Genomic DNA, 288,358 nt, shown 5'->3' on the forward strand with positions numbered 1-288,358 from the left:
CTCCAGAAGTTTCAAATTTGAAGACTTAATATTGTGTCAGAGCCCGTTCGTGATTTCAGATACAGAGGATAGCAAAGATTTAGGGTCTTATCAACCTCCTAATTAGACCTGCTTCGCAGTTGTAACAAGCTTCAACAACACTGAACCCAGAAGTGCATTCCTAGTGCAAACAATATTGACCTAGGAAGAATTTTACTGCAAAAGCAAGAATTATGCAAAAGTGACAACAATAAAGAAAAAAAATTGATTTTCTAGCTGTTGTAAATTTTTGACAGAGGGCCAGAAGTTAACATGTCGTATTTAAATTTAAAATATATTACACAATAAGAGAATCAAATCTAAAGATAAGAAGCTGTAAGGACTTGGAAGAAACAGAGTTCAAATCCAGTTCCTCTTCTAGTTCAATTCTTGGAAGAGGAAGCGCTTCAGTGACTTGCATGTGGCAGGTACTAGATAAATATTTGTTGCTGGAATGGTATTATAGAGATATTCTGAATAAGTGTGAAATATGACAGCCATTTATTATTAAGCAAATTTTTAAAATTACTTTTAAGATATAAATCTGAATTTTAAACATAGCTGACCAGGTTCTTCTGCCTACCTCCCCTCCTTTATTTTTTTTTATTTTTTTATTTTCTGAGGAAGATTGTCCCTGAGCTAACATCTGTGCCAGTGTTCCTCTATTTTGTATATGGGTCACCACCACAGCATGGCTGACAATTGGTATAGGTCCGCACCCGGGATCTGAACCCACAAACTCAGGCCGCCGAAATGGAGCACGTGAACTTAACCACTAGGCTGTGGGGCCGGCCCTCCCCTCTTTTATTTCGAGTCATATTCTTCTGAATCAGCCACAGCACTTGTTAATTTCTCAAAGCATAATACTGTGTTCATGCATGGTGTAGTATTCTCCTATTATTCCTTTTGACCCAACATAATCACATAGATTTTCTCTGTATATGTCTGGAGGCAATTTTGCCTAGGGTTCCTTACAGATCCTGGTGATCGAGAGAGAAATAAAGCAATTCTAGTTGGAATAAAATATCTGCACCTTTTCAGATTCCAGACATCACACAAGACACAGAGACATCTGGCTTTATCGTGGTATTACGAATTTTTAAAGTGGCAAAGGGCAAGGTACTTATCAGCCACCTCCTCCCTCTTCCCTTGTCTTTGCAAATTCTCAGGATCTTGGCATTGGGAGAATTGAGATGAGATTGAAGATAACAGTAATGGGACTTAGGTCACTGTTGAACTTTCCTCTCTGATTCTAACTTGCATTTGGACAGTAGTTGATCGCCATATCGAACTTTATCTGCATTTTGGTCTTTATGCTTCTGTGAGTCAAATGGTCCAAGTCTCTGTTACTCTGACACCTTAGGGGAACAGCTTGTAGGAGAGAAGGTAAATTAAGAATTTGGCTAATTAAGATGGGAAAGGACAGTATTCTAGATATGGAACCACAAGGGGTTGGAGGGGGAAAACTGAATAAAGGTAATGACAGCAGAGTTTTTTTTTTTTAAAGGTGAGTTTGACATTAAGGTTTGATACATGTCAGTAAAAATGAAACAATGTTAAGAAAGGTTCAAAAAGGTTGTGGGAATGGAGACCGTTGTGTTTTCATGAAGTGCCCACGCAGGCATTCCCAAGCTCAGAGCCAGCTTATGTCCCTTCCCTCTTCTCATCCCTCCCCTTCCTTTCTTTGAAAAACATGGGCAGGAATTGAAGGACTCGACTCATAACTGCAAAACCAACTAGTCCATGTCATCTCATTGAAGATGAAATATATCACTGGCCAGGTAGAATATGGAGTCAAGCGACAATCTTTATCAGGGTTTGTGTTTTTCTGGAAAATTTATTTCCCAATAGGTAACCCCCTTTAAATCATCTAAAATTGCATTTACTATAGGAATAATGACTTCCTTTTTCTTAGTACTCTATTGTCTCAGTCTCCATACTATTTTTGTGTATGTGTGTTTTTTTTTTTTTAATTTTTTGTTTATTGCAGTAACATTGGTTTATAACATTGTAAAAATTTCAGGTGTACATCATTGTACCTCTATTTCTGCGTAGATTACATCATGTTCACCACCAAAATACTAATTACAACCCATTACCACACACATGTACCGAATTATCCCTTTCACCCTCCTCCCTCCCCCCTTCCCCTCTGGTAACCACCAATCCAATCTCTGTCCCTATGTGTTTGTTTATTGTTGTTATTATCTACTACTTAATGAAGGAAATCATACAGTATTTGACCTTCTCCCTCTGACTTATTTCACTTTGCATTATATCCTCAATGTCCATCCATGTTGTCACAAATGGCTGGATTTCATCGTTTCTTATGGCTGAGTAGTATTCCATTGTGTATATATATCACATCATCTTTATCCATTCGTCCCTTGATGGGCATTTAGGTTGCTTCCAAGTCTTGGCTATTGTGAATAACGCTGCAATGAACACAGGGGTGCATGTACCTTTACAAATTGGTGTTTTCAAGTTCTTTGGAAAATACCCAGCAGTGGAATAGCTGGATCATATGGTAGTTCTATCCTTGATTTTGTGAGGAATCTCCATACTGTTTTCCATAGTGGCTGCACCAGTTTGCACTCCCACCAGCAGTGTATGAGAGTTCCCTTCTCTCCACATCCTCTCCAATACATGTTGTTTCCTGTCTTGTTAATTATAGCCATTCTGACGGGCATGAGGTGATATCTCATTGTAGTTTTGATTTGCATTTCCCTGATAGTTAATGATTTTGAACATCTTTTCATGTGTCTGTTGGCCATCTGTATATCTTCTTTGGAGAAATGTCTGTTCAGGTCCTTTGCCCATTTTTTAATTGGGTTGGTAGTTTTTTTGTTGGTAAGATGCATGAGTTCTTTATATATTTTGGAGATTAAGCCCTTATCAGAAGTATGGTTTGCAAATATCTTCTCCCACTTGTTAGGTTGTCTTTTCGTTTTGTTGATGGTTTCCTTTGCTGTGCAGAAGGTTTTTAGTTTGATGTAGTCCCATTTGTTTATTTTTTCTATTGTTTCTCTTGCCCGGTCAGATGTGGTGTTTGAAAAGATGTTGCTAAGACCGATGTCGAAGAGTGTACTGCCTATGTTTTCTTCTAGAACTTGCACAGTTTCAGGTCTTACATTCAAGTCTTTAATCCATTGGGAGTTAATTTTTGTGTATGGTGTAAGGTAAGGATCTACTTTCATTTTTTTGCATATGGCTATCCAGTTTTCCCAACACCATTTGTTGAAGAGACTTTCTTTTCCCCATTGTATGTTCTTGGCTCCTTTGTCAAAGATTAGCTGTCCATAGATGTGTGGGTTTATTTCTGGGCTTTCGATTCTATTCCATTGATCTGTGTGTCTGTTTTTGTGCCAGTACCATGCTGTTTTGGTTACTATAGCTTTGTAGTATATTTTGATATCGGAGTGTGATACCTCCAGCTTTGTTCTTTTTTCTCAGGATTCCTTTAGCTATTCGGGGTCTTTTGTTGTTCCATATGAATTTTAGGATTCTTTGTTCTATTTCTGTGAAAAATGTTGTTGGAACTTTGATAGGGATTGCATTGAATCTATAGATGGCTTTAGGAAGTATGGACATCTTAACTATGTTAATTCTTCCAATCCAAGAGCACAGAATATCTTTCCATTTCTTTGTGTCTTCTTCAATTTCTTTCAGCAATGTTTTATAGTTTTCGGTGTACAGATCTTTCACCTCTTTGGTTAAGTTTATTCCTAGGTATTTTATTCTTTTTGCTGGAATTGTAAATGGGATGGTATTCTTAATTTCTCTTTCTGCTACTTCGTTGTTAGTGTACAGAAATGCAACTGATTTTTGTATGTTGATTTTGTATCCTGCAACTTGACCATATTCGTTTATTACTTCTAAAAGTTTTCTGGTGGATTCTTTGGGGTTTTCTATATATAAAATCATGTCATCTGCAAATAGTGACAGTTTCACTTCTTCCTTTCCAATTTGGATCCCTTTATTTCTTTCTCTTGCCTGATTGCTCTGGCTAGGACTTCCAGTACTATGTTAAATAGGAGTGGTGACACTGGGCATCCTTGTCTGGTTCCTGTTCTTAGAGGGATGGCTTTCAGTTTTTCACCATTGAGGATGATATTAGCTGTGGGTTTCTCATATATGGTCTTTATTATGTTGAGGTACTTTCCTTCTATACCCATTTTATTCAGAGTTTTTATCATAAATGGATGCTGTATCTTGTCAAATGCTTTCTCTGCATCTATGGAGATGATCATGTGATTTTTATTCTTCATTTTATTAATGTGGTGTATTACGTTGATTGATTTGCAAATGTTAAACCATCCCTGCATACCTGGAATAAATCCCACTTGATCATGGTGTATAATCTTTTTAACGTATTGTTGTATGCGATTTGCTAGTATTTTATTGAGGATTTTTGCATCGATGTTCATCAGTGATATTGGCCTGTAATTTTCTTTTTTTGTGTTGTCCTTGTCTGGTTTTGGTATCAGGGTAATGTCAGCTTCGTAGAATGAGTTAGGGAGCTTCCCCCCCTCCTCAATTTTTTGAAAGAGTTTGAGAAGGATAGGTATTAAGTCTTCTTTGAATGTTTGGTAGAATTCACCAGGGAAGCCGTCTGGTCCTGGACTTTTATTTTTGGGGAGGTTTTTGATTACTGTTTCAATCTCCTTACTGGTGATTGGTCTATTCAAATTCTCTACTTCTTCTTGATCCAGTTTTGGAAGGTTGTATGATTCTAAGAATTTATCCATTTCTTTCAGATTGTCGAATTGGTTGGCATATAGCTTTTCATAGTATTCTCTTATAATCTTTTGTATTTCTGAGGTGTCTGTTGTAACCTCTCCTCTTTCATTTCTGATTTTACTTATTTGTGCCTTCTCTCTTTTTTTCTTGGTGAGTCTAGCTAAAGGTTTGTCAATTTTGTTGATCTTTTCAAAGAACCAGCTCTTGGTTTTATTACTTTTTTCTATTGTTTTTTTGGTCTTGATTTCATTTATTTCTGCTCTCATTTTTATTATTTCCCTTCTTCTACTGATTTTGGGCTTTGTTTGTTCTTCTTATTCCAGTTCCTTCAGGTGCATTGTTAGATTTTTTATTTGAGATTTTTCTTGTTTGTTGAGATATGCCTGTATCGCTATAAACTTCCCTCTTAGAACTGCTTTTGCTGTATCGCATAAATTCTGGCATGTCGTATCTTCATTTTCATTTGTCTCCAGGTATTTTTTGATTTCTTCTTTGATTTCTTCGTTAACCCAGTCATTGTTCAGTAGCATTTTGTTTAATCTCCACGTATTTGTGGCTTTTCTGATTTTCTTCCTATACTTGATTTCTAGTTTCATACCGTTGTGGTCAGAAAAGATGCTTGGTATTATTTCAATCTTCTTAAATTTATGGAGACTTGTTTTGCGGCCTAATATGTGATCAATCCTGGAGAATGTTCCATGTGCCTTTGAAAAGAACGTGTATTCTTTGGTTTTTGGATGGAATGCTCTGTATATATCTACTAGGTCCATCTGTTGTAGTGTGTCGTTTAAGGCCAATGTTTCCTTATTGATCTTCTGTTTGGATGATCTATCCGTTGGTGTAAGTGGAGTGTTAAAGTCCGCTACTATTATTGTGTTACTGTCTATTTCTGTTTTTATGTCTGTTAATAATTGCTTTATATATTTAGGTGCACCTACATTGGGTGCGTAGATATTTACAAGTGTTATATCCTCTTGTTGGATTGTTCCCTTGGTCATTATGTAATGCCCTTCTTTGTCTCTTTTTACAGTTTTTGTTTTAAAGTCTATTTTGTCTGATATGAGTACTGCTATCCCAGTGTCCTTTTCATTGCCATTTGCATGGATTATCTTTTTCCATCCCTTCACTTTCAGTTTGTGAGTGTCTTTAGGTCTGAAGTGTGTCTCTTGTATGCAGCATATATATGGGTCTTGTTTTTTTATCCAGTCAGCCACCCTATGCCTTTTAATTGGAGCATTTAGTCCATTGACGTTTAAAGTAGCTATTGATAAGTATGTACTTACTGCCATTTTTTAACTTTTTTTTCTCAGTGTTTTAGTAGTCCTTCTCTGTTCCTTTCTTCTTCTATACAGAATTGATGGTCACTTTAGTTTGACCTCTGTCTGAAAGCTGTACTCTTTAACTCCCCTCCTCCCTCATGTTTTTGATATCATATCTAACCTCTTTGTTGTGCATTTGTATCCATTACGTTCTAATCATGGAAATAGATAATTTTTCCTATTTGTGGTCGTCTCTTTTCCCCTTAAATCAGTCCCTTTAACATTTCTTGTAGCACTGGTTTCTTGGTGACAAACTCCTTTAATTTTTGCTTGTCTGGGAAAATTTTGATCTCTCCTTCCATTTTGAATGATAACCTTGCTGGATAGAGTATTCTTGGCTGTAAGTTTTTTCCTTTTAGCACTTTAAATATATTGTGCCATTCTCTTCTAGCCTGTAAGGTTTCTGCTGAGAAGTCAGCTGATAGCCTTATGGGGTTTCCTTTGTACGTAACTTGACATTCTCTTGTGGCTTTTATGATTCTCTCTTTATCTTTAATTCTGGACATTTTGATTATGATGTGTCTTGGTGTGGGCCTCTTTGGGTTTATCTTGTTTGGGGCTCTCTGTGATTCCTGTACCTTGATGTCTGTTTCTTTCCTTAGGTTAGGGAAGTTTTCATCTATTATTTCTTGAAATAGATTCTCTGACCCCTTGTCTCACTCTTCTCCTTCCGGGACACCTATAACATGGATGTTAGTGCGCTTGATGTTGTCCCAGAGGTCCCTTAGACTGTCCTCAGTCTTTTTAATTCTTTTCTCTTTTACCTGTTCACCTCGGGTAATTTCTTCTTGTCTTTCGTCCAGCTCACAGATCCGTTCTTCTGTATCCTCTACTCTGCTTTTGAGTCCCTCTAGTGAATTTTTCATTTCCAGTATTGTATTCTTCATTTCTGATTGGTTCTTTTTTATATCTTCCATTTCTTTGTTGATATTCTCACTGAGTTCATCTATTCTTCTCCCCAGATCAGTGAGCATCCTTAACACTCTTAGTTTGAACTCTCTGTCGGGTAGGTTGCTCATTTCTGTTTCACTTAGTTCCTTTTCTGGGGTTTTGTCCTGTTCCCTTACTTGTAATGTATTCTTTTGCCTCTTCATTTTGCCTCTTTCCCTGTGCTTGTGTCTACGTATTAGGTAGGTCAGCTACGTCTCCTGCTCTTGGATAGTTGACCTTATGTAAGTGATGCCCTGGGAGGCTTCCAGTGTGCTTCCCTCAGTTCTCAATGTTCCAGGGGTGACCCCTATGTGGGCTATGTGTGTCCTTCTGCTGTGGCCTGTTTGCTCTCCCTGTAGGCACCCAGGGAGGCTGAGTTATGCTCCTGGCCAGCTGTTGTAATGCTCAGCTGCTTGTAGTTGTTGTGGGCCCTTCAGTCTTTTATCAGGTGTGGGGATCCCCAGCACAGTTGGCTGCAAGTTCTAATACCACATCTGTGTTGCAGTATTTCTTTTAAGTGAGTAGGCCCCCACCGTGGCAGGTTGTTAGGCTCAGGGCCTTAGAATTGCTGTAAACCTCTAGCCTATTAGGTCTCTTGTCAGCTCTCTGAGGATTGCAGCTGGGTGGGGCTGCCCTCAGGCACAGGAGCACCCAATTGTTTCAGGTTTTGGAAGGTGGAGCAAACCACCTATGTGGGTCTTTGAGAAGTACAAGTCTTCTGCAGCTGAGAAGCCCTGCTGCCCACAGGTCCACACACACAGTCAACACAGTCCTGCCCTGTGTGAGTGCCCCGACCTCCCCAAGCAGACCCAGTCTCTCCACGGCGGGAGCTCCACACACTCTGCCACCGCCCCACACTCTCCACCTGCTCCTTGTGCACACCCCGCCCTGCTCAAGTTGGCTCAGTTGCCAGGCTGCAGAGAATCCAGTCACCAATCTATGCAGGCCCACAAGTTGCCTGAGGCCTTGTTGTTGGGTGGGGCCAGTCTCTAGGGTGGGCTGCCTGCCCTTGCTGAGCTGGATTAAATTGGTGCTCTAGTGGGTGGGGCAGACCCTGGGCTAGCAGGCCTCAGGGAGAACTCCAATGGCGTCTGTGTCAGCACGCCCACACCAGGCCACAACAATGGCCGCCGCCACTGTCCCAGTCCCTGGAGAGGTCTCACCTCTCACTGAGATGCACTCAGGGCCTATTAGGTGAGTCTCTTTTCACCACAGCACTGTGCACCTTTCTTTCTGGTGATTTTAGGATGCTTTCTGAAACGGGTGAGTTTGCGCGCGGGCCCTTTAAGAGCCAGTTTTAGTTTCTTTGTGAACCGGGTTTTCTGGGGGTGCTCCCCAGTGTTTTAGTAGCAGGCACAGTCAGACATTATGCCGCTGGTCTCGATTGTGCTGGGTCCACAAAATGCCCACAGCGGGGGCGCTCCCGGCTCAGGGCCCCACGCCTCCAGGGAGGCTGCGTACCTGTGAGCTGCTCCTGGCGGCCGTGAAGCTGGTGGCTTGTGAAGGCGGCGTTTTCTCTCCAGAAGGGAGTCTCTGCCTCTTCCACCTCAGTTAGGATTGTCCGTTGTTGCAGGAGTTCCTCTCATCCAGTTTTCAGTTCTGTCTCAGGGGTAATTTTTCCACGAGTAGTTGTAAATTGGCTGTGTCCACGGGAGGAGGTGAGTTCAGAGTCTGCCTACGCCGCCATCTTGACTCCTCTCCCTTCCATACTATTTTAAAAGTACTCTTGTCTACTTATTTTCCGTTCTTCAGAGCATGCATGTATGGATCTGACTACAAAAAGAGAAAAGTACAAAGCAATAGCTGTAGAAGGATTCACAAACATGTTGATTTATAAGAAAGTTAATAAATAATCTCTACCAATAACGATTGGTTAACACTGAGAAAGTCTTTTGGCTTTTATTTTACTGCTTTCTATTAGAGCATGCTCATTCTTCATTGTGCATACATTTATTTACCTGATAGTGTAATGCAGTGTACTGTTCATATTTGAAATAACAAAAAAGAAGCACTCTCAGCAGAAAAGTGAGTGTGCAATAAGCCAGTTCTCCAGTCATGGCAGAGTTGTGAAACTAGGACCATTCCTTGTTAACTTAAAATTGAATTACAGTGGCAGTGTAAGCAGTGACGGTTGTGTGCTTCGGGATGGGAGAGGCGCTAGAATTGTTTCAACACAAAACAGTTATGAAATGCTAAGCGAAGAATACTAATGTATTTTTTTTCCACTGAAAGACCTGTGTCTTCGTAATCCTGTACTCATATTCTGTGTTTTCAAGTTCATGCTTCACTCGTCAATGTGATAATGGATTGAGTTGGTTCCTGACACTTTTGGCTATCTCACCCCCTTACTTCTCCATTCTTAAAACCTGTTACTTGGATAATACGTAATTAAACTATTTCCTCTATGTTTCAAGTGCTTATTTGTAAAAGTAAAATTAATTTAGCCGTAAATACTTGAATCTATTTTGTCCTCTGGCCTCTCAGCTTCCAGAAAATTATTTTAGTCATTTCACGAAAAAAATTAAGATCATAGTGACCTTTATTTTGTAGGAAATATGAAGTCACTGCAAGCTTATAGACTGATGCTACAGTTGGATAGACTAGTCTAGAAGTAACATAGACTGAAAACTGATTAGGGTTTTATTTACAACAATATTTTTAAGGTAATGAGTGTTTAACCTAATAAGATGACAAAAAATAGACAATAGATATTGAGAGACATTGATATTGAGAGATATTGGGCTGATAGTAGCAAGGCTTGGAAAATGAGTGGATCAATAGAGCAAGATAATAGAAAAACTAATAGTAATTATTAAGTTTCTTTTCTGTTTCCTTGGGATAACGGTAGCATCACTAACAAAAATGATGAAATGAAGAAAAGGGAATGATTTAATGATGAAAAAGATGATTTTGTTGAGAACGTGTGAAATTTGAGATATTTCTGGAGAAACCGTACAAAAATATCTTCATTCCAGACTTTTCTTAGGTACAGATCCAAGCACTTTTTTTGTCATTTCTTCTCAAGTATTCTAGAGTTAAAGCTAACTCAACATGAACTAAACCTTACTCATATTCTACTCCTGGTTCTCTCCTATTGTTTTCTAATTCAGAGATGGCAATATGGTTGCCAGATTTAGGAAACAAATTTGAACTTCAGAAAAACAGCAAATAATTTCTTAGTATACATATGTCCCAAATATTGCATGGGACATACTTATACTAAAAAAATATTCATTGTTTATCTGAAATTCATATTTAACCAGATGTCCTATATTTTTTCTGGCAAACCTAATTAGAAGTCAAGATTTCATATTGAACCTTCTTTCACAATTTCTCACTGCCCTTTCCACATCAATCTATTACCAAGTCCTGATGGTTTCACCCCCTAAACATCTTTGAATCATCCATTAAGTTTCCCCTTTGGTACCATCACCAGCAGACTAAGCTGCCATGCTCCTAGACCACCTCAATAGCTTCTTCACTGTTCTCCTCTCCCTCTCTGGTTTCCCTCAAGTCTTGTCTCCAATATGTACCAGTGTTATATTTTCAAGATGAACATCTGTCTGTCATATCATACCACCTCTCAGACTGCTTGAACATTTGCTCTTAGGATAAAAATTCTTTGTCACAGCTTACAAAGGCCAATAAGACCTGACCCCTCCTTACTAGCTTCATCTCACACGTGCTGCAGCTACACTGGCCCTTGTCAGGTACAAACAAGGACATTGCCACTAAAGGCCTTTTTTTTTAATTGAGGTAACATTGGTTTATAACATTATATAGATTTCAGATGTACATCATTATATTTCTATTTCTATACATCATGTTCACCGCCCAAAGACTAGTTACCATCCATCACCACACACGTGTGCCCTTTTATGCCTTTCACTCTCCCCCCTCCCCCCTTCCCCTCTGGTAACCACCAATTTACTCTCTATATCTATGTGTTTGTTTGCTGTTGTTTATTTTTTATTTTTATTTTTTTTTGTGGGGAAGATCAGCCCTGAGCTAACATCTGATGGCAATCCTCCTCTTTTTTGCTGAGGAAGACTGGCCCTGGGCTAACATCCGTGCCCATCTTCCTCTACTTTTATATGGGATGCTGCCACAGCGTGGCTTGAGAAGTGGTGCATCAGTGTGTGCCCGGGATCTGAACCTGCGAACCCCGGGGCCGCCGAAGTGGAGCACACGCACTTAACCGCTGTTCCACCCGGCCAGCACCTGTTTTTTGGTTTTTTTTAATCTTCCATATATGAGTGAAATCATACAGTACTTGGCTTTCTCTGTCTGACCTATTTCACGTAGCATAATACCCTCCAGATTCATCTATGTTGTCATAAATGGTAAGATTTCATCATTTCTATGGTCAAGTAGTAAACCACATCTTCTTTATCCATTCATCTGTTGATGGGCACTTAGGCTGTTTCCAAGTCTTGGCCATTGTGGATTATCCTGCAATGAACATAAAATCTACTTTTTCCATTGTCTGGAAGACTCATATCTCTCCTTATCTTTTTATTACATTCCTCTATAGCATTCCCACTCATACTCTTGATGACAAATTTAATTTTACATTTATTTGTGTGATGATTTGAATTTTGATTTTCCTGCAAGAATTGAGGCACCATGATGACAATCACCATGTTGCTTTTTCTTCACTTTTGTGTCTCCAGAATTAAGCCTGAGGTGGGATAATATAGTCACCAAGGAAAACAATTTGATTGACTAAATAATGTCCAGTAGACATTTGGAAAAAGGAATTAGTATTGGCAAGGTGAGCTAGCAAGAGATTTGAAACGGTTTAATTCCATAAGAGTTTATGAGATTTGGTTAGAGATAATAAAGAAAGAAGAGAAAAGGGTGATGATTTAATCATGAAGATTATATTCAGGAATCACGTAATTGGTTAAGGACTATGAAAGGAAAACAGAACAGGAAATAATCAGACGAAGGAAGCAAAAGCTTCAAGTAGGGGTTGATCAGTGTTTTCAAACACTGCAGAGAAGAAAAAAAGGAGAACTTATATTTAATGTATCAGTTAGGAGGTTACTGGTGATCTTGAATAAAGAAATTTTTTTTTAAATGTTGAATAAAAAGTCAACTGCAGATGGTAAGAGTAGAAGATGGCGCCATAGGCAATAAGGGTAAGTTCCTATTTTGGACGATATGTCCTGGCAACACTTCAGGTTGTTGAAATCTATTTCACTTAGAATTTCAAAAGAAAACAAATAGATGCTCTATGTACAACCTGTACACATGATTCTCTGTAACAATGTTAGGTCTATAAATAGGAACATTATTTGTAATTACTAGAGTTTCCAAATACAGGGAAAAAGGACAAATTGAACAGGTGTTTAGTACACTCTGTGTGTGCAGATTAATACACAGGCATTTTTCTCTAGAAAAGTAAACTTTGTTAGCTGTCAGTATGTAAGAAAAGGCAGAAGCCCACTCACCTTCCACCCAATGAAATGCATTTTTTTAAAATTAAAACTCTCTTCAACTGTTACAAAATTACAGCAAAGGGTATTGGACAAAAGGAAACTTTCATTAAAATGGATCCAAAATTCTTGTAAAATAGTGAGAAATGTTAGGATGAATGTTTTTCAATCATTTAAAAAGATCCCGATACTGAGCTAAATACAGGCACTATTCATGTACTTCATATGATTATACTCCATTAGAATTTTTGAAGAACCACATTGTTCATCAGTTTCATTCAAAAGAAAGAAACTCATTTTCCATGAGCTATTGTTTTCCTTTTGCTGTTTCACTTAATGCAACATATAACATCTAAGTAAAATAGATCAAAATTAGAAAAAAAACAAAATCATGAGTGATCATGTGTCAGATACAGTGTTGTCCTGGGACATCTTTATTCTCCCACTTCTTCTTAATGCAATTTCTTTGAGACAAAAAGGCAGATCCTTTTTGCACCTTAATAGTTTTCAGCTGCTGTTTAATGCTGCCGGTGGAATGCTTGAGAGAGAGCACTGCAGAAAGATAGCCCTGATTCTCTTTCAAAGGGGCCTACCCCTTACGAAAGCCAACTGGCTTTAAATGCCAAGACTGAAAAGGCTGTGGACACTACAGAAAAAACGTTCATTTTGGAATAGAGTGTCAAACTTCCCTCAAATTGAACCAGAAATGAAAATTCAACACTACGCCATTATTTATCCCCTTACATATTATTATATGTATGTAGAATTATTGCAGAGAAAAGCATCTTTACTTTTACTGCTATTGCCATATGCCTTCTGTGAGTAAACATATCTTTCATTATACTACTGAATATTGGAGTTTTAAGATGCACTTTTTAAAACCCTGTATTACGCCTTGAAAGTACATAATAACGTTGTTAAACAACTATATTTTTCCAAGAAATGATGCATTTTGCAAGTGTTATCTACTATAATCATTTTGCATTTAACATGAATTGAACAGACATTCTCCTTCAGGTGAACTTTCTGGTGACAAACTTTGAAATTGACAGATTAAAGCTGATTTGGGGTTGTCAAAATATGGTATAGCTATCTGCACAAAATATGCATAAAATTTTACAGTTGGTGGACTCCTGGTTTACATGGCAGCTATGTGAGTATACCCATTGCCAACTAAATTAATAGTGTCACAATCTATCTTCCATGGCAGGTGTAAATGACTTTTAGCCCATCAATAACTAGTTTACAATGACGTCCCTTCAGTACATAAGGTTTACCATTGATTTTGCATTTTGTGCAAAATAGCACACATATAATCCCCATATTTTACTGTAGGATGAATTTTAAAATAAACCAAACATTTACAGATTTGAAGAGAATCTATTAAAAATAGCAGACATAGTCAATTATCACATTATCTGCTAATTACTCCACATGACAATAGGGATTCCAAGTTTGTACCTTTCACCTTACATAGATTAGTATTGAACATGAACAGTCAAAAAGACTCTGATATGTAAATGAATTCATGTAAAAAATCTTCCTGAAATAGCTGCTGTTATAAAGTGGACAGTTCAATGATTTGGAAGGTATTCTACGATGAATATTAAGTTAACTGAACAACTCCTCATGGATGAACTAGTCTTTAGTAAAGGCTACTAATTTCGTGATCACCATCAACATCACCATTATTATTCATAATATCTTAAATTCATATAGCACTTTACAATCTGAAAAGCACTTTTACATGTAAAGTAATCCCTTTCCAATTTTAGTTCCGATTATGTGGGTTTCAAATATATGCAAATTTATTTCATATATTTTTTTTTGCAACTACTAGAATATCAGTTCCACTCACTTCGATTGAGCATCATTTTGCAAAAAGAAACTGGGTGTTGGGAATCTCTAAAGGAAGTTAAACTGGGTTGTCTAGAAATAGAGATTCTTAAAATAGAATCTTTGAAAAGATAAAGAAAGAAAAAGGAAGGAGATTCAGATCAGAAAATCATATCGGATGGGAAAAGGAATGGATCAATGTAAGAGGGCTGGTGACAAGTGCTTTGGCAGGAAGTATTTTTGAGTGAGAATGCAAAGAATATGTAACCCAAGCTGCAATGGAGGCAGTTTGTGAAATACTGACTCAGTGATATTGAGGTCATATGAAGTGATACAAACACTTCTTGTGCTTAAGCGTCCAGTTTCCCGTATGTCTTATAGTCCACTTTCAGACATGGGAGGTGAGAATCAGCAAATCGGAGCCATAAAACACAGAAACATTATGTATTTGTTGGAAGGCACAGATACAGTAGAGATTAAAAAAGCTACTCAGTGTGTTTATGATGTGAAAAATGAAAAACTAATATGTAAGCATTTTCTTTAAACTGCAGAGAGGAAAAAACCTGAAAAGTTTATATCAAGTACAAGATGATAAATGAAAATGGCGTAGTACCCATTTTTACTACTTTAACATGTGTAAGCTGTCGTCGATATTTTTAGATCATCTAATGTGCTAGCTTTATTTTTGTTTCTGTAAAAAATGGATTATATCTATAACTCTAAGCCTCAGTCCACAATCCTATTTTATTTTTCATTTCAATTGTTAATTTAAAACTACTGAGAAGATTTTGTTAACTTAAGGTTCACAACCATCTTTTAGTATAAAATTCAGTTTCTCATGATTTTTTCTATGGTTTCAAATTGTAAATGGAAAGAAGCTACAACAAAAGTAAGAAGTGAAACCAGGAAGCCCACATTCAGATTTGAACTCCAATTGGTAGGAATTCTCATTTCTGAACAATAATGCTGTTGTGACTCTTATAGGAGTGGCCCCAGATATATCGGGGCCCAGTGAATACCTCCGATAGTCACATCCTTGCACGCTTTCCTCCCACACTGAAACGGGGGTTAGTCATGTGACTTGCTTTGGCCAAAGGGACATTAGTAAGCATGAAGCAAGCAGGGCCTTGTTGAACCATCTGCACATTGCAAGCTGTTCCTTGGAACATGTGTTCTTGGAACCCAGAAACCACCATCTTTGAGGTTGCCCATGCTGAACACATGGAGTGGCTACATGGAGGAGAACGTAGAAATACAGTCAACATTCATAGCCAACGACCCACGCATATTGCCTCATTTAGGTTTCTCCACTGTGCCTCAGTCTTTCCTGACATTGTGAAACACAATTGTGAGCAAATAAAATACTGTTTAAGTCACTGAATTTTAGAGTGGTTTGTCAGGCAGCTGTAGAGAATTTTTATAGTTCTTGGTGAGTTTGGAAATGTAGATGGCAACAAAACCAAGTAGTAATTGTAGAGCCTGAATATTAATAGAAATCATAAAATGGCCTCTGACTACATAACATCACTCTTTAATTTTACTTGCACTTGCTATTTTTTACCAAAGCATAATTTCAATTTAGTTTAAAAACAATAAAAAATATATCTTTGTTACCTCAATTGGCATAAATGTTATGCATTTCTTTGATTTTTTTAATACAGGAATAATACATTTTAATAATTCTAATGCTGACATGTCCTAATTCTTGTCAAGAACATCCTTTACTCCAAGAAACACAAGAGATTTAAATATGCTAAATTTTAGTGTGAAGAACATTTGAAAAAAATGAATATTTCAAACAATCCTATTAAAGTTTTAGATATAAAAAATTTGTTTTCCATTTGTATAATGAACGTATTTATTCAACTTTATTCAGTTACTGAATTAAGTTTTTGGGGGCCTACATTGTCAGAGATATACTGACATCATATATGATTCAAGTACAAATATTCCTGAATGATTATCAAATAAAAGAAACTCTGTATGTTTGATCACATTTCCATTACTATATAAATTATAAAATTAATGTTGAATTCTTCTACAAGGGGATATATTTGATCCTAAATCGATATAATGCAGCTAATATATTTTGACATGCATATAAAGAAAAAAATAAGCCATAGATTGTTCTATCTACATTTGGCATACATTTTCTGTGATGCAGAGGGTAAAAATGGAGTGAGGTACACTTTTCTTATTTTTTAAGATAGGCAAAGATCAGTGAAGGCCTAAGACTAAAAGAAACTTTGTAAGATTTATTGCTGCTTTATAATTTCCTGAATCTATAAGAATGAAGCAGACTTTAATTGTGGATAAAATAAAGAGTGCATTTTCATACACCTCCCCTTCCAGCCCCCAAAAAACTTGGGAATTTGTCATTCTTATTTCTCATTCATTTACATTTGTTTTATGTTATTTATAATGCTTTTAGGAAAGCTGTGACTTTTGACAGTTGAAAATGAACCAAGAAAGAGAGGGAAGAGGCTGCTGAATTTAGAAATATGAACTTAATCCAACATAAACAGAAGTAGCATTCAAATTCACATAATTTCACAGTAAAATTTTGCATATTGGAGGTGCTACCTATCAATGAACATCTATATCCATCAGAATATGTGTCATCATAGGTAAAAGAAGTGCATTGTTAGCAATCTCATCATTTGAAATTAAAGCCAATTCATAAATAATGAAGATTATTTTCTTAAGAAGCTAAAGAAACTGCTACCTTACAGCATAAATGAAATTTTGGACAATACTTTATAACAGTTAACTTTGCTGGAGCTGAGAGCTCAGTGGTACTGTGCATAAATCACTAATACTCTACAGGCATCGCATCAATATGAGGGCAATACAGTAAGAGACAATATGTCAATGCAATCTCTTCGATTTCCTTCAACATCACTACCCACCACCATGGCAAAATCAATGATGAGTGATCCACAATCATCACTAAAACTGAAGAACTGATAAGGTGAACTCAGCCAATGCAATTTATATGATTTGAACCAGCTTCTATATCTTATACTTAAAAGACTATTCCTGCTTCATTGGTTCAATTTTTTTAAGTGATGATATAGTACATATAAATATATATCTACTGGATTAATATTCACTATATATTTAAGTTGTGAATTGTCAAATGAATATGTTCAACTGAATGTAATTTTTTCCTATTCTTTGTTCTTTCTTGACCTTGATATTTTTTAGGAATATTCACAGCACATAGCTTTTTAAAGAACTAAAATGATAAAAAATGTCTGACATTTTTATTGCTCATCAACTTTGAGAAAACAAAATTGGTGACATATAAGGTTGTTATATAATAAGCTCTATATCTTTAAGGTTTTATTCTAAATCAGAACCCATCCTAATATAAAGGTCCCTTTTGTTACTGTTTTCTTATGTGACTTGTACCAAATTTAATGCAACTACAAACATAAACATGAATATGAACATAAATAAATATATATACACATATATAGAAACGCACATGGCAACTTAGATTTGGGTGTTTTTAGGTTAATTCTTTGGAATACTAAGAATTTCTTATGGTTTATATACTAAAGACAATGATAGCGTGTTAAAAAAAAAAAAAAAAAAGAGGAGTGGCCAGAAAGACGCAGTTCAGGGGAAACCAGCAGGCTGCAGAAGCTATGTGTTAATTCAACATTGGGAGAAGAGGTCAGCAAGTAAAAGCGTAGAGATACTGTGAAAGTAGTGAAACATTGCCTCTGGGATAAGAGAGGAGGAGCAACAGCCATAAAAATTTAAAGGGCGCTGGAAATTTACTCAGATGCCAAAGGGAATCTGTGGAAGAATTTATTGGATTCTCTGCATGAGAAATTTAAAGTTCAAATACAGCATCTCTGGGCTTATTGACTGATGCACTAAATGAACAGGAGATGTCTTTTGTGTTTTCTCTGCAGACAAACAGAGGCATCTAAAAGAACAAACACAAACCCATGTATCCCCACAAATAACAAAATGATATATCTATGATAAATTCAGATACAGAATTCTTTTAATTTGAACTTATTATGTAAAATAGAATTTCTACAGAAACATTTGTGGTAGATTACTCATTAATACTATTTAAGAAACAAAATATTATTTTATTTAGTGGAACATTATATATATTTATGAACCACTTACCTCATTTGTAGCATAAACTATCATATAACACAATGCGTATCAAAGCAAAAATTGCACCACGCAAAGTTAAACAGGCAAAGAAGACTTTATTCAAGACTACGGCAATAGGGAAAAGAGGCCAGAACTCCGTCTGAGAGCAATTCCACTGAAACAAAGAGATGAAGAGTTTTTAAGAGCTGGGGTGGGGGAACCATATGCCCCCTGTGTTTGCTAATTGGCTTTACCCAAAGGGAAAGTAACCTTTCTTATATCTTCATGACAGAAGATAGTTTTGCAACTTGGAGACAAGTGTCCCACAGGAGCGAGGCTCCTGTCCTCCACAAAGACTGGAAATAGGGGTGCTATCTTTCTTGATGAGATATTTCAAAGAGATGGTTCCCAGGACCTTGAGAAAGATATTCCTGGGTTGTAAAACTGGCAAGAAGCTTTTTAAAAGAATTACATCTCAAAGGGGCAGAGAAAGAATTTATAATTACAAATTAGAGTAAATTATCTAAGAAAAGGGACGTCAGAGGCCTATAGTCAGGAAGAAGACTGTCTAAAGTTTAGTTAAGCTGAGGGGAATGTTAAGGCCATCTTGGTCTTACTCCAAAGGCTTTTTTTTGTTTGTCTGTGTGTGAAGAAGACTGGCGCTGAGCTAATGTGCCTGCCAATCCTCCTCTATTTTGTATGTGGGTTGCCGCCACAGCTTGGCTTGATGAGCAGGGTGTAGGTCCAGGCCTGGGATCTACTCACCAACCCGGGCTGCCGAAGCAGAGCATGTCGAACTTAACTGCTATGCCTCCAGGCCGGCCCCACAAAGACATTTTATTTCATTTTTAAATGATAGTTTAATATGCATATCTCTTACCTTTTACTTTTTCATTCCATTTTGATTCTTGCATTACTTCTTAATATTTGAATATATAAAGGATTTTTAAAATTATAAGTGAAAACATAATCTCATCTCAGAGTACAGGTATATAATGTCTGAATCTATTCATATCTTCCATGTCTACTAGCCTAAGAGGATTTTAATGGAACAATCACTTTCTACTCAAGTTGTGCTGAGAAAAATTAAAGAAAGCAAACCAACAAATCCTGGTTCCTAAACATTTGGAAGAATTGGAAGAGATGTAATTTCTCAAATTGTGGCATCTGCTTATCAAAAGTCCCACCAATGTACTTTGCGAAATAATTTAGTTTTAAGTATATTATCATAAGAGAAGCTGACAGTAAAGTCTTTTAACAAATATAATGTAAAAAAACACAAAAGAGATTTTTCTTTTCTTTCCATTTTAAAGTTTCTGGTTAGGCATAATATAATTTTAATATTAAAAGAAAAAAGTACCTCATAGAAAAATTTTAAACTCCCTCAAACATGAACCTGCATTAAAAGGAAGTTGAAACCTTATGATTATAAAAATTACAGTCAATTATAAAATGCATTATACTATATGTTAGCCAAATTCAAGTTCCTCAGTAGGCTCTGCTCTCCTCCTAGCTACTGATGTTTAAGAAGTGAAGGTAGAGGGTTAAGAACACCTGGGATGTCAGAGTGACGTGTGGAAAGAGGGTGAAGAGCTTCTCCCACTACACAGGGCCCTCTGCTACCAGCCATTCCAATGCGTTTGCTAAGAGAACATTTCTCCCTTAGGTTCCTTTGAAAATCAGTACATATGACAAGAGATGTTACTAAGGTTGTGTTATACTTATAAATTTTGCAGAGATAGGGGAAAAAGATTGAGAAACAGTAACCTAAAACAGTATCTGGCACATAGTAGGCCTTCAATAGTCACTTGTTGAATGGATGAATAGCCTCATTTGACAAATATTGAAGAAAATTAATCAAAGTAGAAGTTGCCAATCTTTATTCAATTCAATAAATATTTTTGAACATCTACTAAGTGCTTGTCATTCTTATACATATACAAAATCTTTCAAATTATCAGGAAAGTTAACTTGAGGAGACTAAGTCAACCTTCAGACTATTCTTTAAGAAAGCTAGGGCTGGCCCCGTGGCTTAGCGGTTAAGTGCGCGCGCTCCGCTACTGGTGGCCCAGGTTCAGATCCTGGGCGTGCACTGACACATCGCTTCTCCGGCCATGCTGAGGCCACATCCCACATACAGCAACTAGAAGGATGTGCAACTATGACATACAACTATCTACTGGGGCTTTGGGGAAAAAAAACGAGGAGGATTGGCAACAGATGTTAGCTCAGAGCCAGTCTTCCTCAGCAAAAAGAGGAGGATTAGCACGGATGTTAGCTCAGGGCTGATCTTCCTCACAAAAAAAAAAAAAAAGAAAGAAAGCTATGTTGCCCCCTCCCCATCATGTGTAATGGAATGAATTGAAAGTGATTCATTATTCTTGGGAGATAAAGTTGGGAGTCAGATTCTATTTGAAGCAGCTGATACCACCTATTCTGAATGGCTCAAAGTTCTTCTCAGTTTATATGGCAGCCTATTTAAGAAGCCAGCTTAGTAATTAGTAAAATATCTATAGTGAAATAATGTTGAGTTGTCATTGTCAAGGAGCAGCGTCCAAGTCACATTAACAGAAGGGATGTGCTTTCTTCATGAGACCAGACTATGTTGATTACTATGAAAGTGTTCTTGCTTTTAAGAAATTCTTGCAGAAATTTACCGGAGCTGCTGTTAGACTGTCCACTCTGTATCTTAACCTGACAGAACAAGAGTTGATAAAAAAGAGGAAAAAAAGCCTGTGACTGAAGCCTATGGCAATGGAGATCTCAAGATACACAGGCATATTTCTAATGCAAGGAGGCACTGGCAAAATTAGAGATTAGAAAGGGTCTTAGAGAAGAATGGTGTGTGTGTGTGTGTGTGTGTGTGTAGAGGCAGGGTAAAGGGGCATGGAGATTTGAGAAGCACTGATGAAGATCTGAAGGGGACATATTGCACATAAAAGGCCTAACTCTATGACCCCTACCTGCCTTTTTGGTACCAGAGAACGAATTAGGTGATGAGCAAATCTTGGCCTCCTATTTTTTTGTGACTCTGCCATATACACCTATCAGGGTTAACCACAGTTTGATTTGAAGGAAAAGCTAGTTGGGAAACAGGTGGTAGCCACTCTCTGACCACTTTGAGAAACACCCCTCCCCTAACATGCATCCCAGTGAAGGCTTGATGTTAAATAAAGAAGAATCTTCACATTCACCAGAGGTGTCTTCTGGAAAGCCCAAGGACAAAGGAAACCCTGTGTTACCAACAGGGAAAGAAAGATGAAGAAGGAGGAGTTAGCAAGGAATCTATAAGCGAACGGTTCTTCTAGTAATAGGTGCCAACCAGCTCTGGCAACGGTTCACTTTTCATTTTCCTCTTTTTCTCTATTGTTCCTACATACCAGGTTTTTTCCCTTGCTCTCATACAGTAACATAATCCTCAGTCTCTACTAGCTGTTGAGATGATTTAGACAAAGGATAAAAAATGAATGCTCCATAGTTCTGGCCTTCCCATTGGTTACTTATATTCCCACAAGAGCTTGTTAACACAAAAGGATTGAGTTGTCTGTTGGAGAAAAAGGTGAGCAAGGAATATATGCTCTTCTTCCTCCTTTCTCTTCTCTCTGTCCCTACCACCCCACTTCTTAACTCACGAAACTAGCCCATCAGGGGATTCAGATGCATTGTAGCGGCTCCTGGTTACAGACCACTCACCAACACTTCCTCACATACCCAAGCATCTCAGCACGTGATGTGGAATTTCTGTATGGAAATTACATAGACTGAGAGAATTTCTTTCAGTTATTCAGAATTGTATAATATAAAAGATACAAAATTATTTTTAAACGCATACATAAGTATACATTTGAAGTAAGGAGAAGTAAAAATAAAATATCAGAAAAGAAACAAATGTGTCCTTTCAATAGTCCAAAATGGAACAAAGCCAGGGTAGGAACTGAGTGATTAGGAAATTCTTCCCTGTAACGTATCAACAGTAATAGTGTACGTGAGGCGCTTTGGAAACTGTAAAACATCATTACTAACTTTATCGTTATTTCATCTTTTAATCCTGCCAGAGCCGTAACCTTATTCGATATTTTCACTTTGACCCCATGACCAGTTCTTCGTTGCTCAACTATTCACTACATATCAACTGCTCTCAGTTACGTGAGGGGCACCTGACCTGCTTTAAGAAGCAGCTGCCATTTGAACCAGTTGTGAAATTAAACATAATTTTAAGAAAATCAGTAAAAAGTAGATTTATCCCATCTTCTATCAATCACTACATGTTGTCTATATGTTTTTTCTAGAATTACATTTAGTACTTTATCATGAAGGTCATTAAACATTTAAAAGTTCAAAGTTATACAGCACTTTTACTATTGACTTTGTTTTGTGTAACTCAAAAACGCAACTTGCCCTTAAGGATTTTGGAAATATATTGAATACAAAAATAGATGCATTTTGTTTAAAAATGTCTTAAGAAATTACAGAGAATTTATAAATTAAAAACATGCATAAGAAGAATACATATTTATTAGAATAGAGCACAGCATATCAGAGCATAGATGGTTCAGAAATAATGACACACAACTTTCTTTACACACAGTATTTTAAGGATGTTCTTTTGTTTTGTTTTGTTTGTAAACTGACAATTTGTATCAGTCATTATAATATAAACAATATATAAATTCATTGAGTGCTTATGATGTCCCTTGAGCTTTACGTATATGAAATAGTTTAATCCTTACAAACATCCTAGAAAGCCAGTACTACTCTTCTCCTTATCTTGCATGTGAGGAAACAAGGGCTCTGAGAGATTAATTGAAATTCCCCAAGTTCCCACGGCCAGCAAGTGGAGAGGCAGGGTTTCTACCTCAGGCAGTGTGGTTCAAGAGCCCACGTCCTTAACAACTACAATATTCTGCCTCTGATATCTCATAGACAACAGACCGTATGGTGGGAGCAACATGACTGCATGTGGGAAAAAGATAAGAGACCTTGCTAGATAATGCATTACACTATAGGGTATGGTAGCATAGTAATGGAAGCAAAGAATTTTAAAGAAAGTTGAGTCAAAACGGTAAATAGATGTAGATATTTCTCAGATAACCTTTGGGACTTGATCCAAAGAAGGAGGCGAAAGAGTATGATGTAGTCAAGCCTACATGTTTTGCAAATAATTCACACGTATACAGGACTATTTTGAAAGGCACACTATAGATTGGTGAAAGTCTACTAGACCCATCATTCATTTCCACATCATGGGAATCTAAGTCTATCAAAGGGAGTTGAGCTAGATCATCTATAAGGTTCTTTTTCAAATCTACACACTCTATGCTCTTACAATAAAGGAAAAGAAAGGAAAATTTGCAATAAAGCCATCTCACAAATGAATTTCTGCTCTTAAAATTATGTGGTTTGATAATCTTGTTTCTAAGTAATTAATGATAATGGAAGTAAATAAAACATTTGTCTTTTAAACTTAAAGACAAAGATTAATAACTCTAATAAGGTTTTTAGGAAGAACATAATCAATGAATAGATATTTATTGACTATTTATCACGTGCTAAACACTGTTCCTGATGCTGGGAAGTATAAAATGATTCTGAATTATGAGCCCTATGTTTTCAGGATTTTAAATTTTGAAAGGAAATAGAAAACCAACATTCATGAAATAATAGCAAACAACTGTTTAAATATCGTTAAACAATTAGGCCGCCTTTATTTGCAAGTAACAGAAAAGCAGCTCAAACAACGTAGAAATGTATCTGGACATCGGAAGAACTCCTGAGTTAGGGCAACTCCATGAGTGAATTCAGCTGCCCAGTGATGTTAACAGACACCTGCGTTCCTTCCCACTATCACATCTATCATTTCCACGTATGGGTCAGGACACATCGCTACATTTAGCAAAAATTTAAAGCAGTTTGAAAATCAGAGAGTAGTAACGTATTGCTATTTCATGATTTCCAAGGTTTCCTTGTGCATATGTAGGAGAATGTCCTTGCTTTTAGAAAATACATGTTAAAGCATTAGGGGGCATGAGGCATCAAGTTGGCAACTCAGCCTCGGATAGTTTAGAAAAAAATATTCTTCATACTCTCTTGCAACTTTTCTATAGATGTGAGATTATTTCAAAATATAAAAATATTTAATACAAGAAATATGAACAAAAGTATGGGCTTTCTCAATAAGGAAATGACATAGCATAAAGCTTAGAACAATAAGATATATTTGTTACATTTGTTCACTTACCTAATGTTAATTGAGGACCTAATGACTCCAAGCATTGTGTCCAGAACTGGGGACACAAGAGTGAAAAGCGGAGACAGGATCCCTGCCCTGAAGGAGCTTACTGTCTAGTGGACTATCACTAAGAAAGCAGAAAATATGATATGACAACGTGAGGAAGGAAATGTAGGACGCTGCAAGTGCACATAGGTAGGACCCTAGATACCTATCTTATAAGGTAGGCATTCTATAAGAATTGATATCTAAGCTGAAACCTAATGTTTCAGAGTCACCCAGCAGGGTGTCTGGGAATGAGGGTGTGCTCAGCATAAGTGATCCACACGGACGTAAGAGTCTGACCAAATGTGTGGAAACATAAGATAAGGCAAGTGTGTTTGACAAACTGAGCGTACTTGATTACCACAATTCAGAGCCACTAATTTCCCTCACACTTAAAAATGACGGTGGAAATTTTTTCCTATAAAATATTGCTAAATAAATAACATAATTTTTCAACATTGGTGCCAGTCTTGCTAGAGCCTGGATTGTGGTCAGATCAGTAAGCAAAGTCCAGAAAATACAGTGTCTTATAGGCCATGTTAAGGATATGGACTTATCCTGAAAGCTAAAAGGAGTCATTTAATAATATTAAGTAAAGAATTGATTGTTTTAACCACTTTTGTTACATCGTGAGAAATGCCAGATGAAATGCCACCATAAAGAGATGATGGTGGTCTAGACTCAAAAGGAGGAGAAAAGTGTATGGATTCAAGACATATTTAAGACTTCAGGAATAATCAGAAGTTATAGATGAGGGAAGTGGCATTTCAGGTTTGAGCAACCTAGTGAACTGTGATGCTCTTCCCTGGGATTGGAAGCACAGGAAGAAAACATGTTTGTGTGTGGAGATGGTGAATTATACTCTGGATAAGGTGAGTTTTTCTTGTCTATGGGGCATCCAAGTACTGACACTCAAGAGGCCGTTGATACACAGGGAACAGAACTCGAAAGTGTGAGTTGGGTTGAATAAAGAGTGATGAAAGTTTGGGTATATATATGACCCAGTTAGTGTAGAGTGTAGAAATTGCAGGGGAGAAGGAAATTTACTTGCATAGGTAAGTAAAATTGGGCAAGTTTATAGGGAGGTTTGGATGTTTAGTTTGAATACAATTTGATGAGCAACAGTGGCAGAAAGTGGGATGTATTAGAGTAGAGATACATAACCTGGAAGTTGAGACACGCGTTAGGAGATCATTCAGTAAATGAGACAATGATTTTGGCCTGCTAACTCAAAGAACGGAGTTATTGCTGGAACTCAGTGCATTCCATGAGCCATGCCACCTCTAAGGGTTTCACAAACTAGACTGTGCACAGCGGTGTGCAATGAGCAGAACCACTTATGAGGCCAAGATCGTTCCTACTAGATGTGAACCAATGTGCATTATGTTATCCTCTATGCCATGAGAGCTGGTGGGAGATTTTAATATATGTTCTAAAACAGGGACATTCCTGGAATGCTCATGTGTATTAAAAATAGCAGAAGAGCCGTAAGTTTATTTATTAGTCTCATGTGTCCACAGTAGATGTATAGATTATTCTGCGGCAAAACTATCCATTCATTACTGTTTTGGATTTAAGAGCAGGAACGACATCTTTAGTTCAATGCGTCTGCACCACTGGGCAACCAGACGGACAGAGAAGGGGTGTGTGGTGCTGGAGGAGAGACTACAGATCAGCCTTCTAAGGAGGTCCTGATGCTTAGAGAAAGTTGGAAGCAAATGGATTTTGCTGCCCCTTTGTTTTTAGAAGATGTATGTTTTCTGATGTGGAAAGGATTTCTTTGTAATAAGAAATTTTAGACAAGAATCAGAAAACTTTTTTTCTTGCCTATGCCAATGTTGATCTACGTGTAACCTTATTGAAGTCACTTTTGACTCTAAAATTCAATGCTTCCATTTCTAAAGCAGGAACAATACTTTGTACCTTTCACATAGATACTGTAAGGATTTCATAAAATATTTACAATACTCTACAAGAAATATGAGCTATATAAATTATCTTTAGTTTTTTTTTACCCACATCTACATTTCCTTATGTACTTAATTTTAAATTAAACATGACTTCTACAAATTTAAAGGGCATGTTTAATATTTCCTCCACAAAAAATATTGGAAGACATGCAAAACCATCCCTGAGATTCTGTATTCGGTTTGGAAGCATATTCTATAAAAGAAAATATATTCTACACTCCCAAAGCGAATGCCAAAAACACAAGGAAAACAGTCATGCTGATCTTACCTTTTATGTCAACAACAAGACGAATAAACCTTCACGCTTTCAACCAGTTTTGAGTACAGGAAAGCAGCTGGGGCCTCGAATCTTCTTTCATCACCTCAGGGTGTGACGTGATTATTCAGGAAAAATCAAATTAACTTTATAACTTCGGAAAGATACATGTACAAAGAAGAGAACTGAAATGAGAAACTGTACATTATAGTTCTCTGCTTGAGCAGGCCAAATAATTCACCCTGGTCTCAGGAATATCTCCTGAGCTTCAGGGATGGGGCACAGATTCTCTGTGAAAAAGGCTGAAGTTAAGTGACAGCAGCTAGTAAGGATTTCATTATCCTTTATATTTACTTGGTTTTTTTCATTCGTAGGAGCATTAAGAAATAACTTGGAATGTTATATATCTATATCTAGATATCTAGATCTCTCTCTTTCTCTCTCTCTCTCTGTATATATATGTAGTGACTTTTTAAATAGGCAGTAAATATTAGCTTGAATAGGTAAGTAAATATTTCTTGAATATGTATATAAATATTTATTGAATATATATATACAGAGAGAGAGAGAATCCTCATAGTATAAAAATTATACTTGCATCTGATACAATTTTGAAACGTTTATTAAAATAATTATTAATTTATTTAAATCTGTTTTATTTTCTTAACTCTATAATTCAAACTACATATGTGAAAATACTGTGATCTGACAAAAACTGTGGTTCTATAAGGGCTTGCGTGGAAAAAAATGCTTATTGGAAGACAAGCACCCTTATTTTCACATTGTAAGCTTCACATATTTTGAGTGTGCCAATGACACGCATAGACCCTACTGGGAAAAGGGAAGCTCTTTCTCTGAAGTGCAGATAAGAGGCTCAGTTAAAAAATCATCTCCCCACAGCTTTTGTTGATTCAAGTGTGAGGACTTGGATTTACACATTCATGTATCCATGAATAAGATTACAAAAAGAACACTACCCTCTTCCATTTGCACTGTCACCTCTTCAACTATGGAGTGAATTGCACAAGAAAAGTCTAAGTTATAGCCTCAAATAATTGAATACTGCCCTCTAGAGGCATTCTAATAGCATTGTTTGCTCCTTCTGGTGTGGTTTTATTAAATTTTATTTTCTGAAATTTAATAGCACAACTTTTTGAAGACCCACAAAAGATTAACATAAAGATTTCCTACAAGTTACATTCGTTTCAAATTTTATTTGCAAGTATCAAATTGTGTTTAAAAATTTAATAAAGCTCAATAGATTAACATTTCCTCTAAAATTAATCTTGTAAAAAAATTCTAACCCATTAGCCAGGTGACAACGTGTACATTGGAGTCTCCTAGCTCCCATGGCTTTCTGTGAAACCCTGAAGCATATAGAAAGCAGTGGTCAGTGTAAAGAAATCCCCCCCCAAAATACTTTAATTGAAATTAAGAATTTAGAAAATGAGAAACATTTCTTTCCCTCTAAGAAAAAAGCAAAGTAGCAGACTAAGAGCATTCCCTTCAAGCCATGAGTAAGATGTAAGTTGCTTAAAGTATGAGTCAGTGAAGAAGAAAAATAAGACTGCTTTTAGAACTCAATCTTTGGAAGAATTTTATGGATGGATAAATACATTAAGCAAAGTAAATCTGGATTTACCATAACAATGGTTATGAAACATTCAAAGAGAAGAAGATATTCAGGTATTTGGGATTTCTGTGAGAAAAAATCCAGGTAGCATGAGTTTAAGATACTAAGAGGGAATTGACAGAAGTTGGACAACTAAGAACCTTTGAAGAGCTTTGTCGTAAAACACCTGGGGATTTGAGACATAAAGAACTAGGCATAGGATTCTTATGTTAAAAGAAAGTTCCATGTTTTCTGCATAGGCCTGAGAGAAGAAATTTTACTTTAAAATTTGTAACGCTAGGAAATGGTGTGTAATGCCTGTGGTCTTTCTTGTTGGCACAGAGAGAGCTATTTGAAAATAAAATGCAGTGTCTGTTTACTCCAACAAGGATGATTTTCTGAAGTGTTTATATTGAAAATGTTCGTTGTTATCAAAACAAAGTAATAAATTACTAAATCTACCACATTATATAGCAATTTTAAAGAAAAACAGTGCTTGTTGAAAAACTTATTTCACAATTATCTGTAAAATAAATTACTTTCACTCGTTTTTCCATCTTGTGTGTAATCAGTGATCCACTCCCAGAACCTAGAAACCTATAATTTTTGTATATCAGTAAATGTTGTGCACAGATTGAGGTATAATTACAAAAACAAATATTCAGAGTTTACTTTGTCAAATTTAAGCTAATTTGTGCTAATTTGTACAGATATATATTGAGAAAAGTTTATCTACATTTGCAAATATATTCGTACTCATATAGAGGTTATAAAATCTATATAACATAATTTAAATTACACATGCACACATACACATACACACAATCTAAATGACTTTCAAAAAAGGAAATAAAAACTTGTTTCTTTGAAAGGACTAAATTATTGGAATGACTTTATGAGAATTTTGGAAAAATAAATTTGCTCTGAGAAATACTTTGAATCTTGGCTAAAATATTTAATTATATAGGACAACATCCAGGTAATATAAAATATCATTTTAAAAGTTTAGTTAAAGTTCACGCGTTCATGTTTTCTCTCCCTCCTTTCTGGATTGCTTAACTAACTATTCAGCAAGTGTGGAAAGGTCTAAGAATGCTGCAATAGATATAAAATTAAAATTACTAATGGAAGTTAGGCTTAAACATAGCTATAACATATCATTTATTTAGTAAAGTAAAATAATAAGAATTATAAATAATTAAAAACAACCTGAGTAGCAAAAGAGAGTTTACAAATTCATTCAATTATATTTACATATAAGTAGGTTAATATCTAAGATATAAGATAATATTTTTTTAAAACTGGAGAACTTATACTAATTCTCTAAAAGTAAAATGAAATGATGCACACAACCACTAGGTGATTATGTTAGCAAAATGGACTGAGGTTGGCACACAGGAGTTAATATGTTGCTATATATTCTGAGCAATTCTGAGGGTATATGACATGGAGAAGGGAGTGGGAAAATACAGACCAAGAAATCTGTGTATTCATCCCTCATACATTCCAAAGGTTTCTTAAAGGAACAATGAATAAAATACTTCCATTAAGATAGTCTATTCTTTTCCAAAATAATTCTTTTTTTTTTTTTTTTTTGGCGAGGAAGATCAGCCCTGAGCTAACATCCGATGCCAATCTTCCTCTTTTTTTGCTGAGGACGATTGACCCTGGGCTAACATCCATGCTCATCTTCCTCTACTTTATATGGGACACCGCCACAGCATGGCTTGACAAGTGGTGCATTGGTGTGCACCTGGGATCGGAACCTGTGAGCCCCTGGCCACTGAGGCGGAGCGTGCACACTTAACTGCTGTGCCACAGGGCAGGCCCCCCAAAATAATTCTTAAAACTCAATGATAAGAAGATTTATGAGGTGAAATTACCTAAAGCAATCATTTTATCTGAATGAGGCAATAAACTTTACCAGTCAGCAAAGATAAAATAATTTATAAAAAGTCAAAATCTATTTCCACTTATAGGAACAGAAGAAAATAAGACAAAGAGATTATCAAGAACTGTGTATTAGAGGGTAGGGTGACTGTTGTTGAGGTATTTCCCTGAAATTCTCATTGATCCAGCTATTTAAAAAAAAATATGTGATAACATTTCAAAATTAGGTAGTATGTAAAGTAAGCATTAAGATAAGGTGCTAGTTCTGGAGTGATATTTCGAATATTATAAATACACTTTTTTCCATTATAAGTAGCTCACAAACAATATTTTTCCCTAGGAAAATAGAATTAGAAGGTTGTTTTGGCATCAATTATTTGGTCTCATACAGTCCTTTTATATCAAAATTTGTGTACTCTTAAGATGTTACTTTCAATTTATTACTCTGTGTTCTGAATATTAATAAGTAAAAAAGCATCCATTCTGTCGAACAAATGATTTATATATTTTCAAAAGATAATTGATTGGTGTATGTTCTATGTTGTTAAATTTTGAAAAATATGTTCTCTAACGCCAACCGTTATGGAATCCTTCTGTCCTCGTCTTCAGATGTTGCCAACTATAAACCTCTTTCTCCTCCAGTCTAATAGGTCCCATATTTTTTCTTCTCCTGTAAATAAGTACAAGTTTTTCTCTTTTTTTCCCTTTGTCTCTTTTCCTCTACCCCTTCCTCTCCCCCTTTTCAGCTGTTGTTATTTATCAGTTCTTGTCTTGCTTTTACAGTTCTGGAAGACAATGTATTACTGTGACCCCCTTATTGAACACAGACATCCAAGTTCAAATTCTGGATCAGCCGCTTGCCAAGGGGAAGGTTGGCAAGTTTCCTGAACTCTCTCAGCCTCAGAGTTGTTCTACAGATCAAATCTATATAAGTATGGTAAATGAAATTTTGTCTCCTAATTTCATTACAAATATGGTTGTGTGGTGGCTAAAAATATGATTTGCTTTTCTGAAAAATATTGAAATAAGTGCTATTTGGCTTTTTCTAATCTTAAGTTTATAGCTCTAGAAAACTTCTTCCTAAGGTCACTGATTTCCTCCTAATTTCAAAATTATATGGTTCAAAAGCACTTGACTCATCCTTTCTTAAAATTCTCTCTTCTCTTCACTTCTGTGATACCACTCTGTCCTGGCTTTTTTTCTGCTCTAAAAGTTTCCTGTCAGTCTTCTCGTCCTCTTGTCCCTGACTTCTATTCTTGCTTTATGTCTTTATGTCATTGCTGCTGTTGTTTTCCTGAAGCTGGTTTTTTCAACTACAGAGGACCCCTCCGCCCACAGTGAAATATCTAGCCCAGACTTCTTGCTTGACTTTCAGCCTCATAAAAGTATCTACTGATCCTCTCCATTTGTATCTGCCTTCATATTAAGGTACCTCGTATTAAACATGTCTGAATTGAATTCTTTATATCCTCCTAAGTCATCTCTCCTTCTGTGTTTCCAATGTCTGTGAATGGCTCCACCAACCATCCAATGCAGGAATAATCCTAGACTCTTCCTTTTCACCTTCCCTATGTATTAGTCAGGGTTCTCCAGAGAAACAGAACAAACAAGATGTATAATACATAAAGAAATTTATTTTAAGGAAGTGGGTCACGTAATTGTGGGGTCTTGGGAAATCCAAAATACGCAGGTTGAGCCAGCAGGCTGGAGACCCAGCAAAGGGTTGCAACTCAAGTCCAAAAGCCTTCTGCTGGCAAAATTCCCTCTTCTTCTGGGGAAATCAGTCTATTAAGGCCTTCAACTGGTTGAATGAGGTTCACCCACATTATGGAGAATAATCTGCTTTACTCCAAGTCTATAGATTTAAATGTTAATCTCATCTAAAACATGCCTTCACAGAAATATGTAGAATAATGTTTGACCAAATATCTGGGCACCTCGGCCAAGCCAGGCTGACACATAAAATTATCATATTCCTTCATCACAAAATTGATTACCGTTTCCTACCTATTTTACCTATTTACAGCCATCAACTTTATCATCCTCCTCCATTCACTCCCCAGTGCTTTAAGCCCAGACTATCATCTCCTGCCTTGACTATTGCAATAGTCTCTTAACTCCCTGACTCCAACATTTTCCCTCCTAATCCATTCTCCACACTAACCAGAATGACCACCACACTACTCATTCTAAAGTACTATATTCTGACTACGTTATTGCCATGCTTAAAATTGTTCAACATCTTCCCTTCACTTTCTGGAGAGCCCAACCTCATCAGCATGATATATATGTTCCTCATGATATGATTCTTGAATTTTTCCATCCTCCCCTCCTACCAATCTTCCACGTACCCAATGCTCCAAATATAAAAAATTATTTGTAGTTCAATGAACAACTCGGGCTGTCTTGTGCATCCACACAATTGCAAATGCTATTCTTTCTATTTAGACTTTCTCTCCAGTGCTTCTTTGCTTGATTGGGCCTTATCTATGCTTTAAGACTTAGCTCACTCACCACCTTCTCCAGGAAGGCTTCTTGGGTATCACAGAGATTAGATAGCTATGCACTCATTGCATTACAGGAGCAGCTTGTGTTCTATTATTAGCTGAGTTAATACATGCAAAATGCTTAGAACAGAGTCTGGCATATAGCAACTGCTCTTTGCTGTTAGCTGCTATTATTATTAACAGTAATAATAGTATTTATAGTACATTAAATTGTAATTGCTGGCTGATTTGTCCATTGCCCCCCAAAATACCATAAAGGTTAATAAATTTTACCCACCCTTGTAACTCCACAGCTCCTAGCACAGGGCCTGACACATAATAGGTAATAAATACGTGTTATGGAATGAAAGAGCTCATCAGTATTAGAGATATATAATGTTTTCTGCAAAAAAAAAGAAAAATTCCTTTGTACAAAAAATTTCAGATGCAATGCCAGATGTCTTAGACTTCAAACAAGAACAGGTAAATTTTTCAATGTGATTTTACTCAAAGCCTTCATAAAATTAAATCAGAATTCCTCACATATTTATGGACATTTTGACATTATCTTTCCCCAGTCATGTATCTATAGAATATGTGAAGTTGTTACTAAGAATACTGCAGGAAATAGCTACTGAATAAAATGTCACTAAAATTATCCCATTCTTTCTTCTGAACTTTCTAGGTAATTTGCAGATCACTTTATTCAAAACCTTACAATGCACATTGTTATTTTCTTTCCACTTCATTGCATCACATTTTAACTCTATAGAAATCTTCTTATCTTTTATAATTTGTCAATCTTTTTGCCATTTCTGTCTCCTAAAAAAAAGAATCTTTTAAATAGGATTCTAGTCAACTTTGCCCCATGCTAAGAAGACAGTACTGGATAAGTGAAATGTAGTTACCAACTTCTAGTTTCTTTGATTTTAAAACAAATATGAATAATATTTAAATATGAAAGTGCATTTATATTTTCTTATGCTTATAAAAGTTAGATTTTCTTTGCAATTTATTTAAAAATTATATAAAGGAAAAGAACTGTGTTTACATTTTTCTTAAAATTTCTAATTTGGTTTCTGTATTTTGCAAATCATAGACTGTTCCAATGATTCTCAGTACTGCTGCACACAAGAATCACCTGGAAAGCTTGTAAAGGTACTGATGTTTTCCTCTCATTTCCAGGGATAGAGTTCCTCTCAGGTGGGACATGGGACAGGTTTTAAAAAACAAAACAATGTCAATTACCACTCAATAAAAATAATAATAATAAAACAAAACAAAATAAAACTTATCAGATAATTTTAATGTATGTAGCCATGGTTGAAAACCAATGAGGTTGTATTTCATTCTTACATAAGGCTAAGTAATTATAAGACACTGTTCAAATGAGAAGTTGTAGACCTTTATTTGTCCTCAGACATATTCTTGGAGATAGATAATTTCTCTTCAAAAAATTTTTCTTGTGTTTTACATTTGATGAAAAATTTTAAAAAATAATTAGTATAAGCACATTTTCGATTATTTGTATACCAGTTCTGCCATGAAATGCTCAGTTCTGTATTATATCTGATTTACTCGACTGTTAGTTCCAAGCAATCTGACCTTAATTAAAGTCTAGTGAGAAAATAATAGAGTTAACATATAAACAATGTATTCATGTAAGCCCACAGGTCCTAACCCCGGCTGGACAACTTGACTGACATTAGGGGTTCACCTGTGGGGGTTTAAGACATTGCAATACTCAGGCCACATCCCAGAGCAATTACACAGAACCTTTGGGGGTGAGGTCCAGTCACTAGACTTTTTGAAAGCTCCCCACTTTAGTTTGGTATGCTGCTAAGCTTTAGAAATATTGCTCTAAGCAAAGCCAAGTGAAGCATACATTCATAGTTGTTAAAGTTGAGAATGGAGTCTTTATACCATATTTTGGTAATCTGGGATTATCTTCCTCCAAATAATTTGTTTCATAGTCGTCAGTATCATATTAAATTTGTAATTATTTGAATTAACAATGTTAAATTTATTTAAGTTAATGGTTTGATTTGAATTGTATTGGTTTTATAGTTATTTTTATTTTAATTTATAATTTTTTGGCTTTATGGTTATAACCAAATTAGTTTATCCCTTGTTTTAAGTTTGCACATATTTAGAAAGGGTGATAAAAACTATTTCAGTGAATTGTGAAGATCTGGAAATTATCTTTAAGGAAATCTAATCATAATTTGAGTTTGACAAAAAAAGGTCTGTAGATGCAGCTATAGAGTCCTAGATTTAAACAACAAAAGTAAATGTTTATCATGGCATCCTTTAAAAATAAAAGGGATATTGGTTTAATGGGCACAGAGTTTCAGTTTGTGTTGATAGAAAAGTTCTGGAAATGTATAGTGGTGATGGTTACACAACAATGTCAAAGTACTTAGTGCTACTGAATTGCATACTCAAAAGAGTTAAATGGGCTGGCCCCGTGGCGTAGCGGTTAAGTGTGCATGCGTGCTCTGCTGCTGACAGCCTGGGGTTCGGATCCCAGGCTCGCACTTACACACCGCTTGTCAGGCCGTGCTGTGGTGGCATCGCACATAAAGTGGAGGAAGATGGGCAGGGATGTTAGCCCAGGGCCAGTCTTCCTTAGCAAAAAGAGGAGGATTGGCAGATGTTAGCACAGGGCTGATCTTCCTCACAAAAAGAAGAAAAACAAAAAAGAAAAAGAGTTAAAATGGTTAAGTTTTATGTCATGCATCTTTTACCACAAAAATTAAATAAGGGAGTGTATATTCAAATTTCTTGTCCTTCTCAATGGGTTTGTATATTTTTAGGTTTTGAAAGTTCTTTATATCTTCTGATATGTTTATCAGATATATGACTTGCAACTATTTTCTCAAAATTTCTCTCAACAATAAAGAAATTTTATTAAAGAGGAAGAATATATTTTTTAATAACGATAAAGGATCAACTCACAGAAATATATAACAGTCTTAAATTTTTTACAACTAATGAAATAACCTCAAAATATATAAAGAAAAAATTGGCAAAACAAAAAGGAGAAGCAGACCACTCCAAAATGATTGTTGAAAATTTTAAAATTTCAATTTTTGTAACTATTAAAACAAAAAGACACAGAATCAGTAGAGACATATAAGATTTTAACAAAAGGAATAACAAACTTGACCTTATCTATAAAACTCTGTTTCAAATAACTAAGAATGTACTTTGTTTTCAAATGTACAAGGGATATATATAAAAATTTAACATATGCTGGGCCATAAAACTAGTCTCAATAAATATCAAAGTATTTAAATCATACACACATACTTGCTTAGAAGATAACGATAACAAGTTAAAAATCAATTTTTTTAAACCTAGCTGAAAAAATCAACAAATGTTTAGAAATCAAGCAATGCACTTCCAAATAACACATGAAACTAACTAGTAATCACAGTGGAAATTATAAAATATTTTGAACTGAATTAAAAATATTGAATATCTGGCCAACATTACCTTGATACCAAAACTAGACAAGGACAACACAAAAAAGGAAAATTACAAGTCAATATCGCTGATGAACATAGATGCAAAATCGTCAACAAAATATTAGCAAATCAAATACAATAATACATTAAAAAGATCATACACAACGATCATACACAAAAAGATCATACACAATGATCAAGTGGGATTTATACCAGGGATGGTTCAACATCCACAAATCAATCAATGTGATACACCACATTAACAAAATGAAGAATAAAAATCACGATTGTCTCCATAAACTAAGAGAAAGCATTTGACAAGATCCAACATCCATTTATGATAAAAACTCTCCATAAAATGGGTATAGAAGGAAAGCACCGCATGGTAATAAAAGCCATATATAACAAACCCATAGCCAACATCATACTCAGTGATGAAAAACTAAAAGCCATTTCTCTGAGAACAGGAACAAAACAAGGATACCCACTCTCGCCACTCTTATTCAATATAGTGTTAGAAGTTTCAGCCAGAGCAATTAGGCAAGAAAAAGAAAGAAAAAGCATCCAAATTGGAAAGGAAGAAGTAATTTGCAAATGACATGATTCTATAAATAGAAAACCCTAAAGAATCCACCAAAGAACTATCAGACATAATTAACAAATACAGTAAAGTTGGAGGGTGCAAAATCAACATAGTGAAATCAGTTACATTTCTATATACTAATAATGCACTAGCAGAAAGAGAAATTAAGAATACAATCCCATTTACAATCACAACATAAAGAATAAAATATTGAGGAAAGAATTTAACCAAGGAGGTGAAAGACCTATACACTGAAAACTGCAAGATATTGTTGAAAGAAATTGAAGAAGACATAAATAAATGGAAAAATATTCTAAGCTCATGGATTGGAAGAATAAACAGAGTTAAAATGTCCATATTATCTAAAGCAATCTACAGATTCAATGCAATCCCAATCAGAATCCCAAAGATATTCTTCACAGAAACAGAACAAAGAATCCTAAAATTTATATGGAACAGCAAAAGACCCCAAATAGCCAAAGTAATCCTGAGAAAAAAGAACAAAGCTGGAGGTATCACACTCCCTGATTTCAAAATATACTACAAAGCTAAGGTAATCAAAACAGCATAGCACTCAGAGAAAAACAGACACACAGATCAATGGAACAGAACTGAGAGCCCAGAAATAAAAACACACATCTACAGATAGCTAATCTTCAACAAAGGAACCAAGAACATACAGTGGAGAAAGGAAACTCTCTTCAATAAATGGTGTTGGGAAAATTGGACAGCCATACGCAAAAGAATGAAAGTAGACCATATCTTACACCATACACAAAAATTAACTCAAAATGGATTAAAGTCTTAAACGTAAGACTTGAAACCATAAAACTCCTGAGAAAACATAGGCAACGTACTCTTTGACACTGGTCTTTGTATTTTTTTGAATACCACGTCACCTCAGGCAAGGGTAACAAAAGAAAAAATAAACAAATGGGACTACATCAAACTAAAAATCTTCTTCATGGCAAAGGAAACCATCAACAAAATGAAAAGACAACCCACCAACTGGGAGAAAATATTTGCAGATCATATATCTGACAAGGCATTAATTTCCAAAATACATAAAGAACTCATACAACTCAACAACAGAACAATGAACAACCCAATCAAAAAATGGACAGGGGATATGAAGAGACATTTTTCCAAAGAAGATATACAGATAGCCAACAGGCCATGAAAAGATGTTCAATATCACTAATTATTAGGGAAATGCAAATCAAAACTACAATGAGATATCACCTCACTCCTTCAGAATGGCTGTAATTAACAAGACAAGAAATAACAAGTGCTGGAGAGGATGTGGAGAAAAGGGAACCCTCTTACACTGCTAGTGGGAAAGCAAACTGGTACAGCCAGTACGGAAAACAGTATGGAGATTTCTTAAAAAATTAAAAATAGAAATACCATAGGATCCAGCTGTTCTGCTTCTGGATATTTATCCAAAGAACTTGAAAACTCTAATTCGTAAAGATATATGCACCTTTATGTTCGTTGCAGTGTTATTCACAATAGGCAAGACTTGGAAGCAACCCAAGTGCCCATCAACAGAAGAATGGATAAAGAAGATGTGGTATATATATATATACAATGGAATACTAATCAGCCAGAAAAAATGACAAATCATGCCATTTGCAACAACGTGGATAGACCTTGAGGGTATTATGCCAAGTGAAATAAGTTAGATGGAGAAAGACAAATACAGTATGATTTCACTCATATCTACAAGATAAACAAACAAGCAAACACATAGATGAGAAGAACAGATTGGTGGTTACCAGAGGGGAAGTGGGTGGAGGGAGAGCAAAAAGGGTAAATGGGAACATTTATGGTGATGGATGGAAACCAGGCTTTTGGTGGTGAACGTGATGCAGTCTATACAGAAGCTGAAACATAATAATGTACACCTGAAATTTGCACAATGTTATAAACCAATGTGACCTCAATAAAATAATTAAATTCATATATACATATATAGCATATCTAACTTTTGGTATGAAACTGTAGATCAGCTTAGAGGGAAATTTGTAACCTTAAATGCATATGTTCACAAAAAACAAAGACTAAAAGATCAATTATCTTGATATAAATTTCAAAAAGTTAGGAACAGAGGAGCAAATTAAACCCACAGAATGTACAGGAAAGGAAATAAAAATAAGATCAGATTAATGAAGTAGGAAATATATTAACATTAGAGAAAAGTTTAAAAAGCCAAAATTTGGTTATTTGGAAAGATTAGGAAAATCCAGAAATATTGATCAAAGGAAAAATAGAGAGAAAAATAACCAATGATCAAAATCAAGAATGAAAAAGAGAATATCATCATGGATCTAGAAACATTAAAATGATAATAACAGGGCGTTACGACCAATGATATACCAATAAACTTGAAAACATAGCATTATCAAAACTGACTGACAAATAAATAACCTGAATAGTGTTATAGCTATTTATAAACTGAGTTCACAAATAAAAAACAACACACAAAGAGAACCTTAGGCCTAGATTGCTTCATGGTAAATTTTCCAAATATGTTAAAGAAACACACCAATTTTAAACAAACTCTTTGAAAGAATAGAAAAATAAGAAACATCTTCTAAGTCATTCTATGAGAATAGCATGACTCTAAAACCAAACTTAAAAAAATATTATAAGAAAGAAAATTACGGGCCAATTTCTCTTGTGAAAATGATCTCAAAATACTAAACAAAATAATAGAAAAATCAAATCTAGTGAAATTTTAAAGGTATTATACCTCTAGACCCTTAGTTTTATTTCAGGAATGCAAGATTGGTTTTATACTAGAAAATAAACACATGAGTTAAGAAATTAATGAGAAAATTCATATAATTATCTCAAAAGATGCAGGAAAGTATTTTGTTAAAATTCTTCACCAGATCAAGATAAAAACAGCAAACTAAAAATATGAGGAAACTTCCTTAATTAGAAGATATGTGCAATACATAATGTACACATGACAAAATATTCACACTCTGAATATACATACATTCCTAAAAAATTATAGATAACATCAGAAAAAATATTGGCAAAAATGCCCTTGAATAGACACTTATAAAAGAGGATATCCTAATGCCCAAGAGACATATAAAAAGGTGCTCAACTTCATTAGCCACCAGAGAAATGCAAATTAAAGCCACCCTGAGATTGCCCTGTTTACCCTCCAAAATATCTAAAATTAAAAATAGTGAGAACACACTGCTGGTGAGGATGTGAGCATGTAAATCTTTCATATGCTGTTTGTGTGAAAACAAATTGGCACAACTGCTTTGAAAAAACACAGTGGCAGTATCTGCTAAACTTGAATACACACACACTCGCACATATACACACACAGACACATGACATATCTATTCCTATAACCCAGTAACTCTATTCCAAGCTATATACACAACAAAAATGCATGCAGGTGTGCATCAAAATATGCATACAAAATGCAAAAATAATGCAAACAACCTAAACAATTTACTCACCATTACTCATCAATTTAATAGATAATTACTTGTGGTATATTCATACTATGGAGCATTATAAAGCAAAGAAAATAAACTACAGACATGAATCTCACAAAGATAATGTTGAGCAAAAGAAGCCAGAAAGAAAACAAGCATTAATAAACTTAAAATTATTGAAATCTTAAATATATTCTCTAATCAAAATGGAATAAAATTATAAATCAGTAACAGAATGAAATTTGGAAAATTCAAAACATTGTGAAAATTCAACATACTCATAAATAACCATTTAAAAATGGTTACTCTTCTTTATCAAAGAAAAAATCCCAAGAGAAATTAAATAATATTTTGAGAAGAATGGAAATAAACACACAATATAAATAACTTTATAAGATGCCACAAAAGTAGTGTTCAGAGGGAAATTTATACCTGTAAACACCTATACTAAAAAAGAAGAAAGACTTCAAGTAAATAGCCTAAACTTCCACCTTATAAAACTAGCCAAAGAAGATCAAAGTAAACTCAAAGCAAGCAAAAGGAAGCAAATAATGAGAACTTGAGAAAAAATAAAATAAAATAGAGAATAACAAAATAATTGAAATAAAAAGCTAAACCAAAGTTTGGTTCTTTGAAAAGATGGATGAAATTGACAAATCTTCAGTTAGACTGACAAAAAAAAGATATAAGACTCAAATTATTAAAATCAGGAATAAAACAGGAGGCATCACTACTTTCTACTGAAATAAAAATGGTTATAAGGGTTATAAAAGGTTATAAAATAGGTTACATTAACAACTTTATACCAAACATTAATTTATCCAGATGAAATGCACAAATTCCTAGGAAGACACAAACAACCAAAGTGACTCAGAAAGAAATGAAAATCTGTATAGACTTATAAAAAGAAAAGACATTGAGGTGCTAATTGAAAAAAAATAATAATCTTACCACAATGAAAAGTCTAGGCCCAGATGGCTTCATTAATGAATTCTATCAAATATTTGAAGAATTAATACCACTTCACAGAATCTTCCAAAAAATAGAAGAGGTTTGAATACTGAAACCAATATTACCCTGATACCAAAACCAGAAAAAGCATCACAAGAAAAGAATAACTACAGACAATATCTATTATGAAGGTATATGCAAAAAATCCTCATCAAAATACTAGCACATGAAATCCAGCAATATATCCAAAGGATTGTACACAATGACTGAGTGAGCTCTATCCAAGAATACAAGGTTCATTTAATATCCAAATATCAACTGCTATTGGACACCTTATTAGTGGGATAAAAGGCAAAACCACAGGATCATATAAATAGAGGCAGAAAAGATATTTGATAAAATCCAATGCACTGAAATGATAAAAAAGATTCAACAAACTAGAAGTACAAGGGAATGTCCTCAATCTAATAATGAGTACCTGTGAAAAACTCACAGGTTACGCCACACTTAATGATGGAAGCCTGAATACTTTCCTCCTAACATCAGGAACAAAGCAAAGATGGCCTCTCTCACCACTTCTCTTTAATACTGTACTCGAGGTTCTTTCTACAGCAATTAGACAAGAAAAACAAATGGATCCCAATTGCAAAGAAGTAAAGCCATCACTATTCTTGAATGACAAAATCTTGTTTCTAGAAAATCCTAAGGAATTCACAAAAAATACTATTATAATTAAAAAATGAGTTCAAAAAGGTTGCAGGATACAAAATCAATATACAAAAACCAGCTGTATTTCTATACACTAGCAATGAACAATCTGAAAATGAGATTAAGAGAATAATTAATAGCCACTTACAAAGGCATGAAAAAATAATAAAATACATAGAAGTAAATTTAATAAAAGCAGTGTACTTTTATTGAAAATTACAAAACATTGTTGAAAGAAACTAAAAGAGACTTAAGTAAATGGAGAGGTATCACACATTCATGGATTGGAGGACTTAAATTGTTAAGGTGGTGAAACTCCCTAAATTGATCTACAGGTTCAAAGCAATTCCTGTGAAAATCCCACATGCCAATTTTGCACAATTGACAAGCTGATCCTAAAATTCATGTGGAAATACAAGGGACACACAACAACCAAAATAATCTTGAAAAAGAACAACAAAGTCAAAGGACATACGCTTTCTGATTTTAAAACTTACTACAATATCACAATATTCAAGACACTATGGTACTAGCATAGGGATAGATAAATAGATCAGCGGAATATAATTGAGGGTCCAGAAATAAACCTTTATATTTATGGTCTATTGATTCTCAACAATGATGCCAAGACAATTAAATGGGGAAGGAATAGTGTTTCAATAAATAATGCAGGGACAAATGGATATTTACATGCAAAAAATAAAGTTGGATTCCTACCTCATACCATATACTAAAATTAACTCCAAGTGGATCATAGACCTAAACATAAAGGTGAAAATTACTACACTCCTGGAAGGAAGCAGAGGAGGAAATCTTTGTGACCTTGGTTTAGGCAATGATTTCTTAGGACATCAAACACACACACATTCACACAGAATATTGGACAAATTGGACTTTATTAAAATTAAAAATCTTGTGCTTCAGGGAATACCATCAAAAAAGTCAAAGGACAACCTACAGATTGGGAAAAAACATTTGCAAATCATATATCTGATAAGGGACTTGTATCAAGAATATATAAAAAAAATCTTTCAACTCATCAGTGAAAAGACAAATAATCCAGTTAAAATTGGGAAAAGATTTCAAAAGATATTTATCCAATTAAGATAAGAAAATGGTCAATCAGCACATGAAAAGATGCTTAACAGCATTAGTAATTAAGGAAATGAAAAGTAAAACCACAGCGAAATATCACTTCAGACCCATTAAAATAGCTTAAAAAAAAGACAAATAATAATAAGCATTGGAGAGGAAGTGGAGAAATTGGAATGCTCATATATTCTTGGTGTGATTGTAAAATGGTGCAGTCACTTTGGAAAACAGTTTGATAGTTTCTCAAAATATTAAACATAAAGTTCTTACATGACCCAACAATTCCACTCCTAGGTATATACCCAAGAGAATTGGAAACATATGCCCACACAAAAAAGTGTACAGCAGTGTTCCTAGAAGTAATAGTCATAATAGCCAAAAAGTGGAAACTAACTAAATGTCCATCAACTGATAAATGGATAGCCTAACGTGGTATATCCATATGATGGAATCTTATTCAACAATAAAAAAGAGTGAAGTATTGATACATACCACAACATGGATGAATTTTGTAAACATCGTGCTGTGTTAAAGAAGCCAGTCACAAAATACCACATAATGTATGATTCCAATTACATGAAATGTCCAGAATAGGTTTATGCACAGACACAGAAATAGATTAGTGGTTGCCAGAGGCCGAGATGGGGAGGGCAAGGGAAGTGACTGCTAATGGATACGGGGTTTAATGGGGTGATACAAATGTTCTAAAATTAGATAGTGCTGATGGTTGCACAACTATGTAACTATAATAAAAACCACTGAATTATAATTTTAAAGGGGTATATTTTATAGTATGTACGTTATATCTCAAAACAGATGTTATAAAAATAGAATAAAAACAATTTATTTTATCTAAGGATCAATAATTTTAAAAGCTAATCTATTATTATGGAAGCCGGAATAGTGGTTATCTCTTGGGGATAGGTGGGATAATGAGCAAGGTTCCTGTGTGCTGGTCATATTCTATATCATGAAGTGTGCTGTGGTTACATGGGTATATGTTAAATAAAAAATTAGGAAGCTGTTTTTTAGGACTTGTGTACTTGAATATACATATTCAATTTAAAATAGTGTATCTAAAATTAAAAGTTATAAAGGTCTGCAAGAAATTTTGGAAAAATGGAATGTGAGCAAATTTGGAAATGGAGAGAAAAAGTCTGCAGAGATTGTGTGGGTCACTCTTTAGAGAGAGGCTCTCTTTTTTGGGCCACTTGAGGCTTCAGCCAGGAAATATAAAGGGAAGGAAGAGTAAATGTCAAGATTTCGATACATTAAAAATACTGATAGTATTAAATAATGCAGCCACTTTGGAAAAATAGTTTAGCAGTTTCTCAAAAAGTTAAATTTAAACTATTATACAATGCAGCAAAAAAATTACATACTAATATTCAGAGCAGCATTATTCACAATAGTCCCAACTTGGAAACAAATTAAATGTCCATCAACTTGTGAATGAATAGACTAACTGTGATATATCCATACAATTGAATGCTATCCAGCAATAAAAATTAATTAACTACTGGCATATGCTATATCATGGATGAACCTCAAAAACATTAGGCTAAGTGAAAGAAGTCAAACACAAGAGACTGTATATCATATGATTCTATATACATGAAATGTTCAGAAATGACAAATTTGTAGAGACATAAAGTAAATTAGTGGTTGCCTAACAGTTGGGGGTTGAAATAGGGATGCACTGTAAATGAGTATAAGAAAAAGATATTCTAAAATAGATTTGTGCTGAGGATTGTTTTACTTGGTAACATATTTAAAATTTATTGACTGTATTCTTGAAATGGGTGGATTTTGTTATATAAAATGTACATTAATAAATACATTAAAAATACTGATAGTAATACTCCTAGTCCCCTCTGAGTTGTAGAAAAAAATGTTGCCATTAAAAACTAAACAAAACACAATAAAACCATTTTGCCAACATCTGATCAATTGATCCTAGAGTGGTTTATGTACACTTTGTCAAGCTTTGACTAATGGACAATTATACACAGCTGAGTAATAGCTAAGAGCAAAGTCCCAGATATACTATTTGCTACTTATTTGTTATTCAGCAAATCATTTAAATTCCGTAAACCTCAGTTTCCTCACTGTAAATCCTGGATAATAATAGCACTGTTATAGGATGTCATAAGAATTAAATGAGGTAATTTTTGTAATGCCTAGCACAGTGCCTGTCACAGAGTAGACACTCAATAAATGTTAGCTTCCTTCATTATAGTTATTACTTGGGGAAATAAAGAAGATCCCCATCCACAAAAAGACCATTTAAGGAGAATCCACTGGATTTCGCCCACAAGAGTTTGTTTCTTGTCCGTGAAAATAAATGAATAAAATAATATGAACCCATAAGGCTAAGAAAACAGTTGAGGAAGTGACAGAAGATAAAAGATGTTAACAAACTTTGGCAGATGGAAAGCAGATGGTTCACTTAGCCAAGTGGAAAAAGCTAAATCTGAGCAAGGGTATCTAGAAAAAGTGAACAGATTCATGCACTGAGAAAGGCTCAGAATTTGGAGACACTAGTTAATTTAGAAAGCTGGATTTTAAAAAAAAGAAAGAAAAAGACTGAAGCATACATTTTGGAGAGACTAAATCAGGGACCAGAGGATTTGGAGATGCCAGGGATAGGAAAGGACAGGGATGAGATACTCTATTGAAAACCAAGGGATTAAGGAACCTTTACATGCTGAAAGATCAAAGCCCTAGACTCGTCCTTTCCCTCTCTATGGTCCAGGACACCCACACCTCTGACAACAAAGTTTGTCACTTACCCAATTTTTCTAATTGGAAAAAATTAGAAATGTAAAAAAATTGAAAAGTAATTTTATTGGGAGAGAATCTTACAAAACATCTTGATTCCAATCCAATCAGTCAACAGTGAAGGCAAGAACTGAAAAGCTGTGTCCATGCACAGAACTTCTTGAAGAGCCTCTCTTATCACATAAGAAGTCAAGAATGTCTCAATGGTTAAGATCACCAAAATACTTGAGAAAAGTTTCTAACTTGAATGATGAAGACTCATACTTACAAACAGAAAAAACAGAACGCAAAGAAAACAGATAAACAATACAAATAAAAACTGAAAGCAATATAGTTAATATTCTTAGAGAATTTAGGAAAATATTGCACCATGGAACAAGAACAATATTATTTAAAAAGGAATATTCAGACTGAGAAACAGTTTTTAAGATTAAAAATATAATAGAAATAAAATTTTTTAGCAGAAGCTTAGAAGGAAGGAAGCAGGAAAAAAGAAAGAAATTAAGAAAATCAGAAGATAGGGCCAGCCCCGTGGCTTAGCTGTTAAGTGCGCATGCTCCGCTGCTGGCGGCCTGGGTTCGGATCCGGGCGCGCACCAATGCACCGCTTCTCTGGCCATGCTGAGGTTGTGTCCCACATACAGCAACTAGAAGGATGTGCAACTATGACATACAATTATCTACTGGGGCTTTGGGGAGAAAAAAGGAGGATTGGCAATAGATGTTAGCTCAGAGCCGGTCTTCCTCAGCAAAAAGAGGAGGATTAGCATGGATGTTAGCTCAGGGCTGATCTTCCTCACAAAAAAAAAAAAGAAAGAAAGAAAAAGAAAATCAGAAGATAAATCTATAAGACCCAACATTTGACTTATACACAGAAGACAAAGAGTACAGAAAAATGGAGGGGAAGAAATTATCAGAGAAATAATATATTTTTTATTCCATACTAACAGATGTAAGTTTCCAGAATGAAAAGGAGACCAATATCCCAGGGCAATAAATTGATGAAAAAGACCCATATAAGAAATATTTCAATTATAGTTCAGAGTACTAGGAATAAGAAGATTATCATAATTTTTCAGAAAGAAAAAAAAATTATGTCAAAAGTATCAAAAATCAAATGACCTTTAGATCTCTCAATACTAACACTGGAAACAAGAAGAAAATAAGAAATGAAATGCCTTTAACATTTTGGGGGGAATCATTTCCAAAATAGAACTCTCTGTACTCAACTAAACTATCAATCAGCTCTGAAAACAGAGTACAGACATATTCAGATATGCAAAGTCTTAATTTTTTGTCTTAAAATTTTATTTCCCATTTATCCTTTGCAGGAAACTATTGGAGAATATACTCCGCAAAAATAGGAAGTAAACTTAAAAAGAAGAAAACGTAGGGCAGGCCCCATGGCTTAGTGGTTAAGTGCACACGCTCCACTACTGGCAACCCGGGTTCGGATCCCGGGTGCTCACCGACGCACCGCTTCTCCGGCCATGCTGAGGCGGTGTCCTACATACAGCAACTAGAAGGGTGTGCAACTATGACATACAACTATCTACTGGGGGAAAAATAGGAGGGGGATTGGCAATAGATGTTAGCTCAGAGCCGGTCTTCCTGAGCAAAAAGAGGAGGATTGGCATGGATGTTAGCTCAGGGCTGATCTTCCTCACCAAAAAAAAAAAAGAAAGAAAGAAAACATAGTATAGGATATAGAAAACTGGGGACCCAATACATCTTTGAGAATGAGAGTTTTGTCAGAACAGTGATTAGGTAAAAACCAGATGATAAATTTAAAATAAACTTAAAGGCAAAGAGTTCAGATTAAAGCAGAAAGATGGAAGGTTCTGTGAGGCACATATCCAATTAAAAACAAACTGATAGAAACATCTGTTTAATGGTATTAAAAAAGGTTTACTGTTCTGTTGGAAACTTTGAGTAACATTAGTAATAAATACATTTATAAAGCATTTAAATTTAAAAAATAATAGAATGAATTCATTTAAAACAGGGACAAAAAATCAGAATATACAGTGAAAATTTTTCTAGGGACTTGGACTTCAACGATTTAAGTCAAAGTATGAAAATACGCAAGTTTTATTTATTTTAAACAAAATATAGGCATTGATTTAAAGTTATTTTTAAGTAAATATGAAGCACAAATAATATTTTGCTCTTCACTTGTCAATTTTTTTCTGACAAAATTATGTGATACCCTGAAATGACATTCTGTACTTCATGCTTGACTTTCTCAGCAGGATCAGAAAGAGAGTCATTTTGGCAAAATGTATTTAAAGGCATCATCATTTTCCCAAGAACCTTATTTAATCCTTTGATGTTTATTCAGTCTCTTTTTTTTATTGGTATATAATATACATACAATAACATTCTCTAATTTTAGGTGGACAGCTTGATGACTTTTGACAAATGCATTTACTACTATAACCACCATTACATCGTGATAGAGATGTCCGTTCCCTGATTCATTATCTTTGAAGATTATCATTCTTGCTGACTTTCTGCTCCTTAATTAACTTCCTAACTCTGTCAGCTCTTCATTTGTTAATCAGATCCCAGCATCACTTTCATTGACTTCATGAAAACCTTCATTATTTTTATAACTTGCAATTTCACTTTTGTTTTGCAACACCATATTGTTAAGTTAAACAAGCAGATCTCCTGAAATGAAATCATTAAAGCAACTTTATTGTGTTCTCACTTTCCTTTTAAATTAAGTTGAGGTGTGCAACTTTCTCCCCCAATCCCCATTCCCCGATAAACACTCAGGCAGGCCCCATGAGTTCACTGGTTACTCCTAGGTACTAAGTCTCAATTCATAACTTTAAACGCCCAGAACCAGATAATAATCAAAACATTGAACTTGATTTCAAGTTAATCTTTCCAACTTCTAGAGTTGGTAGAGGAGAAATCCTGTAGTCTCTTGAGTAGGCAGAGTGTAAGCTTTTTCTTCCCTCTTTCCTTGTATGGTATTTCTATATGACATTTTTATGTCACTTTTATTACTAACTAGGGTTTCTGCCATTTCCAATCAAAGTTAAAGCAAGTATAGTTCAGAAAGATGTAGAAAGAGGCAGCGGGCTGGAGAAGGCGAACGTTTCTCAAATGATTGCTCCTATTGTAAGATGCTTTCAAGTTCTTTGTTCCAGAGAAATGCTCAACTCTAACACTTTTTCTGTGTTTTAAGGAAGGCACTTGCTGGATTTCTCCAATTTTAACTCCTGTGACACAATCATTGCTGTCCTTTGGCTCACTGCTTATTACTTCCCCTCAGCTTCCACAGCTCCTCTACTTAGGTCCCTTCACTCTACGGCAGAAGTCCTCATGCTGCCCTCTTCTCTTCTGACCCAGGGTGCTTTTGCCAGACCCTAGTCCTTTAGCACTCAGTCCACTGTGTCCTATTGCGAGGAACACATGTCAAGCTGTCCTTGTCGTCCAGTTGAAAACCCAAGTTGAGGAGCAGGCGCATCCCTACCTGCACTCCTTTGTTCAGGACAATGAGAATCCCAACCACACTCTTTCCAAAGAAATTATCTCCCTCAAGTCCTTCCCAGTTTCCTACAACCTGACCCATGTATAGTCTTGATTTGTGTGAGCAATCTAATTATTTTTGATCATCTACTTTAAATTCCTATTATCATGTCTCGACCAAAATGAAGACAACAAGAGTCCCATTACAAACACATAACATCTGACAATTAGAATGATAATGAACTGCACAAGTACTGAGGTAGACATTGGGGATGACTGTTGGGAGAAATGTTTCATTGGACACTAATTTCCTAACTGATCGGTTTATTTGCAAATAATTTTCAAGTTATAATGACTTTTACTTTGATTTCCAACTTAGTAACTGCAAGAAAGTCTATATTAAAAATCCAAGAAAATAGGACATCTTATATTTTAAAAAGGACAAACACCAGGCATGATGGTGTACTCTTTGTTAATTCTTCATTAATTCGTATCCTTTCTATATAAAATGCTTTCAAAGCAAAGCATTTGATCTCTTTCATGGTACATTCTCCCATTAAATCAATGTTTTATATGATCAGTCCTATGGGTCCTGGAAAGGCGAAGATATAGTTTTACACAAGAAACCTTTTAAAACTTTCCTAGTTCACTTCCCTAACTCTAGATTCTTCCCTAATAATCCACCAAATGTGCTACTGTTGGCCTAATCTTCTTAAAGGACAACTCTGATCAGATCATCACATGATAGCAATGCTTCAGTGACTCCCTGTTAACAATAAAATAAAACTCTAATCCCTTGGGCTAGCATCAAGGCTCTCTAGGATATGACCCACACTCTCTTTATCAGGCTAATACTTTCCTACACACATTGCAATTCTCACAATCCTTGTGAACAAAGCTTACAGGACCACTTTCAGTTCCAAGCACGTGCCTGACACTTTCCCATCTCTTGGGCTTTATTCGTATGATCCCCTAGGACTAGAATGTCTGGAACACACACATGGCCACACACTCAGTCATGTACCCAGCTCTGCATTTCTAAATCTTATCTGCTCCTCAAGGCTCAACTCACATGCTGACTAGTTGGCATTTCCGGATTCTTCCTAGTTAGCCCAATACTCTCCTTCCTCTAAATTTCCAGTTTATCTGGACCTACTTTATGATATTTATTTTCCACCCAGTTTTTTTTGACTTGTTTCTGTAGCTCCTTTGTGAAAGAGACTAAGTTTTATATATCCTTTTTATCTCACATAGAACTTATATCAGTGCTTACAAATAATAGCCATAAAATAAGAATTTGGGAAAAAAATAGTAGTAATTTCTATGGACTTGCCATATATTGCCTGCAATAACATTGAATTTGAATATCTTTCAAAGTAGGAGAGGACAAAATTTATAATCTTAAACAATCTTTCATTGGAATTTGGGTTTAGAATCTGCATGTGTTAGAATTCCTCCAGGTAACATAGTAAATCTACTGCTATTACTGACAAGAAAGCAAAATGCCTAACTTTGAGAGAAATATACACTAACTTCAGGCCCGTTTACCAAATTACATGGTGAAGCTATAATCAGTGGCTCAAATAATGTTTCACAAATAAAAAATCTTATTTATTACTGAATACAATATTAATAATGTTAACTATAGTGACCAAGTACTGTATTATGTGCTTTTTCACACATTATCTCACAACATCATTACCTATACAACAAATCGTGTGATAGGTACCGTGACCACCCCCAGTTTACAAATCAGAAAACAGATACAGAAAAGTAAGATCAGGTAACACAACTCTTAAATGGTGGAGTGGGGTTCAAATCATAGTAATCCAATAGTAAGTCTGCCTTACTACCTACAATATATGAACAGTAATGTCATATTTCTGGAACACATTCCAAAATTGAATTAATATGTGCTGATTTTAAAAGCAAAACTATTGTAAAGATATGTAAAAAATAAAGGAAATCCCCCATTTTCTCACCACCCAGAGATAACTATTATTACTTTTGTATTTATTTATTTTTTGTGTGTGTGTGAGGAAGGTTAGCCCTGAGCTAACATCTGTCTCCAATCTTCCTCTTTTTGCTGTGGAAGACTGGCCCTGGGCTAACTTCCATGCCCATTTTCCTCCACTTTATATGGGATGCCACCACAGCATGGCTTGACAAGCGGTGCATCGGTGTGCGCCCAGATCCAAACCCCAGACCACCGCAGCAGAGCATGCACACTTAACTGCTACGCCACCAGGCCGGCCCCCAGAGATAACTATTATTGACAATTTGGTGTTCATCATTCCAGACCAATTTCTGTTTCTATATAATTATAAATAAACCAGCTTTTTTCAGTTAATAGTTTATCATGCATTTTCTATAGAAATACACATAGATCTGTTTCTCTTTCTCGCTCTCTGTCTAACTATCTATCTACCTATCGGCTATCTCTGCTTCTGAGGGAGAACACAAGGGAATAATATACAATATAATATATGTATATATATATATATATACACACACCTATTTATATATATATATATATATATATATATACACCTATTTATATATTTGTGAAATTACCTGAATTTTTTGGTATAAATATATAGGAGTACAATTTCTAAATTAAAGTTATGTACCATTTTATAGCTATTGCTACCTGTTGCTAAATTGCAACAGTATACAATAATGCCCATTTTTTCATAGTTAAAAATTCTGAACATTAATATAAAAAATTACCAGTTTGATAGGAGAAAATTGGAATTTTAATAGGCATTTTTAAAAGCTGTTTTGGGGCTGGTCTGGTAGTGTAGTGGTTAAGTTCGCACACTCAGCTTTGGCGGCCCGGGGTTCACAGGTTCAGATCCCAGGCATGGACACACACACCACTCATCAAGCCATGCTGCGGTGGTGTTGCATATACAAAATAGAGGAAGATGGGCACAGATGTTAGCTCAGGGCTAACCTGTCTCAGCAAAAAGAGGAAGATTGGCAATGGGTGTTAGCTCAGGGCCGATCTTCTACACACACAAAAAAAGTTGTTTTAACAGGCATTTTTTGTTTATTAGTGAGAGTTAACATTTCCCGTACATTTGTGTTCAGTTCTTTCATTGTATAACTTTGTCTCCAATGAAAAGTAAGCTAATTTTAAACTAAAGCTGCCTGTTTACCTTTCAAAAATTATTTCTTTCTAAGTTACAGTATGCAGCAAATAAATTAAAAACAGTCAGCAAGGTGTTTTTACAAGCTGATGGAATCAGACATTTTAAAAAGAAGAGAAAGAAAAGCCAAGAGAATCACCAAGTACGCAGTGGCTTAGAACTACTCGCTATAGTATATTGAAACACATATAAGCATGAAGATAAGATTGAGTCATCAAAAACAGTTAAATTTAGTTTAATATTAAGAAAAAAGTGAGAGCCAGTCCTGATGGCCTAGTGATTAAAGTTTGGCACACTCCGCTTCGGCAGGCCGGGTTTGGTTCCTGGGCACAGAACCACACCACTTGTCTGTCAGTAGCCATGCTGTGGCAGCAGCTCACATAAAAGAACTAGAAGGACCTACAACTAGAACATGCAACTATGTACTGGGGCTTTGGGGAGGGAAAAGAAAAAAGAAAGAAATGAAACTGTGTATTAGATTTTAGAAATATTTCCATCTAAAGTCTTAGCACTTGATACCTGAAAAGTTGATACATAACAGTCTGGAAATTTCACTTAAGTGAATGTTTTATTCCTGTGATGAAAGATAAACAAAGTATTGATTTATTTTATTCTATTTTCATAATATTTCTTTGTATACACACAGCTTTATGGCCATAGAACATAATTTTGGGGATATGTCAAAATGATATTTGGACTTCTCAACTCCCATATATTTCCATATTAGTGTAAATAAGAATATAGTACAAAGTGGAAGCTCCAAATTATTTATTCTTAACTCTAAATTTGCACACAATATTTCCTTTTACTGAGTGAACATGCACTTTTTTTTAAAAAAAATTTAATTGATTTTTATCATTACAGTAAAAACATTGCTTAGAAGAATGCCATTTGAAGTAGAAACTCAAGGTGTTTGTTAAATAAATAGCATTAAAGCAAAGTGAAATGCTTAGTTTTGTTAACAAGAACATGCTAAAATCAAATGATACTGTGTCAGCTCAAAAATATTTAGAGTTATTAATCAAATATTTGATAAAATATTTTGTATACTTCCTACAAATGTAATAAATTAATTGCTCTATGGATATGAAAAGACATGCAGTATGATCTAAAGAGAAAGGTCTTAGGCTAAGATTTAAAACACCTATGTTTTAGTTCTATGACTCCTTAATAATTATGTGATATTGAACAAACCTCTTAACCTTCCTTAGTGTCATTTTCTCCAGTTGAAAATACTATAATAGTAACTCCTTATGCAGCATAGATCATTGTTATAAAGATAAAATGAGATAATAGGTGTAGAAGTGCTTTGAAATACAAGCTCACATAAATGTAGGATATTATATAGATGTGCTCAGACACAAGAAAAATCAGAACAGGCTCACAAAGGCAGAATAGCTAAATCTGACTGCAATACTTTCAGCTCTGAATAGAGTTAGATAAGAAAAGATAACCTAAATATATCCCAAAAGAACTAGATTTCCTTCTAAGAAACAGCAATTTGAAATAGATAACCTCTAAACATCCATCTCATATTCCGAATGCCGGCCAAAGATCCACAGTATTTTTAAACAAGAATAAGTGGGAGAATGCAAGTTTGAAGTCTATGATTATTTTTTCTACAAGATTTTATTCCCTTCTCTCCCAAATAAATGAATGTTTAACTGACACAGGAAATCTCAGTTATAGTCACTCCTAGATCACATTAGTATAGTGATCTAGAACAATTAGTTTTCTTAATCTCCCAAGGTTTCATTTTTCACATGAGAAAAATGAAGGTTATGTATACACTATTTCCACAAAGACATTTAGAATTAAAGATGGTCAAATATATAAAATATGAAGGCATGCATATATGTGAAAACTTTGCAAATATATATATTATAAGCATTCAGAGATATAGAAATTCAGAAATTTCCTAAGCTATTCATTTAATAATATTGTTGAGCACCTAAAGTTGCCAGACATTGAGCCAGACCCCAATGACACCAAAAGAAATAAGCAAGGTTCTTGGCTCTCAATGGAAGGCGGTATTTAAATAAAAAAAGAATACAAAAGTATGGATATGGTTTTATGAATTATATATAGAACAGGGTCTCACCACTTAGTCCAAGAACATTAAAATTGAGCACTTTTTAAAAAGTTAAAATGTTTTTAGGTTGTTTTTTAATTTGCAGGAAAATAAAGGTTTAAGAGGTACTTTCAGTATTCAGAAGCAAAGCTTATATATTTTATATACATATATCCTATTGCCAATGAACTGGAGCTGTTGGCATTGCCTGTCCAAAACCTTAAATTAATACTATATAGTTTTCAATATGTTCCTAAATTTTTATCAGATTTTATGATAGGTATATACTAATTGAATTTTATTTTTTTCAGATTTTATAATACGTATTGACTAATTGAGTTTGATTTTATTTAAACTCTGGAACTAGAGCCACACAAATGAAAATAAAAAATAATTACTGTTAAAATTTAAGCCTCTTAAAAATAAAGTTAAATTTCATATACAAAATGTTCTAGTTTAACAAAGTTAATCGTTTTTACCTTGCTCACTCCTTTATTATACCAAGATATATCAGTTTTACTGGTTCTGGAATCAATTCTTCATTTTTGAAAACATTGTTGCCTTTTTTTACAATTTCTAAACGAATTAACCTCTTAGCTTACAATTTTTTAAAATGTTACTTTAATCTTCTGCCTAGCAAACGCTCTCTTTCTGCCTATGTTTTCTCTCTACAGTTATTGGTAGTCTGACTGAAAAATATTTGCATTATATAACTTTGAGATCATTCTGGTTAACATTTGAGCTTAAATTGAAATTAATCTCTTTGTGCCTCTGATTTTTTTGGTAGAAATAGCTAAGAGAATATCATGAAGACACTGGTGTTTTACATTCATTGTAATGTACTTTCAAATGAGTGAAGATTGTCAGTACTAACATTATGCTAAATGGAATGTGTCTTAATTTGGAAAAATAATTATTTAATTTCTTTTCTCCAAGGCTCTGAGAAGGATCAAACTTACTCTCTCTTCTTCATTCATGGAAGTATTTAGTTCGTTGCCCTATCTAGATTTCTCCACTAGTGTTTCAACAGTCACTTAAAACAGCTTGCAGATTTCTAGATCTAACAGAATGACAGACGATAAAATCCACTGACGTGAGTAAAAAAATGAGGAAAAAATTAAAACGTAGCAAGGAATTCGCAGTGGCCAAAAATTAGTGAAAACAGGAACCCAGTGAGCTAAATGTTTCCACGAAGAGTTTTGTGAAATCCAGATTTCCTTGATTTTCCATTGGTGGTTGCACAGGGTAGAGAACAGGATAGAAAGCCTAGAACCTGCTAAGTTAGGGAATATAGGAAGAAACCCTCCTCGTCAAGATAAGACCTCAATGGACACATCATTGGTTTCATGGTAAAGTAAGGATGGAGCTGCCACAAAGAAGAGGAAAGCAAGGAATGCTGCCTTGCTCAACCTTGGCACTAAGTGAAAAACCCCACGAGGAAAACTGAATTTTAAGTGGCCCTGGTTTGTTATTGTTTGAGGGAACTAACAGAAGCAAGCATGAATCCTCTTGGAAGAATGTAATTGTAACACAAGTAAGAATGAATTTTCACACAAAAATTTCTGAGGTAAATAAGCAGCTTACAGGTAAAAAAAAAAAATCACAAAACACACAGGGAAAAAAGGCACCATGAGTGATATCTAAAGGAATCAACTGATAGCAAATGCATATCCTTAAAGACTTTGGATATTAAAATTACCAACAACCAAATATAAAATGAGTATAGTTAATATGAAAAGAAAGAAATAAAATACAAGCTCAAAAACACAAGCAAGGAATAAGAGTCCATAAAGAGTCTCCAATCATATTGAAAAAGAGCAAAAGATAACTCTTAAAATGTACAATATAATTAAAATGTAAAATGAATTGGACATATTAAAGAAGGTAATACTCATTGGTGAAGTGAGAATTATTGAACTGAAATATAGACCCAAAGAATTTATGTAAAAGAAACATTCAACCACTAGATGGACCAATAGAAGGAACATTTAAAAGATAGTTTAAGATGGTCTAACATACTAGAACTTGCAGTTTTAGAAGAATATGAGCATAAGGAGATGAAGCAATTATCAGAAATGATGGCAAAGAATATTTCAGGCTTATGGGAAAGAACTAAACCTAAGAACAAGAAAGCCAAATGAACCTCAGGTATTATAAATAAAAATAATCACATCTGTTTCATGGTGAAATTGCAGAACATCAAAGACAAAAAGAAGATATTAAATGTAACCAGAGATGAAAGAAAGATCCCATATAAAGGAAAGCAATAAGACTGACCGCTGACTTCTTAACACCAACAATGGAAGACAAATCATGGAATATTTTCAATCTGCTCTGTCTGTATCAAAAGAAGACATAGCTCTCTCTATTGCAAGTGGGATAACCAACTGGTATAACTACTTTAGAGGACTTTTAGGTAATTTCTTGAAAAGTTAAATGTATATCTACCCTATAATCCAGCAATTTCATCCCTAGATATTTATTCAAGAGAAATGAAAATATACATCCACAAAAAGACCTGTACACAAATGTTCATAACAGTTATATATAAAAACCCAGTGCTTCTGAGAGGCTAAAGACAGTGGCAGCTACATGGCTTCCTATCTCCCAAAATTGCCTGAAAAAATAATGAACAAGAACAGAAAATCAAATTCTACATAAAACCATGTCCCCAATATTAGCTGAAGATAGACAATAGGGAAACATCAAAATAACTGTAAGTAGGGGCTGGCCCAGTGGCATAGCGGTTAAGTTCATGGGCTCTGCTTCAGTGGCCCAGGGTTCACAGGTTCGTATTCCAGGCACGGATCAGTGCACCACTTGTCAAGCCATGCTGTGGTGGCATCCCATATAAAGTAGAGCAAGATGGGCAAGGATGTTAGGCCATGGCCAATCTTCCTCAGCCAAAAAAAGAGGAGGATGGGCAACAGATGTTAGCTTAGGGCTAATCTTGCTCACAAAATAAATAAATAAATTACTATAACTAAAAAGAGAGAAATCACCAAATCCCTGCACACCATCTCTCTGCTCCAGGCCCCCTCTGCCTTCTGCCCTATTGTGGGACTTGCAGGCAAGCAAAGGCAGACAGAGAGAAACTTCAGGGAAGAAAAAAGAGGGAACTAGCGAAGGGGCCTAAGGGGAATCAAAACAATTGCTGGAAAGATTAAGTCTACCATAAATCTAAAAATACCAAAAATGTGTTTGGGTAGATCAGAATATGGTCTATAGGGAAGGAACTTCAAAGTACATGTGATTTAAAAAGACAGGCTTGGGGCTGGCCTGGTCTTGTAGTGGTTGGGTTCATGTACTCAGCTTCAGTCGCCCGGGCTTCACAGGTTCACATCCCAGGTGCTGACTTACACCGCTCATCAAGCCATGCTGTGGCAGCATCCCACATACAAAATAGAGGAAGACTGGCACAGATGTTAGCTCAGGGACAATCTTCCTCAAGCAAAAAAAAGGAAGATCGACAACAGATGTTAGCTCAGGGACAATCTTCCTCACCAAAAAAAAAAAAAAAAAAAAAGGACAGGCTCAATTTAAAAGGGACATTTTTCAAAATGTATAGCTTCTCAGGAAGAAAATAGAACAAAGAAGAATAGGAAAATCACTCTTCGGCAATTGAGTGGTGAAGGAGAAGAGCAAAATATATATATATATATATGTATATATATGGAAAATCTAGGCTATGTCATGACTAAAGAGAGCCATAAATCAGAGGACTAACAACCCCTGCCCCATCACACCAACACAAGCAAACAAAACGACAAAGTACCTGGGCTGTGCTCTACTAATAGATTAGGATGACATTAAGCTAGGAATCTTGTAAAACACCCCAATACCATAAAAGTGAACAAGAGGAAGCCCGAAAAGTCCATATTAAGCTATCGTAAAAAATCAGGAAATACCTCGTAGACCAACTGAGTGAAATCCTCCCTCCTGCAAAATAACCAGGAAGCAGAAGTAAAGTGTAAATCAACATTCCAAATGTGATTGAATATACTCAATCCAGCACTTGAGGATATGAAAGAACAACTTGAATTAGAAATTCAATAAATGGAAATAGACATAAATAGGGAAAAACGAAAAAAAGAAGCTAATTGAACTTAGGAAAGACGTGGGAAAACAAAAAAATAAAGACAGGCAGGAAAGCAGCCAAGAAAATGGAAATGACATAATGAAAGAAGTAAAAGCCTGAGAAATAAAGTAGAAGAAATGGAAGACCAGCAAAGAAGGAATAATATTCATCTCAGCTGAGTCCTCAGCTGAAGGAGAAAAACAAAACTCCAAAACAAAATCCTTTTTGTCTGCATCATTTCCTAAATGACAGACGTCCTCTGCCCCCAGTTGAGTGATATTTCAGTTGGCTGCATTCACTTTCACATTGGAAACAGGCAAAAATTCTTTTACTCAACCAAATAAAATTATCTTAATTTCCTGTACATTTATAAAATTTTGTCTTTCGACACATACAAGTATTTTAAAATATTGCCCACAATGCTGTAAATTAGAGAATGTGTTATTCCCATTGAGCAGATGGGGGAACTTGGCATGACAGAGAGAGACCTTGCTTAGGGTCCTCAGCTAGATAATTGTGGATCTAGTTCTAGCTATCACATGTTGAATTCTGTTCTCTAATATTCTTACATCACACACAAATGTAGTCACTGCGTTGAACGGATCAATGAATGTTGAGTTTCTACAATGTGCTAGCAATTGAACCAAGTCACAGACTGTCCAATTTCTCTTCACAGGTCCTTTCTGTGTCATCATACAGCTATACTGATGTCGTTCCTAATGTTTTTCTTAGATCCCTTAAAAAAATGAATACTCTAATGAGAAATTTTATTTATTTATTTGTTTATTTTTTGCCTCCTCTGTGCCCCCCACACTCTAAGGCCAATGCATGGCCATCATAGTGGATTCTCACTCTTCTCCTAACACATCCTGCCCTTTCATGGCTTTCAGCCTTCATCATGTGGTGGGGGCTGCTCGCCATGTTTTCTCGTCATCTCTGTAGAGAATCTGCCGTCTTACTGGCCTCAGCTCAAACATCCCACCTGCAGTTGAATTAAGTTCTCCTGTCTCTCCTCCATCATTCTGCCTCTACTTCTTCATTACTCATGTTTCTCTTGTAATCCTTTCACACCCTCTGGAGTCTACTTTCCCTACATGTCTGTGTCTGTCTGTTGCAGTAGACTGTGAGCTTCTCATAGCAGGTCCCGGGGATATCTCTCTTTGCTCAGTGTCATGTCGTCTCAGTTGGGGAATGGCTTTGAATGAGCGTATTAAAAAGGATTACCATCTACCAGGTAGTATTGTTTCCTCTTTGAGGTATGCACAATTAATTGTAAAATGGGGAAAGCGAATTTCATAGATGTTGAGTAAGGTCACACATGATCACAAAGTTCTAATAGGTAAAGGCAGAATTTGGTCTCAGGCAGTTAACCAGAAATGTTAGCATCTCATATTCCAGGCTTTTTCTCAGCTTTATCTACTGTGGCTCCCCCTTGCAGAAAAATTGTTTCTTACTACCCTCCCTTATTATAACTGGCATTGCCAAGTAGAGTGAAAAAAAAGATTCTTCTATATAAAAACAGTTATTTGATTTACCAGAGCTAATAAAAATGGGTGGTTTTTTTTCTCATGTGGCTGAGTCAGAATGATTAAAAACACACAAACACACACACACACCCCCAAAACCTTTGTCTCCAATTCCTACAGTCTCTAGGAATTTTTAAAAAGTCACATTATAATGACATAATAATCAGTCTCTATTTTAAGAGTTCAATCTCTATTATCACCTACTTAAGATCAAATTAGCTACTACATAATAAATGGGAACTAAACTTTAAGATGTAGGAGTTTCCTATGTCTATTGCTGCTAATCAAATGTGAGTTCCTACTGAAACTTAACACTACATGTGGAAAGAAAGGTGTGGTTTATGCATTTAAAAAGTTGTTTTTGTATCAAAAATATAGCTCAAATCAGTCTGAAATTCTCATCTTAAAGGACAGTTGTGAATTTTCAACAGCATAATATTTATATTGAATGCATCACTATTATCTTAAACTCAATTTTGTTTTAATCTCAAAATGAACTTAATTTCCTGATTGACCTGTTTTCAATTAATGGTCCATCCTTCCATTCACTCAGGCTCGAAAGCTCAGAGCAATCATTTTCTCATCCATGTTTTCATCCCCCATATTTAATCAGCCACTAAGTCCATCAATTGTTTTTCACACTTCTCTCACCTGAACCTCTCCTTTTCATCATTACCACCACTCTAGCCTCATTGCTTCACACTTGGCCTCCTAATTCATTTCCCTATTTTTAGTGTCTTTCTCTTCCAACAGTTTATATGTATTACAGCAAGATCAAGGTCAATTCCACCAAGACACTACTTCCCCTTTGTCTACCTGACGCAGGTTGAAAATTAGAATTTAAGACCCTTGAAGTCCAATTCCAACCTGCCTTCCTCAGATTCAACTCTTACATAAATCCTTCTCTGACTAGACTTGGATACTCAACCCAACTTACTACAATATGTAAGCTCTTATGTAAAAGGACTACATCAGCCAAAATAATTTCTGTTGTTCGCAATTGAGCACTCAGTTCAAAATTGTCTTACACAACAAAAATTCTTCAAGTGGGTTTTTTTCAGCTTTGGTTTTTTTAATAGGTCAGTGACAATAATGACACAAGATCTTTCCAATTTTCTGCTGAACCATGCTTGGTATATTAACCAAAACATTCACAGATTAGAATGATGTCAAGTTCCAATCCCTAAATCAATCAGTTGGTAAAAAGAATGGGGTCACTTTTAATGGTTCAGACAAATCAACATTCACCCACCATAGTTGGAGAGGTCCCAGGATCCTTTGAAAGAAAAAACACAAAGACAAATCAGAGTTCATTAAACAAGAATGTATAGAAAAATCTCTGTTAGGCTAATATCAATTTGCCACTGAGTGTCCCTCCCACCAGGAATTCCTGTGGCAATTACACATTTATGAATTAATATTTGTAAAGTTAAGTTGGTTTTAGCTATCATAGCAACAGACTACCTAGAAGAGATAATGTATGGCTAGCTGCACAATAAAAAAGAGTTTATCTGATTAAAACTTTTATGACATTACTACCAAATATAAAGAATTCCACACATACACACACAAACACACACACACAACTAAACAAGCCAACAGAGACTTCACTCAAGACCATGTTCATAAATTCACAAGACATAGTCTGCCATGTTAGTGCCCTAGAGGAGTTCAGTCTGAATAAGGACACTAGATTTAGGATTTATAGGAGCAGGCAGAATCCCAGTAGAAGTACTAGAAGGGCACATGAGAACAATTTTTGTTGTTAATGCCAATGAGTTGATTCCGATTCCTAGTGACCCTGTGTACAGCAGAGCAGAGCTCTGCCTGGTCATTTTGTACCATCCTCTCATCTTCCAGCACTATATCAGACATTGCTCCACTGCTATTCATAGTGTTTTCATAGCCAATTTTTTCCGAAGTGGGTGGCCAGGTCCTTCTTTGTAGTCTGTCTTCATCTGGAAGCTCCTCTGAGACCTGTCCACCATGGGTGACCCTGCTGGTATTTGAAATACCGGTGGGCTAGCTTTCAGCATCACAGCAACATGCAGCTGCCACAGTGTGACAATCCACAGATGGGAGGCATGGTTCCTTGACCAGGAAACAAGCCCAGGCCATGGTGGTGAGAGCACCGAATCTTAAGATTAGCAGGGCTGGCTGGAGAACAACTTAGCCTCTGTTATAATTCTACTTGCGACATCACCGTTTCCTTCAAAAATAAATCTAAAGTCACTTTCACGATATTTTTCCTGTCAAGGCCAACCCTGTTACTTCTCTTACACGTTTATTCTTTTATTTTCAGAATTGTGTTTTAAGAAAAACTTAGTACTTCTCAGAAAAATTCTTTAACTCAGCAAAACCTGTCAGAATGGGATCTCGTCAACATGTCTAGCTGGGAATAGAGAGCTATTATTTTGCTATCACCTTCTTTATTATTCTATATGAGGATGTATTGTATCATATAGGTAATAAGAGTTCATGGACACCACAAAGAGCTGTAAAAAGATCTTATGTGGATATAGCTCTTCCAGTAATTAAAAGTAAAAAGAAAACAAAAAGACAGAATGGGAAATGTTGTGTTGAAATCTCTATAGGAAGTGGTCACATTAAATTAGAGCTATAAACAACTCAGAGAATGACTTTTCGTTGTTGTTGTTTCTGTTCCTAGCTTCCCTGTTATTTTTTGTTTCTTTGCTCTTTTTATTTATTTTCCTGGGAAAATCATGCATGTACCCAAAGGCTTAGATAAAATTCTGGCAAAAAAACCTTCTCCAAATGTTAAAGACTATCCAATATTTTGGATTCCTTCCTACATGTTAGTCACTGCCATGCGGAAACAAGATGTCCACCTTCCATATCTCCAGCCTACGGAAATTGTACTGAAGTATCTGTAGAAGAATGAACTCTGACAACAAGAACCAAAAATATGAATCCTATGGCCTCAAGCTTCATGTGCTTTTGTGTACCAATGGGGGCAATTTACATTAATAACCCAAATCTCTATAGTATTCTCATTTATTTGACTTGAGAGTAGACTTCTTTTTTCTGTGTTTTTCCTCTCCAATTTTTCAAATTTCTTTGTCTGCTAATCTGCCTCCACAAATCAAGCTGTTGGTTGAACACTTGTCTCCAGTAAGAGAAGCTAGAACTGAGGGATATTTCTCTGGACCAGGTACTTCAGTGGTAGGTCACAAGCAATTGGTGAAGCCAACTGGATGTTATTTGCACTCAAAATTCATCATCAGTGCCACCTACCTCAGGGTGAGAAGCAGCACTCTCTGTCTTTTTGTGTTACACTTCATCAAGGGCTGTCCCACAGCAAAGTGGCCTAGATCCCAAAGATTTGCAGCCCTACCAAGCCACAAATAAAACCGTTTCCCAAGAACCTACAAATGTCAATGAGATGGTGGGACATGATGAGCTCTGCTGTCACCAATATTCTGTGTAAGACTGACACTCCTCTCTGATGGATAGGCCTTGGCCCTCAGCTCACTTTGCCTGTGAGGCTCCTTGTATGGCGAACCCTTTCTCAAAGTCCACACTGCTTCTTTCGGTCCTGGTTTCTTTAGGATATTCCTAGTATGCCTGATATTTTACCTTTTTCCAAACATAATTATAAACAATGATGCAATATAACCTTAACTTCTCACAGACATGGTTTAAATTCAGCTCAATCTCATTTGTGACTCTGGGTAAATCATTTACTATTCCAAAGCCTCAGTTCTGTACATGAGGACGAGGAGTAATACTTTCCTCATAGAGTTGTTGTAAAAATTGAATGCAGTGCATACTGTTTCTAACACAGTCTCCAGCATGTTCTAAATACTAAATTTTACATTTTTTACCCTAAAACCTTCCCAAATGACAATGAAAATCAGTGACGGAAGAGCATGTAAGAAGAAAACAGGGCAGTGTCTGACCCTTTTTACCAAAAGTTTCTGTGCTATGTACCTACCCAGATAATACGCCTGAGATGTGCTGTCACAATAATAAATAGTATGAATTACAAATTGGTTTCAATACTTAATTGAGATTTTAATTCTCTTGACCAATTGGCTAATAGTCACTGTAACGTTGGGTCTATTTGAAAGAAGAAATAAATTAAGAAAACTTAAGCATATCTAAAGGCTGTATATTAAGTTTGTTACCTGTTGAGCATCTTTAAAAATGTATATTGAAATAGCAGCTACTCACATAAATTAAGAAAGTATTAACAATAATTAAATGTGTGAATTCACCAAAAACATTTCTCATTCCTTTACATCACATGCACGTGCAAACACACACAAGTGCATTTACATTAAACTCCATCATTTACGTGTGAGCTATACTTCAAAGCAAGTTAATTAGGTTTCTAAGAAAACATAGCATATATTTTAATAGTTGCTCTTAAAACTACTATTAATATTGTTGCCGTTATGGATTATGATTGGGAAACCTGCTAGAACTTGGAATAAAGTAACCCTGTTCCACCTACACTCTCTTGTTTGAACACCGAAACACATCTGGCTTCTTACACCAAATTAATAGGATTACTTTTGTGCATCTTTTTTTTAATTTATCATAAATTCTTAAAACAATCAGATAAGACCAAAAAACCTGGTAACTCTAGAAATTGACAACAAAAAAAGAGAGAGAGAGAACAATCAAGAAAAACATATAGACCATCATATTACTGAAGAACTCTCGCCAATATGGTACAATTGTGTTTTGGAAACCTGTAAAGTATCAGAGAAGCTAGAGAGATCCCAGTGGCAACAGGATTTATCTGTCAACTGCCTTCATCGGAAAGGGAGTAGGTCTTCTAAAATGTATATATTTGGCAGCCGTTTTGTTATTGGTACCCAAAATGAGAAAGTCAGTAATCTTTTAACTCCAGAGTAATGCTTGATCCCATTGTCTAGAGATCTTTTACAAAAAGAAAGTTTTCCAATTTTTGATACGAGGTATTATGAATCTGATTATATGTTTGCCATTAGTTATTTGCTCAGTGATCTACGAGTTGCACTGCCCTGACCATTCAGCACGTTCAAAATAAATAATACTTTAGCCTCAACATTGAACAATAATATTTCTGCACAATTTAATCCACTGCTACAAAACACACATTTGTTCACATCTCTGTTTGACTCTACTGTGTAAGATTTATTCCACTTTGGAAATAGAAGTTTAAGAGATGTTCTTAAATGTTAACTTTCCATTTCCTATCAAAGTATTTGGTGTTCCAATATAATATTAGTATTTTTCTATCTCTACAAACTAAAAGTAAGCTCTCATAATATTTGCCAGTTAATAAGGCTCTATAGAAACATATAATATTTTCCTCCAATACAAACACAGAAACGTATTTATGCAGCATTGCATTTAAAAATGCCCTCGATTGATTTCTCCACAGGGCTTGCTTGTCACAGCGCTTTGTTAACCTGCCCACTACAGCACAGTACATCAGACAACTTCGCCTTGCATTGTCAATTAGGAAAAAAATAATAATAACCAAAATAGTTTGCCTTCCAAATTCTTAGCTGCCCCAATGCTGCAAGCCAATGATGTGTAGAAAAGAAAAACCCTCATAACTCCTTGCCTGATAAATGAGTAGGGAAAATTTGACAGATCAGAACGAGATGAAGCAGCCTAAAACATTTGGCACAATGTGCGTCTGGCATACAGAGACTGCCTGTCAAATGCCTATGACTCCATACAGCAGCTAGGGACCCTATGGAGCAGCAGATGGGCCATTAAGGTAGTATTAATGTAGATGCCATCAGTTTTCAGTTCTGACTGGGACATACTCTTTAGAACTATGAGCAGCTGCTGCCATTTATTGTGACAGCTTCCTGCTAACTTGTGCCAACTGGCACAATCTGACTCTTTGTACCTGAGCTATTAAATGTGTGACTTCCACCATTTTATTCCTCCAGAGAACACTTTTAATAATCCTCTAAAGAAGGACTGAAGCATTTATCACCAAAGTGGATATACATACCATGCAGTTCTATTGTACGAGACTTCTGCCCAGTATACTTTATAGACCTTATATTAATACATTCTTATTAAAACTAAGTATAGATCTTTTCATATATATGGAAATGCTAAATTGAAAATGATCACTCATATTAAATCTAAATCTTTAATGTAATATTGATGTACTTAACTATTAACTAACTGGAACTTTTTATCTTTTGAAATATTTTTTCCCTGATGAGCAAATTTAAAAAAACTATGCCACATGAAATATAGTAATAAATCAACAAACCAAACGTAAGTTACGTTGTAGCTCTCTAAGTATAGGTAAATATTTTCATCTCAAAAGGTTTAGATACACCTGGTGGTTTATTTACTATATGTAAAGAAATTTTAGGGGTGTGAATGGATTTAAAAGCTCCATATCTGAATAATGTCTCCACTATAGATCATGAACAATGCATTATAAATGATGTGTAATTGTGTATTTATCACCTGCAGGATAATTTCAACAGAATATGCAACCAACCTATTGGCAGAAGCAGCACTCTGCTGCCTGCCTTTCATCCAGCTAGACTTCTAGGGATACATTGCATCATTTTTTATTATGTCGAACAAGAAGGCTCACAGTACAGCACAGCATACCGTTTGTCAGACAATAAAAACTGCAGCAAGTCATTATAAAAATGGCTGGCAGACATATTCATTATGCTGAGCTAACGTCTTTTCTGCTTCGAATATCTCTACAATCTGACCAATAATCTATGTATGAGATTTCTAAACAGATCTCCCCCACTCAATACTGTATTTCATGGGAAGGCCTGTCTGTGTATTTGTACGTGTGTGTGCACACACACATCCATACATAGACAAATACTAGATCTTAAGGCAGCTAAACTTCCTAAGTGCATTTTGATATGTACAATAATGAGAACGCCTCTATCAGAATGCATAATAGAGGAAAGTTTCAAAGATGTTGACATTAATAATACAGCTTTTGAAATGCTTGTTAAGATGTATGAAAGAAATAGTATAGAAACAACATTTAAGATGTCCCATGTTACATGTAAAGGAAATATGTGAAATGATGGTGCAAATAGATCAAAGAATAGTCAGAGGAATGGCATCTAGATGTCAAGCCGCTCTCAATGATTCCCACGTTTTCTTCCATGAACAAACCTATGACATTTGACAGAATTTCAAAAGCTCCTTTTACTTTCTGTGAGTGTGTGTGTGTGTGTGTGTGTGTGTTCATATGCATTTACTCGCCTTTGCATATTATTTCTAAAGGAATTGAAGGGTATTTACTTCTGGAAAACTCCAAAGAGTGAAACATTACATTATGAAAATGAATCTAAAGAACAATATTACTGAAAATGAGTGTAATTTACAAGAATGCAAAGAAAACTGACATTATTATGTTAAAATCTAGATCCTGACTATAAAACACACATGTTCAAGTTTTGATTTATTAGTTTAATCTTAGCAGTTTCTACGTTGATCTATTTAAAAGATACATGGTTTATTTTTGTTTTTTTTTTAACATTTCAGTTTCCACATGGTATTTTTCACTCTACCTAAGAGTACAGACAACATAAGACAACATGAACTTGTTTTGAATGTTAAATAGTAGTAGTCATAAGTGATGAAGCTACTTTACAGTAGCTAACCTGGTAAGCCTTTCATAGGTTAAGGAATTTTATTCAAATCTGTAAAAAGTAGGCAAAATCTAAAACGGTTTTTGAAAACCCTCTGTTATTTACTGTGACTTGGTATAAAATTAAAGACATTATATTGCAAACATTTTGAAAAGAAGCTAATAATGCAGTTGAAAAAAATTAACATCAAAACATGATCATCGTGGGGCCGGCCCTGTGGCCTAATGGTTAAGTTCGGCATGCTTCACTTCAGCAGCCTGGGTTTGGTTTCCAGGCGCAGACCTACCCCACTCATCAGTGGCCATGCTGTGGCAGTGACCCACATGCAAAATAGAGGAAGACTGGCACAGATGTTAGCTTAGGGCAAATCTTCCTCAAGCAAAAAATAGGAAGATTGGCAACAGATGTTAGCTCAGGGTTAATCTTCCTCGGCAAAAATAAACCAAAACAAAACAAAACATAATCATTGCTCACGTTTAGCACCTGTCGCAGTGTTCACTCAGAGGAGTATTTAGCTGGGCTTTTGCAGGGAGGGGTACTGTGCTTCTTCATGGGGAAACCACCATTGTGTCTCTGCTGGACAAAAATGAATAAATCATGGCACCCAGAGAGTCCAGAGAGCGATTCTTTTAAGAGGACTTAAGAGTTTTACAATACTGTGCTGATATAATAAATCTGGAACTGATGCCAGGGAATTACAGTACACATGTATTTCCAAGGAAAACTAAATTCAGAAAGAGCTACATGAAGTTTATATTATTGGTCTTATTTTAATGCTACTGCTTTTGAGTAGTGATTTTGTATTTTAAAGGGTGTTTTATATATGTTATTCTCAAGGAAAAATCTAAATAAAACATTTTTGCAAAAACTTTACAGAAAGGTGATTTCTTGATTCCAGTAAATTATTAAATAATTCTTTGTAAAATATAATCCTAAGTAATAAAATGATGTCTTGATCAGAAATTTTATTTGTTGTGATCAGGGCCAGAAAATATGCTGATACTTTCAAGATTCATGATTTAAAATGTTAATTGAAGAACTAAAAATAAGTAACTCTATCTTTCGGGGTTCTTTCTGCAAGGATAGATTTGTAAATCACTGCAGCATTATGTGTCATAGTGCTGTAACATCAATGAATATATGGAATGTCAAGGATATTCATCTATTATGTTTTTCAAACACAGAAATAGTGAAAAGATTTAACTAAAAATCTATGTACAGAATCTATAATCTTCACATCTCTGAGGCATCTTCCCATAGAGGCATCACTTGTATTTCTATCTGGTTCAAATTGTTATCTGAATAGAAATAGTTCACTGAACTCTGAAAAGCATGTAAAGAGGTAAAATCTAAAAGCCTTTTAAGGAGAGAATATACTCTAAAAGTTATCATTTTTAATAAAAATAAATGAATCTCTATTTTGGCTTTTTGAAAGTTAGCAGAGATGAACTGAAAATCAGTCTTGAAATAAATGAATTCAGCCCCTTACGCTTTGGTTCTATGATCTATAAGAACAGGAAAACTCCACTGCCTATCCTAGATGTTTGCTATAAATTAAGGTTGTGTGATATTTGAATATAAAATGTGACAGACTAAGGGTCAATAATATTGCAAGTACCAAAATTATGGAATATATTCACAACCCCACCCAATCCATAGATAGATATTGTTGATTTAAAAAAAAATGCCAAAAGATACAATTTTAAAAATTATCTGCTTCTCTTTATCAGTGAGCCTATTTTACAAATTTCAAAAGCATGTCAATATCCTGTGTGATTCAGCTAAAGTGAACAAAAAATAATTGGAATGGTGACAGCTGAATTATTAGAAATTTACTTAGCGAGAACAGTACACTCTAAGTACAAATGCTTCCATGGGTAGTGATTTCTCAGAAAATTAATAAGGTTACAATGCTTGTTTCTTCTTTGCCTTTTAACCTTATGGGAATAGTTTATCTAGAAAAGTGCTATTAAAAACACACAGGGACCTTAAGTTAAAGCAAAATTACACCCATTTGCTTGTTCTTACTTAGCTCTTCACTCTTATCAGATAAGCAAAAAAGTAAAAAATTCCCCAATACACATAAAGGAATTTAAGTTACGATATTGTTTTCTTTTGAATTCAAAAAACCAAAGTCTTAGGCTTTGAGTGGTTTTCCTTCTTCACAAACAATCACAGGGCTCATCCAAGCGCCAAATGCAGATAAAGGTGACAAGATTGAGACCAACCCCAATCATCTCTCACCAAACGTTACCATTTCTCATTCTTCTCTACTTCTGCTTATATCTTACTTCCTCTTAAAACCTTTACAAACCATCTTAACTAGTCTTAAGTCAATTTATAATCCAATTATGTGGAGAAAAAATTCTTTACTTAGCCTAGAACCACTCTAGTCTTCCTCGTAATCCCCCAATTTGTGGTTATCAGATAAAATACATAATCGAACAAGAAATAAAAAGGCTAATTTTTAAAGCCTAAACTAAGAAATGATGTAAATTGTCTATTTAAGGAGTGTTTATTGTCTTGAATAACAGTTCTCAGTTTCTCAGCCTCTCCACTCCATGTTTTTCTTTGTAAGACAAAGTCCAGCTGTAGAAGAAGTGTATGGGACATCACGGAAGCAGGGGAGGGTCAGACCCTCAGGGGAAATGTACACTGTCTCCTCCAGTCTCTAGGGTTAAACGAGTGTTGCTTGCCCAGCTTCCTTTGAGGGGAAAGACTCTGATGCCATAACCTGATCTGACCTCTGTGTCTCTTTGGGAAGAGACAGCGTTCCTGGACGATTAGGCCTCATCTCCACTCATGCTGGTGCTGCTAGAATTCTCTCATTTAACCTTGGGCGGTCTAATTTGTAGCCATCCAGCAGCAAGGTCCTCTGGTAATGCTCTGTACTAGTCAGGTTTCTTCTGTGATAATGTTGCATAACAAACTCCTCCCCCATATTTCAGTATCCTACAAAAGCATTTATTTTTCTTGTTCAGAGTTTTGTGGTTTGTTTGGGTGGCTTTGCTTTAGGTTCAGGTCTTTTTCATGGGTTTTTTATTTTGAGACTAGTCACTACGAAGGGTAAGATCTTTTCAGGATGGATAGCAGAAGAGCAAGAGGGGTCAATGGAAACATGCAATGCTTCTTAAGACAATGGATCAGAACTAGCACATTGTCACTCTGCTCAAAGCCCATTGGCCAAAAAAATCCTATGGCCAAGTCAAAATCAATGAAGGGGAAGTGAATAATCCACATACTCTTTCAGAAGCACTGAAAACTTACATATTAGAGGGCATGAATATATACTTCTGTGACAGAAGCTACTGATATAACAGGAACGATAATTTGATTCACCGTTATCTCCTCTGGAAATCTCTCCAGACTGGCTGCTATGTGGTTCTTGGTCTTGTCTATGTCCCACTAGCTAAACTCAGGGCTTCTTGTTGCCTGATCACAAAGAGCTGCTGTGTTGATGTGGCTGAGCCCCTGCCTTCCCCTCTCCACACACCTCATTGATCCCTCCTTCCCCTCTCTAAATCTGAGGCAAGAGACAGCCTGGCCAATTCTTTTTTCTCTGTTTCTATTCTTCACAGTTTCTAGTAATCCCACTCTAGACCAGAAAAGAAGAAATTTCTACTATATCATACCCTCTCTCTTTGCTACTCCAACTTCCTGAGAAATACTACATGGTAAACAAGGATATTTTCTTTATGTATTAGAAGAATTTCATGACATGAATCCTCCAGGATCAAATACTAAATGAGGGAATTTGGGGAATTTTCCCTCGAGACAATTGCCTTGATTGTAAACCTAGGGACCAAACTCATAGTCCTATTTTTTGAATAGCAGAAGCTGAATACCAAGTCTTTCTCATTACATTTCCTTATAAAACATACTTATTTCTTTTTAGACCTTGATGACAAGAGAGGTTATGTTTTCTAGAAAACAGAAGATAAAAGTACATTAATTTTTTTATCGCTATTATATTTACAAGGTTATTTTTTCCTTTTCTTTTTCGAATATCAACCCCTTAAGGGTAGAATATATTGTACATAGGTTTTCTCCTTGGAAATAATTAGAATAACAGTTAGGGAGAAAAAAAATAAATGACATAAGTAATGTAATAAGAATTGTTGCCTTGGAAGTTGATTCCTGGTAAAGAAATATTGATTGAAATATCACTTGTACCCTCATTCCAGAATGGGGTGTACAAAGGGAAGAAGGAAAAGGAGGGTGTAAAAATGACTCTAGGAGCCCAGCTAAGGCAATACATAGGGAAGAATAGAATCAGTGTGGTCAGGGAGACATGTTTTAAAAAGTGAATAAAAACAAAACAAAATTTACCTTAATCCATATTTGTGACAATAAACTCATATATATTAAAAAAGAGATGGGGTAGTAAAAACGCCCTGTATGATACTATAATGGTGGATACACATCGTTATGTTTGTCCAAACCCATAGAATGTACAATACCAAGAGTGAACCCTAATGTAAACTATAGACTTTGGGTGATAATGATGGGTTAATGTAGGTTCATCAATTGTAACAAATGTAGCACTCTGCTGTAAAAAAATTGTCTTGGGAGAGAGAGAGATCATGTCCTTAAGTCAAAGGCAAAAAAAATCAGCCTTACCCAGCAGTCCAAATATCTCTAAATGATAGATTGTGCTTTGTAGTATTCCTCAACATTCAAAACTTCAGGCTTATTTTGAAAGGAGATAATTATGTAGAGATCTTTATAGAGCACATCCAAGTTCCCTGGTTATAAAAAGCATAACTCTGGGAAGCATTACCAAGAGAGAACAGCCTGATCTGGTTTATAATAATACATATGAGTAAAGTAATTTTGTTAGGGAAAGAATATTTTTAAAATACACCTGCTGGAATATCCAAAATATTTCATTGCATTATCTTTTAATTGGTAGGAGTTAATTTTATTCAGAATATTAGTAATTAACTCAGTTTACTTCTATTTATATTTCCATTAGAGGTTAGGGTATAATATGTATACTATGTATGATAATCATTTGCTTTTGATTAGGTTTAAAAGGTGCCTATTGATGATTAACTATCTTTTGATATGATCATTAATTAATTAATATTTATAAATATATATAATATATATTTATATTATTTATTTATATATATTTATACCTGATATATATATTATCAGGTATAAGTATTACTGATTTCACTACAGAGAATTAAGTTTTCTTAAGGACTTGCTATCCAATATTCTCTTTTTAGAGGCAAGAAGACAGCACTATTTCCAACAGACCACAGACCATCCCATTGTGACTGTGGTATGCTGGGTCGCTAAAGATCTTTCCTCAAATAAGCAACACATTCTGTTTTTAAAATGGATTATTTCGAAATACTCAAAAATACATGTGGCATTAACATGAGTAAAATTTAAATCCATTTTATATTTTAAATAAATTCAAGTATTTTTCAAAAGTTATTTTTAGTATTTCAAAGTTTTTTGGCACTTGGGTCATAATGGTGACATTGTTGTAGAGAAAAAAATGTTCTGTTAGAAAAAAGACAAAAACATCACTACAAAGACAGCAATCTATCTTAAAATTTCCTATTTTTGTTGCTTCTTTCCAAATAATAAAAATTTTAACATAATCTCTGGTTCTATTTTAATGATGTATACTTCAGAGAAATTCTTCAGAATTTTAGCAGGAAAGAAATGGATGCATGTCTCTAGATAGCCATGTCTTTAATGATAGAACTTGTTCTCTCTGAGGAACAGTTTCCTAAATTTTAGGATTTTTTTCTCTTCCCCATCTAGTATACTTTTAATATGTACTGGAAATTTATTACAGACTCCTTACAGATTTACTAGAGTTATATCACTGCTCTGCCAATTTATTAATAACAAGAAAAAAAATCCATACTTTATTGAGAGTTTGTTATGTGTAAGACTCTGTGTCAAATGCTTAACGTGGCTTATTTACTTTAAAGCTCATAAAGACCTTGTAAAATAGATAATCCAAAAACTAGAGAGATTCATCACATTACTGCAGATCCAGTAAATTGTTGTGCCATTTTGAACTGTACTTTTAAAGATAACTTAGTGATGTTTAAAAGCCAATGTGATAGTGGCGAAGGGGTGGAAATGTGGGGAGCACGTGTGGAGGGAGGAAAGAGAAAAGGCATTAAGAAAATGAGAAAGCTAGTGTCTGAGAATATCTAAAAACAACATGGCCTTGGTGGGGAAGACTTCCTGCCTTCTCTGCTAACAGTTACAGGGTGATATTGCCAAAAGACATTATGCATCTCAGCATTGTTATCTAGAGTTCCTTCCAGAAAGCCTTATGCAAAGTATTGCTTTCTCCATGCTGTAACATGTGTGTGTATAATAATAAAGTAAAAAAGTTTACAATGTTTTCACCCTCCTAATCAGGAGTTCAGTGAGATATGATTCTACTATTGATGAAAAATTAGGATGTCTATCTTGCTTTAAATCCAAGTTCAAATAAGGAATTTGGCCTCGTATATATCAAAACCTCAACAATTCTCATGCTCTTTCAGGCAGTCATTAAATTTCTCAAAATCTAAAATAAGAAAATGATATCAAATTCAGACAAAGTTTTATATGCAAAATTATTTATTGTATCTGTGAGGAACAATGAAACACCAGAAAAAGACTAAATGCTCACAATAGCAGAATTTTTTAAAAATAATAAGATATGCCATATGTATGTGATAATAACATATAATAATGTTTTAGGATCCTAAGAAATTCATATAGTATTATATTAAATGGAAAGCATAAGATTCAATATTGTATAAAAATTGAAATGGTCATAATTATATAAAACAAAAACTTAAATGAGGGACCTATATCAACATCTTTGAGTGGTTCTCTTTGAGCAATGGGATTACGGTTTTCTTTCTAGTGTTTTTGCTTTTATTTCCTTAATTTTCATATTTTCTTCAATGAGGAGTTATTACTTTTATTTTTGAAAAAATAGTGCATTTAAAATTATAAACAACTTATCTTGCTGTCCCATATACACTTTATGAAACAAAATTAATTTTTTAATTAAAAAAAGAGATTTTACATTTTGAAGGTGATTAGATCTTTTAAAATTATTTCACAAATTACTTGCTAATGTCAATGATATTTTTGTATTTTAGATTCTACTTTAACAAATTTCAAAATCATTTAATAAAAATAAACTTTAATAATTTATTTGAGACATAGGAAATAACTTTTACTTTGGGCAATATTAGAGAATAATTATGATAGAAACATATTTAAATAGCTACTGTAATTCAAAGAATATAGGCCTCAAAGGTGTACATACAAATGCATAAGTAATGTATGTATATATATCCTGAGACCTAGCATTACTAAGCGCTCTATTAAACCACTAGAGAAAAGTTCAGTAGAAGAATACCTGTTTAGCTGGTTTGGGATACTGGATACTTCTTTAACCTTGAGTTTAGAGAAAGGAGTCTATGAAGAAACGACTGGGTTTTGAATTTGAATGTTGAAGTTATGTTGCCTTACCTGTATACAGTGTTGTATGCTTTCAATGCTCCTCTACATTCAATTTATATGATACTTACAGCACCACTTTGAGGTATATAGGCCAGATAGTCAATGAAGTTTGAAGAGTTTTGCAGCTTCCCCAATAGCCCATAGGTCCCAAATCTATAAACAGAGGCCAGATCCTATAGTCCTATGTTTTTTAATGTAACATCATTTTTCTTTCTAAAGGCAGTTCTTTAAATGCAGGTAGAAGAGAGATTTGGGGCAATAAGATCTCATTGCATGAGTCAAATAATGAGTGAGACTCATCAGGATCTCATTGCATGAGTCAGATGAGTGACCCTTTTCATTGTCTAAACATGAGACGAAAGATTAAAACTAGAATTTATATGCACACAAACTTGTCTGACTGTTTCCCTCTCATCTCTATCTCAGATCATCTGGTTTTCATGTACTATTACAGTGCAAGTTGCCTAGAGCGTGTTCCTCAATTGTTCCTAGAGTGTGGAAACTAACAATAATTTCCTTATTATTATACTTCCATAAAAAATGTTAACTAATATTTTAGAACACTCAATCAACATTTTACTCAGGCACTTTCAACACGCAGACTCATTAAAATAGTCTAAAAAGAGTGGGCACTGTACTCAAACAGCGTGCTATGAAATCTGTTCCTAGCCTTATGGAAAATGCATGTTGTACTCATACAGAAGTAAGGATGCTGCAAGGTTACTCTAGTCAGAGTAGCCAGTCTTCCTACTGCAAAGTAACAGATTTGAATTTTGTTTTGTTTGTGACCATTAAAACATTTCAACAAAATATCCATCACATATGTTGTTGAGTAAAACAAATTGAGCCGCAGACAAAGCAGACACAAAAACAATATTGCTTTTGAAGTTTGTTAACAAGTAGGAAATGTCACTCTTTCCAAGTGTAGGACTTTATAGATCAGTTTAATAAATTTCCAAATGCTTTATGACTCCAGCGATTAGGCATTAGAGCTAATTACTCTAAGTATTTTTTTTTCTTCAAGGCTTGCTTCCTACTTTTACTCATTCAACTGAGACAATTAGATTCACCAAGAGAAATGGGTAATGTCTTTTCAAACCATATTTCCCATAACACTTAGTTTCCTACAGCAAATCATTAGTCAACAGATGCATTTAGTTTTTAGTCTCTATACAATTTCAAGCAATTATTTTGAAGGGCAAAAGTGGCTTTTTTTCCCCTTTACTACCAAATATCTTCTCCTGCCCCCAATTAAACAGACAGGTTATTAAAGAAATTGCTTTGCTCCTGTGCAACTTGCATACTACTTTCTGTTTCAACATGCTGAGACTTGATATCAAATGCCATGAAAGGTCTTGGGCAAGTAAGTGAACAGACTGAAAGTTCACTTGTGAACAAGGAAATGATCGACTGTTGATACACACAGTAAAGGAACCATTCTTGTTAATAAGAATGAGCACCCAACAATTATATCACCTAGGAAACTATATGCTCCAGAGTTGACAAATTATTGGGAACCCCTCTCCCCCAACTGCCTTTTGTTTCACCCCCAAAAGATAAAGCAAATATATTTTCGTGACATGATTTTTTTCTGGCACCTTTCCATAGCCAATTCCATTCATGCAGAAAAAGGATGAAATTCCATCATTCGAGCATGACATCTCAAAATTCAAACTTAATGAGAGCTTTGGCAGCTTCTGTCGAAGGCAGACAGTGATTAACAAAACACTTCAGAGTACAAGGCACAGCAGTGCTCAAAGAAAACAGTGATGATCTCCACTTAATTGTAGAAAAGCCCAAAGCATCTGCCAGCTGAGGAGAGCTAGAGCCATAAGGAGCTATTGCTCAGATAGGCTGTCATCTCCAGAGATCAACAACCATATGCTCAGCTCAAGTACAAACTCCAAAGAAGTTAATTTTCTGACAAAATACAGGGATAAATATGACATTCAAACAAGTGTGCTCACCCATCCTGAACACACGTTCATCTGCACGCGTCAGATTTATGCATCGTTTAAACACAAGCAAATATAATTTGTTTGGAACACAAACATTACTGCATGAGTACAGGTATAATTAATCTTTGTCTGCTCCACAGGTTCTTGTGTTCTACTGGTTAAATATGCTTTCAACAAACTTTTGATGAGTGGAGAAGTTACTTGTTGCTTCATACCTAAACATATACTACATTCTTTCAAGCTTTTGAAATTAACGCAACTTATTTAATTCAAGATGAGAAATAAAACTCATTATAGCTGTGAGGTTTAATAGCTATAAATGCACACACAGATCTATCTTTCTATCACCTATCTATCTATCTGTCTATCTATCTATCTATCACCTATCTCTGAAAGCAAAGCTGAGATCTTGGCAAAACCTATCCAAATACAGCCTTGCAAGTAGAAGCAAAAGTTTCTACCTGAGAAGTAGACATTTCTCAGAATAAAGTCACCAGAGAAATTGTTTGCTGATACCTATTGTCCTGACACATTCTACTGGAAAATAAAAAAGGTAAAAACAAGAAAGTAAGCAAGAAATGAGTGTTGAACATAAGGGCTACAAAAACTAAAAAATAAGAGGTTGCGTTCTAAAAGGGAAAAAAATAATAAAAAGAGAAAACCCCATGTTCTCCCATCATTTAGAGATGGAGATTGCTCTTTGACGTAACACTGCCTCAAAAAGTGCACCATGCAGCATCAGATGAATTAGAGTCAGCAGGCTATCAACTGTGCATGTCTTGAAAACAGGTGTTTGATTTAGCATTAGCACACTGGCCAAATGGTAGTTAATTTTTCAGAGGTGAACAACCACACTCCTTATAAAAACTAAAGAGGAGCATCTAGTGGCAAGCAAAGTACTTCAGTAGCAAACCTAACTCCTGTTTAAAAAAACACCTAATGCCCTTCCCCAAAAGATATAGATTTCTCTTTTGCTTATATCGTCATCATCTTCCAAGGTTACATAGTGAAGCTTAAGCGTTGGCTTATTTCTAATCGTAGCCACTCTCCCCATGATGACAATTACAGTGGAAAATGTCACACTGTCATGTCTCTGCATAAGCTTTATTAGAGTTTGAGTTAACTTGCTATCTTGTAATTTTGTAGTTTTGATGTTTTTGTGTGTTTATCCTTTTAAAATATGTTTTTATTTTCTCTGATTATGGAAGTAATTTATGCTTAGAGAATTTGTAAAATGTAGGTAGACGCAAAGAGGAAAGTTCAAATCATCTTTAAAGCTGCAGTCAGCAAGAAACAAAACAAAACCTGGTTAATTTTAATAAATTTCACATATATATACATATATATTATACATACATATATACATTACTCATACCACGGAACTGATATTAAAAATATGTTTAATTATTTATTTATCCTCCCTACACCGTACTCTATACTTGAAGCATTACTCACATCATTATTCAAGATGTGAAAACATGTTTAAATTGCTGCTTAACATTCCATTGAATAGATGGACATATTTTACCATGACTTATCTTACCATTCCCCTATTTGGAGTTTTTCTAACTTTTTACTGTTATAAATAACACTATAATGAAATTCATCATAAAAGTATTCTTAAATTATTTCAACTGGAGTTTCTAGATCAATTGACACAATTATTTTTAAAACTCTTGATAGGTGTTTCTAAATATTCCTCCAGAATGTTAATGACAAATTCTTACTGGCTGTACATGAAGATTACCATTGAACGGCATCTGCGTTGATGCATATTCCTTTTAATTAAACCATGTTCTAGATTACTATATCAGAAAAAAAGGGATTGGGGTCTGGGGAACAAAACTGATTAAAACACTTTCAAAGTAAGATGGTTCGGGCAGAAAGAATATTCACAAAGAAAACTATAAGACTATTCATAATTTTTACTTTAGAATTGAAATGTTCTAAGATTTTGGATAAAAATATACAGTTTGTACTCTATGAGATAATGGAGAAAATAAAAGTTTATAACTGAACAAAAATAGAAAAAGTAATGCAAAATCATTCAGAGACAATCTAGTAAAAGAGTACACTTGGCCCTTAAATATAGTTTATCCTCAGGTCAAAAATATATATTGATTTAAGATTTTTATACACTTTTTCATGTCTGTCTTCAAACATACACACACGTCTCTTAAATAACTTTGCTGGAACATTCTGAACCCTTGATCTACTGTGGTACGTTTTCCATCAAACTTCATAAAATACATGTCTGAATCCCACTGCTTCTATTTCCACACCCCTCATCCCATTTAGCTGATTTGACTTCCATCCCCACTATTCCACTGAGAACACTTTTCTAAGCACACCATTAATTTGTCGTGCTGAGTGTCTTTGGCTTATTTCTTGCTTTCTTCCTCTTTTGTTTGGATTTCCTTTTTCTCAAAACCATTTTCTTATGTCAAGCATTATCCCCTCTCCCTTTGCCTCTATTCTTTCTTCCTCTCAGAATGACCTCTCCCTCTTGTCTATCTACCTTCAAACCGCTTTTTAAGAAGTAGTACAATCAGTACCTGCTTCAAAAAGCCTCCATGGTTCCAGCTCCAACGAATTCATGGCACATATTTGGCACTGACAATGCATCACCTATTAGTACTGTTTTATGAATATGTCTTAGCTCTCACAAAAAATTTTAAATTGCTTAAAGGGAGAATGCCTGAGAATCTTATATTTATGCATTTCTTTGCCTACTAATTTGTCCTTTTCGAAGAAGCCATGCTATTGACAGAGTCCAGCTATCTTATAAGGACTAGATGACTCTGGTATCTCTAACAGACTATGATTAAAACTGTCTCCCCTGCAGCCATTCCTACCCCTTTCTGTGTCATGTGATGTTTGTCCTACCATTCTGACGTTATCATCAGCATTCTCCCATGAAATAATGAATTTTAAAATATCTAATACACTGTCTAAAATAGTAAATACTCAATACGTTGATACTGCATCCTCTTTCTTGCTTCAATTGTCAGTCCTTATTACTCCATTTTTTGTGGAAAATTGTAATTTCTTGGCCTTTAGATATCTGACTTATCCTCCTCTTTGTGGGAATCTTTCTCCCAAATTGTGTTGTACAGTCAGTTCTGCTCTAACGTGACATACATGTTCCTAAAATTCACCACAACAGTAGCACAGTTTTACACATGTCAAGTGGCTAGGAAATACATAAATACTGTAACAAATATGGTACTTCTCTTTAATAAACACCTGAAGTTTGCTTATGAGTGAGTGATGGTAGGGAGGCAGCTTGTGAGTTATTGTGATGTGGTAGAAAGAGGGTCATCTGAAGCCAGATAGAACATTGTTACAACAGATGTGGATGGGTGTGGCTCATAATACACACAGCGAACTGAGGTAGTGGGGAGATGTCTGAAGTGTGTTTGTACTTGCGTGGGTGGGTGTGTTTTGTGTATTCCTAAGCAGCTCAGTTCAGCTGAGTACAGTTTTCTGCATTCACCTAGTCTTTCTCACAATCATAATTAAAGAAATATGAAATTTGCATTATGTTCAAACTGTCCCCCAACATATCAATTGAAATTTGTGTTTTATCAAAACTGCATGAGTATACCACATTTAGATGTGCTTTTCTACCCATATTACGGGGTGCTCCAAATGTTGCCAGCTTTGTATGAAACTTACAACAAGAACAGGGTTTTCAAATGTTCCAGGTTCAATATAAATGTTTCTGTCATTTGATCCTTATGAACCAGTAGGTCTATTGGTACCCTCTATACCTGTCATGGGTTGGGCTGCTATTTAGGGCTTGCTATACACAAAAGATAAATCACATCAATGTCTTTTAGGGTTTATAGCAAAATCGTGTCTCCTTCTACAAACAGCTGTTCTCTTTTTGAGAAATACCTCTTGGCTTTTTCTGCCCTTCACTGTTAAACAACAGATAACCAAGTGCCCTGACCTGCTTAGTGTTATTCAAAGCCATGAACTCAGATATACTCAACATCCATTGATTGTCAAGTGAAGGTTTTACTTATTGTAAAGGCCAGGAGGGCCTGGGTGTGCAAGAAAGTTGCAGGAAAGTTTGACTTAAACTCTTAACATGACAATTCCTGCCATGCTTCTATTGATCTCCCAATCCACACTTATGGATTCATGTAGAGTTCCTTACGATTAGTTAACTGAGGAGGAAAAAAATTGAATTTGGTTTACAGGTGGCTTTGCACCACATGCTAGCCCCAACCAGAGTCTGCCCTAAAGACAGGCCAGGAAGAATACAAAAGAAAATCTTCTATGGGATAAAACTTTGTACGACATATCTCTTCGCCCTCTTTGCCCAGAAGGAGAAATAGTTTGATGTAAAGCTTTATACAATATGTGAATAGTGGCTAAGACTTGGTCAGATGGTCAGAAATTCAAAATATTTGAGAATTAATAACAAACTGGTTTAAGCAAAGGTATCTGGGTAGATCTATTAGAATAGTCTCAACATGGGAGAACGTTTGTGTCCTTGAATGCTCATGTCCACTGTTGAAGAGGTTCTCAAGAATCGGGCAGACAAGATACTCCTCTCTGTGAATGTCATTTAGCCTCTTTTCACAGTAACCCCCTTATGCCGGTACTTTCACAATGGGCTTACAAACAAAGACAGAGGCTATAAAGATGAGCCCAATTAAGTGGACTTCCCTTCACCCAAATTGATCCGGCTATCACCACTGCTAAGCATCAAGATGCCAACCTGATAGATCAATCTGAAACCCATAAAGCCCTAGAATAAATCAACCACTTGATGGCTTGCTCATTATACTAAACTATTTCCTTCATGGAGAGGGCAGAGATTTGGCTCACTGGAAAAAAAAAAATCTTTTTCTGGATTTAGATTTTCCTTAACTACCTACCATGTTTCTGCCAGCACAATCATCTGGTTACTTACTGGATGTCTCATTCATCATCATCAAGGAATTTGCTTCATAATTAAGGAAGCAGGTAAAGGACTGATGCCTACAAGCTTCATTGTTCTTAGCATATCCATTACAGAAATAGATGAACTTATAGAACTCAAAGATGGTCTATTAACTACAATGATGCCAGTAGGTAGACAGTGCCTTGAGCCGTTGGATTGCTGTCCTACATGATGAAGTGTTTGTTCTGAATCAGCAACAATATATGGAAAGATGGAGTTGCTATTTACTGAGATGGGGAAGACTGCAGAAAGAGGAAGTATGATAGAGTTTCAGGATTTCTGTTTTGACACTTTGAATTTGAAGTGCCTATTAGATATCAAAATGGAGACTTAGGGAAAAGAGATCCGAGAAGGATGTATTTATATGAGAGTCATCAACAAATAGATGGCATTTAAACCTAGGAGATGAGCACATCCAAGCAGTGAAAGCTGACAAAAATGAGAGAAGGTCCAGTGACCTCATGGCTTTCCAAAACCAGCCAAGGAGACGCAAAGGAGCAGCCAGTAGACAGGACAATCAAGAAGATGGTGTCTTGGAACCTAACTGAAGAAACTGTTTCAAGAAGGAAAGCGTGATCAATTACGTCAAAAATGCTGCTGCAAAGTCAAGTTGTAAAGCAATTGTGGCATTTTGCAACACAGAGGTCACTGTTGGCCATGACAACAGCTGTTTCAGTAGATTAATAGGAGCAAAAGCCTGATTGGGATGGGTTCAAGAGAGTTTGGGAGGAGAATTCTTGATTATGTGTACATATAAGATTTTTGAGGACCTTTACTGTAAACGAAATAAGGATAAACTGTTATTTCATGATAACCAAGGGAAGGCAGAACACAGATACACATGCAATTGGGATAGACATGGGAGCGTGTGGAAGTTCTCTTCTGACTCTTCCCTGCCTCTCTTTTCTCCGTGAAATAGGTAGCAAGATCATCAGCAGGGTGTGATGATATGGAGCTGGGATAAGAAGTTTGAGGAGAGAAAAGAAAATGTGAAACAGTAGTCTAGGACCAAGGAAGAGTGTGGGAAATGGAGTAGCACTGAGGACTTCAGACCAGTCACCTTGTACATGTGATTATTCTCTAATCTCTTTCAGCCCTTCATGCAACGTGTGGAGTAGGTGGAGAGTTATTTTAAAAAAGAGCTTGGGAGGCCAGCCTAGTGGCATAGTGGTTAAGTTCATGCACTCCGCTTCAGTGGCACGGGGTTCGCAGGTTTGGGTCCCGGACGTGGACCTAAGCACGGCTCATCAAGCCATGCTTTGGTGGCATCCCATATACAAAATGGAGGAAGATGGGTACAGATGTTAGCTCAAGGCCAATCTCCCTCACCAAAAAAAAAGAGCTAGAGATTTACTAAGCCACTACAGATGCAGAGAGAGATAGGCAAGGAGAAAGATGCAAGGGTGTGATTATAATAACGGCCCATGTGGTCTAAACCGGAGAAGGGGAAGTGAAGATCTCACCCTGCTGGAAGCTCTTAAATTCCTCAGTTTCTGCTCTATTCACTTGGGCTCCTAAAAAACATAGTTTCCTATTGTAATTTAAGTACATTTTTTATGTCGTGAAGAGTAAGTTCTTTCAATACACAAATAGCATGATCTCAATAGCAACTCAATAATAAGTACGTGATCACTGAGTACTTTTTACTTTTTGAAATACTCATTTATTCTATTTCTGATCCACAGAGAGGAACAAACATTAGGTAGCGGGCTAAACTACGTAGCAAAACATTTTCAGGAGATAAGCAAAAGGAGGCCAGATCCTGAGCTTTGGAGTCACATAGACCTGGGTTTGAATTCTGGTCCAGCTGCCCGTACAGTTTCCACCACCACAACAGGTAACTAAACCTCTCTGCACCTGAGTTTCCCCATCTTTACAATGAGGACGATACCTATCACGTAGCTTTACAGTGAATATTAAACAAGACAATGTTGTACATCACTTAATACCCTGTAGGCCAGTGGACTTTATAAACGTAGTTACTTTTCTCCACTGCCGGATGATATGCCTAAATTGTGTTCTGTGAAATGCTAGTTTCCCTGGGTACTGTGCAATAAAGTGATTCCACGGTCAAATACATTTTAAAATGCTGTGTCAAACAAGGATAAACAGTTTTCTTGATTGTAGAACATCTCGGAGGGTTTGATATATTGATATGCTTTTGAAATCTGAGAGAAGATTATAACATGCAAAGTGTCCCACATGTATTTGCCAGAGAATCCATTTTGCTGAAATATTTAAATGGCCTACTATTTCACAAGATGTACTATTGGGAGAAACTGTTTTAGACATTTCTCTGCCTGAATTTCTACTCTAAAAGTCATTCAAGGATAGCCAAGCTCTATATAGCCTATTTGGCAGAGCTAATGGCGTTTTCAAAGGCCATGCCATACTTTTAAAGATCTAGCATAGTTATTTTCAGGGAAAAAAATTCTATAGCCTCTTGAGAAATCAAATTAAGAATCTAATTTTAAGTATAGTCTTCTGATACCTACCTAAATCCTCTGTATTTCAAGTTCAGTTGACTTCCTCTTACTCAATATCATTTTGTTACAGTATTTTGTCACACCCATAAAATTTGAAAGTTGGAATACAAATCATTTCATGTCTTAATTTTTTTACTAACTCAACAAGTTTTCGTATAATATATTAAACTATTTTCGTTTGATGATAAATTTAAGTAAATTTTTGTAATCAAATTATCTTATATCTTATACAGAGAAAACATCGGCTAATAACTGGATATATAGTTGTTGGAAGAGATTTTTAAAAAAAAATTCCCCAAGTAGGGAATAGTTATGAAATTCTACTGGGAAAAGTACCTGCTCTTTTTTCATCAAAATGTCATTCATTAAGCAAGCACATGATAAACCTTTACTTTTAAAAATAGAACGCCGTTTTTCTTTTTCCCTTGTTCCCTCCTAGGATTTACCTTATTGTTCAAGTAAGGACCAGAAAGTTACTCTTCCTGTGTCTCCCTGGTCTTTTATACAGTGAACGAAGAAGCGAAAAAACAGCAAATAAAAGATCGTCACTCTTTTACATAATCATTTTTTCCCGGGGCTGCACACACATCTGTGGTCTGCCTTAACCGCTGAAAATTGACATTTTCTATATCCTCGGGTTAGTGTGACCTTAACTAGAGCATCGTATTCTGCTAGTATCTCTTTCCCTTATTATTTTTATGCATTTTATGCTATTTTTAAAGTCATGCTGTTGAACATGTCATGACTGAGTATGAGTGAATCCAAATATCAGACCTTTAATATGAATACAAATGTCAGATTGCAGGCAGGCCCTTGTTGGTTGAATCTGATAACAGAGAACACATCCCACGTCCAGCTAATGCTAGAATGTCATCTCAACTGGGTGTCCTTACAAAAGTGTGAGCATAATGGCACTGACAAAGTTTCAATGAATTCAGGAAAACATAAATGTTTCAGGTTAATTTTGAGATGGAAATAAAGCTTCAAATGTATAAGGTCCAATGTCAACCTAAATATGATATGAAGGAAACTTGTGACTGTATCTTTCTAGCTAATTTAACTATCAGTTTCATATTGTTATGGACTAGCTTGAATGTGATAAATCGAAGGTAAAATAACATTCCCTCCCTCTTTTTTGTTGTTGGAGTTTACATCTACTCTCCTTATCGGGTAGTGTGTAAGCCATGTCATTTAAATTCTCAGTGATCCAATTCAAAAAGTAACCACAGGTGGCAGGGGTCCTCTTGACTTTCATCTTTTTAAGTTTTGAGGTGAACAGTTGAAGGAAATTATTGAAGGCCAGATGACCCCAGGGTCTGGGGCCCTTTGACACAACATATTTAGAGCATCAAACACAAGTGTATACCAATCAGATTCTAATCATCCTGGCCTGCTAGGAAGAAATACCCTGACTTCATTTTGGGCTAACCTTCATTTTGCCATTCAATTGAAAATAATAATACTTAATGCAAGCTATATAAAGACTTATTTTGCCTTTGCAGCATTCTGTGCTCTGAGCAATATCAATCCATACTTCTTCTCTTTGGGCGAATCACCTTCTCTTTGAGCCTGTAGAAGAACACCAGCAGAGGGAAGGATACTTAGCAGAGTCGCAGTATATAAATAGCTCTGCCGAGAGCATTACAAAGGCTCTGTTGTGCTATCACACAGCAGAGCCAATAATGTACAATATGAAAAATCTCTGCCAAGCGCACAGAGAATACAGACAATGTTTGCCATTTCTCTGATCGGCTGTTTGTTATGTGTTGCAAGAGTTTATAGCCATAGAGTCAGAAAAGTCTACCACACCCCAAAGTCTTTCTATTAGAACAATAATAACAACAACATAAACCATAAACACACACACACAAACACACACACACACACCCTTTAAGACATCAGAACAGCATCATCAACAATAACAAAAAAACAGTGGTGGGAGTGGAATGAAACATACACATTTCTGTAGAAACAGAAATCGAATTTTCACAAAGTACCAAAGCCTTGTATAACTACTTCCTTTATGTCTTTCATTTTCTGAAAGCACATCAATCCATCGATTTATAAAAGAGTTAGAACATCAGGATTTCTAAGGAAAAATCATACCTTGAGAAATCATATATGAACCGAGTACCTGATTTAAAACACCAAAACAAAACTATTTATTCTCCACAATGGACTCCAAAATCAGCATCAAAATATGATTCAGATACATAGCAAGAAAATAAGACACTTGAAAGCTACCACTTAAGATTCTCTTGGATTTTATCTCCCAAATGGAAGGCAGATATGTGTTCTGGGCACTTTTTACTATAAGAGCCTAAAATAACATTGCAATAAGATCTTTTAAAGTTTCTCTTGCCTTCTCACCCAAATCTCTTCTTTGTTTCCTTTACTGGGACTCTCCCCTCCTTTATTTCACCTCCAGACCTCTGATCCCCTCTCTCCTCTTCCACTTTTGTCTTTCTTTTTTCCAGTCACTTCTAAAATCATTTATAATTCCTCTTTTGCTTTTATCTTTATTTTACGTATTCCTACTTCTAGATTTCCCTCTTCTTTCTTGATTTCTGGCTCCACCCTTTTCTTTCTCTGTTTTCTCTTTCTCTCCTTTCTCTGTTTTACACTATTCACCTCCCCCACCCCCCCACAAAAGCATGAGGCAACAGTAGAAATTTTTTGAAATAATACTTTATAAATTTTTCAAGTTGCAGAGAACAAATGTCCAAGCTGAACCATTCCAGTGTATGCAAACTTCCTTTAGTGGAATCCAATCATACTTTATAGCCCAGTTCGAAATTTACCTCTACTGTGCAATCTTCTCTCCTTCCTTAGGAAAAAACGTTTGCTTTCCTGTCTGCCCCCAAAGGACTGTATACACAATTCTATTTTAAAACTTGTCATGTTATATTATAGAAGGTGGTTTACATATTCACCTGGCCTAGTCAAGTGTGAATTGCTTGGTTGGAAGATATATGGCTTATATATCTTCTTATTCCCTGTATCCAAAATGATATCCTAAACCCAGCAGGTCCTCAATAAACAAAAGTTGAAGGAATACATGTATACAAATTGTTCTAAGTTTATAGCCCTGCTTTTCAGTTATTGGGGAAGTCACTTAACCTATACAAATGCAGATTCCTAATTTATAAATTATAAATAATTACTTTCCTGGGGTAGGAAAGTAATTTCCTACTTTTTTTTAAAGCACTTAGCACAGTATCTGGCACACAGTAGTTGCTCACTTTGTGTTAGCTATTTGCTCCTTGGAAGGTGGACCTCTCCTGATATCAATAGCTTGGATATAGTTATAATTTCTCTTAAAATAAAACTGTTAGAATTCTCCCAAACACTCTTTTTATGGTCAATATCATCCTGCAAATGTGCTGCTGGATATCTCCTTAAATGATATACAGATTCCCTAAAGGTGAAGAGGAGGACTTGAAACTTTTCTGTAATGGGCATCACTAGGGACTTGGAACTCCAGATGGTTCATGGCAGAGCCAGCTGTCCAGGGAGCATTGCTTGACAAGAGCTATGGCCCACAGAGAACAGTGAAAAGTTAAAGTGCCCATCTGAAAGTCTGGCTCAGCGGCCTAGGGTAAGACTACATGCACATCAAATATGAGACCCATCATTTGATCCAGTCATGAGTCTCATATTATCATCCCACTCGGTGTACTGTGTGATCGTAAATTCTGCTACATTAGAGAAGAAACTAGCTAACACTTGTTTTGTGTGTAATTGTCCTTTTCTGGAGAAACCTTATTTTCTTTTTAATATTCTTAAGGAAAAAAAAGTCACAATATAAATTATACCAAGGACATGACATAGATTCCTCATGTTCCGTCTGAAATAAAAATATCTACATAACAAACAATTTCTTTGCACATTGCTCTTGATAGCCTATTGTTTGCACTGTGGGTGGAATCTGAGAAAACGTCATAGATTTTTTTTCTTTCTGGCAAGTAGGAAATTTTACTTTCACTTTTTGCCTCACATATCCAACTACCTTTTCAAAAATGTCCCTAAATCCTCATATTCCTGAAATGGCCAAAAGAAAAAAATCTAGGTTGTTTCCTCCCCCAAAATACCTTAAATATACAGGACTTGGTTTAGATATTACCCAAATCTACTCTTTTCCACTCATGTTTGTCTGTTTCTCTGCTCTGTATCATTATGTTTTTGCCCTGAAAAATACCACTTTGCACTTATATCAATTGAAACTCATCCTGATTTGTTTTGTAAAATAACTTTCTCGTTTTCTCAAGGTCATTTTTATTCTCACTGTTACTTGTCTCAACTCATGAGAGTTACAATAGCTCTGATGTATTAGTTCCCAAAAGTGCTTAGATCCTTTCTCGCTTTCTCTGATGTACCTACACTTCCAGAAATAACAAGCCACACCCTTCTTTTTTCTTCCAGGTCTGTACGTGAGTTTTCTCCTGGCCTTACCTCCACCTTACCCGTCCTAGAATCCTTGGTCAATGACTTAAGTCTCTCTCTTGCCAGCATCTCAAGTCCTTCGGATTCATACTACCTCTGTCCATGTCCTATAAACATTTAGGTCTGGATAAGCCCAGTCATCTACTCTCTTCATTTCTACATACTGTGCAGTGCTGGAGAAAAATCACAAAATCATGACATTTGCTGCTTTTACAAATTTATAGCTTCTAATTTTAACAATGCCTTCTAGGTTGATGAGTAACTTTTAATGTTTTTTATTAGTACATTTTTCATTTCTAGAGCATCTGTTCCAAAAGTTTCATTATTCCTTTAAAACCAGTATTAAATGTTTATCTACTTACTCCCAGTATATATTTGCCTCTTATTTTGCAGAGAAAACCAAGATCATCTGGAATTTATTTCCTCAACGTCCTGTCTCTTACCTTTTTAAAAAAATTATTTACTTCTCAAACATCATAACATCATCCCATGCTGCTTCCAGGAAAGAAATGGCCCTATTCCCATTCAAGAATAGACTTTGCCTCTTACCTAGATCAATGGTGCTGCTCCATGATCAAGTTTTTACTAATCAACATCATAATAGAAAAGAAATAGAGAGTTTTGCACAAAGTGTTTAATATCCAGGACCACCTTTATTCTGAAAGGTACACTTCTACTGTTATTGGCATTAAATATCTTATCTTATAAATTAAAGAGAATATTACATGCAATTGATTTCTTTAATGTTTTTCCTCTCAGATTCTTTCACTATCTTCCACTGAAAAAGAAAGAAAGGGAAAGAAGAAAAGTAAGATTTTAAAAAATATTTCTTGCTTGCCCACTCTCTATATCACACCTTTTCTTTTTTATTTCTTGTTTCTTTTAGAATCAAGCTTCTAAAGGAATAATATACATCCACTGTTCAATTTTCACAATTCCCAGTCACTTCTTAACCACTAACATTCAACACCTGTTCACTAAAAATTGCTTTTGTTAAGATCAGTAATCACCTCCTAACCCCTAAAGCCAAGGGTCACTTTTAAGTCCTCATTTTCCTTGATCCCAAAGATGCCTGTGGGACTATTGACCATTCCCATCTCTTTGAAGGTTTTTTTCTCTCTTTGATAATACAACATTCTTTCATTTCTCTACTTGCTTTCTGACCATACTATTTATCCTCCCTTGGGAGATCTGCCTTATCTGCAAGGCTCTTATATTTTGATGTTCCTCCAGTGCCTCCTACTTAGTTCATTCTAGTCTCACATTACTCACTCTTGATGTAACCTCATTCCAATTCCTGACAACTTCAAATAATCTGTCTCTTGACAGATCTCTTTACAGAGCTACAAATCTCTGTGACTAACTTCCCATAATGCATTTTTATCCATATATCGTGTTAACCTCCAATTAAATGTGCTCAAGTTACACAGACTCTTTTACATGTTTTCTCCCTCCGTACATTCTATCAGAATGGTGCTACCCTTGAACTAGTTGTGCAAGTCAGAAACCTGCTTCTCCCTTCCTTTCTTTCTCCAGCCAGTCAGTTACCTAAAGCAACGTGCAAATTCCTCCTGTCTTCTCAATTCTGACTAGCACCACTTTAATCAGTTTCCTCTTAATTTCTTGCCTTGATTAGAGCAATATCACTCTGACTCCAATCTCTTTCAAAATGCACTTAGAATGATCTTTCTAAAACTCTATGGTTTCTATAATCTACAGGAGGAAGTCCACATCTTTAACCACGTGTTTCCAAGCCCCCTGCCTCTCCTGTCATATGTCTCAGCACTCTTCTGCATCTCTCTGATCTTGCCTTACTAGACATCTTAGTGCATCCGCCATGGCTTCTGCTGGGCAAATGCTTCCCTCTTCCTGGAATGCCCTTCTTTTTCTTCCAGATTCTTGAACAACATTCAAGATACAGCTGAAAATTCTCTTTGAGGCACATTCTTTTGCCTCTCTTAGCGTGCTTGTTAAAGGATTGCTTGTTTGCCTTTGTTCAGCACTAGGTTATAAGCTTCTTGACTAGGAGGAGTTTGCCTTTTTTATCTGGGGTGGACCCTGGTTTGTAGCAGCCACTTAATAGATGTGCACTGGTAAATGGCATTCTCTTCTCTCGACATTGAACCTAGTTTCTCTTCTTGGTTTAAGCAGCCTAATAAAATCTCCAGCTCATCCATAGGAGTTTCATAATTCTTTTAATCATGAGAATTATACCTAGTTTGCTAATGGCAATATTAAGCTTTTTCATTTAAAAACAATCATGAAGCTTAGCTCACAAAATCTTCGGGGGTAAGTTGAAGCCTGTTGGTGCAAAAATGTATTAACAATGAAAGTAGATGTACAGCTTGAGCTAAAGCTCTTGAAAATGTAGGACACTATTTAGAACAGCTAATTTATAAGCTGAAATTGTAAACACCTTAAATGTTCTTATCTTTGAGAATATGTAGAAAGTTGGTAACTGACTTGCAAACTTAATAAGAAATTTTTTTTTTAAATTAAGGGCTTCTGATGTCAAAGGAAGAACTTAACGAGACTAAACTGTTTTCCTCAAATATTCTGTCCTCCCATTAAAAGTGTTAGTGGTAAAGAAAACCCAACTAATTCAAAAATACTCTTTTTATCCTTAATTTTAGAACTATAACCATATTCTGGTTCACAGATATAAATCTATTTTCTCATGTAAGGTTCTAGGAAAAAGTGTAAAATATGTGACTTTTAGCTTTGGCATTCTCATAGTCCTTATTGCAGTGTCTCTCTCTGCTCTTACAAAGCCCACACACCAAGTCTCTATCTCCCACCCTTCCAGGCAGCCAGACCAAATTTCTGAACTTACTAGAGTGATAGAGTAATAAAAGATTGAGGTTACACTCCTTCATTATAACTTATATTTGAACATAGGACTCTAAAAGACTAAAGAACTTCCAGGATCCAAAAGAATTATACTCACATGTGTATTTTAGACTCTGAGTAGCAATTGGTGAAAATGTTTTTGTTTGGCGGAATGGGGTGAGAAGATATTTAATGTTGCCTAAATTATAACAATTACTCATAAGACCAGGTGTATTGTTAATTTCCTGAAAAACATATCAGAACTGGTTTGAAGACAGGCCTTTAACTTTTTTTTTTAAGTTATTTTTATTTTTTTCAACATTGAGGAAATTAGGATTAAATGATATACTAGTGAGCATAGAATATATCATTCAGTAACCAAAAAACAAACACACACAAGTCATGAGATGATAAGTGAGGAATTAGGCAACATTTCACAGGAGCTTTAAAGAAGATTTTGAAAGAAAAGGGAAAAAGAAAAGTTCTTAAGAATACTGTGTCTCCAAGAAGTCTTGATTGCTGCTTATTTCAACACATGCTAGGGTGAGCGGTAGGGACGGGAGAAGCAGGAATAGTTTTTTTAACACTTTTATACAAGTTATTTAAAGTTATAAGCCACACTTACTCATTGCTTCCTTGACTCATAAGGAAAATACAAATGCAAAGATGGATAACATTTAAAATAAGATGATAAAGGGGCAGTATCTTGAATCTATCATCGACTGTTTCCTATACTTGTAAACCACAGATTTTGGAGTGGGAGTATAATTATTAGAAGATTTTTATGTTTCTCTTCATTGAGCAGAGGATCAATAGCATACAAGCTAAAGGGAGAATATTCCCAGAGTTAGAGAGTTTTAGTAAATATCAACTTGCTAAGTCCCGGTGGAAATTTGAATTGCTATTTACAGATGTAGAAAGTAAAAAGAAAAAGAAAAATGCTATTCTTCAAAAGTATATTTGAGTGTTGGATACTTGATAATAACTTGCAGGTTGATTTAAAATTATTTAAATGATAAATATATCTTTAAATTCTGGTCTCATAAAATAGTTTTTAAGGTATTTCTATATCCAATTAATCACTGTAACCCCAATCTCTAGCAAAATGTCTAGCATGTAGTGATACTCATAAATATTTCCTAAATAAATGGTGAAATGCATAAATTGCATTGATTTGCCTGCTAATAATAATAAGGGTTAAACACTTATTGAGTGCTTACTATGTGCCAGGCATTGGAACTAGCATGTGGAACAAGGGTTTTCTATGTACTATCTTTTTTAATCCTCATGGCAACTCTACGAAGTAAGTAGAATTGTGATCCTCAGTTGAAATATAAGGCAAATGAGGTACTCAAAGATGAAGTAATTTCTCCCACTAGTGAATGATGGAGTCACACACAGGCAGACAGACTTCAGAATCCCTGCACTTAATCACCATGCCATATCTCTTCTGCATCTTCTGTTGTCTTTTTTGACACTCTTATTCATTTAACAAGCATTTATTGAGTGACTTTTAAGTGCTAAGCACTGTTAGAAGCACTGAGGTTACAAGAATGAACCAAACACCAAGTAGTCGTGCTCTGATTAACTTTATTATATTGGGAAGAAGGATAGAGGAGGGAGGCAAATTAAACAAATAAACAAGAGATAAAAAGAAAATTAAAGTAAGAGAAAGGGACCCAAGTGTAACAGCACCAGTTGCTACTTTAGATAAGGAGTCAAGTAAAATCATTCAGTTAAGGTGACATTTGACCAGAAACATGAAGAAAGGAGGAAGCAAACAATGCAAATATAATAAGGGGAACCTGTCCTAGTCAGGTAAGCACTTGTTGACAGGGGTTCATCTGGCATCTTCAGAGAACACTGAGGTGGCCAGTGTGGCCAGAGCAGATGAGAAAGTGGAAGGAAGAAGACAATGAGAACCAAGTTGTGCTGGGAGAAGGGAGAGGACCTTCTAGGCCATGATATAAAGCATTGGGTTTTATTCTGAATTGTTTAGGGAACCATTTGAGGGCTATGAGAAGAGAAGTGTAATGATTCAAAAAAGAATAAACACATGGACATATTTCTTGTTACTGTACAGACAATAAACAGCCCGTGGTAGAGTATATAGAAACATGAAAAATATATGTTCAGAAATGTTACAAAATTAAATATTTTATTTCTGCCTCTCAACTCTAATGTGTTGAGCTGAGAAAATCTAATCAAGAAGGAGAAAAGTGCTGAATTAGACCAGATCACCCCAGGACCATTTGCATTTGTGTATTTTTCAGGCTACATACAATCCCTGGACCATTTTTTTTTATCATTATCTCGTTTATCCCCTATATATTGGTAACTTATAGATCAATAATCCCAACCCACACTGCTCTTCAGTTTCAGATCCACATATCAAAATATTCTTCTGTCCCTCTTCTTGAATATCCCACTCAAAAGCATTTTGAACTTCATGTGTCCAAAACTAAACTCTTCATCTTCTCCTATAAACTCTATTCCCTCTTAAATTCCTTTTATTGTTAAACTATATCACCATCCGCTTATCCAAAGACATAGACCTGAGTCTGCTTATTCTTTCATTCAAGAATATTTACTAAGACCCTAATATATATATATATCAGAAATGATACTGAGCCCAGGGGATGCAGGTATAAACAAAACAAGTAGGGAGTCAACACATGAACCTTTGAGTCTAGTGAGGCATGTGATCAAGAAACAAATAATCACATAAATGACTAGATACACAAAAAAAGCACAGGGTGTTAAAATGTTATATTATTTGGGTGGAGAAATTGGAAAAGATCTCCCAGGGTAATTTCCAGTGAATCTGAAACATCGAGTATTAAGTAGATGTTAAAATCAGTGAGGACTGGATAAGGTTGGAGGAAAGAGAAAGAGAGAGAGAGAGAGTTTATAGAGGAAAGGAAAGAGAATATATTTTAGATTTTAGGCAGAAGGAGGCACTCAAACAAAGGTCCTAGGTAGACAGTGGATAATGCAAAGAGAAGAGAGTTCAGGATGGAGCCCTGAAAAACACCAGTTATTAGAGACTGTTAAAAAAAAAAGAAGAGTAGAAAAGAAGCAGGCAGAGACTGAAAGGAATGCCAGAGTAGAGAAAACAGGAGAGTATGATGTTAAGGAAAAAAGGAGTTGCTAAAGGCAACTGAGAAATCAAAAATCAAGTAACATAAAGACTGAAAATTGTCCATTGGATTTGTTAACATGGAGATCAGTAAAGATCTCAACAAGAGCAACTTTACGGGCATGATGGCAGAAGAAATCAGACTTGAATGGTTTTTGAGACTGACTAGAACTCCTAGGAGTCTATGTAAGAAGGATAAAAAACTAAATAGAAAATCTCAAACATCTTGAAGAGGCAATACATATAGTAAGAAACTTGATTGGTTAACAAAACATAGGAAAAGGTGCTCAAACTTCTTAGTAATCAAGGAAACTCAATAAGTTATTTTTTCACATACCAGCACATCAGATTAACATAAATATCCCATTTTGACAATATCAAGTATTAAAAATACTTGATGAATATACAATATAGAATAATATACAATAATATGAAACTGCCAGAACACTTATACACTGCTGGTTATGGTGCACACCTTGGAAACAATTTGCCTTTAAACAGAAATGTCAAAGATACCCATGTTCTGTGACCCAAAAATGCCCCAGAGGAATTTGTGCACGTGTACACCATGTGTACATACACCAGAACGTACAAATGCACAGTATCATTTTTTAAGAGAACAAAACCTGGAAATAAATGTCTACGAACAATCAAGTAGATAAATATATTGTGGTATAAGAGTATGATGGAGTATATACATTTGTAAAAATAGATAAACTGTAGCTACACATAGCAACATAGATGAATCTCAAGAATATAGTTAGGTGAAAAAAGCATCTCACAGAAAAATACTACAGTACGATCCAATGCATAAAACGTTATCAAGCAGGTAAAACTGAAAAATAGTGTGTAATAATATACATATAGTAGTAAATCAATAAAGAAAAACATGGAAAAGAAACAAAAAGTTCAACATAACACCTACCTTATTGCATTATGTACAATATAGTACAAGGGAGAGGATATGATTAAGGAGAGACACATTAGAAATTTTAAGTTACTGGTAATGTTCTGTTTATTCATAGAGAATTGATACATGGGTATTCATTTTATTGTCATTTGCTTCTTTGAATGCATGTGATATTTTTGAACTATTTTTTTTAAAGAATGACTGGTAAGGTAAGAAGGGACTAGAGAAAGTGTACACGATCCCTTGAAGAATCTTATGATAGGAGAGAGAGATAGAGTGATAAGAAGAGGATGTGAGATCTAAGACAACTTTTATAAGATGTCTTTTTTCTTTTTTTTTTTTTTTCTGGTAAGGAAGATTAGCCCTGAGCTAACGTCTGTTGCCAGTCCTGCTCTTTTTGCTAAGGAAGACTGGCCCTGTGCTAACAACCGTGCCCATCTCTCTCTACTTTATATGTGGGACGCCTGCCACAGCATGGCTTGATAAGCGATGGTAGGTCCGCGCCCAGGACCTGAACCTGCAAACCCCTGGCCACGAAGCAGAGCTCATGAACTTAATTAATCACTACGCCACCGGGCCGGCCCCTAAGATGTCTTTCAATATCACTGAATAGAATCTAGAAGAGACAACATGATTACACATCCAGGAGGATAGAATAAGCTCTGAAACAGGTGAAAAGAGAACATAAATCAAGATAAATTTGCATGGCTTCCCTTTTCTTATTTATTGATTGAAGAGATAACTTTCTTTCAAATAGATGTATGTGATAAAGAATCTAAGGACATGTATCTCAACATTTTTTGGAAGGAAAGCGTAGACTAAACTCAAATGATCAAGTCTCTCGTGACTTATTTCTTCATGTCTTCTTTTTAAAACTTTTTATTGCAGAACATTTTCAGTGGACACAAGAGTAGACAGAGTAAGTGTAATAAACCCCCATGCATCCATTGCCCAGATTTAAAAATTATCAGCACATGGCAACTTTATTTCATTTGTACCCCCACTCTTTTCTCCCGCTCCACGTTATTTTAAAGCAAATCCTGGATATCACATCATTTAATCTGTAAACATTTTCATACGCATTTTTTAAAAATGACCCTTAAAAAACCATATCCACAATGCTACCATAATGTAATACATTAACAATAACCCCCAATATTATCAAATCACCATAGTTGACTTCCTTTCGACACGCATTTCAGGAAACACACTTTCCACCTCACTAGCGCTTACCTCTGTGATCAGTACCATTTAAATACAATCTAAAATAGATCCGCTGCATCCTTGACTTGCATGAGATACCATCATCCTCCAGTCACCAAACCTGTGGATCTCCCCAAATGTATACCACTTTCTCCAGCTTGACTTTTTTTAAAATGAAAGAATATGTTCTCCTAAGTTTCCCACTTGTGTTCTGAGTCACAAGTTATTCAAGTTACTTTATATTCCAAGTAATTTGTAGTTCTGGACCCACTTATCAAGTAGAATTTTATCACAATAATAACTAGAGTAATATTTCATAGGAAAGGTTAAAAGAAAGTTGTAAAGGAAATGGAGATTAAAAAATATTCAAGTCTTTATTAAAAAATTCACAGTGGAGATGAAATTTTGAGTTTTCATTGTGTACTTGGTGCAGAAAAAGAACTCAGTACGTGCACAGAGAGGCATGTCAAAATGGTTCAGTTTGTTCCCAGGGCTCTGACACCAGCTGACTTAGATTAAATAGCAGTGAGCTGGAAAAGCATTCTGGGTATTGGTATGCAAATGAATTCACCAAGCATTTCTTCCTATGGCTTTGGAATTCCCACAGCCACAACTACAATGAAACATGTGCATTTTAAGCAAGTAAATATAAGGCTAAAACTGCCCTTTCTGTGGGCCAGATATAATCCTAATGGAGCTAAAAATTTTCTCTAAGAGGAACAAAAATAATTCCTTAAGACAGAAGATTATTTTTAAAAGTGTTTTTCAAAGATACATGGGAGCATATGCACATGGCATAATCTTTAATCCATAATTTCAGCCTCAACACACTGTAATGGCTTTCTCTGAATTAAAACACTTCCGTTTAGACATTTTTAAGGAAGGTCATGATCGGCAGGCGTACAAAGCAATTAAAGATCAATGATTATTTGGATAGTAAGAAAACATTGTTCCTGTAGCCTCTAAAGCATCAGTTTGGCTTTTAAAATAAATCCTGTCTCAATCATTTAATATTACAAGAAACTAATAGCACTCTGAAGCAATAACTAATTTGAAAAAGAGGTAAAGGAAAAAATCATTCCCTCTCTAATAGAGAAATTCACATAGAGAATTTTAAAAAATATTTATATTTGACACCTTGACTGTCAATTCCATTTACCCTAAAAAGAATGAATTATAATAAAGGCAACTCTGGCTCAGAGAAAATATTATGGTGGCAGTGCTTTAGTAATGCAACACAGTGTCTTGATTTTTCTCAATGTTTAACTCCACCCCCTTCCACTCTCCCCCCTGCCTTAAATAAAGTAGTCTTTGATTCTAAAATTATCAACTGAAATGCAAAGTGCATAATGCAAGCCATCCTTTTTTTGTGTAAGCCAAGATCACTTTGCAGCATACCCCTGCAGGGGACCTAACAGGGAATTTCCAAAAACATTAATGTATTCAGAAGAAATGTCAAAATAAAGAAAGCCTGTAAACATTGTCTGTGGGAAGCTTTTTTGTGCCCTTCCCGAATGGAAAACGAACTCTCATTTTTCCACAGAAGTAGGATCTGTTTCTGCCATCTAGTGACAGTAAGGCCAATGGGTGCTTAGAAAAGAAAAACATTTTCTAAATTGGCTTAAAGAATCCATCCACAGCAACCGGGATTTTACACTCACACACCCACACAGGCATGCACACACACACACACACACATACACACACACACACACATAGATTCTTTAGAAAGGAGTCTTTAACAGAGTACCCAGAGTGTAAGCAGTGTCCAGATGTTCCTGGCTAGTCTCCAAAATAAGAAAAAAAAAAAAAGATACTAGTACCTATGTGTGCAGAATGCTTTTAAAGTTGTTGAATCACTTTCACATTTGTTATCTTCACAAGAATCCCAGAGGCAGCTCAAGCACTGGTTGGGAGTATGGCTCTAGAATCAGATTATCTGAACGCCAAGCTTACCTGCTCCCATATTTGAATCTTGCTGATTGACCCATCAAGTATAGGAATCTGCTCTCCTTGTTACCAGACTTTTGTTCACTGACTGTATCTCACACCCTTCTATACATTAAGTTAGATTACATGGGTGCATTATGGTGAAAGCAGTAAAGTGAAAAATCACCTTTATTTCAAACGTTCTGATTATGGAACTTCACAGGAATATTAATGTCTGCAAGCAGATATAAAAGTATTTGGTGGTGGGGACACCTGTGGTCAAGGAAGGTGAGGCAGGAGCGTTATGATCTGAACAGCAACTTACTGTTTTTCGGGGATTTTAGGACCTCAGTCACTGCTTGGAACTTGGGTTTGAAGGCTTAGGGAGAAAGGAAATGAAAGCAGTAATTACCTGCTTGCTTTTCTGCCGTATTGTTCATTTCTCTCCTCCCTTTTACCTAGTAAATAAAGCAAAACCTCTATATTTAACTCAAACTGTTCTTTTCCATGTCAGAGAGGATGGGAAAATACAGAAAAGGGAAAGATGACCTTTTCTAGGAATATGTGAGTTCCATCCACAGACACTGGCGAGAAGGCTGAATATGGAGGCATAGACGCAGGCTGGTGGAGGTGAAGTTTCCTCTCTTGCTTCTCTCCACTTTTCATATTTACATGTCTCTGCTTCCAAGACCACATTTCCTGATCTTTATCCCTGGCTGCTCATTTTCATATTCTTTACTGATTCTCTCTTATCTCCCTAACCCTTGCATGTTGGAACCCCAAGAATTCATTCTTAGGACCTTTTCTCTTTCCTATCTGGTCTCACACCTACAGTGATCTTGCCCAGCTTCCTGGCTTTAAACACTATCTATACATACACTAACAACGCACAGATTTGTATCAACAGCCTGGATAATTTCTCTGAACTCTAGATTTGTATAGCCAACTACTCCATTGAGGTCCCCATCTGAAAATATAACTGGCATCCCCAAATGAATATGTCCAAAACAGAGCTCCTTGAGCTTCCTTCTGAAATTTGCACCAACCCATATTTTTAAATGGCAGCTCCATCCCTCCAGTTGTCCAGACTATTTAGGTTGTTTATGATGATATGATTTGAGCCTCTGGATATAGCTGGGCCTGAAACGACCACTGGGCTTCCTGGTTACAGCAGCCGATAACTTCTTGTCATTTGCCACTAAAAAATGAGTCTTGACTACTGTATTTCCGTAAGGTTAGCCAACATCTCTTAGTCATTTTGATCCCAGACTGGAAGTTTTACCCTCTGGAAAATCTTCTTCAATCTGATAAGACTGGGTCAGGCACCCTTCTCTCGTGGGGTCGGACATCATCTACTTGTATACTAACACTGTGTTGCCGTGTAGATTTGTCTAATTACTTAACTGCAAAATCAGAGGGCGGAGATGACATCTGTATTCTTCATCATGGTCTCTCTTTAGCAAAACATATGTTATATACTTAATAAATATTTGTTTAATTTTTGAATAATTATGAATCCTAGCCCAAATTCAACTTTCTCATCTATCAATTTAAATGTCTTAGGCCATAAATAATTAAAAAATCCAAATCAAATTTCTTACATAATATGAAAAGTTATCATCTTACATAACAAGAAGTCTCTAGCAATACAAGTCCAGGATCAGTGTAATCAGAGGTTTCACTATGTCATGAAAGATCTCAGTGTCATATTTGTCCTCAAAATGATACCCTCCTGGTCATAAAGTGACTGCAGTAACTTCAGGCATCAAGTCCAAATATGACAAATTAAGAAGAAGAAAGACACTAATCTCTTTCTTGAGTCTCTCTTTAAGACTGAAGGAGTGAGGGAAACTTTGCCGGAAGTGCCTCCTAGACTCTCTCTTATACCAATGGCCAGAGTAGGCCATTCCGAAACCAATCCCCAGCAAGGGAGAATGGAAACACCTTGATTGTCCTGGAGCAATCATTCTTTCAGAGTAGACTATTTATCAACCACCATATCACAACTTTGTAAGTGTGAATTGCACCAATCTGTCTAAATGTGTCATAGTAAAATACCTTTCCAAAATATGTAACTGAAAGTTAAATTACTGGTCACATTCATCCCAACTCTCAGTGGCTTGCATGGCTTTATTTAAATAAACAGCTCAATTTATTGAGGTGGCAGCTCTCCTATCCCCATTGTTCCATTGTCTGATATGCGAATGATGTACATGAACTATTCCGATTTCCAGAAAGCATAAGTGTCAGCATTTTTCTGGCATGTGTTTCTACCTATAAAATTCCCTGTGTGGGACTTTCATGCCAGAGTGCATGTGCCAATTCCCCTGCTATTTGCTTAGAGCTCCCCTGGTAGTGGCTGTCTTGGAACAGAAGTAGAGAGTTGGGAGATAGAGGAACAATACCTTGTAGCCAACACATGTGAGGTAGGAGACGATGGGAAAGGGGCTCAAACTGGGAGAGGATTATAATATATTTCAATAAATTCAAAACAAAATAGAAAATTAAATAGGACTCAGTCATATGTACAGATTAGGGCTCAGTGAGAGAGACTCTTAGCTTTTCTCCCGTGATGGAATAAATATCATAAACTCAGTTAAACATCCAAGAGTCCAAATGATACATACTCTTTTCCAGCATTACTTCAGAACCTCAAAGGGCACAGCTAATCAACTCCGAGGGAGTGGGAGTTCCTGTTAACAATAACAGCTTCCTTCCCTTTGTCGTAGTGCTTTCTCTTTACTTACTCAGGTCCACTTAGAATATTTTCACAAGGATCTTCCAAACAGATGGCTAACAGTTTTTGAACACACACCATGTATAAAACACTAGTTACACACATCATCTCATTTAATGTTCAGAACCATGTGATACGAGTATGCATACTTTCATTTTACTGAAACTGAGGCCCAGAGAAGTGGAGTTGTTTGTACAATGTTACCAAGTAAGTGACCCAGCCAAGATACGAAACTAGATCAATCTTATGGCAAAGCTCTTTGGGTAAAAGACTAAATTTTAGAGAATTAAAAAATTCTTTCATCTCATAGATAATTCTAAAATTTCCTATCTCCTACTTACAAAAATTCTAACAACCTCTAGTGCATAAGGTCAAAGTATTATGCAGACCACTAAGATTTGTTCAGTAATTGTTATCAGTCAGGTACAGCAGTTTTATGCTGTGGTAATCAACAACAGCAACAACAAGAAGCTTATTACTTGTTCACTTACAAATAATGCACTCTTTTTGGCTCACACGTCATTGTCCAGAGTAAGTCTCATGCCCATGCCTAGCTTTAAGGGAATGGGAAACTGTCGTCTTCTTGCATGTCTAGAAGAGGCAGAGACCCAGCAGTGTTGGTGAACATTAGTGATGTCTATGAAATAACCACTTGGGCATCTGCGTTCTTTGTCTCTTTGAAGGTGGAGTCCTAGAGGAGAGGAGCATCATCTACCTAGTGACATGACACAATGGGAAATTACTTGGCCATCTTTGCATATCTAGTTCTACCTTCCTACATCATATATTACATTTGTGGGTACTGCATATAAATAAGGTCTGAAATGGGCCTTTCTACATATATACTCCAAAAGAAATCTAGTGTCAAAAGCCAAAAGCAGAAACCCATAAAAAAAAATAGAAATGCCTAGCCTAGAAGAAAATAATTCTAATTGTAATAAAAGAAATTCCTAAATAATAGAGGCAAACACACTTATTTATCCTTATTCCTCAATTTTTTTGAAAAACTTTATATACTTTATCATTTTCAAAATTACAAAAGAAATGTATACTTGCTGTATCATGCTAAATAATAGAGGCATTAAAATATTATTAACTAACACTCTTTCCCCAGCTATGCTGCCCTTGAGTTAAACGTTAAAATTTTAGTGTGCATTCTTTGAGATATGACTCTATGCTCATACCAATACAGAGAGTTTTTTCTTTTAAGAGAAATTGGTTCATACAATATCCATTTTTCTACAACTGCCCTTTTACATATCAAGAGCATCTATCCACATCAGGGTGTATTAGTTTAACTCATTTGTGCTAATAGTTGCAAAATATATTATAGTTGTACCTTAACTCTGAAACAATTCACCTATTTTTAGATATTCAGATTAATTCCAGGTTTTTGCAATTATAAACAAGGATAAAATAAACCCTGTTGCATATGTGTTTTATGTATTATTACTTTTATTTTTGTATAATAGATTCCTAAAAGGGAATAGGCTAAGTCAAATTTAATAAGTAGCAGCATATTATTTTCCAAATGTTTACTGTGATCAGATACATCATTTATTGCCTAGCTAAGACTCTATCTCAGAGGCATAGAGAAAGGATAGATGGGTCTCACCTGCATCCCTGTAAAACTTATGGCACCTGAAGATTTGCTTGTAACTTTGGGTTTTACTCATCAAATGTAAATAAAAGTTATCTCAAGAAATGATGTAAGGAGAATAAAAATAGAACAGCTGATAAAGAAATAAGGAGCAATGAAATTTATAAGCATTCTACTGCATTAATGAGAACATATATGAGTTCTCCACTCTTTCTTCCTCTCTTGACCAACAAAATAAAGTTCAAAGATCACTCTCGCATGGGACAAAGACATTTCGCAAAAGAGGAAATTCATTATTTCATCAGAGGCTGATCCACAATTGAACAAAGAATACCTCTAGTGCTCTGTTTTTAGTTCATTTGTCTACATGAATCCTGTTGACTCAGAAGAAGATGAAGAAGTAAAGGATCCTCACCATTTCAGTAGATTAGTTTGGATGATTTGCTTCCAGTTGGCCTTTCCTCATGTGACCTAAAAGTGTGTAATAATGTTTTAAAATAAATTCTACATTTAGAAATTCCTAAAGCATTGCATCTTGTAAACAAATATATAATTAAGTACCAATATCATTTCAGAAGTCAAGTAAAACAAGGAGAAAATAAAGTCAGAATTATATACCAAAGTGGATAGGGTGCAAAATATCTTGGCAAAAAGCATAAATCTTGTTAAGAACTTTTAACAGTTCAAACCAAAAAGCATCACCAGTAGAAAGAAGTGGGGTTTTCCCCGTTTATTTTTATATGTCGTCATCATCATCATGGATGGCCAGTTACAACAGTTCATGAAGGCATTACAGTAATGAGAGTATGTTTGTAAATTTCACCATCATGTGGCCAGCAAGCTCTGCTCTCTTACGTGATCACAAGCTTAGCCCCAACACTAAGTATACCTTATAATGTGCACTGGGCTCTGAAGATGCTTGAGGACTGTGAACAGATGGAATCATTACAAGTCCCCCACCCAAAACGGAGAAATGTACACATCATTACACAAAGGTGTAATGATGACATAAAAAGCATACCTTCCTACAAAAATGAAGCACCAATATTGTTTTGATCTTGTGAAGAACAGCACATTAAACATGATAAAATTCCTGGTTTAAATAGTTTCAAGCTAAAAAACAACATTCTAAAGTTTGATGTTTTCTTACATATCATGAAAAGTTAAAATCTAGCCAAACATTTCCTTACGCATTATTATGAAACTACATATTATGTATTCCATTCCCAGTCTTGGGTAGGGTTTCACAGAAACAGATTCTAACATGAGGCACGCATGATATACTAAGGAAGTATTCTCAAGAGAAACTTAAAGGGGAGTCAAGAAAGCAGGGCAAAGAAAGGGGAGGTAGTTAAGCAAGGGTGATATGTCAGGCAAGGTCCTGCAGAGGGTAGCTTCAGACTGATCCTGACAAGGAATTCCAGAGTGTAAATTTATCTGAAAGTTGTCCTCTCTGCAGGTAAGGAAGCTGGGATTTCACGAACCAGTCAGTCCTTTGTTTGTCTGCTCCTAAGAGTAACTGGCTCCAGTAACCTGGGGGCAGCCCTCTGAAGAGGATTTCAAGTGCACAGTATCAGATGCAAAAGGAACAGAAGGTGGGAAAATGGTGGACAGAGATTTTAAATGGGATCTGCTGGTCTCTGGGTGGAGCACTGGCAGTGTTGGCTGCAATCTCAAATCTTATTAGCACTATCCAGAAAATGTCAAAACCAAGCACTACCCGTATCAGCCAATCTAGATTATGTTAAACTTTAGTTTCAAACAATCCCAAAATCTCAGTGGTTTAAAGAAAAGTTTATTTTTGCTCACAATACATGTCAATCAGACGCCAGCAGGGGGCTCTGATCATTGAACTGACTTAAGGATCTAGATTCTGACAGAACAGCCAACATGTTAAATGTCGTCAGCCACTCCACCAGGGAATAAGAAAACTCCAGAAGATCATGTACTGATAAGGAAATATTTTGGTCCAGAAGTGACACACATTATTCTCACTCAGAATTCACTGGGCAGAACTATTCCTATGTCCCCTCCTCACAACCACAACAGAGCTTGGAGATGATATACTATCATACGCCTTAAACATGAAAAGCTAGAAATATTTCGCAAATTAATAACCAACACAACGCTCAATGGATTTAATATCTAAACCAGCACCTTTAAACAAGGCAAGGCTATAAATACGTAAAATTCTAAAACTTGACATCATAAAGTCAAGAAACATACATGGCTCAAAAAGACCAAATAATTTCTATATTATAATATATTGAATTGAACTCTATTAACCTAAATCACAGATTGGAAAGTAATACATTGGAAGTCATATTTAAATCTACTATAGAATTTTAGATAATAAAATTAAAAATGTAAATGTCTGAAAGAAAAAACCCTATATTAACAGGAATAAAAGGAGGAACTAGAAGAAAAGGTATATATTTCTCAAGGATAAAACCAAAATTTCCAAAAATCCTGCAGGAAAGGTGGACCAAAGACAAGGACAACAGCAGAAAAACTTGGCCTTTTGCATAAATGAAAGTTCACCCAAAGACACAGTGTGATATTATTAACCATATACACACATATCTCTGATGGAAATATGATACTATAATTATTACCAAAATGGCATTAGTCTTTCATTCTTCAATTCTACAAGAGTTTTCTCTCCAAATAGACAAAACAGTGGAGTAAAGGAAGAGTTACTAGTCAAGGGTAATTTTCACAACGTCTGTTTTTATGCCTCTTAATGCTCAAGAAAGGCATGCCAATAAACAGGTCCTTGAAACAAAATGTTATTTTAAACCAAAGTATGGCCAGTTTAGAAATCATAACTCAACATTAAATTATATAGTACAAGAGAATCTAAGAACAAATATTGGAGATCGATTCCCAAGGCAATATTGAGGAAAATGGTATTATGCTGAATAGAGGAAAATGTATTATTTTACAGAAGGGTCACATATTGAGGAAGATAAATTATTTGCTAATAAACATAATTATATGATAAAAAGATTAGGTTAGAAAATTGAAGTATATTTACAAACCAAAGGTTTGTCAACCAGTCAACTGATTGTCAGTTGACAAAACTTATTCATAATCTACTAAATCAGGTAATATAATCTTAAACTTACTACTGCATAATATCAGTCAAAATATCAACACAGAGAAAAGAAATATTTAGGGAGGATTATCAAAAATATGCAGTTTATTCAATCTAGAATCTAGATCAATGGTTATCTATTTTTTTTGAAAGAAGCTTAATGTAATGGGGGGGAAAAAAAGCTCTCCAAACTGTTTTTCATCCCCATTCAAAATAAAATATACTGACACTGAGTCTCATGGGAAAAAAATGTATTCCTATAACCTAGATTATTAACTAAAGTAATGTCAGTCAGAACATTAGCTATGATGCTCTGCCACTAAAAAATCTATCACGGCAGTGTTGAGATAACGCACTGATTTCTCATCTCTTACATTGTAAAGTGTTTTAGAGTTCATTTGTTGATTCAGTAAATATTTATTAAGCACATTTTATAGGCCAGTGTGTCCCTATGCATTAATTTATCTTGTTCTGGAAACATCCCATCAAGATTAGTATCATTATCCCTCCTTACAAAGGCAAAGTTACTTGCCTATATTAAAATAGTGAGTTAATTTTAGAGCTTGGGACAAGAGTAACTTCCATACAAAGGAACAAGTACTGGGTGCCTATTATATGGGAGGCATTCCATTAGCAGGCCCTGGGGTTATGGAGACAAGTAAGAAATGGGCTCTGCCTTCCCCAACCTGGGCCTTCCTTACTCCTGGCTGTAGGACTTCCTTGCTAAAGCTGGTGAGGGAATGAGGAACCTTGGACTTGGAAGCAACGACGCCACAGTTTCCAGAGGATCAGGGGAATGTAAGCTGAACTGAAGTTGCATTATAAACCAGCTCAAGTTGAAGCTTTAGAGCCATTTTATAGACCTGATGTTGCTCCTTGCTTCTGTAGCTATTCTGAAATCTCTTCCTCCACCAGCTGGACCATCAAAGGATGGCATGACTGGATCACATAGGATAGCCACCCCTCTCCCATCAAAATGCTTTTTATAGCATCATATCACAGCAAGATAGCATCTCCTAATATTTAGGACGTTACACAAAACAGACCTATGAAACTCCTTACTCTATGATAAATATGGTTTCAATTTTTCTTTCTTACAATATACAAATATATGAAAATTTGCTTCCTGATCTTGGTTTCATGAATAGTTAATCTGCTTATTCAAAGCAACTCTGTCTCCTTTTACATTAGAGATAGTGATCACATTTCCCTCTTCTGATTGGCTTCTAGAAAGTTTGGAGTCAAATTTGCCATCTACCTCTAGCAATTATGTGGAACTACAGGGCAAATATTTTATGTATCAACCTCACTCCTGGCTTGATTTTACTTTTTTATTCTTATTTTCCCTTTCCCTTGGCTTTTTTACACATTTAAAATTCGTTTCATCTTGCATGCATGTTTATAAGTTTTGACAATTATTTTTTGTTACAACTCAGAGTACTGGTAAATAAATAACTAAAATCTAAACACTCTGAAATTTATTTGCATTTCAAAGCTCATAGACCCTATTTGTTGAAAAGGTGGGAAACAGCAGTAATACAATACTTCGATAAGCTCTTAGAAATAAAGAAGAAAATTTTGAGCAATATTGTCGTAAAACAATAAAGATATAAGTTAAAGTTACAAGTAGATGTACAAATTACAGGTATAGACTGAAAAACAGCACAGTTAGAGTCATGAGTGCGGAGAGACAAGCTGAGCTGCTGGTAGAACCAGTTTTCAGCCTCTCTTGCTCCCGTGCTGAGGAACGTGACTATTAGTGGTGTATTAATTAAACAAGCACACTGGAAAACTTGAACAGGGCAGCATATCCACATTTATATAAGGTACCAATGAAAGATGCAGACACCGCGAGTCTAATGGCTATAGATTTATTTATAAGGTGATGCTAAACCTGAAAGATCCTCTGAGCACATTTACTCCAAATCTTGTGAAATGAAACTAAGAGTCCAATAACAGCAGCCATACATAAAGTTCATGGCCTTGAACTTAACTCTAAGTTCATGAATGATCACGTTCACCATGTATATATATTCAAGAAGACTGTCAATAGTTAAGCCCATTGACTTCCAATCACTGGTGAACAGGTTTGCTGCAATCAGCTACCAAATGGGTTGCAGAAACCTCTCCCAAGGGAGTGCCGTGAAAATAAAGATGCCACCAGGGCAGAAGGAGGGTCAGGTGTGCATGTCTTTCCCTGTTGACTCCCACTCTAGGATCTAGTGGGCTCAATTACAAATAAACTTTCTTCATATTTTAAATTTTTCACTTGAAATGAGAGAAATTACAATTAACATATCAGAAATAATACTGTGTAACTGAACACATGGAGAAATTTCCAATTTTGTGATCTAATACATTGGGCTAATGTATAACTAGTGTAAACCATGAGAGAAATAGACATTTCCCCAGGAATAGTTAATGTCAAAAAAATTATTTCCTATTTTTATAATTTCTCAATTCATAGTTTTAATAATGTGGTTTTGATAAATAGCTATGTCTGGGAATCACCACAGCATCTAATTCAGGTGCTTAGGTTCCAGGAGACAAGCTAGGAGAGCTGTCCTTATAACCCGCCTACAGCAGGACAAGCAGGGGCCTTGGGCTCCTGTGCAGAGCAATGGCACAGGCCCTGTGGTTTGAAGTCCAATTGCCGAGTCTGAAATCCTTCTTCTGAAATGTGGTCACAAGCTACATAACTACTGAACTTCAATTTAATTATAGGTAACATGTAGATAATGAGAATGCTGAGGAACAGAATTACTGAAAGGATTCGATGAGAGATATGTATACCAAATATAGCATCTGAATAAGCATTTGATAATTTCTAAATAAAAATACTTTGTATATTGTGTTTTTAAGTGAGAAATTTTATCCATAATAATCTACTTATTTCTTGTCCATGAAGGCTTTATTTAAATTAACTGATATAAAGTATACCTTAAGTTAACACAATTTATAAAAAAGTTTTATCTTAGATCCTTTGTAGTTAGCTTAAATTTAAAATAATAGAAGAATTAAGATCATGAATTCATCAAATATTTTTAATCAAGCAGAATTATGTTCACAGTTCACTTTTGAAATTAAGGAGAACACAAAAAAGATTGATAGCAAATAAATGTATGACATCTTTTATAACTATTCTTTATTGAAAATTGTATCATTCAATCCATAATAGGGGCTTTAGAAAACCACTTTCTCAAGTTAAACCTGATCAGATGGGAGGTTTTACTTACATTAATAAATCGAATGAACAGTTTTAATTAAAAACTCATGCTATTTTCAAAATAATGCTGAAGAGTAGATTTCTGATCAATCGTAACTGCCAGATGGGAGATTTTCATAAGCTGTTTTTAATATTTCACTTTCATGAGCACGTCACTTAACTATGCTGCCTACCAATCTCAAATACAAATGCTATTCAATCACAGTATTAAAATAATGCAATAACTTAAGTACTTTTCTGTAATTTTTGTTTATAGACTTTAAATATAAGGCATGAAATTCAATAATTGAATTAGCAAAGCTTTTCATCAAATTACTTTAAGTACATTTGCACAGCAAGCACATCGACAAGGAATTACGATGTACCTGGTCAATAAGCTAAAGTTATGCCGAGATGATCATTTGACAAGTGTCACTGATGACTGCAGAGAGAAAAAATAATGTCTGTGCATTTTCCATAAGATTTTTACTTATATTAAGTTTTATGAAATTAAGTTATATTGATATTTATAATCGAACGTTAGAGTTAGCATAAAAGAGAAGAGGGGCAGCGTTGCATATTTGCCACATTTTACGTTTGTCTAAAAATGACATTTTGCTTTGGCAAAAGGATTTGGACATTCATCAGTCTATCTGACTCTTAAAACATCCAAGTGATATAAGGAAGCTATTACTTACCTTGCTTAATAAGTCAGAAAACTGAGAAACACAGAGATTTAAGGGTTTGCTAAAGACACAACACTAATGATAGAACCCAGGTCTGGAGTCTCCCATGATGCTGTTCTCTTCTCACTACTTATCCTACATTTAGGTACATGTAAAAGGGCTGAATCTAATTCATATTCCTCAGCTAAATGTGAAAAGAATTAGAACCTAGATAGGAAAAAAATGAGAAGAACCCATTTTTTACTTTCTCTTGAAGTTCCTCATGAAACCATACCATGTAAATACTTTTGCTTCTTATCAGGAGAAAGAAATAAGCAACAAGAGCCCTAGCTGCAAAGTGATCAACAAAATATCCACAGCAGAGTCTTGACAGACCAACAGCATCTAACCCCGGATGAATAGTTAGACACCTTGCCCATCTCTCGCTCAGGACTGGGCTAGGTACTCTCTTTTTTATTTTGGCTTCATTATTACTTGTGCTCTCATTTTTTTGAAGAGAGTTGTTTCCAAATTCTCTTGCCAGATTCAAAAAAAGGGTTAGAGGATTTGCAGAATGAGCTATACTAGGAATTGTAGAATTTAGCAGCCACAATGAAGCACAGAATCAAATGGAAATCAGGGTATAACATACGATCAGAATTAGGAAAGAAGTCATTTAGAGATGGGGACATCTTCAAAAGCACAGGGATGTGTCCAGGAGGTCTGAATCTACAAGATCAGATAAAGAGCAAAAATATAGAGTATGATATTTCTGTATGTTAAGGCCAAGGATGAATAAAATATCCCTGAAAGCAACCCCCAGGGAAGGCCAGATAGAACAAATGCAGAATTTTAAGCAGCATCAAGAGTTTCACTCAGACGCAAGATCAAACCCCAAATGCCATTTCAATATTTTTAAGACAAATATCTAGGCTAGACACTATGCTGCTCACTTTCATATATGTTATTTGATCTTTGTAATATCCTCATGAGGTCTGTAATAATATTCCCATTTTACAGATGAAGAAACTAAGATCCAATTATTTGAAGTAATTTTCCCAATTGATCAAAAGTATAAGCAAGATGAATCCCAGAATTTTGGAAATCAATGCATTTGTAGTGAACTCCTGGATGTATACACACAGTAGGACAGATTTTAATATGAGACACATCAGCACATTCTGCAAATACTATGAGATCTCTTTTTAAGAACATCGAAGTAATCAGTGCCAGGCACTACAGTGCCACAGAGCATCAGGAAGGCATCTTGCTGGCTCTCTCTGAGGTGACAGTTATGGCTTCCTCTCCCTCATTTCATTCATGTCATAAATAACCCACCTTGAATTCATGATCTTCATTCTGATTCAAAAAGACAACTCGGTTACTGCCTGCTGACTAATGCTCCAGGACTGTTTGTTGTTAGTGCCTTCCAGTCGATTCCGACCCCTATTGACCCTGTGTACAGCAGAGCAGAACCCTGCCAGGTCTTTTTGCGCCATCCTCTCTTGCCTTCTGGCCCTATATCAGACAATGTTCTGTTGCTATTCATTGAGTTTTCAAAGCCAATTTTTTGGAAGTGGGTGGCCAGGTCCTTCTTCCTAGTCTGTCTTAGTCTGGAAGCTCTGCTGGAACCTGTCCACAATGGATGACCCTGCTGGTATTTGAAATACCAGCGACGTAGCTTTCAGCATCACAGCAACACTCAGCCACCACAGTATGACAACCAACAGACGGGTGGTGTGGTTCCCTGATTGGAAGACAACCTTGGCCACAGTGGTGAGAGTCCCGAATCTTAACCACTAGACCCCCAGGGTTGGCTCCAGGACTATTACAAGACTCAATACTTTCTAGTAAAGTCTTTGCAAAGCATTCTCATAGTGAATAAACTTGCAATTTTTATACTTTTTTTTTAATGCTGAAAACACCTCTCTTTGTGACTATTTCAGTTAGTAGCTCAATCCCAGACTTGGCAATTGTTTTGTAGGCAGTTGTGGTATCAGGATTTCATTAAGAGAGAAATTAAGGAGAACATTATTAATTGGATCAGCATTTTTTCCCAGCTGTCCTTTACAGACAGTAACGAAGGGATAAGAAAGATAACTCCTTTGGTGAAAGTCAGTAAGTTGCCTTTTCAGTAAGAGAAATGTTGAGGATGAAATAATCAAAGAGTGCACTGACTGAGAAGGCTCAGGCTAAGGTACAGCTTATGTAGTTTGCTATATTGCCTTGCAGGCGCTACAAGTCCAGGCAAGGAAAAATGATAGTCTTGTTTGGGAAGCCAAGCTTCTGTGACTCTGGAGGGTTAACTCAGTAATTACCTTGGAGGACTGTCCTATAACATGTTAGCCAAGGCTAAGATTTGCTTTGGTATCTAGAGTAGAATCCATTCTCAGGTTAATTTTTCTTTCCTGAGAAAAACGGAAATAAGACAGTGATATTTCGAGAACATTTACTTTCAAAAATATGCAAAATTTGATGCAGAGAACCAAAGAGTAGCACCCAATTAAAATAGGGTCATGACTGCATTATTTGAACAAATTAGAGGTCAAATTATACCTTTAGTACAGAATGTCCACATACAGTAAAACTTGACATAACATGATTAGGATATGTGACAAAGACTGCTAATTCCCTTTTTATTTTTCCTTCTGGGGACACCAGTAGACTACATCTTCTAGTCTCCCATGCAGTTAGGTGGGACTATGTGTATTTCACAAATAAGGCACAGATAAATTCCTCATGCAGCCCTCCATGCTCTCATTCTCTTCCTTCACCTGGCAGACAGATGCAGAGTTTCCAGTGGAAGGATCTGAGATCCTAAGGATCCCAGGGATGGTAGAACCACTAGGTGAAAGGATCCTGGATCCCCGCAACCTATTTTGAACTGAGACAAGAGCAAGAAATATAGCTCTTAGTCATTTAAACCGCTGTAATTTGGAGTTTGTATTGCTTATGGCAACACCAGCCTGACAAATACAGCATATGAGCATCACTTGTATCACCCCACAACTGTTAGTTTTCAACGCTCCTAAACTCCCTATTTTCTGTATCTCTTATGTTTGAGGAAACATATCTGGTGTGCCTTCTCAGATTCTCTTGACCATCTTTTTCTTTCTCTCTTTTGGTCAGGTCCCCATTCCTATCAGGTCACTCCTCCATTTTTGGACTTGGATGAAATAACACTCTACAGTACAAGAGATCTCTCTTCCTGAGTGGCACTGAGGGGGTCAAATGATGTAACCCGATAGTATAAAGGTAAAAACTCTCCTTGGAGTTTGACCAACTAGTAATTTGAGATGAGAGGGATCTGAGAGACAAATTTCTCCTTCTTTCTCTCTCCTAGGTGTGATTTATGCTTATCACCCTTCCAGAGAAATTCTATGTGTTGAGTGATCACGTTTGCTAAGCAACCTGCAGTATCTCTCAGTGACTCATCATGCAATGGTGACCAGTGTTGTAACACAATGCATTGAATTGCTTTGCAACTTCTTTGCCTCACTTCTGTTTTTCTTTCTTACTTTAGTGGGCTTGCATCTTCCAGATAAAATAATAGCATCTTAATCCTGACCTCAGGCTCTCCTTTTTAAAAGATTGAGCTAAATCACCTTATTTGCATCATTAGTTTTCAACCCTCTAGTACTTTATGTTCTTTTCATCCCCACTAGGTCAAATCCTTGCTTAAGATCCTATAGTCACATAAAGTTTTAAAAAACAATAATTATAACCTTATTCTACAATGGTACAAATCTCCAAAGATAGGAATACTAAATTTCTAAGGTTAGATTATTTGTAAAACACATATGGAGAATCCTAATAATCATCAGAAGCAGTGCAAATAAGTTCAAGACCTAGTTTCTGCCTTTATGAAGCCCAGTTTAGTAGGCTAGAGATTAGTAAAGGGACAGATGCAAACAGAGAGATATGTGTTATAATACAAGTATACTAAACATGTCAGCTACTATGGGTGGCAAGCAGGATAAATTGTTATAAGAGTCTTTCTCATATCTCTGAAATCATATCATATAAGTAACTAAACAGAAGTCCCAAGTAGACATTTTAGATAAAATATCATAGTTATATATTCGAGCTACATACTATTTAATTACTATTCTTATTGGTCTCTTTCCTCTCTATTTACTTTTACTCAGCATTCAGTCTTCATCTGAGTAGAAAAACCCTTTGAAGACCTACCACTTACCATCATTTCTCCCCCAGGGAAGTTTTGAAATGAGTTATCTTTTCTTAGAATGTAATTGAACACAGGAAAGATTAAAAGACTCTAGAATTAGGTATTGGTGATATAATTTCATTATGTTGTTTAAATTCCCTGGAGTTCAGAAGTAACTATATTCAAAGTTTAAATGAGACATATTTCTAAGTCAGATATTGGCCATGTGAGTTTTACTAGGAATATTTGCTCTCTTCTACCAATTCAGATGGTCAATAGCTTGTACCATATAAAAAATAGAAGGAAAATAATGAATCTGTCTCTTCCTTATCGGGTGATCTCCCAGGCATTTTACGTATGTTTTCTCAGTTAATCCTTACCATCGTTCCATAAGGTAGGTGCTGTTATTCCCATTGTCTACAGAGAAAACAAAGGCTCAGAAATTTGAAAACTTCGCATAAAATCACTTAGTCAATCAGGTTGAGACATAATTCAAACTCAGGTTTGACATCCAAGCCCACCTAGAAGATTAAAAAGACATATTAACATTTACAGGCTAGTGTACTTCTGAAAAAGCAAAAGTATCTACATTATTTTGCTAAGGTGTACTCTTGTAATAAATAGGGTACCATAAAGAATACCAGAATAATAATTTATTAAGTTATACTCCTCAGATCTGAAAGAATTAATTCAACTTTTTGAAACCTTTAACTAAGGCATGGTTTTCTCAGTAAAAAATTCCAGCATACTTAATAAAGTAACAGACGCTATCTCAATTAACACAAAATATAAGAGCATTCTTTTTTCGTTGGGCATTTGGCAACTCGAAGGGGAAATCAGGCAGCTGGGTCATAGCATTGTAAACTATTTAAAAGTAAAATATGCTTACCTACACCATATGCCAAAACAAATTCCAAATGTATTAAAAAGTTTAATATTTTTGAAAATAAAATCAAAGAAAATGAAAATAATATTGAATACTTATCAAATCTCTGACAAAGAAATGATTTTCTACACTTTGAAATTATAAAGAATACACAAAGGAAAATATCAACAAATGTTACTGTAACATTTGAAATGTTAATATAAAAAGGTAAAATAAAAAGTTAAACTTACTGGGAAAATTTTCTGCAAATGTCGCATTGGATTAATAACTCAATTATATTTTTACGTGTATAAACCATAGAATATTCAAACTGCTAATAGAAAAGTCACTAAGAATATAACAGACAAATTTGCAAGAGCTTAAACAGATAATTAACATTTAAAGGAATAATAATTATCAAATATAGATTTGAAAATGTTTAAACTTTCTAGTAGCCAGAAAATGTAAGTTAAAACGAATACCATTTGACATGCGAAATTACAAAAATAACAGCAAATACCAATATGAAAATACCAAAATGCTGGTAAAAGTGCAGTGAATTTACTATATCTTTCATTCCTGATGACAACATAAATTGGTACAATTCTAGAAAGCAATTTGGCAAATAGATTGTCAAAGGTATTCCCAATATTCACAGTCTCAAGAATCTAGCCTAAGGAAGTCAGCCGAAATACGCAAAAAGTTACATATATTGATGGTGCTCAGGGCAAGCTGCCCCAGGAAGCACCACTCTGGCATGCGGATTATTTCGAGCTGAAGACAATAAGGATATTTGACCTCCCCCACTAACTGCCTAGAGAATCTGGCATGGTGGCTCATTCCTGGAACAGATCTTCTATCATGATGGCTATAAAGATAATGTAAAATAGATGTTGCAATGGGAGGGGCACCAAGCCCCTTTTATCAAAAAACTCTATCTCTCCCTAACCAAATTATCAATAGATGACCCTGAAAAGAATTGTCCTTCTGCCCTCTGAAGTCCCAGGCCACTACCCACCCCCAACACGTTCCTTCGCCTTTAGCTGCAATACTTAAGAAAGCAGCTTAGACAGAGGGACGAGTTGCTCATTTCTGAGTTTCTCCCATGTATACATGTTATTAAACTTGGTATTATTTTCTCCTGCTAACCTGTCTTGTTGATTATTTGGCCAGCCAGAAGAACCTTAAGGGAAAGGGCAGAGGGAGAGTCTCCCTCTTCCCCCTACAATATGAAGGCACAATATTACAGTAAGGGCAATTAGAAGCAACTCAACATCTAACGGTAGAGGAATGTTCTAGGACATTATCACAGATCTACTAGAGAAAATATCTAGCTGTTTTTAGAATGTTAATTGTAAAGACTGTTGAAGAATGAAGACAAGTACTTAAAATAAGTATTTCTTGAAGCTAAATTATATGGATTTGATAATTATAAGTACATTTTAAAATGATTTCTAAAAAAACTAGACTGGAATACACTAAAATTGCAATAGTAGCTGGATTCATGAATGCACTTTTTACATTTGTCCTGTTTTTCACCTTTTTCCTAAGGTGAGTTCTCTGCATCTATATTTTTATAAATAGGTTACATATCAAAATAGGTAGAAAAAGACATGCTTAAACATTGGGATAAGAAATAGCATGATCAAGATAAATAGGGATAAACAATAAAAGTCAATAACAAAAAATGTTTTGTAAGTATTGCCTCTTATCAACTGGATTCACATACACTCGTTGACGTCAGTAGGACTTGTATATCTGGTGAGTGAAGAAATTGTCTAAGTTAGAGAACATAATTAGATCTAACTTTTAAAATTCAGATAACATCCCTATCAGGACAAGCAACACTAAACAAGAGCATTGTGATGTAAGCAGTAACAGTCAAGCAATATCATAAGTGATTCATGTTAAATTTGCCTATATCACCTGGTGTCTCATAGGGTAGTGCCCCCAACTTTGTAAATTGAGTATTTTTCAATAAGCAAATTGTGAAGTTAATTTAGCCAGACAGAGAAGGAGAGAAAGAGAGAACAAATATATATAGACAGAAGGACAGACAGGTAGAAATATAAATATCTCTTCTGTGTCTGAGCATTTTGTATATGGCCTCCCACCCCTCCAGGTGTTTATGACAATGTTTCTTGGCCCTAAGTTACTGGAAACAGCTCTCATGCAACAATCACCTGGGCTTCAATATGCATTCAGAATGCAGAAATAGAATTGAATTGAACCTGTTGATATGGCTTGATAAATCACATAACCAAAAGAGTATAAAAATGACTGATATTGGATTTTGAAAATGTTTATTTTCCTTTACATACAAACCAAATGTTTTCTAGGACTCAAATGATATCTGGGAAACCTGGGAGTCCTCTGAGTCATTAGTGTAGAGATCTGCTCCCACCCCACTCACTTTCTCTGCTCCTGCTGCCATCAGGAAAATAGGGATAATAGCTACCATTTACTGAGCCGTGTGCCTCCCCTGTGCCAGGTACTTTGTGTCTGTTATCTCATTTATTTCCAACCACAACCTTGTGAGGTCCAGACAATGGCTCTCAGAGGGCTCTACATGGCCCTTGTAACACACTAGCAGCAACCCTTCCCTCTCTCTGCTCATAAGACTAATTGGACCAGCTCTCAGGAATGCTGCGTGGAAATGATTTTTCAGGATTTATGATCTGCATGTGGTCTTCTCACACATCCTCTTGCAGGTGATCTAAGAAAAGAAATGAGGAGTAGATTGTTGTAGCAGAAAGAAAACAAGCCTAAACATCATGAGTACATTTGGTTCTGTTCTTGGTTCCTGGTTCTGTTGTTCACAAGTTGGGTGATCTTAGTTAAGTCATTTCAGCTCTCCAACTCTCCAAGCCCCAGGGACCTCATATTCACAAATCTCAATGACCACCATTTTTTTATTGTAACATAAACCGTATCAGATATGCTTAGGCAAAAAGCAAATTTACCAGAATTATACAGGGATGTTGGAAGTGTAGCTAAATTTCCTCAGAATTTTAGACCAGAAACTAGAATGTTATTAGGAACTCAAATAGCTCCTTTTGGGGACAGACACTCTAAAACCCACCAGAAGGCCTAAATTTAAACCCTAATTTCACAATTTAATTGTTTCCTCACTTAAAGTGATTTGCTAATGGTGCTGAACAAATTGTGTGGCACAAAGTAGGCTCTCAATAAATGGGAGCTATTTTATCATTATTATGTCATCAGAAATTATTCAATAATAATCAGTGATACATTTTCCCCACAGAGTTGTGAGAATATTTTTTGTAAATCACTAGGCGTGCAGAAGCAGTAGAGAGAAATCACTAAGAGCTCAGCCTCTGGAGTCAATTTGTTTGTGTTCTGTTTCCAGCCATACCACCTACAAGCTGTATGACTTTAAGTAAATAATTATGGCTTTTGATAATAAAAGTATTTGCTTAATGGTGAAGATTAAATGAGATAATATGTATACAACATTTAAATTGAGTCCTGGTGGTTACTAAATGTTCAATAAGTATTAGTTATAAAATTATTGTTCTAAAATTTTTATATGCTTAGGAATAAAAAATTCTAGATAAACTAAAGAAATAGAACACCTGAAAGGAAATAAAAACCAATGTGACAACTACAACAAAGTGGCATTTAATGGGAAAACCCAATCTAACTTTGCTCCTAATCTGTCCTCGTTGTATTTAATTTTCCCTTTTCTTCTTTTCAAAGTCGTCAGGAATAAAGAAATGACTAACATGACATCATTTAAATGGCTTATCGTACATTCTAGGGTAGTATCAGCATCGCCTGGGAACTTGTTAGACATGCCAATTCTCAGGCACCTCCTCAGACTCACTGGATCAGAAGCTCTTTGGGGCTCATGGGGGGTAGGGACAGTCCACATGACACTGAGGTGCACTCAAGTCGAAGAACATCAAGTCGGAGAACTCTGGCTGCATGTTAGAATCACCTGCAGAACTTTAAAATAATATCTACATGGCTTAGCGGTTAAGTGCGCGCGCTCCGCTGCTGGCGGCCCGGGTTCGGATCCCGGGCACACGCTGACGCACCGCTTCTCCGGCCACGCTGAGGCCGTGTCCCACATACAGCAACTAGAAGGATGTGCAACTATGACATACAACTATCTACTGGGGCTTTGGGGGAAAAAATAAATAAATAAATAAAATTATTTAAAAAAAAAAGAATCTACATTGATGTGCCATGGCCCTACCCTAAAACAGTTGAATCAAAATCACTGAGCGTGGAGTCAGGACAGCACTACAGATATTTTTAAAATATAACAAAAGCTTCCCCGTGCAGCCAGAAAAGGAAACACTGCTATTGTCCATCCCAAATAATTACGATGCAAGTGGCCCCAAGGCCGTCACCAAAGAGGCCTCTGCAGACATGACAGCAAAGGTGGAGCTGGTGTTAAGCACCTCCAATCCTCACATTATTGATACTTTAATGCTCTTAGATCTCCTCTTTCCGCATCTCAGGGTAACGCTCCCTCACGTACTTAGGATTGCATAAGGAAACCAGTTCTTAGATCTTTCATTCCTACTGATAAAAATCTTAATCAACAGAGAAGAACATTTTTTTAAGTGAAATTTTATACATTAGCCAAATGAAATTTCAGACATTGGCCAAATGGAGTGTGTAAGGATTGGGGACAAGGAGTGGGGGACCCTTTCCACTGTTTCATTTTAATTACCCAGCCTATTTTCTCAGCTACAATGAATTATAGAGCACTGATCATTTATTATATTGAGTGGCATACCTTAATGAATACTGACTCATTTCAATCCTTTTTCGCATCCCCCAGAATTAACTGAACTAACTCTGTATCTTTATGAAAACAGCCAGTCAGCAGCAGCAAAGGGGCTAATTGGTACATTTCATAGCAACGAAAACACAACCTGCAAAGATATTTGGAGGCAGAAAAATGGAAGCAAATTGATAACATTGCCTAGAATGATAACATTTCTATTACATAGTTCAGCAAAAATAAAGCCATTTTAATAAAATCATGTCAAAGGACCCGTGTCTCCTGCTTTGAAAACAAATGTGTTGGCTTCCAGTCAACATTTCTAGGGCTTAGCAGCAGGAGGTCATTACCCTTTGACAATGTTTAGTTACACAGACATTATCTCCAATTAACAGGTTTTAACTACAAGGATTTCTCTTTTATTTGAAAACGGTGTTATTTTTTAAATAAATAACTAGAGAAGTTATTCAGTAATCTTGTCTTGTTGACTGGGACTGGATTATATTTACTCCTATAAACACACACACATCTGAGTCAATAGTGTACTTTTAGTATCCTCGAACTCTTTTTAAAGCATGGTGGACAAATATTCTAATCTTTCCATAAACAGTTCACAAAGACATCTTTCTCATCTCAAAAAACAAAAACAAAAAGCCCTTCCCCATTTTCCCACATAGCCAAGGCATTCTGAGTGTTTCAAATTTCCAAGTACGTACAAATGAAACATTTACCAATTGTAATGCATTATGTTTTCTGTCTCATTTCAGAAGGTATTATGGAATTCTGGCTGATGGCCAGAAACTCAGAGGAGAATTTTTAATACCCTCTTGGTAGACACATTTATAGCTTTTAACTACACAGAGTGCTGGTCTTATCAGCGCATAGCAGGGAAACGATTAAAATATTTCAGGTGAACTTAAACTCGGTTGTCCTTAGGTGGAAATGAAGCATCATTCTGGGCTGAAACCTCCAATTATATAAGACAGGAAGTCACAGAAACACATCAGATTCATACACTGTCAGTCTACACGGCAGATGGTAGTGTCTGGCAATGCCTTTTTTATAACAGAAAATATTATTATAAAAATATCCACAGAAGACATTTTTAGTTCCTTGACTTAATATGTGGAAAAATTAGAGATTTCTATAGAAATTAGAGGTTTAATACCCAATAGTGTGAAACAGTAATTTTCTTTGAAATCTATGGATTAACTATTCTGTCATTTCTTACGGAACTTTTTATAGTTGGAAGTCATCTGGTATTTTCTTCTTTCTCTCTCCCTCTCAAACATCTATTTAAATTCAACCTAAATCTATATGTTTTTATACAACACTTAAATTACACTATAGTGTGTTGTGGTGCACTGTTAAGTCACATTTTAGCCTTCCCCAATGTTATTACAAAAGAATTGCCTTTACCTCAAAGGGGATATTTCCTTATAGATAAAGTTTCTTGCAGGTAGAATTCTCCTGAGAGCCACACTTTTGAGTGGCATGTTCTTAAGCATATTACATTATGTGTCAGTACAATTAGCATATTCTTCTGGATGGTAAAAAGTAACAATAGCTGACAGCTGAATATGTAGGGAAATGGTCTGTAAAACTATCTAAGAATGAGGAAATCCACTCCTTGTGTGGAACAAGGAGGAGTAGCACCGTTTTTGTGACCCTGTTTTGAAAATGAATGGAAGAGGCTGACTCCCAGGTGGTTAGACCGTTCCTGTCTCATCTTCAGACACCACGTTCAGTGTTGATAGTTTGGGGAGCAAAGGAAGCCCAGGGGGTGGCTGAAAGAGAGGGAACCGAAATGGAAATATCCCTGCCTGATTTTGGCAAAGTACGTAAGATGTATCAATATCGCGATGAGAATGTCCCCAAAGATTTTCAAAGAATCTTACTAGCTAGAGAAAGGTCTCTGTGTCCTCAGAAGTGTTACACTGCAGCAGTGTGCAGTCTCAGACTACCAGAGAACTGAGTCTGGCTCTACCTCACCAGAACGAGCCTGGAAATGTGGGCAGTCAGAGCCGTTGCTTAACTAAGACATAGATTCAGAATGTGCAAAACCCACAGTTAGATAGAAAAAAAAACAACAAAGACAAAATAGCCACAGCCAAAAAGCACTATTTTAGAGAATTTTATGAAGCAGAGAATGTCCTCTTAATTATATACCCTGGAAGGGCATTTCAAGGAGCTGAAGGGGTATTAGGGTGGCCTGTGGAACAGCATGCTGTCTTCACTCCCTGGTGAGGACTTGTTATTTTAATATACTTGTTTAATTTCAAATTAAAATGATAGGATAAAATAATGCCTGGGGTCATTCCTACAGTTAGCTTCTCCTTGTTCTAAACCTTATTTTTGTGGATAAAGATTATTGATAGTTTAAAGATTTTCATTTACAAATGAAATTTGAGAATTAAAAAATATTAGACCCAAGCTCTGAAATTTCAAAAATAGAAGAGAAAGACAAAAGAAAGACGTATGTTCATTACTGACTACATACATTCTCCCTGTCATCATCTTTCTCTCTGTAGCTCTAGCATGGGGAAAGAGTCCTGCAGCTTGATTTTAAAGTTCCTACTACCATCACTTAACCTTCAGACATATTATTCATTGCAATATATCACATCTGCCATTCTCCGAACTTCCATATGTAAACCTGATAAATCCTGGTAGTTTAGAGAAGTCACTGGAAAGGGCCCAGAGAGTATCATTGTTATAGTTTAATTTTACTTTAAATTTACAAACCAGTGTAACGCCACCACACATTAAGTAGATCACATACATTCTTTTACTTTGAACCAAACACACACCCCAATCCCAGCTATAGCTTTATTTGTCAGCCACTACTGTCTCAACAATTGTTTACTGTGGCAGAAGCCCCCTCACGGTAAGAACACTGGAACTAATTCATTTATGTGATTTTGTGCCACAATCTCTTGCCTCTTGCCTTTGTCTCTAAAGAGACAAAGAAGCATAATACAATTAAAGAGCTTCTGTGAAGTCCAGAGCCTCAGATGTCCCTTATTTACAGGGAAATTCCACTACTAGAAACATATCAGATTCTACTGGAGGTTCTCTTCTATAGTACAAAAACTTCTAGGAAGTCTATGTTTTTTAAGTCCACACACTGTAGAGAGAAAGTCTTAAGCATTCTGGAATGAAAGAAGAGGGTCAAGAACTGTGTGGCTGAAGAGTAGGTTGTGACACTACAAACATTTTGAATCAGTTCAAAGGAGTGGCTCCCTCTGGTAGGCAGTTTCTAAGGTAACAGACCTTTGCGCATTATCCCCTTCCCTGAAGTAACTGAAAGTTTATCCTCTAAGACTGCCCTGGCAAATGCCAGTTATCCTTTGGGATAGTTTAACTTTGGATTGATCATTCATTGACATTAATATACCATGTATTTCTTAGTTCAATTAGTATTTATTGAGGCCCCCAATATGTAGCAGACATTGCACTAGATGCCAGAAATAACACAGTAATCACCCAAAGGAGAAAAAAAGTGAGGTATAGATTAAAATGGATCTGTAGAAATAAGAATTCATTTCAAATCTGGATTGTTTCTGACGTCGTGAATTCATATTACACTGGATTATTTCTGAAAATCATGGACTTCCTAGTTAACCCCAGATAACCAGCCTATCATCTTTTTCCTGGAGGTATTCAAGGGAAGCACCAGAAAGACTTGGTCTTCCCAAATGCTTTGGTTTAGTAAGGTTGTCCAGACAGGCTACCTCATGGTGGACCGGATCCATACCTGCCACAATCAATCGTTTACTGAGAACCACATGCTCAAAGTACTTCTCTTTGTGCTGGAGCACGAAGAGAAACCCATTCCCAGTTTGAAATACAGACAACAAGCAGAGAAGTGCACACACAGTTAACTAAATGTCATGTAAATTCTCGAGTTGTTAGTTCACAAATATGAAAAGAGTGTAGGCAATAGAAACATATTTTGGGTGGAGCATACATTCTATTTCCTCATGCCATGGACCTCTCTGTTACAGTCCACATGAACTCCCATTCATTTTCATATCAAATTCATAAAATTTAGCTTACATGTTAAAAGTCAGAATTTGTGGTTGGTTCATCAAGGCAGGTGCTCTTTATGCATCTCAGAATGTAACACAATGTATTGAATCACAAACAATGACAAAATAAATGCTTCTTTAAAAAGTGCTTGATTTAAGAACACTTAGAGAACATATAAAGTTATTTTGGTGATGCTGAGTAATATAATTTTTCTAAGTTATTTAGTTATAGGAAGTTGAGAGTTAACTAAAACAAACGTGATTCATCAGTGTAGAAGAAGATGGGAGAGCTAGCCCTGATGGCCTAGCGCTGGTGGACGCGCTCCACCTCGGTGGCCCAGGTTTGGTTCCCAGGCACGGAACCACACCACTCGTCTGTCAGTAGCAATGCTGTGGTGGCGGCTCACACAGAAGAACCTACAGCTATACACAACTATGTACTGGGACTTTAGGGGGAAAAAGGAAGAAAAAAGGAGGAAGATTGGCAACAGATGTTAGCTTAGGGCAAACCTTCCCCTGCAAAAAAGAAAATGGGAAACATAAGTTACGCTCAAATTTGTTATGAAAATTTTAGGAAAAAAATGTAAATACTATTCTCCACTTATTCATTGAAAGTCATGTTGAAGTAATTTTTTTCATAAAAGTATTGAAGGGACAGTGAAATGTAAACTTTCCTTTACTAGTAAACTATCCTAGAGCTCAGTCTTGTATATATAATATTAATGATTTAGAATCAGAAGAATTTTGGGGTATTTGGTGAATCAATAAATGTATCATACCCTAGCACATATATTCTTTCAAAATCTATATGGAAACATAAGCCTATCATTGTATATTTAATTTCATTTTTATGCAATTATCCTTTGCATAGGTATCAAAGCTAAGAAATAAAATTGCCTATCATACTTAAGCAATGTAATTGATAGAAAGTAATGACAGATAATGTGTAGATATAGATATAGATATAAATATATAAAGAGACACAGAAAGAGAGAAAGGAGACTATAAATTCTCTGTAATTTCAAATAGAAAAAGAAATGGGAAATTCCACAATGCAATATTCTCTTTCTACATTCAAACATTCAAACTGTGCCAAATTCTACCACTTTTTCTTTACAAAATTTCTAAAATCCATCTGTTTCATGATGAAATATACATTTTTATCCCAGTCTTGATCATATCAACTACATTATTTCTTACATCATAGACTCTCTGAATGCAGGGATGTTAAACAATGTCTGGTCCAGGCAAAATTATGAAGTTGGTAAAACTGGCCCTTCTACTTCCGCTCTCCTTACCTTGATCTGCCTGACTGCTGCCTCCACCTACTCCCCTGATTACTGGTGATTTCAGGCTTCCTACGGTTTCCTAGAAAGCCCACTTGTTCCCCTTCCAGGCCCACATCCTCTGGTTCTGTTTGTGGTTATATCTCTCTCTCCATAGTCTTCTTATTAAACCCTCTAATCAGATCCCAGTTTAGAACGTACTCAATTTATTACATAAACCACATTGTAACGTTAATAACAGAAAGGATGTAATCAGCTCTTAAAGGTATTTATATTTTAAATGTTGACTACTTCTCAATAAACAAAGTGTTAATTTAGTACTGACTTGGCACTAAGTATGTAGCATTGGCTGAGTGAGACACAAAAGATATATAACAGATTGTCCCTGTTCTTGAGAAGTCTAACACCGTTTGGGTTGGGGGAGATATTGCTAATATAAAACACTTTGAGCTAAGTTGCCAGGCTCTGATTCCAATATAATTGGAATTTTCAGATGGAAACATTCAGGGTGGGATGGAGTAAGCAGAAAAATCTTCAGGAAGGAGCTGAGCCATTAGCAGAACCTTGAGAAATACCCTGGATTTGAAAAGGCAGAGCCAATGATCGAGGTCATTTCCAAAGCTGGAAAGAGCATGAGCAAAGGGACAGAGATAAGAAACAAAATATGTTGTGCAAGAGACACTTCGGTGGCTAGACAAATAAAATAGGACATCTGCTAGCCAGCTGGATCAGTAGATTCAGCCCTAGGGATAAAAGGGATGATGGCTGGATCTGTCAGGAAAGTGCACCATAGTGGAGTGAAAAGTAAACTCAGGTAGGATGTGGGGAATGTCGTTTCTATTGCTGCTTTCCTTTCTGAAGACTCTAGGGAGGCATCCTTTTCCTTACATTTTCCAGCTTCTAGAGGCTGCCCAAATTCTTTGACCCCCACAAAGATGTCCATTTCCTAATCCCCGGAACCCATAAATAGGTTACCTTACATGGGAAAAAGGACTTGGCAAATGTGGTTAAGTTAAGGACCTTGATACGGGGATAGTATCATGGATTAGCCAGCTGGGCCCAATCTAATCACGTGGGTCCTTCAAATCAGTGAAACTCTCCAGCTGTGGTCAAAAGGACATGAGTACAAAAGAATGGCCAGATAAATGCAACATTGCTGGCTTTGAAGATGGGGGAGGAGGACCATGAGCCAAGGGGTGTGGGCAGCCTACAGAACCCAGAAAGGCAAGGAAAGGGACTGTGTCTTAGAGTGTCCAGAAAGGAACACAGCCTAGCCTTACACTTTGATCATAGCCCAGTGAGACCTGTGACAGATTTCTGACCTACATAACTGGAAGATAATAAATTTGTGTTGTTTTAAGCCATAGAAACTAAAGAGGGTACCTAAATGCTGAAATAATTGGATATTATCTACAGATAAAAAGCATCATACTCTACTCAAATTCCTGTTCTCCTATTTAATAGCATCTGCACTAGCAGTGTTAGGAGCTAAGTAAGGGCCCAATAAATAATTGTATATTTATTTTCATTGATTCTGAACTGTGATTCTTCTGAAATGTGCCATATATGTGTAGTGAAAATGTCATAAACGGAGTACGTAACATTGTCTCAAAGTACAGCAACCCACCTTGTCAGAATAAAAGTTTCTAGAACAAGGAAATGTCTCAACAAATCACTCTTCAAATGAACAATATTTGATACTATTCTTGCTTTTTTTTCATTATAAGGAAAATGAGACACAAAGAAATTAAGTAAGTTACTCAAGATCTTGGTTAGTGAGTTGCAAAACCAGAATCTGAACGTTGCTCCCTCTGGCTCTTTATTACTGGACCAGTAACATACGTTTGTTTTCGTAGAATTTTACAGTATTCTTCCACCCTAGGAAAATCTTTCCCTTACTGTGTAGTACATTTTACTTCCAAGTCATGCAGAAAAGAAAGGGTAGGATGGTGAGTAGGGGCCAACACAGAGTGTTTTGCAAGTTTTGGGGACTTGTATGGATATAAACTCACAAGAGAAGCCACATAGACCAAGTTATCTTTGCTCTTTGTTACAGATGAATGTATGAAAGTCATTCCTTCTTAGAAGTCTACTTCAGGGCTGTCTTTAGAAAGCATGTTGTGCCAGCCACAGAACTGCCGCATTCAAACCTCCTGTCAAGGGAGTACTTGCCACAGGGGTGCTGCCAGCCAACGACCTCCAGGTGCAGCACCTTTGGAGTCCACCCTGGTGTTTAATAAGAGGACATACTTTCTGCAGGCAGCTCCAGCCAATGATGGCAGAGGTGACAAGTTCCAGGACCTGGCCATTTTTGTCCATCATAGGACTTCTCTAGTGGGCAATCTCTACTCCAGAGCTCCTCGCGGGGCTGGTTGCAACTTTGTCAGGGAAACACTGGTCTCTGAGCCTCTTTATATCCAATTCTCCTTCCTTCCTCCCTCATTTCACACAGTGCATCACAGTCTGAAGTCTTTCCCTTTTCCCTCTCCTCTTTCTCTTCACTGCATATTACCTCCAATAAATCTCAGTCTTGGCATCTGCTTCCAGTGCACCTGAACTGACATTCTTGTGGTTACAAGGAGTTCAGGAATCCATTACCCTGCCAAAATAAACTAAGACACACTTCAAAATAACAAGGGTACTATGTCTCCTATGCAAATCAATTGCTGGTGACCACGATTCTTTCAGCTCAGCAGGTGGCCACCTGGGTGCACAGTCAACGTTGTTCCACCATAGCATTATAGGAGAGCAACACTGGTGGCAACAAGACTGAAAACTATCTATAAATACTTCCAGCCTTCTTGCCAGAAAAGCTGGTATGTTCTGTTGTTTCATCCATACCTGTAAAGAACAACCTGTCCCTTTATTTCCATCTGTTGCTTGTGAGAAAATCAAACCTGTGTTTCCTCACTGAGCACATTTCCAGCCTTTGCTTATATTAATAGAGCTTGTCCCCCTCTCAATTTATTAACTAAATAATGAATTATGAGCCACAGGATGAGGTATCATATCTAATGCTACATCTGAGATCATTTTGATGTTATGATTTCTCCACCAAAATAATTCTAATGCTATTTACAAAAATAATCATGCCCATAAGCACGTGGTTGCATTTAACCCGAACCATTTCCTAGTTCTATTATAAACCTTTGTTTTTCCTTTGCTTTTCAACATGGCATATGTGCTTTTTTTAATACTCTGGTAAAGCAACTTAACAGTTGGTAGCTGTCTGGCTGTTTATTCAACATATGTACCACTTAATGCACAGGTCTCAGTGATACAGTCCCCAAAGTCAGTCCAACTGGGATAAAAGTCAACAAATAGAGCTTTGCAGGGAGTGCATTCACTTGGGGAGAGTTAAATATTTGAAAGGTGTTTAGCAGTTCAGATTTAAACCTAACGTCATAAGAATTTACAGGGTCAGCATCTCCCCCAGCAGAGCACATTCTCTTGATTTCACATAGGAGCTCCATATGTTAGGAAATCACCTTTTTAATTAGATCTCTGTAGCCTCATTCTAAGTTACCACTGTCACAAGTCTTGGATAAAATCCTATTCTCGGGAAACCTTTCAGTAAACAGTTAGCTGTAGGTTCTTACAAGAAGATACTGAGAAAGAATCTCCCAGATTGCGAGTGATTTTAAATTAGCTGCTCTGGAAAGTGGTGGGTGTGGTGTTATTTCAACATCCTCATATGTTACCTGAGCCTTTTCCTTAGGGAAAGCAAAATGTGCTCTGTAGTTTGCATTTCTGAAAGTGGAATTGGCTAGGGAGTTCTCCGGCCACTTCTGGCCTGTCTGGACTAGCAGACAGGATAAAACATAGAAATCCCCAACCTATTTTGGCCATTAGGACTACTGAAGTGTGAATCCGTCTGACAAGCAAAGGTTTCTGAAAATATAGAAATGGTCTTCAAGAAGGGAGAAGGAATTGAATGAAAAAGTTATATATGCGGAGCTATTTTGTACCAAGTCCATTAAACAGGTTATCAGATACCGTCCTCCCCAAAAACCCTAAAGGAAAAGCAATATTAATATTTTCACTTTTTTAGATGAAAAAATAACTGAGGCTGAGTGGCAAAATGACTTTCCCAAGGTGACAGAGATAAACATCAGCACAGCTCAAATTCAAGTCCCACTGTGAATGAAACCAAAGTCCTGTTCTTCACCAGTGAGGTACACTGTCTATCAGCAATATAGTTTATAATGAAGATGCCTTAAAACTCCTGAAGAAATTGCAGGGCTACTCAATCTGGCATGAGGCCCTGGAGTTAGCCTAGGCTCCAGAGATAAATTAAGTTCTAAAATCACCAATTCTCAGATTTGGTATAATAGTGTGATATCATGATTTATCATAAGAAATATAGATTTGGTCTTCCTCCAGGATTCCTAGCTCACAGCTCCTAAAATCCTTGTGATTTCCTAAGTATTGAAAGTGATAAAGGTCTTTTGTTATGTTAATGAGGTGACTTTTGAAATACACCAAAGGACAGGGGCTGGTTGCCAGTGGAGCCAAGCATGTGATGAGAGGGTTGGAACTTTCAGTCCTGCTCCCCAACCTCTGGGGAGGGGAGAGGGGCTGGAGGTGGAGTTCATTTACCAATGGTCAATGGTTAGATCAATGATGTCTATTTAATGAAGCCTCCACAAAATCCAAAAGGACAAGGTTTGGAGAGCTCCTGGTCTGATGAACATGTGAAGATTCAGGAAGAGTGGCTCGCCTGGAGAGGGCGTGGAAGCTCCATACCGTTTCCCCATACCTTGCCCTATGCATTTCTTCCGTCTGGCTGTTCCTGGGTTATATCGCCCTATAATAAACCAGTAATCTAGTAAGTAAAATATTTCTCTGAGTTCTGTGAGCCACTCTAGCAAATTAATCAAACCCGAGGGGGTCATGGGAACCTCTGATTTATAGCCAGTCAGTCAGAAGTACAGGTAACAACCTGGACTCGCGATTAGCATCTTCAATTGCAGGGAGTTGTTGGAACTGCCAATTTGTAATCAGCTGGTTAGAAGCACAGGTAACAACCTGGGCTGGGGACTGGAGTCTGATGTGGTGGGTGGGGAGGGGCCAGTATTGTAGGACTGAGCCCTTAACCTGTGGAATCTGAAGCTATCTCTGGGTAAATAGTGTGAAAATTGAGTCGAATTGTAGGACGCCCAGTTGGTGTCCAGCGAATTGCCTGTTGGATGTGTGTGGGAAAGCCCCTCCAAATCGGAATTTGGTGGGCAGAACACAAAAGAATCAGACAAAAATGTTATCTTTTTCAAATTCCCATGGTCCTCCCATCTCCTGGACCACACTGCTGCCACTGGGTCCCAACCAAATCATTCTCTGTGAGCGTCAGTTCTCCCCACTTGACAGCTGCCACACAGCCAGGCAGACCAGCTGCGTGCCTGGAGTTTTTATCCTTTTCCTCTACTTTTATTTATTTTTTTTTAATTTTGTGTTTATTGCAGTAACATTGGTTTATAACATTGTAAAAATTTCAGGTGTACATCATTGTACTTCTATTTCTTCATAGATTACATCACGTTCATCACCAAAATACTAATTACAACCCATCACCACACACATGTACCGAATTATCCCTTTCACCCTCCTCCCTCCCCCCTTCCCCTCTGGTAACCACCAATCCAATCTCTGTCCCTATGTGTCTGTTTATTGTTGTTATTATCTACTACTTAATGAAGGAAACCATACGGTATTTGACCTTCTCCCTCTGACATATTTCACTTTGCATAATACCCTCAATGTCCATCCATGTTGTCACAAATGGCTGGATTTTATCGTTTCTTATGGCTGAGTAGTATTCCATTGTGTATATATACCACATCTTCTTTATCCATTCATCCCTTGATGGGCACTTAGGTTGCTTCCAAGTCTTGGCTATTGTGAATAACACTGCAATGAACACAGGCGTGCATGTATCTTTATGCATTGATGTTTTCAAGTTCTTTGGATAAATACGCAGTAGAATAGCTGGATCATATGTAGTTCTATCCTTGATCTTTTGAGGAATCTCCATACTGTTTTCCACAGTGGCTGCACCAGTTTGCTCTCCCACCAGCATTGTATGAGAGTTCCCTTCTCTCCGCATCCTCTCCAACACATGTTGTTTCCTGTCTTGTTAATTATAGCCATTCTGACGGGCGTCAGGTGATATCTCATTGTAATTTTGATTTGCATTTCCCTGATAGTGATTTTGAACATCTTTTCATGTGACTGTTGGCCATCTGTATATCTTCTTTGGAGAAATGTCTGTTCAGGTCTTGTGCCCATTTTTTAATTGCGTTGATAGTTTTTTTCTTGTTGAGATGCATGAGTTCTTTATATATTTTGGAGATTAAGCCCTTATCAGATGTATGGTTTGCAAATATCTTCTCCCAATTGTTAGGTTGTCTTTTCGTTTTGCTGATGGTTTCCTTTGCTGTGCAGAAGCTTTTTAGTTTGATATAGTCCCATTTGTTTATTTTTTCTATTGTTTCTCTTGCCCAGTCAGATGTGGTGTTTGAAAAGATGTTGCTAAGACCGATGTCGAAGAGCGTACTACCTATGTTTTCTTCTAGAAGTTTCACAATTTCAGGTCTTACATTCAAGTCTTTAATCCATTGGGAGTTAATTTTTGTGTATGGTGTAAGGTAAGGGTCCACTTTGATTTTTTTGCATGTGGCTATCCAGTTTTCCCAACAGCATTTGTTGAAGAGACTTTCTTTTCCCCATTGTATGTTCTTGGCTCCTTTGTCAAAGATTAGCTGTCCATAGATGTGTGGGTTTATTTCTGGGCTTTCGATTCTATTCCATTGCTCTGTGTGTCTGTTTTTGTGCCAGTACCATGCTGTTTTGGTTACTATAGCTTTGTAGTATATTTTGAAATCAGGGAGTGTGATACCTCCAGCTTTGTTCTTTTTTCTCAGGATTCCTTTAGCTATTCGGGGTCTTTTGTTGTTCCATATAAATTTTAGGATTCTTTGTTCTATTTCTGTGAAAAATGTTGTTGGAACTTTGATAGGGATTGCATTGAATCTATAGATGGCTTTAGGAAGTATGGACATCTTAACTATGTTAATTCTTCCAATCCAAGAGCATGGAATATCTTTCCATTTCTTTGTGTCTTCTTCAATTTCTTTCAGAAATGTTTTATAGTTTTCGGTGTACAGATCTTTCACCTCTTTAGTTTATTCCTAGGTATTTTATTCTTTTTGTTGCAGTTGTAAATGGGATGGTATTCTTAATTTCTCTTTCTGCTACTTCATTGTTAGTGTACAGAAATGCAACTGATTTTTGTATGTTGATTTTGTATGCTGCAACTTTACCATATTCGTTTATTACTTCTAAAAGTTTTCTGGTGGATTCTTTAGGGTTTTCTATATATAAAATCATGTCATCTGCAAATAGTGACAGTTTCACTTCTTCCTTTCCAGTTTGGATCCCTTTTATTTCTTTCTCTTGCCTGATTGCTCTGGCTAGGACTTCCAGTACTATGATAAATAGGAGTGGTGACAGTGGGCATCCTTGTCTGGTTCCTGTTCTTAGAGGAATAGCTTTCAGTTTTTCACCGTTGAGGATGATATTAGCTGTGGGTTTGTCATATATGGTCTTTATTATGTTGAGGTACTTTCCTTCTATAACCATTTTATTCAGAGTTTTTACAATAAATGGATGCTGTATCTTGTCAAATGCTTTCTCTGCATCTATTGAGATGATCATGTGATTTTTATTCTTCATTTTATCAATGTGGTGTATTATGTTGATTGATTTGCGAATGTTAAACCATCCCTGCATCCCTGGAATAAATCCCACTTGATCATGGTCTGTAATCTTTTTAACGTGTTGTTGCATGCGATTTGCTAGTATTTTGTTGAGGATTTTTGCATCGATGTTCATCAGTGATATTGGCCTGTAATTTTCTTTTTTTGTGTTGTCCTTGTCTGGTTTTGGTATCAGGGTAATGTCAGCTTCGTAGAATGAGTTAGGGAGCTTCCCCCGCTCCTCAGTTTTTTGGAAGAGTTTGAGAAGGATAGGTATTAAGTCTTCTTTGAATGTTTGGTAGAATTCACCAGGGAAGCCGTCTGGTCCTGGACTTTTATTTTTGGGGAGGTTTGTGATTACTGTTTCGATCTCCTTACTGATGATTGGTCTATTCAAATTCTCTACTTCTTCTTGATCCAGTTTTGGAAGGTTGTATGATTCTAAGAATTTATCCATTTCTTCCAGATTGTCGAATTTGTTGGCATATAGCTTCTCATAGTATTCTCTTATAATCTTTTGTATTTCTGAGGTGTCTGTTGTAACCTCTCCTCTTTCATTTCTGATTTTACTTATTTGTGCCTTCTCTCTTTTTTTCTTGGTGAGTCTAGCTAAAGGTTTGTCAATTTTGTTTATCTTTTCCAAGAACCAGCTCTTGGTTTTATTAATTTTTTCTATTGTTTTTTTGGTCTCTATTTCATTTATTTCTGCTCTGATTTTTATTATTTCCCTTCTTCTACTGATTTTGGGCTTTGTTTGTTCTTCTTTTTCCAGTTCCTTTAGGTGCATTGTTAGATTTTTTATTTGAGATTTTTCTTGTTTGTTGAGATAGGCCTGTATCGCTATAAACTTCCCTCTTAGAACTGCTTTTGCTGTATCCCATAAATTCTGGCATGTCGTATTTTCATTTTCATTTGTCTCCAGGTATTTTTTGATTTCTTCTTTGATTTCTTTGTTAACCCAGTCGTTGTTCAGTAGCATTTTGTTTAATCTCCACGTATTTGTGGCTTTTCAGATTTTCTTCCTATAGTTGATTTCTAGTTTCACACCGTTGTGGTCAGAAAAGATGCTTGGTATTATTTCAATCTTCTTAAATTTATGGAGACTTGTTTTGTGGCCTAATATGTGATCAATCCCGGAGAATGTTCCATGTGCATTTGAAAAGAACGTGTATTCTTCGGTTTTTGGATGGAATGCTCTGTATACATCTACTAAGTCCATCTGTTCTAGTGTGTCGTTTAAGGCCAATGTTTCCTTATTGATCTTCTGTTTGGATGATCTATCCGTTGGTGTAAGTGGAGTGTTAAAGTCCCCTACTACTATTGTGTTACTGTCTATTTCTGTTTTTACGTCTGTTAATAATTGCTTTATATATTTAGGTGCACCTACATTGGGTGGGTCGATATTTACAAGTGTTATATCCTCTTGTTGGATTGTTCCCTTGATCATTATGTAATGCCCTTCTTTGTCTCTTTTTACAGTTTTTGTTTTAAAGTCTATTTTGTCTGATATGAGTACTGCTATCCCAGCTTTCTTTTCATTGCCATTTGCGTGGAGTATCTTTTTCCATCCCTTCACTTTCAGTTTGTGAGTGTCTTTAGGTCTGAAGTGTGTCTCTTGTATGCAGCATATATATGGGTCTTGTTTTTTAATCCAGTCAGCCACCCTATGCCTTTTAATTGGAGCATTTAGTCCATTGACGTTTAAAGTAGCTATTGATAAGTATGTACTTACTGCCATATTTTAACTTTTTTTTTTTTTCTCAGTGTTTTAGTAGTCCTTCTCTGTTCCTTTCTTCTTCTATAAAGAATTGATGGTCACTTTAGTTTGACCTCTGTCTGAAAGCTCTACTCTTTAACTCCCCTCCTCCCTCCTTTTATGTTTTTGATATCATATCTAACCTCTTTTTTGTGCATTTGTATCCATTATGTTCTTATCATAGAAATAGATAATTTTTCCTATTTGTGGTCGTCTCTTTTCCCCTTAAATCAGTCCCTTTAACATTTCTTGTAGCACTGGTTTCTTGGTGACAAACTCCTTTAATTTTTGCTTGTCTGGGAAAATTTTGATCTCTCCTTCCATTTTGAATGATAACCTTGCTGGGTAGAGTATTCTTGGCTGTAAGTTTTTTCCTTTTAGCACTTTAAATATATCGTGCCATTCTCTTCTAGCCTGTAAGGTTTCTGCTGAGAAGTCAGCTGATAGCCGTATGGGGTTTCCTTTGCATGTAACTTGACTTTCTTTTGCGGCTTTTAGGATTCTCTCTTTATCTTTAATTCTGCACATTTTGATTATGATGTGTCTTGGTGTGGGCCTCTTTGGGTTTATCTTGTTTGGGGCTCTCTGTGATTCCTGTACCTGGATGTCTGTTTCCTTCCTTAGGTTAGGGAAGTTTTCATCTATTATTTCTTGAAATAGATTCTCTGCCCCCTTGTCTCGCTCTTCTCCTTCCAGGACACCTATAACACGGATGTTAGTGCGCTTGATGTTGTCCCAGAGGTCCCTTAGACTGTCCTCACTCTTTTTAATTCTTTTCTCTTTTACCTGTTCACCTTGGGTAATTTCTTCTAGTCTTTCGTCCAGCTCACAGATCTGTTCTTCTGTATCCTCTACTCTGCTTTTGAGTCCCTCTAGTGAATTTTTCATTTCCAGTATTGTATTCTTCATTTCTGATTGGTTCTTTTTTCTATCTTCCATTTCTTTGTTGACATTCTCACTGAGTTCATCTATTCTTCTCCCCAGATCAGTGAGCATCCTTAACGCTCTTAGTTTGAACTCTCTGTCAGGTAGGTTGCTCATTTCTGTTTCATTTAGTTCCTTTTCTGGGGTTTTGTCTTGTTCCCTTACTTGGAATGTATTCTTTTGCCTCCTCATTTTGCCTCTTTCCCTGTGCTTGTGTCTACGTATTAGGTAGGTCAGCTATGTCTCCTGCTCTTGGATAGTTGACCTTATGTAAGTGATGCCCTGGGAGGCTTCCAGTGTGCTTCCCTCAGTTCTCAATGTTCCAGGGGTGACCCCTATGTGGGCTACGTGTGTCCTTCTGTTGTGGCCTGTTTGCTCTCCCTGTAGGTGCCCAGGGAGGCCGAGTTATGCTCCTGGTCAGCTGTTGTAATGCTCAACTGCTTGTAGTTGTTGTGGGCCCTTCAGTCTCTTTATCAGGCCTGGGGAGCCCCAGCACAGTTGGCTGCAAGTTCTAATACCACATTCCTGTTGCAGTATTTCTTTTAAGTGAGTAGGCCCCCACCGTGGCAGGTTGTTAGGCTCAGGGCCTTACAATTGCTGTAAGCCTCTAGCCTATTAGGTCTCTTGTCAGCTCTCTGAGGATTGCAGCTGGGTGGCGCTGGCCTCAGGAACAGGAGCACCCAATTGTTTCAGGCTTTGGAAGGTGGGGCAAACCCCCTATGTGGGTCTTTGAGAAGCACAAGTCTTCTGCAGCTGAGAAGCCCTGCCGCCCACAGGTCCACACACACAGTCAACACAGTCCTGCCCCGTGTGAGCGCCCCAACCTCCCCAAGCAGACCCAGTCTCTCCACGGCGGGAGCCCCACACACTCCGCCACCGCCCCACACTCTCCACCCGCTCCTTGTGCACACCCTGCCCGGCTCAAGTCGGCTCAGTTGTCAGGCTGCAGAGAATCCAGTCACCAATCTATGCAGGCCCGCAAGTTGCCCGAGGCCTTGTTGTTGGGTGGGGCCAGTCTCTAGGGTGGGCTGCCTGCGCTGGCTGAGCCGGATTAAATCGGTGCTCTAGCAGGTGGGGCAGACCCTGGGCTAGCAGGCCTCAGGGAGAACTCCAATGGTGTCTGTGTCAGCACGCCCACACCAGGCCACAACAATGGCCACCGCCAATGTCCCAGTCCCTGGAGAGGTCTCACCCCTCACCGAGATGCACTCAGGGCCTATTAGGTGAGTCTCTTGTCACCAAAGCACTGTGCACCTTTCTTTCTGGTGATTTTAGGTTGCTTTCTGAAACGGGTGAGTTTACGTGCGAGCCCTTTAAGAGCCAGTTGTAGTTTCTTTGTGAACCGGGTTTTCTGGGGGTGCTCCCCAATGCTTTAGTAGCAGGCACAGTCAGATATTATGCCGCTGGTCTCGATTGTGCTGGGTCCACAAAATGCCCACAGCGGGGGCGCTCCCCGGCTCAGGGCCCCGCGCCTCCAGGGAGGCTGCGTACCTGTGAGCTGCTCCCGGCGGCCGTGACGCTGGTGGCTTGTGAAGGCGGCGTTTTTCCTCTCCAGAAGGGAGTCTCTGCCTCTTCTACCTCAGTTAGGATTGTCCGTTGTTGCAGGAGTTCCTCTTATCCAGTTTTCAGTTCTGTCTCAGGGGTAATTTTTCCACGAGTAGCTGTAAATTGGCTGTGTCCACGGGAGGAGGTGAGTTCCGAGTCTGCCTACGCCGCCATCTTGACTCCGTCTGTACTTCTTCCTCTACTTTTAGATTTGAATGGAATACCTCATCTCAGGCCATGGGATCTGGCACATCATGTTATGCATCCAAAGTTGTTGGCATGCAAAGGAACTGGATGACGCAACTTGAAAATGATGGAGAGTTAGCTCCCTATGGTGAAAACGTTGACCATTGGGAAAGAGAAGATAGGAGGAAGTCAAGCAGATAAATTTCTTCTTTCCCTGACATCCTTCCATGCAGCATGCCCAGGAATATGCTGTGTGCTGAGTAAATACATCTGCCTAGCAACATCATTGCTCATTGTGAAGCAGTATATATAAACATATAAACACCATTTCATTTATTTTCCACATCTTTTCCTTGTCTTATTGCCCTTATTCCTTACTCTTCTTGTCTTAGGTTTGCAGATATGAAATAAAGCACTGTTACTTAGTCCTCACCTCAGGTTCCATATTCTAGGGAAACTGGCAAGCAAAGCCACTTAGTGACTATAAGAATTACTACATGGGATTGTTAAAAATGCGGATTCCCTAATGTTGACTTCCTCTACCTTAAACACAGAAACTTTTCTGGATCATTATTTAATTCCTGATGCTATCCTTGTTTCGTATCAATCTATGCATTTAAAAGAGATTCTGTGGAATAACTCAATTTGCCCAAATTGAGGCTTTTGCTTTCCTCTTCCATGCTAAGAAAACTACAATTGTGTTAGAGTCAGTGATATGTTTAGAGTCAGGCAATGAAACATAATCGGCCTAACTCAGTTATGACAACACCGTTCCCAAATTTCCAAGCCTCCCTTGAAGCAGGAGTGCTACCTGTCCCAGGTCTGGATGGAATGGTTCTGGAAAAGCTTTGTTTTAATAATAAAGGAGGATAAATGGGGCTGGCTTTGTGTCTGACACTTTCCTAATCCTTCCTTCTAGAAAGTAGACAATGCCTGGAGGTGCAATACCATTTATCTACCAGCTTCAACAGCTATCTACCCGCCATAAAGCGACAAGTAAGAAGAGTCTTTGAAGAGTCAACATGCCAAGGACGATGGAGTAGAAAGATAGAAGTGTTGGTTTGTACTTCCTGCAACATGGAAAAACAAACAAACAAAAACTCTATTTGTTTAAGCCATTGTACTTAGGCTTTCTGAGACTTACGCGTTATTAACCCATATAGATTCTTAGTTTTATGTATTGCATTGACAACCCCTTGAAATCCATGATTTCCCACGTGGAACTTATCTAACAATGATATTGACTTCAATCTTACCAAAATAGGAAAACTAAAGAGAAAAAGATAACTCAACTAAAATAGCAAAGCAGAAGTGGAATGAGCAGTAAGTTGATATATCGCATAACCCATATATTATAAACACAGCAAGCATAGGATAAAAAAGTTATTTCCTTCCCCGCTGGCCCAGCAGTTAAAGTTCCACGCACTCTACTTCGGCAGCCCGGGTTCATTTCCCAGGCGCAGAACCACACCACTCATCTGTCAGTAGCCACGCTGTGGCAGCAGCTCACATAGAAGAACCAGAAGATCTTACAACTATACACAACTATGTACTGGGGCTTTGGGGGTAAAAAGGGGGAAGAAAAAAGGAGGAAGACTGGCAACAGATGTTAGCTTAGGGTGGATCTTCCCCTGCCAAGAAAAAAAAAATTATTTCCCCTACTTTTCAAATAAGAATTGACATCTAAGAAAGAGCTAAATATTTTCCCCCTAGTATTACAGTTAAATGATTAAGCCAGTTTTTAAATACACGTGTTATGAGGTTTTAAAATGTGTATTTTTGCCAGTACGAAGTTTTCTTTCTCAAATGTATATTTGGAACAGTGATGGAATTTTTAATAAAGGTCTTACATTAATCATTATAATGAGATCAAACAGATTTTGGAAGCATTAGCTCTATTTCTGTGTTCTTTCTCAGAGTCTTTAATTTTTCAATTTATATTGTAAATTTATAAAAACAAAAAATAAAATCACACTATTCCAACAAAGAACCCTCCCCCTACCCCAAAGAATACCTATCAATGTCTTATGAAATACTACTGTTCCAAAGAACAAAGTTTGGGAAAGCTGTATCAGCACAATTTTGTGTATTTATTCAATATTTATGTGACATACTGGAGTCCATCACTTACTACAATAATTTATATACACACACACACATAAATCTATCTATCTAGATATATTTTATATACATCCAAAAATCTTTAAGTTTGATACTAAGAAGGGATCAAATGTCTTTTTTGTAAAATGACCCATGTATCTCAATTTATCAATACACATTAAACTCTAGTTCCTTATTGTCCTTATTTTAAGTTTTCAAGAAGAAAACAAATGTAGAAAGAATTTGCTAACTTGTTCAAGTTCACATAACGGGTCTATAGTTGAATTAAGGCTGAAATTTCTGCTTCCAGTTTATTCTTATAGTCACTGGGCAATTCTTCTGTAGATTATTCAAGCTATATTCTGGGGTCTGGAAGGTGAGAAAGTAGATAATATTTAATTTCAAAGTACAATTCCCTCTAATTTTCTCTTTAAAGAAAGGAAACAACAAATATATTGCAGTGTAAAACTATCACTTGGAAGATATCATCTCTATTTGAGGCTAACTAAAAATGATCACCATTCCAATTAACACACATGTTTATTTTCAGTTTTCCAAGTTTATTACAACTGTCTTATGGTCACAGTGGTGATTGAATTCTTATTTTAATTAAGAGTTTTGCCTCTGCAGACAGAAAAATGTAGACTTATCATGCTCTAATAGATAATAAAGGAGAAGAGTTCAAACTCTAGGCAGTACAATGGCTTTCCCAAAAACAGATCTTTTCCTTTTAAGCACTAGATCAATAAATGACCCTTTTGATCAGAGAACAAACTAAAACCTCCTCTATATTTTGCTTGTTACTTTCATTTTTTTCCCCCAAGGGAAAATGAAGCCACTTAAGTAGCAGACCACAAAAGCACTGCGGTGCTTTCATCCCAGTAAAGAGTTCAAAAAGTAAATAAAACTTTTTGGAACTTACACTTAAGAACAAAGCTAGCACCCAGTAGCTCAATATGCCTCTGGGGTTAGGGGTTTATTCAGAGCATCAAGAATCGGTATTTCCATCTAGACATACAAGTGATCTAAATAGCATTCATAGGACTTTAAAGGCCTTTTTGAAATAAAAAGTAGAGCAAACTACAAAAGTATAAATTCTAAGTTTTCCTACCTCATTCCTACTTTGTAGAGAATTTGGTCAGGATGGGGGCTGTGGGGACATCACATATCAATCAGATATGAAAGAATACACTGGTCCATGTGGCCATGGCACAGGAATAGACTAATGAGAGCCAAGAAGCGTGCCTCTCCTTTTCAATTAGCTTTCTGTCGATTTTCACAGAAATCCATTGGGTGAGGAAACTTTGTGGGTATTCCCCGCCACTGGCAGATCCTTATCTTCTCTCAATCTGTTGAAATATGGACCAGTAAAAGGGAGTGTAAATGCCAAAAAATAAGAAGGAACAAGACAAGTATATATGGGAAGGGCTCGTACACACTTTGTAGCCAAACTGGATATTTTGGTGGAAACTGAACGGCTAGGGAGGAAAAAATAACTCTCTGCAAGGTTGGCATTTCTATTTCTTTTGGGAGGTGATTTGGAACATTTAGTGCTTAATGGGATGAGGAGATTCAATTGTGGATTTTATAATAGCAAGAAATACTACTTTCGAATGTATTTTAAATGTGAGGAGAAAGTACAAAATCTCTCCCTGCCTCCACCCTCTAGCGCATTGACAAAATAAAGAAGCAACTCGATGGTTTATTTGGTTCGTATCTGTATTATTGAATAGGAAAAGCTGCTGAGAATACAGTCAAGTTGAAGTTCCACATTTTGATCACCTATTATTTATTTCCTCTTGGCCCTAAGCGGATTCAATACCTGTTTTGCTCTCACAATCACAGTTAAACTCATCCACACAATTGAGTACTGAAATCCAGTTGGAAAGAAAAAAATAAAAATGTTTAGATATTTATATGGAAAATGCGCCCTTAGGAAAAAGCCACTATAATGTCAGAACTTAAAAAATGGCAGTTTTGTATTTGAGCATTTCTTACTAGAAATGTTAATTGGAACACGTGCCAACTAAGATGTGCTCTGTCGTGACCAGCACAAGTGTATCTCATTTGCTCCTTTGTCTTGTTTTATATCCATACTGCAGTCTGAATGAGAGATGTTCTTGAATTACTGCTCTTTCCAAATTCTTTCTCCTCTGCTTTCCTTACTTTACTAGTTCTCAGGTTTCAGTCTCTATTGTTCCCCTTGTCTGGTACTCCTTCTGGAATTCTAGCTTTATAAAATGCTGTAGTGAAGCGTTGCAGGATTTTTTTTTCCCCTCCTCTTGTATACTGCCAAGGGACTCTTTTTGAAGACCTTACTTTCACCATCAAGAACTAGGGAGGCAGACCCAGTAGCCTTAAGGGATTTAATTAGAGTTCACCAAGTTAGAATCTCCAAGATCTCAAAGACCTAATTTAAATAAAGGTTCACTCACTTTTTCAACTATTTCTTAGGCCCTTATTAAAATTTCAGGTTATTAAAGGGAACATCCTGCGTTTTGCAATACACAGAAAATAAACCTGGGTTATGTAGAATCTCAAACATCCTCCAGGTGCAAATGCAAAATTCTGCCAATTGCTAGAGAAATAACAGTGAATTAGCTTATAAATTATTGAAACAACCATCGTGGAATTTTATCGATCATGATCAATAAAATTTATATGAGTAGCATCAGTTTCACAGGAGATAGTTAAACATTGGTAGTAGATTAGTGAGAGAAAATATGTAATTTAAGGTAGTATTTGTGGTCAGTTGTCCTATTAGTGCCTTGTATAAAAATGATTATTATTATGACTACTCTTTATTCTAGGTGGTGTTATATTCCTTTTGGTAAGCTGTCAGCCAGAACCCTTGTCAAAAGCTGAAGACAGATCATAACAATTTATAGAAACTGTCTGGTCAATCAAACTTCTGTTACACCTGGATATGATAGGCGAGCCACGTATAACTGGATTTCTGAATGATGGCATTGCAATTTTATGAGAAAAAAAAGTGCTGGTCTTTTCTTGCCCTTTCCTTTCTACATTAAGAATTGTGTCTTAATTAGACCTTCTAACCAGAGATGAAGTGAAATATGAATTGACTACACTAGTATGTCAAAAATTAAACAACTAACTATACTAAAATCCACAGAGCTTTGGCATGAAGAAAGAGCTACAATGGAAGGTGCCACTAAACCAGATGTCACATAAATAGGAGAAATGGGCAAAAAAAAAAGCAAACAGTTTGCTTGGACAGCATTTAATTGTTAAAGTCTCCTTATAAAGATCACTCCAACAAAGTAGGAAAAAATTCATAGGGGCAGAGAGATGGAAAGAAAATGAAAGCTTTGTCACTTCAATTTGATTTGGGGTGCAATTTACAAAACACTTCAACATTTTTTGTTGAAATTTCCGTCAGAAAGAACACTTCTGGGTGAAATAATTGTGACAACTCTGTCACAGCTATTGTTTTCAAGTATTTCTCGGCTCACATCCCTATAGTACTATCATATAATTAGCATATTCGCTTTCTCAAAGTTAACCTACACTATGGCTTTAATAACTGGATTGAAGATCTGGGTCTTTTTAGCAAGCTAACTGGTGAGATAGAGAAAAAATTTAGGTCACCTGTACACTTTGGATTTTTTATTATTTATATGCTTTTAGTAGGCATAAAATCTTAGGTACTTCTCCAACTAGTATTTCATTCTTTTCATTCTCACAAAAAATATAGCAGTAGAGATACAAATATGAAATATTTTATGCCAATTTACACTGTAAGTCAAGTCATATTTTAAACTTGATTATTTTTAGCATTACTACACAGAAAAATAGTAAAGTTATCTTCTTCTAAAAGCACACTAATTCTCAGTTACGACATTACGAGACTAATTTATTGGTATAAATTCACATGAACTTCCCAAGATGAGATATTTTTCATAAATTAAAATTTTAAAGTTATGGTTTATAATGATCACCCTGGAGCAGGAAAGGAAAATCTGTTTCTTCAGTAGATGTGTTAAAAATTCTTTCCATTTGCTTTCCACCAAAAGATCATGCTTAAGTTAATTAAATTAAATATAAAATATTTTTCAGGTTTGCCTTGTTATTTAATGAAATTCAAAATCAGTTTGCAAAGGCAATCGCCCCATTCCCCCAACCCTCCAAAAAAAACTTGTCATTTCATGACAAACATAGATTTCCTGAGAGATGGAAAACATTCACTGTGAAAATTGCTATATTTATCCTTGAGACATATTTGGTAAAATTCACTAATTTGCCCAGTGCATAATTTCAGTATGTTCATGGAAAAACAAACTGTCTTACCAATGACTTTAAAACAGAATCCCTCTGCTCTTAGAATTCGATGGAAACAAGTGCTATGTAAATACTAATGATTGAGTATGATCTTCCCAGGCACCAGGAAGGAAAATGCTCATTTTGGTGACACACACACACACTTGTATGTGTGACATTTTTAGGAAAAGTCTTTATAAGATAGTCGTAAAAAATAATCAAAGCAATGATTTACAAGTAAACATTTAAGCCAGAGAGCAAGATTGAGACAACAAAGTATGATGACTACTTTTCTTAATCACATACATCAGATACTACTCAGCTCCCAAATGGTCTCTGAAGATTCTAGTTGTACTTAATTTGTTTTAATTTGATGCTGCACAATTTTCTTCAATAATGTGCTAAAAATCAAGAGAAGTCTATCTTTGTTTCTCTCTGATATCATTTTCAATTGTCCACATGATAATTTATGAAAAGACAATGAAATTACCCAAATTTATAGTGACTTTCAGCTTGGAATGATGCTTGCTCCCCATCTCCTGTCTTGGAAGAGTACATGCACCTCAAATTCATAACCAGGTTGCCTTTTGTTCATTATAAAGTAAAAACCATTAGACATTTTATTTAACATAAAATAAAAATACAATTAGATTTTTTCATTTGATTTTGACTACTCACATATGAGTTGGTATTATATATTTCTCTAAATTATTGTGTAATAGATTTTACAAAGAATTATCAACAAAACATGAACACATAAAATATTCATAATTTAACCATTTCTTTTACTTACAATTCCAGCATCTAAAAAGGCAGGAAAGGGTAGCCAAACTGAGTGATATCATGGCCATAATAGACCATAATAGGCTATGATATGTAGTTTAACTCCTTGCACAGCAAAATGGTAGTGAGCAAACTAAGGGTAGCTGCTATGGACCTAATGTTTGTGTACTCCCCAAATTCATATGCTGAAATCCTAACCCCCAATGTGATGGTATTGGAAGGTGGGCCTTTGGGAGATAATTAGGTCATAAGGATGGAGCTCTCATGAATGGGATTAGTGCTCTGATAAAAGAGACCCCAGAGAGAGTTGCTCCTCCCTTCTGCAAAAAGATAGCCATTTATGAACTGGAAAGAGGCTATCATCAGACACCAAATCTGCCAGGCCTTGATTTTGGACTTCCCAGCCTCCAGAACTGTGAGAAATAAATTTCTATTGTTTGTAAACCACCTAGTCAATGGTATTTTGTCACAGCAGCCTGAATGGACTAAGATAATGGCCATAACTTAACTCATATATATTTTTGGGAAATATTTGCCTTTATAAAGAAAATCCCATCCCTATATCTGCCTTTTTTGACTAGGGTATTTGGCTTTACACAATTCTTACTATATCTTGACCAATTGGGAAACTAGTTATGAAAAAATCTAGGAGGTATGACATTGGACAATCATAAAACCAGGGGTGGGTGCTGGCTGGAGAAAGGACTAGAGCTTTCCTGTATTTTTAAGATTCTGTCACAATACTCTATTAATAAAAGACCCAGCGAGAACTCAGGAAAAGTCCAGAGCCCAAGATTAAAATCACAGAAGAGTTTCAAATAGAGATTGATTAACTGGAAGGTAAAAGTTTAAAATAATATATTCACAGTCCAAGAAACTGCTAGCTATGGTAGATGAAACATTTTGAGCATTATCATGAAGAAATGATACTCAAAATATATCTCAGATCTACCAGTTTTCCATGCTTATTCTAATCTTTGCTCGCTTCATTTCAATTCTGGGTTATTGCATCACCCACTTACAAATGCACTTGATTTTAGAAAAAGAACTAGAAGGTACAGAAATAGCCAGTCAGCTAGTCCTCAGTCCTTTTGCATCTATCTTTCCTCAAAGACATGCTGTTTATCATTTACTCCAATATGTGAGACATATGATTGAATATGCTCATTTTTTAAAGTCTTGATTTAATGATTGATTCAAATTGATTATACCAAGACTGTCATTGTTTTCACCTGATAATATGGCAGACAAAAAACTTGAACTAAGTATAAAAGAATTGCCAACTCAGCAATTTTCTTATAGTTTACTCATGCTAATACTATTAGTATTGCCTTCAATATGAACTTTCTCTATAGGATTCATTTAATTCACTAGTAATCTTTGGAGAGTTCAGTTAGATAAAACCAGAAAATATATGAATCTTTTTTATTTGAGACCCAGGAACTGCAATATGTAGCAAGACATGGAAGCAAATGAACAATTGAATGTACCCTAAGATAATGTGGAGCATCCTTCCTGCCCTCAGAATACCTCACATACAGGATGTAATTTGTGACTCTGAGGTTTTGCCAAAAAGTGGGTGCCAGTGTTGATCCTTATGTTAAATATGAATAAAATATGAGTTTTTATACATTACAAAAAGTTATATCTTCTTCTAGCATTCCAACATATTGTATTGGGTACTCCTCTGTGGTTAATGCACACCTCCACTCAAAGGATGGAGTCAATCACTGTATAATACTACCAGCACGATATTCATAAAACTCTACTAAAGACGTGTCAGTCCTCTCAAGTATTTACATCATGATTCATCATGGATCTCTTGTAGAAATCCACTCTATTCTGCCTAACATTCAGAGTTTTAACATCATCTGCCCGCCTTTTATCTTTCTCCCTCAGTCCCCATTACTCCTCTACACTGAAGCCCTGTTTCTTTGCTCCCCTTCTCCACCAGGTAATGGAGTTTTTCTAAAACTGTCTTGTTCTTTTCCTATATTCCTGTCCAAGTTCCACTTCTGAAAGCTTTCTGCAATTATGTAAGTCCACACTGCTTTTTCCTTTTGTAAAATTGTATTACCTGTACCTAATAAATCATTCATTCATCTGAAAAACACTGTCTTTGGTCTTCTTCTGCCCCCTCCTCAACCCATTTTCCAGTCTTGAGTCTTTGTTTTTCATCCGCAGAATACACTTTAATGCTTGCCCATAAGATAAAGCAAAAAATCATTAATAGGTTGTTTTACTAGGTATATGGCTAAACTGTAAGTAAAAACAACCAACATAAGAGTGACTTACACTAAATGGAACGAATTTCTTCCTAACATAACAGTCTGAGGAAGGCAGCTTAGGATTGTAATGGTAGCACTACTTCCAGTATCTTCAAAGGACCCAGGATCCTTCTACATTGCTGCTCTGCTATTTGTTAGGTTACACCCTTGCTCCCATGATCCAAGATAGTTCACCACCACAAACATATTCCAGAAAGCAGAATGGAGGAGGAGAGAGAGACGGGAGAACAGCCTCTCCCTTGAAGGACACATTCCATAAATAATGCACCTCACTTTCTCACACTCCAGTGCCCTAAACTTAATCAAAAGCCACAGCTAGCTAGCAAGGAGACTGAACAATGTTATATTTATTCCAGGTATTTATATGCCAGCTACAAATTGGGTATTTTGTTACCAAAAGAGAAGTGAATAGATATAAGTGGACCCAAGCTCTGTTATACAAGGATTACAGGGCTCTCTATAATTAACTCCATCCTATCTCTCTAGCATTTTCATACTTCTTACTACCTCTCCTTTAGCAATAACACAATTTTCAATTCCTCCTTCTCCTCCTTTTTCCTGAATCACGCTATCTTTCTGTCTTCAGGTGGTTAACATCTATTCATTCTTCACCCCTCACCTTAAGATCACTTCCTCAGGGAGTCCTGCATCCCGTTGAGTCTTGCTATAAAGTCCAATAGCACTCTGACTCCTTTGATACATTCATTATCCTTCTGTTTGCATGTTTAATACTTGCTATTTTTTCTTGAGCATTCCAATCCATAAAGACAGATCAATGTGACAGAAGTTCAAAGTACCTTGAGAAAAGATTTATCATAGAAAGTCAGAAAAGACTTCAATTTGAAAGTTCATTTTCAAAGCTGAATTTTGATGTGTGCAGGCAGAGATAAAGGTAAAATCACTACAAGGAATACAACTCATTTATTGGATGATCCGGACTTCATTGAAAAAAACAAGTTTATTTTTTCTCATTATACGTTTTGCAAACTCACTATGTGGATTCATTTTTCAATGTCCCTGGGATAAATCTCAGACAGGTCCCCATAGATTTTCCAGTCACTTGTAGATAATTGAAATGCCCAGTCCATTCTAATAACCGCACAACTTCAGGCCAGTCCAATATACTTTAATAACTTCAAAGTACCATCCAATGTAAACTACTTCCAGGGTCTCAGAAACCTGGATTAGGGAAGAGAAATTAGGAATAAAGAACTTAGTCTTGTATAGGTGGTAGCATTATAATGTGGCATTGGTGTCCTCTGGATGGCTGTTGAGTCTTTGCTACTTTCTCTTTCATTGGGAGATTTTATGAATTCCCCAGATATGCTTCTGTTTGAGCTCTCCAACTGTAGCTGCCATAGTGGTGGCACTGGCTGGCCACTTACAGCTCCCTCATCCCCCTGTGCCTCTGTTGAGAGAGTTGTACACTTCTATGCCATCCCTTTGAGTGGAATTTCTTATAAAGCAACTTAAGGTTGGATACCTTTTGTGGGTTCCATATCTGGTCCCCAAGAAACACTCACCTTGCTTCCTTCAAACTCTTGAAATCAGGCAAACACAATTACTTCTCTTTGTTAAGTCAGTAGGAAGAGGCAGCTTCAGCCAGATCCTCTATTCTTTTTAGGTATGAGTGAGAAGTTAGTCATGAGATCCTTAAAATTCCAAAGAAAGCGTGTTAAACTCTCTGAGCTGTCCTTTTGAAAGTCCCTTCATTTGATCTGAGGGGAGGGAGAAACACCTGTCTTCCTGTGCTTCACGAAAGGGATGGGAAATCCAAAGCACACTTAAAAATTGTCTTCAAAGAAATCTCAGCTTTCTTCTAGAATAGCTTAGATGTGGGCGGTAAGACAGTCCTAGAACTGGCTTTACTGTCTCCTAGCATGTGCTGCAGAGATAAGGAAACCCCTCACTTTAGGAGGAAGGAATATCTGATTCCTCTTGTAGTTATAGCCTTTGTGGCCTCAAACAAAACCGAAAGGGAGGCACTCATTTAACATCATATTTTAGGTGAAGAAAGAAAGGTTAACGTATAATTCAGAATCAGAGAATCTCTGGTCCTCCTCTATTTAGAGATAACCTAAAAACCACCTTGACAGATGCATAAGATTCACACTCCCATACAAACAAATAGCCAAACAAAAATTGAGAAATAAAGCCAAAAAGGGAGGTTGGAGACTTGAAGATTATTGTTAAGAGTTGAAATTTGGTCCTACAGGCCAAATAAAACCACCCTAGAATTTTACTGTGAGATTATTTTTAAAAACACATTATATTCCCCATCACACTTTTGTAATCACTTCAAACCTTGAGAATGATAAAATTTGCTGTAGGGACATTTCTATTAGTGACTCTATTATAATGTGATAGAATTGGATGGTCCCACTGGATTTACATAACTCTGCATTTGGTTCAAAATTATAGAATTCCAGAGTAAAGAAATCATAATGTACAACTTCCATTAATAATACAATGAAAAAATCTTTTGTGAAATTCTTATGCCACATAAAAATAATGATACTGTCAATAAGGGCAGCCTAGTATCCTCTAACATAATTTTTCACTTGAAGTCATGTAATCTAGTTGAAGGAAAGTGCAAAGTAGAAAAAAAATTCATAAAATAATTTAGATAGATCAATATGAATGCTTCCTTATGAACGCTCTTTTGAAGGAACTATCCTCATCATTCAATTCCATGTCTTAATAAAGCAGAAAGGGAATTGGGAAGTCATATGACTTGATTCTACAAGAACCAGTTAGTAAATCTGAATAATACTGGCATAGATATGATAATCAAATCCAGATCTATTAACAACATTGCCATGAGAAGCAAATAAACATAAAAATAAAAGGAAAAGAATAGAGCTCTGAGGGACCACACATTTTACAGTAACTGTTTCTGATGAGCTGCTCCCCAATATAGTATCCTGTGTCTGCTGACAAAGATAGTTACATTTCAAACCAATTTAATGCTGTCTCAGAATTCCAAGTCACGTTCCCGGAAGATCTAACAATATATCACCATCTACTGTGTCAAAGGTAAGTGATAGATCTAACATGAAGAGTAAGCATCCATTCTTTCCCAGAAACTCTCACATATCACTAAAGATAAACAAGTAGTCCCTGGTAACTTAAGGGGCACCCAAAAATCCATGTCAGAATTTTATCAAATATTAATCATAGAAAATTGTGTCTTCAGGCAAAATATCAAAAATGTTTGCATTCTCTTTTTTTCTAAAAGAGATAAAAATTAGAAAATCTGTATCAGAATCTAGCAGGCACATAGTTGATAATCCTTAGATGTTTGTTGAATGAATATATGCATACATTTTCATTCAATAGTCAATGAACTAGAGAAGCAAAAGGCATGCAAAATAATATGCTAATAGGTTACAGTATTCTCATTTCTGTTAAAAATTATATTCTGCATATAATACCTCAATTATACGTGTGAGTAGGGCCAAATAAGTTTTTTTAAATAAAACAGATGAAAAATAAGATAATTAAATATAACAAAGTTTACCAAAACATGGAGAGAATTTCTTGTATATTTCTCCAGGATTTGTTTTGAATTAACATTTTTAAGAACAAGAAATAGCAGGCGAGCCCCGGTTGCCTTGTGGTTAAGTTCAGTGCACTCTGCTTCGGATGCCCACTTTTGTTTCCTGGGCACAGACCTTCACCATTCATCTGTTAGTGGCCATGCTGCAGTGGCAGCTCACACATAAAAAGAGGAAGATTGGGTTCTTGAGTTCTCTTTCTGTTAGTTCATTATTAGAGTATAGAAATGCAGCTGATTTTTGTAAGTTGACTTTGTACCCCACAACTTTGCCATAGTTGTTGATTATTTCTAATAGTTTTCTGATGGATTCTCTAGTGTTTTCTATATATAAAATCATGTCATCCACAAACAGTGAGAGTTTCACTTCTTCATTGCCTATTTGGATTCTGTTTATTCCTTTTTCTTGCCTAATTGCTCTGGCCAGAATCTCCAGTACCATGTTGAATAAGCGTGGTAAGAGTGGGCACCCTTGTCTTGTACCAGAGGGATGGCTTTCAGTTTTTCCCCGTTGAGTATGATGTTGGCTGTGGGTTTGTCATATATGGCCTTTATTATGTTGAGGTACTTTCCTTCTATACTCATTTTGTTGAGAGTTTTATCAGAAATGGTTGTTGGATCTTGTCAAATGCTTTCTCCGCATCTATTGAGATGATCACGTGGTTTTTATTCCTCATTTTGTTAATGTGGTGTATCACATTGATTGATTTGTGGATGTTGAACCATCCCTGTGTCCCTGGTATAAATCCCACTTGATTATGGTGTATGATCTTTCTAACGTATTGCTGTATTTGGTTTGCTAATATTTTGTTGAGGATTTTTGCATCTATGTTCATCAAAGAACTCAAGAATACAATCCCATTTACAGTTGCAACAAAAAGAATAAAATATCTATGAATAAATTTAACCAAGGACGTGAAAGACCTATACAATGAAAACTATAAGACATTATTGAAAGAAATCGATGATGAAATAAAGAAATAGAAAGATATTCCACATTCATGGATTGGAAGAATGAACATAGTTAAAATGTCCATACTACCTAAAGCAATCTACAGATTCAATGCAATCCCAATCAGAATACCAATGAAATTCTTCATGGAAATAGAACAAAGAATGCTAAAATTCATATGGGGCAAGAAAAGACCCCGAATAGCTAAAGCAATCCTGAGAAAAAAAGAACAAAGCTGGAGTCATCACAATCCCTAACTTCAAAATATACTACAAAGCTATAATAATCAAAACATCATGACACTGGTACAAAAACAGACATACAGATCAATGGAACAGAATTGAAAGTCGAGAAATAAAACCACACATATACAGACAGCTAATTTTCAACAAAGGAGCTAAGAACATAGAATGGAGAAAGGAAAGACTCTTCAATAAACTGTGCTGGGAAAACTGGACAGCCACATGCAAAAGAATGAAAGTAGACCATTATCTTTTGCCATACACAAAAATTAACTCAAAAGGGATCAAAGACTTGAAGGTAAGACCTGAAACTATAAAACTCCTAGAAGAAAATATAGGCAGAACACTCTTTGACATCGGTCTCAAAAGGATCTTTTCAAATTCCATGTCTACTTGGATAAGGGAAACAAAAGAAAAAATAAACAAGTGGGATTTCACCAGACTAAAGACCTTCTATGAGGAAAAGGAAACCAGGATCAAAATGAAAAGACAACTCACCAGCTTGGAGAAAATATTTGCAAACCATATATCCAACAAGGGGCTAGTCTCCATAATATATAAAGAACTCACACAACTGAACAACAAAAAACCACATAACCCAATCAAAAAATGGGCAGAGGATATGAACAGACATTTTTTCCAAGGAGGATATACAGATGGCCAATAGGCATATGAAAAGATGTTCAACGTCACTAATCATCAGGGAAATGCAAATCAAAACTACACTAAGATATCACCTTACCTCCATGAGAATGGCTATAATCACCAAGACAAAAAATAACAAATGTTGGAGAGGATTTGGAGAAAAGGGAACACTCATTCACTGCTGGTGGGAATGCAAACTGGTGTAGCCTCTATGGAAAACAGCATGGAGACTCCTCACAAAATTAAAAATACAAATACCTTATTATCCAGCTATCCCACTTCTGGGTATTTATCCAAAGAACTTGAAATCAACAATCCAGAGAGGCTTATGCACCCCTATGTTCATTGCAGCATTATTCACTATAGCAAAGAAATAGAAGCAACCCAAATGTCCATTGACAGATGATTGGATAAAGAAGATGTGGTATTATATATATACACAATGGAATACTACTCAGCCATAAAGAAAGACAAAATTGTCCCATTTGCAATAACATGGATGGACCTGGAGGGTATTATGTTAAGTGAAGTAAGGCAGACAGAGAAAGACAAACACTGTATGACCTCTCTCATATGTAGAATATAAACTAACACACGGACAGAGAGAACAGTTTGGTGGTTACCAAGGGGAAGGGAGTTGGGCGGTGGGCACAAGGGGTCGGGTGAAGGGGTGCATTTATATGGTGACTGACAAATAATAATGTACAACTGGAATCTCACAATGTTATAAACTATTATGATATCAATAAAAAATTTTTTTAAAAAGAGGAAGATTGGCAGCACATGTTAGCTCAGAGTGAAAATTCCTCAGCAAAAAAAACCAAATAAACAAACAAAAGAGTAAAAAATAAGAAGAAGATTTTATATCTATAGTGGGTACAAATCTAAGGCCATAAATTCAGATGTATAAATAAAAATCACTTTCCTCATTTTCTTCAATCAATAACATATTCCCCCACCTCATTGAAATCAAAAGTCAGCTCTATTCATTCTATTGTGTTTCCCTCCAAGATGGTGGGAATGCTCCAGTCATCAGTCAACACCAAGTGCCACAGCAACATTCTGTCTCAGTCCTCATCATCCCTTCAGCTTTGCCATTTCTACCGTTTCAATGCCCTTCTCAGCACCAGTCTGCAGTGAGATGCCACCAAATCTGCTAATTTCACAGCTTATATACCAATTCTTTCCTCAAGTCTTTGGGAATATTTTTAGTTTGAGAGACATCTCCCTCCTTTTCTCTCTTCACACCCTCCAGGATACCTGGCATATCCTCAATGGGATTGAGTTTTAGCCAAGATAAGCCAGGAAGAAAAATGCATTAGTTAAGAACAAGTTGAGCTGCTATCACAAAATATTCAATAATACAGAGACTGAAACAACTCAGAAGTTTATTTCTCCTTCATGCAACATTCACAGATAAGAGATTCTCTAATAATAGGAAAGTTCTATCATCTTCAACCTGGGGGTCCCTGTTTTGGGATCAAGGTGGTTGCTCAAGTTCGCTTCATCTCTTAGCCAATGTAACGGAGAAATGGACTTAGGGGGACCTGTGGAGATTCCTTTTCAGAAACACGACTTGGACTAAGGACTGGCTTCCAGGTGCGTGAGCGGTGCAGTCACACAGGCCTCACACTCAGAAGGGAGCCCCATGCTTGGGGTTTAATGCTCTGCAGTTGCCATATTAAATTCTTTTTTTTTTTAATTCTTAATAATTTTATCTTTGAATTTATGTTTTGTAAGATAAGTTCAGTGGGACAATGCAGCATGTGCTAAGGTGCATGGAGCCTTTGCTCAGTCTTGATCCTGCCTCCCATAATGTCTCCTCTTCCCCGAGACTCGTCTTGGCCACTCTCTGACCCTCCCCACCCAGTAAGTGCTGCTGTCCCTCACCTCCAGTAGCAGTTAATTAACCCAAATAAAGTTGTTATCAACATCTGTGTACCTGTTTCTATGTAAATGTAAGTTTTCCTTTCCCTAGGGAAAATATCTAAAAGTTTTATTGCTGACTCATATGGTAGGTGTACTTTTAACTTTATTAGAAATTGCCAATATGTTTTCCAAAGTGGCTGTACCATTTTGCGTTCTCATGAACAATGAATGAGAGTCGCAGGTGCTCTGCATCATCACTTCCCTTGATATTGTCATTATTTTTTATTTTAGCCATTTTAATACGTATGTATTGGTATCTCATTGTGGTTTTAATTTGAATTTTCGTAGGGGAGAGTAATGTTAAATGTATTTTATGTGCTTATTTTCCACATTTATATCCTCTTTAGTGAAGTGTTTGTTCAAGTTTTTGCCTAGTTTTTAATTGGGTTGTTTTGTTTTCTTATTGTTGAGTTCTAAGAATTCTTTATATTTTCTGCATATAAATTGTCAGATACATGAATTGCGAATAGTTTCCCCCAGTCTGTAGCTTGTCGTTTCATTCTCTTGACAGTTTAGCAAAGTTTTTAATTTAGATGAAGTCCAATTTTTCAATTGTTTTTCTTTTATGGATCATGTTTTGGAGCCATTTCTGAAATCTCCTGGCCTAACCCGAGGTGGTTAAAAGTTTATAGATTTATGTTTCACACTTCGATCTATGATTCATTTTGTATTAATTTTTGTATAATGAATGAGGCTTACGTCTGGGTTTACATGTTTACAAATGCATGACCAATTGTTCCAATACTATTTATTAACAAGACCAATCTTTCTCTGTTTAATTGCTTTGCACCTTTGTCGATAATCAAATGGCCATATTCATGTAGGTCTATTTCTTTTCTTTACTCTTCATGCGGTTCCATTGATTCATGTGTCTATCTCTTCATCAATACTACACTCTCTTCATTACAGTCCATAATGTCTATTGATCAATTATTTTTTATTTAAATAAGTTTGTTTAGCAGCATGTTTTCTGTGGGCAGTTGGTATTATCAGAGCCCTTAGAGAAAAGAAGGTTTGATTTGGTTGGAATGGGGGAAACGGCTAGGGAGGACAGTGCTTATTAGCATGCATAGAGTGTGCATGTGGACCTAGCCTCCAAGATTGGGGCAAGGAGTACATCTAGGAGAAGTGAGTGGACACTAAAGACTGACATTGCTCACCTGAAAATGAACATTAGTCATTCTTTGTATAGTCTTGTGGAGTTTTGCTCTATTCATGTGCAGCCTGATCCCCAGCAAATACTGAAGGACACAGATACAGATATCTAGACCAGATATCTGGAGCTTTTTTCCTACATAACTTCCTCTATTTTGGAACTATTTGCTGAAATTTCTAGCTGTCTCAGCTTCCCTGAATTCCAGTTTCCAGCTTCTCAACTCAGCAAGGCCTCCCAACTCCGGGTTTTCCTTGCCATACCCACAGTCTGAAAACTGCCACCAGGCGGAAATCTCGGGTGATATTAGGCTCACTATCTTCATTTTTTTCTCAGGGATAAGTCTTTAACAGCATCGTCCAATGTCTGAAAACAGTTGCTTCATATATTTTTCCCATTTCTAGTTGTTTACCTCGGAAGGTTAAGGCCAATATTTATTACTGGATCATAGCCAGAAGCAGAAATCCATTCTTTTATTTTTAACCCTTCTGAATAATGTTAGATTGAGTGTACGTGCATGCTTGTGTGGATAACAAGTAGAATTGTTATAAATATTTATACATAGATATTTGTGTGAACGTGAGTTTTCACCACATGATTGCTGGGTTGGGCTAAGGGTATGGTAACTTTCTAGACACACTTTTGTAACGTTGTTGTACCATTTTCATTCTCCCCATCAATGGATGCGATTCCATTTGCTCCATGTTCTAGTGCACGGTATCATCAGTTTTTATTTATTTTTTCCATTCTATGAGATGTGACTTTAATTTTCATTTTGCTAATGGTTAACGATATTAAGCATTTTTCATGTGCTTACTTTCCATCCGTATATTTTCTTCGGTGATGTGTTTTCAAATAGTTTGAACATATTTTCAATTGGGATGTTTATTTCTTATTATTGAGTTCTGAGAGTTCTTTATATATTCTGGGTACAAATCTTATACCAGATGCAAATACTTTTGCCCAGTCTGTGGCTCATCTTTTCATTCTTTTAACAGTGTTTTTCAAAGACTTAATGTATTTAATTTTGATAAAGTATAACTTAGCAATTTTTTTAACACAGTGTGCTTTTTTTGTCTTATCTAGGAAATCTTTACCTAAGGCAAGATCAAAAAGATCCTTTCCTATGTTTTCTTCTTGAAGTTTCCTAGTTGTGTGTATTACATTTAGGTATATGATCCATTTTGAGTTAATTTTTCTATGTATTAAGGTTCTCTTTGGTTTTTTTGCATATAGAGATCCAATTGTTCCAGCACCATTCATTGAAGTCACAATACTTTCTCCACTGAATTGCCTTTATATCTTTGTCAAAAATCAATTAACTGTAGTTGTGTAGTTTATTTCTGGACTCTGTATTCTGTTCCATCAACCTGTATGTCTATAATATTATCAATATGTCATTGACTAGATCATTGTAGCTTCATAGGAAGTCTTAAAATAAGGTAGTGTAAGTTCTACACTTCATTTTTTCTTGTTGTAGTTCCTTTGTCTTTCCAAATAAATTTTAGAATCAACTTGACAATGTCTACTTGGATTTTTTTGCGAGGGAGGGGATTGCTTTGAATCTATATATTATTTTGGAGAGAGGTGACATCTAGACAATATTGAGTCTTCCAATGCATACACACATATCTCTCCATTTATTTTGATTATCTTTGATTTCTCTCATCTGTGTTTTGTAGTTCTCAGTATACAGGTCTTACACATATTTTATTAGATTTACATATAAGCATATAATTTTTGGTGCAATGATAAGTAGTCCTTTTAATTTAGATTTCCAATTACTTATTACTAGTTTATAGAAATACAACTGACTTTTGTATACTGACCTGGTAACCTACAACCTTGTTAAACTCACTTATTAGTTTTAATAAATTTTTGTAGGTTCTTTGAAGTTTTCTATGTAGGCAACATGTTCATTCAAAACTGAAGAGAAAATAAAGACTACTTAAGACACACACAAACTCAAAGAACTCACCACTGCATATCGCTATCCAATAAAAACATAATGCAAGGCACATGTAATCTCTAGTTTTGTAATACCTACATTAAAAAGGTAAAAAGAGGGGGCCGGCCCCGTGGCTTAGCGGTTAGGTGCGTGCGCTCCGCTGCCGGCGGCCCGGGTTCGGATCCCGGGTGCGCACCGAGGCACCACTCCTCCAGCCATGCAGAGGCTGCATCCCACATACAGCAACTAGAAGGATGTGCAGCTATGACAGACAACTACGTACTGGGGCTTTGGGGGAAAAATAAATAAATAAAATCTTTAAAAAAAAAAAAAAAAGGTAAAAAGAAAGTGATTAATTTTAATAATATATTTTAGTTAACCCAATATAACCAAAATATTATTTTAATATATTATCATTAAAAAAATAACAAAATATCTTACATTATTTTTTGTACTAAATCTTCAATATTTTATGTGAATTTTGCAACTATAGCATATCTCAATTTGGCCTTAGTAACATTTCAAGTGCTCGAAAGCCCATATGGCTAGTGGCTATTGTTTTGGACATCATAGGTCTAAACTATTATGATTGGCTTGAAACAACCATAGTCACTTCCCTAGGGTTGGGAATAGAAACCCTCGGCAAGGTAGAAAGTTCTTAATGGATATTTTGTAGGCAACTAACAATGTGTATTACACCAACCTCATATCTCCTTTCCTGTGATTTCTCAGTACTCATAACAGTTATACCATCTTGAATGTATGACCATCTTGGATTTATGTTGACTAAGATTTTGATAAGTTAGGACTACAACTACAAAGGGCTATGGAATCAGCTTGCCAACTCTTTCCTTAGTTCTATAACACACAGAAAAGCTAAACAAATTGTCCATGTACTGTATGTATCTAGCACCTGGCAGAAACTTCTCAGCAAATATGTGCTGAACAACTAATCTCCATGGCTCTGACACAGATCTTCTGCTCATGACCTAGTTTTGTTTTTTTTCCTTTGGCTGAGGAAGATTAGCCCTGAGCTAATGTCTGTGCCAATCTTCCTCTACTTTGTATATGGGTCACCACCACAGCATGGCTGACAAGTGGTATAGGTCCACGCCCAAAATCCAAACCCGCAAATCTGGGCTGCTGAAGCGGAGTGCACCAAACTTAACCACTAGGCCACAGGGCCAGCCCCGTGACCTAGTTCTTGATGGCATCCAAGTCTCTAAGACATCTCTCTCGAAGGTCTTCCAAGCAACTAAGCATAAATAACTCAAATTACTCAAGTCCTTTGGTTACCCCTTTGCATTACATGACTTCAGGTGGTCAGATAGAGAAGAAAAATTTACTTGGCTGATAAACTTCCTGTTAATGTGAAACAGTGTTTCTACTCTAGAACCTGCTTCTTTGAAAAAAATAAAGCAGTGGCATTTAAAAGCAATGCTCCTAGTAGTCTAGCAGATTCTCCAATAAAAGTTTTCCCCTCACAGTCAGAACTTCCAAGGCTCTATATTAAAATATCCAAATATGTGAAACAATGTTGTTTAATAAGATAACCCACATAAAAACAATCTCCTCACTTTAAGCAAATACTTAAGTAATAAAATTTGAGACCTGATACAGAACCAGATGAAATGGCTCTTAGAGGGTTGTTCTCCAACATCTTCCCTCTTCTAATTTTATTTTTAGAAAAAAAGAACTGTTCTATATTTTTCTAAAATTACATGGAAAAAGAATTACTAGATAAATTTCTGTGTGAAATGACTTCCTCTTATATTGCTATATTTGGAAGACTATAGCATAATGGCTATGATTTGGGCTCTAAAACCAGCCTGGCATGTATCCAAATCCTGGTTCCAAAGTATACTAGTTCTGTGGATTGAGAGTATTTCTTTATCCCTTTATACCAGTTTTCTCATACATATAACAGATATAGTATAGACAAAGTTGATATTATATAGGGATAATAGAGTTAAGTGATATCACATCCACAAAGTTTGTATCATAGTGCTTGACATAGAAAAAGCTCAGTAAATATCATCTCTGGGTCTGTTTGGTTGACTGTTTGACCTCTTAACAATGGGTCATTGTTTTATTGCTTTTGTTGGTGTGTCTTATATTTTTATTTAAATGTTAGACATCATGTGTAGAAGAACAATAAAGACTGAAGTAAATAGAATTTATGAGAAAAAAAAAGAAAAGAATGGGACTTTTCTTTGGTTAGACCATTGGTGTGAGTGATTGAGTCCATCTAGTCAGTAGTGGAGTTGGGTTTGGGATTTGTTATTGGTACCGTTTCCTTTGTTACTGGTATAGTATACAAGCAACTTCAAATTCTTCTATCAGTGGACTGCTGCTTTCTTATACTTAGTGTATAGTTTGAGGTGCCAGAGTTTGTCTTAGCATTCTTGTTCCATCTTAAGTTTTCAGAAGACCATGCATACCACCACCACAGAGAGGGAGTTTTTTCATATTGTTTCTCCCCCCTTAGTGGCACACTGCTGCTGTTTGATGCTTGGGGTGAGGCTAATGGTGGGGGCAAGGATTTTCTCAGTTCCGCTCAAGCCTCAGTTTTAGGCAAATCTGTGTGCTGGGACTGCTTTTCCTTCTACATCTCATTGAAGAGTCTTGTCACCCTTTGAAATTCAGGTCATTTGGTTGCATTGTGACCTCAGCTATCTTATGCACCCCTTAAGTTATGACTTTATATATCATCTGTTGGTTTTGTTTTTGTTGTTGTTCTTAGAAGGGGAGTGGCATTCTCTTGTGGCTTACTACATCCTAACAGAAACACCTAAACTGAAACATTTTATGAAGTCATTTCTGACCTCTGCTGAGAATGACTAAGCAAATTATTTATAAAGATACAACAAATCACACCACACTTTATGCATGCAAGGTGCTCGGTAAATATTTCAAATCAAACTAACTTGTGGAGGGCATTTAAATTCAGAAATTGAACTTCTGTAATCCCAATTAAGCAGTACTTCTATAATTCAATAAACTAAACTGAACTAAACTATCCATAGCAACCTTACACGATAAAATAGCTTAGTACATGTACACATATATACAACACATCATATCTAAGTAAGTTTTCAGTGGAGGCAATACACCTTCATTATCAGTATTTTGATTCAATTGCAGTACTGAAAAAAATCTCAAAGTCTTTATTTGAAAGAATAAATAAATGCTTTTCAGAAAAGCAATTAAAAATCATAATAAACTACATAACAATTAACTTTCCAGCATCCTCTACTTTTATTTAAATAAATGTTAAAAGTCAAAATCTAGTCTATAGACGTCAGCATCATGGCGGAGTGAGCTTTCCCGTAAACTCTTCCCCTGATAAGATACAACAAAAAGAATAGTCACAGACCAACAACGGACTCCCAGACAGCAAAAAAGAAGATCGGAAAGATCCACACTGCTGCACATCTGAGAGTGGACATGCTGGGGCCCCCAGAGGAAGTGGGGAGAGGTAAGAAGAAATCCTCTCCCTCCCAACCAGATCAGCGATGAGGGTCCACGCGGCTCCCAGAGAGGGGGAGGGACGGCTCTCTATGGGGAAATCGTAGTTCTTTGGGCTCTCTCAGCCAGTGGGAAACTCCCACACAGAGGACTCAGAACTGCTGCAGGGGTTCCATCAACATCTGAGCACCCCAGGAGAGAGGATAACTAGGGGCATGCAAGAAGCCCCCCACGCCAGGGACCCAGCAGGCAAAAGAGAGAGCCCCCCCCGCCGCATGCCCAACACTGAAGCTCAGCCAACCAGATCAGACCGAGCGGCCAGCCAATCACAGTGAGCAGCTGGGGCAGAGTGCAGGGGGCTCCGATTACACAGCCCTTAACCCCCACATGGTGGCAGTGGGTGGAAATTGCAACCAGATATTTCCAGGATGAGGAAAAACAAAGCAAATACAGGAACCACAATGCAAAGGTACATGAAATCACCATACATACCAAAAGGAAAATGACAAGCACCCAGAAACCAACCCTGAAGGCACAGAAATCCATAACCTAAACGACAGAGATTTCAAAATAGCTATGATAAAAAAACTCAACGAAATACAAGATAACACAGACAAACAATTCAATGAGATAAGGAGTTTCTTCACAAAAGAGTTTGAAATCATAAAGAAAAACCAATCAGTACTGATGGAGATGAAGAAGACAATGGAGGAGATAAAGGAGAATGTGGAATCTTTAAAGAACAGAGCTGACAATATGGAGGAAAGAACTAGCATTATAGAGGATAGGAATACAGATATGCTCCAGATGGAAGAGGAGAGAGAAATAAGACTAAAAAGAAATGAAGGAAGACTCCGAGAAATATCTGACTCTATTAGGAAATGTGACATAAGAATTATAGGTATTCCTGAGGGAGAAGAGAAGGAAAGAGGAACAGAGAGCCTATTCTGGAAATAATAGCTGAGAACTTCCCAAATCTGGGGAAGGAGCAGGAAATACCAGTAAGTGAAGCCAATAGGTCACCTAAATACATCAACAGGCCAGGCCCACTCCACGACATATAGTGGTAAGGCTGGCTGAAGTTCAATGACAAAGAAACAATGTTAAGGGCAGCTAGACAAAAACAAAAAATAACGTACAAAGGAACTTCAATCAGGCTCTCAGTGGATTTCTCAACAGAAACGTTACAGGCTAGGAGAGACTGCAACGATATATTCAAAATACTGAAAGACAAAAACTTTCAATCAAGAATACTCTATCCAAGTCTTGGCTATTGTGAATAACGCTGCAATGAATACAGAAGCAACCTAAGTGCCCATCAAGGGACGAATGGATAAAGAAGATGTGGTATATATACACAATGGAATACTACTCAGCCATAAGAAACAATGAAATCCAGCCATTTGTGACAACATGGATGGACATTGAGGGTATTATGCAAAGTGAAATAAGTCAGAGGGAGAAGGTCAAATACCACATGATTTCCTTCATTAAGTAGTAGATAATAACAACAATAAAGAAACACATAGAGACAGACATTGGATTGGTGGTTACCAGAGGGGAAGTGGGGAGGGAGGAGGGTGAAAGGGATAATTCGGCACATGTGTGTGGTGATGGGTTGTAATTAGTATTTGGGTGGTGAACATGATGTAATCTATGCAGAAATAGAAGTATAATGCTGTACACCTGAAATTTATACAATGTTATAAACCAATGTTACTGCAATAAACAAAAAATTAAAAAAAAAAAGAATACCTATCCAGCAAAAATATCCTTCATATATGATGGAGAAATAGTAACTTTCCCAGATAAACAAAAGCTAAGGGAGTTCATGGCCACGAGAACCCCACTACAAGAAATACTCAAGAAGGCCCTCAGGCCTGAAAAAAAGAACAGAAAGGGAATACAAAGCTTGGAGCAAGGAGAAAAATAGGTAGACAAAATCAGAAAAAAAGTAGATCTTTACTGGAATAGGTTAGCAACCACTTAAATACCAAAATCAAAGATCAAAGGATGGAAATCACCAAAAATAAATATAACCTCATCACTGTAAACACACACCCACAACACAAGATAGAATAAGGTATAACAAGAACGACTTAGAAGGGGAAGAGGAAAGAGATTGAATTGACTTAGTGTAAGGAAATAAGAGGCCATCAGATAATGGACTATCTCATATACAAGATTTTTTATACAAACCTCAAGGTAACCACTGAACAAATAATCAAAAGAAAATCACATATGATAAACAAAGGGAAAACTAGAAGAGTCATAAGACAGAACAACCAAACTGAATTGGAAGTCCAAAACAAATGGGACAAGAAACAAAGGAAATGCAAAAGAATTGGAAAATAAGAGACAAAACAGCAACATTAAGCCCTCATATATCAATAATTACCCTAAATGTAAATGGATTGAACTCTCCAATCAAAAGATACAGAGTGGCGGGATGGATTAAAAAGCAAGACCCAGCAATATGCTGCCTCCAGGAAACACATCTCAGCTCTAAAGACAAGCACAGGCTCAGAGTGAAAGGATGGAAGCCAATACTCCAAGCTAATGGCAAACAAAAGAAAGCAGGTGTTGCCATACACATATCAGACAAAGTAGACTCAAGATAAGAAAGGTTAAGAGAGACAAAGAAGGGAAATATATAATGATAAAAGGGACACTCCACCAAGAAGACATATCAATTATAAATATATATGCACCCAACATAGGAGCACCAAAATACATAAAGCAATTATTAACAAACATAAAAGGAGACATTAACAACAACACAATAATAGTAGGGGATCTTAATATCCCACTTACGCCAATGGATAGATCATCCAGACAAAAAGTCAATAAAGAAACAGTGGACTTAAACGAAAAACTGGACAAGATGGACCTAGAAGACATATACAGAGCACTCCATCCAAAAACAGCTCACTACACATTCTTCTCAAATGCCCATGGAACATTCTCGAGGATAAACCATATGTTGGGAAACAAAGCAAGCCTCAATAAATTTAAGAAGATTGAAATCATAACAAGCATCTTTTCAGACCATAATGCTATGAAACTGGAAATCAACCACGAGAAAACAATTGGGAAAGTGACAAAAATGTGGAGATTAAACAATATGCTACTGAACAACCAATGGATCATTGATGAAATTAAAAGAGAAATCAAAAATATCTGGAAACAAATGAAAATGAAAATACACCATACCAAACCATATGGGATGCAGCAAAAGCGGTCCTGAGAGGGAAACTCATAGCAATACAGGCCCACCTTAACAAACAAGAAAAAGCCTAAATAAGCAACCTTAAATTACACCTAACGGAAACTAGAAAAAGAAGAACAAACAAAGCCCAAAGTCAGCAGAAGGAGAGAAATAATAAAAATCAGAGCAGAAATAAATGAAATTGAGACCAAAAAAACAGTAGAAAGGATTAATGAAACAAAAAGTTGGTTCTTTGAGAAGATAAACAAAATTGACAAAGGCTTAGCCAGACTTACTAAGAAAAAAAGAGAAAAGCCTCAAGTAAATAAAATTAGAAATGAAAAAGGAGAAATTACAATGGATACCACGGAAATACAAAGGATTATAAGAGAATACTATGAGAAATTATATGCCAAAAAAATTGGACAATCTAGAAGAAATGGATAAATTCTTAGACTCATACAACCTCCAAAAACTGAATCAAGAAGAAATGGAGAATCTGAATAGACCAATCACAAGTAAAGAGATTGAAATAGTAATCAAAAACCTCCCAAAAAATAAAAGTCCAGGACCAAATGGCTTCCCCAGTGAATTTTACCAAACATTCAAGGAAGATTTAATACCCATCCTTCTCAAACTATTCCAAAAATATAGGAAGATGGAATACTTCCTAACTCATTCTACAAGGCGAACATCACCCTGATACCAAAGCCAGACAAAGACAATAAAAAGGAGGAAAATTACAGACCAATATCATTGATGAACATAGATGCAAAAATCCTCAACAAAATATTGGCAAACCGAATACAGCAATACATTAAAAAGATCATACACCATGATCAAGTGGGATTTATACTAGGGACGCAGAGATGGTTCAACATCCACAAATCAATCAACGTGATACACCACATCAGCAAAACAAAGAATAAAAACCACATGGTCATCTCAGTAGACGCAGAGAAGGCATTTGACAAGATACAACATCCATTTATGAAAAAAATTCTCAACAAAATGGGTATAGAAGGAAAGTACCTCAACATAATAAAGGCTATTTGTGACAAACCCACAGCCAACATCATATTCAACGGGGAAAGGCTGAAAGCCATTCCTCTGAGAACAGGAATGAGACAAGGCTGCCCACTCTCACCACTCTTATTCAAAATAGTACTGGAGGTTTTGGCCAGAGCAATTAGGCAAGAAAAAGGAATAAAAGGAATCCAAATAGGCAATGAAGAAGTGAAACTGTCACTATTTGCAGATGACATGATTTTATATATAGAAAACCCTAAAGAATCTGTTGGAAAACTATTAGAAATAATCAACAACAACAGCAAAGTTGCAGGGTACAAAATCAATCTACAAAAATCAGTTACATATCTGTATGCTAATAACTAACTAACAGAAAGAGAGCTCAAAAAGATAATACCATTTACAATTACATCAAAAAGAATAAAATATCCAAGGATATTTACCAAGGAGGTGAAAGACCTATACAATGAAAACTATAAGACATTACTGAAAGAAATCGATGATGACATAAAGAAATGGAAAGACATCCCATGCACATGGATTGGAAGAATAAACATAGTTAAAATGTCTATATTACCTAAAGCAATCTATAGATTCAACACAATCCCAATCAGAATCCCAGTGCCATTCTACACAGAAATAGAAAAAGAACACTAAAATTCATATGGGGCAACAAAAGACCCCGAATAGCTAAAGCAACCCTAAGAAAAAAGAACAAAGCTGGAGGCATCACAATCCCTGGCTTCAAAACATTCTACAAAGCAATAGTAATCAAAACAGCCACACAGATCAATGGAACTGAATTGAAAGCCCAGAAATAAAACCACACATATATGGACAGCTAATTTTCGACAAAGGAGCTAAGAACATATAATGGAGAAAGGAAAGTCTCTTCAATAAATGGTGTTGGGAAAACTGGACAGCCACATGCAGAAGAATGAAAGTGGACCATTTGCTATCACCATTCACAAAAATTAACTCAAAATGGATCAAAGACCTGAAAGTGAGACCTGAAACTACAAAACTCATAGAAGAAAATATAGGCAACACACTCTTTGACATTGGTCATAAAGGAATCTTTTCAGACGACATGCCTACTCAGACTAGGGCAACTAAGGAAAAAATAAGCAAGTGGGACTTTATCAGATTAAAGTGCTTCTACAAGACAATGAAACCAGAATCATGATGAATGGACAACCCACCAGCTGGGAGAAAATATTTGCAAAACATATGTCTGACAAGGGGTTAATCTCCGTAATATATAAAGAACTCACACAACTGAACAACAAAAAAACAAACAACCCGATCAAAAAATGGGCAGAGGAAATGAACAGACACTTCTCCAAAGAAGATATACAGATGGCCAATAGGCACCTAAAAAGATGTTCAACATCACTAATCATCAGGGAAATGCAAATCAAAACAACACTAAGATATCACTTCATGCCCATTAGAATGGCTATAATCAGCAAGACAAAAAACAACAAATGTTGGAGAGGATGTGGAGAACCCTCATACACAGCTGGTGGGAATGCAAACTGGTGCAGCCTCTATGGAAAACAGTATGGAGATTCCTCAAAGAATTAAAAATAGAAATACCCTATGATCCAGCTATCCTATTGCTGGGAATCCATCCAACGAACCTGAAATCAACAATCCAAAGAGGCTCATGCACCTCTATGTTCATCGCAGCATTATTCACGATAGCCAAGAAGTGGAAGCAACCCAAGTGGCCCTCGACTGATGATTGGATCAAGAAGATGTGGTATATATATACAACAGAATACTACTCAGCCATAAAAAATGACAAAATTGTCCCATTTGCAACAACATGGATGGGTCTGGAGGGTATTATATTAAGTGAAATAAGCTAGAAAGAGAAAGACAAACACTGTATGATCTCACTCATATGTGGAACATAAACCACATATGGACAGAGAAAACTGTATTGTGGTTCCCAGGGGCAATGGGGGTAGGGGGTGGGCACAAAAGGTGAAGGGAGACATATATAAGGTGATGGACAAACGAAAGCGTACAACCAAAAATTTCGCAATGTTATAAACTATTAAAACATCAATAAAAATAAATCTAGTCTATATGATAAAAATAATTAACTAAAACATTTTCTAAACTTTTGTCAACATATGCATATTCAAAGACCATTTGAAACTTAATTGTTTTCTCATATTCATCACTAGGGTATGTTGAATAATATGTATCTTCAAAAAATGAAGAAATACAGAATAATATTCATATGATGAGAAATATTTTTATCAAAATTAAAAATAATATTGTTATTCATTAACCATAATAGTTGGATTAAAATATTCTTAACTAAACCTCTCTTAGATTACATTATGATGTGATGCCTAAAAATACAGTTTTTAAAAACTATATTTGAGGAAAATGCTCCATCATTCACATTTCAGATCAGATCATTGTTGTGGGGACTGTCCTATGCATTGTAGGATATTTAGTAGCATTCCTGACCTTTACCCACTAGATGCCAGGAGCACCCATCTAATAGTAACAATCAAACATCGCCAAATATCCCCTGTGTGTGGGGTGGCACATACACTCCCAACTAGAACCGCAGCTAACTATATCTGCTCTCCCCAGCACTAGTTAAACCTGAAGAATAGATCCAAGGTAAATCGTCTCAAACTCTGAAAACTGAGGCTTTCAGAGTGCCTGATAAGCTACATTTTCAAATATATATATGTCAAAGTGTATATATTGATATTTTAGAAAAGTCTATAGATGTTCACTAAGAGGAAATTAAAATAGTGTGGTCACCACTTAGGTTTTCTCAGGATATATCTGCAGACTTGAACACAAAACCGAGGCATTTAAATGGAGAAAGTAGTACTCTAGGGTCTGGGTCTCTTAAGGTATGCACCTAGGTTACACTAAATATGCCATTTCTTGGATGATACATAATTTTTGTTGTTAGTGCTGTTCAGTGGATTCTGACTCCTAGCGACCCTGTGTCCAGCAGAGCCCTGCCAGGTCTTTGTGCACCATCCTCTCACCTTAGGCGCTATATCACACAATGCTCCACTGCTATTCATAAGGTTTTCATGGCCAGTTTTTTCAGAAGTCGGCGGCCAGGTCCTCTTCCTAGTCTGTCTTAGTCTGGAAGCTCCGCTGAAACCTGCCCACCATGTGGGTGACCCTGCTGGTATTTGAAATGCTGATGGCGTAGCTTTTAGCATCACAGCAGCATGCAGCTGCCACAGTATGAACCCAGGCCTCGGCTGTGAGACCACTGAATCTTAACCACGAGACCACCAGGGCTAGCCATGAATAATTTATGATTATAAAAAAACCTATAGACACTCGGTTTCCATGTAACTTCATTTTACTATTCAGACTTCAGGGAGTTTGTTTTCTTGTGAAATGGAAAATAAAACAAAATAAAATAAAAAGTTGGGATTCATAAAAGCAACACAGAAAACAGAACAGCAAAATTGCCTACAAAATGGTAAGTGAAAGATATTTTAAAAATCAAAGAAAATCAATACATCTTTACCCTGCACAGCATCATCACGTGCATTTTGGGGGCAATAGGGTATAAAACTATTTTTACCCATAGCTTATCTCAGCCTCCTCTTCCCAGCTTCTGATACCATCCCACACCAGTCTTCACCTCTTCAGTCAAGATTCCCTCACCTTCCTCCACTTTCTGAGGAGGGATTGTCTCAGCTAAACAAGCTCCGGACATTTTAAAAGGTGGAAATGGAGAACTGGCAGAGAATCAATGAAACATTGAGGCCTGGTGAGGAAGGGAGAGACAGCCTGTACACAGGTGAAGTTGATACAATAACAAACGCCTGAGAGAGGAAGAAGAGGACAGGGGAGAGAAGAAAACAGTCTTCCAAGGCTGGGTGTGGAGATGATTTGAGTGGGACTCGGCAATTGAGGGGGTTTTCAGCCAGTGAGGAGTATGAGAATTGTGGAGGGGGAGAAAATAAGTCTGTAAGAACCATTGTAGAATATTACAAATCGGGTTTACCTTCATGTTTTTGAAAGACCTAAGTTAAAGCTTAGAATTTCTTTTTTTTATTATTACTTCTGGTCACTTGTATTTTGTTCCTCTGAACGTGATTCCTTGCAGAGTTGGGAACAATTAAATCTGGAACTTATTAACAAGAGTGAATTTATATTGATTGAATTCCTACATTGAGGTAAATGGAATAATATCAGTAAAAAATTTGAATGTGAAGTGACTGAGAGATGGGATCCTTACTTTAGAAGAGAATTCTGTAAGTGTGGATGGAAGGGTTTCCTTGGCCCTCCCTTCCTTCCTGTGGCTGCATTGACTTACCCTTGGCACTCGTGGGAAATCACCATGTGGGAACAAGTGCAGGAGTGTCCTGTGATAGAGCAACGCTGAGAGCAGTCAGAAGCCACCTCAGTGTTCCCAGGACGGGGCACGTGCTACTCAACTGATGCCCCCTTGATTCTATATAACAGTGCTCAGTTCTTTACTGCATTCTGAAGGATTCCCTTCCGCTTACTAGATAAACTTCTGTTAATCTAAATTAGCCAGTTTAATGCAAGCCTAGTTCTTGACCTGTGGGCCAGAGGAGGATATTAATTATTTAAACTTTGATATCTGTCAAGTGCCCTCTGCTTTTATTTGAACCTCAAATCTGCTGAAACAATGGAATGCTTAAATTTGTAATGCATTATGAGTACGTACATTTTCGCTAAACTCCTTAATAACAAAGTGATAGCACATTTTAATTTTTTTAATAAGGCTACATTTATACCTGTGCTTTAGGCTGGAATCTCAGAGTATGATGGGTAATATATTGAATGGCAAATCATTATCATCCAGGGCCAGAAATGTACAGAAATAAACAAGAAATAGTGATGGGATAGAAATGACAATGCTGCAATGTCTTCTGCATATGTAATTTTTCCAACGTAAGTAACAGAATCACCCAGTAAGGGCAAAGCTATTATCTTGGTCCATGGAGATGTTCAGATGGTTAATCCTATGCCAAGTGGTATAAGCAGATAGAGCAAGTCAAAAGCTATACCTGATGCTATGCTGTAGAAATGGCAAGTGCATATTTGCTAATTCAGTTTGAGATTACCATATTTAGATGGTTTTGAAAAATAAAATCCATATTCAGAATCCTTCTTTCCCTGTGCTTTTATGAGCATTAGTGTACACTCTCATTTAGTTCAAGCTGTGGTTTTCAATTATTTGTCCCAAAGTGAATTTTTTTCCAACACACTTCACCTCTCCAAAACTATAGTTTCCTAAAACTGTGAAAGAAACATAAGCCATTTTCCCACTGTGGCACTATTCTTATTATATTTATCTCATAGTTTGGAAATTTGGGCTTTTCGCCATCCAGGATATGGCTAGTGGATTCCTTTTTTCTCCTCCTTTTTTTTTTTGGTGGTGGGTGGGTGGTGATTTGATTTTTTGTTTACTTTCATTAGTTTTTTTGGGTTTTTTTCTTACTTTTGTTTATTGAAAGACTTTATCATTTCCCCCAAACATGAGACTCTGAATTATAGAGATCAAAACCAGTACAAAAACTGATGCTTTCATTTAGAGAGAATTGTTAAAGAAATCATCTCTCATTATGTTCAATATATTTTTCACAAAACATATGCTATAAACACATTTCTAAACTTTTTAAAAAATATTTTTGTGCTTATGTTTTTATATATGTTTAACGTTAACTTGTAACAGAGATTGGATTTGTTTACATATGTGCCATCTCCCATAGTCTCCAGCTCCCTCAATTGTGTTCTCAAAATGCATTTCCGTAAGGCTCTGGATCTTGTGCCCACAAAAGCCAAGATTCAACCAAATGTTCCCTTGACATTTTTCCCGTCAGATTTCTGCCTCAGGACTCAATGAATTAATAATCATTTGTGTAACATTTAAAACAATGGAAAGGTGTCTTAATCCAGAGGTTCTTGACAGGGGCAGAATATGCCAGAATTACCTGGAGAAATATTTTCAACTTCATATATCTGTCTCCTTCTACCTTATCCCCAACCTAAAATTTCTAGTAAAACTGATATCTGTAAAAAATATGATTTTTCCTCAGAGAAATTGTATCTAGATGTGATTTTAATATTGCAAGCAACAGAAATCACCTCTGAACTATTTAACCCAAGAAGACATTTATTGATAGTATACTGAGCTGCTCACAGAATTACTAGACAGTCTGATTAGCAGATTCAGAATTGGGCAACCTAGGCAAGAGCCAGGGCAGCAATCAAAATCACATCCCAAATCACAACCTAAGAGAAAGCTGCTGGTCACTGAATACCAGATGCTGCCCCCGCACTGCCCTGTGCCTGGCTCTGGGCACTCAGCATAAGCACGACCCTGCTGCCTTTGTGGCACCTGGAATAAGAATGGTGTTGATCCTATGCCACCTACCATGAAAATGGATTCTCACCCTTGCGCTTTGGTTTACTGTTTCCTAATTCAGAATCTAAGATGGCGTATCTAATTGGCCCAGACAAACCAGGAGAGATGCTGGGAAACTGAATAGCTGTCAGTTTCATCTTTTGTGAGGGATTCTCAAAATATAGAAGTTCAGATGATGGGCACCCTCCAGGCTCTGGACAAAAAAGTAGCATCTTTAACTTTCACTCCCCACTAATATAAAACTACTTTGAAATCCCTCTCTTCGTTGGTAAAATATGTAGATTGTCCCTGATTTAGGATAGTTCCACTTAGAATTTCTCTATTTTACAATGGTGCGAAAACAATACGAATTCAGTAGAAACCATGCTCCGAATTTTGAATTTGGATCTTGTCCCAGGCTAGCGATAGGCAGCGCGATAGTCTCTCGTGATGCTGGGCAGCGGCAGTGAGCCGCAGCTCCCAGTCAGCCACGTGATCATGAGGGTGAACAACCCACACACTGACAACCGTTCTGCACCAACACAACCATTCTGTTTTTCACTTTCAGTACAGTATTCCATAAATTACATGAGATATGCAACACTTTATTATAAAATAAGCTATGTTTTAGATGATTTTACCTAAGTGTAGGCTGATGTAAGCATTCTGAGCACGTTTAATGCAGGCTAGGCTAAGCTATGATGTTTGGTAGGTTAGGTGTATGAAATGCATTTTTGACTTACAATATTTTCAACATATAATGGGTTTATGAGGATGCAATTCCATCGTAAGTCAAGGAAGATCTATAAGTGTTAATTTAAGTTTACCATGAGTTTTTTTAAATCTAGAAATTAATACTGTAAAGCACTGGTTCATAATACATAGACAGATATAAGCTTCATTAAAACAGAACAGAAAACCAATCCAATAATACTGAATGATAAAGACACATATCATTCCAGAATGGTGAGCATCTTTAGTTTGCATTTGTTTTACCAATCCACATATGCTATAAATCTTAATTTGCCCTTTACTTCTCATATAACAAAAATGGTGTTGGCCTAAGAATGAGGAGGCCTGGATTGGTTTAGTCTTGTCTACCTTACTGATACACTGTGCTCCCTTAGGCAGCCATTTATTCTTTCTGTGTCTCACTTCCCTATTTTACAGAATACGTACGTTAACATGGGTCAAAATATTTCTCAGAGTTCTTCAAAGAAACTAATGCTAACCTTCCCACAGCTAGCTCCTTCTCACTCTAGAGTCCCCTCATCACAGTGGCCTTCTGGGACTACTATATCTAAATTGGCCCCTATAGAAACTCATCCTCGTTTCAATCTGATTTTAGTTCCTTTATCACTCTTCAAAGGCATCTCGTCCGGCCCAGTGGCGCAAGTGGTTAAGTGCGCGCACTCCGCTCTGGCGGCCCAGGGTTCACAGGTTCGGACCCCGGGCGCGCACCAATGCACCGCTTGTCAAGCTATGCTGTGGCAGCGTCCCATATAAAGTAGAGGAAGATGGGCATGGATGTTAGCCCAGGGCTGGTCTTCCTCAGCAAAAAGAGGAGGATTGGCAGATGTTAGCTCAGGGCCGATCTTCCTCACACACACAAAAAAAAAGTTAAAAAAAAAAAGGCATCTTGTCTATTTACTCGTTCATTGTTTGTCTTTCTGCCATGAGAATCTAAGTTTCCAGGGGCTGGGGTAAAGTCTGTCTTATTAAGCAATGCATCCCCAAGCATCCAGAACAGAGCCCGGCACACAGCAGACCCTTAACAAACATCTGTAAACAAATAGATGAAGGATATAAAAGACATGAAAGCACGTTGGGAAGGTTCATCTATCTATAGAAATTAAAATATCTATAGAAATATTTATTTTTCAAGAGTTACAACAAAAGTAGCCTTTTCACCTAAATCAGCTATATCTGTTGTCAACTCTGCTGTCAACAAAAATTTAAACATTTTAGCAAATACTACAAATATGGCTCCCCTTTTATTTCTGGCAGCAGAAATATATTTTTACTTATACATAAAGAATTGCACACAAAAGATTTTGTGTGTCTCTTTCAAAATATTTTTCTTTCCCTACACGGAGAAACTTTCTATGTTATGTAGACAAGTTCTCTGTGATGAATAACGCAAGATCAGAAGAGGACAGCGGACACCTACTTCTCTTTCTTTGGTGCTATGGTTCACCTAATACACACTCATTCTTCTTTACAATGATATACCATCCACTGGCCTTCTAAATGCTCCTTTATTTTCTTCCTCCTGCTGCACTGTGTGATTTTTATGAGGATGAACAAAGAATTACTAGTCCATTTCTATCAGCAGTAAATCTCCCTTTTGCCCTTGTTGCTTCTTAACTATACTTTTAGTCTTATTTTCTGAAAACGATTAATTCAAGTGGAAAGGTACTATATTGCAGCATCCTTGGATTCTACTTCTTCTTTCTGACTAACTGCCGTGTGGGTGCAACTCATATGCATTGAACTTGGCCAAGGCTTTGACAGTTTCCTTGTAGAATTAGACCAATCCAGCAGTATAGAGTCTATGAAAGTAACAGTCAGGACACATGGAATTTACCCAGATTCTAATGTTACCCTTTATTATTAATTTGTATAAATTATTTCTCTCTTTGACCAGTTTCATCACTTGTAGTATGAGAAGGGAAATAAGAAAAGTCTATAGTTTCCTATGAAATTCATAGTCTAGAGTTTGATGTACGATGTGGCCTGGAAAATTCCCTTAAGACTCAGATTATCTACCTTCAAAGTGGAGATAAAAATAATTTATGAAATTTCCTCACAGATACAAAAACAAAATTCAAGAATTATTTCCTCATTTTAATATATTAAAAAATAGGTATTTGTAAGAGATCTTAATTACCTAAGAGTTTGGTCCACCGAGATTGAAAAAGCAGTATGATATACTGGAGGCTAAAGTACCAATCTAAGAATCAAATATTTCAGGTGTCATTTCTAGCTTTGTCAAACACTTACTTTATGACCCGAGAGCAATAACTTAAAGTTTTTGGGTCTCATTTTCTTATGTGTAGTTAGAGATGCCCACTGGATTTAAAAGCACTATAGTCACTAGTAGAGTCTCCAATCAGATAGGTTCTTTCACAAAGAAGTGGGTCAAAAGCCTTCTACAGGAGATTAACATGTGGAACCCACAGCAACTGATCTATCACATAAATGCCTGGTTCCAAAAGAAAAGGAAAGAACTAATTATTTGTAAGGCATTCACAAAGTACAGATGATGTCACATAGATGAGGGTTTCCTAGTGTTAAGGTATGCAATTGAAACTCAGGTACCTTGAGAGGTGATCAAGATGGATGCAGAAATATGCAGAATGGAAACTGTACTCTTCATACAATGATGTTTATATGTCATTAGGGAAGATCTTTTTTTCTTTAATGGAGTGATGAAGGAGTGGACAAGGCTGGTCATAGACCAAATTTCGAAAAAACATACATTTTTTATGCTCTTTACTTTTTTAATATGACCCTTTTTTATTCACTGAAACTTCTTCTGTCATGAAGATCATTGCTTTTATTTGCTCCATACAATGCCAACACAGTCATGGCTGCCTATAGGCCATCTACCTCAGGGATCATCGAGTTCCTGGTTTATCACTTAAGACAATTCTTCTAATGGGTTAATTAACCAATTAGAATAAAGGCGGTTTGGGAGGGAGAGATGCTTCTCAAAACATCCTACCAGGGTGAATGATGCTGTAATGGGAAGGCAGACTAGGAAGTATCTTTAAAAAGTGACAAGGATTGGTTGCTTCCCTTGCCTGTGACATTTCTGTTCTTGGATCACTCTTCTTAAGAATGGAGCCAGGCATATTGAGTTCCTTTCTTGTGCACTTTCCTAAGAAAAAGTGCCTTTAATTCAACCTGGATTATATTATATTCTCATAAATATGCTGCACTTCACTCTATCTGGCCAGTGATGATGTACAACTTTTGCTAGCTCTCAGGCCAAAGTTAGCTGAAAAGTTTCTCATGATACTGACTCCTGTATTCTGAATTCTTTACAGTCTATTATAGAGCCATCTCAGCACTGGTTTTCAAATAGAGAAATCTTTCCTTCCTCGCTTCAAAGATAATAATAATAGTAACAATAATAGTAATGTTAATTACAGGGTAATAGAAATATTAATAGATAGTAATAAGCAAAGTAGTAGTAACAAACACAGAAATAGACACAATAACAAGAAAAGTAATGAAACAGTGGACATGGCTGAAAACAAATCTTGCATAATGGAAGATATAGCAGAAGTTTTCTGCAAGTACAGCTCCTAGGATTCTTTCTGTGTGTGGCCCCAGGATTAGTGGCCCCAGAGTGAGTCCATCTTTCCTAAGTTATAGAAGTTCTCTGAGTAGCTCAAGTTTACTGCTGTCAGTCATGTTGCATAAACTGTAAACATCATGGATAAGATGAAATGAGAAGTTAAGTAAAGTAAGGGTATTCTAGGCTCTGGTATATCTCCTTTACCACCCCTGCCGTTCAGAGGATTTGGAAATCAAACAAATTAATTTATGTGGTACTTTTTTCTCTTCATATCTCTAATTGCCTAAAATAAAATCAAATAGTGATCTCAGATGCATTTCTAGTGCAGAGAAGTTTAGAACACGGTTTACACATAAAGAGCAGCAGATGAATGCATGTCTGGTGCATAGATGCATTAAGCTTTTAAAACACAGAGTAGATAAAGTGCTGTGATGAATGGGTCATATAGTGAAATAGTAAAATAGCCTTGATCCAGTGTGCTATGAGAAAAATCTCTGGGTAGCACTATTAATTAGCAATTGGAGCACTGGAAGATAGCTGTAGAAAGGGACAACAGGTGAGAACATGTCAAATTAGGAGAAGAGAAAAAAAGTCCATTGTTAGGGCTACAAAACCCAGAAACAGAGCATGTTTTAGAGACAAGATAGAGTAAGTATATCTAAATCAGTGTCTATTGATTGTCTATTTGGAAAAAAAAAAAAAGAAAAACCAAACGAAATCAGCACAGTATATAGTATATAAAGGATGGATGCTCAATATTTATTTTTCTTTCTAGATGGTGAAATAAACTATTAACATTGAAATATTAATTCTACATGAAGGCTTATATTTATTTCCACTGAGTAAAGTGGGAAAATTTCTAATTAAAACAGAAGCAAAAAAAAGAAAAACTGTACAGAAAGAAAAGTAAAGATAAATGTCCAACTCTTCGTTAAAATTTGTTCTTAGTTGATAAAATCCCAGCAGCTATAGAATTCCGTTTGGTGGTGTACAGGGAGGGGACAGCATCTTTCCAATTCATGTAAACTAGAAGGAGAAGTCTAATCAGCAAAATATTGACTATCCTTTCAAATAGCTCAGTTGGGAAATAATGATTAGTGTCAGACATAATATCACGAGGTCAGTAAACTTTCATCCCACAGTGCAATATTTTACTGTGTTTGCCCCAGAAATCAGTTACAATAGACTCTACCATTTGTCATGTACATCATTTAGATTTTCTGAATGTAGGAATAGTTGACCTTAAACATTCTACAACTACTAGGAGTTGAAGGTCATGCCATATGTCATTGGAAAGAGAATTTCCTCTGAATTGACAATAAACTCTTGACTTTGACCTGTGACATTAATGCCATGAAGTAAAATATTTTCCATCTTTGCAATTTACATAGAAAACACATGTACTTTATTCTACTAGACTGTTCTTTTACATCTTTACGAGAATCTTCTCCATTTAAAAGGAAGTATTCAAACAGCAAGATTTACTTCCTGCTAAAATTAACTTGCTTCCAGAGAATATAGTTCTTGAGCAATTTCTCTTGTTTTCCCTACTGCATGTTTGATAGCTAGAGAAACAAAGAGAGGTAGATATCAATAACTCGAATAAACTGAGAAGCTATAAACATGATGTAACTGAGAATTGAAAGCACTGTTTTTTTTTAAAGTCTGTAAATATTTAAGACCCATGCTTCAGAATCTCTTTATCAATTGTTATCTTTTCCTCTGCAAGTAACTTGTTGAAGTGAAAAAAGGGGAAGGACTCTGGTTAAATACTTTGATGCATTTAATATATTTAACATCTCATATAATATTTTCAAGTTATACAGTTTACAACCTGGATTTAATCTGACAATGCTCTGTAAGAAAAATGCAATGTACTCACATACCAAAAAAATAGGTTTTTTGTGAAGCTAAGGTTATATTCTGTCTAGTTCCAAACCCATCTTCCAGACCTTTCATTTCATTTCATTTCCTATCATACCAAGTAGATGCGATATTTGTGTTTCTTAGTGGAAAAAAGAATAGAATCTTTCTGAAGCCTGAGCACTTTGAGTAACCAAGGCACCATGAAGATCCTCTGTTTTTCACCGACTTAGATTTAGAAGTGTCCCAGGGAGAGGAGTGTGAGCAGAAAGGTAAGAATAGAAAATTTTCTTCCTTATATGAATATATGAATACCTTGACTATTTATAGTTTATAAACAGTGATTTGTGTATCACAAGTGGTTATTGCAATATTTCTCTCTTTCTCCATATATATATATATACATCCCCAAATATTTCATATATTTAATGATGACAATAAGTTTATTCATTCATTCATCTTTCATTTATTCTCTCCTCTCCAACATGATTATGATCTTCCTATGGGCAAGAAACACACTGTACTCATCTTTGTGCATTAACGCCTGGCATATTCTGGGTACTAGGTAAATGCCTGTTGGATATTGGTAAGGAAGGAAAAATAAAATTTCACGTGTTTAGTACCCATTAAGTATGTAGTACTTCATCTTGGTTTTCCTAAGACCCTCCTTCCAGTTTCAAGGAGCTTATTGCATGTCAGTGTGCCGTGTTTGGGTTTGAAACTTGGCTCCTACACTTATTAATTATGAGAATTTAGTCAAGATACTTAATCACTTGTGTCTCCTTTTCCTACATGTAAAATAAATATAATAATACCTACAATAGGGTTATTAGCAGGATTATTTGGGTTACCATAAGTAAACTGACTCAAAGAGTGCTTGATATATAGTAAGTGCCTTGTAAATGTTTGCTGTGATGATTATTAACATCTCCTAGTCTATTTGAAAATAGGAATGATAATACCTACTTCATAGATTTATTAGCACTAAATGAGACAATAAATGTAAAGCAACATAATTTTCTGATAGATAGGATGTGGGATATTAGAGACAGAGGAGTCAAGGCTGACTGTAAGGCTTTTCTCCTGAGCAAGTAGAAGGAAGGAGTTGCTGTAAACTGAGATGGGAAAACTGGGAGGAGCTCTTTTAGTGGGAGCAATTCAAGAGGTCTATATTGGGAATGTTAAGTTGAAAATACTATTAAGTATTTGAATGTATATTTTGGGCAAGCAACTGGATATAGAACATAAAAGAAAAAATACAAATCAATAATTCTAAAACAAAAGTACTAATCCACAGGGCCTATATTGAGTTGATTAAATCAATTGTACTACCAGTGGTTTCTGATTTATTAGCCATTTGGGACCTTTTCAGAAGCTGATGATAGGCACACGAACACATACACACAAAAAGTGCATACATTTAATTTTTAAGCTTGGAAATTTCATTTTATCCACATAAGCCCTAAAGACACTATTGAAAAAATTACAATCTTCCCATGCTAAATTTTCATGCAAAATAACACTCACTTCCTGAGAAAAAGTTCTAGAAAATTGAACAAATAAAATCAAATATAAACTTTATTTCTGTGTAAAAGTTAATTTTAATAGACAGCTGCCGTTGTTTGGCTTATGTGAGAAGCTAAAAATATGTGTGGTACATTCAATTTATTTAGATACTAAATGATTTCAGATTTCTTTATATTGATGGTAGCAAGATTTTAATACCAAAAATCACATAAATATACTTTAGCAAATGATATCAGAGTTCTCATAGTTCACTTTACAACATGTTTACAGAATTCTATCAAGGAGTAACTGAATTTTCTAAGAATCTAAGTTGAATTTCCACCAATATCTTTGTCCTCAAACCCATGAGGTCATCTGGTAAAGTCTGTATTAACCCTCATAAAAATGTATTCCAGCACTGAAACATCAGCATAGTCATCTATCTTGTTTCTTCTCTTCCAAAATGGTGGCTTAGCCAAAATATTTTTAATTTTAGCATAATTAATCATGGTAAATATAAGAACTTGAATCAATCTGTTTTTCCCATTACTAAAGTCAAATTTATTATTCAAGATACCTAAGCAGTGAACAAGTTTATTACAATAAGACTGTTCTGAATCAGTTGTAGCAGTGAACACTAGAAAAGGAAATTAAAGAGCAAAAGTCATTTACAATAGTATAAAAAGGATAAAATACTTAGTAATAAATTTAACAAAAGAGGTACAAAACTTATACTCTGAAAAATACAAAACATTGTTGAGAAAAATTAAAGAAGACTTAACTAAATGGAAAGACATCTGATGTTCCTAGATCAGAAGACTTAATATTGTTAGGATGAGAATACTTTCCAAATTGATCTACAGTAAGAACAACGAGCTTTTGGATGCCGTACTCCATACCACTTTTCCTTGTCCACAGTAGCCTTGAAAATCAACAGCCTCACAACAGCAATTCATATCAAAATCCCAGTTAGCTTTTCTGCAGAACTGGCAAACTAATGCTAAAATTCATATGGAAATGCCAGGGACTCAGAATATCCAAAATAATCAATACAGTTTTAAAATTATTTCTTTCATATCAGCTTAAAGGATTCCCTTAGTATTTCTTGGAGGCAGGTTTTCTAATGACAAATAACGTTAGTTTTTGTTTATCTGGGATTTTTTTAATGTTTTAATTTCTCCTTCATTTTCTGAAAGATTGTTTTGCTGGATATAGAATTCTTGGTTGACAGCATTTTTTCTTTCAAAATTTTCTTTACTTCTTTCTTTCTTTTTTTGGATGAGGAAGATTGGCTCTTAGCTAACATCTGTGCCCATCTTCCTCTATTTTGTATGTGGGATGCTGCCACAGCATGGCTTGATGAGTGGTGCATCAGTCTATGCCCAGGATTTGAACATGCGAACCCTGAGTCACTGAAGCAGAGCATGCGAGCTTAATCTCTGCGCCACCAGGGCTGCAGACCAGCCCTCTTTAAACACTTTAAATAGGTCATTCCACTGTCTTCTGGCCTCCATGGTCTGATGAGAAACCAAATGTTAATTTTATTGAAGATAGATACGTTCAAGTGATGAATCATTTTCTCCATGTTGCTTTCAAGATCCTCTCTTTGTCTTTAGTTTCAACAGCTTGATTGTGATGTGTTTAGTTTCAATCTCTGAGTTTATCCTACTTAGAGCTCTTTGAACTTCTTGGATATATTGATTAAAGCTTTTAATAAAATTCAGAAAATTGTTGGTCCTTATCTCTAAAATATTCTTTCTATTCCTTTCACTCTCTCCTTCATTTCTGGAACTCCCATTATGTACATATTTTTATTCTTGATGGTGTCCTACATGTTTCTGAGTTTCTGATCATTTTTCTTCATTCTTTTTTTCTTTCTGTTTCGGACTGGATAATTTCAGTTCACCTATCTTCAAGTTCACTGATTCTTTCTTCTGCCAACTCAAATCTGCTCTTGAGCCCCTCTAGTGGATTATTCATTTTAGGTATTATGCTTTTCAACTTCAGAATATCTATTTGATTCTCTATAATTTCTCTCTCCTTATTGGTATTCTCTATCTGTTGATACATCATTCTCATACCTTCCCTTAATTTTTTAGACATTGTTTCCTTTAGTTCTTTTAATGTATTTATAATAGGTGATTTAACATCTTCCTAAAATCCAATATCTGGACTTACTCAGGAACAATTTCTATTGACTACTTTTTTTCCTGTGCGGGGGCCATACTTGTTTGTTTCTTTGCACATCTTGTACGTTTTTGTTGAAAACTAGACATTTTAAATAATATATTGTGGCAACTCTGTATATTAGATCCCTACCTCCCAGGACTTGTGGTTGTTGCTGTTTGTTTGTTTAGTGACTACTCTGGACTAATTCTGCAAATTCTGTATACTTAGTCATATGTGGCTAGTGAAGTCTCTGCATGGTTATCTCAGTGGTTACCTAATTATTGGACAGAGATTTCATTAAATCTCTAGCACCAATAAGTCTCTCAACATTTGCCAAGGGACTTTCCATGTGTTTGGGAACACATTTCCAATCTTCTTGTAGGAGAGCTACAACTTTACCACTGCTTTCACTTCCTGTTGGCACAGAGCCTCCAGATCAGCCAGAGGTGAGAGGTTAGCACCTTCTCATGTCTTTCCCTGCCATATGCACAGCCCTGTACATGTTAGTGGCCTTCTAAATTCCCAGGAATATGTCAGACCTTTACAAAGCTCTTTATGGACATCTCACTCTCCCATATTCTTCCTAGGTTCTTCTGATCAGTTGTTTGTTAGCCCCCACTGGTATTGCTGTCTTGAGCAACTGCAATGGTAAAAACTGCCATTGATTTTGTTTTTAAAAAATGCCTTAGATTTAGCGCTGTACACACAGAGAAAACTCTGAGTCAGATCAAAGAAAAATAAGCTCTCGGGATGGAATTTTTCATGGACCTGCCAAAAAAGTCAAATAACAAAAATTCTCTAGGGGTAGGATTTTGGGGGAGCTCCAAACCCTTTCTGCCCCCTTATGTGGCTCCTACGATGCTGGTTTTCACAGATACTGCAGTTGTGAGGCTGTTGGTTTTCAAGGCTACTGTGGACTAGGGAAAGGGGTATGGAGTAGGGCATCCAAAAGCTCGCTGTTCTTACTGTGATTTAGCTGGTTGGTTTTTTGTATTGTTTTGTTTTTTCAATAAACATGTCTGGAATTTTTGCAAACATTTAGTCAATTTACAGAATTCTAAAAAAGTTGACTTTAACCATTTTTGGCAGTGTTTTCCTTGCTTTTTTCAGAAGAGCAGATTTTTGGATGTCTTAGCCTACCATTCTGGAAAAGGTTCTCATCATTTTCTGTGAGCAAACCATCAGCATGGCTTATTCAAAGATCACATGGATTATAAAACATGCTCACCTAAGTCATTACAAACTTGAGATCTAACTGTTCTAGTGTTTTATTTCTCAATTTTACCATATTAACTCTTTACTTATTTTACCTTTACTTTTGCTTTCATCTCTTATGATTTTTTTTTAAATATTTTTAATCTCTTTTTGGTAGTGGACAAAAAGAAATATGGAAGTAGAAGTAATAACAAACAATTATATAACTCAACATATAAAGACATGATAAAATTTAAATGTTAGAATATAATAAACTATTTTTCAAATATTTTAAATAAAATTTTTTATACTGTCTTTACCAGCTGAATAGTCCAATATCTAATACATGTAACAATTAATTATTTGTAAAGGTTAAAAAACATAGAGCAAAGCAACTACAAACCTGTAGTCTATGGGGAAAAAGTTAAGTATTTTTTAAATATTTGAAGGGTTAAATTGAACTGCAGGCAATAATTCATATTTAGAAATTTTAAAAAAGTCTAATGGCCATCATAATTTGATAGTAAATTGTTTATATTAAAAATTTTTAAATAGATGTTAGATGTTTATGTTTTATTTTATTGCTTTTTTCATTTCAATTACTTATTATCATCGAGAGATTCTTTTCTTCTTTTTTTGGCAATATTTAAATACGAGTCAACAGAGTGGCTTATATTGTACACACTTTTTTCCACAAAGAATAATTTTTAAATGTTTAAAAACAGTTACTGAATTTTCTAGAAATAAAAATGTTTATCTTCTTTAATCATGTTACTATTTTGTCAACAGATCATGAACCTGTTTTCATTTTAAAATGTAAACATCCTTTTGTTTTTTTTCAAATTTTATCATCCATTATAAAATAGCAAATAGTTTCCAGAAAAAAAAAAAAGTAACAAAGCACAGCAGGAGATGATTTAATAATTATGTTTGAGGTTATTAAAAATCAGGTAATATAAGTGTTCCACACTAATGAGCAATGTTGATAATAGAGGAAACTAGGCAGGGATGTGGAGTATGTGGGCATATGGGAACTATGTACTTTCCAGTCCATTTTTCTGTAAACCTAAAACTGCTCAAAAAATAGTCTATTAATTTTTTAAATGAGCTAATAGATATTTCTGATAGATCTTTTACAAAAACAAAAAACATCTGCAGGAAGGAAATAATGGTTGATGTCTTCAAAAAATGGCAAGTTTTTTTGGAGGAAAGTAAAATTCTTGCACCCTAAATACATTATTTTCCAATCACTAAGAAATATTGTCTTACGGCAATGCACTTCCTGAATTGTTTAGAATTCTGGTTAAAAGTGGATCTTTTAAATGTATTCTTATTGGTGCCTCATACATGTGGGCAAGGCATGGTCAAGACCATAATCAGAGAGTTATATTTATTTTTATATACTTAGAAATTCACTTTAATGCTGCATGTCAATTTCACATGGCCAATCATTACATAACATTACAATTTCTTTACTATATAAACTATATGATTATTTTTAAAATGGAAGCCCCTTAAAGCATTCTATCAGAGTATCATAGCCATATTAAAACCTTCTGAAGAAAGAGCAAAGAAAGACACAAATCAATCTTACATTTAAATATGAATACAAAAATCCTAAATAAAATAGTAGCACACTGGTAGTTTATCCTAGAGATTAAAAGATGGTTTCCACGTCTCCTCAGGTAAGAGAAACAAAAGAAAAAATAAACAAATGGGACTGCATCAAACTAAAAAGCTTCTGCACAGCAAAGGAAACCATCAACAAGATGAAAAGACAGCCCACCAACTGGGAAAAAATATTTGCAAATCATATATCCCACAAGAGGTTAATCTCAAAAATATATAAAAAACTCATACAACTCAACAAAAAAAAAAATGAACAACCTGATGAAAAAATGGGCAGAGGCGGGGCCAGCCCAGTGGCATAGTGGTTAAACTCAGCACGCTCCACTTCAGGGGCCCAGGGTCATGGGTTCAGATCCTGGGCACAGACTTACACCACTCATCAAGCCATGCTGTGGAGGTGTCCCACATACAAAAAAATAGAGGAAGATTGGCACAGATGTTAGCTCAGGGCCACGCTTCCTCAAGCAAAAGCAGGAGGATTGGTAACAGGTGTTAGCTGAGGGCCAATCTTCCTCACCCCCCAAAAAAAAAAAATGGGGAGAGGATATGAAGAGATATTTTTCCAAAGAAGATATCCAGATGGCTGACAGGCACTTGAAAAGATCTTCAACATCATTGATTATTAGGGAAATGCAAATCAAAACTACAATGAGATATCATCTCACACTCATTAGAATGGCTATTATTAAAAAGACAAGAAATAACAAGCATTGGAGAGCATGTGGACAAAAGGGAACTCGCATACACTGCTAGCTGGAATGCAAACTGGTGCAGCCAATATGGAAAACAGCATAAAAAGTTCTCAAAAAATTAAAAATAGAAATAGTATATGATCCAGCTATCCCGCTGCTGGGTACCCAGCTATCCCACCACTGGGTATTTATCCAAAGAACGTGAAGTCAACAATTCAAAGAGATTTATGCATCCCTATGTTCATCACAGCATTATTCACAATAGCCAAGACATAGAAGCAACGCAAGTGCCCTTCTACAGATGAATGGATAAAGAAGATGTGGTGTATATATACGTGGACTACTACTTAGCCATAAAAAAGATGAAATTGTGCCATTTCTGACAAAATGGATGGACCTCGAGGATATCATGCTATGAAATAAGTCAGATAGAAAAAGACAAATACAGTATGATTTCACTCATATGTGGAAGATACACAGATGAGGAAAACAGATTGGTGGCTACGAGGGGAAGGGGGCCGGGGATAGGGTGAAAGAGTTAAAGGGACATATATATGTATGGTGACAGATGGAAACTAGACTTTTGGTGGTGAACATGATGCGATCTATACAGAGCTGAAATATAATAAGGCACACCTGAAATTTACACATTATAACCCAATGTGGCCTCAATAAAATAATTAAAAATAAATAAACGAAAATAAAACATGGTTTCAACCTTAGGAAATCTATGCAATGTACATTATCAGATCACAAGAAGAAAAACATTATACTTTGATAATTATAGAAAACAGGTGATGAAATTCAAAACAACACAAGATGCTCGCTACCACTACCACTATACAGTACTGGTTTGACTGTTATAGCCAATGAAACAAAATAAGAAAAGTAAGAAGTGTCAATATTCAAAAGGCATAAATTTAAACCATTATTATTTGCAGACAAAAAGTGCTGAGAGAAAATTCAAAAGATAAACTAACAAATTGAAATTTATAAGATAAATGTTTCATGCACCAAGGGAGAGACAGAGACATTTGTATAACAGCAATACCAACTCCAATTGGAAATTTGTAAAATCCTGTTCACAATAATAAAATAATTAAAGCATATAAAAAAAGAGCTATTCAATTGAGGAAACCTACCATATTCTTCTAGGGGAAGACTCAATATCGTAAAGCTGGCCCCAGTTATTCTATGCATTAGTGGTAGGCAGCCTCTAGTAGCCTGATGATGCCCACCCCTTGGTATTTATGCCCTTGTGTAATGCCCTCCTCTTGACTGTAGACTGGACCTAGTATTCACTCCTAATAAACAGAATATGCCAAAAGTGATGGGCTGTCACTTCTGAAATTAGATTACAAAAAGACTCTGGTTTCTGTCTTGCTCACCCTCTCTCACTCTCTCTGTGGCTGGTTCTGAGGGAAGTCAGCAGCCATGTTGTAAGCTGACTTATAGAGAAGCTCATGTGGCAAGAAACTGAGGGTAGCCTTTGGCCAACAGCTGAGAGAAAAAAAGTCCTCAGTCCAATAGTTCATAAGGAACTGAATCCTGACACCAGCAGGGAAGCAGATCCTACCCCAGTCCAGCCTTGAAATGACTACAGCCCCAGCTGATACCTTGACTTCAGGTTTATAAAAGACCTCGAGCTAGAGACATCCAGCAAAGCCATGCCAGGACTCCTGATCCAAAGAAACTGAGATAATAACTTTTTTAATTTAAAAAAGTTAGTAGCATAGTTCTTTTAGGCTGCTAAATTTGGGAGTAATTTGTTATATAGCAACAGATAACTAATATAGATTTCAATACAAATATAACAAAACTGTTTATGGAATTTAAAAGCTAATATTAAATTATTTCTAGAAAATGTTAAAGAATTATCATGACAATTCTGATAAAGAAGAGCAGTGACGAGAGTTTTTCCCATCATATATTGTAAAAGTACAACCATTAAAATAGGATGTTTCTTGATTTAGAAATAGAAATAGATCAACGGAAAACAATAAACAGTCCAAAAACAAAGGAGAGATATACATATGTGAATAAAGGGAGCATTTGAAATCAGGGGAAATGATAGATAAATCAAACAATATCTTCAGAACAAACGAGTTTCCTCTTGGGAAAAAAAAAATGATGACTAAAAAAGCCAGAACTATTATATGCACCAAAAATTAATTCAAGGTGTAATAAGTGTTAAAAGTTTAAAAAAGAGGACTGTGTATTTTTTTAGGTGGTGAAGTTCTTTCTATATAAAACCAAAAACCAAAAGATGTTGGAAAGATTGATATATTTGACTATATAGAAATTTAAATCTCTTTTGTGATTAAAGATACTATTAACGGACTTAAAATAGGAGTGCCAAACTAGAGAAAATGTTTGGAAAACATATAATAAAGAAAAGATAATAGGGCCAGCCCCGTGGCTTAGCAGTTAAATGCGCACGCTCCGCTACTGGCGGCCTGGGTTCAGATCCGGGTGCACACCAAGGCACCGCTTCTCTGGCCATGCTGAGGCCGCGTTCCACATACAGCAACTAGAAGGATGTGCAGCTATGACATTCAGCTATCTACTGGGGCTTTGGGGGAAAAAAAAAAGGAGGAGGATTGACAATAGATGTTAGCTCAGAGCCGGTCTTCCTCTGCAAAAAGAGGAGGATTGGCATGGATGTTAACTCAGGGCTGATCTTCCTCACAAAAAAAAAAAAGAAAAGATAATATATATAACCTAAAAATATATTCCATAAAAGAATAAGAAAAAGAAAACAACTCCACAGAGTATATTAAAAAGCCATTCAAATATATACATTATAAGTATGTATGTACGTTGTATGTAGTGTGTGTGTATACTGTTAATCCTCATTATTCACAATTACATATTTGAGAATTCTTCTGCTCCCTGAAATTTATTTGGAACCTCAAAATCCAAATTCAGTAGGCTTTCGCAGTCGTTCGTGGACATGCATAGAGCTGTGAAAACTTTGAATTGCCCTATATACGCATTCCCAGCTGAGGTCAAACAAGACGACACTCTGCCTTCTTGTTTCAGCTCTCAGACAGCGATGCCCAGAGGATGAAGACGGTAGTGGCAGTGCAGTGGAATGCAAGAAGCCCTGGGGCTGGTTGGGTGGGATTTGAATCCCTCAACTCTGGCACCTGTTAGTGAGGCAGCCTCAGGCAAGTCACTTAATACTTCTGAACCGTGTTTTCTCGTTTGTAAAATAAAGAAAATAGAATCCACCAGGATGAGTTGGTTTTTGGCTTTAAGATTAAGATTATAATCTATGTGAGATTATATATGTGTGTCTATACAATAAACATATAAAAATGCTGAACTCCACTAGTAATACAGGATATTAATGTTAAAACAATGAAAGTTTTTACCAGTAGATTAACAAAATTTTTACTCAATAGATTAACAAAAAATAAAGGTTGATAGTATTTAAGTTTTGATGAGGATGTGAAAAAAGTAATACTCTTTTCAACTCTTGGGGGGACGGATACAAATTAGTACAAACTTCTTAGAGATAACTTTGCAATATCTATGAAAACCAATCAATTACTTAGAAATCTATCTCACAGACAGAAGGATTTCTTTAGATTGTTTGTAAATAAAAATTAAAATAATCCAAATATCTATCAGTAGGGAAATGGTTTAATATACTTAGTCCCATCCACACTCAAAAATAGTATAAGAAAGTAGGCAAAATAAAAGACATATAAACCAAAGTATTGATGTCCATTTTAAACAAATTGTATGTGGACTATATATATGCATAAACATATATAATGTGTACTTCCTTTATGTACACATGCACACACATGCATCTAAGATATAGATAAAGATAATTATGAAAATATTTAGGAAACGGCCTTGAATGATACTGTCTCAAATTGTTTATAGTAGTTACCTACAGTGGGGTAGTGGAATCTTATGGCAGGAGGATGGTGGGTGATGTCAAGGTTTTATTGTTGTTTTTCACTTAATACTATTATTCCCGAATATTTTCATTTCTTTAAAAGGAGCATGCATCCTTACATTACTTTTATAATTTAAGTTTTATTTGCCACTTACCATTCAAATTTTTCACCCAATTAAATGTCACAATTTTTAGTTTTCTTTATATGTTTTGGCCTAGATATTTTTTATTTTCCTATCATTATCCCCATTTCCTATTTAATATAAAATTGTCTGGCTACATTTCAATGGAAGTGAATTGATTTCCTTTTCTCTATAAAGAAAACGCTATAACAATAGTACAAAATCCAGTACTCACTAACCTGTCCAAAATTTCCTAAACAGACATAATAGAATTTCTCTCTCTCTTATTAAAACTTGGAGGATCTCCTTTCATTTGTTTGCTTAGAAATATTTAGGCATCTGGCAACTCTGTTTAAATTTAAGCAAAACTTATAAAACTGATATGGTTTACTCAGAGGATAGAAATTATACCACTAGAAATGGCACAGGCTTTATTTTTCCCAATGAAACATTATATCGTACATGGCAACAGAAAATATGTTATTTTGAAAGCCCCAAAATAACTGTTACATGTGTCTAAAAGATTATTTAATTTATTCTTAATGATTCAAATCTTTTCTCAGGGTCAAAGGCATCTTTTATATCAACTTGCTTTTACAAATTACATTTTGAAGGAAATAGTAAAAGTCAAGTTGCTTGGGAGTACATTAAATTATATGCTAGTTAATAGTGTTAGAGAGATGGCTTAAAAATAAATTGCCCATAATATCTTTTAATAAAGGAGCTAAATGTACTTTTTTATTCTGTGTTAAAAGCAGATGCCTATTTGGCACTGTTTGGAATCCCATTTGCCATGTATATTTTGATTAATAATATGCTGGGTAATCTTCTCTACGTGGTCTAGGTTCAGTAACCTCACTGTAAAATAATGAGCCTTCAAGAATAAAAAATATGCTCACTATAAAGTCGCATATTCTGAGAAGCAGTGAACGTATTCAAATGAAATGAAAAAATGAGGTTTTCACCCAGTAAATTTGCTCGAAGTGAAACTTACATTTCTCAATTTGTATTTAGCTGTCAGTCTACGCACTAAAAACTGGACGAGCTCTCAACCTTTTGCATATGTTTTCTATAAATACCTTTTCTTCTCTGATTCAACTGACATAAGACTCTGCAGCAGTAGTGGTCTTGAGGGAGCTTACAGCAACTGAGATGCAGCCAATGGCAGTGAGTTCACACACTAAGTGGCATCTTCAGAAAAGGACCGGCACTCATATTTTATAAAATATGTAACATGATTTACCCAGGGTTGTCAGAAGAGATGAATTTCAGCCAATGCAAGGTAATAAATAGTAATATGTGCTGCATATATTTGACTTATAACCCTTGGCATTTCGAAACAAAATTCTTTTGAAGAATTCATTTTATACGTCATAAACTTTTCTACTGTTTTTCCTGTTTGGGCTGTCTTTGTCATCAGACTTCTTATGCAAGTATTATTCAAAATTGTAAATGAAGCAATATTTTTGAGAATACTCACCTAGGAATTTCTTTCCAGGCAACACTTGAAATAGGCAAGTTAGTAGTGTAGAAAACAGTTGGTTTCATTAAATCAGAACACAGGGAGGGAAAAAACCCAATAAGTTGTTTGTCCATTATTATGGGAAATTCATTATTAAAGTTTAAGGCTGTTCTCTCTCATGAAACACTCAATATCTTTTAGAAACATAGGAAAATAGTTTTGCTATATTTATTTTTACATATTTGGAGAGAAATTTGAAGGCTCAGCTAATGCACAGATGCAAAGTTTTTATTCAAGACTGAACACTTTCCATTAAATATAAATATAGCTACTTCTCAGATTATCTTCTTTTGATCTAATAGATACCATGGTTTAATGGTCATAGTTTAGGAACCTAATGAATGGCTTACTTTGCTGTTGTCCAATGGATAATTGTTATAAGATCATTAAGATAGTCACACATAGTTTTGCGTTTGAGTTTACATTTCTTTCTTTGTTTTTCTCCCCACAGATAAACACACAAATATTTTTTAGAGATTCTCACGTCTTAATTACATGTATCTTATTAATGTTTAGCACCATATTATAATCATATGTAGAACACGTAATTTTAAAATCTGCCATGTACATTTCCGTGTGTAGGATTATATATTTTCAAATAATGTCCATAAAGAGATTTCAATATTTGGTTATGTTCATAAAACACAAAATAAATGAAGGAACTCACACACACACACAGACACACACTATTTTGCTAAACACACATACACTTTCCGTGTAATATGGACGCTGCCCGTGAAATTGTGCCTGCTTTTTCACTAGTAATTCTATTCTGAAGTTTCTCCTAGCATGTCCTTTTGAGTTCACAAAGGAAACTTGAGCTAGCCCCAGTAACAAGGCCCCAGAGACTCTGCATTTGCAGGAGCTCCTTACATCTCAATAATAGAAAACAAGACTTGGGAATAGATATATCTTCTCAATCTTATGAGTAGTGTGAAGGCTACTACTTGAATTATTCATTGAACAGGGAATAGGAAGATTATGTGACCAGAGCCCACCTTTGCAACTGAACATTTTAACATCATTATAAAAAAACATGTATTACTCATCTGTTATGGTGCTGAGCCAGGCACTGTGTAAATGGAATTTATGAGAATTATCTTTAATAAATTTCCAGTTAAGACATAACTGAATATCTGTAAGAGAGATAAAGAACATCTACTTATGTAAATTATATAAATATGTCCATAAATGTGTTAACCAGCGGTGAAAATGTACACACTGTGTTTACTTCAACGTGGTGTTTGTTTTTTGTTTGTTTTTAACATCAGCTTTTCTAGACCAGGAAGTAATAGAATGAGGATTTCAATAATTGAGAAAGGAGTCAAAGCAAGTAATAAATTTCTATATTCTCCAATCTTAATCAGTTTCCAAGCCCCAAAATTTTATATATAATAAGTATAAATTATTCCAAATTCCACCATTGTTACCATGAAAAGGTTTTGACATAGGTCAGCAGGCTAACTTTTATGAGCTTCCCTAACTGAAGATAAATTGAGAGGAGAAATGAAAAAGATTGTGCGCGTGTTGACACGCAGGTCGGCTAATGATTTTGCTCTTCTCTTCAGCTGAGGCATGATGTGCTGTTCTTCTTAGGACAGTAGAAGCTCTACAGCAGGTGGATTCAGGGATCATTCTTTTATAACTTAATAAGGCATTTGTTTTAATCCTAGTAATTAAGCCCGTATAGTTTTTTTTCCCACTTACTTAATGTTTATCACTAAGCTGGGCACTGGAGAAACTAAGACAACCAGAGCACAGCCTCTGCTTTCAATGAGCTCCCTATCTAATAACCAGAGAACAGGAAAGAAGATCAGTCAAATAAGTGGACAATTATAATAAAATGCCCTGCATGCTATGTTGAGAGAATTCAGAGAACAACCATCCAGCCCAGACTGAAGATTTTCAGACTGTATCCCACAGGACAATCACAAGTTAAAGAGATAGAGAAAAAAACTAGGAGGACTATAGGAGTAAGGGTGAGGAATGGTGGGGATCAGAGGGGCCTACACACAATGAGAAGCTTGTGTAAAGCCACAGGAGAATGTGGCCTCTTCCAAGACCTGCTTGTGGGGAAGGGTAAAGGAACGACAAGATGTGTTTGACAAAAAGCCTGTCGTGAAGAGGCTTGTATCTAAGGCAAAGAGGCTTAAACTTAATCTTAATCAATAAGAGGGAACATTAAAGAATACTAAGCAGGAGGGAGAGATGATCAGATGGGCATCTTAGGGAAATAACTGTGCTAGCAGAATGGAGGACAAATTGGAAAGGCCAAAGGATCAGCTAGGAAACCTCAGATGGCAGGATGTGGTTTGGGGCAGGAAAAGTCTGAAGCTGTTTGTTCTTGCCCTTGCTCTTGTTCTTGTTAGGAGGTATTTCTACAGTGTGGCAGTCATGCTTTTTCATGTAATAGTCTGCAAAGCATATACATACCTAACACAAATATTAGCATTTATCATCTTGACTAGCATGACTGCATTGCCTTGGAAAGAGCAAGCCTTTATAACTGAGAAGACTGCCTTGTTTCTCATTCCAAGTAAAAATATTAGCAAAATGTTACAGCCGAAGATAAAGAATAGGAATGCATTGTTATCCTAAATCCTCCATTTATTTAGATGAATCTATAATCTCCACACCTGAATATTTCCCTCCTCTTCCCCAATGGACAGACAGGCAAGTTTGCAAGAATGATAGCGGTCAACTTTAGACATACCCTATTGCTTGATTTCCATCACTTATTCCCTGTTTACTAATAATTAGAAGAGCACTAAATCACCTGCCTAGATTGAATGATGAATTAGTGTGTAGGGGCCATTTTCAGTGGGAGCATTTCAGTTCTTGGCAAAACAATTAAAAAGACCCAAAAATGTATTTGGGATGTTCCCAGGGTTAGACTGTAGGTGAATATTAGTATCCAATTTCCTTCCTTGACTGTTCTCTTGAATCTAAAAGCCCGCCTGAAGATGGTTATATTCAGAAAAATATTTTTCAAAGACACTAGCAAGGAACTCAAATGGAACGTTGTCTTTGGCTAACCTGCATAGTGTCCTTAGTTAAATTATTCGTACTTTGGGTAATGAATCTTCTTTTATTTATATGAAAGATTATTAGTAGTATAACTTTTAATTTTAGTCAATGCATAAAAAGGGGGGAAAAACTAACATTGAGGATGGGAATAAAATAGTCAAACAAAAAGATTAAAACCTAATGCTTTAGCAGAAAATAGCTGAGGAAGAGACTCCTCTGTGGGTAGGTAAATAATTTACTATATTGTCTCAGGATTAGAACTTCAGGTTTCTTGACCCCAAGTGAAGTTGAGAAATTAGAACCACTCCCCTCTCCTTTCTGCATTTTTTTCCTTCTTTGCAGGGCTTCATTAGATAGATGACATTGATTAGATAGATAGATAGATAGATAGATAGATAGATAGATAGATAGATAGATAGATAGAAACTAAAAGCACATCAAATTCAGGTCAATGAAAAATTAGTCAACTGTAAGATCTGAAGAAATTACAGAGAACACAGCACAGAGAAAATTTAGTTAAGAGTGAGAGTTTATGAGACATGGAGAAAAGAAAAAGAAGGTTCAAAATTCATCAAAGAATTCTACAAAGAAAGGAATGCTAGAAAAAGAGGCAGTAAGAATTTTCCAGAAAGACATAAACTCTAGATATATGAAGTACAATAATCTCAAGCAGGGTAAATAAAAATAAGCCAGTACCTAGACTTACTACAGTCAAATGTATAACACAAAAGAGAAAGAGCATATTTTTAAAGCAGTAAAAAAATGTTTGCCCATCAGAGGTAAATTGAAATCTAATAGCAGCAGTAAAACCCATAAGTCAGTGGAATATTATATTTAAGTGATAAAATAAAGTTATTCAGAATAGAACTATATACTCTGAGAAATTATCTTTCCATAACAAGTAAAAAGAAGAGCATTTTTAGATAAACAAAAATTGAGTTTACTAGAACCAGACCCTCACTAAAGGAAATATTAAAGATGGACTTTAGGAAGAAAGAAAATCAACCTAGAAAAAATGATGAACAAATGGGTAAATCTAAAATAATGTCTCAGCATAAATAATAATAATGTCTAACTTCAGAGGTTAAAAAATGAAAAAAAAATCAAAATAGTGACAAAATTCCTGGACAATAATACCATGTAAGATGAGAGAGAAGATGATTGGAATTAAAGCATTCTGAACTTTCATTTAAAAGCTAGATTGGATATAAACAAAATCCCACTATATGCTATTCATAAAAAACACTAGTAACCATGGCATAGAAAGGTACAAAATAAAAGAATGGGAGACATAATATACCAAGAAAATAGTAACTGTAAAAAACTGATGTAACCCTTTAATTTCAGACAACATAAACTTTAGGGCAAAATAATTAGTAGAGATAAAGAGAAACTACTTATATTGATAATATGTTTTAATTTACCAACAACATATAATTCCAAATTCCTGTGCACCTAAAAACATAGCTTCAAAATAGGTAAAGCAAAAGTAAATGTCTATAAGAATAAATTCCAAAGTCCATAACAAGAATAGGAGATTTTAATACAACTCTCTCTGTATATGGCTGAAGTTAATAAACTAAGCATCCAACAAAAAGAATTTGTACAAGACTGATCTAATAAACCCAAGGAAAGCAGAAATGAGTTAATAAATATAATATGACAAATTAATATAATATAAAATAAAGACATAATAGAGAAGATCATACAACAAAGTCAGAATTGGTCCTATAAAAAGACTTCAGTAATAACTAATTGAGAATTCTCTAGCAAGACTAAGAAGAATAAAATAAAAAGTAACAATTAAATATTAGGAATTAATGAAAGGATATAAACACAAATGCAGTAGAGATTTTTAAATAATAACAGACTGAATAACTTATGTCAATATATTTGAAAATATTCAAAAAATAGACAAATTTCTAAATAAATTATCTGATTTGATTTGAAATAGCATTCAAAGAGTCCTATAAGCAAAAGGAAAAAATAATTGGTAACTAAAAGTTTTCCTACAAAGAAAGGCACACATGGTTTCATAGGAAATTTCTACCAAACATTCAAAGAACAGATCATTTCAATCCTGCACAAATTCTTCCATAGACTAGGAAAAGCAGGAAGACTCTCAAATTCATCCTGAGGACGCTCCTCCTTAATACAAAAGTAAGACTTTATTACAAAATTAAAGACCATTGTCACACATAAAAATTTATTCTAAAATTCTGAAAATGTGAAAAGAATATACACAGCAACATTGTTCAAAATAGTGAAAAACTATAAACAATCTAAACATCCATAGACAAGAGAATGGATAGTTTGTAGCACACTCATATGATGAAGTACAGGGTTATATAGGATAAACCCAGAGTAGAAAAGAGAGGGACTATTAACAAGCACAAATTTCAAGATAACAGTAATCTCTGCAGGGGAGGGGCATGTGGTGTGGGAAGAGAACACACTAAGCTTCAAAAGTGTGGGTACTATTTTAATTCTTAAGTTGGGGGGTAGGTACACAGATAGGAGTTTTACATGTGCTATTCGAAGATGTTAAACACCACATATGAAAATTTAGGTTTATATGGTGTTTCATTCTCTAACTATCCATGCTATAAAACTAAATACATTATTATTTATAACAATATTATGCACTTATATTTTAATATTCGTTAATTTTATCATGTCTCATTTCCTCAACTGGAGTATAAGCCTGCTTTACTCTCCATTGCCTTCTTCAGTTATTAGACTCTTGGGCATGAGGTCCTCAAAGAATAAGCATCAGTTGATTTATTCATCAGAAGATAATATGTAATAATATTAAGGATACAGTTGTCTCAGCTAAATTTCCACAGCATTTAATCTAACTTTACCTTCTGAAATTTTTAGGTTGTTAATTAACTGTGCTTAGCATTTCTGTTCTGCATATAACTCACTGCTTTCTTGCCTAGATTCTGACTTTAACATACCTTTTCATATAAACAACTCCCGTCTCCAGAATGATTGTGTCCTCCATAAAACCACATAAGCCCTAAGTAATTAATTTACTGTGGGGCTAAGAACAATATCGGGTTAGTCTGTTCCCTTCAAAGAGCCATGGACCCAAGAGCCCTTCAGTTTTACAATTTGTTGAGGTATAACAGAGCTTTTAGCTGAGCTGATTAAAAAAAAAGAAAGAAGAAGCTTTACTAAAATAATTGCATATTTAACTCCTACCATAGTTCCATTTACAATGGCATTTAAACCACTCTTTAGTGCAAATATTTTTCTTTCCTCTATTTTCTCTTGTACATGTTTGGAAAATGCTTTCTATTATAACTTTTCAAATGCTTTTAATAACAATGATAAAAATTTTATCTACTGCTAATTTCAAAAGAAGAAGACAAGGTTTATAAACACTTTTTCAAATTCTGCCATATAATAGACTATTATTTCCTCTGGTATCCTTACGGAATTCAAAAGTCTCTAAAATAAAGATCAGCCAAAGATTATGATATAAACATCCTGACAAAATGATTAATATTAAAGCATAACTTTTCCCACAGGACTTGACAAACATCATATTTGGATGTTTAATTTATTTTCCTAGAATTTGGGGAATGTTTTATTTATTATCTCAAAAGTTATAGATTCTGGCTTTTAAAATAGTGTCTGAATATGAGAACCTAAATATACTTATGACCCTCACCATGTCCATGGTGTCCGTGTGATACCCTCAGCAAGTTGTCTGATACTTCTACACCTTTTTCTATATGGACACAAAGAGAATTTTAAATAAATGTGCCTTTTTAATAGATAAACCTTATTGTACACCCGAAAATAGAATTATTTCAAATAAATCATGCTAGACATGTTTGCTAAATTTATTTTGCCTTATAAACACTGAAATACAGAAATCGTTGGCTTCTATTATTATTTACCTTTAATCAGTAATAATTTAATGTGTTTGGGGCATGACAACCATTTGAAAATTGTATATAATGTAATTGTGCTTTCTAGTGTCTGGTGTACCGTAACAATTAAAAGCAGGATTGTTTACCTTCTTATTTGATCTTGCCATAAGTGCAATGCAGATGGCTTTTCTCTTTACAGTTGTACCCTCTCTCTCCTCTAAGACCTCAGTGATTGGTGCATCTTACACTTATTATCTGTGCCTTAAATAGAATATATATAATATAAGTGAGAATTAATAGCCTATTTCCCTATATCACGGTATGGATTTTAACTCCAAAATTTGATTTAAGAAAAGCATTATTTCTATGACATTAAGCAGAAGCATACTCTAGAGGCTTATAATAGAGTGATGCTAAACATAGCATCACTGTCACCACCCAAATCCTACTAGCCAGTTTTTATTACCAAAATGAATATGTTAATTATGAAATATACACACGTGGAGAAATACATGTATATGTATACACGTGCAGGTTGTAGGACACACTCAATGGTATAGTTTCAAGGACGTTTCCTAAGGCAGTTCCTAATGTGCAGAGACAGGTATTGTGCCCGGGTAACTTGTCACTCTGTGCGGTGGCTTTGCTCCCATCAGCGACCAGTGTTTATAGTTTGAAGCTAATGCGAAAAACAGTTTAGTCATGATATGGAGCAATTAATTTCATGATGGTCACAATCAAAGACTACAGACTTCAGCCACAGCCAACCATTTCACAAATGCATGCCATGCTATGATAAGACAAAATAAGTAAAAAGACGTAGGGTCTCAATTTAAGTGTTCTTTCCTCCAGGAAGGTATCCCTGACTCTACTTGAGGATAAGACTCGTAACATTGTGTACGCACGGGTTTCTATTCTTCACCTTTCATAGCACACATAATACATAATTGTAATTACTGGTTTAACCGTTATCTTAGATGGGATTCTCTATGGGCAAAGCCTGAGATGGGATTCATGGGGCAAGTAACTTTTTAAGAGAACGCTTTCAAGAGAAACTTGTATGGGAGTGAGGGAAACAGAACAGCTGAGAGGAGAAAGTTTAGCAAAGGTGAGGTGGGGGTAAAGTTTAGCTTCAGCCTGATCCCACAGGGGAGCTCTGGAACATAAATTGTCCCACAGAGTATATCCTGCCTTGAAGTAGGGTTGTTGGACTTTTTCACACAGCATCAGTCAGACATTGCTTACAGTCTGACTCAAGGCAGTGGAGAGGTAGGGGCTTAATTCCTAGTCATCTCCAAGCAAGATGACTCCAGTGTCCTCAGAACAAAATTCCAAAAAAGGTTACCGACGTGAGTCATTACAGCAGAATTCTACTATGGCAGCTGGGGGGTAGGCCTAGCAAGCCAACGAAAAGGTCCCAGGGGATCTAGGCAGGGCACCAATGAGTCTGTGGCAATTACCTTTCTTCTCTAAAAACTATCACCTCAGTAATGACAGAGGTGGTTTCAGTCTTGTTTAGGGGCTGAATGATATCAGGCACATACTAGAGAATCAAGAAATATTTATAGTAAGAAGGAATAAATAAATGAATCAATGGAATCACCTGGCAGTTAGCAAATCACACTTCCACCTACTTTAAATTCACTATCATCTTAATGAGAATTGGCCCCATATGCGGATTGAACACATTGATATGCAGATATTGATAATGATATGAACACATTGATGTAACCTTTGAATGTAGAGAAAGCCCACCAAATTAAAATAGACATCACTTAGTATGATGTCCAGAATTGTTACTATGATTTTCAACTTAATCGTTATTTTTTAAAATCTATTCATTCAAGTATTTAGGTCAATACATTATTTTTATATGTAGTTAGGACATAAATGATAGCTATTTTTCTTGTAGATAGTTTAGGTAAACAGCAAGGCAAAGAGATCTAAGAGTCAAGGAATTTTATTATCTTGTTATGTTAACATATTAGCAAGTCAATGAATTGATGTTGGTTAATTTATGTGATTAACCTGTTACTATTCTCTGGCAATGATTTGTGGCACATACATTTATACATTTGTAATACTAATGTAATGCATTTTATGCTGTTTTTCAGCTGGCTCATGTCATGAACATTTTAGGTTTTCTACATGTCCTTCACATTTAGTAATGGATATACATACACACACATGTACATACACACATATATTTATTCATATTCTGTTGGATTATACTGTATATTAGTAAAATATATTAGTATTTGATATTTTCATTTTGTTCATGATTTGCTATCATTATTAGGGTTAAAATAAACATACTTGAGGATGTTTTGCTTCTGTTTGATTGTTTACTTGGGATAAAATTAGAAATGAAAATCTAATATTCAAGTCTAAAGAAGTTTAATTTCTCTGCCATATCGCTTTTCAGAAAGGCTGTACTAAATTACTGTTAGCAGTAATGAATGAATAGGGCAATTTCTTTGCAGTATCACCAGAATTGGATGTTGTGTTTTTTGTACATTTGTTTGCTAATTTTACTGTGTAAAACAATATCTTAAAATTGCTTTATTTTGGATTTCTTTGATAACTAGAGAAGCTATTTACCCCTTCTTTTATCAATTTTATTTCCCCTTTTATAAACTATGAAATTGTTTGCTCATTAATTTATTTGAAATATTGAATCTTTCTTACAAATTTGAGTACACATTATTATTATCATACTGAAGAATATACGTATACCTTATATAATAAACAATATTGTCATTTATTTAGGTTTTATTTCTTATTTTCCAGAAGGTTAATATGCATATAGATTTCATTATCTCTCCTTTTGAATTTTTTGTTATTTCAAACAAAGATGTTCTTCCACCACAAAGCTGTTAATTATTCTATTTCATTACTCGCTAATTTTTCTTTTGTTTAATGCTCATTTTTAACTATTTAATGCATCTGTCACTTATTTTAAATTAAGAGGATAAGAAATGAAAATAACATTTTTGCATAATTGTTCCAAACACACTTATATAATAATTCTGCTTTCATGTTTTTACTTAGAAAGTTTATACCATCACATAACAAGAGGTGGTATATAATTATTGATATTTTAAGTCTTTATCTTATATTCCACATAATGTATAAAATGTTGCACAAATTATGCCATATTTATGTATTGATGCTAAGTAATATGTTCTAATGTCTGATGGAGCAAGTCACTTTTTTATTATTTAATAATCCTACATATTCTAAATAAACATTTTCCAAATTTATTTTTCATGAGGAATCATACTACCAAGGTCAAATCAAATTTTGATGTAAGTATTTAAATTGGAATGTTTTATATGCATTAGTTAGAACTGATATTTTAGTAAAATAGTCCCTTCTAGGAACATGTTCTATATCTCCAATTATTAAAATTTTCATTTAAATCTTCCAATGATAGGATTATATCATTTTCATCTAGGGTTTCTCCACATATTAAAATTGAATTTTATCCCTAAATATTTTCTATAATTGTTACCCTGATGGATCTCTCCCTTTTTAAAATTATATTTTCTAGTTGTTAATTACTAGAATATAAAAATATAAGAAAATTTATATCTTTATGAGTAAATATTTATTAGTCTATGATAGATTTATATGTATGTTCTAAGTATATAATTTCATACATATGTGTGTGTATATACATATATATAAGATACATATATACATGCATATATGCATATTCCAGGCCAATATTTATTTTTTCTTTATATTTGCATTCTCAAGAAATCTCAATGCTTTATTAATAATACAGAGTATTCTTCCTGATTTTAAAATTAATCCATTCCCTTTAAGACTCTGAAAACAGCTATGTGCTTATTCTCTTAAAAATGCACACACACATACACTCAGACATATATAGAGATTTGTGCATAAATGTTGGTGTTGATGGTACTACTGCTTTTCTATTTTGCAAGGAAAAATTCTTTTATTTTATATTGTAAGATGCATTTGTTAGGATTTGGTTTTGAATTTTAGCAATTACTTTTTAGACATCTATTAAATTGTTACGTGTTATTTTCTTATTTAGCTTATTAACATGGTATTATGTTAAAATCCTTTCTGATATGGATATTGATCCTTGGATTCCTAAGGAGTGAAAAAATCTCCTATTTCTTAATGGCATAGTATTCTTTAAGTATAGCAACTAAATTCAAATTTTTGGTACTTTGTATAACCATCAGTTTATCTTTATCAATGAGATGAGCGAAATGTTGATTTTGTCATTAGAAGGGACAAGGAAGTGTTGATGTAGGGTGAGAAACTAGACACTTTAAGAAGTTATTTTAAGGGAAGATAGGAAAATATCAAAGGCAGGAAAAGAAATGGTCCAAAAAGGCAAACATCACACATAAGAATTTTTCCTAGGGCGAGTCCAATGAAAAATAGTTGCATAATATTTCATATTAAATTATGATCGAGGGTAAATATAACCATTAGGAATATTCTCAAGTAACCATCTCTGCAATTGCCAGCAATGAACAACAGACAGCGAGCCCTTTGAAGGCAGAGTGCTCTTTCCCTGTTATTGTTGCAAATAAACAAAGAATGCTTTTGGAATCCAATATTTCATTTCTGATTTTACTTTATTGTAAATATTTTCCTACTTATGAAATTACTGGAAGTAGCTCATTCTTTATATAGTAAAATACTTGGTTTGTATTTATATGAAAATTCAGTTATGGATACATTCTCTAAATATTTCAAAACCGAAATAAAAATATTCTAGATTGTTCTAAAATGTGTGAGCAGGGCTCTGTACACTTGCAAGCAAAATGCTCCTCATCTTCTCAGTGTTTTAAAGTTCTACTCAACCTTTGAAACATTTTTTTAATGCCAAATCTTTCTTGATTCTACCTGCAAGCTTGCAGGAAGAATTTGTCCTCCTGCCCACTCCCAATCGCATCTTTGTTTCTGGTAGATATAACGGAAGTACACAAGCTTCAGAGCTGAAAAAACAAAAACCCAGAAATTCAAATCCTATATCTGCCACTTACTAACAGCAGGAGACTTAATGACTTTCTGCAAGATTTTGTGTTCTTTTTTGCTAACTGGGATACTGTCACTTCCCTCACAGGGTTGGTTTGAGTTGTCTATGAAAGAATGTGTGTGTTAAATCTCAACAAAATTAGTTCATTTTCACTCTTTTCTAATACTTTTAATGTTATATTCATCATAGAATTCTTCTCCTGTTATAATGTTTGTCAGTCTACTTGAGGTCAAGGACTATGCTTTATTTATCCTTCTATCTCATGTTTTGACTCAAAGAGTCTGGGAAATCAATTACTGTGCTCCAGCCTCTGGGAATCAAAAAGACCAGAAAGTGCTTGCCCAGTTAATTCCTAAAACTCGTTTATGTATTTGCCTAGAGTGCCTCCTGTGGAGCTTGGATCTACTGTGTATTCCTCCAAATACATGGGCATTAGTCCCTCACTAAGTGCTTGTTGATGATGTTTGGAAGAAAATAAATCAATTTTAGTGCCTCGTTCCAGTTTGGAAAATGTATAATGGATATGCAACCTGATTATGCAAAGTTTTTGACACATCTATTTAGTGTCAATGTCAGCCTGGATGGTGGCTCTCAACACTGTGACTTTGAGAAATCTCCAGGAACCTCCATTATCGGCAAATCCATGTGGAACTGTGATGCACAGGTGAAAAGTTATAAACTGAGTCATTTCCTCTAAAGAAAATGGAACACTTGGAGTGAGACTCCAGGGGCATAAATCCATACCAGAGGGATCACCCTTGTACAGTCCAGCCTGCAGCTGCTCTGGAAGGTCTTCACTCCGGGACAGACCTGAAATTTCTGGGAAACAACATTTATGTCTCAATTCCTAAGCTACTTCCAGTCATCTCTCATTTATCACAGCCCCAAACAAAATGGCTCCAAGACTTTGAAATCTCTAATAAGAGCTATGCCAGGTTAAAAGCATTTCCCCGAATACTTACCTGTCAGGGGAAAACCACCATGATGGTGGTTTTCGCAAGGCAAGACTCATCCATTGCACTCGGATATGCTGACCCCTGTGATTTATCCAAACGTGGGAAACTCGACTGCATCATTTGTGGTAGTGGGGGACTGCATTCGCACTTTCCCATGAAAAAAGAAAAAAAGCATTTCCTTGAGGCAAGAACAGACAAACATTTCTTGGGCTTTATTTCAAAGTTGGGAAGACTGGGTTGAAAAGAAACCAATAATTTGGTATTATGGGTTTATATTCATACCAAATCATTAGGAGAAATAAAAAACTTCCACCCAGCAGTAAACAATCCTTCTTTGGATCAAGATAGTGATACTAGGGAGGAGAGGAGGGGTGACTCAGATAATGCTGATATTATTTTGACTTGTTACAGCAGTTACTACTATTGTTTCTAATGGATAATCAAGATGTTAAAACACATTTATAATTGTACAGAAGATGGAGCCTCTGCTCCTGTAATTTTCTGCCTGCCTTAGGGTCAATCTGTTGTTATTACCAACGTCAATTAAACTTTTTCTCTGTTTCATTTGTCCATAGCCTGTAATAACCATACCATGTTCTTCTCCCACAAATAACGATCCTTTTAAATCTCCAAGACATATATGGCATCTAGGCCATTCAAGTCCACCATAAAAGAGGCCAAGATTGGGCCAGCCCCGTGGTGTAGTGGTTAAGTTCCTGCGCTCCACTTTGGCCGCCCAGGGTTCATGTGTTTGCGGTCCCAGATCCCAGGCACAGCCTACATGCTGCTCATCAAGCCATGCTGTGGTGGCGTCCCTCATACAAAATAGAGGAAGACTGGCACAGATGTTAGTTAGCTCAGGGACAGTCTTCCTCAAGCAAAAAGAGGAAGATAGGCAGCAGATGTTAACTCAGGACCAATCTTTCTCACCAAAAAAAAAATAGAGGCCAATATATTTTCACACACACACACACACACACACACACACACACACACTTTCCTCTTTCCTTCACGCACACCCATAAATGTCTTTGTCATTTTGTCCTTCGGACAAACAATTGGTATTAAATGAGGATTAACTCACATTTTTAAAAAAGAGCAATGAAAATCTATTTGCAAGTCTGAAATGCATTTTGATTATATCTAGAATTGTTTATACTATTTTTAAGAGGATATTGCCTCAAGAGCACATAACAGTTTTATTACTCTTTTTAGAATATTGTATCAAATAATCTTCTGTCCAATTATGTTAAATGTTTTACTTATAAATATTATTTTGTAGCATAATTGCTGAGTAGGTACATCATTTAGTATTCCACTTACTAAGTAAGAGAAATAATTATTTAATTACCAAAATTAATGCTAACCAAATGAATTATGTAGTCCTTAATTATGCTTTAAAATATTGGCATCAATTCCTGGTAGAAAGCACAAAGATATTTTCTGCTTTTGATAAATTAATCAAATAATGTTAGGTAATTGTCAGTAATATATTTTTTTGGATCTTAAATAAACATCCACCTACTCAGTGCACTAGCTGGGGAAAAATCAGGTAAAAGACAGCCCTGTGAGGCTAAAGTAAAACATTGTACAAATCAATATATATCATCCTGAAATGGAAAATATGACCTAATCTTTACAAAGCAGGAGCTCACAAATTGACAAGAATGTCTATCACAGGAAGTAATCTATTAGAAACTAATCTGGACCAATCAGATTCTCTCTCTTATAGAATTGAATAATTAGAAGAATTTAATCATTTTCCAATGAACAATTATACAATTAATTGCTCTTTCTTGACCTTTCAACTAAGATTAGAATCTCATTGATGAAATTGTCATAAAACAATGCCAATAAAAACCATATTTACATGGGAGCTTCGAAAGAGTTCCCAAAAGTCACAGCTGAAACAATTTGAACAAAAATAAACAAATAACCATAGTATTGGGTTTTAACAAAGAATAAGATAATTATCCTTGAGTCCATATTGATTGGGTTTATTTTCTTATTTTAATACTTAGAATTTTCATGCAAGATTATTGGTTTTTTGCTCTTGAGGTACAGTTCAATAACTTTTAACATGCGTATAGATTTGTGTAACCACTACCACAATCAGGATACAGAAGTGTTCCATCACAACACACAGCTCAATTGTGCTATTCTTTTATAGTCACTTCCTCCCCTGACCCTACATCTGGCAAGCACTGATCTGTACTCTAAAACTATAGGGGTTTTTTTTCTTTTCAAAATATCATACAAATGGAATCATGCAGTATGTAACCTTCTAAAACTGGCTTTTTTCACTCAGCCTAATACCTTTGAGATTTGCACAAGGTGTTGCATATTTCAGCAGTTTGTTCTTTTTTGTGGCTGAGTAGTACCCCATGGAGTGGATATGCACAGTTTGTTTATCCATTCATCCAATGAAGGACATTTGGGTTCTTTCCAGTTGTTTTTTGTTTTGTTTTGTTTTTTGTTTTCGCAAATATGCATAGAGCTGCTATAAACATTTTTGTACAGATATTTGTGTAAACATAGGTTTTCAATTCTCTGGGCTAAATACCCAGAGTGGGATTGCTGGATCATATGGTAAGTGTATGTTTAACTTTATAAGAAACTGCCAAAATGTTTTCAGAGTGGCTATACCATTTTGCATTCCCACCGGCAATGTGTGATCTCTACTTTGTCTGCATACTTGCCATCTCTTCGCATAGTCAGTATTTTTTCAAATTTAGTCATTCTAATAGATGTGTAATGGTATCTTATCATGATTTAAATTTGCATTTCCCTAAAGGCTAATGAGGTTCAACATATTTTCATGTGCCTTTTTGCCATCACTGTATCTCTTTTTGCAAGTGTTTGTTCAAGTCCTCTGACCAGTTTTTAAATATAGTGTTTGTTGTCTGATTGTTGAATTTTGAGAGTTCTTCCTATATTCTGAATACATTTCATTTGTTGAATTTGTAATTTGCAAATATTTTCACCCAGTCTGTATCTTTTCTTCATTTTCTTAAAGTATCTTTCAGAGAGCAAAACTTTTAGATTTTGATAAAGTCTAATTTGTCTTTTTCTTATATGGATCATGCTTTCAGTATCATATTTAAGACTTCTTCATCTACCACCAGGCTACATAGATTTTCTCTTGTATTTTCTTCTAAAAGTTTTATAGTTTTATGTTTTATATTTAGATCCATGATCCATTTTGAGTGAATTTTTGTATAAGGTGTGAAGTTTAAGCTGAAGTTGATTTTTTTCTGTTAGTTTCATCTAAGTGTTGTTCCTTTACCAATGTTGCACTGTCTTGAGCACTGTAGCTTTATAAAAAGTCTTAAAATCAGGTAACATGATTCCTCCAAATCTATTTTTCTTTGTAAGACTAGTATAAATAAATACTTGAATAAATAAATGGAGAAAAAGGAGTAAAACTTTCTTATAGAAGAATTGAAAATAATATAGAAGGAATGCGGAAAATATAAAATCACCACTAAACCACCACCGTAATAATTGCTATAGGCAATATCCATGGATGAATGCTAAAATTTTTAGTTGCCAAAACATTCATGAAAAACATTCCATGGCCTCTAGGTATCTTCCCAAAATATTTATGTTACTATGGTGGTTTTAACATATATTTTCAAGTTCTTTGACACTCCTCCCTGAAGGAGATGGAGCTTAATTCTCCTCCCCTCGAGTGTGAGCTGGAGTTAGTGACTCACTTGTAACGAATAGAATATGGAAAGGCAGAAATCAGAATTTTATAGTGAGAAACCTGGCAGGCAGCACTTTAACCAAGTGATCGTGGTTAGCATCACCAGTAATAAATCACGTTGAAATCAGGTACCCTGATAAGATGCAGTGAAAGGGCACATCACCTCTGTGGCATACTTTCCTATGATGGATAACCCTCAACCCACTCATGAGAAAACATCAGACAAACCCAAATAGCTATAAAATAAAGACCAGTACTCTTCAAAAGTGTCAAGGTCATGAAAGACAAGAAAAGACTGAGGGACTCTCACAGATTGGACAGGTCTTATAGAAACATGATGACTAAATGCAACATGGCACCCTGCATTAAATACAGAGAATGAAAAACCAGTGAAAAAAACCTGTAAAAACCACATAAAGTCTATAGTTTAGTTAATATCACTACACCAATGTTAATTTCTTAGTTTTGCTAAATATATCATGGTTATGTAAGTGTTAACATTTGGGGAAGATTTCTGAAGGGTATAGTGAATTCTTGGTACTATCTTTGCAACTCTTCTGTAAATCTAAAATTATTTCAAAACAAAAAGTCTAAAAACCATGTTTCCCTTTGTTCAGTTATAAATACCAAACAATTAACAACCAAAAAATTAACATTCTTTTTGATTATATCCTCCATTAAAGGAATTAATCATAAGGATAAAACAAGACTTTCACTCACAGAAAACTTAAATTTTCCCATTTTTTATTAAGTTAGTGACATCCAGCAGTGAATAAGAAGTCCATATCGAGTATATGATCTGCTCTTAGAAACTGTACTGTATACTCTTGGAGTGTGTATCTACTGCTTTTCCCGATGTTTTCTCAGTTTTCCTTTTCTTTGATAAAAACACCACAATTTTCCTTGGGGAACCCTTCTCCCCCACTCTCAGTTCACTTGGTTTTAGATGGGATTGTTTTAGGGTAGGTATAAAGTTTAAAACTGGACCTTGAAAGTATTTCATGTGCCTGGTGCTAGTAACGGATGCTAGGATGAGTACACCACTTTTGGTAGTTCAATCAGGGCTAATCCTGGGACTTTTTTTAAGTGCCTGGAAAACAACTGTCTCTCATTGTAGTGAACTGTTGGATTGATATCATCTTAATCATGAAGCTATTGGGACCCACACAACGGAGTCTGGAGGTGAAATCAACACAGAAGAAAACAGAGCCAAGAGATGAGAAGAATGAGAAAGAAAGAGAAATGCCTGGTTTGATGACATTGTCTAAGCCACTTTATTTAGCTATAGCTAAAGAATGTCCTGGAAAACTGATTCCAGACTTTCTAGTTTTATGAGACAATAAATTCTTTAATTCCCATTTTGTAATTTTTGGGAGGATTGGAATTAGGTCATACATAATTTGCATCAGAAAAAGTCCTTCAAAATTATCAATGTACATGTTGGATAAAATAAACCTGAGGTACTTATTTGTGTCCTTTTTAGACTAGAGATGAAGTAATAATGACTTATTTTGAACCCTACTGATTTATTCCATAACCATTCTTTTAAAGGTGAAGTATAAAATGACATCATCTTTTCTTTCAGTTGCACACAACACAGAAGATATTACAAGGCAGCACATGACACGTATCCTGGTAAAGAACAATATAATCAATCAATGTAATAAAATTAATAAATAACTGTGTGTTTTGTTCAATAACTAGAGTGAATATATTGGATAGCATCTAGAAATGAGCCCCAAAAGACTTAGAGAGTTCAAAGTCAAGAATCTTTACAATCTCACATATGATACAAATAAACTTTATAATTCTGGAACCAAATTAAAGAAGAAATCATAGAAATAGAGGATTTTACAGAAGCAAGACTTTAAGAAAATAAAACCGTGCTTCTGCAGTTGTGCTTCCACCCATCTACTCAGCAGAAGCTTCAAGGATTAAGAGTATGTTTTCCTCATCTGCCTTCTTGTGCAATCTATGCTTCAGTTCCATACAATTTCCCCAATTAATCTGAAATACCATATTGAGTATATAACTCATAATTTAAAGTGTAAAAGAAAATGGACTTATTCCATGCTTATCTGTTGAGTCATTTTATGACATAGTCAAAAGGAAAACTGTCCTTTTGAGAAAAGATCTCTAAATTGAGTATATAGTATTAGTGGACTTTTTCCTTTGAAAACTATATCAGGTATGATAACCTTACACCCATAGCATGCAGATGCCATGATTTTAAAATCAAGGACCACTGGATTCCTTTTCAAATAAACCATTTCCGCATTCTTTAAATTTCCTTCTCTTGACAAACCCCTCACCCCCTCCCATTCTTATTTACCCAAATGGTTCACAAATTAAGTTGCATAAAAATCTACATGGAAAATTTACAAGGGCGCGATAAGAGGACTGGCAGATGTTCTTCAATTCACTCTTTGAGCGGGAAGGGCATGTGGAAATGGCACTGGTTTGAATGACATTTGGAGTAATGGCCTGCCATCCTGCTGGCACTTTTAGTGTTAAGCAAGTGATCTGCAAAGTAAAGTGGATTCACAGTTAGAGTCAGCACCAGTGCACAGGTCGCCCGTAAAAATAGAAGATTCCATTATTCTTCGAGTTCCCTAGAGGGAGCAAGGTCTCTAGCATCATTACCAGGACTAAATCTGACTTTTCTACCTCCCCTAATTTCCTCCTAGTAATTATAGGTCAAGCACTCTTTTGTAAATTATAAAACCTTTGTTCTTATCAAAAATGAATAGCTGAGGAAAAAATTATAAAAAGAGTCCAAGGAAAAAAATTTCAATTAGAAAACCAAGCTAATTTGGTATGACCAAAGACTGTCAGGCATACTGACAGTGCTCTATTATACAGTCATTTGGGCTCTTTCAAATTAGTTATGTTAATGTCCTGTGAGTGAATGTAACACTTGGATGGGACAAGATTTCTGCAATTAATTTCTGCAGTCAGTAGAGAGACAAGCAAATTTATTTTCCCCCTCTCTGGGAATTCTTAGTGGAGGGTGTGAGGTAGCAAAAGTGCATTTAGGAACAGAGTACAAGCTAAACACAAGCCCTAAATAAAGCAGAAACAATGGGAGCCAATGCCTCCTCATTCATTCAATTGACAATGTTTTGCAGCTTAAACCTGTTTTATTAATTATGTTTGACATTTCCTTAATTAGTTTCATTTACACCAAATCAATCCCTACTGCTGTATGGCATCATTTATCATTTTGAAAAATTTGCATACTGAGTGCTGACTTTTCCTACTTAATTATACATTAAAAGTGTCAAGCTCGCTTGCTGCCTGGCATTATCTGCGGCAGAAAGGTTTGTGGCTGGACGGTGATGGTATTAATCATTAAGAGCGCCCAAGTGCTGCTGGGTAATATCTGGGGAGTAGAGTGGCTCTCATTTTAACGCTAGAGAGCAGAAGTGCTTTTGTAAAATGACCCAGAGCAAAAACAAAATAAATGACCTAAAACATCCAGTGTACTGTAATGCTTTGCTCTTTTAATAAAAATATGCTTTGGTGGGAAGGTATACTATTAACTATTCATTTTCTGTGAATTTAAACACTGTGAGTCAACTAGTCGTAAATTTGTGATCTCGGCTTAGATTGAAAACAAGATATTTTGGTTGAATCTATAAAAGTGGCTTGGTAGCATACATTCCAATATGTGCGGACTCAAATGTGTTACTTTACAAATGAAAGCTAGAAATATAGTATATCATTAATACAGTGATTGATGTTGCTCATTTCTTTTCCACTTATAACTTTCAATGAATAAGCAACTATATTTCACTGAACACGAGGCACAACTGAAGAGAGTATGGCTAAAAATCTAATACTATAATATAACTTCATTTGTACACTCTAATAGTTAGACTTCAACTTTCCGTGAGGAAAAAATTATAAGACTGTACAATTTTTAAGCATAAAGCATGATTGTAAGCCAAAGCAATGAAAGAGTTAACAAGAACCTGTTTGTAAATTGTGTATCAACTATGCCTTCCTTCATGTCAGAACCCAAACTTAGTGCGTTTAATATTCAAATTCATTTTCAAATGCTTGCCGATTAACATAATATATGCTACTTTGCAAGCCTGGTCAGAGAAATCTGTAACTAAATAATTTTCAAGTTTCCTTCATATCAGATGCATTATATGCAGTGTGAAATTATTTCCCCACTCTATCCCTTTGCTGAACAGCAGAAAAGCAACACACAATATAGTAGATATTACTGCAAGTGCATCACATTCTTTAGGAGCTACTATATGTGCAGGAAAATTTATAATTGCTAATTTCAAGTGAGCATTTAATTGCATAGCTTATGTATAATTGTAAGGTTAATATGAAATTGCAATACAGCATTACTTAAAACTTAGAAAAGAGGAATGTACATGGCACAAATGTGTTTATGCAAATATTATAAATAACTCATTTATGTTTTCAGTTAAATATGCTGTGTTTTTAATGATGCCACCCTTAAATGTACTTGTTTTTTCTCACATAAAAATAATTTATAATGAAAAAAATACATCTAATTTAAATATTTAATGTTTGAAAACATCAAAATGATCCATGTATATGGTGATACTTTGCTCAAATTTTAAAAATAATGTAGAAACCAACAGTACAGTTTTTATACACCTTGTATTTCCCAAATTTTATATCTTTAAATCTATACTTACATTCTTTCTTGCACTTTCATGTATGGTCTTTTATTCTAGTTACAAATTTTAAAAGGGCAAATAGATTTCCTCATCAGGAAAGAATAATAAAATATCATAAATAATAATGATGATCACGATAATAAGAGATAGTATATTTTAACACTTACTATGTCCCAGTCACTGTGCTAAATGTTTTCTATTTATTATCTTTATCTTCACAATAATCTGATGAGGCAGATATATGATTACTCCACTAAGGCTAACAATTTTAAGTAACCAGTCTAAGGTCACAGATCTAAGTGGCAAAGTTCACTGCCAGAAAAGATTACCCCTCCAAAGTCCATGTTCCCAGTGATTTTGCTGAACTATGTTTGTTCATAATATTCCAAAAACTTCTAGAGGCATGTGTGCTGTGGTGAAAAGGGTATTAGCTTTTTGAATCTGACTGATATGCTTAAATCCAAGTCTATCACTCGCTAATTATATGACTTTGGGCAATTCACCTAAATTTTCTGGGCTTTTTTCTCATCTATAAATTGGGGTCAGCGTACCTATTTCACATAGTTGTTGGAAGAAGTAAAACTTGGTCTCAGCATAGTACGTAAGGAATAAAAGTGACTTGTCCTGTCCCTATTAGAGGTAAAACACCTGTTTACATTTGACCCTTCAATGAGAATTAAGCCCTCCTTTGTCAGTTTTGTTCACCATGGCTCACCAAGCACATAGAACAAAGATGGGCACATTGTAATAACACACAATTATCCGTAAATGAGGCTGTGTGAGGGCCATGTTTTATAATGTTGAGTACCGCAACTGATCCCCTCTCTTATTGTTGAATAACCTTCCTCACCCTAGTCCTCACACTCCACCTGGAGTCTGTGTTTGTTTTGGAAAAAAGTTTTCTGCCTTTTCTCCTCCACTCCTCCCCCACTGCATTCCTACTCCATGTACAGGGCCGGGGCACTTCTGATGCTCCTTCACCTGTCAGCTTGCTTAGTGGACACTGGGGTAAGGGCAGAGGCTATTTACGTTCAGAGCCTAATCAGGGGTAACTCAAAGTTAAACCCACAGAGGAAATCAGGACTTGACCGCAATTCTTCATAAACAGCATATTCTATATCATTCAGCTATGCAAATAGTTTTAATATAACAATTGATAACCTGATCCAAAGTCAAAGAAAAAATTTACTCAGAGTATTTTATATTTGATTCCAACATTTTGAAGGGTATTTGATATTGAAAACCTTAGGACTGTAGAAGTAGATTTTTCTTAGCAATAGATTTCACTACACATTTTTAAAAGACAAAATCTTCAATGTGCAAATTGAAATTCAAATAATTACACATTGAAATAAATGTATACATGCATGAGTCGCATAAACATAAAGTTAATTTACACACCCCACACAGCTTTACTTGTTTCATTATATGGAGTAGCTGCAGAACCTGAGGCCTTATAAGGATACACATGTACACACAGACACAGACACACACACGTTCTCTCTCTCTCTTTCTCTCTCTCTCTCTATATATAATCTACAGTTCAGAAACTCGCTACTTGTTAAAAAATTAGCAAAACTCATTTAGTTGGCTCTTACAGGATTCATTAACCTTTGTCTTCTTTTAAGAAACCAGGAACTCTTCTAAAACTGACATTGTCATTAAAAACCAATAGGAAGTCACCATTTTTAAATTAAAGTCATTAGATAAGTTTTTCAAGAGTTAAAAAAAGATTAGAAAAAAATTCAAATGAGAAAAATAATTTTGCTTTGGGTGTAAAAAGGCCCCAAGAGGAATTCCTCAAGTTTTGTTAGAAGTACTCTTTTGCAATCAGAATATCTATGAAATTTCAACCCAGAGTGTTTTTAAGAATTTAACTCTTTCATGCTTCAAAATGAAACAACTCCTCAATAACAATTATACAATTATCATGTTACACAATAAAGAAAAGATAAATATCACACAATAGGCTAAAAAATATTTCTCAGTGACAGAGTTCTAAGAACCACATTAATATTTCATGATTCATTAATATTTCATTAATTTGTAATTATATATTGATATAATAATTATACTCCCACTACCACCAATGAAACGGTAATATTCCTCTTACCTTGTTTTTTGAGAATATAATTCTTTAGGTAGTGAAATAGTGAAATAAATCAACTATATGCTTCTTCATATATGAACTGACATCTTTTTCTATTGTCCAAATGGTGTCATATTTATTCTAGCACTTTTGCCTAGACACATCCATACCATTGCTTCCCATTGAAAGAAAGGGCATATGTAGATGAAACACACCTAAACCTAAGTGTATGATTGATAATTGTGGAAGTTGTGAAGACCATGAAGTTAACTCTAACCATAGCTTCATAGCCACCATTTTCTAACACACCAAACTTGGTAGTACTAAACATGACTTTGGAATATAATTTCTACTATTTCTCTTTCATATTTAGTTAGCCAGAAAATCACATAAACTCTAGCATCATCATAATGACCTCATCATTAATTCACTCTATTTTCTTTCACATGACCCTGTTCTACTTCACATTATTCCTTAATATTCCAATAACAGCCTTCAAAGAAAACATCCTCTGTAGGCAATGCCTCTCTATTCCTATTTATATGCCCCCCACCAGATTAATTTTTTGAAATCCCACTTTCATTCCACAACTTCTCATCTCAGATGCACTCCAACTTTACATTTTAGTTGCCAATTGTTTTATGTTCCAGTCAAGTAAAACCACTCTCCCTTAAATATCCATTCTGGGTGTCCCACATCTCTGAGGTTTTTACCATATCTTTGCTCTAATTTGGAATACTCTGCCACTTGCTCCGTGTATATCCAAATTTTACTAATTGTATTCTCCTTAATTGAAAGTGATACCTCCTATCTCTGACTTCCTATAGCATTGCCAATACCATAGAATAGTATTCATAATTTACCCTATGGCATTGTTTTTATGATTTACTATTTGTATGTGTTCTTTCTCAAACTACACTTTAAATTTCTTGGAAGATGACACTATAATTTCTTTTTCTCCATATACACAGAAATACCATGGACATTGTCAATGATATTTATTTCTCTGTGTCCTTGTCTACACTATGAGTTCCTTAAGGGCTAGTACAATGCTTAGAAAAATTCCTAGTTCACAATGAACATTAAGGACATTCTGTTTGAATATTAAACAAAACAAAACTTCCCTTTTGATCTATTATTTCTACAAGAACAGATAAAATTATTATGCATATATAGAGAAAATAAATATAGCAGAGTATTATTATAAAATATTTAATTCTTCAAAGAACTTGCCATTTCAGTAAATCCTTGAATTTCATGTGGAATAACAATTACATTATAGATTAATTTTATGTAATTAAATATATAATTTAATATTTTAAAAGTATAGTACATCTGCATTTAGCTCTTTAGATTAAATATCTTTAGTCACAAGAGAAAGCATGGAATGATTTTTTTCAGCGGGGGTGACTTGGAATGTTTATAATAATTTACAATTTTAACAGCAAGAGACAAAATCAGGCAATTCTGAATAAAATATTTTCAAAGGATACAATAGAAATCAAGAGCACAGTATCACAATTTGGAAGCTTTTGAAACATCTGAATGTCAAATTGTGGACTCAGATATTTTAAATATCATAATCACAGGTTATTTAATACAGATCAATCTATTTCTAAATCTCTGAGTCTGCAAAAGGCAGACATAAGTAGGGAGCAATGAACTTTGTCTCAAGAGGTAAGACTAACCTGAGACTTGTTGCTCTCATGTACTATAAATAAATAAAATAATGAGAGAGTCATGAAAACAACATTTTGAGGGGGCTGTTCTTTCCTCTTTTTTTTTGCCTGAGTGGATAGCTTGTTAAAAATCTAATTTTATCAAAATGAAAGCTATAAGATAGACTTTTTTTTAATTCATGGGGATTAACCTTCTTTATTCTCTAAATTTGATGTGTGAAAAAAGAGGAGAGTAACTAGAAGAAAGAGAGGGAAAAGAAAGGAGAAAAGAAGAATATCAATAAATTTTTTATTACGCAATTAAAAAGTTATCACTGGCATGAGTAATATTAAGAAAGAAGCTACAGATTAAAAAATTGTAAGGTAAAACATCAATGTCAACTTTTCCACTGGGAATTCAAGATTTTCCTTTAAATAAACTTTAGAAAAGTTTATTTAAAATTCCAAAACTATTCTTCCCTCTTGTGATTCTTCTGTTTGTGATAAAAGAATATCCAACTCAAATGGCTTAAAGGAAAAAAGGAAGGTATCAATTTACATAACTAAAAAGTCCTATAACTAAAAGTCAGTGTCCTCAAGACATATTCCTCTCCATCCCTCTTGTTCGGCATTTTTCCTCTATTGGCTTTGTTCACAAGCAAGTTCTTCCTGTGTGGTGACAAAAATGGTCAACAGTGGCTCTAGTGGACTTAATAGTCCTCTAAATGGCTCAGGCATAAGTCTCAGACTTTTGACTGTCACGGTTTGTGTCACATAGCCAGCCCTGAACCAATCAAAGTGGTGACCAGAGGAAGGCAGCACGTGTTCAACGGGCAGGTCTGAGTGACAAGCCAGTCTGAAGCCAGGGGCTGGAGTCAGTTCCTCTGAACCATATGGAATCAGTTTGATCCACCAAAAGAAAGAGATGAGTCCTTTTTGCTAGAAGGGCTACCTTCTAACAAAAACCGAGCGTTGTTATTGTATGGTATTTAAGACTGTTTCCTCTTTAGTCAGAAGTTGCATTCAAATCCTGCTTCTGTTACTTACTAGTTGTGGGGACTTAGGAAGGTGGTTTATGCCTCAGTTATCTTTTCTGCAATATTAAGGCTGAACATTATATAGACCCACATTTTAATGCTAAATTAAGATCAACTGTAACAATGACTTTACACTGCTAAGTTCTAATTTGATTTTAAGAACTGTTAAGTTTATAAAGTATATTTTAGTTTGTTCAATTAACTCTTTAGAAAATTATGTATGACAAACCAAAGTCTTATTAGATCATTATTTTTTCATAATGTTAGCTAAAATATTCAATTTAGATTTTAGGTGTTAAATTATTTTGATAATGTAGATATTAGGTAAAAATGTCAGTTTAACAAATATCTCCCAAAATGGAAAATATTGATGAAAATGTAACGCAGTATATTAAATTTTATATTATTCATATTCTTAGAGGTTGGAATCTACATAAGATAATAAGTTAACCATAGGTTGGTCTAAAATACTCCCTAAAATAATTTCAACCCTCATTAACTTTAACTTTTTCCCTGCTTATTTTGAGCAACATTTATTATAACAAAATTCTACCAAGGAAAAAGGAAAAATAAACTTCTTAATATTTATTTTAATCCAATTTGAACTCTCTTTCTTCCTTTCTACACACCTACAAATACATAAGACATTCTTCCTAGCTTAATTTTTGTCCTAGAGAATTACTTCTTAGTAATACTTTAAACATAAAATAGATAACATATTAAACTTTGTATTTACAAGCTTTTCTCTTTTTTTGCTATCTTCTTTGTTGGCACTACAGTTAAAAAAGCTAATGCCAAGTTCTCCATTTTAAAACAGCTCATGCAGATTGCCATTTTTCCTATTTTAATTCAATTTTTATACTAGGAGGAATATGGTATTAAAATCAGAATTGATTAATAGTAGAAGCTTCTAATACACTCGAGAATTGGGGAGTGCCCCCTCTCCTGTCACACCACCCTGAGGTGACTCACACAGCTGACTGCGGAATACATTACCAGCCTCCCGTGCACAGGCCTGGCATTCTGTCGTAATCACTCTTTTCACAGCACAATTTGTGGGTCTCTGTGAAACGCAGCTATTGGTAGTTCTGCCCGTACTCAAATGAAGTGATATTGAATTTCTATTATGCATGTGCCTTGGAAACCTCACAGCTCTCCATAAAGATTTTATTCACACAGCAGATTTGTTGTGACTTAGATAGTTTCAGACAATTTTAGATTTGAATGGACATGGCAGGATCTGACAGTATAAAAGAAATATCAGGAGAAAGAAACATGTAGAACCAAATGATATATTAAGCAACCTACAGAACAAAGCAAAGAGAATGCCTATGATTATAGTAAACAAAACCAGAAAGTATGTCTTTGAAGGACCTCTCGTGGGGGCTAATCTTTTTATATTGCATATATGAGTTGGTGATGGAACTTGTCAACTCCTTTCATCCTACAAATTAAGTTTTGATAAAGCCTTGTTCCTTATACAACCTTCATATTTTTGAAATAAATTGTTCATAACAAGACAGATTCTAGTTTCCATATATTTTCCCAATGGTCTAGGTCACAAATACAAAATGGAAAATAAACGCAATTGCAAACAAACATTTATTTCTCAACTAGAATTTAGAAGATTTAATTGGAAAAAGAAGAACAGTAATTTTTTAGTGGAAATATAAAATATGGGATTCAAATAATAGTGATTTAATTCATGGCTAAAGGGGGGGAGACTAGTTAATATATTTAGGGAAAAATGAATTTAATATGAGTTTCCTTTATTATTGAGAGTGCACTGTGCATCAGGCATAATTTAGGGACTGCAGAAATAACACTGAACAACGCAGACAATATCCATTACTTCATGGACCTTATTTACTAATGGGGGAACAGTTAATAAAGAAGTATATAAATTAAAGAAAGAATAATTCTAGGTAGTAATAAATGCTATGAAGAACATAAAATAGATTGGTGGGACAGAATCTATCTGTGATAGTGGCAGGGTGTAAGGTGGCAGCTACTGTATCTTTGATGACAAGGGAAGGCCTCACAAAAGAGATGATTTGAGCTGAGGCATGAATGACAAGAAGAAGGTAGCTATATGAAGACCTGCAGACAGAGCATTCTAGATTGACACCAGCAAATGCAAAGTCTCTTCTTAGGCTAATGTTCCTGTCAGATGAGATTTCTTCAAATCACACATATTCACATTACTTTAAAAATAATTCACTTCTGGGCAGTACGGAGGCTCCTCAAGAAATTAAAAATAGTACTAACACATGATCCAGCAATCTCACTTCTGGATATATATCCAAAAGGAAAGAAAGTCATTATCTCAAAGAGATACTCCCATATTCATTGCAGCATCATTCACAATAGCCAAGGTATGGAAATAACCTAAGTGTCCACTGATGGATGAATTCATAAAGAAAATGTGGTATATATGTACAACGGAATAGTATTCAGGCTCAAAAAAGGAAATCCTGCCATTTGTGACAACATGGATGAAGCTGGAAAGCACTATGCTTTGAAATAAGCCAGACATAGAAAAATAAATACTGCATGGTATCACTTATATGTGGAATCTAAAAACAAAAAATGGACTAAGAAACAGAGAGTAGAATGGTAGTTGCCAGGGCCTGGGGGGTAGGGGAAATGGAGGAAGGTTGGTAAAAGGGTACAAACTTTCAGTTATAAGATGCAGAAGTTCTGAGGATCTAATGTATAACACAGTGACTATAGTTTGTAATGTTGTATTGTATAACAGAAATTTGCTAAGAGAATAGAACTTAGTGCTCTCAATAAAAGAAGAAAAAAAAAGTACATATGTGAGGTGATGTATGTATTAATTTAGTAAATTATGGAAATCCTTTCACAGTGTATACATATATCAAATCATCATGTTGTACACTTTAAATATATCACAATTTTATTTATCAATTATACCTCAATAAAGCTGAAAAAAATAAATGTACATATGAACACACACACAAAAATATTTCAGTTTTAGAAGAAAAGTTGGACAGACGTCAAGGGAGAAAGAAGAGAGGGATAGAAAGGAAAATACGTAGTAGCTATACTAGGAGAAGCCAAAAAACATTTGTCCCAATAGATATTAAGAACTGGATATACCTAAGCAAAAATCAAGATAAATAGCACATTTAATCATGTACTTTTGGAAGCTTTAGTTCTGACCCCAAATAAATCAACCTTTTTTTACCATAGTCATGCTCTATTTTTACAAATAATAATGCATTTGACTTCTATGAGCACCCATTTTATGCGAATTATTTAATATGACCTCAGCAATACTTACTAGTTCTGCAGAAATCTTCCAAGAACCACCCTCTGAGTATTCTCCTCCCTCTACTCCTCTCTAGCCCAGCTTCCCAAGTTTCCTATGATACCCTGCCTCTCTCATGTTGCAAAGGAGAACTATATGATATATTATTTCATACTAAGATATTAGCTATTTATTTATCATACTTGAAAATAAAGTGAGAGGAAAGGTAACTGTAAATACAAAGTAACATATGTCTACATATGGTATCTCAATCATCCAGAAATCCTGGGGAGAAGATATTTCTCAGTAAAATACCATGTTATTACCCTTCAGATAACACCATTATTCAGCCTCCATGTTTACCTGGCTTTGAGTGTAAATTTGAGATGGGTCCTGAACCAGAAACTCTCAGATAAGCATCATCAGCCTGGAGGACTTCTGGAATGCCCAAGTTTGTAGATAAATTCAAATGTGAATTAAATGGATTTACAATATGTATTTGAAGCTTTCCTTAAAGTTGCCTTTACACTCAAGGAATTGTTATATCATTAATGGTTTGTACGTTCTTTAAGGGAAAAGACAACACTTAACCCAATCATGTTTTATTTTTGTTCCCCACTAACACTGGATTTGGAATTGTCAAAGGAAAATTACATTGGACAAGTTAAATAGGGAAGGAAGACTTTTTCAAGACTATTGCAATAGGGGAGAGAGATTGCACTCAACTCAGCTGAAACAAAAAACGGGAGAGATTTTAAGCACGGGGGATAAGCTAGTGGAAAAGTACTGGAAGATGTTAGGGAGGAGGGCGGTTAACGTGATTAGGCCATCTGTTTGCTAATTGACACTTACCAAAGTTAGGCTCTTACCTTCTACCAAGACAGGAAGATAGGAATGCTATCTCTCTTGATGATTATGCGTCAAAGAGATGGCCACTAGGTCCTTGAGAAAGATATGTCTGGGTTGTAAAACTGGCAAGAGTCTGGGAGAAGATTTACATATCAAAGGAACAGAGAAAGAATTTGTAACTGAAAGTTTTCTAAAGTAAATGCTCCATGCAAAGGGAGGTCAGGGGCCTATAGTCAGGAAGAAACCTTAAGGCCATCTCAGTCAGAATGTAGTACTTGCTCAATAAATATTTGCTGAACAAATGAATGAATGTACCTCCCAAATATTTTAGGAATCTAGCTAGACTTTGTAATCTTTCAACCACGACAAACCTGAATAAGTCGTTATAAAAGAAATGCCTCTTTAGATTATCAGTTCCGTAAAATATAAATCTAAAGCTTTCAGATAATTTCATTTCCATGTATTATAATACTCAGCATATAGCATATCTGATGGTAATGAACAGCCTAAATACATACACAATATCAGGAGCTCAAACTTTTTGGGTTTCTGTTAAACACTTGCCTGTATTGAGGCTTCTTTTTTGTTTCTTGTCTTACCGTGCTGTTATTATTTTTGCTTCTGGTTGGGCATTCAATAATGAGATGTTTTAGGACTAGGATGACTTCAACTCTCATTTGAAATGAATTATTTTTCAACAAAACTTAGTGAGGAGGAAGAAACTCACTTTGCTAAAGTGATCACTTACATCAAGAGTATTTTATTTGTCCTTCTCACTGAGAACTATGTCCAATTACTTAATTAAATCTGAAATTATCAAATAGAGTGCACTCACCAAGGTTCAGATAGTCAAAAAAGGAAATAATTTGCATTTCCCTTTCAAAATTCAAAGCATAGATGTTTATTTTGGCATATTAAGACCGCCTTACAATCTCAATTCATTGTTTCTTAGAATGAGAGTTGACCCGATGGCAGGACAAAGAAAGCACCTCAAAAAGCCCTAAGAGTGATTTACAGTCACCTTCCTGCCTGAATTCCAAGGAACAGAACCCTGTATGCCAGGACCTCCAAGCTCTGCCCTCCCAGTAGTAGATCTGAGGAGAAATTATGGTAATCTCAAAATCCTATTGATGCTCAAAGACATTTCATCAACTGAAAAAAAAAATTGAGTAAAATGTAGAAGATTTTTTTTTTCTATTTAGAGGAACTCAGGTTTACGTGAATAGGTCTCATATGGGGAGTCTTTTGAAGCTGGGGACTTCAAAGCAGCTCACAGACTTCCAGTGAGTTAATCACTTAATGCAAGAGTGGGGAGACGGAATTACCACCATTCAGTCAAGCTAAATTTATCCTTTTTTTGAGAGAGAGAGGGGAAGCAAATGCTTATCTTTTAGTGCCCAACATTACTCCAGTTGAACACGTATTTGTGAGCCTGCTTTGCTTGCAAGCTATTTTATGTAAGTCACAGTGGAAAGAAGTTCCAAAAGGCTGCTAGTGGCATTTGATGCATTAGTTCATTCGGGGGGTATCATCTTCCCCTTTGCTGCAAATCTTAGGTTAAAAACACAACAGATTACAAAAGAAGAGCAGCAAGATTAATAAGGTTACATTAAGAAGAAAGCTAGACTTTCTGACTACAAAAACAATAAGAAAAGAGCTTTGTGTACTCACTAAAGTTCTTTAAAATTAGTAGAAAGAAATCATCTAGAATACCTAGAAACAAGTAGATGATGGAAGGGGTGGGCATTATTTTCACCAGACTTACATATCACGGTCATCAATGTCTGTACAAAAATCACATATCGTGATTAGAAATGAACATGTAGAAAATCAATAAGCCTGCAGAAAATAAGACCTTGTCTTCCAGTGTCACAGTTTGGTGAAATAGTAATAATAATAGTAATAATAATAATAGAACTTAATCAGAACAACCTCAGAGAAGTGCTTGGATAGGAGCCAGGGGTAAGCTGTGCGTGGACATCATCTTCCTGATTTATAGCGATGATAGGTGATATCTTTGATCCTTCAGGTGATCTTCATCATGGATGAAACTGAGTTGAGTAATAGTTCATAAAGACTGCTTGATAATGACCAAGAAAAAGAAAGAAAGACAAGCATCCTTTAGATACATTACTGCTAGAACTGCAGTAGAATTGTATCGAAAATAGTGGTTGTATCACAATGTAACATACAATCAAAAAGTATATGGATATTATCATTTTATATATTTAAATTTAAAATTTTTATAATTTATTATATATAACTGTATTATTTATTATGTACAGAATATAAATAAAAAAGTAAAATAGAAATAGAATAGAAGTCCCTTCCCTGGTACTTACTCCACATAAGTTTTATTAGCTAAGGTAAAGGCTAAACTATAGTAACAGAGATCAAAAAAATTCAGTGGCCTAAAAAGATAAACGTTTACTTCTCTCTTACATAATAGTCCAGATGTGAGTAGTCCTGACTGGCTGGCTCCTCTCCACAAGGTCGTTCGGGGACCAGGCTTCTTCCACTTTCCTGCTCCACCATGCCCCAGGTGTCATCCTTATTTGAACACTCAAAGCGGAGTCCCTACCACTTTTGTGTTCTAGCCTGTGAGAAGGCAAAAGAGGCAATCCAACTTATTCCACTTTGTCTTTAGGAAATGACCTAGAAACTGCACATATCACTTCTGCTTATACCTCAGTAAACCAGACTCAATCTCATGACCACCCCTACTGTATTAGTTTGCTAGGCTGCGGTAACAAAGTACCACAGATTAAGTGGCTTAAACAACAGAAATTTATTTTCCTCACAATTCTGGAAGCTAGAAGTCTGAGATCAAGACATCAGAAGGGTTGGTTTCTTCTGAGACCTCTCTCCATGGCTTGTAGATGGCCTGCTTCCTCTGGTGTCCTCACGGAGTCTTTCCTCTACGTATGTCTGTGTCCTAGTCTCCTCTTCTTGTAAGGACATAAGTCATATTGGATTAGGGCCCACACTAATGATTTCATTTGACCTTAATTAACTCTCTAAAAACCCAATCTCCAAATACAGTCACATTCTGAGGTACTGGGGGTTAGAACTTCAACATATGACTTTGGAGAGGACACAATTCAGCCCATAACTCCCTACCTTCGAGGGAGAATGAGAAATGTAATTTATAGTTGGATGGGCATTTAACTAGGTAAAACCTCAGTCCTAGTACTAAAAAAGAAAGAAAGGAGAATACATATTGAGGAATAGTTAGCAGCATATGCCACATTATTCTAGAATTAATATGTACAAGGCCAAGTGTATAGTAGGTAAAAACTCACCAAGAAAAAGAATGAGAATGATATGTAATTGATAATGAAACTCAAAAGCAGTTGAGCCCCAAGAGAGAAATCCTGTTTTAATACAAAGGCCTGGTTAAAATTAACTCAACTGAGGAGTAGTAAGGCCATTTCAAGTGTGGAGAGTATAACTTAAGAAAAATATAATATCTGGATACATTTCTTAAGCATTAAGAGAAACAGATTTCTCAGGATGTTATAATCAATCTCCTTTGACCACCACAAAAAATGGATATAATTGAGTCATCTATAATGAGAATTTTATCAATGTTATCACTCCCCTTTTTTAGTTAAATGTTTGATCATGCATGCATAAAATTTTCTCTTAATCTAGAAATAAATAAAATAAATGGGTTTTACTAAATGAAATTAAAGCCCCATAGTTTATATAAACTTGATACATGAACAAGCTATAGAGATTTATTATTTACAAAAATTATTGGATATATATAAGAGAATGGAAGATGATAACTAAAACTCTTTCGAATTATTAAGCAGAATAGTTTCTGGCTAAATTTTGGTGTTTTGTTTTTGTCTCTGAATAAATACTCAAATGCATTCAATAATTTTTTTAAAAATTCTTCCACAAGGATAAGTCTGAAGTATAATTCAGAAACCTACATATAACCTTCAATTCTTATTCTTAATTCCCAAGGCAATTCCGTACCGTGAAACAATAAACATGTGAGCAGCTACAAATGGTTATTTTATGAAATTTGTTTGAGTGGATATTTGTCAGTTTCTCTCTGCTGTGACTAATGTTTGGGTACATGCCAGGAGCACCCATTGCCTTTTACTTTACACATACAGGAAGAAAATAGGAGCATAAGGCACTTTTACTAAGAAATATTGTGATTAAAAAATAGTTATACAGCAAAAAACTGTTGCAAACACATAGTATCATTCATTGCTAATGAGTTAAAAGAATACCACAGTGCACGTATAAATCACTATACAGTATCTTGCAGTTTATTTAAATTCATTGTGCCTCATTATAACTGAGCTATGCACCTTTAGGTCTGAGTTGATTAGGAATGCGATAGCTCAGAATAGCTTTTAATTCAGAGAAACATGGCCTGACCTTTACCATAATCCTGTGTGAAACACACTATAGTTTAGACATTAATAATGATGCTACCTCTTTTTCATACTGGTGAGATGCTACTTAAAATTTGGTATTATTAGTTAACAGGCTCAGGCCAATACATCAAAACCAAATTACCCTTCTGTGTATAACTACAGTACTTAATTCTGAGTTCTTTATCTCTCATAACTATTACTTCCTCTTTAAAAATGCTAAAAACCAAAATGTAATAGTGTCATGTCATAGCAATAAGTCACAGATACAAACTAAAGGCACTCTTCTTTCCCCGTGGACTGCCACTGTAGGCTGTTAAGGATTTGTGCTTCATGATATACGTTTGAACAGCTAAGGCATTGCTTGCCTTTGACCTTTGTCTCTCAATTTAAGAATGCCATTTCTTTAAATCACCTCCTGGTAAGTCAACTAGTATAAACAATAGAACTTTCTTACCATTCTCATTCAGATGCAACAGAAAACACAAATCACAGGTTTAAATACCCATTTTCTTTTTTAAAAATCATTTATAGTGTTTATCACTATAAATACAGTAAACAGTAAAAGAATCCATTTACAGAGTTTAATTGATCTAATAGTTCACCAAGGCTCATGGCGGAAGACAACATTCTTCTGTGCCACCCATTTTCACCCCTTTCCACCTTTGCTTCCCACTCCCCAGAGGCAACTCATTTTGTCTCTCTTAGATGTTTTCTCTGGGATTTTTAATTCATATTCCTAAAAACATATTTATACTGCCAAATCTCAATGTTTTAGTTTTAGATATTACATTTTGACTATCTATAATAAAAAATATGATAAAGACCTTTGAAAACACCATCTCCTCAAAACCTAAGATTTTCCTTCATTATCAGTCCTAGGGATTTCCTCTGTCACTCTAGCGTTCAATCCGCTTTCACAGAATCCCTTTCTTTGAGTTAGGATTTCCTTTGTCTCTGAGAAACAGAAACTCAACACAGGGATCAAATGAAATAAGAGTCTACTTATCGCGGGCAAAAGAATGGTCCAGGGGTAGCGGGACCCTCAGATCTCGTTGTTCTTCCGTGCTTGCTTTGCATTTCCGAGGACACCAGGTTACGACAAAAGTTGGCTGCCGGAGCTTCGGTCATTCTGTGTACACTGTAGAAAAGACAGAGGAAGGGCAAGTCCATTCCCTTCCCAAACACCTCCTGGACGCTGTACACACTACCTCCACCTAAACCCCATAAGTAGAACTTAATCACATGGCCACACCTACCTGCAAGGGGACAGGAAATTTAAGTCTTATTTTAGCAGTTCTATTATTAAGAAAGGAGGGACAATATTGTGGGATACTCAGACATACTATGTCATCTTCCTAGATTATTTTAGTGCAGCATATATTGAAGGAACCTTTTGAAAAGGGTAAACTAGAGATACATTTGTTGAGGCCTTGCCTCTCTTAAACTGTCTTTATATACTCTCACACTTAACTGAAAGATTGGATGGGATATAAAGCCAGATTGCAAATGTATTTTATAGAATTTTGAAGGTGTTTCATTGTCTTCTAGCTTCCGGAGTTGATATTACGAAGTCTAAGTCTGTTCTGAATCCTAATACTTTGCCTGTGATCTTTTTGTACCCCACTCTGGGAGTTTTTAGGATAGTCTCTTTACTCCTGTCTCTAAAATGTCACAATAGCATGCGTTATGGGGGTCTTGTTCCATTCATTCATTGTACTCAGCACTAGGAGGGGCTTTCAATCTGGAAATTAAAGTCCATCCATTCAGGGAAATGTTTTTGCCTTATTTTGCCTTATTTTTTTTTAATAATTTTATTTATTGATTTATTCCCCGAAAGCCCCAGTAGATAGTTGTATGTCATAAATGCACCTCCTTCCAGTTGCTGTATGTGGGACGCAGACTCAGCATGGCCGGAGAAGCGGTGCATCGGTGCGCGCCCGGGATCCCAACCCGGGCGGCCAGCAGCAGAGCGCACGCACTTAACCGCTAAGCTACGGGGCTGGCCCTGCCTTATTTCTTTGACAATTTTTTCACCTCTTTTTTCTCTTCCCTCTCCTGAAAGTTGGGCTCTAATATCAGTCAAAATGATCTATGTTGCGTTGCAATAAAAAATAAACCCAAATATCAGTGGTTTAATAAAGCAGAAGTTTATTTCTCACCGACACTATAGGTCCAACAGGAACTGGCTGAGGGCTCAGCTTCATGTTGTCCTTAAACAGAGGCTAGAGTGGCAGTCTCCACCCTCCCAAGGGTCTCATGACTGGATGCAGCAAAGAAAAGGCAACACGGCGAGTCACACACCAACTGTTAAAAACATCCACCCAGCAGTAACCTGCATTATTTCCACTCATTCTATCAGTCACAGAAAGTCCTACCTAACTGCAAAAGGGTGGGAAGGTGCAATCCCACAAGGTCCTTGAAAAGAGGATGACCAGAATACTGATTGACAGCCCTAAGGACTGTAACAGGTCTCCTAGAAGGATGCTCTAATTTGCTTTTCATTATCTCTCTTTTTTATTTTATTGTTCAGACTCAGCTTATATAAGGTAAAGCGCAGACAATTTAACTATACATATTGATGAATTTTTGCATATGTATACACCCACATACCGTAATCCAACTCAAGATATAAAATATTCCCAACACCCCAAAGACTTCCTCCTGCCCTGTCTCAAGTCAACACTCCCAAAGTACCCGGTAATCTGACCTCTATCATCATGGATTAATTTTGCCTGTTTTTGAACAACATATAAATAGAATCGCGTATTATGTCCTCTTTTGTGTCTGAATTCTTTCACTCAGCCATATATTGGTGAGAGTCAGCAATAAAATTGCATGTAACAAAGTGGTTGTCTTTACTTCAGTGTTACATTTGATTATATGAATATTTATCCATTCAACTATTGTTGGACGTTTAGGTTATTTCCAGTCCTGGGCTGTTAGGAATAAAGCTGCTATAAACTTTACCATACACGTCTTTTGGTGGAAAACATTGAAAATTGAACAAGTTACTAATTTTAATGAATCTCATTTTCAATCTTTTTAATGATTTAATGGTGAGTGCTCTTTGGGTCCTGTTTAAGACGTCTTTAACTATCCAAGCTATGAAGATATTCTCCTAAAATTTCCCCCCAAATTCTTATATTTTATTGCTCACATTTAGATTCATGATCCATCTCACACTAATTTTGGTGTATAGTGTACAGGAGGGGTCAAGAGTTTTTTCCATTTAGATAACCAACTGAAAGGCATCATTTACTAAGATCATTCTTTACAAGCAGATTTGCCGTGACGCCCTTTTTTGTAAATCAGATGACCATCTATGCTCCAATTTTCTACCTCCTCGGTCTTTCTTCCCTGAATGATTTCTCCAACTTTATATTCTAACCCTTATATATTTATATGTTTAATTTCTATCACATTTTAATTTTTAAGAGCTCTTTTTTGTACTCTTATTATTCTTTTTAAATTGTATACTGGTTTTAAATCAAAGGTACATTATATTCTCTTATCTATGGATCTTATATCTGAGGGTATTGATTACATATATTTTTTTTTCTTTTTTTTTTTTTTTGTGAGGAAAACCAGCCCTGAGCTAACATCTGTCGCCAATCATGCTCTTTTTGCTGAGGAAGACCGGCCCTGGGCTCACATCCGTGCCCATCTTCCTCCACTTTACGTGGGATGCTGCCACAGCATAGCTTGACAAGCGGTGCTTCAGTGCGTGCCCAGGATCCGAACCTGTGAACCCCGGGCCACCACAGCAGCGTGCCCGTACTTAAGCACTGTGCCACCGGGCCGACACCCCAGGGTATTGATTATATTTTTTAAACCTCCTGAATTGGCTCAGCCTTATCTGAGTTCTTCTTTTGGTCTCTGTCTTTCAGGTGAGATTTTCTCAAATATCTGGTGGTCATTGGCAACCCATTCCATCTCCACAAAGCTGACTAGAATCTCACTCTAGTTGAGACAGGCTTATAGTATAGGATTGGTAAATAGAGGTTAATATCTTACTAGATTTTCTCTTGGTTCTGCCAGTTTCCTCAGAGAAATCTTCCAGTCTCCACCCTAGGAGACATAAACCCTTGACTTGAGTACAGCACCACCACCACCACCATGCTCAACAGTGCCCCTTATCCCTAAATCCAGAGTCCTTCTGGTTTGTGCTCCCAGAAGAACAAACATCCAGACCTCTGCTGGAGTTGAGGAAGGAGTATTCTGTCAGTTGTTTGGAGTAGAAAAATAGAACTAGTTGCCTAATAGCTTTCTATTACCAACTTTGGACATTCTTTGTTTCCACCCCACCACCACTGTATCCATATTCCAATATGCTGTTGCTGCCAATCCCAAGATCCTGTGGGATAAATCAGATTATTTCTTGATTTATCCTTAACACAAAATGTGAATTAAAATTTCAGGTATTTCTAGCTAGCTTAGTGAGTTGCCACTTGCCCATTTTACTTGTATTTTATAATATCATGTTGATCTCCACTATCTGCTATTTTCTGACCTCCTCACCCCCACCCATTCTCTTTTGCCTTGTAGGTTTATAACGTTTTTGCATTCTTGCCATCATTTTAGTGGTGTTTAGGTAGAGACCATGTTTTCTACATTTGTTGTCTGATTTGGATTCACTGGTGCTTCTCTTTGGCACAAGATAAATTACGTTCTGGAAGCAAAACCAAGCAACAAATGAGTTGCTTCTCTTAAATTGAAAGTGAAAAATAATTAATCTCCCTGCCTAAAGTTCAACAAACTTTATCTATTTTTTTCTTTCACATTTAGAAAGCATCTATATAGGTTTTGAAAACACCAACTCCCAAATGCTCACATTGACTAAATCTAAAATATATGACTTTATTTTTAAATAAAAGTTTATAAAATATTAAACAAATTATACTGAAAAATATCATTTTTCTAAACTTCTAACAGAATATCTCTTTTCTAAGTCTGCTTGAATTTGGATAGTGCCCCCCAAAATTTCTTTTTAAAAAATAGAGTGTGTTATTTATTGCCGTTACAATTAAATAAGCCAGTCTAGCTGCCAAAGCAATTGTTTTTCTTTCATCAATACTCCGTGTTTTATCCCTTCTGGAAATGTGCCCCTGAATGCAAATTTGCCTCTACAAATAGGCATGAAAATTTCTTCAGACTGATGTCAAATAATAGCCGACTTTTCCCACCAGCATCACCAACCATTTGAGTTCCACTTTATTAAGATGCAAATATCAAGCAGTCAACATAATAGAAAGCCAGTAGAAATACTACGTATTATTTAAGTCCTGGCTTTCAAATGGGGTAAGAGGAATCCAGTTTGGCTACTTACAAAAAAAAACTCTGTTGTTTCGAAAATGTACCCCACTCCTGTCTCTCACAATCACCTTATTATATTAATGAGAAATTAGGTCCAAAGAAATAAATAACTTTTCTTTGATTATACAAACACTTGAACCAGAATAAAACTAATCTCTCCTAGAATCCCAATCCAGTGTGTCAGTTTGTTTTTTTCCACTGATGAACTATGGGTGTTTAACGTCCATTTTTTTCCTCTTTTCCAATTGTTTTGATTAGTACTCCCAGAAAAATGTTAAATAATAGCAGTAATTTGGATAGCTATGTTGTTCCTGTTTCCAACTGAAATGTTTCTTGTATTACCATATTAGTCATGACTCTGGCTTTTGAGTTGAGATGACCATGTTTTATGTATTAAAATACTAGCAATTTACTCATTTTATTAAAAATTATTTTAATCAAAAATTGATGCTAAATTTTCAGCATCTGTGGAGAAGGATAATATGATTCTTCCTTCACGTGTTAAATTATGTTAACAGATTTTTATATTAAACCATCTTTGCATTCTTGCTATGGATCTCAGTTGGTTGTGTTTTAGTAGATGTTTAACATGTTGCTGGATTCTACTTGTTAATGCTTTAAGAATATTTTCATTGACATTTATTAGTCTATTATATTTCAAATTTTGAGCTACTTTTGTCAGTTTTTATTGTAAATGTTTGCTGGCTTTATTAAAGAATCTTGAAGCCTCATTTACTTTAACTCTGAAAGATTTTAAATAGCAAATAAATTGCATATTACTTGGAGTTTTAGTAGAATTCATCTGTAAAAATATCTTGGTGTGATATTTTTGGAGGTAGGGGTAGCTCTTTGTCAGCATTCTCTCAGTCCTTATATAATTTGCCTCTGTGGATTATAAGTCTCTTTTGGCATAAATTTTGAAAATTTTAATTTTTCCATAACATTATCCAGGTATAGAAATGTATTGACTTAGAATAGAGGAAAATAGTTTCTTATGATTCTCTTAATTTTCTTTGTATCTCTGATTATTTTCCCACCATTATTCCTTATTTTCTTTTGTGATATTTCCTTTATCATATTTGAGCTCATGTGTATATTCATTTAATTAACAAATATTTAACCTAGTCTGAATTGGTAATTGTTTAAGCAGCTAGAGCACAGTGAAGAATAAAAGAGGGAGAAAGAGAGAGACCATATTTTTCTGTTTGTGTGTGTAATGTGGGTGAGATAAATAATGGACACACATTTATAGTGTTTTATATATAGCTTTTAAATTCTCTAAAATAAATTTAAACTTTTCCTAAAGCTATTATACTGCTTGGGAAGGAGTTGTAGAAGGGAGGGGAGGTATGAAGCTAAGAATTCCTTCTGGTTAAAGAAAGTCTCTTTCAGTGTTAGCTGTTTTTGAGTAAATGTCTAATCTTTTCTAGATTACCTTGCTAACCCATCTCTAGGATTATTCTCTGCAAGATACCTAACAGATGGATCCTCCCTCATAGGAGACATTTAAGTTTTCTCCTGGTATGACTTCTGGTCCTTCTGTAGTTTTCTAGAGTTTTGCTGGTTAACCTAGTCCCTGAGTACAGGTGCTGGCACCTACAAATGATCCTGCTTATTGTTGAGGATCCATGCTGCCACCCTCTGCTGAAGTCTGCTGATTAAACTTAAAAGAGTTCTGCCTTCTCAGCGGAATGCAAGTATGGGCTTTGAGGTAGGAGGTGGGGGTTGTAATCTCAGTGATCTTCCTTCTTGCTAACTTAACTCTATTTCATTTATCTCTGGTACTCACAGGCCCTCTGAGTCTTATCCACGCCACCTATCAGACCCTTAGTCTATACCCTCTACCCATACCTTTCACAACATAGTTCACCCTTATCTTTCAAAAACCAATAGATTCTCTGAAGCATCTGTAATAAGCCTGTATTACTCAAAATCTCGTTGCTCCCATCTGAGTCCCCCAATTTATTAAAGACTTCAGTATTTGGTAAACTATCCAGATCTTTAGACCTAGTTCAATCATGAGTCAGGGCAAATTAACACCCAGAGAGGCAATTCATTCATTATTTTAAGTTCACCATGTCAGAAATCCTGATCTGTGAAATGTCACTTTCCCCATTGTGATAAATATTTTATATCACTGAAAGCTCAAAATAATTGACCCTACAAGTTATTTTTCTTTATAGGATACAGCAAGCCTTATTCTATTGTCCCTCTCACCATATGTCTTTCTCACCTGGCAGAACCCCAGAGTTAGTTAAACCCGGTATTAGCCACTCTGTGAACAGCTGAATATAGATAGAGAAAATCACACCAATATGCCATTTAGCGCTACCTGGCAAGTCTCCAATTCCATAGAAAATGCACTTTCCCACTGTGCAAGGCAGACATTTCACAACTTCCCTGTCCTCGTATTCCAATTCACTTTATTTGATAAACATGTCTCATTTACTCTTGAGGAAATAAAAACGTCAGATAAGAATTACCTAATTCCACCCCAAAGTCTACAACTTACCTGCCACACTTTGCACAATTTCTACATTTTCCTGATTCTGCCTTGTAAATTTTGCCTACACAAAGATCTATTTCTGAAAGTATCATTATTATTATCCATATTTATAAATATAGAATATTCTACATTTGTTTTTATTATTTTATAGAATTTCATCATATAAATTTACCAGTGTCATTTAATTTTGTTTGTTTTCAATTTCCTTTCCTTGGGTAGTAAAATGTTTACATATTCTTTAAGTCTTTATGAGTTTAAAATTTATAGAAATTTTCCCTTGATACACATCCACACTCACCAAAAAATGGTGAGCAATGTTATAATTTTGCTTCACATATACTTGCCTTCAAGAAGAGGATTCAGCTCAGTCATCAACATGGTGGCTTGAAAAGATTATTTGTCTCTCCCCTTCAATCTACAGCAAATAAAACATCCATAACCCAACAAAGGCTACATTGTCCAATACACCAGGAAACCAGATACATCCATACATTGATACACATGAAGATGGGTGGATTGCAACAGATACAGGAGGCAAAATGGGGGAAGAGTAGAGGCAGTGCCCAGGACCCTGGAGTGGCACCTGTGGCCATGGGGAGTAGAACAGCAGCAGAGGTGAAGCCCCATGATTCTAGGCCCCTGGCTGCAGCTCAGAAGCTGGTAGCAGCAGCAGAGTGTGCACACGACTCCAACGTCCCAACCACAGTGGCTCCTGTGGCCACAAGGTAATGGGCAACAGCAGAAGCATTGCCCCCTGAAGCAGATCCCTTCCCACCCTCCCCCTCTCCTTGCCACAGCAACAGAGCTTTTGACTGAGATGATCGTGAATGCAGCAGAGGTGTCAGCTATCCCTGTACCCCTGGCGGCAAAGCCAGCAACTGCAGTGACACCAGCAACAGCAAGATATTGGTGACCCCTAGAAGAATAGTTGGCAATGATGAGAGTGTCAGTGACACTCCAAATAGAGGCAGTGGAAGGTGGAACTGCAGATCATCCAATATAGCCAGAGGCAGCTCAGGTAAGAGAAACCAAAAACCAGCACTATAGCACCACCTACTTAAGAACAAAAGAAAGGCCTCTAATCTCCAGCCAGTTGAAAAGTTTGAATCAAAGCAAAAAAAGCTATACCAAAAGAAGGAAAGTGTTTGCTACTACAAATGCACCAGCAGAGGAATAACTCAGGGAGTCTCATGAAAAGCCATAGTAACATGGCATCACAAAAAGAAAATAACAATCCCCAGAAACCAAACACAAAGTCATGGAAGATTGTGATCTAACTGACAAAGAATTCAAAATAGCTGTCATGAAGAAACTCAACAAGCTACAAGAAAACTTAGAAAGGCTGTTCCATGAACTGAGGAATAAAATCAATGAATAAAAAGAATAGTCTACTAAAGAGGATGAAACTCTAAAAAAAAACAAACAGAAATTCTAGAGCTGAAGAACTCAATAAATAAGAAGAAGAATGTATTAGAAAGCATTGGAAATAGAGCAGATAATATAGAAGTATTAGTGAGCTCAAAGACAGAAACTTAGAAATGATGCAAGTAAAAGAGAACTAAGATTTTTTTTTTTAATGTAGAAATTCTACGAGAATGATCAAACTCCATTAGAAAGGGGAACATAAGGATAATGGGTATCCCAGAAGAAGAAGAGAGAGAGAGGGGAGCAGAGAACTTATTTAAAAAAGAAAATATCTGAGAAATTCTCAAACCTAGGGAGGGAACTGGATATATAAATCCATGAAGCTAATAGAACACCCAATTATCTCAATGCAAAAAGAACTTCTTTAAGACACATGATAATAAAATTGTCAAAAGACAATGACAAAGAAAGAATATTGAAGGTAGCCAGGAGAAAAAAAAAGACCAATAACCTACAAGGGAACCCCCATTAAGCTATCAGCAGATTTCTCAGGAGAAATTCTACATGCCAGGAGAGAGTGGAATGATATATTCAAAATGTTGAAAGATAAAAACTGTCAGCCAAGAATACTCTATCCAGTAAAGTTATCTTCCAGATATGAAGGAGAAAAAAAGCCTTTCTCAGAAAAACGAAAACTGAGGGATTTCATCACCACTAGACCTGCCTTACAAGAAATATGAAAGGAGCCCTCCTACCTGAAAGAAAAAGGCAAAACTATACAAAGCATTGAGCAAGGTGAAGAATAGAATCAGAAAATTGCAATTCTATATCAGGATAGGTCAGTAAACACTTTATAACATAAAAGTTAAAGAGAAAGGAAGCATTCACTTCAATTTGGTAATGAACTCAAATACCAAAAGGGATAATTTGTGACAATAAAAACATAGAAAGAGAAGAGAAAAAAGACAGAACGTGCATAGGCAAATGAAGATAAGATGCTCTCAGTAGAAAAAGGACTATCTTATCTGTGAGACCTTTTATACAAACCTCAAAGTGACCACAAAATAAAAATTCATAGCAGAGACATGAAACATAAAAAAAAGAAGAAACTGAGAAAAACAACACAGAAAACCACCAAACTGAAATGGCAGACAGAAACACAAGGAAAAAGAAACAATGGAAATATAGAGCAACCAGAAAACAAAAGATAAAGTGGCAGTATTTAAAAGATAAAGTGGCCCTCATATATCAATAATCACCCTAAATGTAAATGGATTGAATTCACTAATCAAAGACACAGAGTGGCTGGCTGGATTAAAAAACAAGATCCAACAACATGCTGATTCTCAGACACCCACCTCAGCTCTAAAGACAAACATAAGCTCAAAGTGAAGGATAGAAGATGGTACTTAAAGCAAATGGCAGCCAAAAGAAAGTGATTGTAGCCATACTTATATCAGAAGACAAAATAGACTTCAAACCAAAACAGATAACAAGACACAAAGATGGACATTATACAATGATAAAGAGGACAATCTCTCAAGAAGACACAACATTTATTAATGTATATAAACCTAACAAGAAGCAGCAAAATATATAAAGAAATTATTAAAAGATCTAAAGAGAGAAATTGACAGCAACACAATAATAGTAGGGGACTTTAATACCCGACTTACATCAATGGATAGATCATCCAGACAGAAAGTCAACAAGGCAACATTGGCCTTAAATGAAACATTAGACCAGATGGACTTAATAGATATATTTAGAACATTCCATCCAAAAGAAGCAGAATACACACTCTTCTCAAATCCGTATGGAATTTTCTCAGACCATATGTTGGGAAACAAAACAAGTCTCAATAAATTTAAGAAGACTGAAATCATATCAAGCATCTTTTCCAACCACAATGGTTTGAAACTAGAAATCGACTATAAGAATAAAGCTGGAAAGTCACAAACATGTGGAAACTAAACAGCATGCTACAGAACAACTATTAGATCAATGAAGAAATCAAAGGAGAAATCAAAAAATACCTGGAGACAAATGAAAATGAAAACACAACATACCAAAAGTGGTACTAAAATGGAAGTTTAAAGTAATGCAAGCCTACTTCAAGAAATAAGAAAAATCTCAAATAAACTATATAATATTACACCTACAGGAACTAGAAAAAGAAGAACAAAGTAAGCCCAAAATTAGTAAAGGGAGAAAATGATAAAAATCAGAGCTGAAATAAATAAAATACAGACTAAAAAGGCAAGGAAAAGATCAATGAAACTTTAAGAGCTGGTTCTTTGAAAAGATAAAACTGACAAACCTTTAGCTAGTCTCACTAAGAAAAAAGGAAAGAAGGTTCAAATAAATAAAATCAGAAACAAAAGAAGAAAAATTATAATGGATACCATAGAAATAAAAGTTTATAGGAGAATACTATGAAAAGCTATACACCAACAAATTAGTTAATCTGGAAGAAATGGATAATTTCTTAGAATCATACAGCCTTCCAAAACTGAATTTAAAAAGAAATAGAGAATCTGATAGACTGATCACTAGTAAGGAGATTGAACAGTAATCAAAAACCTCCCAAAAACCAAAACTCAAAGACCAGACAGCTTCTCTGGTGAATTCTACCAAACATTCAAAGATTTAATTTCTATCCTTCTCAAACTCTTCCAAAAAACTGAAGAGGAGGGGATACTTCCTAACTCATTTTAAGAGGCCAACATTACACTTATACCAAAACAAGACAAGCAAAATACAAAAAGAAAGAAAATTACAGGCCAATATCACTGATGAACATAGATGCAAAAGTCCTCAACAAAATATTAGAAAATCAAATACAATACATTAAAGTGATCATACACCATGATCAAGTGGCATTATTTCCAAGGATACAAGGATTTCAACATCTGCAAATCAATCAACATGATACACCACATTAACAAAATGAAGAATAAAAATCACATGATCATCTCAATAGATGCAAAGAAAGCATTTGACAAGATTCAGCATCCATTCACGATAAAAACTCTCAATAAAACGGGTATAGAGGGAACATACCTTAACATAATAAAGGCCATATATGACAAACCCACAGCTAACATCATGCTCAACCAGTGAAAAACTGAAAGATATCCCTCTAAGAACAGGAATAAGACAGGGATGGTGACCCTCACCACTCTCATTCAACATAGTATTGGAAGTGCTAGCCAGAGAAATTAGGCAAGAAAAAGAAATAAAAGATATACAAATTGGAAAGGAAGAAGTAAAACTGTCACTATTTATGGATGACATAATTTTATATATAGAAAACTCTGAAGAATCCACCAATAAACTATTAGAAATAATCAATGAATACAGTAAAGTCACAGAATACAAAATCAACATACAAAAATCAGTTGTGTTTCTACACACTAACAACAAACTAGCAGAAGAAGAAATCAAGAATACAATCCCATTTAAAATTGTAACAAAAAGAATAAAATACCTAGGAATGAATTTAACCAAGGAGGTAAAAAACCTATACACTGAAAACTATAAGACATTGTTGAAAGAAATCAAAGACAGAAAGAATGGAAAGATATTCTGTGTTCATAGATTGGAAGAATTAACATAGTTAAAATGTCCATATTATCTAAAGCAATTTACAGATTCAATGCAATCCCCATCAAAGTCCCAATGGCATTTTTCACAGAAATAGAACAAAGAATCCTAAAATTTATATGGAACAACAAAAGACCCCAAATAGTCAAAGTAATTCTAAGAAAAAAGAACAAAGCTGGAGGTGTCACACTCCTTGATTTCAATATATATTACAAAGCTATAGCAATCAAAACAGCATGGTACTGGCACAAAAAGAGACATACAGATCCATGGAATAGAAGTGAGAGCCTAGAAATAATATCACACATCTATGGACAGCTAATCTTTGACAAGAGCCAAGAACATACAATGGAGAAAGGAAAGTCTCTTCAATAAACGGTGCTGGGAAAACTAGACAGTCACGTGCGAAAGAAGGAAAGTAGACCTTTATCTCACACCTTGCACAAAAATTAACTCAAATGGATTAAAGACTTGAATGTGAGACCTGAAACCATAAAACCCCTGGAAGAAAACACAGGCAGTACACTCTTTCACATCGGTCTTAGCAGTATCTTTTTGAATACCATGTCTACTCAGGCAAGGGAAACAAAAGAAAAAGTAAACAAATGGGAGTACATCAAACTAAAAAACTTCTGCACGGCAAAGGAAACCATAAACAAAATGAAAAGACAACCCACCAGCTGGGAGAGAATATTTGCAAATCATATGTCCAGCAAGGGGTTAATTTCCAAAATATATAAAGAACTCATACAACTCAATTTAAAAAAATGAACAACAAAAAATGGGGAAAGGGTATGAACAGATGTTTTTCCAAGGAAGATATATAGATGGTCAACAGGCAGGTGAATAGATGTTCAACATCACTCATTATTAGAGAAATGCAAATCAAAACTACAATGAGATATCACCTCACACTCGCCAGAATGGCTACAATAAACAAGACAAGAAATGACAAGTGTTGGAGAGGATGTGGAGAAAAGGAAACACTCATACATTGCTAGTGGGAATGCAAACTGGCTCAACCACTATGGAAAATAGTATGGAGATTTCTCAAAAATTAAAAATAGAAATTCCATATGAATAACTGTCCCACTCCTGAGTATTTATCCAAAGAACATGAAATCACTAATTCAAAAAGATATATTCACCCCTATGTTCATCACAGCATTATTCACAATAGCCAAGACTTGGAAGCAACCCAAGTTACCATCAATGGATGAATGGATAAAGAAGATGTGGTATTTTATACAATGGAATACTACTCAGCCATAAAAAAAGACAAAATTGTGCCATTTGTGACAACATGGATGGACCTTGAGGGTATTATGCTAAGCGAAATAAGTCAGAGAAAGACAAACACTGTATGATTTCACTCATATGTGGAAGATAAACAAACACATAGATAAACACAACACATCGATGGTTACCAGAAAAGGAGGGGGTGGGGGATCAGGGTGGGGGGAGGGCTCCTCTCGTAAAGGGGCACACATGTCTCGTGGCGGATAAAAACTAGTCTATTGGTGGTGAACATGATGCAGTCTATACAGAAGCTGAAATATAATAATGTACAACTGAGATTCACACAATGTTGTAAGCCAATATGACCTCAATAAAATACTTCTGGTTGCAAAAAAAAAAGTACAGTGAATACGAAAAGACGGGGAAATGGGAGATGAGCCCTACTATTGCCCTAACTTACTCCCTGGAGGAAGTTTCTAGGCTGAAACGAAGCAGATAAATTACATGTAATTGGAGTCCTTGAAAGTTGTGTGGGAGTTTTGGGGTGAAATGATATAAGTAATAAAGTAATAAGGGCTTAAATTTTTCCAGATGTGATGAAAATTATGAACCACTAAGTTAAGATGTTCAGCTAATCCCAAACACATTAAAGATGAAGAAAATTATTCAAGATTCATCATAATCAAATTGCTTAAAACCAGTGATAAAGAGAAAATTTTATGAGCAGTCAGAGCAAAAGACACATCACATATAGAGGAACAAAGATAAGGATGGTTCACCACCAGATCTACACTATAAGAAACATTAAAGAAGGTCCTTCTAGCAAAAGGAAAATAATAGGAATAGCAATAGGAAAATAATAGATTTTGATTGAATTGAAACCCAGGTCAACATAAAAAAATTAAGGCCACCAAAAATAGTAACTACATGGATAAATATAAAGACTTTTTATTATTTAAATCTCTTTCAAAGATAATTGACTGTTTAAACCAAAAACAAGAACAATGTATTTGGGGGTTTAATAACGTATGTAGACATAAGATGCTTGACAACAATAGCACAAAGGCCAGGAGAGGGAAAATCAATGTACGTTTTAAGATTCTTCTACTACACATGAAATAGTATAATATTACTTGAAAGTAGAATGTGATAAGTTAAAAATATATACTATCAATACTAAAGCAATCATTCCAATAACACAGCAAACATGCTGTAACTGTTCTCTTATTTGAGTGATTGTTTTAGTATACACAAACACTAAAATAATGGTTTACTAAAATGATCCAAAATGATAAAATAAATCATAAACGTTACTCAATGCAAAAGAAGACAGAAGACAAGAGAAGAAATAACAAAGAACAGATGCGACATGTAGGAAAGAAATAACAAAATAGTAGATGAAAATCCAACCAATCCACTAATCACATTAAATATAAATAACATTAAAAGCCCACTTAAAAGGCAGACATTGTCAGATTTTTCAAAAGACAAGACCCCACTACATGATACCTACAAGAAATGCACATCAATGTCTCTTTTCTCTCTGCTAATGGTATTTTTTCCTTGATTTTGCCTTTAGGTGTATTTTAGTATGATGTGCCTCGGACCTGCTTTTTTTGTGTATTTATCCTGCTTAGTGTTTATAGAGCTTCCCATATCTTTGGCTTGATGGTTTTAGTCAGTTTTGTATGTTTATAATACATCTAATATATATATACATATATAAAATACATATAATATACAAAATATATATTTGTCTATATAACAACTTTATAAACTATATATATTTTTGCAAAACTGTATACATTAAAAATTTATGAAAAAGATTAATTTTAGGAAAAGTAAACTAAAGTTGACTATCTTATTTTTAAAGAAAGGTTGACTATTAAATTATTTTTATTTTTAGGGCCGGCCCCGTGGCTTAGCGGTTAAGTGCACATGCTCCTCTGCTGGCGGCCCGGGTTCGGATCCCAGACACGCACCGACGCACCGCCTCTCCGGACATGCTGAGGCTGCGTCCCACATACAGCAACTAGAAGGATGTGCAGCTATGACATACAACTATCTACTGGGGCTTTGGGGGAAAAACAAATAAATTAATTAAATTAAATTATTTTTATTTTTAAATAGAAGGAAAAACTATTCTTGTATCTACCATATACCACACACCATATCTTATTAAGTACAGTACACCTTGTATAGACCTTCTTGGATAAGATTAAAATAAATTATAATCTTTTTTTTTTAAGAAAAGGAAAATTCCAGGTCTTTCTACTTATACTATTGACTTGCATTAGATTAATATCTTTTGTAGGGAAGAGAAAACAAAAAAAGAGACAGCTAATAAAATGGCCAAATACAAAGAAAAATATTATTCTCTACTAAAGAGAGAATTGAAAATTAATATTGGACTATTATATCTACAATTTACTGATCATACTAATGTACCATGAACTATAGATATAATAATTGTTATGCAGTGCTTCCGTGAGACCTGAAAATTATTATTTTCAGGGTTCCTGTAGGATAAAAATATTGAGAAAGGTTGTCCTAGAGATTACAATATTCATTTTTAACTTATTACCTTCCAATATAAGCTATGTCTTTTGCCATTTCCCAGAAAATTTTATGAAGCTGGAACATTTTTATGTATTTATCCAATATTTTCTATTACTGTAGTAATATATTTTATTGTTACATATAATTTAGACACTGTAAAACATTTTTGTTTTTTGTATAACGAATGCTCATTTGTATTTACACACATGCTAGCCCTTTCAGGGGCTCTACAGTTCTTCACGCATTTTTGTATTTCCACCTCCCAGCATTTTTCTTAAGCCCCTTAGGACTTTTCAATGTGTAAAATTTAATTTGTGTTTTAAAAAATTCCCCTTTTTGGTCAGGAAATATTTCATTACACCTTAACTTTTGAAGGATAGTTTCATTAGTTTATAAAATTCCAAGTAGACAGTTGCCTTCTTTTAACACTTTAAAGATGCCATTCCGTTGTTTTCTGTTTTTTCATTTCTGTTGAAAAATCAGTCCTCAGTTTTACTTTGCTCCTGTGAAATTTATTCCTTTTTTTCTCTATGCTGACAATATGTTTCTCCTTGTCTTTGCTCAACTCTAGGATAAGTTACAATTTTGGTAAGGTTGGTTCTCCACCTCTAATCCGTAACTGTGAGTAGAACATAGCCCTTCAGATCTGAGAGCCTAGGCCACTTAGGAAGGCCCTTCTTCCTTGGAAATTCCTGATCTATAATTTTTGTCTCCTGGGAATTTTGAAATTGCCAAAATTTCCTCTGCTTTTTAGAGTCTTCCTGCTTATTTCTCACCTTGTGGAACTACAGAATTCAGTGATACCTAAAGACAGAAGGCTGATGAACATTGGACACTTGGGTGTATCTGACATTTATCCAGGACCTTGCTCCCTCAAGTCCTGATTGCTTTGGCAGCCGTGAACTCCACTGTTTTGTCTTTCCAGATCTATGAGATTGTCCAAAACTCTTTTGGATTCTCTTCTTGTAATGGCACTCTCAGTCTTTTGCCTGACTCCAATAGAATGTTATCAATAATCAGTTCTTTCAACCTTTCTTCTCCTTTGGTTCAACTTAGCCATGCAACAATTTATTTTTCAGTACCCATGGTCTAATTGTATACAGTCAATTTTTCTCTATTGTTAATCTGTAAGACTAAATACCTTTTAAAATTGATAGCGCTTGCCACAGTATTCTCTCTAGAGACCTCAGTTCTCAATTCTTCATAAGCTTTACAAACATATATACACACATACAGACAGACACACACACATCTGAAACACGGTTTTAGTTCCAGCTTTTATGCATCAACTTTATCCATTTATATAAAAGCCAATTGAACATAGACTATGGTTGTTCTCTCCATTTCTCTCTATGATATTCTTGCGATTGACTTAGGGCCTCACTGATCTCCTGAAATTGCCCTCACAAAAGTAATGACTGACCTTTTCATCACTAGATAAATGAGAATCTATTTTTTTCATATTTTTAGTATCTTTTCAGTATCCACATGGTTAATCTTTATTCCCTTATGAATTCCCTAACATTTCTGGGTTTCTGAGGCTCTATTGAATCCTGGTTCTTTTCAAAGCAGTCAAAACCTGGTGCCCTCTTTCTTTTGATTATTCCCACTTCACCTCTTGTGATATATAGCTACATCAAGTTAAACAGAATGTTATATAGATTGAAAATCTATTGAAGATCATTACCTTGTCCTATTTACTTATGTATCTCAATAGTGTGTTGCACATTGCAGTTACTTAATAAGTGAATTTCCTTAAAAAAAGCTATGAATCACTAAAACTTGAGTGTCCTCTATGCACAAAATAGTAGCAGAATAAAAAATTTCTATTTAGCAACAATCTCTATTAAATGTTAAAGATATTGAACCGATGAGTAGCATAATCAGAAATGTATTTTAGAAAAATCAATTGAGGGGTGGTATGTGGTTAGACTGAAGTTAGAAAGTTAAAAGGTATTTAATGTATTCTTACCAGAACTGAACTGTTTCCTAAAAATGAGAAATTGCTAGTAGATGTTGGTAGCAAACAGGGGCTTGCCAAGAACTAAAGATACATCTACCTAAATGCCTTTCAAGTTCTTCAAACTTTACCTATTCAGTACTGAAATTTTTGTCTTTCTTTTCCCACAAGCCTGCTTTTCTTCTTCCTGTGTCTTGTGCGAGATCGAAATTGGCCACCTCAAAATATGTCTCTTTACCCTGATTATTTTCTCTGAAGGACACGTGACCTTTCCCTCCCAAACTAGCTAAAGAATTTCACAGAGAAGGCCTGTTCCAGGAAGGAGCCACCACCATCTGGTGGCTGTAGTATAATGTAAAATAGGTGTGATAAGAAAGGCACCAACAAGCTCATCTTATCAAAAATTCTGTCTCTCCAGCCACTTTCTCTATAGGTGGCCCTGTAAAGAGTTGTCTGACAAACATTTGCATTTCCATATCCATGTGAATTGTCTTCTTCCCCTCTGAAATCCCAAGCCACTACTCCAACATCCTCCTTTGTCTATCTGGATATGCTATTTAAGGTGAAAACCTCCACCATTTGTCAAGAAACTAAGTTTCCCTGGTTTTTCCCATGTATACATGTTGTAAAGCTTTGTTTGATTTTCTCCTGCTATTCAGTCTCATGTCAATTTAACTTGTAGCCCAGCCAGAAAGGACCCAGAGTGGGTAAAAGATAGTCTTCCATCCCTTCAGTTTCTATATTGGTGAATGATATCACAATTCAGACAGTAGCCTTAAATAGAAATCTGAGAGTCCCATTGGACTATTTTATCTTCTTTATTCCTTACAATCAGCAAGTTCTATAGATTTTACTTCCAAAATACTTCTTGACTCCATCTACCTCTCTCCATTCCCATCGTCAACTTCTTTTATAAGCTGCAATCACATTGCACCAGAATTACTGTAATACTCTCAAAACTCAAGTCTTTCTTTCTTCCAATTTTTGCAGTGCTGTACCAAGTGCTCTTTATAAAAGGTAAATCTGATGATGTCATGCCCCTGACCGAAATGCTGTGAGGGCTCCACGTTGCTCTTAACATAAACTTTAGCGTATCTAACAATGCTCTATCTATCTCATGCACTCCTCTTTCCCTCTCCAGCCATATCTCCTACCACTTCTTCACACTCAATGTTTCAGACTTAATCAATCAACTTTTTTTTTTTTTGGTGAGGAAGATTAGCCCTAAGCTAACATCTGTTGCCAATTCTCCTCTTTTTGCTGAGGAAGATCGACCCTAGGCTACCATCTGTGCCCATCTTCCTCTACTTTATATATGGGATGCCACCACAGCATGGCTTGATAAGCAGTGTGTAGGTCCACCCCCGGGATCCAAACCTGCAAACCCTGGGCCACCAAAGTGGAGCATGCAAATTTAACCACTATGCCACCAGGCTGGCCCCTTAATCAACTTCTTTAAGTTCCTTAAACAAGTCATGGTCTCTCTGGGACTTTACACGTGCAAATCCTCTGCCTGCAGTTCTTTTCCCCACCTCTTTCCTTGATTATTTCCTATGCAACCTTCAAGTCTCAATTTACACATAATATTCCTCAGGAAGCTTTCCCATACTCCCAAAATGGAGATAATTGGTTCTCCTGTGCTCCCATAATCGACCTGCCTTTTCATATAACTTATTATAATGCATTGTAATTTTCCTTTCATTTATTTGTTTCCTCCAATGATATTACTTGAAGAAATCACCTATTATAATATTTTTTACCATCATCTTCTTAAAATCCAGCACAGAAAAGAGCATGTGATAGGCAATATATATACATATATGATACATATATCTATATAGACTTCATTATATCATTGAATGAATCATTTTGAGACTGTCCAATCCACATTTATTATTTTTAAAACAATACAAAAATTCAAAAGAAATATATTTCTACATTATTTTTATTCTTCTCAAATTACATTTTCTTTGTTTAATGTGTCAAGAAAAGTTCAATTTATTGATTCATTTGCCAAGGTTATGCTCATTATTTATTTTTGAATCTCATTCCTTTAGTCTAGTTCAAATTTTGTCTCCCTAAATGTCACCCTTTGGTAGTCATAATTCATACTGAAGTTCTTGATACATAACAAATACAACAGACAGGTTTGGGATGCTCTCTCATCTGAGGAACTATGCCCCTACTGCAACGATTCTAGTCAGAGGGGATGGCTTCACTTGCCAAGTTTGTCCAACCGTAATCCTTTTCCCTCCTTTGTTTAGACTAGGAGGGCAGACCTGACCCATGAACTGAGCAGATTAGATTCTCTCTTTCCAGAATCTGAACTCTGAAACACAAAGCCTAGGAGTCAGTTGGTGGTGATCCTGAATCTGGAAGGTCATGTTTCCCAGAGAATGGTGTACTGTCGTTTTTCCACCATGTGTTCTGAAAAGCTAGTTGAAACACATTTACAGAGAAAGTGAAGAAAATGGATCAGACACAAACAGAAAATCAGAGATAAGAGAATATGTTGTCTCATAGAGAGAAAGAGAGAGATCAAACAGCTATTTTAGTAAGTAAATATTTTACAGTTCCTAATTCTAACATCTCTTGAAATCTAACTCTATCACCTCCCTGTGGGTTCCATGATGTACCCTGGTAGTTCTTTTTGTTAGACTCCTTGATTTAAGCCTGCCCCTTTCTGGCATCCAAATGCTCCGAAGTGTGTATTTTAAACCTATTTACTGAATGAATATGGAAGGAAAGAAGGAAGGGAGGGAGGGAGGGAAGGAAAAAGAGAAGAGAGAGAAGGAAGAAAGGTCCTTATCTTATAGGGCTTATTAAAATCTAGTTGGAAAACCAAAAATAAATACATAAAATAATATAATATCTTAGGCATAATTTTATAGCTTTGAACCAGAACTGTCATAAAACATCTATGCTATTAAATAGATGTATTCTTCAGATGAGTTAGTCAGTGTTTGAGGCAGAACAGAGTTAAAGATATATTTGAACTTTGTAACATTAAGACTCATGAGCTCTAAATATAATATGGCATATAAATAACTTTCTCACTTATTTTTTCAAGCAGTCATGCTTTCTTTTCAGATTAAATAATTCTATAATTTGAATATTTTCTGTGAGTGAAATCTCAGAAAAGATAACATGGGATAAGTAACAAATTAACATTATAGACAATAAATCTTTTTTCTAGAAAGAAAGTCTTCTTTCAAAGAGTGGAATCAAAGAATTTATGAAGAAGATGGGATTTTGTTTATGCCTTAAATTATTTTTACAGGCAAGGATATATGAAGACCAAAATTCACATACAAGAAAGCTCAAATACTGCCATGTCTAGAGGGTGCTTTCTTTTGATTGAATTTTAAGATTTATGAGTTAGTGTCAGATTGTGGAGAACCTTGGAAGCTAAATTCAGGAGTTTATTATGCAATAAAAAAAACTTTAAAATCTGGAAGGTAGGGAAGGATGACACATGATAAAATAAAGTTTGAAGGGAGACAACATAAGTAAATGTTGTACAATGACATAAGTAAAATAAATGAAAATTCTAAAATAATCCTATTTGGAATTTTTTTGATACATAGTATTATCACCTTGGGGATTTTATTCCTTTCTTAGCACAAACTTCTGCCCAGTAGCAGAGAGCTAGGCACAAGGCACTTCCCTGGAAAGATTTCCCTAACTCACTCTACCTCCAAGCTGGAAGAGCTTCAGGGCTCTGACTGTCTGCTCTGATCACCTTGCATTTCCCCTGCTTTGTGTCAATTCTTTGCAAGACGTTTTTAAGACATTTAATTGCCTGCTTTCTCCATTGAAATGAAAGTTCCATGAAAACCATTATGTTCTTTACTCATTCCCAACTTTACTCACACTGAATAGGTACGTATTACTTCTTTTAAGTTAGAGATTTTGTCATTGGGCAAGGTCAAAGAGCTCTAAAGGGTAAACAGGCATCTGCCTATGGATGGACCCATTATAACTCATAGAGAGTCGTCGACATCGGTCTTAGCAACATATTTTCAAGCACCATGTCTGACCGGGCAAGAGAAACAATAGAAAAAAATAAACAAATGGGACTACATCACACTAAAAATCTTCTGCACAGCAAAGGAAACCATCAACAAAACAAAAAGACAACCTAACAATTGGGAGAAGATATTTGCAAACCGTTTATCTGATAAGGGGTTAATCTCCAAAATATATAAAGAACTCATACATCTCAACAACAAAAAAACTAACAACCCAATTAAAAAATGGGCAAAAGACCTGAACAGACATTTCTCCAAAGAAGATATACAGATGGCCAACAGGCACGTGAAAAGATGTTCAAAATTATTAACTATCAGGGAATTGCAAATCAAAACTACAATGAGATATCACCTCACACCTGTCAGAATGGCTATAATTAACAAGACAGGAAACAACATGTGTTGGAGAGGATGTGGAGAGAAGGGAACTCTCACACACTGGGAGTGCAAACTGGTGCAGCCACTATGGAAAACAGTATGGAGATTCCTCAAAAAATTAAGGATAGAACTACCTTACGATCCAGCTATTCCACCGCTGGATATCTATCCAAAGAACGTGAAAACACCAATGTGTAAAGATACATGCACCCCTGTGTTCATTGCAGCATTATTCACAATAGCCAAGAGTTGGAGGTAACCTAAGTGCCCATCAAGGGACAAATGGATAAAGAAGATGTGGTATATATACAGCCATAAGACATGGATGGACACTGAGGGTATTAGGCTAAGCAAAATAAGTCAGAAGGAGAAGGTGAAATACCATATGATCTCACTCATAAGTAGAAGAAAAAAACAACAACAAATAAACACATAGAGACAGAGATTGGATTGGTGTTTACCAGAGGGGAAGGTGGGAGGGAGGAGGGTGAAAGGGATAATTAGGCACACGTGTGTTGTGATGGACTGTAATTGGTATTTGGGTGGTGAACATGATGTAATCTATGCAGAAATAGAAGTATAATGATGTACACATGAAATTTATACAATATTACAAACCAATGTGACCGCAATAAAAGAAAAAAAAAAAAGAAAGCTGGGACACCTCGCGGCAGCTAGAAAATCCACCTAGAGCACTGACACAGTGGCACTTTGCCTGGTTTCTTTCCTGGAATTCTTCCTTTCCTAGCATACTTGATTTATATTTTAAAATGAGCTGTTCTCCTAATTATTGAGCATTTGCTGAACGTTATGCATTTATAAAGTACTCTAAAATACTCTGTAAATTATTTTCATCCACACAAAGAAAGATGGTATTCATGATACATCCATTTTTTAGATACAGAAACGAAGTGAAAAGATTGCCATCCTATCATACAACTAGACAGAAAAGGAGTCATTTATTTGTATCTTCTCCTGAGACAAAATATTACTCTGGATATCATAGTTATGAATTCTGTTGTGTTGCTTCTGTACAGCCTCAGAAGGCCTTTCTTAGTCTGTGAAAGTAGGCAAGGGATAAAGATGTGCCTTTCCTGAAATGCGTGCTAAACAGAAAGATCAAAATTTTCCCATTCAGGTAGGCAAGTTGAGCCTTTAACGAATCATAAATATTGAAGCAATGATTATGCAATACATTAGTTTCAGTAAATACCAGTGAGAAATATATGGTATAATATTATAAACTTTTACTTGAATTTTTTCAAAAGAGTTTTGTTCACATTTTATATTTACCATGACACTTTTTGGTAGATATTGTATTTATGAAATACACTTACCACAAAGTTTTAAGTTGTATATATATATTTAAGCTGTAATATATATATTACATTGAAACTTCCAAAATAAAAAATTTTATTGCTCCATACAATCAGATCTCCAGGCCTGTTTTTCATACATAAATTATTGTTCTTTAAGCTGTAGACTTTTAAATGTGTTCAAAAATTTAATAATGTACATATCTGTCTGTATAAATAGTTTGTCTTAAATTTCAAGTTACTTTTTAATTTATGTTGTGCACATTTGCCCTTAATAAATTGTTTGAATAATGAAGTTAACTCTCAACAAAATCAATTTGGTTTGATATATATTTAAGAAATAAACCAATCATCAAAGAAAAAATAAACAGGCCATTTATTTTAAAACAAACAAACAAAACGAAAATGTGTCCCCTTGGTGACTATCAAGACATATTATATTTCTAAGGCATATTGCACTTTTCTGAATTCAGCTCTTCTGAAAGGTGAAATTAAGCTTCACTAACAATATCCCATATACAAATTCCTGATGTATTCAAGACTTCAATGGATTTACCCATACACAAGGAAATTGAAAAATGAAGTTCAACAACTATTGATATGTCACCAAAACTTTCTTTTCTCCCAATGAGCAAAGTCTACTATGCGTGTTATCCATAATTACTCTCCAACCAAATCTGAAGCTTTCCCCCAGTTTTTGGCCACTTCACATTAAAAATTAGAAAGGCCAGCAGAGAAATCATACCTAGATAACTGAGAAATTGGAATTTTTTAAAAATTGTGATTTTTGAGAATTTCCTACATTCACAAACTTCTATCCAAGTCCGCTCTTGCCTGTTTCTAAAGTGGCATATTTCAATTCAAAAAGAGAATCCATTATTCAGTTTTTCACTTGAGGTCATGGAAATTATCTTAGGAGTTTTGATAATGGTCCAAGTTTTAGTAGAAAAATACCAGACGCCTATGGCATATTCCTTACCTGTAAAATATTCTGCAGTTAGCAAAACAGCGTTTGGTACTTAAGTTGAAATGCAAGCACTTAGAATTAAGAGACTCCTCCTGCAGTAGAGTAATCCCAAACACATAAAAAAGCCTCAAAAAAGCACTTACCCTGAGAAATTTCTTCCTTATATAAATATAGCAGAAGTTTGTCTCAATATAACCTCCAGTTCTTATTTCTACAACTATCCTCTGAATTAAATCAAATGTCTTTCCTTCAAATAAATAATGACAGAAATTATGTTATTTATTCCAGGCTAAGCATTCATTCATTCATTGAACAAATGGTTATTCTGTGCCAACTGTGTACCAAGAACCATTTCTGAACAAAACAGAAATGGTTCCTACCCGTTGGAGCTTGCTCTTTAATAAAACATTGCTCAATTCCTTCAAGATCATTTTTCTTAGACAGTGGTTTTCATAATATTAGCATACTTTTTATGCTTATCTTTGATGAATTTCAATTTTTCAATATCCCTTTTAGAACAAATAAAAGAAATGAATATAAAATAAAACCTCTAACTTTATTACATTATTTTATATGATATTATTTATATAGATATGATATAGTCTAAGATATTATATTACCTTGTGTATTACACTTTCCCACCCAGAAATGCATACATTCAAAACAGAATACCAAATCAGTCCTTCCCTCCTCTAGATGCTACTCTGATCCATGCAGAGCAACACTTCTGGAAAGACACATTTGTGTCCTTGTTATGACCACTAGAACTGAGATCAAAATAAATCACTTTGCCTCTCTGACTTTCCATTAATACTTACAAAGTAAAATAATTCCTACCTTACTTATCTTACAGAGTTGTAAGAAGCCAAGTAAACTTAATATTAAAGAGTAATTTTAATTAATAATAAACTGTATCTATTACATAATATAAACTATAGTTTGCTACACAAGTATAAGAGGAATATAGTTATTGTTGCTATTATTATTCTTACTTCTTTGGGAGTTCCATGTACCCCTTACACTGTTTTATTTTCTATATTGTAATTGTAATTTCAGAATTTTAAAACAGGATTAGATTTTTTTAAATGTATTAAATCCCCTAAGCTAACCAATGTAATTGTTATCTGTGTGGCCTCCCATGCCTCACTTTACATTCACATCAACACATATAAATCATTAATATATTTACATAAATATATATATTTACATAAGATGTTTTATTCTTTTAAATAAGATTATGTAGGGTAAGATTATATTAGCTATTTTAGAGAACACATCATATTATTGGCCTAACTGAAAAACTCCATACCCTTTTCTGGTTTTTGTTTTGCTTTGTTATTAATTAGCATTAATGAATATCTGCTATCAAGACAGGTGTCGCCCTAACCTGTATTTATGCACTTGACTTTTTGAACTTAAGTTCAGTATTTACATATACCCTTATTATATTTGCACTTGATTATTTTAACCATCATTTATCTTCTCAAAATCCCAATTCTGTTCTCAAATATTTCCATTATCTCTCCAAGCTTTGATGTTCCATATTTTTAATGAGCCTGCATTCCATGTCTTCAACCAAGTCATTAATGGACCTGTAAGAAAGGACATCAACTTTAAGAGAGCCTTTCACACAGCTCAAAATCCCTTTATCCAGATTAAAACTGTCCTACTAATTGTGTGGGAAACTTTTTTCCCTCTTCAAAAATATACAATTTTTAATAAAACTACAAGGCTGCCTGGAGTCTGAATAACCAAACAATAATAGTAACAGGTGTGTTTACATCCTGTCCTGGTGTTCCTCTTTAAAGAAGAGATGTCTAAGAAATATTTGCCTAACTAACTGGTTTCCTGGTGGATTGTGGTAGAAGAGTCATGATTTTTATAAGGCGAAGCCATCAGATATGGGCAGAGAATAGAGGGGGACTGAGAGCACAGGAAACCAACATTTTTTAAAAGAAGGTACGTACGTGTTAAGATTCTAGAGGAAGAGTCGATGATTAGTTCAGATCACAGCCCTGCACAGGAAACCAGTTTAGACAGAGGACAGAGCAATTTTTAAAAGCACAGACGAGCCAAGAAGTTATGATGAGCTTTCTGTAGTCGGAGGCCTGGGATAGGCTTACACTTTCAAGTTCAGTGAACTACTTCATCCTTAGTTTCCTACAGAACTAGTGCCCTTGTTATCATTGATCTTGCTATATTAAAACTATTTGTACCCACATCTCTCTGCAGAATACATACATGAATTAGCATTCAGATAATTAAATGAGAATACGTTTTGGCATAAAAACAATAGAAACCAAAGAGAAAGTTCTCTGCATTTTCGGGACAAAGTGATATGGTAGAAATACCTTTGGCTTATGATTAGGTAGAACGGGAAGTAGGATTGTATTATCCAAAATTTTGTATGACCCAAAGGCCATAGCTAGTCAGCTTGTGGTTGTTACAGGAAAGACATTGAAGAGAATGAGAAACGTTAAGCTGAATAAAGCTAACTGGATACGAAAGTGCATATTTATATGTAAATATTTTGTACCCAAAATGTCACAATCCTAGTAAAATTATTTGTGAACTTTAATTTTCTATAGATGAAAAATACTGAATTGGATATTATTCAGGAACATTGTAGAAGAGGAAGAAGAAAACCTCTCACTATGGGGTCATGGGATTGCTGTCAAGTCTGCTCCAGACTCCTTTACTCCAGATTCCATTTTTGGTTAAGTGGACATTCCCCCAGGCAGCTGAGGGGATGGACTGGGAATCATTGCACTCCCTCACATGAGCACAGCAACTTCAGCTTCAATAGTCCCACAGAAGGTGCTGGTATAGTCTACCAGGAACCGGCCAGATAAGGAGTTCAGAGGTGATAGGCCTTGGCAATTTTAGGGTGACCTGAATGCGAGGCATACATATAATTACCAGAATAGAAAAGACTACTGCTGAACTCTTATGATTTTGTTGAATATGATAAAATATGCACTATTTACAGGAATTTAATAGAAAATGCAGTAGTATTATATGTTGTTCATATCTATAAATATATATGTAGATATAATACTCTGTAGTTTAACAGTAAAAATACTTGAAATCCTGTTTGCTGACCTACACATTCTCTAGGCTCTTAGAATCCTAATAAACAGGAAAGTGTAACCTTATATATAAACCCTTAATATTTGAAAGAATTAAAAATATACTCCATTATCAAAGAGTTCTAAAACTGTAAGATTAAATACCGAGTCTAGAGAATAATGCCAAATTGTTTTTTATGTTTCCTCTTCAGTAGACAATACAAAACATGTTCGTTAAAAGACGTTCGAGTGTGACTTCTCTCTTGCTCCCTGTTTTTTTCTTTCCCTCCCTCTTACTCCTCTGCCTTCCCTACCTGGGTTCCTCCATCTCCTCCCAGCCTCCGATTCAGATTTTTAGAGATTTTGTTGCTTTCTGTTTTCCATCTTACCGTTACAATGAGGCATTGGCCTTCCAATTCAGCCTTCAGAAGAAAGGGATGAAGGAAGCAGCCTGTCTGAGCTTATCCTCCTGATGACACATTTATGGGACAAACAAACCTTTCTACTGCTACATCGAAACACTTCCTATAACCGAGCTCCATGTGCTATTTCACTGATAGAGATCCATCCTATTTCCTTTTCCTTCTAAAGACTGCCAAGTTGTTTATTAGCATAACTCTGGAGCTTTACTCTGCTTACAGTGTTTCCGTCATTTCTTCCTCTTTTTCAAAAATCAATTTTTGTTATCTCAGAAATCAAGCCAGAAACCTGGGAGGGAAGGGAGCAGAACCCTCCACAAATATTACACTTTCATAAAACTAGCAGCCGTTATTTCTGTGTCTATATGATACATGAATTCTTGATTCAGTTCTTAATGGCATTCCTCAGTACAATGTAAAGAAAATGTTTTCCAGCCAGAAAAAAAGAGGTACAATAAGTTACACAATTGTACCTTAAATTGACAGTTAACTGATAAATAATGTTAACAAATCTAAGTCCAACTGGAACCAAAGTAGCCCATTTCCTCCCCTCACAAACTAATGATAATTTCCCAGTGATAATCAAGTGAGATAAACAGGGGCATATTTTTTTCTCTGTCGCAGTATCTCATGGCCATTTTATGCCCTCATTCAATGGACTGCTCTGTCCCAAACTACACCTAACACTTAGAATAAGAGCCAGATGTAGGGGAAAGAGGTCTGTCAGCTTGAATACTTTCAGGTTGACTAATCCATTGAGCAGTGTCAATGGATTTTCATTCAATTTTTAGTAAAAGTATTTTCCATATGTATTATCCCCACTCTCCTGCCCTCAAAATATTTATCCAGTGAAGAGTGTGTTAATTTTTTATTGCTGCACAACAAATCAGCAAAAACTTAGCAACTTCAAACACCCATTTATTATCTCATAGTTTCTGTAGGTCAGAAATCTGGATTCTGCTTCTCTGAGTCCTCTGCTAAGGGTCTGACAAGGCAGCAATCAAGGTGTCAACAGAGCCATGGTCTCATCTGAGTCTTGGAATCCTCTTCCAAGCTCATATGTTCATTGGCAGAATTCATTTATTTGCAGTTGAATAATTCCTGGTGATTTACTTCTTCAAAACCAGTAGCAAAGAGCATTTCTGACATCTAGACCCTTTCTTAAAGGGCTCATCTGATTAGTTCAGGCTCACCCAGAATAATTTCCCTTCGATTAGGGGAATCATAATCACATCTGCAAATATCCTTTCACTTTTGCCATATAATTTAATTTACTCCCAGGAAAGACATCATCATATTCACAGGTTCCATCAACCCTCAAGAAGAAAGGATTATACAGGGCATGCCCTTCAGGGAGTAGGAATCTTAGGGCACATCCTAGAATTCTGTCTACCGTACAGAAAAAAGTTAAAGCACTTTAATAATTCAGCAGCAGAATTTTAGAGCAATCATTTAGCATTTAATTGTGCCATATTTCCTTATTCTAAAACCTGTTACAAGAATGAGTATTAATTTTGTACCTATTTGTTCCATTCTTTAATTTCAACAAAATCTCTCTCTTTCCCCTCTCCCCTCCATCATCTCTCCCCACTCACCCAAATCCTTGGTATCAATTATTTTCTCTTGCTGCGATCTTGAGCTGCTGAGAAGATCTCCTGAGAGGGCAGAACATTGGTGTTTTCACAATCTGGCACCATGCCTCTGCCCTCATTAGTGAATGCAGTTGTGTATATTAAAGAAATAAATCATTCTTGTGACTACTCCATGTCAGAAGTACCTTCACTTAAATGAAATTAGAACATTAACTTGGAATTCCTGAAAAAAGACCTCATTCCACATAGATTCGTTCTCCACACCAGCCTGCAAACATAATTTGGTATTTTCCCTTTTCTTCTTTTAAGAGATGTCTTTTTCAGAACTGAATAAAATAAAATTGGGAGGGCTGACATCTGATGGTGTATTGCCCAAGACTTCTCCATCCCAATTTATTTTACACACTACCTTCATATTATTACTTCCAAATCAGCCCAGATCTCCTCTCATCAAAAGTATCCAATAATCCACCTACCTCTCCACTCCTGACATCTACCGCATCTACCACATCTACAAAGCGAACTTCTCCAGGAGTGAGACCTCGTTGCCTTGATTTTTTTTTTTTTTTTTGTGAGGAAGATCAGCCTTGAGCTAACATCCGATGTCAATCCTCCTCTTTTTGCGGAGGAAGACTGGCCCTGGGCTAACATCCGTGCCCTTCTTCCCCCACTTTATACGGGACGCCGCCACAGCATGGCTTGCCAAGCGGTGCATCAGTGCGCGCCCAGGATCCAACCCACCTAGGCTGGCAACGGAGCGTGCGCATGTAACCGCTACGCCACAGGGCCAGCCCCCTCGATTTTTTCCCACAGATTTTAGCACAGTACAAAGAGTAAAGTGCTGGAATATTCACTGAATAGAATTGAGGGATTCTACTCTTCAACCTGGCATTCAAGTCTCTCCCATACATAATAAGCTCCCACATATTTTCCAAAACTTTTCAGCTCCTGTTCTTTAATTCCTCCAGGCCTCAGTCAGCTGGAGCATTCACTGTGTCCTTTCTTCCTACACACGGCACGTCTACCTTTGAGTTACAGCATCCTTAAAGGGCCCATTCTCAGTGCAATGCCACTTCACCTGTGGAATCTTTGATGAGTCAACGCACTCCCCATCTACCAGCTGGAAGTAATATTCCTGCTTTTCAACATTCATATTACTTTTTCTGTTCCTCAATTATGGATCTTTTATGTTTTATTGACCACTGCAGTTATTTATGTTGACATTTTAATTCTGCTACTAGATTTTAAGATTCTTGGGAGAGATATTTGTATCTCCCACAAAGTTTGACACACACAGTAGACATTAAGTAAATAAATACTTCTTTAAAGATCCAAAACTTCTTATAAGCATTACAAAAGTTACTTTAATGCTTAAAAATTATTTAGTAATAATTTTCTGTCTTGATACTTTCTGTAACTTTAGATAATTACTGAGAAAAAGAAGTTGTGGACTGTTATTTCTCTTATTACCAACATCCTTTTTGGAGAGATTAATGTTTAGTGGCCAATGATGCTTAAGTTTTATCAATGTAATTTTGATTTCCACTTACGCTTACCCATATGTTCTCTCTAATTAATAGCATAAAATATAAATTATCAGAGAAAATATTTTAAGAACTGAAGTATTTTAAAATAAAATGTTATGTCATTTTTCATTTGAATATGATATGCCATATGTTCTACATCCATTCTCAGGACATATCATCCAACTAAAGTTTAAAATGAAAATAATCCTATTTTAAATAGTGCCAAAGGAATCCCACATGACCCAAGTTTTACACATTACAATATCTGTTTTGAATTAAAATATTCATTTTAAAAGGAAATATTTTACAAAATTTCAGTATTTCAATTGTAATTATATATGGTAATGAGGAGGAAAAGATTCATTAGAAAACTAATGGAAGCTTCTATTCAGTCTACTGATGATTACTTTCCTTGTTTTGACCTTCCAATGGCAGATATTTAAATTTTGTTTGCTTTCTTTACCGGGAACACTTAAACATTTAGCTTAACTAAGGTGCAATGACCTGAATAATAGAAGCAGAGAAAACTGCTAATTTAGAGATTTGAAATGGATAAACCTTGTAAATGGATTATGGAAATTTAAACATAACAAATCAGCTTTAATCACGTAGTTAATGAACTTCCACAATTTAACTGTGAACTTTTCAAATGTTGGGTTATGTTTGTAGTCCAAGTCAAGAATGCACAGGCCAAGGGTACGTAACAAACAATGAAAGGTCTTCATAACTTTTAGAGACTTCTGAGATTTCCTCTGAATTTATGATATTTTCTGCACACAAGTCTAGTAACCAAGTTTGTCTTAATTTATTTCATTTAAATTTTGATTAGAACTTGACTTCCTACCACAGAGTAAGTTTATTAGAGGCTGAGACTTATGCCTTGATATTCATTTCTCTTTCTATTCTTATGAATTACACATTGGGTAGTCAATAAATGTCCAGTGAATCAAACTGTGTAGTGCCTCAGAACCAAACTACTATTTTTCAACATGATTACTACAGAGAACATATGGAGCATGAACCCTGCCCTAAAAATTCTCATCATCTCTCTCATCATTACCTGTTAAAGCATTTCATCATAGTTTGAATTCTTTATGTCAGAGGTTAACTGAGGCCTAGAATAAAGAATGAAAATGTGACAAATGGCCACTTATTGGTCATTAACTATCGTGATTAGAGCAGCCTGCCTCTGAGTGAGGGTCAGCATTAAGAAATGAAACCATCCTTTAGAATATCCTCTTGATAGGAATGAAGCTGTTCATTATCTGATCATTAGGGTCCATGCCAAATAAAACACATCTCTCACATAACCCAAGTCCTAATTGTTCATTTAGTCATTGGTTTAAATGGGAAGCAATGAGAAAATCAAGTAACTAAGCAACTATACAATCTTCTGATCCCCATCCACATGCAGGATGATATTTAATGCTAACAAAATAGCTCGTGGCACATAACTATTGAGGACAAATCCGAAAAATCATGCGTGGCCCTCACCTACATATGGAAACCAGTTATTGGTTCAGCTTAAAATTGTAGTAATTAACTGCTATCCTGCCTCACTACTGAAACAATAAATATCAAAGAACTAACTTCAGATGCTTGAAACACAATTCATTTTTAAAAATTACCATATATAAACTAAAGAATTGCCATGTTTAAAAACAATGAGTAGGGAAAGGAGAAGAAAGTACCAAAAGAAGTTAGAGATCTAGATGACAATTAAGCTAGAAATAACATAGAAATGGACATAAACGGTGACAAATATCCTGATTCTAACAGCAGGATACAGCAAGATTCTTTGCTGGGCACTTGAGAATTCTGAGGTCTCAAAAATTTTTACAAATTTATTTTGTGACCTTGAAAAAGTTAACTAGGTCACATGAGCCTCAGTTTCCTCATTAATAAAAAGTGATTGCTCCTTGCCTTAATATTGTGTTATTGGAAGGAATTTAGAAGCTGCTTTAGAAATGTAGATCTATTTTTGGAAACATAAGAGCCAGGAGGAAATACGGATGACCTCACTCTTTGCTTCGGCTCAGGTCCTTGCACTACTCTTAGGAGTAGAAGATATACCTGTTAGGAGGAGCAATACTGAAAAGAATCTTGATATGTCCTTTGGCTCCTTGGCTTTACCTGTTTGGGTTGTGTACTTAAGGAGCTGAACTAATTTGAACTCAAGAATGCCTTTAGTTTCAAGGGTACTCTTTTAAAGTGTCCTTTTCCTCTGTCTTCTGTTGAGCTATCCTTCTCCTCCTTGAGAGTGATCTTTGATTCTTTGATTGACAGAGCTAGAAGGATCTAGGTGGGGCCCAGGAGAGAAAAAAAAGGAAGCTAAAGGCTTAGGGTTTTCTTAAGAGTTTCCGGTGATGATGGAAGGGAGCTTTAGTCTCCTAAATTATTGCCTAGTCCAGTTCATGAAGATAGAAATGAAGTCATAAATTCAGAGCGAAACAACACCAGAAATAAAAAATGCATATTTGGTTCTTAGATCTCTCCAAAATCTGAGGGTAGGGAAGAGGAAGATGAGGGTAACGGAATCCTGGTGTTGCCATCTAGTGCTGCTGTCTAGTCTCAAGACATGTGACTCATCCCTGGCACCCACGGAAAAGTTAACAACCCTGGGGCAACAAGAGTGTTGGATTAAGGACAAAGAGCAGGGTCTTGGAACCAGATCACACATAGCAGGGCAGAAGGAAAGCTGCTTTCAAAAGGAAGAAGAAAAACAAAAGGGAATTAAATCAAAAAATATTCTGGAACTAGTTGTCAAGAAACATACCACTGGGCAGTTTAGAGGCAGCATATGATTCAAAAATTGACAGAAAGGCAAAAATAAGGATCCCAACTATTAAAAGGACAGGAAAGACAGCTGCTCAACGTCTATGACAAATGAGGGAATAGATGTTCCTCAGCAACTTAAAGAACAGAAGAGAATAGCTAAGAGGCTCCCAGGACAAGGAACCAGGACCGACTTCATGTGCCGTCACAAAGGGCCCCCGCTTGGTTTAATGCTCTGCTGTTACCATCTTGAAATAATTTTTAAACAAGAAACTCTGCATTTTCATTTTGCAGTGGGCCCACAAATTATGCAGCTGATTTTTCAAGGAATCTTTGTTTGGAGGTATCTTTCTGTCCCACAGGTAAAGCCCCTTCTAAGCTTCTTTCTGGGTATTTTACAATAATCAACTCACCACATGCTGACTCTGTGTGAATCAATCCTCCAAAGCTGGCAAACTCTTAATGGGGAGAGGATATAGGAATTGGCAGGAAGGATAGCGATAGAGGATGGAGAAATAATAGCAAGAAGAAAATTATTATAAAAATGTCTTGATATTTTAAACAGAAATTCCCTTCACTATAAACTATCAATACACTTATTTTCACAAATACCCTAAAGTACAATCAATAGGTAAGAGAATTTTTCAAATATTATGTTTTTCTAATTAAAATAAAAAACTTTCCAGACACAATAATTATGCCACATTTGCATTGATAAAGCATTTAAGCAGCTCTGTTTTACAAATGAAATAATTTATTTGAAGGATATGAAAAGGTATGTTTTTGTTATGACATAAACTACTTGTCAGGGAAGAGGACCTTATGATATTATTTTTACTCTCTTTTTTCACTATTTATGCCAATTGTAAATAACTAATTGATTATGAAAAGAAAATGTGTCTCCATTTTAAGATGGCAGACAAGAACAAATGATTCAGAGAAAAGTCTGCTGTCTTGTCCAGCAATATAACACAAATACGTTTTCATATAAACGGCATCAGTAAACAAGATATTTTTCTAGATAACTGCATTTCTTCATTGATAGCAGTTTTGCCTCTGACAGCATGAAAAGAAAGTCATTTTCTACCACAGTAAGCCTTCAGAATCCAACTGCTAATTTCTTTTAAAATGATTGATCCCCAGTATTTGTTTCTATCTGGACTGGTTTATTTCAAGAATCCACCTAAATGCACAGTTTAAATAACCTACCAAAATTTCAGCCTAGTCGTAAAAACACCAATCCAGTGGAGAGCCCAAATTTCAGTGTGGTTTGTCAGAAGTGGAATGACCTCTGTTGGACTATTCTGCAAACCTCAAGAAGCAGATCTAATGTAGAGTTGACTGTCACTGTCACGCTTCTAGTAGAGCATGACCTTCAATCAAGGATGCAGAAAAAGCTCAATGATGAAACGTGCATGAGAAAAGACCTATTGACTTACAGTAATTTTCTTGGACGTTAACTGAACTTTCGTGTTGGTATAAAGGATCAAATGCTGAGTGAAATTTTAATAAGTGTTGCTTTTAGAAGATGAGTAAGAAACAGGGTTATTTTCTACTTTATTTACAGTTTTTTAAATCTAGGGTAAACATTAATAAATTAGGCACATTTTCCCAGGTCATAGGAAGAAAAAATGGATGGTTAGAAAGAGAAATCCTAATTTGGTTCTTTCTTGAACGTTCTTGAAAATAAAAATATATTAACCTTAAGAAGATAAAGTATATCTCTCTCTATATATATATATGCCATTCTTCTGATTGCTAATAGAAGCCCATGGGCTCAAAAGAAATATACAGTGCACCTGATATGCTGAAGTCTCCTAAATAATATTTTGCTAATTTAGGATTTATGTAATAATCTTCTGGTTTTCACCTTAAGTAGAGCTGTGATTAATGTCTTATAGAAAAATTAAGATTCTCAGAAAATATCACCTGCCATTTCTGTCTTTCCCACGACAATGCAACAGCATATAAACACATGCAAGCCTACGAATAGCAGAAGTGTTTATGTGCCTGGGGCAGAAAGCGGCGAGTTCTTACAATTGTGGAGCTAGCTTGGGGATGGGTCTAGACAGGGCCATGGCTGGTACCATCTGCTCCTTAGGGGAAAAGTACATAAAAAAGAGGCAATATTTGAAAGTGTCTTTAGTGTTTCACCATTATAATGCTTCTTTTCATAATGTGTTAACAACCATAGGCTCAACATCTCCGTCTGAAGAACGGGTTGAACAAGTGTCACTCTTAGGGAGCATGCCTCAGAAAATAAATCACTCTCAGTTTCTCTAATATCTGTATTCCTGCCTCATTCTTGAAAGATCCATAGTGTAGTTAGAACAATGAACATACATCAAATGACATTCCCAAACCGTCATTTAAACAAGGGCTTGAGAATATGATAGAAACTCATCTGAAAGGATGAGCTAATCCAGGAAGTATTTCATCAAGGAGGTCAGTCAGTCTTGCTTGAGGTTTTGAAGCAAGCAAGATTTACAGCATCAATAACAATGTTGACAAAAAAAGCAGAGAGTTTACTAACGGTAGCAAGGTGACTTGAAATGGTGTGAAAGGAAGATTTAAGGGTACAATTTACCCACGGGGATGCTTGACTTCACAGAGTTTGGATTTGAGTTTAACTAGCCCATACAGTTGAGAAATCTAAGAAGCATCTAATTTAGATCATCTAACATATTGATTCCACAATAGTTTGTTCTAGGAGCCTACAGTGAATCTCTCTCCTTTTTATTTGTATAGCAACTAACAGAATCCCACTAATTACTTGATGAAAGGTCCTAATAAGACTTAGATTATCCTAGATAGCAAAATCTTAAAATCTCAAAGTCTCCTGGACTGGAGTTCTTGTCCCTGTCTCAAATTATAACCATAACCAACTAATTATTCATGAGACTAAAGACACGACAGCATGGAAAGCGTTTTATGAACACAAGTAGTGCTCAAGTGAAGAAGAATCAAGTGTTTCATGACTCTTGGTTGCTTTACAGAATTTAAACAAAAGGAGATCATTCCATTTAGAGACAAGGAAAAAGTCATGGAATGACATGGGAAAAAATAGAGAGCAGCAATGGATATTGTGTTGCTTGGTCAGATCAACTCCACCCTCCTTCATTTGCATTTTTCATACATCCTCTTTCTAGTGCTTGGAATATAGTAAGCATTATTTTAAAAGAAAAGAGTTTGTGTAAGTCTAATTCACTTAGATCTCCTTAAACCCTATTAATTAGGTTAATTTTCTACAATGTAGGTATAGTGTTCATTCATAACCAATATTTATTGATTCTCTATTTTCTAGGCAAAAAAAGATCATAGTGAACAAGACATGCATTCCCTACTCTCAAGGATTCACAGTTTGGGTATAAAGACAATTCAGTGTGTATCTTATTTGATAGTTTAATTTTGTGAACATAATACATGTTTTAAAATAAAACAGACATTTCTTACTCCATAATCTGACTTGGAAATAAAATGAATATTTGCTTTCCTGGTGTGAAAGAAAGGTAAAAATAATTCTAACTGAAACAGGTAAACAAGTATATATGTCATTAGATATAAACATCCAGAAGTATGAAATTGAGAAGTCTTAAAGAGGGCCAGCCCCGTGGCTTAGCGGTTAAGTGCGCGCACTCTGCTACTGGTGGCCCGGGTTGGGATCCCGGGCGCGCACTGACGCACCGCTTCTCCGGTCATGCTGAGGCCGTGTCCCACATACAGCAACTAGAAGGATGTGCAGCTATGACATACAACTATCTACTGGGGCTTTGGGGGAAAAATAAATAAATAAAATCATAAAAAAAAAAAGAAGTCTTAAAGAGAACTCCATTGGAAAGGGTTGGGCTGGGACTAAAGAGACATTTCAAACACTTCCAACATGAGTAGGTCACATATGTCAAGGAGTTTGTGCTCAGCATTCTTGTTGCCATGACAGATTTTTGAAGATTTATTCAGATGTTTACATAGATCAATGCCAGCCAAATGTTGTATCAAATATGCCTTCCATGTCTATACATCCATGAATTGAAGCCTAAGGTTATTAGTAAGATCAAATGGCCAACAAAAAAATAAAATATCTTCTACAAAAACTATTAAAATAAATTTAATTAGCTCAAGTCTCTCTCAAGGTACTTTGTCTTAAAATGGTTCTTAAATGAATGGTATTACTTTTGTATTAAAAGACCTATAACTTCCCCCTGCCATCTTATTTGTTATAAAACTATATTCTAAAAATTTTGGATGAACTTTATAAAACCTTGTATTTAAAAAATCTTTTGGCATACAGATTTGGCATTGTGGTCTCTGAAGTGCTTAATCTTCTATTTGTTATATACTATCCACAGGAGATAGCTGGACTTTTTAAAATGTGATTATAAAAGAAGCCATGTTGACTATAGAAATTGTGAAAAATTCAGATCAATAAGCTGTGGTAGAGACAGACTCTTTGGAAGTCTGCCCATCCCTGAGAAAGGAGGAATACTTATAAGCCAGGGAGTCAATCCCAATTTTTATCCATTAAAATGATCATATCCCATAACGGTTATATATTCAAAAATATTTTAATAGCTGCATGACATCCCATTACGCAGATATAACATAATATAATCAATTTCATTCTTTGAATATTCATTTTATAATAGTTTTGATTATAAAAAATGCTATGATGAATATCTTTATACATTAATACCAATGCATATCTCCAACAGTTTCTTTGAAAGTGAAATTAATAGTTTAATGAACTGGATATTTTAAAAGTTGTAATGTAGCACTCCCTCCAAAAATGTATCAGTATTTATTCCCATAAGCAATATATAACATTGCCATCTATGCTACTTTCACAATGGATGTCATATTTTTAATATGTCCCAATAAGACAGATAAAAGTGGAATTTATTGTTGTTTAATTTGTGTTTCTTTCATAAATATGAAGGGTAAGCCTTTTTCCCAGTTAGCCATTCAGCAGTTGCATACTGTTGGCCACAAAGAAAGGAATGATCAAAAAACATGATCACTAATACAAAAAGTTTTAGGAAAGCAAACTTTGGTGACTACATAGAAGCAGGTGGGAAGTTTTTGGGTGATGGATGATATTCTGTATCTTGGTTGTGGTAGTGATCATACAGTCACAACTTCCTAAATGGTACAGTTAATAAAAGGTGAATTTTACCATACATAAATTATAAATCAATAAACTTGGCTTTTAAAAAAGACCAAGGAGATTCATACTATGCGTATTGGTAACTCCAAAGATGAGAAATAAAATACTGGGCCAAAAATTTAAATGTATGACTCAGGTGAGTCATTTCAAAATAAAAAAATACTTGAATATATAGATTGAAACAGCACATAGTACCCCAGGAAAATGTGACACAGAATAATCAATACAAATACCTATTTTACTGAAGTGACTGAGCTTTAAGATAAATAAATAAAACATATCAAGTAAAAATTGGTCACCTATGTGGCAGGAAAATTAAACTATTCATAAAAAAGAAAGAAAACTATAGATTTCATAGTAGTTAATTCAGAGTAGCTAATGTGTAGTAGCTAACTTGTTACTAGTAAATATTTGTTCTATGTGACTTTTTTTTGCAGGACACTGATGTAAGTCTAATATTTTCCTATACAAAACAAGACATTTACATTTGTTACACCTAAAGACAACAAAGAGTTAATTTGACAACTCTTGGTAAATAGAACTTAAAAATAGACAGAAATATGAATTTTTATGGATGCAATAGAAGCTTTGCCTGCAATGGGTAAATCTCATATTGTTTTCAGAAAATGTTAACTTGTTTGAAGGACACCTGATAGCAGAAATGGCAAATCTTGCAGGAAGACATGTTAAACCAAGAATCCAGGAATTAGACCTGAAATGCCCCAGAAAAATCAAATGAACCTAAGACATAACCTTATTTGGGGGGCATCTTATTGGCATAAGTAGAATTCAGGTAGATAGGGCTGTGATAAACCATAAAATCAAAACGGAAGTTGGGAAGCATGGAGTGCTAATTCTGGTCAGATTGGTCAGCCTGGGGGAGCCTAGGCGGTATAGCACATGCAGGTATCACGACTCCTGGGCTTCTTGCTGAGGCTCTGCCTACCAGATAGAGACAGCTTCCCTCCAGAGGCACAGATCTTCATCTTGAGAAAGACCAGCAGACAATTCCTTAATAGGAAGTCATCCTTTTTATCTTCTTGGGCTTCACATAAGTAGGCTTCCTTGAGAAATATGCAAGTTTCTATGCTTCTCAGAAGATGATTTCAAACTCCAGTAGATTTCACCAAAAGGCTAACCTGATTAACTGGTCATAACTAATGAAGCTAACCCTTACTTTTCAGTTGCTCCATTCCACTCCAAAGACACACATCCCATTATTGTAGTATAAAGTTGTCACCGCTTTCCAACTCGCTCCTTTGTTTCTTCAAGCAGCTAGAATTATCTTTTTCTGTACTTAAAAAAAAGTATATGTATATTGTGAAACATTATTGTCTTGATATAAAATTTGACAGCCTCACATTTTCTCTATTTCTTTCTTTGATAGATTGGGTTGGCACATTACCGTTCTGCTTGCCTTTATTCAGGGCATTTTCAATTTCTCTTCTGCATAGGTAAGTGATATGATGTTCCAGGTGACTGGGTAGTTTGCCATCCTTAAACACATAATTTCCTACTTGGCTTCCTTATGCCAAGTAGACTTGAACGCATTCAATACATTGAAGTACAAAGGATTTCCTCCATTTGCATTTTAAATATTTCATTATCACATGTACCTTTCATAAATCTAGATAATTCCCTCTGTCCATCTAGCATAAGGTTGTGCTCTCAGAAAGCCTGTATAGTAAAACTACAGTTAACCAAAGAGGTCAAATATGAGGCTTTCTGGCTGAATTAGACATAAACTTTAAGTAAAACAAACCTTTGAATGTCACCCCATATTGTTTATGAAAATCTACTTTACTGCCTCAGAAACTGTAGATCAAATGTGATATCGCTTTGAGTCAATATTTCATGCTGTTTTGGGGTCATCATTGTGCATATCAATTATTTTTATAATGTAGATGTAGCCAATAGTAAAATTTTAAGTACACGTTACAAAAACTTTAAAACATTTATTGAAAGAGAATTTAAATCTGGAAGAACTTGTATTGGGATATGCCAGCTACTGGGGAGAGAACAGCTCAGCCCTTCAGTGACCACAAGCTCTCTTGAGCCAAAAATTTCTTTGTTGGATCTTAAGGAAAAGGGACATTCACCCAGCCTGGACCACCACTGAGCCACACAGACTTCTGACACTACCAGGACTCCTGCCTCTTTAGTTAACAGAGGATTTTGGTGATATTTCTGTTATTGGAAACTCTAGAATCCTAACACAGGTGGCAAATATGCTGAGGGTTTTGGCATATCAGCTTTAAGAAATGATACATGTCCCCTTTTAAAAAACTTTTTAGCAAAACATGTTCACAATAAAAATGAATTTTTATTGCTAAGCTTACATGAATAAACAGCCACCTCAAAAGATCTGTATTTCACTTCTCAGTTGCTCAGATTCACATGATGTTCAAAGAGACAATTTCTCCTCTCATCAATGCACAGTGTTACAAGAGGGGAATTAGAGTGAAGGATCAAAGATAAGGATACGAACCCAATACCAGCTGGGGGAAGCAGGACAAGTGATTTATGTTCCCTACTTTGTTGATGGGAAGAAAAGCTCTCCGGAATGGACTAGAACTAATATAAACAGGCACATTGTCTCAATTAGCGAAGATCTATAAATAGAGAAATTATGGAAAAGAGACCCATCAGAAAGGTGCCATGATAAGAAATAAGAAGTGAAGCTAGACCTGTAGCTTTTATTGTTTTTCTAAAGAATTTGATCGTACAGTGAGTTAGAGTAGAAAGGAACTTAGACATTTTAGTTACTACTGATTAAACCTCTGACAAAAGGAAAAGAATCATCAACATTGCTCCTAAGAAATTAGGAGCTTATTAGACATTTCTGTTCACATAGAATTTACTGAAAGCCATTTCAGACTTTCTCATCATGGCCTGTTTTTAGTTATCTCAAAAATTCTGCCACCCTGCATCACATCCACGTAAAATACAGAAACTCACAGGGAAGAAAGCTCTAAAACTGAAACTCAGCACTGTGACATGTGCTGACACGTCCCTTCCTTGAGCCTTTGCTACTTGATCTCTATATACTTGGATGGTGCTTATAAGACCTGTGTCTCTTCTTGATCTACTTTACTTCACAGACTGCCTGATACTTTTGCCCAAAAATAAAGATAAAAAGAGTCTTTTCTCTTACTCAACACGTCTCTTATTCAACATGGAATTAATTACCTTCTCACTAAAATTGGTTCCTCTCTCTCCCAACAATCCTCACTTTGCTCATGGCAGTCACCAAGTACTGCCCATTTAAATCCTGAAATGTTTCTCAGCTGTATCCACATCACCATTGCCACTGCTCTAGACCAAGCATCCCCTCTTCCCCAACCACTGCAGTATCACTCAAGCGCTGGCTCTCACACAAATCTTACTGGCCCCGAATCCAACTTTGATAGAGGCGTCAGAGAGATCATTATAAAATGTGCAAATAGTCAAATTACTTCCCTCATTACCATCCACACCTAAACTCGTAATGCCTTCCTTAGCCTGTACACAAGTTTCCCAAGCTCAGGGACCAGCCTATGTCTTCAGCTTTAACTCTAACACATCTGGCCTCCCACTTTAAACTTCAGCCATATTAAACACTTTGAAGTACCCCACACAGGCTTTGCAGTTTCATGCCCTGAGTCTTCTGGAATGCCCCTCAGCTCACCTTCCACACCAACTGCTGCTCTACCTTCTCCCAAAAGTCATCATTGACCACTCTTAGCTGTGATAATGTCCTGCCAGCTTCCTCACATCCAAATCTAACCCATGATCCCATTAATTACTCTAAAACAGCTCTTATCATGTAAAATTTCAATTAACTATCAATGGTCCTGTACACTCATTAAGGGTGAGAACTCAGTGGCTTCTATCTTAATGACCCGAGCACCTACGACATGAACTAGATAAAACTTTCTTTAATAAGATTGACTGAACTTTCACCCAAGTTTCTGATCTGAAACCTAAGACTCAGTGAATTTCCAGAGGCAGATCCATTCTTATTTTAATCCTACACAGCAGAGATCTAAAATGGGAAATGAATACACAGCATTCAGAAAATATCCAAACACTTCCAGAGTAGTTTGCTTCTTCTTAGATAATCTATGTACCTGGTCTTCTGTGTTTCCAGACTAGAGAATTAAAAGCGGACAGGCAGGGCCGGCCCCGTGGCTTGGTGGTTAAGTGAGCGCGCTCCACTGCTGGCGACCCGGGTTCGGATCCCGGGCTCGCACCGACGCGCTGCTTCTCTGGCCATGCTGAGGCCGCGTCCCACATACAGCAACTAGAAGGATGTGCAGCTATGACACACAACTATCTACTGGGGCTTTGGGGGGAAAAAAAAAAAAGCGGACAGGCAGCTGGTGTTGCAGCCTTTAATGCAGGAGATCTACTACACTGTGATAACCATGAAATTTAGAATGTTCCTTTCCATTCATTACAGGAGTAATATGACCTAAAAAATGTTTCTAACATACTTTTTGCTACCCTAAATATGCCATTTGTTCACCAAACACTCAACTCTCTCACTAGCTTTCTGCCCTGCCGTATCACGTATCTCTTATTGCCCTCCGTGGCAGGTGTGATAGCAGCTGTTTATTCTTCCTTTTCTTTCTGTCATATTCCTGGAAGTGCCAACCCCCTTGCCTCTCCCTCATTGATAAGTAGCTCTATAGACCTGTCACATCTCATGCTAGTCTTTGCTTTGTTGAAAGATCTTGGGACTCCGTCCACGGTGCTCCAGCAATAACAGCATCAGCAGCAAAAAGCAGCAGAAAGTGTCTGCCCTCTGGGAGCCTTTCCACAGAGGGCGGGCAGCAGGAGGGATCGGCGGCCAGGGGCTGGGCCAGCTGACAGAAGTCTTTGCCCAACCAGAGCTGAAATTCCCAGTGTGGCTCTCAGCCCTAAGAAAGCATTTTTGGAATAGGGAGGCCAACTGGAAACAAGAAACCATGCTAATAAAAGCTTCTGTGAACTTCCAGCCTGATTTACCCAATAAAAATAACATGGTTAAACCTAATTATGCTACTTGATAATGCTTGGTTTGGAAAGCACAGTGGCATTAAAGGTTTTTCTCAAATAACCTTCATTTTTTCATTTCTTAGATTGTTTGTTCCAGCAATTCTAGACCATTAACTGCTGTTCAGAGTACTCTTTCTAAAACATAAATGAGACAGTATCATTCCACTGTTTAAATACTGAAGCAACCCACGTATTCTTTTAGGTTAAAACGATCTTCCTTACTTAATATAGTACACAAGGCCCTTTAAGGTCTCACCCTTCTGGTCTCTCCTCCTGCTGTAACTTCATATGTGCCCTTTAATCTAGAATGTAGATCAACAAGACTCTGGTAATTCTCCTCATTATGCTGTCCTCTCAATTTGTTACACTGTTGCAGAAGTTATTCTCCACCTGTAATGGGATATCACCTTCTACCCACTTTCATCTCCTGGCTCCCCAAGGCGCAGCTCAGGGGCCACCCTCTCCTGGAAGCCTGTCTCACTGTGCTCTCCTCCCACCTCTGTCCCTCTAACGTTCTTGGGGTCTCTTAGCCAGCAAAGCACGTAGAGTACACCACTATGATGACATTGACTCCTCTGTACTCTAACACTCTGCCCATTGGTCTCCATCCGCCACAAGAGGATGAATCATTTCCAAGCAGAAAAAGCCTCATTCAGCTCTGTTATGACAGTACTTGATAGCGTCCCAAGAAATGTGGGTTGAATTCATGAATGTGTGACAACGAAAAAATATCCACCAAAGTTAACTTTTGTTATTTGAATACTCTATCTGAAGAAAATATTTTGCATAGTTATTTTGGCAAAATAGATAAGAGAAGAAGTAACTTTTGCTCAAACAAAGCAATTCTCAGTTTAAATAATGATTCACCTCAGGGGTCCTTCAAATAGCAAGTGCTTCTATTGCATTTAAGGGTTTAAAATGATTAACTACTTGACAGGAAAACTAGGAAGAAGAGAGAAACAATTTTTACAGGAAAATCCAACACCTATTGAACACAAACCAAAAGAAAAGAACATGCAAATAGCAATAAAATGTGCCTCTGAAGCATTAAACAAGGGAAATATGATTCAATTTACATGTTTGATTTGCACACATTTCAGGAAAATGTCCATTGTGTAAAACAAAGATGAATTGGCATCCAACTTCTCAGAAGAATTTTCACATGTAAACTCCTAGACGTAAGATTTACGGTGTGTTACTTTTCCTCTTGTGCATATCAATTATATTGAAATAATCTGTGTTTGTGTCTGTTTTCCACGCAAGGTTGTAAAATGTTTAAGACCCTGGACCATGTCTAATTCATGTTTGTATCACTAGGACTTAACACAGTGCCTTGTACCTAGCAGACATTCTACTTTTATTGAACTAAACTCTATACAGGAATCTTGTTGTACTATTTAATGTCACACCCAGTAGACAATAAATTTCTCCCTTCAAAAGGCATGTTTTTTAAACACAATGCATAGTTTGTTTCTCAAAATCCAGAAATCGTGGAGGATACCTGAAAAGACCCAAAATTTGGGAGTAGATGTATTTGTTTTCCAACTCTTTAAGCATCTAGAGAAGAGTCTTGACAACTTCATTGCATATAATCCTTCCCTCAGGTTCTGATAACAATGAAGTTTGGAATTGCCCTTAAAAAATCTAATTTCAATGCTTAATGTGCAATATACAATTCAAATCTAAAAAACTAGATATCAAGAAATGCAATGTTAAATTTACAACTGTATTTTTTAAAAACTTCCTACTTTGAAAACTAAATATGAAATATCACCTATTGAGTGCATTAGCAGAGCACGAGAAAAAACACTCCATTGTGGCTGCCTCAGGGTATCAAACCATCTCTAACCCGTTTAAGATTTCTACTTCTAAAACTGTGGGTGGTAACAATCTGGATACATTTTTTGCTTAAATCTTTCAAGGATACATCTGTCAAACAGCCAACATGACTGACCCAGTTGTATTGAGTAAGCCCTACAGATTATTTGTCAAACAAATTCAGTAACCCAATATTTGTTTCTTTATTTTAAAATTTAATTGGTATGCAAATAGGGCAACAAGACAGCATTTGTGCTGGATACAGTTGTCACTTCAGATTCTGGGAATGCTCATTATCATGCTTACAGATGTTTTTTTCCCACCTAACATCTGCCAATACTACCTAAACCCCAGGAAGTCCACAAACCCGTGCAAACTTCCTCTCACTGTGGATCTCTTTCGCTGTTATCTGTTCCATGCACACTAATTTTGTGCGTCTGAGGCCTCTGTACGCCAGAATTATGCCTGCTTCCTAACACTTCTGCCTCCAGAGCTTGAGATTGGAAATTGAACAGACACAGAGCCAATTTATCATAGGATGACATGTGTCATGTTTATGGTATTACCAGAGGAACCCTGGTATGCACTGTATTTATCCTTTTGTTGTCAGCAAGGACCAAGACAATACAGGATAGAGAAGCTATTATGTTTTTAATAATATGATATATATACTTTAAAAATAGAACATTAAATACTGTCGCCTTCAAAATGTGGTGCTAGATCATTCTGCTTAAAACCAGAATTTCTTTGTCAAATAATCATCTGTCATTCAAGAATATACCCTATTGAAATGAGAATAACAAACAAAGCATTGGAATATGTTCCCTCAAAGAAAAAGATAACGCTTTGTTCAAACCAACAATTTATTTCTTCTATCTATCTCATTTTCACATAAATTTTAATCATGCCTAATGATGGCTTTATCTTGAAAACAATATAAATTCACATCGTGTGGCTTTTGTCAACAAATATAAATATCCAAGAGCACCCTCATTCCATCTTTTACTCACTAATATATGTACTTTTAACATCCTAATATGCATCTCTTACTGTGTTTCTAGATCAAACATAAAGCAAACATATACAGAGATAGTAATATTTCAAGCATAAACCTAATCGGAAGGAAAAAGCTTTTCATTTTAACAAAGTTTAATAAAAAACCTAAAACTTGAGGCAAACTTTCAACTGTGAAACTGGCTGATCATAAAGTGACATCTTCTTAGCACCTCTACAAAGATCTACTTTTTATCAGGAACAAACATTTGTTCATGCCAAACCTGGCATCTAATTCTCATTTCAATGAGTAATTAATTTTGAGTTCCAGCATTTCTCTGATTACTCTTTTAACATTTGCAAATATGCTCCTCAAAGCAAGACTAAATAGGACCTAAAGGCTAGCATTTTTTAGATTTTATTGATATGTAATAACCAGGTAAGGAGAACAAACATGCAAAACTCAATATTGCATAGATACAAGTATGGTAACAAACCTCAGTTAAGGGCTAAGCTTGCCTCTCAAATCTGAAGATGGGTTTGCTAGACTGAGCACAAGCATTTACTAAACAATGTTACTCAAGAAATATTTTATTAATATTAATATTAATTAATTACCAGAAGTACTGTTCAGAATTCAATAGTTGGACTCGGTAAATAGTTGACTAATTCAAAATGATAATTTAATGAAGTTTAAGAACAATTTACAAAGATTTGGGCAGGGTTAAGAAAAATAATAGCAGAGCATGAAGGACTCAAGTACCCACAAAAGCAGGAAGCCATGACCACACCTGGGCCTAGAAAGGCAAGGAGAGAGGGGTGATACCAGAACCCTGGTAGAGGGTTTGCCCAACAGGAGCAGTGACCTTAGTGCAAGAACCCAGTTACTGCCAATTCTCAATCTGACAGGGAAGAAACAGATGGAATAAATACCTCAACTATTTTCTCCTCCACCTTTCCATAATCCACACTGCCTTCCATTGGAAAAACCCAACTGAAAACCAGAGGTCAACGAAGCCCTGCTGAAACCACAGCACAGAGAAAAGGAGAGACAGGTGGACAATCGATCTGCAAGGCAAGTGGAAAACATCCAGCACATTCATTTTCCCTGTAGTACAGCTTTCACACGATGCCAAATGAGGTAACTGCAAGGATCTGATAATTAGAGAATGTCTTGTATCCATTCCTATGAGATTTACACGAACTCCACAAGTCAAGTCTGGGAGTTCTGTATGTACCAGAAGTTGAAGAGAAAACCATCATTCTTTCATACATGTACATTCTCAGTGGGGACCTCCAGAGCCCCAGGACCAAACTGCCAAGCTCCTGTTGGCTGAGAGAACCCTGCATGTCTACTTATCTATAGCGAAGGTAAAATGTGGTCTCATGATCAATCAAGGCTAGGGAATCACAATCATAACAATGTCTAAAAGAACATTATAGGCTCAATTCTTATAAGACATAAAGATCACTTCTGATGGTTCCAATGCATTGCTTGATGGATGCCAGGATAGTTGCAGAACAATTTTTAAATATCATCTAACTCTTTATCCTAGAATCAAAAATCACCTGGCTTCAACATCCCTTTTCCATTTCCATCCTGCATTTTTTAAAAACATTTTAGTTAAGAACTTTCCACTCTAGGCACTTAATTAGGCATTTTGACATACTCTCTTAGTTTGGACCACTATGACAAAAATACCATAGACTGGGTGGCTTAAACAATAAACATTTATTTCTCAAAGTTCTGGATACTAGGAAGCCCAAGATTAAAGTGCTGGCAAAGAGAAAGAGAAATCTCTCTGCTGTCCCTTATAAGGGCACTAATCTCATTCATGATGGCCCCACCCTCATGATCTAATTACTTTCCAAAGGCCCTACTTCCTAACACAATCACATTGGGAGTTATGATTTCAACAAATTAATTTTGAGGAGGACACAAACATTCAGTCCATAACATGTACATTACCTCAATTAATTCTCACAAACAAACTTGGTGATGGATATGATATTTCTCATTTTATGGATTATCCTCTGACACTCAGAGAGATGAAGTAGCTTCCCTGAGCTTATAGAGCCATGGCTTGCTGTCATGACTAGAACCTGCATTCCATGTCTGTGGTCTATTCCTCAAGCCACAGGCTGTCTCATGTAGTAGCTAGCATGGTTTAGTAACCCTTCCTTTACTAAATTTGTTATTACTTGCTGTCAACTAGGTTCCAACTCCTAGGGAACCTATGAAGGAGTGATGTCCACAATGTCCTGTCCTCAACATCCCTACTCAGCTTTTGTAGACTTATGCCTATGGATTCCTTTATGAAGTCAATCCATCTCACATTTGGTCTTCCTCTTTTCCTGCTGCCTTCTCCTTTTCCCAGCATTAATTTCTTTTCCAAAGAATCCTGCCTTCTCATGATGTGCCCAAAGTAGGGAAGCCTCAGTTTTATCACTTTTGCCTTGAGCAATACTTCGGGCTTAATTTGCTCTAGGACGCACTTATTCACCTTTCTGGCAGTCCAGGGTATCCATAGAGCCCTCCTCCAACACTATACAATTATGTGTCACATGACATCATAGAGTGTACCTACACAAACCTAAATGGTATAGCCTGCCACACACCTAGGCTATATGGTAACACCATATTATGGGACCACCATCATATATGTGGTCCATTGTTGACTGAAACATCATTATGCAGCACATGACTGTATTTCAAACCAATCAATATTTTTCCTGTCAGCCTGCTTTACTATGCAGCTTTTGCACTCATACATAGTAATTAGGAATAAAATGGTGTGAATAATCTTGGCCTTGGTCTCTAATGACACTTCCTTACACTGGATGATCTTTCCTAATTCTTTCATTGCTGCCCTTCCAAGTCTCAGTCTTCTTTTGATTTCTTGGCTGCAGTCTCCATTTAAATTGATGACTGAACCAAGGTAAACAAAATCTTTAACAATTTCAATGTCTATATTAAAGTTGTGTTGTTCTTGTGTAGTCATGACTTTTGTTGTTTTGTTGTTCAAATGCAGTCCTGCTTTGGCACTTTCTTCTTTCACCTTGGTCAGAAGTCATTTTAAGTCATTGCTGCTTCCTGCCAGTAAGATGGTGTCATCTGCAGAACTTATAGATTGTTGAGATTTCTTCTAACAATCCTCACTCCTCCTTCATCTGTCTAGCCCAGTTTTTCATATGATATTTCATATCTCTATCTACCTCTTGCTTTGATCTGTAAAATACTTCCTGCCATCTTCATCTAAGAGGCTTTTAATGGAGATTCATGAAATACCTACTTTGTACCAGCATGGTAGGCAACAGGAATACAAAAACGAATAAAATCCCTGTGTCAAGCAACATTGGGCTAATGGTGGATACAAATTATTCTTGAATAATTTGCTCAAATTCTTCCTCCATGGTGCAGCCTTTTCCAGCCTAAAGTGAAGTCTCTCCCCAACTGATCCTCATGGGATATATGTATTTGGCACTAATCATTCACAGCCTTCTGCCTTTTTTGCATATTCACCATCTCAACAACTAGATTATGTTCAGTGGTACGTCTTTATATTCCTCACTAAAACTTTTCTCATTCCTCAATTATGGTGAGCACTTTATCACAAGCCTTCACTCAGGAAAGATTTACTGAGTACTTATAAGGTGCTAGGCACCGTACTAAGTTCAAAAATAACTGGTGGAGAAGAAGTACACCAATCCTCTCTAGGAACCCCTCTAAAAATTTTATAGTTTCTTGGAATATATAGACATGGAAATGGACATTTATAATACAGTATGATAAACCTTATAACGTTGAAATGAGTGTTTCTGGTTTATCTCCACAGCTCCATAAAGGGGGCCAGAGGGCTTTAGGATGGGTATGAAGTATGCATATCCCACTACCTTCAACATGCATCATATCACAAGAACAGAGAGTAACAGATATGTGACAACAAAGCCAATGTCTCTGGATCTTTAATGACCTAAATTTGTTGTCTTTTAATTAAATTGTCTCAGTGCTGTTATAAAGGGATTTAAGGTCTGTTCTTCACAGATACCAAAAAGTAATCATATATTTTGTATTTTTTAATAATACTATTTATAATCAGTGAAATCTATAAAGCCCAACAGGTACTTCTATGTTTTCTTTGATAGACACTTCTTTGCAACATTGAGGTTTATGACAGGCCATGACAGTTTAAGAGGACAAAGCTTCTCTTCTTTCTGGGTGGACAAGAGCCCTATCTTAATGACGCATACGCCAAGTATTTGCAGACTTACAGAGATCAGTAAAAATTCTCACGGTGTTTCACATGAAAAGTCAGAAAATATAACCATTTTTGAGCGACATAAGACAGACTATGTCCCAAAATACGTATCTGTATCACAGAATGTAAATATGCCAGATTAAGCTGAAGCTCAATATTCTTAACTTTATTCACGCAGTGCAGATGAACATTTACCATATTTCTACTTCTAAGCAAAGATTTTCATTCATTAAGCGGGAAAACCACTTCTTTCTGCAAGAATGTACTGAGCCAGAAACAACTGAAATGTGTATTTGTATTATTATGCACATAAACTTATTGACTTTGAAAGGATTAAGTTGTAGTTCCATAAGGGAGAAATTCATTACACCAATCAACCCCAAGTAACCAGAACTAAACAAGATGCATCAGTCTAAGTTGAAATGGAATTTAGTTCAGTACTGCTACAGCCTAAAACAAACCATAAAATGAAATCAACACATTGTGCCAGGAAATTTTGCATAAACAATCTGATAGATTCTAATATGCTAGAGCTGCATGTATAGCAGCCTCTCAAGCTGTATGAAAAACGTTGAGATCAATGGATGCTGATGAGCAATATTTAAATGAATTTCTAAATGACTGTAATAAAAAATTTAGTTGACTCAACCCCTGCTGTTCTGGGCTGTAAAGTTATGAGCTCTATTTACCTGAAAGCATGTATGCCTATTAGACTTGGCAGGAGTTTCTCAACCTTGCCATTAAGTAGAATATCTATTTAAAATGAACCAAGCATCAGGCTATATCAAGTCTGTGACTTCAGACCGGGATAAAGCAGCACGCTAACCTCATGTACATGATGTAAAGAGCAAAAGAGAATAAATCTTCGTGGCTTTTCTTAACCTTCTTTGTGAGCAAAAATTTTTCATAAAATGTGACCAGCGTTGAAAGAATATAGCAAGGTTACTTTCACAGGTACTAATTATAAAATGTCTAAATAAAAAGTGACACAAGAAAAAACAAGATGAATTAAAAGTATATAGAATGTATTAAAAAAATGCATGTTTCAAAAAGCTTTCACATCTTTCTGGAGGCCAAGAAAAATCTGTGGGGCTACTGAAGAGGTTATTGGTTGAGTGGGGAAATTGAAACCAGAAGGAAACATTTTCTTAAACAGAAAGGCAACAAAAATGGATATAATCTGTAAAAGAAAGAAAGAAATGGAAGGAGAACATCAAGGGAGGGCGGAGATTTAGTACTCAATGCCATTCAGATGTAATAAACAAAAAATTGGTGAGAAACAATCTAATTAAAACTCAAACAATGGGACCAAACCATACAAAGGAGCAGATTTGGAGGCAAAAGAGGAAAATGGTGAAATAGGGAAACAGTGTGTGTAAATGGTGATGACAAGGATTAAATGATAGTAGACTGCACCTGGGTTTGTCTTCTACTAGCACCGGGGGTATTGGAAACACAAATGTTTATCAGGATGCAATAAAGGCAAGATCAATCCATGTTTGAGAATATAAAAAGGAGACGAATATTCTTGCAAAAATAAAAAAGTACAGGTAATTAGTAGAAACCACTATACTGAAATTCAGTATAGCAAAAAGTTTGCTTATAGACCAACCTACTCCTAAAACCTTAAAGAAATTAAATGTTGTAATTACAGGGCAAATGTAAATGGATATGAAGTACAGTGTTTCCAAAGTATCAGAGTAGAAATCTGCATCTAACAAAAGCATCTTTCAAAATGCTTCCACACCTTTCTAGAGGCCAGGAAAAATCTGTGGAGCTAATGAAGAAGGGAGTGAAATCTGTAAGGCATTAGTCTCATATTTATCATCAACAGAAATTAGAACAGGGTACAAAAAAGAAGAATTTGAAAATGATACAAAATATGGCTAAAGAGAATTGTTTATAGTGATCTCAAAGACAAGAGCTGAAGATGCAAAGATGACACATATTAAAGTGATTTGTGAACTCTATAGGATATGCTCACACTGAACATTTCTTTTTAAATAGACCAACAAACAGTGAGAGGAAACAAGAAATAAATAACTCTAAAACTGAATGTATTATTTTACTTTTAGTAATAAAATATTAATGGTGAGAGCTAGGAAATTAGGTAGATTTTTTTGTTTTTGCAGGAAATGGATTAACAAAAGAAAAATCCCAATTAACGTTTAAAAATCATAAATGTCAAACATTGATATCAGATCAACAATCTGTCAACACGTATTTATGGATTATCTGCTCTGAATTCTATATTCTGCTTTGTGATGTGAAAAATACTATAAAATCCCTTCCCAAAAAGGAAAGGGACTGGCAATGAAGTGATACGCATGGCTGAGCACCACTCCCGACGGTTCCCTTGAGGGCTGTGGGGCTAGCAGGAATTTCACTGCTAAACCAGGGAGATAGGATTGGCTGGCTGATCAATCCACGTAGGAGCTAACTAATATTTGGGCAAAAACAAAAAAAGTAGCATCACAGAGATAGGGAAAAGAAGATCAGGGTCATTCCTCAGGCTTCTATGCAAGTGGCTGTGCCCCTCTGCCAGTCACAGCTACTGCCAGACAACCGTCTCCGTCTGGGTCCTGGGCACAGCTCCCTCTACTTGTCCCTGCAGGCCTGGCACATGGTACAGTACCCTTGGTTGTTAGCCCCAAGATGTAGTGCCATCCCTTAGAGTTTTTTGCCCATACGTTTGCCAAAAGCCCCTTCATTAAAATCACCTAAAATTTCTAGTATGAGTGGCTGCCTATTTCTTTCTGGGGCCCTGACTGATACAAGATTTAACAACCATTGCTGTCAAGGAGTTTACGATCCTGAGAAAGCAGGAATCATTTCTATAAAACAGTGAGAAAGCAATATAAGACTTCTTTAAGGAAGTACTATGTGGTGTAACGGAGACTAAATTTTTAAGAAGGGAAGAGTGAACCAAATAGTTAGGAAAGCTTTAGGGAGGACTTCTTATTCTTGAAAATTAGGATGGATATGCAAAGAGAAAGAAAAAAGATGAAAAAGATGAATTGTAAGCTAGGAGAAAAGTCATTGTTAAAGAAAAAAGTACAGGCCTTGCAGATAATCATAGACTAAAAGCAACGGTGACCCTATAGACCCCAGGTTGTTCAAGACATGCCCAGTTCACACCTATTGTCTCAGTGTAATTCATTAATAATCATAAATGATATGGTAATGCTTTTGAATGCATTATACAGTAGAAAGTCATTTTGAATTCCTGAACAAGGAATTACTATGATAAAAGAGCTACTTCACTAGGACACATTTGGCAATGGAATGCAATATGGACTTCAGATAGAAAAAGAAGTTCGGAGAATAATGGAGTTTAAAGAGAAAAAGAATCATTTGATTAAAATGATGATACTCTGAATGAAAGGAGAACTGTTAAGAAAAATAAATTGTTTTCATAACAAAATCTTACGTGTATTCAAAATATAACCAGTGGTTCTCTGTAACCTTGACTCAACTGAATCTCATTCAAAGAAACACAGTCTTACAACCTATAGAAGTTAAAGGAATTAAATCTTTACTTGATGTATTTATTTATGAAGTTAGTTTATCCCCTTCTCTGGTTGGCAGTTTCTTACCCTCTACACCAGATTCTCATTCTCACTCCACATGTTCTCTCTGTCAGAGACATAAAGAATCTTCTCCTTCCTTAGTCTCCTCTTTGCTTCAATCCCAGCACCCTTTTGTCTCAAATTTCCTCTTAAAACAGAAAAGTTTTTAGCTTGGTTTATTGAAGTCATCACACCAGAAAGATGTGGTATCTTCAGATGACATTTTTATAAATACTTTCAAATTTTCATTAATGTGACATATGCACAGGATGTTAAAATAATCAGTTTATGTGGAGAAGCAAATTTCTTCCACCTTATTCTCACTTCATCCCACTCCACCGTGCAGAGAAGGATCTCTTTTAATTGTTTTTGTTTTTAATTCCTCATACAGCTACCTTGTGACTTTAAATAATATGCTTACTCCATTCTTATTTCATGAACTTCATATAATACCTACTGAATTCCTGCTGTGAAGTACAAGGATTGAAGACACTTGCAACATCTCACTCCCCCCCACCTTCTGCTCCACTATTTGATAGACAACTTATTATCTTCAATTTTTTAATTAGGTAACTTGGTAGATTTAATAATGCATTTAGGCTTTTTGTTAAAATTCCAATGTCATTTGACTCCCTACTACATAAAATAAGGATGTCAGTACCTAAATCCTTCCTCCCCACATTTCCCTTATATGTTCCTCTTTCAGCAAGTTATATTTTTATATAGTCCATGTAGTTTGTATTTAAATTAAGTTTTAAACCATAATGGACTTTTATCATGCTTTGCCTATAGGTTGATTATAAAATTCTAAAACCAATAAACTGTATTTAACATTAGCTTTCTTCACTATAAGGCCACATGGTGTGTGAACATTATATTTTCTTTTCTATGTGTGAAATATCAGGCTTCTTGGCACCTTGAAAGAGAATTCTCCTAGCATCAGTGACAAATAAGTTTCCTTTTCTTGCATTCTTCCAAGTGATTAAAATCATTCCATATTTTAGTGTATTTTGAAGCATGACTTTATTGCAGAGGTAGCATATTTGATTGTCATATATTATTTTCTCATTCAAAAATTAGTGTCTTTAGCATATCCCCAAGATTATTCAGACTCTCAACATACAATTTCTTTCACAGGAAGCCATATTTTCCTGAAGACTACCCTCCTCTAACATGTACACACTTGCCAATAGAGCCTCAGGAAATTACAGCACAGAAATTTGAGTTCAGTCAATTCCATCAGGTTTCTCTTTCCAAACCACTTACAGTGAGCTCCCTTTTCCATTCCTACACATGTAGAGAATACTACAAATATATTGATTAACAGTAGTATAAAAAATATAGTCACACTTGCAGTTATGATGGAGCAGCTTGTAGTCAACCAACCAATTCTCCTGCTAATCAAACCCATAAAATCATATAGAAGTTTTGAAATTGCAGCTGGTCAAAGGCACTAGAGATCAACCATGGCTGTCAGAATTTGAGTATCCAAGACATTATCTGTTGACTTTCCAACAGAAATAATGGAAGCCAGCAAACAATGAAGTAACATCTTTAACATGCTGAAAAAAGATAACCATAAACCCAAAATTTTTTATGCTACAAAAAATATCAATCAACAGAGAAGTTAAAATTAAGACATTTTCAGACAAAAACAGAAAATTTTTCATCAGTAAACAAACACAAAAAGATGAATAACTTGACCTAATTGACATGCAGTCAACAACTACTGAATATACATTCTTTCGCAAATCATGTGAAACATTTATCAAAATTGACTGTGTGCTGCACCAAAAAGCACGACTGAACACATTTTAAAGTATTAAAATCATTCAGAGAAGAATATTTTTTTAAAATTAAAAAAAATAGAAAATCTCCAAATATTTGGATATAAACACACTTTCAAAAAAATCCTTGAGTCCAAAAAGAAATCTCAATGAAAATTTAAAAACATTTTTAAGTGAATGATCATGAAAACAAGTATATGACATGGGGAAATTTGGAGAGTGCAGCTAAAGCAATGCTTAGAGGGAACGTATGGTCTCGATGCATACGAGAAAGAAGAAAGACTGACAGCCAACGACCCAAGTATCCTCAGCACTAGTCAGTGAAAGAACCAGGATTCAAACTCTTGCAGTCTGGCTTTAGGGTCCATGCTCTTAATCCCTTTACTGCCACATTTAATTAAGAATCTCATAACTTAACAAGAAATTGTGTTAAAACCAACAATCACCTCTAGATACCACCCTCCCTCATCTTACCTTCACAGGAAAAGTTCTTGAAAAAAGTGCCTATGTTTGCTTTCTTCCCTTTTTTTATCTCCCAGTCACTCTCTAATCCATGATTATTTTTTATTACTATCTACTCTTTACTTGCTCAGCCACCGCACTGAAACTGCTCTTACTAAGGTTATCAATCTATTTGCCAAATCCCATAGTCTTTTTTTCATTCTTTTTTTACATATATTTTGATATGGATATTCACATTATTTTTTTATTTCTTAAAATTCACTTCTTCACTAACTACTGTAAAAGCGTTCTCCCCTGATGCCCTCTCTACTACTCTCACTATTACTTTTCTGTATCTGCTACTTCGGCCCATGCCTTAAAAGTTGAAATTCCCCCAGATTTCTCAAGACTTTGCTCGTGGTTCACAACTCTTGTAATCCTTCCTAAGCTTTACCTGTCCACAGTTTGAACCAGATATTGATGATTCCCACATCTGTATTTGTGGCCAGACTTCTTTCCCGAGCTCTAAGCTAATTCTCAAAGAAACCAAAATTCTTCCTTCCCAGAGAAAATCCCAAAGGTTTAGGCCAAAACATGCTAACTGCCTTAAGCTCTGGTGAAGTAGAATGATCACAGTATTACTTAAAACCAGAAACTTGGAGCTCTATTATCCATTGACTATTGCAACTTTGGCATGACTGTGATATGAAATTGGTTAAAGGAAATTGTGATTAACGATATTTTCAATTTAATTACGGAATAATATCTCAAGGGAATTGGTGAATGATATATGACCAGGGAGCTGGCGTGTGGAAAAAACAAGATGGAGAGAGAAGGTATCTATATATTAGCAAAACCCAAGAAGTTCTCTAGTGGGTACAAATTGCTAGTCTAAATACCAGTGCTAAATCTGCTGGTTAACCTAAAATGTTTAACATATATATATGAGGGCTCCACAAGCAGAGATTTTAATTTCAATGTCTCTACGGTAGAACAAAGACTCTATACTTTTTTAAATCTCCCCAAGAAATTCTAATATTCTATATACTTCAGAACCACTGGCTTAGAGTAGCATTTCCCAACCTGAGGGCCATAGACCACTAGAAGTTATTGCCAAGTACTGTTTTCTAAAAGTATTGTCTGGAGACTAAAATAAGGAATGTCTTGCAAAAAATTTTTAATATTTTTTAATATGTTACTGAATTTATATAACAGGTTTCACTCCCTCCTCCAACAATCAAAAACTAAAATGAGTCTTTTTTTTTTTCAATTGGAAAGGGTCCTGAACTTGAAAAGTTTAGAAATTACTATGTACAATACTGTACTTCAAATATTCCAAAAATGTGCTCATTTTTATTAGAACTTCCGATTTGTCCATTTCACAAATAAGACATTTGTCCCCAGTATTGTAAAATAGTTACATTTCAAAAGAGAAAAGAAGCGAGCAATCTATGTATTATTACTTTTGAGAAAAAATACAAGAAAATAATGGAAAACAAATTGAAAATTCATTAGTCATGTTTTGAAAAATTTTTATTTATTTATTTTTTTATGTGGCAAGTTTATGTTTGAAAAATTTTTAAATATTTTGTTTTTTTAAATCTACTTCATCTAGATTCATAATCTAATTAAGTGAGTGTTTACTTTGGAAACAATTTGTAGAGAATAACTATGCAATGGTTAAAATTTGTGTGGTCAAAAATTGTTACATATTTGTATACTAAGTCAGAGCTGTACAAAATTTAAGCAAATCTCAATCTCTTACAATTAATTTATTGTCTAGAAACGTATATAAAAATTGATTAAATTCTCCATGCCCAAATTTCATCTAATTTAAAGCACAATGTTTGCTCTTTTAAAATGAACAGTATTTCTTAATACTGAACATTATAATGCAGGCATACATAAAACTTGATGCATTGCAAAGCCTTTAGCGATCATCATTATAATGGATAATCTCTTACACATAGTATGAACATTTGGAAGGATGCTCAGATATAGTGCATAATCAATAACAAAAGAAACTTGGGTTATTAGAAGATTGAGAATATGCATGGGGTCTAGAAGATGGTTCAACATTGCTTTGCTTTTACTATTAAGTAGTTGTTATTTAGTTTCAATCCCCTCCAAGGCAGACTTTAGGATGAAGGTTTGGATGCAAGTAGTTTACTTGGCATATAATCCCAGGAAGCACAGTGAGAGAATGAGACAGGGAAGGGAAGGAAGAGAATAAAGGGTGTGTTGACAAGCAGTTACCATGGGAACCTGGGGCTCAGTCTTGCAGTGTACCCTCTGAGACTCAATGTAGAACGTGCCACAGAATTGTCCCACTGACAGGAGATGAACATGAGATATTTATCCATGGACTCCTGTTCTTTGTTCTTAACTGCCTGGCAATTTCCACCTGCCCAATGCCCAGGCTGAGCATGCTCCTAGGTAGAAAGATTCTGGAAGCCTTAGGGATGTACGGAAACTGTCTGCACGTCTCTTCTTGGGTAGGCAGAGGAGATCTGAGCAGGGAACCACCAGTGACAGCCTTGGTCACCATTCTCCTGGTACTGAGTCCACCTCAGCTGGGCAACCAGCAGTCCTTCTTCTCTATGGTCTCCACTTCCCTCATGATGCAATCCATCTTTTCTGTCTCTCTCGCCTCCCCAGTGAACTCACAGGAAAAAGAAAACTGCTTAGGCATTCTAACATGCACTTTTATTGACCTGAGATTCTTTTATTAATTCTAACTGGTTGTATGCTCATGTTTAGACAATTATTCACTATAAGGAAATATAATGGACAACAAAACATAAGTGTATTAATATGTGTCAAAGTCAGAAACAACCCAATCATTTCTGTCCTACCTAATCTTCTCCAGCCAATCCCTGGTCATCTTTATAGAAACACAATCACTGGGCTGAAATCCACCTTCAAGAATTACTCTTTGGAGAGGTCAAGATGGCGGCAGAGGCGGACTCTGAACTCACCTCCTCCCACGAACACAGCCAATTTACAATTATTCTTGGAAAAATTACCCTTGGGGGAGAACTGAAAACTGGATAAGAGGAACTCCTGCAATAAATGACAATCCTAATTGAGGTTTCTCTCCCTTCTGGAGAGAAAAAAACGCTGCCTTCACAAGCCTCAGCACTTCACAGCTGTCCAGGAGCAGCCCAGAGGTACGCAGCCCTCCCTGGAGGAGTGGGGACCTGAGCCGGGGAGCGCCCCCGCTGTAGGCATTTTTTGGACCCAGCACAACCGAGACAAGTGGCATAATATCTGACTTTGCCTGCTACTAAAACATTGGGGAGTACCCCCAGAAAAACTGGTTCACAAAGAAATTAAAGCTGGCTCTTAAAAGGCCCACGCATAAACTCAGCTGTTTCAGAAAGCAACCTAAAATCATCAGAAAGAAAGGCACCTAGTCCTTTGGTGAAAAGAGACACACCTGATAGGCTCTGAGTGCATCTTGGTGAGAGGTGAGACCTCTCCAGGGACAGGGACAATGGCAGCGGCCATTATTGTGGCCTGGTGTGGGTGTGCTGATACAGACACTGGCAGGCACCATTGGAGTTCTCCCTGGGGCCTGCTAGCCCAGGGTCTGCCCCACCACTAGAACACCAATTTAATCCAGCTCAGCCAGGGCAGGCAGCCCACCCTAGGGACTGGCCCCATCCAAGAAGCCTACAGGCAACTTGTGGGCCAGCTATGTGAGCTGCCTGGATTCTCTGAAGCCTTGCAAGTGGGTCCACCTCTGTGGGGCAGGACGTGTGCAAGGAGCATGTGGAGAGTGTGGGGCAGTGGTGGGGAGTGTGTGGGGCTCACGCCTTGGAGAGACTGGGTCTACTTCAGGAGGTCAGGGTGCGTGCAGAGGGCAGGACTATGTTGACTGTGTGTGTGGACCTGTGGGTGGTGGGGCTTGTCAGCTGCAGAAGACTTGTGCTTCTCAAAGAGCCACATAGGGGGTTTGCACCACCTTCCAAAGCCTGAAACAACTGGGTGCTCCCATGCCTGAGGCCAGCCCCACCCAGCTGCAATCCTCAGAGAGCTGACAGGAGACCCAAAGGCTGGAGGCTTATAGCAATTGTAAGGCCCTGAGCCTAACAGCCTGCCACACTGGGGGCCTATACACTTAATGGAAATACTGCAACAGGAATGTGGTATTAAAACTTGCAGCCAACTGTGCTGGGGCTCCCCACACCTGATAAAGAGACTGAAGGGCCCACAACAACTACAACCAGCTGAACATTACAACAGCTGGCCAGGGGCATAGCTCAGCCTCCCTGGGCACCCAAGGGAAGAGCAACCACACCACAACAGAAGGACACATGTAGCCCACATAGGGGTCAACCCTGGAACATTCAGAACTGAGGGAAGCACACTACTGGGCCTCATAAGGCATCATTTATATAAGGTCACCTCTCCAAGAGCGGGAGACGTAGCTGACCTACCTAATACATAGACACAAGCACAGGGAAAGAGGCAAAATGAGGAGGCAAAGGAATATGTTACAAGTAAGCAAACAGGACAAAACCCCAGAAAAGGAACTAAGTGAAACAGAAATGAGCAACCTACCCAACAGAGAGTTCAAACAAAGAGTGTTAAGGATGCTCACTGATCTTGAGAGAAGAATGGATGAACTCAGTGAGAATGTCAACAAAGAAATGGAAGATATAAAAAAGAACCAATCAGAAATGAAGAATACAACACTGGAAATGAAAAATTCACTAGAGGGACTCAAAAGCAGAGTAGAGCATACAGAAGAATGGATCTGTGAGCTGGATGAAAGACTGGAAGAAATCACCCAAGCTGAACAGATAAAAGAAAAAAGAATTAAAGAGAGTGCGGACAGTCTAAGGGACCTCTGGGACAACATCAAGCACACTAACATCTGGTTATAGGTGTCGCAGAAGGAGAAGAGCGAGACAAAGGGGCAGAGAATCGATTTGAAGAAATAATAGCTGAAAACTTCCTTAACCTAAGGAAGGAAACAGACATCCAGGTACAGGAAGCACAGAGAGCAACAAACAAGATAAACCCAAGGAGGCCCACACCAAGACACATCATAATTAAAAAGTCCAGAATTAAAGATAAAGAGAGAATCCTAAAAGCTGTAAGAGAAAGACAAATTACATACAAAGGAAATCCCATAAGGCTATCAGCTGACTTCTCAGCAGAAATCTTACAGGCTAGAAGAGAGTGGCACGATATATTTAAAGTGCTAAAAGGAAAAAACCTACAAGCAAGAATATTCTACCTGGCAAGGTTAAAATGGAAGGAGAGATAAAAAGTTTCCCAGACAAGCAAAAATTAAAGGAGTTTGTCACCAAGAAAACAGTACTACAAGAAATGCTAAAGGGACTTATTTAAAGGGAAAAGAGAAGACCACATGTAGGAAAAGTTATCCATTTCCATGATAAGAGGGTAATGGA

At 35.8% G+C, this 288,358-nt stretch overlaps 1 protein-coding gene and 1 non-coding gene across 3 annotated transcripts; both read left to right on the plus strand.

The window, feature by feature from the left end:
• Positions 1–8,031: 8,031 nt before the first annotated feature.
• LOC147917338 (uncharacterized) lies at positions 8,032–139,649 on the plus strand. Of its 2 annotated transcripts, none has more exons than XM_087430051.1 (4): positions 8,032–8,201; positions 31,192–31,345; positions 33,994–34,052; positions 138,729–139,649. In XM_087430051.1, exons 1-3 carry the CDS (start codon positions 8,092–8,094, stop codon positions 34,048–34,050), a joined length of 321 nt encoding a protein of 106 aa, XP_087286177.1. In that variant the 5' UTR covers positions 8,032–8,091; the 3' UTR covers positions 34,051–34,052; positions 138,729–139,649. The 2 variants fall into 2 exon arrangements, with proteins under 2 accessions (XP_087286177.1, XP_087286178.1); XM_087430052.1 differs by lacking the exon at positions 138,729–139,649 and adding an exon at positions 83,981–84,097.
• Positions 139,650–203,583: 63,934 nt separating this feature from the next.
• LOC147917339 (U1 spliceosomal RNA) lies at positions 203,584–203,742 on the plus strand. Its single transcript, XR_015552129.1, has one exon. It is a non-coding gene; the product is annotated as a U1 spliceosomal RNA (small nuclear RNA).
• Positions 203,743–288,358: the final 84,616 nt, after the last annotated feature.

The sequence above is a fragment of the Ceratotherium simum genome, chromosome 4 (assembly GCF_057802395.1).
Source record: "Ceratotherium simum simum isolate JZ-2026a chromosome 4, ASM5780239v1, whole genome shotgun sequence".
Lineage (NCBI taxonomy): Eukaryota > Metazoa > Chordata > Mammalia > Perissodactyla > Rhinocerotidae > Ceratotherium > Ceratotherium simum.

Excerpts from the sequence above, each read along its gene's own strand:
- LOC147917338 (XM_087430051.1), top strand. The coding sequence starts at position 8,092 with ATGGCGTCTGTGTCAGCACGCCCACACCAGGCCACAACAATGGCCGCC. Across the intron at positions 8,202-31,191 it reads ATGCACTCAGGGCCTATTAG|TTCTGGAAGACAATGTATTA; the intron begins GTGAGTCTCTTT and ends TTGCTTTTACAG. Across the intron at positions 31,346-33,993 it reads ATCAAATCTATATAAGTATG|ACTGTTCCAATGATTCTCAG; the intron begins GTAAATGAAATT and ends TGCAAATCATAG.